This window comes from Oryctolagus cuniculus, chromosome 3, assembly GCF_051225735.1.
Source record: "Oryctolagus cuniculus isolate XC-2025 breed Fujian yellow rabbit chromosome 3, ASM5122573v1, whole genome shotgun sequence".
NCBI lineage: Eukaryota > Metazoa > Chordata > Mammalia > Lagomorpha > Leporidae > Oryctolagus > Oryctolagus cuniculus.
This window is the reverse complement of record NC_142869.1, coordinates 92,537,108-92,825,465: the sequence shown is the minus strand read 5'-3', so window position 1 is coordinate 92,825,465 and position 288,358 is coordinate 92,537,108. Positions and strand designations below refer to the sequence as shown.

At 41.1% G+C, this 288,358-nt stretch overlaps 1 protein-coding gene across 3 annotated transcripts; it reads left to right on the top strand.

The window, feature by feature from the left end:
• The first annotated feature begins 74,653 nt into the window (after positions 1-74,653).
• LYPD6 (LY6/PLAUR domain containing 6) lies at positions 74,654-234,962 on the top strand. Of its 3 annotated transcripts, XM_070070936.2 has the most exons (6): positions 74,654-74,919; positions 182,672-182,748; positions 194,585-194,753; positions 202,868-202,966; positions 230,750-230,880; positions 232,092-234,962. In XM_070070936.2, the coding sequence occupies exons 3-6, from the start codon at positions 194,618-194,620 to the stop codon at positions 232,257-232,259; spliced, it is 534 nt and encodes a 177-aa protein (XP_069927037.2). In that variant the 5' UTR covers positions 74,654-74,919; positions 182,672-182,748; positions 194,585-194,617; the 3' UTR covers positions 232,260-234,962. The 3 variants fall into 3 exon arrangements, with proteins under 3 accessions (XP_069927037.2, XP_051704658.2, XP_069927034.2); XM_051848698.3 differs by lacking the exon at positions 182,672-182,748 and having other exon boundaries at positions 74,795-74,919; XM_070070933.2 differs by lacking the exons at positions 74,654-74,919; positions 182,672-182,748 and adding an exon at positions 119,650-119,872.
• Positions 234,963-288,358: the final 53,396 nt, after the last annotated feature.

Here is a 288,358-nt window from a genome sequence, read left to right as displayed (position 1 = left end):
CACACCCCTTTATTTGTCCATGATTCTGGTTTTAGAGGAAGGAAGGAAGGAAGGAAGGAAGGAAGGAAGGAAGGAAGGACGGACCAACACTAAATGACTTTGGAAATTATAGAAAACCAAAGAAGTTGAACAGAAGAGATAAAGTGAAAACTGGAAAGAGATTTAATAAGGAATGATTCTTTAAAGACTTTTTTAAAAATAAGATGAAATTCCTGGGTCAGGAGCTTGGCACAGTGATGAAGTCACCAATTGGGTTATCACATCCCATATCTGAGTGCCTTATTCAAGTGCTGGCTCCTTGGCCTCCTATCCAGCTTCCTGCTAATGTGCACCCTGAGACACAGTGGGTGGTAGCTCACGTACTTGTGTTCCTGCCACCGACGTGATAGACTTGGGTGAAATTTCAGATTCCTGGCTTTAACCTGACTCAGCCCTGGCTATTGGGGGCAATCGGGGTAAACCAGTGGATGGAAGATCTCCCTTTTCTTTTCCGCCCTTCAATAGAATGAAAATAAATAAATAAAATAAAAAGATGAGATCCCCGATTTTGTATATCTAAGGAGGAAGTCAAAATCACCCCATCACCACCCCAAGAATGGCAGATGAGGGCCATGGAATGGAAGAGAGAAATTTGGGAGGATTTTATTAGAAAAACATATAATTTCATGTTCCTTGAGAGCAGAGATCATGTCTCTTTGATATGCATCCGCATGCATTTGGGGTGACCAGTTGATGTTTCGTGAATAGTTCTAAGTCCAGAAATTGAAATTGAAATGAGGTGGTGTAGAGTAGATAAAATTCCAGTTCCCCATTACTTGAATATTATGATTATGCTAGCTATGCAATTGAGACAAGTTTCAGGAATTGAATCGTTGATATTCTAGATCCTAGTGTTTCTTTTTATTTTAGTCCATTTGAGTATGAAAATTGATTAAGAGAACCATTTAGACAAACATTTGTGAATTTACTCACAAATACAGGGTCACAGCTATCACCAGGCTTATTTTTAAAATTTAGGAAAGCAATTAGAAGGAGCAAAATTTGTGAAATGCTGAAGAATGAATCAAAAGTGGAGTTAGAGAACACTGAATGAATGGCTATCTATATCTGCTCTGGTCTTGCCATGGGAATGACAGGTTCACACACCAACCTCTGGTACCTCTCACTCTCATCAAAAGCCCCATCCACCCTCCTTCTGGTGTTTGATGATCCATCAAATTCGTTGCTGGTGGGTGGATGGGAAGTACTGGGAGAGCCACAGGCACACCTCTCTCAGGTGATTGAGAACTGACTCTAGCAACCAAAGTGAATGACTAGATCACGAAATACAGAAACTGAGCAAATGAAATTTTCCCAGTGGCAAAACAACCTTCTTTGCTATGTGGGGATAGTAGTTTTCTTGTCATCAGGTTACTGAAACCAATCATTATTCTCAAGGAATGCTTAAATTCTTCAGGAATCCCCTATCCTCAGGCATACAGACCTGAAGTTTTCAGCTGACCTTCACTGCTTCTGCCATTAGAGCAATAACTCTTCCCTGAAGGCAGACAGCACTTGGGTAATTTTAGAGAGGGCAAAAGAGCAGAATTATAGGTTGTCTGGAAAGGGTTGAAAGATTAGACTACTGGAGAGAAAAAATATAATGAATCATGTTGAAGAGCAACTACTTCTTAGGGTCAAAGTTTAAATGTCTATAACCAGTGCTTTAGTTTGACTTGCGGCTGGGATAATTAATGTTCTTGGGTCTTGGATTAATTGAAAATAAAGCATTACATCTGGAACATATGGAATTAATTTCAAGAAACAAAAAAGACATCCTTTTAAAATAAAACATACCTATCAATCATTGAAAGCAGGAAGGCAAGTACAAATGATCTAACTTTACTTTTCTGAAATGAGGCATCTCCTTTTTTGTGCGTTTTTGGGTAACTATAGGAGGATAAGAGGTATTTCTTTAGAACAAGAATGGTAGTGTATTATTAAGGTAGATCCTAAACTTTTTTTTATTGCCCTCTCTGCATGTAAATTACTTTGTGTATTCTCTGAAGTCTTAATTTGGAGATCCACAGAAGATTTTAGCAGAAGTTAGAGGACACAGATCCTACCATGTAGGACATGGTCGTTGACCCTACTCTTGAGGCATCTTAACAGGAACATGTCTCAAATTGTCTCATGCATGCATGGCTTAACCAACCAAGTGGTGGGTTAAAGTCACTTTTCTCCTTAGCTGCAAGCATGCTAGCACGCCATGTTCACAGCCCACTTAGGTATTAAATATTTCTCCTCTAAAAGTTAAATATTAAAACATACATGATAATTGGACAGCAAGAATATAAAATATTTTTCCATATCAGAAGACACAGATTTTTCCATAGTCTTATCAGTAACATGAATTTTTGGGTCCTCATCTAAGCTATTAGTTTGACTGAATTATACTGGTACTATATAGTTGGCATTAATGTTTAATTAGCCATGAGAAATATGAAAAATTCAAACCTTGTGGATATCATATCCAGAATTCTGGAAATATTTGACACTCAATTTGATACTAGGTAGGTAAAGGGTGTAAAGTGGGAATAAACTAGATGTTCATGACAAGGAAGTTGGTGTGAAGCACTGAGAGATACCCAGACAGTGACTGTTATTCTCAGGTGCTTTCTGAGAATCAGTCTAACCTACAAGCAGTGAGCATCACTGAGGGTGGCTAATATCAAATACATCTGCCGACAAGTACGCTCTACTGCACCTGGGTTGGATGGCTCTGTCAATATCTCTGACTTTGGGCAAATGATTCTTTGACTTTGACTCGGTTTCCCCATTGTCCAGCTCCTCAAGCAGTTATGCCCTCAAATATCAAGTAGGAAATTTCAATTGAAAAGGAAATCTCTCAGATGCTGTTCTAAGCCAGAACAACTGAAGAAATGTGTGACACTGGTCATGGTCAAGTGAGCCACTGCTTAATCAACCTTGGGTTCTAACAAGGTCCTGCAGGATCCTAAAAAGGGACCCAAATGTCTGGTCTGGGTGGTGACCAAGACCAGACAGATGGAATCAGAAACAATTATATACATAAAGCTAAAAGCCCCAGGCAAACCAACAAACAAAAAAATACCATCCAAACCAAAACAGAAATACTAATTTGTCAGCTAATTTCATCAAATAATTTGAAATGTGAGTTAAAATGATTTTCTTTTCTCCATTATTGGTATATCACTTTGATTCTGTGCTTTACTTGCATTCACACTTTTCACAAAGTAAGCTCTCTAACATTTTGATCTTTAAGGGGCAGGTGGTCAGAGCAGAATATTTTGGAGGTCACAAAGCAGAGCTATTTCCTTCAGTGAAGATCCATTTCTGTCTCTGCCAACACAGTTACCCAAATCCAGCTGTAATGAAGGAATCAGATTACAATGACTTCAGTCCATCACATGCTTAAACTATTGCTTGAAAGAGTCCAATTGGCAGAACTTGGTAGTAAAGTTTTGTTAGATGGAGTTCCATGTGTGTATATTGCTCCACTCCATATCTTTTTTTTTTTTTTAAGGATTATTTATCTGAAAGTCAGAGTTACACAGAGTGTAATGGTGGGGCAGGGCCAGGCCAAAGCCAGGAGTCAGGAGCTTCTTCCACATCTCTCACATGGGTGCAGGGGCCCAAGCACTTGTGCCATGTTCTGTTACTTTTCCAGTCATATTAGCAGGGAGCTGGATGGGAAGTATAGCAGTTGGGTATTGGAACTGTGCCCTAATGGGTTGCAGTAGGTAGCAGGCAGTGGCTTTACCTGCTATGCCATGATGTCAGCCCCTTTCACTCCAAATTTTAGTTCACCTTGTTATTACAATAACCTTTCAAAGAGAAATGTACCTTCCAAGAATCTAACAGTCAAATCTCCAGGTCTGAATGACTTGATTAACTTGCAAGTTATGTTTGAAACTTCTGGAGCTAATCTCTCTACCCTTATTAGAGCTGATTGTACACAGATACCTGTGTGTGGTGCCTGAAGCTCCATGCCATTCATGGGATGGTATTTAAATAAATCCTTTGATAACATGATTATTGAAGATTAAAAAGTAATTAAAATGATTCCCCATGATAATCAGCTCATCAACAATACTTTAGGAAGCTTGCCTTCTTAAAGGCATAGAGTTGTGTATAAGAACTTACAATCACCTGCTGTTCAGAAATTTGCTGGAGTAAGTTCTTTCCCCTCCCAGAGAACTTGACAAGGTCATCTGGCTGTGTGTGGGTCTTCAGTTATGGTGAGGCTTCCCAATGCACCACAATGGCCTTACTGCTTACTCATTCCCACTAATTTTTAAGCTGTAACCCAAGTCCAGAGCTGTTTCAGTGTGAACCTGAGGTTACTTCAATTTCCCAATTGTGTTTAAATAAATAATTATGATTGGTAATTTCCCTCAGGAACACTCAGAATATAGCAATTACATGAAATTTGCTTGGGTCTTTCATGCATGCCCAGAGTTGGAAATAAGTGCATAAGGCATTTGGAATAATGGTTTCCAAGATAAGCCTGTGCTGCTCAATAACTCTGTGTTCTCCCTCTGGCTTGTCGGTATCCCCTTTTGTTATTTTTGACAAAGCACAAACTCAAGGAGTTACTGGTATATTCATTTAAGCCACAGAGGGAAGGTGATTTCTGTTCTCTCCCACGTTGCCAGAACTGTGTATCTTAACAATGTAAAAGCTAATGCTTGGGGTAATGTTTTCTTGTTTGGCATTTATTTTAGCTGAAAACATATATTGATATTTTTAAAGTAAACTATGCTGTAGTTGGCTAGGACATAGGCTGAACTCTGGAAAAGAATTAAATAAAGTGTTGCATCTGACTTCCCATTTAGAAGAGGATTCACATTCTCAATACCTTTTAAGAAAAGGCAATAATCAATAATGATATATTGTTTGGTCCTTCCAAAAGTCAAACCCTCTATGTAAGGAGTATATAGTTTTCTGAGAAATCAATGGACATTAACTTTATTGGCCCCAAGTCAAATTTATAATAAGTGGATGAAAATAAAATTCTGATATATCACCTTCATAGAAATAGAATAAATCTTTAATTATGCAGCTTATTTTGTTACCTCATAGAAATTCTAGAAGAACCTGTGTCCTAGAATACAAATGGCACTGTAGAGTTTTATGATGACTAAGCCATAAACTGATGTTGTAAGTATAATCATTTCAGAAATAACAAAATGTGATGAAGTGGATAAAATAGACAATACAGTAGAAAGGCTCTAAATTTGCCAATTAAAAAGCTATCAAATCTTCATGTTAAAACTTAATAACCATTAGACATTGGGCAAGTCCCTTAACATCCCAGAATTTTAATTTCTTTGTTGATAAAATAGAGATTTCAATATTCTATCCAGGCCAAATGATTACTGTAAAGATAAATGAAGCAGTTATGATAGTGTATTATAAACCATAAAATACAATACCTAGTTTATTCTAACCACACCACCCAGCAGGTGGCAAAAATTCTCTAAGGATTGCATCATTTGCTATCATTTTAAGGAGCTCTCTAGGGTGCTGGTCCTGAGAACTCTTGTGCTTATTTTTTTTCCTAGATGTTTATTCCTATAATTTGGGTCAATGGTGAACCGAAGGATCATTATGAGTAATGATTGAAAAAGCTTAGTGTCTTATAAATAAGGATACAAAGAGTTAATTCAATAAGTTTTTCTACACATACATTCTTTTTTTAAAGTTTTTTATTTTATTTTATTTAATGAACATAAATTTCCTAAATACAGCTTATGGATTACAATAGCTCCCCCCCCCATAACTTCCCTCCACCCACAACACTCCCCTCTCCCACTCCTTCTCCCCTTCCATTCACATCAAGATTCATTTTCACTTATCTTTATATACAGAAGATCAATTTAGCATATATTAAGTAAAGATTTCAACAGTTTGCACCCACACAGAAACACAAAGTGTAAAATACTATTTGAGTACTAGTTATAGCATTAATAAAACACCTAAGAGTAATTGTGTATTAATTACAGAGTTCAACCAATAGTTTTAAGTAGAACAAAAAAATACTAAAAGGGTAAAGTATTAAGTTCTTTTTTTTGTCTTTTTTTGCTTGTTATATAGTTTTTTTTATTTAATAAATGTGAATTTACAAAGTGCAACTTTTGTATTGTTGTGGCTTCCCCCACCACCTCCCTCCCTCCCGTGGCCCTCCCCTCTCCCACTCCCTCTCCCATCCCGCCCTTCATCGAGTTTCATTTTCAATTACCTTCATATACTGAAGATCAACTTAGTATATACTAAGCAAGGATTTCAACAGGCTGAACTCACACAACCACACAAGGTATAGGATATTGTTCAACTAGTAGTGTTGTTTTTAAGTTTCATAGTAAAACACATTAAGGACAGAGATCCTACGTGGGGAGCATGTACCCAGTGACTCCCGTTGTTGATTTAACAATTGGCACTCTTATTTATGACGTCAGCAATCACCTGAGACTCTTGCTATGAGCTGTCTAGGCTATGGAAGCCCCTTGAGTTCACCGACTCTGAACTTGTTTAGTCAAGGCCGTATGACAGTGGAGGTTCCGTTTCTTCCTCCCTTCAGAGAAAGGTGCCTCTCTCCTTGAACATACATTCTTTTTGAAAATGTGCCAACTGAAAACTTCTAAATGAGCTAATATAGCTAGAGCTCAGTGAGGCACAACGGAAAGACCAGTAGATAGAGCACTAAAGAGGCTGATGGTGTCTTTCTTGCTCTACAATCAACTTGCTGTGTGATTTCTCCCAAACCCTCTTTGGTTCTTAGTTTCATATGAAGCTTAATTAAGCCAGAGGATCACAGTTATGAGAAGGCTCTTTAGAATGAGTTCATGATAGATAGAAAGAGGGAGAGAGGCTGCAGGATGGTTTGGGTAAAGTTGACCTTGGCCTAATTCACAAACCCTCTGGCACAAATCGCTCAAGAGTGGAGGTGAGGGGTGGAGCTGGGAAGGAGCAGCTGTAGGCCTTTAGCAGGCAACACTGATAGCAATGGGGTTGAGTGCAGTGGCCCAGGAAAGGGAATTGAGGTGGAGCAACAGAGAGCAGCTACAACCACTGGGCACACATTTTGTAAAAAGCTTTCTCTGTAACAGAAAGTAATTCGGCAAGTGTGCATTATGTACATATTACTCCTACCTCCACCTCCAAAATTTACTTTCTCCTCTTTTATCATCTTTTCCATACACTATGGACTCTGCCTAAAAACCTGGTAAGTAGGTTTATCTTCCTCACATATACCCAACCCAATGGTCATTCCAGTTGCAGCAGCATCTTGCCTGACAGAACAGACTTCAAAAGAAAGTTTAGATTGCAAGAAAAATGTTAACTTGCTAGCATATTGCTTCCCCTTTATCAGGTTGTTTTCCCATTTCTCGTTTTCCATAAGTAGCAGATTTACTCCTCTATGGAACTATGTAAAGCTACCAAGATGAAAAGCTATCTTCAAAAACTGGGTAATAGGCATTTGATTATGTAAGTTTCAGACCAAAACATATAGCCAATAATTGAGAGAAACTTAGAGTGCTCTCTCTTGAAAAGTTGTCCATACTCTAAATGTTTTTCAGAAACAAAGATTTCCAAAGCCAAATCACATGTTTGGGATATGTTACATGTTTATTCCTATTTTGAAGCTTCATCACAAATACTCTAGGTTAGTTAGCATTTTATTTATTGGTTTCTGTGCTCTACTTATTTGTAAATACAGTCATATGCTGCATGATTGCTGGTCAATGATGGACCTCATGTATGATGGTCTATATCACATAGCTTAGGTGTGTAGTTGTGGGGAGCAGCTCGGACTAGACTAAGTTACTGGAATTAAGACTTATTCTATGCATCTGCTCTCCTCTGTGGGGAGCAGCTCGGACTAGACTAAGTTACTGGAATTAAGACTTATTCTATGCATCTGCTCTCCTACAACATGGCGTTGGGAGAGAAGTAAACAGCTTCCGCACAGCTGCCTCCAGTTCAACTAATAAACTGTAGGACTTGCTCCTGATTGGAGAGCAGCGTACTCGGCGTGTGGGCAGCCGAGTTGGGATTGGCGGAGGAGGACCATAAAGGAGGAGAGAGACGGCATGCACCAGGAACATCTATGGGGAACATCTAAGGGAACCCGTGCAGCCCCCGAGAAAGCCGGCCGGCGGTGGGCCGCTCCCCTGCGGAAGTGGGGAATGCGGCCAGGGGGAACTGCCCTTCCACGGAGGTGGAAGGGATAGTAGCCAACCCGGGAAGAACCAGCAGCAAACCCGGGGAGGGCCGAGCAGACGAAGGAACAGCGCAGGGTCTTGTGTTGCTCCTCCACGAAGAGGGGGAGCGACATAATGGTGCCGTGACTCGGATATGAAGCCCAGGCAGGGTTTAGTGTCGTTCCTCCACGAAGAGGGGGAGCGACATAATGGTGCCGTGACTCGGATAGGAAACCTAGGACGGATAGGAAACCTAAGAGGGAAGAAACGGGAAGAAGTGGAAAATGCCGGAGAGAGAGACTAGCAAACAGCCTAGGGAAAAGCCGGACGAAAAAGGTGCCAGAAGAAGCTATTGAAAGCCTAGGCATAGACTCGGATACGGACTGTGGGAAAGAAGTTAGGATTTAAAGTGAAAGCAAGAAGAAACTTAGACTCAGATACGGACTGCAGGTTGAAAGTGAAAGTGAAACCTATAAGAAACTTAGACTTGGATACGGACTGTGGGGAGAGGCCAGGAGAAATGAGGGAGGAATATTGTTGGAAGAAAACTTAAGGAAACATACCGGGTAGAGAAAAATGTTAGGGAGGATGAAGCCGCGAGTGCAGGCCGAGGCGGAGATATAAGCCACCTTGGAATTCTTCAAGTCACCCCGGGGAGCAAGAGGCGAAGATCTGGAACCAGAGGCAGAGACGTGGGCCGCCAGGTTGAAATTCGCCAGGTTAGTCCGGGGAACTTGGACTGAATGCCGGTGGTGGCGGAAACATTCGCGGAAGCCGCCGCGTGCAGAGAGAGCACGGGGCGTGAATAGATAGGGAACGGGGCTGGCGCGTAGGCCGTGGTTCAGACGCGAAAGGGTTAAGCGTGGAGACCGCGGAGCGCGCGAAGCCGAGCCACGCAAAGCCGGGAAGCTGCGCAGATGAGAGAGGCGCGCGGGCTGAAGCGGCGCAGAGCCGGGAACCCGCCGGCGGGGCAAGGTGCCGGAAAGCCGCAGGGATAAGAGAAACAGAAGTTTAGAAGTAAAGTGAGAAAAATAGGAATGCTGGAAGATAGAAGTAAAATGGGAGAAATAGGAATGCCCGGAGATAGAGAAATAGAGAAATAAAAAGGCCTCCCTACAACACTGCAATGTGAGAGCTTGGATTCGGTCTGCCTAATCAAGTGAGGCGATGAGCACCTGCGGGCAGCTAGCAGCTTATGCGCCGCAGGTCACCGAAGACAGGCACGAATTAACATCAGTAAGGCTTCCCCACAATACAACAATATTAAGCTTGGATTCGGTCTGCCTGATTTAAGGCGGTAAGCGCCAGCAAGCAGCTCGACCAGAGTATGAGCTGCAGGTCACCGAAGATAGGCACGAACCAACACTAATAAGTCTCCCCCACAATAAGGCAATGAGAAGGCTTGGATTCGGTTTGCCTGATAGAGCTTGTAAGCCCCTGCAGGCAGAGCAAAGCATGCGCTGCAGGGCACCGAACACAGGCACGCATCAGCGCCTAAAAACCTCCTCACAACATGGCGAAGAGAGGACCCGGATTCGGTTTGCCTGATGGATAGGACTTGTAAGAGCCTGTGGCAACTCTAGCAAGTAGAGCAGAGTGTGTGCTGCGGGACACCGAAGACAGGCGCGTATCAACGCCAAAAAAAAAAAAATAAAAAGAAAGGGGGATCTGTGGGGAGCAGCTCGGACTAGACTAAGTTACTGGAATTAAGACTTATTCTATGCATCTGCTCTCCTCTGTGGGGAGCAGCTCGGACTAGACTAAGTTACTGGAATTAAGACTTATTCTATGCATCTGCTCTCCTACAACATGGCGTTGGGAGAGAAGTAAACAGCTTCCGCACAGCTGCCTCCAGTTCAACTAATAAACTGTAGGACTTGCTCCTGATTGGAGAGCAGCGTACTCGGCGTGTGGGCAGCCGAGTTGGGATTGGCGGAGGAGGACCATAAAGGAGGAGAGAGACGGCATGCACCAGGAACATCTATGGGGAACATCTAAGGGAACCCGTGCAGCCCCCGAGAAAGCCGGCCGGCGGTGGGCCGCTCCCCTGCGGAAGTGGGGAATGTGGCCAGGGGGAACTGCCCTTCCACGGAGGTGGAAGGGATAGTAGCCAACCCGGGAAGAACCAGCAGCAAACCCGGGGAGGGCCGAGCAGACGAAAAGAACAGCGCAGGGTCCTGTGTCGTTCCTCCACGAAGAGGGGGAGCGACATGTAGTAAGCTATGTTCCTATACACATGTTCAGATGTCCACATGATGAAATCACCTAATGATGCTTTTCTAAGAATGTATCCCCATCATTACTGATGCATGATCTACTGTAGGTATAGGTTTCTGTCTTATTCATCACTGTATCCCTAATACCTGGCCCAGTGCCTGTAATTATAGTTTTCACCAATTATTGGTTGAAAAAACATTGTTGTGAACATATTGTAGCTCTAAATATTTCTGTAGTAAAGAGACATGTTGATGTGTTGATCCATAATTTAATACGTTAATCTAATTTTTAAAAATATTTATGTATTGATTTTTTTTTTTGACAGGCAGAGTTAGACAGTGAGAGAGACAGCGAGAAAGGTCTTCCTTTTTCCATTGGTTCATCCCCCAAATGGCCACTACAGTCAGCACACTGCGCTGATCTGAAGCCAGGAGCCAAGTGCTTCCCCCTGGTCTCCCATGCAGGTGCAGGGCCGAAGCACTTGGGCCATCCTCCACTGCACTCCCGGGCCACAGCAGAGAGCTGGCCTGGAAGAGGGGCATTTGGGACAGAATCCAGTGCCCCAACCAGGACTAGAACCCGGGGTGCCAGTGCCGCAGGCAGAGGATTAGCCTAGTGAGCCGCGGTGCCAGCCATATATATTGATTTGAAAAAGTTACACAGAGAGAGAGAAAGAGATGGAGAAATAGAGATCTTCCATCTGCTGGTTCACTCCCCAGATGGCTGTAATGGCCAGGGCTGGGCCAGGCCAAAGCCAGGAGCCAAAAGCTTCATCCAGGTCTCCTACATAAATGGTAGGGACCCCAAACACTTGGGCCACCCTCCTGATGCTTTTCCAAGGCAGTTAACAGGGAGCTTGATCATAAGTGGAGCAGTGGGACTGGTGCTGTGGCACAGTGGGTTAACACCCTGGCCTAAAATGGCAGCATCCAGTATGGGCGCTGGTTCGAGACCTGGCTGCTCCACTTCCAACCCAGCTCTCTGGGAAAGCAGTAGAAGATGGCCCAAGTCCTTGGGTCCCTGCACCCATGTGGAAGATCTGGAAGAAGCTCCTGGCTCCTGGCTTCGGATGTGTGCAGCTACGGCTGTTGAGGCCAATTGTGGAGTGAACCAGCAGATGGAAGATCTCTCCTCTCCTCTCCTCTCCTCTCCTCTCCTCTCCTCTCCTCTCCTCTCCTCTCCTCTCCTCTCCTCCCCTCCCCTCCCCTCCCCTCCCCTCCCCTCCCCTCTCCTCTCCTCTCCTCCCCTCCCCCTCCTCTCCCTCCCTCCCTCTCTCTCTCTCTTTCTCTCTTTCTCTCTCTGCCTCTCCTATCTCTGTGCAACTCTGACTTTAAAATAAATAAATAAGTTGGCCAGTGCCATGGCTCAATAGGCTAGTCCTCACCTGTGTCACTGGCACGTTGGGTTCTAGTCCCGGTCAGGGCACCAGATTCTGTCCCGGTTGCCCCTCTTCCAGTCCAGCTCTCTGCTGTGGCCTGGGAGTGCAGTGGAGGATGGCCCAGGTCCTTGTGCCCTGCACCAGCGTGGGAGACCAGGAGAAGCACCTGGCTCCTGGCTTCAGATCAGCGCAGTGCGCCAGCCGCAGCGTCCATGGGGGTGGGGGGGTGAACCAACGGCAAAGGAAGACCTTTCTGTCTGTCTCTCTCTCTCACTGTCCACTCTGCCTGTCAAAAAACTAAAAAAAAATCGATAAATAATTTTTTTTAAAAAAGTAAGTGGAGCAGCTATAACATGAACAGGTACTTGTGTGGAACGCTGGTGTTACAGACAGCAACTTTACCTACTATGCAAAATGCAGGCCCCAATCCAATTTTTCTAAAATGAATTTATACACGGGAAGTTTCCTCCTCCCATTTACCAATAAAGAGGCCCCTTCTGAACAAATCTGGGAAATATATCTGAGAGCAAGGAAAGAGCTCCATAGACCTTAGCATTGTGCATTGGCCTAGATGGTGGTTGTGCTGGTCCTTCAGAGTTTACCCTTCCCCAAGTCCGTACTCCCCCCTCCTCTATCATAACATCTGCCTGCTACATCATCTGGGTGCCCCTGCCCTTGGGGACTGGATTTTGTGTATGTGAGGTGATGCAAGAGATAGAAGGGCAGGAAGAGAGCACCTAGCATAAATCTTCCCCACTCCCTCTGCTGCAGCAGTGTCCTTTCATGATTATTTCTCCTTCCTAGCTGACCCCATTACAGTCTTTCAGCTTTAGCAGACTCCAACAACATGTACCTCCTCACCACCTCCCAATCAAGTCTCCATCTCATGGTGGCTGTGACTTTTGCTGGCACTATCCTTGAGACCTTCAACTTTGCCTCTAAGTTTCCTTGATCACATTCAAGCCTCTGAAAAGAGTCCTGTCATTACAATATCTCCAGAAACCCCATGAGAATATTCCTCCTATATTCTGTGGTCCCCTTACTACCACAATGATGGCCTCTTCAGTCTGAAATTAACTATGATGAAAATACAACATTTCCTGGCAGAGTCGGAGTTTCACATAGTGATTGTTATTTTAGTTGAAGTGTTATGAATTCCCAGCATTCCACTAATACCTGTACAGTTTAGTACAAAAATAAATCTCAGAACCAAAGCAAAGTACTCTTCTGTGTTATCTTCCTAGTTCACGGTTGGGAGGTGAACTACATACTGGAGAGTTTTAATCTATTCTTCACACAGATTTTGAGCTTCAAAGAAAATAGGAACTTATTCCTCAGGGCCATCAATCCTAATTTTTAATACAGTTCAGGACACTGTGGGCACTCATTGCACATTAATTCAATTCCTATATTCATTTAGATGATGGCCACAGCTGCTGAGAGTAGATGAAATGGAGGCGTCATCCATTAGCTTTGGACAAAAGGGTAGCATTTGGCAGCAACATGAACAAAGGCAAAGAGGGACACATTTGTCGAAAGGAAGTAACAATCCCCAGGTGTAATGTTTAGCATCCTTTTGTGGTAGGAATATTGGACTAATATACTTACTTTCTGTTATTACAGACCTGGATCTGTAACTAGGATCTGTTCAGTCGTGGTAGAGCAATACCTAATGTTATCTGAGAGCCTCTGCCCTGGAGAGGGGTGATTATGTCACTGTAGGAAGTGCTGGTTTTCTAACCAGCTTTAGTAGTTTTATTTGCCTTGAAAATCAATGGAGATGTAAAAATGCAAATCAAATAATGTTGCAAAATAAATTTCCCTGGAGGGATCAAAGATGTCTGATTGGAGAGGCCCTACATTCACTGCTGCCACAGAGAAGAACCAGGACAACAGAGGAATGAGAACACTTCCAGGAGAACGACTCAGGGAAAACTTCAGTAGAGAACTGATGGGAACCCTAAACAGTACAGAGACTCGGAAAGCAAGCAGGGAGAGGGGGAACTAAACATACCACTGCTCCTGCCCTGGCTCCCCAGTTGAGGGGATACCATCTTGATTAGAAAAGTAAATGGAGGCCGGTGCCGTGGCACAATAGGCTAATCCTTCGCCTGCGGCGCCGGCACACCGGGTTCTAGTCCTGGTCAGGGCGCCGGATTCTGTCCTGGTTGCCCCTCTTCCAGGCCAGCTCTCTGCTGTGGCCAGGGAGTGCAGTGGAGGATGGCTCAAGTGCTTGGGCCCTGCACCCCATGGGAGACCAGGAGGAAACACCTGGCTCCTGGCTTCGGATCAACGCGGTGCGCCGGCCGCAGTGCACCAGCCGTGGCGGCCATTGGAGGGTGAACCAACGGCAAAGGAAGACCTTTCTCTCTGTCTCTCTCTCACTGTCCACTCTGCCTGTCAAAAAATAAAAAAAAAAATAAAAATAAAAAATAAAAAAATTCCATTCTGTCTTAGGAGATATCAAACAGCACTGTCACTACCAGAAAACCCCAGGACCTGAGCCAGGGCACTTCTCAGAGTAGATGGTAAGCCTCTTTGTATCAGGCCTGGAGCTGTGCTTACTTGTTTTGTGCAATCCAGGGAGGTTTCCCTTTGCTTCTTGGGGCTCAGGGCCAGCAGCAGCTGATACGCAAGCCCCAAGGATCAGACCTGAGGAAGTCTGCTTCTGTATCTCTTAACACAGGGTGCTGGGTGGTCAGGACACAAGACCCAGAATCATCCTCGCATGTTCTGTGGATAATAGGAGCAGTCCCTTCTGTGTACATAGCTCTGGGACTGTGGTCATTGACGCTAATGTCCCTGGACAAGCTTGCACTCACCAGTGGGACCTGACGGGCCCTATCTTCATTCTTTTGTTTTAAGCTGGCCACAGCAGTCCTCAGGCCCTAGCATAAGTGGCACTCACCGTGTAAGACCTGGGTTATGACTCCTCTGCATCCCGCAGCTTTGGGACTGTGACTGTTTGTTCTATAGCCTGTGCTCTCCCATGGGGCCTGAAGAAGGTCTGTACACCAGACCTGCATCTGCTAGTACAATTGTCAGTACAACATATGTTCACTGTATGGAAGCTGAGTAAAATTCTGAGTAAAAGTCTCTCTTAAGCTGTGACTGCTGCAGCTACATTCCACAGAGTCACCTGAGTTTACCCTGAGGGACCTGGAGAACCTTACTGTATCCTGCAGTTCTGGGTGTGTGATTATTCTGTAAGTTCTAAAGACAACTGTACTTACCTATGGGGCTGGGAAAGGCCCTATCTCCCTCCCATTGAGCTAGACTTGCACTGGCTAGTGCAATATTCCCAACCTAAACTATGACCAACCTACTAGACACGAGTAAGGTATAAGCCAAGCCATATAGTCTGAGACTAGGACTGTTTGATCTATATTCCACAGAGCCACCTGAGTTCTCCACATGGCACATGAGGAGGACCCTTTGAATTCCTCTGCTCCAGACCCATGCCTGCCAGTGGACAATCCCTGCATAACCTGTGTGTGAAAAGTGAGACTTGGTTAAGGTCTGTACTATATCCTGCAACTCTGAGACTATGACAGTTGGTTCTATACAACCTGGGAAAACTTGTGCTTTCATGGGGCCTGGGGAAGACTACATCTAGTATACTGCTTTAGGCCCATGTTGCCAGCACACAATCTGCATCATAAGCTACACTTTTCCAGTGAGACCTATGCAAGGTACCCTTCTAGCCCTGCAGCTCCAGGACTGTGTCTATTAGTATTATGTTCCTCAAAATCACTGGAACCTACCCTACAGGACCTAGGAAAGATCCTACCTGAATTCCAGTTTTCCAGGCCCACATCTGCCAGTACACAAGTCATAACACAATCTATTTGTACCCTGTGGTACCTTTTACATCCGTCAGTGTTGGGACTAAGGCTTTTGTTGCTACAATCCCCAATATCATCTGTTCTCATACAGCAGGATTGGGAAAGGACCTATTCACATCACACAGATACAAGACCAAGCACCAGTATAACTCAGGCTTGACTGATAGGGTAAGGATCCCTTAATACTCTGGGTCCCACAGCACCAGTAATGTAGCTACTGCTATAGCAATTCATATTATGATTGACACCCAACTCTCTGGTGCCTGAAGACACACATCTTTGGAAGCTCATGTCCATTTCAAGGTCATATTATTACTTTCTCAGATTGCTGCAGTCTAGGCAACTGTGGCATTCATAGACACTGCTGACATTGATTATAGCTGAAACAATCACTTGGAATTTACAACTTTGGGCTCACCTATAATCAAAGTCAAAACAACTACCCAACTAACACCCCACATTCCGTCTGAACCAAATATCTTTTCCAATGAAAGCTTCTTTAAGAAGAAGAAGGGGGCCGGCACCATGGCTCACTTGCCTAATCCTCCTCCTGCGGCGCTGGCACCCCGGGTTCTAGTCCCGGTTGGGGCGCCGGGTACTAGTCCCGGTTACTCCTCTTCCAGTCCAGCTCTCTGCTGTGGCCCGGCAGGGCAGTGGAGGATGGCCCAAGTGCTTGGGTCCCTGCACCCGCGTGGCAGACCAGGAAGTACCCATAGCGCTGGTCATGGCGGCCATTAGGAGAGTGAACCGGTGGGAGGAAGACCTTTCTCTCTGTCTCTCTCTCTCACTGTCTATAGCTCTCTCTCTCTGTCTCTCTCTCACTGTCTAACTCTGCCTGGAAAAAAAAAAAAAAGTGTAACACCAGATGTACAAACACGAAAATAGGAACACAAGAATCATGAAGAAGCAATAAAGTATAACACTTCCAAAGAACACTATAGCTCTCCAGAAATAGACTTTGACTTGAAGGGAGTCTATGAAATGCCTGAGAAACATTCAAAATAATGATCCCAAGGAAATTCAGTGAAACATAAAGAGAGATGGAAGACACAGCAAGTTTGAAGGACTCCAACCTGACTCAACCAAAAACATCTTTCTTGAAGACATAGTATTGCCAAATTTTCAAAAGATAAGGCTGAGGAGAGAATTCTAAAAAGAGTGAAAAAAAATGTCAAGTTACACATAAAGAAAAACTTAATAGACTGACAGCAAACTTCTCAGCAGGAACCCTACATGCCAGAAAAGAATGGGATTATATATTCAAGATCTTGAAAGAAAAAACTTCCAACTAAGAATACTATATCCAGTGAAGCTATCCTTTAGGAGTGAAGGAGAAATAAATTATTTCCCAGACAAACAAAAACTGAGAGTATTTACCCCTGGCAGACCAGCTCTACAATAAATCCTGGGGGAGTCCTACATTAGACATAAAAGTATCGTAACAGTCATGACAAAAACACACTACAGTACAAATTTCACTAACTGAGCAGATACACAAAAGACATTTGGTAACAAGAAAGTTACCAAAACATAATATAAATAATAAGAGGGCAGAAAGGAATAGAATATATAAAACAATCAATAAACATTCAACCAAATGACAGGAATTAGTTCTTATCTATCAATACTAACATTTAATGTAAAAGCATTTGTGGGGAGCAACTCGGACTAGACTAAGTTACTGGAATTAAGACTTATTCTATGCATCTGCTCTCCCACAATATGGCGCTGGGAGAGGAGTAAACAACTTCTACACAGCTGCCTCCAGTTCGACCAATAACCTGCAGGAGCTGATCCTGCTCCTGATTGGAGGAGAGCAGCGTACTCGGCATGTGGGTAGCAGAGTTGGGATTGGTGGAAGAGGACTATAAAGGAGGAGAGAGACAACATGCACCAGGAACATCTAAGGGGAACATCCGAATAACATCTGAGCAGCCCCCGAGAGAGCTGGCGAGAGAGCTGGCTGGCGGTGTGCCGCTCCCCCGTGGAAGTGGGGAAAGTGGCAGGGGGGCCTGCCCCTCCACGGAGGTGGAGGGATCGGCAGCCAATACGGGAAGGACCAGCAGCAAACCCGGGAAGGGCCGAGCAGACGAAAGAACAGCGCAGGGTCCTGTGTCGTTCCTCTGTGAAATGGGGGAGCGACATGCATTAAATTCCCAAGTCAAGATATTTGTTGGGGGCGAGCATTGTGGCATAGTGGGATAAGCCACTGGCATCCCATATGGGCACTGGATCATGTGCTGGCTGCTCTACTTCAAATCCAGCTCCCTGCTAATATGCCTGGGAAAGCAGCACAAGATGGGCTAAGTAGCTGGGCTCCTGTCACCCTAGTAGGAGACCCAGATAAAGCTCCTGGCTTTAATCTGCCTCAGACCTAGCCATTGCAACCATTTGGGGAGTGAACCAGCAGATGGAATTTATCTCTCTCTCTCTCTTTCAAATAAATAAATAAATAAATCATTTTTATTTTTCTTTTAATTTTTATTTCAAAGGTAGAGTTATAAACAGAGAGAGAGAGACAGAGAGAAAGGTCTTCCCTCCATTGGTTCACTCCCCAAATGGCTGGCATGGCTGGCGCTGTGCCGATCTGAGGCCAGGAGCCAGGTGCTTCCTCCTGGTCTCCCATGTGGGTGCAGGGGCCCAAGCACTTGGGCCATCCTCCACTGCCTTCCCGGGCCACAGCAGAGAGCTGGACTGGAAGAAGAGCAACAGGGACTAGAACCGGGCACCCATATGGGATGCCAGCGCCGCAGGTGGAGGACTAGCCAAATGAGCCACAGCACCAGCCCCTAAATAAACCTTTTTTAAAAATGACATAGGTTGGCTGAACGGATAAAAAACAAGAACCTCCTGTGGTGCAGCAGGTTAAAGCCCTGGCCTTTAACATTCCTCAATACAATCAAAGCAATCTATGAAAAACCCACGGCCAGCATCCTATTGAATGGGGAAAAGTTGGAAGCATTTCCACTGAGATCTGGTACCAGACAGGGATGCCCACTCTCACCATTGCTATTCAATATAGTTCTGGAAGTTTTAGCCAGAGCTATTAGCCAAGAAAAAGAAATTAAAGGGATACAAATTGGGAAGGAAAAACTCAAACTATCCCTGTTTGCAGATGATATGAGTATTTATTTAGAGGATCCAAAGAACTTTACTAAGAGACTCTTAGAACTCATAGAAGAGTTTGGTAAATTAGCAGGATATAAAATCAATGCACAAAAATCAACAGCCTTTGTATACACAGGCAATGCCACGGCTGAGAAAGAACTTCTAAGATCAATCCCATTCACAATAGCTACAAAAACAATCAAATACCTTGGAATTAACTTAACCAAGGATGTTAAAGATCTTTATGATGAAAATTACAAAACCTTAAAGAAAGAAATAGAAGAGGATACCAAAAAATGGAAAAATCTTCCATGCTCATGGATTGGAAGAATCAACATCATCAAAATGTCCATTCTCCCAAAAGCAATTTATGCATTCAATGCAATACCAATGAAAATACAAAAGACCTACTTCTCAGATCTGGAAAAAATAATGCTGAAATTCATATGGAGAAACACGGGAGACATCGAATAGCTAAAGCAATCTTGTACAACAAAAACAAAGCTGGAGGCATCACAATATCAGATTTCAGGATATACTACAGGGCACTTGTTATCAAAACAGCATGGTACTGGTACAGAAACAGATGGATAGACCAATGGAACAGAATAGAAACACCAGAAATCAATCCAAACATCTACAGCCAACTCATATTTGATCAAGGATCTAAAACCAATCCCTGGAGTAAGGACAGTCTATTCAATAAATGGTGCTGGGAAAATTGGATTTCCACATGCAGAAGCAAGAAGCAAGATCCCTACTTTTCACCTTACACAAAAATCCACTCAACATGGATTAAAGACTTAAATCTATGACCTGACACCATCAAATTATTAGAGAACATTGGAGAAAACCTGCAAGATATAGGTACTATCAAAGATTTCTTGGAAAAGACTCCGGAAGCACAGGCAATTAAAGCCAAAATTAACAATTGGGATTGCAATTGAGAAGTTTGTGTGCTACAAAAGAAACAATCAGGAAAGTGAAGAGGCAACCGACAGAATGAGAAAAAATATTTGCAAACTATGCTACAGATAAAGGGTTAATAACCAGAATATACAAAGAGATCAAGAAACTCCACAACATCAAAACAAACAACCCACTTAAGAGATGAGCCAAACCTCAATAGACATTTTTCAAAAGAGGAAATCCAAATGGCCAACAGACACATGAAAAAATGTTCAAGATCACTAGCAATCAGGGAAATGCAAATCAAAACCACAATGAGGTTTCATCTCACCCCGGTTAGTGTGGCTCACATGCAGAAATCTACCAACAACAGATGCTGGCGAGGATGTGGGGAAAAAGGAACACTAACCCACTGTTGATGGGAATGCAAACTGGTCAAGCCACTATGGAATTCAGTCTGGAGACTCCTCAGAAAGCTGAATATAGCCCTACCATACAACCCAGCCATCCCACTCCTTGGAATTTACCCAAAGGAAACTAAATTGGCAAACAAAAAAGCTGTCTGCACCTTAATGTTTATTGCAGCTCAATTCACAATAGCTAAGACCTGGAACCAACCCAAATGCCCATCAACAGTAGACTGGATAAAGAAATTATGGGACATGTACTCTATAGAATACTATACAGCAGTCAAATACAATGAAACCCAGTCATTTGCAACAAGATGGAGGAATCTGGAAAACATCATGCTGAGTGAATTAAGCCAGTTCCAAAGGGACAAATATCATATGTTCTCCCTGATCAGTGACAACTAACTGAGCACTAAAGGGGAAACCTGTTGAAGTGAAATGGACACTATGAGAAACAGTGACTTGATCAGCTCTTGTGCTGACTGTTGATGTACAATGTAATACTTTATCCCTTTTAGTATTTTTTTTGTTCTAGTACTATTGGTTGAACTCTGTAATTAACACACAATTATTCTTACGTGTTTAAATTTTAACTGAAAAGTGATCCCTGTTACGAATTTGGAAAACATTAAGCTGAGTGAAATAAGCCAGTCCCAAAGGGACAAATACCATATGTTCTCCCTGATCGGTGACAACTAACCGAGCACCAAAAAGGAAACCTGTTAAAGTGAAATGAACACTATGAGAAACAATGACTTGATCAGCCCTTGCCCTGACTGTTGATGAACAACTTAACACATTATCCCTCTTAGTATATTTTTTGTTTGTTCTATTAATACTTTTGGTTGAATACTATAATCAATACACAGTTATTCTTAAGTGCTGAAACTTAATTTAAAAGTGATTGCTGTTAAATATAAGAGTGGGAATAAGAGAGGGAGGAGATGTACAATTTGGGAAATGCTCAGACTGGCCCCAAATGGTGGAGTTGGAAACATACCAGGGGATTCGAATTCAGTCCCATCAAGGTGGCATGTACCAATGCAATCTCACTAGTCCCAGTGATCAATTTCTGTTCACAATTGATCATATTGATAGGACTAAGAGCCAAAGGGATCACATAAACAAGACTAGTGTCTGCAAATACTAACTGATAGAATAAAAAAGGGAGAGAAATATCCAACATGGGAAGCGAGATACACAGCAGACTCATAGAATGGCAGATGTCCTAAACAGCACTCTGGCCTCAGAATCAGCCATTAAGGCATGTGGATCCTGCTGAAAAGGTCATGAGAGTATTTCAGGCATGGAAAGCCAAGACACTCTGGAAAACAACAACAACAACAAAACCTAAATGAAAGATCTCTTGGAGTGAGATCCCAGGGGAAAGAACAGGTCATCAAAGAAGGAGGTACCTTTCTCTGAAGAGAGGAGAGAACTTCCACTTTGACTATGACCTTGTCTAAATATGATCAGAGTTAGTGAACTCAAAAGGCTTCCATAGCCTTGGCAACTCATGACAAGAGCCTAGGGTGATTACTGATGCCATAAACAAGACTGTCAATTTGTTAAGTCAACAACAGGAATCACGGTGCGCTTACTCCTCATGTAGGATCTCTGTCCTTAATGTGCTGTACATTGTGATTTAATGCTATAACTAGTACTCAAACAGTATTTTTCACTTTGTGTTTCTATGTGGGTGGAAACTGTTGAAATCTTTACTTAATATGTGCTAAACTGATCTTCTGTATATAAAGAGAATCGAAAATGAATCTTGATGTGAATGGAAGGGGAGAGGGAGCAGGAAAGGGGAGGGTTGCAGGTGGGAGGGAAGTTATGGTGGGGGGAAGCCATTGTAATCCATAAGCTATACTTTGGAAATTTATATTCATTAAATAAAAGTTAAAAAAAAAAAGACCTGGAACCAACCCAAATGCCCATCAACAGTAGACTGGATAAAGAAATTATGGGACATGTACTCTATAGAATACTATTCAGTAGTCAAAAACAATGAAATCCGGTCATTTGCAACAAGATGGAGGAATCTGGAAAACATCATGCTGAGTGAATTAAGCCAGTCCCAAAGGGACAAATATCATATGTTCTCCCTGATCAGTGACAACTAACTGAGCACTAAAGGGGAAACCTGTTGAAGTGAAATGGACACTATGAGAAACAGTGACTTGATCAGCCCTTGTCCTGACTGTTGATGTACAATGTAATACTTTATCCCTTTTAGTATTTTTTTTGTTCTACTTAATACTATTGGTTGAACTCTGTAATTAACACACAAGTATTCTTGGGTGTTGAAATTTAACTGAAAAGTGATCCCTGTTAAATATAAGAGTGGGAATAAGAGAGGGAGGAGACGTACAATTTAGGACATGCTCAAGCTGACTTGCCCCAAATGGTGGAGTTGGAAATGTGCCAGGGGATTCTAATACAATCCCATCAAGGTGGCATGTACCAATACCATCTCACTAGTCCAAGTGATCAATTTCAGTTCACAATGGATCATAATGATAGGTCTAAGAGTCAAAGGGATTGCACAAACAAGACTAGTGTCTGCTAATACTAACTGATAGAATAAAAAAGGGAGAGAAATATCCAACATGGGAAGCAGGATACACAGCAGACTCATAGAATGGCAGATGTCCTAAACAGCACTCTGGCCTCAGAATCAGCCCTTAAGGCATGCAGATCTGGCAAAAAAGCCCATGAGAGTATTTTAGGCATGGAAAGCCAAGACGCTCTGAAAAAAAAAAGTGACCTAAATGAAAGATCTCTGCAAGTGAGATCCCAGTAGAAAGAACAGGGCCATCAAAGAAGGAGGTACCTTTCTCTGAAGGGAGGAGAGAATTTCCACTTTGACTATGACCTTGTCTGAATAAGATCGAAGTTGGCAAACTCAAAAGGCTTCCATAGCTTTGGCAACTCATGACAAGAGCCTAGGGTGATTACTGACACCATAAACAAGAGTGTCAATTTGTTAAGTCAACAATAGGAGTCACTGTGTACTTACTCCTCATGTGGGATCTCTGTCCTTAATGTGTTGTCCAATGTGAAGTAATGCTATAAGTAGTACTCATACAGTATTTTGCACTTTATGTTCTGTGTGGGTGCAAACTGATGAAATCTTTACTTAATGTGTGCTAAACTGATCTTCTGTATATAAAGAGAATCGAAAATGAATCTTGTTGTGAATGGAAGGGGAGAGGGAGCGGGAGATGGGAGGGGCGCGAGTGGGAGGGAAGGTATGGGGGGGAGCCATTGTAATCCATAAACTGTACTTTGGAAATTTATATTTACTAAATAATAGTTAAGGAAAAAAAAAAAAGCCCTGGCCTGAAGTGCTGGCATCTCATATGTGCGCCAGTTCTTTTCCTGGCTGTTCCTCTTCCAATCTAGCTCTCTGCTATGGCCTGGGATAGCAGTAGAAGATGGCCCAAGTCCTTGGGCCCCTGCACCCATGTGGGACACCTAGAAGAATCTTCTGGCTCCTGGCTTCGGATCGGCATAGCTCTGGCCATTGGCAGCCATCTGGGGAGTGAATCAGCAGATGGAAGACCTCTCTCTCTCTGGTTCTACCTCTCTCTGTAACTCTGTCTTTCAAAATAATAAAATAAATCTTTTTTTTAAAAAAAAGAACCAGTATGTTACCTACAAGAAGCTTAATTCATAAGTAAACATATATACAGGAAGATATACCATCCAAATGGAAATAAATAACAAGCTGTAGTACTATATTCATATCATATAAAACAGGATAAAAATCAAAAATTGTAAAGTGAAACAAAGATGTGCATTATATATTGATGAGAGGATTGATTCAGGAAGAAGATACAATAATCATAAAATATATTTGTGCCCCATAAAAGAAGACCTAAATATATAAAGCAAATATAATTAGACCTAAAGGAAGAGATAGACTCCAATACAGTAATAGTAGGGAACTTCAACTCCCTGATATTTTCACTGGACAAATGAGCTAGATAGGAAATCCTCAAAGGTACATCATAGTTGAATCACATTATGAAACACATGGATCTAACACATATTTACAGAATGTTTTATCCAACATCCACAAAATACACATTCTTCTCAGGATAGACCATATATTAAGCCATAAATCATAAAATCTTAAAAATTTTGTCATAACATGTGTTTTCTCAGACAACAAAGAAATAAAACCAAAAATCAGAAACAGGAACAACAATGAAATTATGAACACATAAATATTGAACAATAAGTTCCTGAATGATCAGTGGATCATTGAAGAAATTAAAGAGGATTTTAAAAAAATTCTTGGAGCAAATGAAAGTGAAAACACAACATGTTGAAATTTGTGGGATATAGCAAAAGAGCATTAAGAGGAAAATTTATAGTAATAAGTGCACACATTTAAAAAATAGAAATATTTCAAATAAACAATCTCATAATGCAAGTCAAGGATTAAGAAAAGACAAAAAATAAAATTAAGGAGCAAGAAAGATTCAGGACCAGAGAAGAAATAATAATATGTAAACTGAAAATTATAAAAGATCGAGAATGCAAAAAGCTTATTTTTGGAAAAGATAAACAACATAGATAAGTAATGGGTAACAAATCAGAGTCAGATTGAAGGAATAATTTCCTACTGTTCCACAGCACAGTGGGAGACTATAGTTCACAATACCCTATATATGTATGAAGTATATATAGTATGAATAGATAGAAGAGAGAAGCCCCAATCCTCCAACCATAATGTAATGTCAAAGTAGGGGCAATATTGTCACTTTGTTTTGATTAGTATACATTTTATACTATATATATAGAAATATATATAGTATAAAAATTGAAATATATATATATATTGAAATAGCACAGGGAAGCCCATAAATACGCGTTATTATAATTAAGAAAAATGGAAAAAAGTAGAAGTCACTAAAATGTTTGGTGAGAAAACTTCCCATTCTGATGACACAGTTATGGAAATCTGATAGCTAGTAGAGACCCCATGTGAATCTCATGAGTAATAAGAGAGAGGTAACATTAGTCATAGACTTGTACTTGCAAGTACCCTGAGCTGGTCCAATAATAGCCTGCTATGTAGCACCAACAGGAGTCTCCAGCAGCATCAATATAAATACTTCCCTATTGATTAGATTGGTCTTTTCCATTAAATATTTTGAGAGTAAAGTCAATATAACCACTCCTATTGTTGTTGTTGTTGTTGTTGTTGTTGTTGTTTTAAAAAAAGCTCTTTGGCTCAGTTCTTCATCCTAGACTGTAGCCCATTTCATATTGGCATAGTTTCCATCACCTTGGAAGTTTTTTTTTCAAGGTAAAGCAGTTGCTTTCTAGTTGGATACATCCTGGATATAGGTTGTGAGTTTCTTTTCTGTGGAACTGGTTCATAGGATTTCAGACTAAGCATGTTTGGGCAGCTAAATTTATGATGAAAATAATGATAATCCAGTTCTCCTGTTCTTGTTTATGATAATTATTTATTTTAATAACCATTTGTTTATGTGCTTGTCTTCTCCAAGTATTAGTTATTTGAATGCCTGTCTCTAATCTTTATCTTGTCCTAGGAACTTATTCTTCCTATGATGATTGAGAGTGGAAATTATCAGTCCTCCAGGGAAAGTCCCAACACTGCCTTTTTATCTCCATCAGAAAAACAATATCAGAATACATGCCTGTGTTACCCCACATACAAGTTATTCAATCTAAACACTATGTGTAGGATGAACATCATTAGTGAAGTTTGAGTTTTGTCCAGCCCAGTCCAGAGGTGACAGGTTCCTCCTCCTGAGTTTGACAGCATGAGTAGCAAAGATTCAGGAGGGATTATACCAACCTTGATTATACTATTCTTGCGTCACAATTTGAGATCCTAGCTCTATATATCTTCAGCATATTCTGCTTCCTACTTAGGTCATTTTTTTTAACAGTTTGCAATACACAGCTAGACAATCTCATAACCCTTAATTCTGGTAACGATGCCTATTAGTTGCATGAATCAGTGGTCAATTCTGGTGATTTTCCCAGAGCAAGCCAATTCTACCTTTAGCCAATTGAAACCAGAACTATTCTATTATCTTCAAAGAGATTTCAAAGATTTTGTAGACAAGCTTCAGAAAGACTATACTCTCAGTGATCTTTGCATGTTTCCTTTGTTGATTTCTTCCATTTAATACATCATTATAGGGGCAGGTGTTTGGTCTAATGGTTAAGTCCCTTATCAGAGTGTCTGGTTTGAGGCCTGGCTGCTTCACTTCTGATCCAGCTTCTTGCTAATGCCAATCCTGGAAGCAGCAGATGAGGGCTCAAGTCATTTTGTCCCTGCCACCATATGGGAGATCCAGATTGAGTTCCTGGCTCCTGGCTTTAGCCTGGTCCAAACTTGGCAGTTGCAGGCATTTGGGGAGTGAACCAGTAGGTGGAAGATGTCTGTCTCTCTGCCTTTCCAATAAAGTGAGTTTTTTAAAAAAACTTCCCCAGTCTAACTGTTGAATCCCATTGAATCCTGACAGATGATGGTGGACCACAATAAATGGAGTCAAATAGTGGCCTCAATCATGTAGCTGGATGCACATCCCTACTAGGACATATCAAGAAAGCCTCTCTCACTTGATATGTACCTATATATTTGGTGAATATACCATTCAGACTGAGTCAGGAAGTAATATCGAAAGTAGTTTCCAATCACCTGGGATGGGCAACTGTAATGAATCATAGTCTTGCCCCAGGACTATGGCAGAACAAAACCCAAAATATTTCTCTTATTTTGATATTCCATGGAACATTATACTAATCAACTGCCACCACCACTTGCTCCTCATGCCAGAAATGTAGAATAGCAAATAGAGAAAGGGGTTACTGGAATCAGTTGGCTGTCATAGTAAGGGAAAGATGTAGATCAATTTGACTGATGTAAAGCACTTAAGAAGAGCATTCAAAACATAATAGAAGCATAACTCAGAATTTTGAATTCCAGAAAGAAGAGCTTTAAGGAGAAATCAAGAATGACCCCAAAATTTCCTAGCTGGTCGTGCAGAGGTAGGGAGGCATCAACTGATGCAGAAGAAATGAGTATTCTGGAAGGTTAAAAAGTTATTAACACAGTTTGCCACAGCTCTCTTCTTTTTTTTTTAAAGAATTATTTTATTTCTTTGAAAGACAGAGTTACAGAGAGAGGTAGAGCCAGAGAGAGAGAGAGAGAGAGAGAGAGAGAGAGAGGTCTTCCATCTGCTGGTTCACTCCCCAGATGGCCACAACAGCTGAAGCTGCGCTGATCCAAAGCCAGGAGCCAGGAGATTCTTACAGGTGAGCTACATGGGTGCAGGGGCCCAAGGACTTGGGCCATCATCTACTGCTTTCCCAGGCCATAGCAGAGAGCTGGATCGGAAGAGGAGCAGCCAGGACTAGAACTGGCATCCATATGGAATGCCGGTGCTTCAGGCCAGACCATTAACCCACTGCACCACAGTGCCAGCCCCGGTCTCTTCTTTTTTTCTTCAAACACTTGCATCTAGTAGCTTTACAAACCTCATGCTAACTTCAGGTTTTGAAGACTGAATTCACTAAGGAGGAAAATGTTGAGCCAGATTGTTAGCCCTCTTCTCCCCAAACAACCTCCGTCTTTTTGCATTCCAGTATCACAATATTTAAGAGAAGGAAAACCATGTTCTCTAGTACCCATGCAATTTTTTTCCTGTGGAGAATCTTCTTTTCTCAACAGCAGGACTGTAGACATGATAAATTTGGAACTCCGCAATTCTCATTAGGATAAGTCATATCTTTAATGTTTCTTAAATATAGTGTTTGGATATTTAATTATATCATACAAAAGTAGTAAATAGCTATTTCAAGACAGGGCTGCTGAAACTGAATCTGAAAGATGTGACTTATTAGTATATTTTCAGAACCAAATGATACAGTGTCCTAGCTTTCGAAATTGAAAGATGAGCCACGCCTAGGAAATGATATAACAGGGATGATGAGTTGTGCTCAAGTTTCAAAAGCAAATAATTGTTTTTGATGATTTGTTGTGGAACTGATTAATCCTCTGCAATGCTGGCTAAGAAATAAGCACCTGTCCTCTCCTTTTTCTATCATGTCTATAGCTTCATGCATGCTCCTCACCTATTATAGACTTCTTGCTCTTTTCCATTGCTAGATGTCTTACCAGTTTAAAGAGGAGTTCATCAGAGAGGATCCCAGCACTATAAAGATGGCTGTGGATAAGGGTCTTGTCAAGGAAGGATGATGACTGAAAACAAGGAAAACACAGTGCATCTTGCTGTTGATTGTTCAGCTAAAGTTATGGGGACCATCCATCTGTGATGTGATCACTGTGTGCCAGTGGAGTCTCATGGAATTAAAATTATCTTAAATTGTAAAGGGTCCTTTGTGAAAATAAAGTGCCAGTTGCAATATATCCTAAAATCCTTCTCTCCTCTATTTGTGTGTTCCTCCCTGTTTGCATATGCTTTCTTATTTCTATGAGTTTCTGAAGTAAACACATTTACATGCTTGACACCAAATTGTTTATGGTCTATGAAATCTGCTTTGATTCTAGGTCTTTATTTTTAACAGGATATTTATCTTTAATAGTCAAGCAGTTGTCCCAGACATATGTGATATAGTGACTGGCAGAGATATCTGTTGGATTTTATTAAAGACTTATGGAGTCAGGGCCAGCGCTGTGGCTCACTTGGTTAATCCTCCGCCTGCAGCGCTGGCATCTCATGTGGGCGCTGGGTTCTAGTCCTGGTTGCTCTCTGCTCTGGCCCGGGAAGACAGTGGAGGATGGCCCAGGTCCTTGGGCCCTGCACCCGCATAGGAGACCAGGAGGAAGCACCTGGCTCCTGGCTTCGGATTGGCACAGCTCCGGCCATGGCAGCCATTTTGGGGGTGAACCAACAGAAGGAAGAGCTTTCTCTCTGTCTCTCTCTCTCTCACTGTCTAACTCTGCCTGTCAAAAAAAAAAAAAAAAGACTTATGGAGTCAGACTATATCTCCAGATCATCATCAACATGTTGTTTCTTTCTTTTTTCTTTGGACACCTGGGCATTACATGTAAACACTCATATCTGATCATGTGTAGCTCCCCTGGTAATATGCTTCAGGGAAAGTAGTCACTGTTAGCCTAGAGCTCCTAAGATTAATTTAAAATATTGTTCTCCTGAATAGAAATAGAATTTACAGGGAATCAAAGAGGACAAACCTAAAATCTCTGAATTTCTTATGAATTCCTTTCCCTCTTGTATCCCAAATTCCAGCCCATGAATAGTCTTTTTTCCCCCTTGGGACTAAAGGGGATGACCTCATATTTACTTAAGTATCTTAGGGCCTCAGTCCTAAGAGTCATTTTATACTATCCAGAAACCATAGGTGCTACTATTAATCGATGGTGTATTTTCTATACCTTAGTTGTTTTGAAATAACACATTTTTACCTATTCCTTTTATCCCTTTTTCCTGATCATTCCTCTGTTCTGCACAATGTGTGTCATCTCCAGTTCCCACAAGTAAGGACTTTTGGTTAAGTTGTCAACTGATTACATGCTGTTTACTGAAAGGGGAATATGCTACTTTCTGTCAGCTTAGCATCTTTTCCTTTCAGTAGCTACCTAATAGATAGCTACCTATTAGCTACCTAATTAGATAGCTACCTATCTAATCACATCATCTTACCTCCTCTGGGTACCAACTCTGGCCAAATATTCTACCTCTTTTGCCCAAACCTTAATTGGTTCAGGTGTGCCCATGTGACTGAAGCCAAGTTAATTATAAATGGAATTCTCAGGAAAGTGGTCCCTTCTTATACTTCTTCCAGGATTACTAACTGCAAAGAGAGTAAAACTTGTGACTGACAAGGACTATCTTTGCTTAAATCTAGGGGTAGGTCTGACTAAGAATGAAGCCAGCACAAAGACAAACAAAAGAGAAAGAGCAACAGATGGGCACAGGCGGCAGGGACAGAGTTCTTGAAATATTTGAGTCCAGGCAAATTTCTCTTTCTGCATAAGCCAGTTTGAGTTGGATTCTGTCTGCAAGATTTCTGAGTAAAACACAAACACAAAATGCCAGTTTTAAGTATTTCAGCTTAAACAAGGAAATGTCTCAGCAGCCTATGATTAATATATAAGGTCGCGGGTATGAATGATGAATTATGGAGGGAAGCTACATTTTCACCATTCAGAAGGTGAGGACAAGAAACAAGTGTCCCCATTTTTATTGGGTCCTGTCTTTTGCTCTCTCACCAGACTGAGAAATGGGCCCCTTAGAGATGTCCCTCACAATCTGTTTGTTGTCATGCTGCCACACTTCTGAATGTGACACTTTTTCATAAGCAAGCCCCAGGAATCTGTCTTCTTCAGGCCAATGCTAGGACTCATTCCTTCTCAAAACAAAGAGAACCTCTTTCTCTTAATTGGAGCCCAAGAACAGCGAGCAGAGCATGCTTAACAACTGTTTAGGTTGGCCAGATTCACAGCACATGGGTCCAGATCCTCCCTGCTTGGCCCCCAGCCTGACCACAGTGGGAGAAGGCAGGCTACTCCAACTTCTCCAAGCACGTCCATCCTCAGAGCCAAGGCCAGAGGCAGGGATGCAATTTCTGGTTCCTCCACTCTCCAGTCTATGCCTTCAATCTTATTTCCAATTCTAGAAGCAACTCAAGACAGTGAACAGTGGAAATACCTTTTTTATGTAAGGAAAGCCCTCCACACCCACAGGCATCTGGTTTTGCTCACTGGCTCAACAGGATCACAATGTGTTCAGCCTTCAGTAATGGTTTGCTCAGTAACACTCCAGTCCAGTCCTACTGGATTGTTTTTGCTAGTGCCTCTCTTTTAACAAGACATGAAAGTCACTACTTATCCTATGGTACTTAGATACTTAATGCTGCTTGAATTCAGCTCGATTTCTGGTTCTGCTGCTAAGTAGCTGTATCACATACTGAAAGTTACTTTACTACTCTGAACTTTACTTTCTTCAAATGTAAAATGGAGATGAAGATAATTTTGCTTAAAAGACACCCAGTGAATTTTTACTTGAAAATATGCACCCAGGCTTTCTGTAGAAGAGACATGATAGACGAAGTGCAATAGTTAAAGTACTTGCTTCCTAACCCATAAAAAGGGGAAAGCAATAATATCTGCAAAGACATCTCTCTGCCTTAATTACACTCAATGGTTCCCATTACCTGGAGCCCTTAGCATCCAGCCTCAAACATTTGTGTTTAGGTCAATGAAGACTTCAAAGTTCTCCCCTTCCCCGCAAAAACAAAATAAAACAAAACAAAACAAAAAAAACACTTGGTAGAAACTTGTTTTATTCCTGTAAGAATAAAGGGCCCCTTATAAAAGTTTCCCTAAGTTAAGAAACTACATCCTCTAAATATTAAAGCCATCTTCTACCTCCCAAGAAAGAGAAAACTTCTTACAACCATTAAGACATTTTCTCTAACTTCCATCTTTCCAAATTTCAACATTCTTTCCTTGGGCAATCTGTTCCATTTTTATAAAAGCAATTATTGGTGTGAAACAACACTGATAAGCAATTCTTTTCTCTCACTCTCTCCTCCCTCCCTCCCTCCCTCTCTCCCTCCCTCCCTCCCTCCTTCCCTGCCTCCTCTCTCCCTCCTTCCTTCCTTCTTCCCTCCCTCCTTCTTTCCTCCCTCCCTCTCTTCTTTCTTTCTTTCCTTCCTTCCTTCCTTCTTTCCTTCACCTCTCCCCCTCCTTCTCCCTCTCTTTTCTGGAAGGATGGAGACAGTCTGATGAGTGATCTTGTTAATTATACACTGGTTCTGTTCTTGGCACTCTGAAGTACTGGGCTTACAGTTTGTGTTGAGAATAAGAAAGTTATCATCTCTGTACTCATGAAACTTACAGTCCAGTGGGCAGGCAAGTAAGTAAATAAGTAAATATGTACATAGTAAGTGCTGTGAAATAAATTGGATGCAATGATAAAGAGTAAAGAGAATGTGTATGTGGGAGGGCTGCATTGAAATACGGTAGTTGAAGCAGTGTTTCTGAAGGAGGACTCATTTAAGTAGGTTTGTGAAGAAATATAAGGAGTCAGACGATAAAACACAGCATTTTTCAGGAAGTGAAAAGAATTCAGGTATGGAGGGAATCAGGTAGAATGGTAGGCAGGTAGAGAGGAGTCATATCACACAGGTCTTTGCAAACGTTTGAATTTCATTAGAAGCTGTTGAAGAATTTTTAAAAAGCATTTTATTTCAGAATAGTCATAAATTTACAAAAGAAAAATCATGAGGTAGTATACAAAGAGTTTTCATATACTCCTGGCCCCATTTCCACCCTTAATATATCATGCTGGTATCCTTTTTATTCCCCAGAAAACTTTTACTTAAGATATACAAACTTCATGTATTTCATAATACAACTTTAGGAACATAGTGATAGTGATTCTTCCCACCATACCCGCCCATTAACCCCCACTCTCACCTTTCTTCCTCTTGCATCTCCATTCCCATTTTTATTTTTCCCAAGACCTATTTTCAATTAACTTTATACAAAAAATGTTAACTCTATACTAAGTAAAGGGTTCAAGAAATAGTATTAAAAAACCCTGTTTCTCAATAGTTTTTTTTATTTCTCTTTTGATTTCTTCTATGATCCACTGTTCATTCAGGAGCACGTTATTCAGTCTCCATGTATTTGCATATGTTCTAGAGATTCTCAAGTTGTTGATTTCAAGCTTCATTCTATTGTGGTCAGAGAAGTTGCATGGCATGATTTCAATTTTTCTGAATTTGCTGAGACATGCTTTATGGCCTGGCCTGTGGTCTATCCTAGAGAAAATTCCACGTACTTGTGAGAAGAATGTATTCTGCAACTGTAGGATGAAAAGTTCTGTAGATATCCATTAGGTCCATTTAGTCTATTTTGTTGATTAACTGTTGTTTCCTTGCTGATTTTCTGTCTGATTGATCCATCCATTGTTGAAAGTGGGGTATTGAAATCCCTGATACTATTGTATGGGAGTCTATGTCTTCCTTTAGATCTATTAACATTTATTTTTAATAGCCAGGTGCCCTGTAATTAGGTGCATATACATTTATAATAGTTACATGTTCCAATTGAATTGATCACATAATCATTGCATAGTGCCCTTCTTTGTCTCTTTTTAGCTGTGTTTTTGTTAAAGTCTATTTTGTCTAATATTATGGTGGCTACACCTGCTCCTTTTTGCTTTCTGTTAGCATGGAATATCTTTTTCCAATCTTTCACTTTCAGTCTACTTGTATCTTTGTTCGTGAGATGTGTTTCTTTTTACTTTCTTTTTTAAAAGATTTATTTTATTTATTTGAAAGACAGAGTTACAGAGAGAGGTAGAGCCAGAGAGAGAGAAAGCAAGAAAGGTCTTCCATCTGCTGATTCACTTCCCAAATGACCTCAATGGCCAGAGCTGAGCTGATCCAAAGCCAGGAGCCAGGAGCTTCTTCCATTTCTCCCACACAGGGGCAGGGGTCCAAGGATTTGGGCCATCTTCTACTGCTTTCCCAGGTCTTAGTAGAGAGCTGGATTGGAAGTGTAGCAGCCAGGACTTGAACTGGTGCCCATAAGGGATGCCGGCAGTGCAGGCCAGGGCTTTAACCCTCTTCACCACAGTTCTGGCCTCTGAGATGAATTTCCTGTAGGCAGCAAATAGGTGGATTTTTTCTCCATTCAGCCAGTCTGAATCTTTTAACTGGAGAGATGAAGCTATTTATATTCAAGGTGACTATTGATAAATAACAATTTGGCCCTGTCATTTTTCTATTAATATTCCTATCGTTTCCTTTGGATTTCCTTTGTACTTTTACTGGGAGATTTTCTGCCTTCACATTCTTTCATAGTGATGACCATGTTTCTATGTTTCTGTGTGTAGCACATCCTTAATCATCTTTTGTAAGGCTGGATGAGTGGTGACAAAATCTTTCAATTTCTGTTTCTTATGGGAAGGTCTTTATGTCACCTTCATTCATAAATAAGAGCTTTGCAGGGTACAGTATTCTGGGTTGACAGTTTTTTTCTCTTAAGACTTGAAATATATCTCAACATTCTCTCCTAGCTTGTAGGGTTTCTGATGAGAAGTCAACTGTGAGTCTAATTGGGGAATCCTCTGAAAGTAATCTAGAGTTTCTCTTCTGTATACTTGGAGTTTTTCTTTATGTTTTACTGTTGGAAGTTTGACTACAGTGTGTTATGGTGAATATCTTTTCTGGTTATGTCTATTAGGAATTCTATGTGCTTCCTGTACTTGGACATCCCTTTCTTTCTCCAAATAGGGTAAGTTTACTGTAATTTTTTCACTAAAAAAGCCCTTCTAATCCAATCTGTTTTTACATACCTTCAGAAACTCCTAAGACCCATATGGATCATTTGATAGCATCCCATGTATCTCCAACACTGCTTTTCCTTTTTCTTTTTTCTTTTTTTTTTTTTTGTCTGACTGTAAAATTTCCAGAGATTTGTCTTCTAACTCAGATATTCCTTTTCCTGCCTCACTGAATCCGTTGTTAAGGCTTTCCACTGCATTTTTTATTTGATATATTGAACTATTCATTTCTAATATTTCATTGTTATTTCTCTTTAAAATCTCAATTTCATGGGAAAAATTTTCATTCATGTCATGTATGAATTTCTTTAATTCATGGGTTTGCTTCTGATTACTTCTGAGTAATCATTTTTCTGAATTCCACTTCTTTAATCTCTTCATATTCACATTCTAGTATTTAAGTGTTGTTGTGTTCCTTTGGGGGCATCATGTTGTCTTCCTTATACTTGTTTTTTCAATTGCTACATTGATTATTGGGCATTTGTGGAGATACTTGTTGGTTTTCCTTTCCTTTTACCTTGTTATGTCTTTTATTTTAGGACTATGCCTCTATGGATTAGTGGAGTGTCTGCTCTTTCAGTGAATACCCTGAGGCGTGGGCTAGGTATGGGCAGGGAGCTCTGTTTAGTGCTCCAGGATCAGGGGAGTGTCTAAGGTGACTCCCAAATTGGGCGTGGTAAATCTCTCTTTTCTTCTTTTTTAATCAGAGGGGAAGTTTGTACATAGTATCATGTGCTATCCCATGTGCATACAATATTCATCCATGCTTCCACAAGAAAAAACACACAAAGGATCCATGCATTCCTTGGTGTGAGCACAGGTCGTGCAGCAATGTCCCTTACCAGGGAATCAGGGAGCCCCAAGTGTATGGAGCTGCCCACAGTGACTTTCCAAAGACCCAGTTATACCCTGCACCCTCACATTCAACCACAGTGTTTTCACAGTCCCAGCATACAAGACTCCACAGTCACAAGCAACTAGCCCCCTGTCTATTCTCCCAGCTAGACTCAGGCACCTCCTCTTGGCTAGTTTCTGGGCAGGCAGACACAAGCTGACCCAGCTGTTACGTATGGCCACAATGGCACCTGCACCACTCTTGGTTAGTTCCAGGACATCAGTGCCAGGTGGTTGGGGAGAAGAAATGTTCCTGCCCACCTTTTTTTCCCTCTAGGTTGGTAGATATATATACTGCCCTCCACAGGGCTCCAAGCCAGACTCATGCCAGGCTCTTCCTGCAGCTTTATCGTCAGTGGCTTGGGCTGGTGCAGTCTGGTCTCACCTCACTCTCTAAAGCTGGTGCCGAAGCTCTCAGCTACTGGGGTCCTGAGTTGTGCATGTCCACACCCTCCACATAGATCCACAGTGTCCCTTTATTTGCATGGAGTCTCCTCTGACATTTTCTCCCTTAGTAGTCCCTGAGATTGCAGTATCTCCACGTTTTTTAAAACTATTTTCTCCTAGACTAGAGCAGTACTCTCCCTCCCTGTTCTGCCATCTTGGTGCCTCCATGTCACTGCTGAAGAATTTTGCATAGTTTAGATACTTAATATAATTTATGCATTTTAAAGGACTACTTTGGTTTCTATATGGAAAGTAGATTGCATGAGGAAAACTTGTGAAATGGGAGAGCAGTGAAGAGACTTTTACAATGTTTCAAGTGAAAGATGATTGTGGCTTGGCTGGATGGTGAAATGTCAATTCAGAGAGATGTAGACTCACCGGATACATGTTTTGCATGTAGAAGAGAAAGTCAGTCTTACTGATTGACTTCTTATAAGTAGTGAGGGAGGGAAGGATCATGAATGACTCCTAAGTCTCTGAGTGGATGGTGGTTCTGTCCACTGGAATAGAGAAGCCTGCATGACAAAACACTTTTGACAGGAAGGGCTGGTAATCAAGAGTTCAATTTAACACATGACAATTTTTAAATCAATTTATTTTATTGTTTTAAAGATTTATTTATTTATTTGAGAAGCAGAGTTACAGACAGAGAAAGGGAGAGAGAGGAGAGAGGTCTTCCATCCACTGGTTCACTCCCCAAATGGCCGCAATGGCCATAGCTGGTTCTATGTGAAATCAAGAACCAGCAGCTTCTTCCAGGTCTCCCACACAGGTGCAGGAGCCCAAGCAGTTGGGCTGTCTTCCACACTTTACCAGGATTTAAGCAGCGAGATGGATCTTGTTGACAAGAATTGTGGGGACATATATCAGACAGGTTATAAGTGGACAGGAGAAGATGAAGTGGAGACAGAATACATGATGACTCTCTGGGATTTGTTAAATGGATGTAGGGAAAGAGGATAGTCATTGTAAGGGAATATGAGCCCTGGACGATTTTGGTTTCCTCATATAGGAATTATTAAATAGTATTGTTTTACTGATAGAAATTAACCTTGTATCAACAAGGAAAATGCAAATAGAGACTGAGGAGAATGAACATGACCAAAGGCACAAAATTCTTCAGGAGGGATAGAGTCAAGAATAGTGTCTTTCTAATGTTTGTGGATATATGCACATAAAACTTGAGAGGATCTTGTTAAGTAGAAGATTCAAATTCTGCAGGTAGGGTAGGGCCTGAGATTATGCATTTTAGCTGTTTCCAAGTTGCTGCTAATGTTGCTGGTCTCAGATCCCTTTGAGTGGCAAGGGGAGAGCATATGGGACTCTATGCCCTCATTTAAAGTAGTGTCATCTCTTCAGTTGTAAGGGAAGGTAAGCCAGAGAAGATGTGCAGTTGTAGAGATAGGGAACTACTTGGTAGTGTTGAGTTTCTTAGTAAACTATGAGAGTGAGGACAGGGGAAGAAGTTGAACAGAAATTTGGAAAAAGAAAAAAAATTGGAGAAGTAAACCCTAAAGAAACATGGCTAGATTTTTTGGCAGAGTTGAAGGCACATTTGACATTTGCAAGTATGACTTAGTGTGAAATCAGTCTATAGTATTCAGCAGCTTGGGTGCCCTTGGGCGATGGTTGATTTCTCTTACGGTTAGCGTTTTGCCAATTGATTATGACTGAAGAGCAAGGGGTTACAGAGGGAAAGGCCTTTTCAAAAATTATTTTAATGATGACTATGGAATCTAAGATGGAAAACAATGAAAGTGAACTTATCGTTCCTGCCAAATGAGTGTCAATTCAGATAGGAACATTAATTTTTGTGGAAAGACATATCAAGGTCATTCTGGGAAATACACTGGCTCATTATTAATGAGAGGTACTATTTTCTTTAAAAAGCACTAGAATTTTATCTATGAAATACATTGAACCTATTCTTTTTATTAATATTACATTAACATGAAAAAATAAAGTATCAGACAAAATAAATAAAAGTATTGATTCTAATAGAAAAACTAGAGGTGTGGAATATCAGTGACTTTTCCATGATTTCTGTGCTTTAGTCAATAATGTATTTAGCTATAAGAGCAGAACATGCAATAGAAGTAGCCTACATAGCATTTACCATTATAAGAAGCTTAGACATGGAACCATTGTTATTGTTCCTTTGATTGCCAGCAATGCTATCTTGGACCCAATCTTGTTGTATCCTTTTTGTCCTCATGTTATTGCCTCCTGCTTACAAGATCTGCTGCTGCTCCAAAGAACCCTTTTATGTTTAGTTCAGGAAGAAAAGGGGAGATGATGATGTTAATTGTGATTGTTCCCTTGTATCAGAAATGGAAAACTTTCCCAGAAACTCTGAGAAGATTTCCACTTACATTTCATTGGTTAGAATTTTATCATATGTCCATTCTGTGAGGGAGATGGGTGAAATGAATATTTAAAATGTCTACTCTCCGTAGTAGAGGTTGACAAAGGAGAAAAAGATTGGGAATGGCTGTGGGTGAGTTATCTACAAAATCTATTCATTTAGGACTGGTTGGAGGGTATCTCTGTCTTAAAGCTATCAGCCCAACAAGTATACTATTTTATTAAGTGTGCTATGTTCAGAATTGTCTTCTCTCCTACTTGATTTTCCTTCTGCTATAGCCAGCCTGTGGTTCCGTGATTGAGAAAGAAAATGAATATTGAGACCAGTTACTCTCTGGGTTCACAATGACTCTTACCTGGATCACCCTCCCAAGCTAATTCAGTGGTTGTTTAGGGTAAAGATAAAGTGAAGGGCTACACTAAAGCTTAATTCAAGGGGTCGGTCAATTCTGCATCATCTGCCAGTAGATGATTGACTTAAAGATTTATTTATTTATTTGAAAGTCAGAGTTACACAGAGAGAGAGGAGAGGCAGAGAGAAAGAGGTCTTCTATCCGCTGGTTCACTCCCCAATTAGCTGTAACAACTGAAGCCAGGAGCCAGGAGCTTCTCCAGGTCTTTCCATGTGGGTGCAGGGGCCCAAGGAATTGGGCCATCTTCCACTGCTTTCCCAGTCCATAGCAGAAAGCTGGATTGGAAGTGGAGCAGCCGGGACTCAAACTGGCACCCATATGGGATGCCAGCACTACAGGTGGCAGCTTTACCTGCTACACCACAGTGCTGGCCCTGATGATTGACTTAAGACATGTTCACACTGATGTGGAAACTTTTTCCTTCAACTGTGTTTTACGTTTTCATTGTAACAGTAACACATAGGCATTCTCTTCAGAACATAAGGATGTTCTACAACCTCTCACTTGGTTATTTGAAAGCTTTATCCAATAACTAAGAGGTAGAGAAATGCCTTTCACCCAAGGCCACAAATAATATGAGACTCTAAATAACTTTGAGGAAATCACCAGAAAACTCAAATACCTAAGCCCCCATGGTATTAACAGAGTCTTTGTGGGGTAGTCTCTTATATGTAGTGTGTGAGGTTCGATGCAACCTGGTTCCTCACATCTTTTCCAGTGGCAGCTCCTGTTTCTATTTCTTGAACTTTGCTTCCAGCAGTTCCTTAAATGAGCTGTGTTATTTCACATCCCCTTTGTATACATGATGATTTTTAGAATGCCACATCCTGCAGGGTCCCAGTGGGGAACAGATGGTGCACCCAGAAAGGTGATAGAAGGCAGTTAAGTGAAAGGACTTCTTCAGAGGTGAGCAGGAGCAATAGTCAGTAAGGGAAAGTAACTACCCCGGAGCCAGCAAGCAGGAAGCTGCTAAACTTACCTCCTTCTGGTAACTGTTCCTCTCTCATGCTGAAACTTGCAAGTATTTTGTGATTTTGGATAGAGGAGCACAGCTACTGCCAAACTGGGCAGTGAGAGAGCTGGGGGAATGAACATTTCTCTCTCCTGTCTTATGGACTCCTGCTGGCACCTACTTTTAGCAATAAAAAACTTAAAGGCTCGAAACAAGAGAGGATTCAGTTCATAGGAGTTAAACTCTCAGGATACAGAGCAGGAAAGAGCCTGGAGATTGAACTTGGTCTTCTCATTTGCTCCTCTAGACCTGAAGCCCTGCCTCCCATTTGTTGTCTGAGCAAACTCACCAATTAAACTCACCCAATAAAACCTGTGGAGCTCATCCACTGTGCTTGCTTCAACTTCCCTGAGCCTTTACTCTGTATCTACCTACATGTGGCCATCTCTGGGGCACTTACCACTTAACATCACATTCATTATTTAGTAGGTCAATGTTCCACCAAGCTGTGAGGTTGTTGAGGTCAGAGATGACACCATGTTTATTAGCATGTTTGTATTTCTGTGTTCTCAACCCCTGATATTCTGTCTAATATATAATACATGTTTAATAAATGTTTGCTGAATTAGGATTGATGGAAAAATAAGCACTCAAGATGCTCTTAAAGAAACATAACTGTGGCCGGTGCTGTGGTTCACTTGGCTAATCCTCCGCCTGCGGTACTGGCACCCCGGGGTTCTAGTTCTGATCGGGGCGCCAGATTCTGTCCCGGTTGCTCCTCTTCTAGTCCAGCTCTCTGCTGTGGCCCGGGAGTGCAGTGGAGGATGGCCCAAGTGCTTGGGCCCTGCACCCACATGAGAGACCAGGAGGAAGCACCTGGCTCCTGGCTTTGGATTGGTGCAGCACCGGCCGTAGTGGCCCCTCCACCCCCGTCCACTCTGCCTGTCAAAAAAAAAAAAAAAAAAAAAAAAGGAAAAAAAAGAAAAAAAAGAAACATAGCTGTGAACATTCCTTTTGAAATAACAGTGATTACAACTTCCTTCAGACAATTCAAATGTTGCCTAATTTCTAAGTCCAGACTTCACACATATTTTTAGTAATGGCTTGATTCTCAGTGCTTCAAAGACCCTGCCTAAGTGGCAGTAAGTCTGGCCACCTTCTATGACCCTCTATCTCATGATAGTAAAGACCCTGTAGATAGGCTGGCAGGTGACCCTGAATGCCTCTGGCTCTTGCATTATTCCTTCAATAGGATTCAAGGGCCCAAAATAAAATTCGTCCCCTACAGAAGCCCCAGGTTGTGATGCTGCCCCAGAAACAACGCCACTCTGCAGTTCCTCTGCTTCTGACTCCACCGACTTCCTCTCTCTGGATCAGTTTGCCACTCACTGGACACTTCCCTATTGCCATCCAGGTTGGTGCCAGCACTCCTCTGGACTGACTCCATCTGCATCACCACAGGAAGCAGGTCAGACTGTAGCATGCTGACCCTGCTACTGGCCATGCCCAGCCTGCCATCAAGCTAGTGGAGCTCCATGCTGCTCACAGGTGTCTGTTCATGCAGTTCCTGACTTCCTCTAATCCACCAATCCGCATTGTTTCTCCTCTTCTCCACTATTCACTAGGGAAGTACTTTCTGCTTTGCTTGATCAGCTCTTTTGGAAACACTTCCTTTGACAGAGCTATAGGTCCTCTATTCCCTATCTTTCTCATTTGCAGGACTCCTATACATTTTGGGATCATGATGCAATAAATCTGGGTGAACACATGAAGACCTCAATCCCTATACAGATCTGAAATGTAAGTTCCATTTGTTCTGTTGGCCACACTTAAAAGGTTTATTTCTTCAATGTGAGTTTTCTCCAAGAGTTCAGGTTGTATTAAACCTTGCTCATTCTCTTATTCTTCTTTTTTAAAAGTTTGATGAATAACTTTTTATCAATTATTTATTTTAGAGACAGAGAGACAGAAGCAGAAAGAGACATAAAGGCAGTGAGAACTCTCATTTACTGGTTCACTCTCCAAGTGCCTGGGAGCTGGGAACTCAATTCAGGTCTCCCATGTCGGTGGCAGGGACCTCACTATGTGAGGCATCACCTACTACCTCCACAGGTGTACATAAACAGGATGCTGGAATCAGAAGTGGAACTGGGGCTCAAACCCAGACACTCTGAGATGGGGTGTGGACATTTCAAGAAAAAGGATGCAGGTGTCCCATGAAGCATCTTAGCCACTGAATCAAATGCCTGTCTCCCATATTTCTTAGAAGTTGCTTCTTTTTGAGCCTGCCTAATATATATGATGGGTCTGTAATGTCTGAAGCCACCTTGTAAAGAGAATTCAAATTCTTTGATGCAGGTCTCCAAGGTTCCACAAAAATCAAGGGCAATCAGTGGACATCTGTTTTGAATATCTTTGAGTATTGCAGGATAACAAAGAAATTCACTGAATATACACAACAGGAGGCTTAAACTTAGAAAACCCAGAAGATTTTTAGTAAGTGATGCTGTTTAGCCCCACACTCAGTCTGAACAGCTTTGTACTCAGCCTGGATGAGACACCCAATGACAACTTGGAGAGATATCATTTTTATCTATTTTATTTTTATAAAGGCATTTAAAATTGGATTGATTGATTACTTTTCTTTTTATTTGAAAGGAATAGGGATGGAGGGAGGGCAGGAGAGACAGAGAGAGAGAGAGAGAGGAAGAGAGAGAGAGAGTCAATCTTCCATTTGCAAGTTCATTTTCCAGATGCCCATATAGGTAGAGATAGGAGTAGAGATGGGAAAGTCCAAACCTTGGAGCTAGAAACTCAATTTGGGCCTCCCACAAGGGTGGCAGGAGCCCAAATACTTGGACCATCATCTGCTGCCTCCCAGTGTTCGCATTAACAGAAAACTGAACTCGGAAGCAGAGCCAGGACTAAAATCCAAGCACTCCAAAATGTAATGTGAGCATCCCAAGCAGCATATTAATCACTACCCACCTTAGATATCAGTGTTTGGTCCTATGCATGTAATAGTAGTGATTTTATTTGTCAGTACAATAGACCATGGGCAGGTCTGCTGCAGACCCTGTGATGCTGTCAGTGAGAGAACTCAAAATTGAAGCTGATGCTGTAAGCAAGTTCTCTCAAAGTAATAAGATGGCACTTGTAGATGTACCTGGCACCCCAGGGAACTGTTGCATAATTCTGAAACTGCAAACCTATGGATTAAGTCCTCCCAGGGTGGCTGTGCCCTCACTGCAGTGGACCACTGATTTTCATGGAGGAAACTGGAAAATGACAAATACTTGTTTGTTTTTTAATTTTATGTGTGTTATTTACACTGGTTATTTGCTTGTTTGGTGGGAAAGAAAAGTGAAAAACGCCTAAAGCTGAGACAGAATTGTCATTCTTGCCCATCTTCAAAACTAGCTCAACCCTCCTGGTGTGACCTGGCTCTGTCAGTTCCTGTTAGCTTCAGTCAAGCCATCAGAGCTCTGTGGTGCATTTTGATGAGTGAAACAGATCATAAATATTCAGACACTTGGATGCTTCCAAGCAGGCTGGAACTCAGGGTTCAGGATGAAGCAGTAGAAGCCAAGTTTCCAAGCTCAACATAATTTTCATGACTTATGAATTAAGAGACCAATATCTGCCTTCTTCTACCTTTTGGACTTTAGATGACTAATGGTCATTAAGTGAAATTTTGTGTATGTATATATATACACACACATATAAATGTATATATACATTACAAAATATAAATGCAAGTATAAGGATTATCTGGGGGAAATAAATAGTATATAATAAGAAAATTTGATGAATGGATTCATGGTAGTAATAACACTGCTTGGATGCATCAGTGAGCAACTTTGACCACTTCACAGTCTCCGCTAAGATTGACAACACAGGGGAAGTGTTAAGGAGGTGCACTTGGTAGTGAGATGGTTGTGAGTCAGATTCCTGCACAGATCCTTATTAGTTATAGATCTGCGACAAAATTAAAGTCCTCTAATCCTCAGTTTTTGTCACTGCCTAAAAATTTCTACCAGAAAACATTCCATTTTAATTAATAACACTGATATGGAAAATGCCTTAGAAATAATATTCAGTGAATGACTTGGGAGGCAAAGATGCAATTAGCAACATTTTTCATGGGCACATTGTTCATAGTCCTTTATTAAGCTTTAAAAGGCAGAAGGATTTTCAAAAGTCTGTGAGCACAAACTTTTCTTTTGTAGCATAAATGGGTTTAAATCTGAACTCTGCTACTTCCAGATCTGTAACTATGGGAAAAATACCTAACCTTTCTGTGCCTCAGTTTCCTTGTCTATAAATCAAAATTGAAAATCCCAACTTTCCTAGCATGTCACTTAGATGATTGAATGACTTAACAGATATAAGGAGCTTAATAGAAATAAGTTTAATAGAGCAGTTAGTAAATACTGTATGTTTGCTAATGTTACTAGTACTATTGTTTCTACTATGATATATAAATTTATATCTTTCAATGACGAGATAGTGCCTTGGATATAAAAAAATGCATTCAGGAAGTATCTTTTGAAATGAAATGTGTTTTGAAGGAAGGAAGATGAGGGCAGTTGGAAGGTAGGTGATAAGTCCTGTGTATCTGTTATAAATGATACTCATGTTTAGCCCTAGAATCCAGGGTGAATGAGGAAACTGCATGAGAATACATTAGAGAGAAGTAGAAGATGTCTTCTTTTTCTGTGTGTTGGATCACAGACATTTGTGTCCAGAGAAATAAAATCATGGTTTTGCCAGGTTCAAGAACAGTAACTATTCCCTTGAGTGATGGCTTTTGCACCTTCATGCCTTTAACTTTTTGGAGGCTCATATAGGTCACTGCCATGGGAAGGAAGGGGAAGCCCTACTGGAAAAACCCTTAGCTCAGTCAGTACTGTTCCATTTGCAGTTATTTTGTGTATTTTGGTTTCACTGCTTTAAAAAGTTTTTCAAAATTCAAGGTGTGAAATTAATCAGAAAAGAGAACTGTTAGGATCTCTAGGTTCCATCCACACAGACCTATGAGATCATGCCATTTTTAGGTAGGTCTGAATGGAGCAATGTGTGAATTGCCTGTAAGTTGAAAACTGAGCCAACAACCTGTTTATCCAAAATCCTTTCTCCTGCCCTCTCTTCACTTTTTATTTCTTACTGTCCTTTTGTGTACCAGTTATGCTATGCATTTTCTTTTTTATGTTTTTATGGCTGCTGAGGTTACTTTCAGGGGGATACCACAAGACAGCAGAGAAATTAATGCATCAAGGGACTTCAAGCAGAAAAATCCATCTGACCTGGTGACAGTTGGTAAGCATTAGAGAAAATCTCATTTACTTGAGAACCATAACTTTGGCAATTTCATTTCGGCTTACTTCACTGCCCTTCCCAAAGCTCCGGTTCAATCAGAGAATGGAGGAAAAAACAGCTTCTCTGAATTTGGACAGAGAGAGAACTTTGAAACCTGTTACAAGGCTGTCCAGAGGAAAGGAAGGGTAAGAAAAATATCTCATTGTCGTTGGTTCAAATTGGACTTCCTCACATTCTATTCCATTTTGATGAAAATTTAAGCCATGTCCCAGATTTTTCTTTTTAGGTGATGGACAGGGAGGGTTGCTCCATAAGAAAGCACAAATTCTTCCTGCCTTTTCTACTTTCAGTTGCTTTCTTGGGTGCTTTATCTCAACCACTCACAATTGTTTCATCACGAAGGCTGCACTCTGGCTCTTCTTGGAATGGAATGTGCCCTTCCAAATGGGCAACACAGAGGAAGCATGTCTTTCTCAAGAGAGGAAAAGTGGAATTTGTTAGTGATGCAAACCAGACAGGAAGGGGAGGAAGGAACTCTGGTTATTCACAAAAGAATACTCGCATGCTGAAAAGTGAGCCCGACAGCTTCAGTCAGCAATTGGGGTCATCAGCCGGCAATTCCGTGATCTTGTCTCTAATCACAGGGCAGATAGAAACAGCATCCTGCTCTGAGCTGTGCACTGTTCTGTGCTTTGAAGGTAGTGACTGACATTAAGGGTTTCATTAAGCAGAGTCATGAAGACTCTTGCCTGGGGAGGCCTTTGACCTGAGTTTTGTTTGTATTTCTAGTCTTCTTCCTGCCCTAAATTTAACTCTTCCAAATGGGTCTGAAGAATGGTTCTAGCCTTTGTAATCTAATTAATCCCATGTGAATCTTAAATTAGAAATAAAAACGATTCTATTACGGAGAGCACTCTCCTATGATGACACCATTGCTCTGGAGTACTGTACTTCTCTGACCATTTTCAAAGAAGGGACTTTTAAAAGAAAAAATAGATTTGATAACAAGTTCTCTAATAGTTTATAGTACGTCTGAGGCAACATCTAGTTTTTAGAGGGAAAAACTAAGAAGTACCTCGGTTTTGTTTTATTTTTGATATGTGGTTTAAATATGTCAATTAATTATGGATTATAAAATTGTGCAGCTGATAAGTACTAAGGCCTTTTCTAGGTATTAGAGTATGCCAAACAATTCCAATACTCGTTTTCATCAGAAGTTTAAAATTTAGTTGAGGAGACAAGATCACCTCAAACAGCAATTAGTGAGAAGACAATGTGATAATTAATGACATTTTATAATGACAAAATAAAGTGCTAAAGAGTCAAGTACAGAGAACAGAGTGGAGTCCAATCAGGTGTTAATTGCTTGGGATAGATTAGAAAGCAGATGCTATTACAGACATGACTACAAGACAGCTTTGTGAGGAAATGACTGTGGAGGCAGGATTTAAAAAGTCTCATTCTTGGTTGTATTGCTGTGCTCAGGGTGAAGTTTATGATTCCTGATATCAGATTCTAGTAGTGATTCTAGCATCTGGGGAGAAAAAGGATATACCAACACTCCGTGCTTTATTATGACGGATTTGAGGACTAATGGTTAATTTACCACTGGTAGAAAGGTGCTAATTTAAGCTTTTATCAGGTAGCTTCTATCCCATTGATTAAATTAATTCTTCATTCTTGAAATGTGCCCAAGCTTTTCCAAAAATGTCTAACAGTATTCAAGAAGACATTATGGCAGGGGACTTTTGGAACAAGTAGACTTCTTCACATGACTTCATTTACCATCAGCCATACTACTACTTTATGTAACATAAAGCTAGGCTCTTCATCTCACATACTCAAAGCCCTGGGGTGTTTTAATATTTCCTGGGGAATAATAAGGATCCTTCTTCAGCTGTTTTGCACTCTATTTATAGGGGAAACTGAAGAAAGCAGAGATGTGACATTGCATGAAGAGACCTTCCTATCCTTTCTACAGAGTTCACAATAATGTTTAATGCTAACTATAAAACCACCATTAACCTATCTTTTATGCTAGTCCTTTCTTAAGACTGTCTTGTTGTATTCCCTTGGGCATACATTCCAGCAGAGCCTTCTTGGTAAGCTTGGTTTATTATAAAGGATCTAACTGAATTTCTGTAAAAGCCGTAATTAATCTTACATTTCTCTTTTGTGAGCTGGATCAAAACAATGTTGCTTGAATGATTTTATTCACCTCAAACTATTAAAACACATGCAAATCATCTGATGGATTATCAGGGGCTTCCAACATTCTTTGAACCACATTATGAGCAACACTGGTTTAGGTCCATCAGGGGGATGAGTTATATTGCCTGGAAGGAGAACAAGATGGGGAACGGTGCTAAATGGGTGGAAGACAGAATAACTTAAATAGGAAAAACAAATTGTTTTCCTCTACTATTACAACATTTCTGACACCAAATATTTGAGAGAGGGAGGTTTTCCCACATCAGACAGTTCTTTAATTCTCTGGACACCATTTGTGTCGTACCATTCAAATATGACTCAAGTTACTAGACTTAATGCAGACCCCATACGTTAAGAGTTAAGTCTCACAAGACTATTCCCTGTCACTCCCCCTCTTCGCGGAGGAACGACACAGGACTCTGCGTTGTTCTTTTGTCTGCTCGGCCCTCCCCGGGTTTGCTGCTGGTTCTTCCCGGGTTGGCTACCGACCCTTCCACCTCCGTGGAAGGGCGGTTCCCCCTGCCACTTTCCCCACTTCCGCGGGGGAGCGGCACACCGCCGGCCGGCTCTCTCGGGGGCTGCTCAGGTGTTCCTTCAGATAGATGTTCCTCGGTGCATGTTGTCTCTCTCCTCCTTTATAGTCCTCTTCCACCAATCCCAACTCTGCTACCCACACGCCGAGTACGCTGCTCTCCTCCAATCAGGAGCAGGTCCTGCTGCTTATTGGTTGAACTGGAGGCAGCTGTGTAGAAGCTGTTTACTCCTCTCCCAGCGCCATATTGTGGGAGAGCAGATGCATAGAATAAGTCTTAATTTCAGTAACTTAGTCTAGTCTGAATTGCTCCCCACAATTCTCCCTTTCTTTTTATTTTTGGCATTGATACGCGCCTGTCTTTGGTGCCCCGCGGCCCACCCTCTGCTCTGCTTGCTAGAGTTGCCTACAGGTGCTTACAAGCCCTACCAATCAGGCAAACCGAATCCGGGTCCTCTCTTCGCCATGTTGTGAGGAGGTTTTTAGGCGCTGATGCGTGCCTGTGTTCGGTGCCCTGCAGCGCATCTTCTGCTCTGCTAGAACTGCCTGCAGGTGCTTACAAGCCCTACCAATCAGGCAAACCAAATCTGAGCCTTCTCATTGCCGTATTGTGGGGAGACTTATTGATGTTGATTCGTGCCTATCTTCGGTGACCTGCAGCTCATACTCTGGTCGAGCTGCCTGCTGGTGCTTATCGCCTAATCAGGCAGACCGAATCCAAGCCCTCTCATTGCCATCTTGTGGGGAGGCCTTATTTTTCTCTATTTCTCTATCTCCGGGCATTCCTATCTCTTATTTTACTTCTATCTGCCAGCATTCCTATTTTTCTCATTTTACTTCTAAACTTCTGTTTCTCTTATCCCCACGGCTTCCCGGCGCCCGCCCCAAGGCTGCTTCTCGGCGCCTCACCCCGCGGCGGCTTCCCAGCTCTGCGCCGCTTCAGCCCGCGCTTCTCATCTGCGCGGCTTCCCGGCTTCGCGCATGCTCCGCGGTCTCTGCGCCCTTTGCGCCTGCACCATGGCCCCGCGCCAGCCCTGCATTCCCTATCTATTCGTGCCCCGCGCGCTCTCTCTGTGCGCAGCGGCTTCCACGAATCACACAACCTAGCTCACGTTTCCACTTCTCGGTTTTCAGTCTAAGTTCCCAGGGTTAACCTGGTGAAATCCAACCTAGCCTACGTCTCCGCTCCCGGTTTGGCTTCCCGTCTTTTGCTCCCCGGGCTAGTCTGACGGATTCCAACCTGGCTTATGTCTCCGCCTCTGGTTTTAGATTTTCGCCTTTTGTTCCCCGGGCTGACTTGACGAATTCCAATCTAGCTTAGTCTCCGCCTCAGCGGCTTCATCCTCCCTAACATATTTTTCTCTACCCGGTATGTTTCCTAACTTTTCTTCCAACAATATTCCCCTCTCATTTCTCCTGGCTTCTCCCCACAGTCCGTATCCGAGTCTAAGTTTCTTCTAGGTTTCACTTTCACTTTCAACCATAGATTTCTCCTAACTTCCCCGCCATAGTCCGTATCCAAGTCTGTTTGTTCTAGCTTTCACTTTCGCTTTTAATCTCCTAGCTTCTTCCGGCACTTTTTCCGTCCGGCTTTTCCCTTGGCTCTTCTAGTCTCTCTCTCCGGTATTTTCCCACTTCTTCCCACTTCTTCCCGCTTCTTCCCTCCTAGGTTTCCTATCCGAGTCACGGCACCATTATGTCGCTCCTAGGCTTCCTATCCGAGTCACGGCACCATTATGTCGCTCCCCCTCTTTGCGGAGGAACGACACAGGACCCTGTGTTGTTCTTTTGTCTGCTCAGCCCTCCCCGGGTTTGCTGCTGGTTCTTCCCGGGTTGGCTACCGACCCTTCCACCTCCGTGGAAGGGTGGTTCCCCCTGCCACTTTCCCCACTTCCGCGGGGGAGCGGCACACCGCCGGCCGGCTCTCTCGGGGGCTGCTCAGGTGTTCCTTCAGATAGATGTTCCTCGGTGCATGTTGTCTCTCTCCTCCTTTATAGTCCTCTTCCACCAATCCCAACTCTGCTACCCACACGCCGAGTACGCTGCTCTCCTCCAATCAGGAGCAGGTCCTGCTGCTTATTGGTTGAACTGGAGGCAGCTGTGTAGAAGCTGTTTACTCCTCTCCCAGCGCCATATTGTGGGAGAGCAGATGCATAGAATAAGTCTTAATTTCAGTAACTTAGTCTAGTCCGAGTTGCTCCCCACAATTCCCTGGATGGGTCCTCAGATTACACACATTTCTGTCCAACTTGGTTGAGAAATCAGAGGTTTCTATGGCCTTCTCAGGTTTGATAATTTATTATAATGGCTCACAAAACTGAGATAAACATTAACTTATGTTTACTAGCTTATTTATATATTTATAGGTTAATGAGCAGATGAGGAGACAGAGAAAGAGAGAGGGGGAGAAAGAGAGAGAGAGAGAGAGACGAGAGAGAGAGACAGAATGAGTCTTTCAATCACTGGTTCAATTCCCAAATGCCTACAATAGCCAATGCTGGGCCAGGGTAAAGTCAGGAGACTGAAACCCTGTCCAGATCTCAGATGTAGGGGGCAGTAGTTGAGCCATCAGTGCTGCCCATAAGGGTCTGCATTAGTTAGAATGGGAAGCAGAGAGCCAGAACTTGAACCCACATACTTTGCTATGGGATATGGGAATCCCAAGTAGTATCTTAGCCACTATGTGAAACACCTGCTCCCTACTGGTTTATAATAAAGGATATAACAAAAGACACAAATGGACAGCCAGATGAAGAGGTACAAGCAATTCTCCACATCCCTACTGAGCTCGGCTAAATGTCTCTTTTCTAGAATTTTCTAAAACACTGATGTTTATGCTGTTTGATTCCCTGTTCCACAAATTCATTCCTATATGACGTTCTATTACTTCTAGAAAGAGGTACTGCAGCCACCTGTTCTCTTTGCCAAGTTGAAAAATAAAATCACTATACCCCAAGATCAGGCTCTATGACATAATAAAAAATATCTATTTGATCTCTGTTTCAGGTTAACACTCTCCAAACCCTTGTCATTTCCTAAGTGATAAAATCATCTTTCCTATTTGTCCCAAAGACCTATAGTTCAACTGTGAACCTGGCTTCTGACACAGAGCTGCAGAATCTGTTGGAATTTCTTTGGGGATAGTAACATCTTTTGCTCTAAGGAGGCAACTTTGGATGGGCTCCTTGATAGCATCAGCATGGGGACTGATCACCAGAAAGCCCAAGCCACAATTAGAAGCTTGGCACTTTCAGGACCACTCTCCTTCCTTCAGGATGGCAAGAGAGACTGAAGATTGAGTTAATAATTGGTCACCCATATGTGATGAAGTCATCACAAAAATACCTGGGGGATGAGGTGTAGAGAGCTTACAGGGGGATGAACACATCCATGTTCTGAGAGGGGAACAATCCTCAGCTCCACGGGCACCAGGAGAGGTATAGGTGATGACTCAAGTACTTGGCTCCCTGTCACCCATGCGGAGACTTAAATTAAGTTCCTGGCTCTTGGCTTTGAAATGGCCCAGCCCAGGCTATTGCTGGCATTTGGGGAGTGAATCAATTGTCTCTCTCTCTACCTTTCAAGTAAATAAAAATAAATATTTTAAAAAGTAAAAATAATCATTTACTTATTGGAGCTCATCGCTATTTCTAAACAACAGTGATCAGCAACACTCTGAATATGTCTCTGAAATTTCAGAAACTGAATATGGGGCATTAAAAAGTCCTTCAGTGGCCCTGAGCACTCTGACTTACAGACATCCTGCTGACATCACATTTAGAATGAACTAATGATCTGTATTTAATTAAATAAGTACAGAAATTTGAGATTTGAGTTGTAGTTACAGGTTCTTGTATTGCATTTTTAGAAATAAAAACATTAGTTTGAATTTTGTGATTCCTCTTTTTAATATTTGGAGTCAATCAATTTCTTTATCCACATCTCTAAAACCTTCACAGACCCTTGGAAATCTTGAAGGCCCCAGGCAATTGTACTGATCGTACATAATGGATTCAAGGAGCTATCCAGATGGAGAGCTAGTGGTCAGATGTTTGCTTTCTGTGGCAGCTGACTTGTCCTCCTGCTCCTCATAAAAATAGCAAAGTTTACAAGGTGGAATGACCTTAAGCCAGTGTCAGAGTCCATCACTTAACATGAAACAACTCTTTCCTTTCCAGATGAACTGTGAAGTTAGTTATTCAATTTTAGTGGAAGGAATGAAAATGATTTTCTTCCTAAAGTGTGCATAAGGAGGTTGAAAAGATGTATCATGATTAAAAGATAAGTTGAACAATTGGCTGATTTTAAATACAAAGGCATTATCATTTAGTCAGGTGTACTTATAAGAATATAAAATCAGGGGTGGGCATTTGGCATAGTGATTAAGACATTCTATAAACAAAAAAGGCATTCTATAAACAAGTGATCCCGGTTTCCTGTTAATTCATACCTGGGAAGTAGCAAATACGGTTAAAGTAGTTGGGTCCCTGACACACATATAGGAGGCCTGGATTGATCTCTTGGCTCTTGGTTTTGTAGCCTGGTCCAACATTAGTTGTTACGGGCATTTGGGGAGTAAACCAATGAATAGGAGATTCTCATATCTCCTTTTCAAAAAATTTGTTTATTTGAAAGTCAGAGAGAGAAATAGAGAGAAATCATCCATATGGTGGTTCATTTCTCAAATGACTACAGCAATCTGTGCTGGGCCAGGCTCAAGCCAAGAGCCAGGAATTCCACCCAACTCTCCCATGTGGGTGGCAGGGACTCAAGTACTTGAGCCATCATATACCACCTCCCAGATTCATTAGCAGGGAGTTGGAACAGAAGTGGAGTAGCTGGGACTCGAACTGGCACTTTGATATGGGATGCAAATGTCCCAAGCAGCAGCTTAACCAGCTGTGTCATACACTCCCTAAAATCATTTTTTTAATTGTCAGGTTTAAGGTAGTTTAAAACAATAAAATATTGACAAGAACAGTGAACACAGTGAGAAGAAAAAGGAATTGGTTTCACTTCTCCCACTAAGCAATTGTGTGTACATTATTGAATATTTAAAAAAATTTATTTATATAAATGGAACAAATTTCATGTGTTTAATGTATACTTTTTTTAAAATAAATGAATCTTCTTTTTTTTTTAAGATTTATTTATTTGAAGGGGCCGGCGCCATGGTGCACTAGGTTAATCCTCCGCCTGTGGTGCCGGCATCCCATATGGTGCCGGTTCTAGTCCCAGTTGCTCCTCTTCCAGTCCAGCTCTCTACTGTGGCCCAGGAAGGCAGTGGAGGATGGCCCGGGTGCTTGGGCCCCTGCACCTGCATGGGAGACCAGGAAGAAGCTCCTGGCTCCTGGCTTCAGATCAGCACAGCTCCGGCCGTTGCACCCATTTGGGGAGTGGACCAGCAGAGGGAAGACCTTTCTCTTTGTCTCTCTCTCTCTCTCACTGTCTGAAACTCTGTCAAATAAATAAATAAATAAAATCTTTAAAAAATTAATTTATTTGTAATTCAGAGTTACACAGAGAGAGGAGAGGCATGAGAGAGAGGTCTTCCATCCACTGGTTCACTCACTAATTGGCCACAATGACCGGAACTGCACCGACTCGAAGTCAGGATCCAGGAGATTCTTCCGGGTCTCCCACATGAATGCAGTGGCCCAAGGATCTGGGCCATCTTCTACTGCTTTCCCAGGCCATGACAGAGAGCTGGATTGGAAGTGGAGCAGCCAGGATTCAAACCAGCGCCCATATGGGATACCTGCACTTCAGGCCAAACCATTAACCTGCTGCACCACAGTGCCAGCCCCCATATATACAGTTTTAATGATACTTCTCACCCTCTCTTCTCCTTTCTTTCTTATTTTTCTTTTAATTTTTACAATGACATATAAAAATATAATGAATTGCATCCCCTGCTTCACCTGAGCCTCAGTTACTGTCCTTGTATAGTGAATAATTTGGAGAAGATAAAGATTTCCTAAACTTCAGTCATTTATAAAGCATTTTCATGATTTTGTCATATTCCTCCAACATCAAGCCAGTAATTGTGCTTTTCTTTATATAAATTTAATTCTTTCTAATTTTATTTGAGGAGACTTCTGCTTCTGGTCAAGATGAAGTAATAGGGATTAGATTTGGCCTTATAATTGAAACTTCTAAAAACATGAACAAATTTTATATATATATACACACACACATATATAAGCATTTATATATATATATATATTTGTGTGTGTGTAGCAAATATTTTTAAGACATTGCAATCAGGCAATGAAGGTCGGTGATATCTGAGAGACAGGAAAAGAGTGAGGTGAACACTATGGTTGCCCAGTTGATGGCCCAGAGCAGTTTCCAAGCAAGCTGCAAGAAGGAAAGAACCACAGCAGAGCCCAGCAGGCCACCGAGTTGAGGAAATGGAGCAGGGAGTCAGGAGAGGCCACCATGCTAGAAAGGAAATAGCTTACAGTGAGAAGCTCTGGAGAAGAAAAGAGGGCTTCCCTCAAGTAGTCAGTTGTGTGTTGCTCAGTGGATGCATGAGGGAACTGTTCAAGGCTGGAGAAAGAACCATCTAGAGTTATTACAGGGAAGAATCAGCAGGGATCACAAAGAGCCTGGGGCAGTGTTGAGTCCCACCAGCTGGACTGCATAATACATAGAGCAAAAGGTATGCAAACAGATATTGCCTCAGTGGTAAAGCCAAATTAGCTCTAGACTAAAAATTCTGCTATGGTCTCACCCAGTAGAATGCCTGCCTTGAAAGTAAGACCTGACAGGCTCAAACTCTTTTCAAGTAAGTAAACTGTACCCTAGACAAAGCTTACAGATATTTATCTAAAAACATAACAGCAGCCCACAAAGTAAAAATCAAATTTCTATTACTAAATAAAAAATGTCTAGGCATGCAAGTAGACATGAGGAGCAAAACTAAAACTGATCCAGAACTCATACAAGTTATAGTTTATTGGCAAAAACGTTAAACCAGTTATTATACCTATATGCTATATGTACAAAACTGTAGGGGAAAGACCATATGTTGTGAGTAGAGAAATCAAAATATGCAGAACAAGTGACTCAAACTCAACATCTGAGAAGGAAAGTTTACTGGGTGGAATTAATGTTGGGTTGGATATTATAGAAGAAAATATTAATGAGCTGGAAAGCATGGAGATAGTAACTACCCAAGATGAAACATAGAGAGTAAAATAAAATAAAATAATGACCAGACCTTCAGTGAGTTTAGGGAAATCTTCAAGAAGTGCAATAACATGTAGTTGTACTCCTGAAAGCAGCAAGAGTCAGAAAAAAAAAATATTTGAAGGGATGATGGCTGAAAAATTCCCAAATCATAAGACAACTACAAACCACATATGCAAGAAGCTCGAAGAATTTGACACAAGAAAAAGAAATAAAACTGCACAAAGTGCTCAAATAAGTAATAAAAATGAAATCTTAGAAATAAGGAATAAAGACACGTTACATGCAAAGGAACATGAATAAGAACAACTTGAGATTTCCCAAAGGAAACAGACAAGTGAGATGACAGTAGAGAAACATGCTTAAAGGAATAGAGAAATAAAATATCTATTTAGAGTTCTGTACATGACAAAAATACTTTTAAAAATCAGAACAGACTGGCGCCACGGCTCACTAGGCTAATCCTCCACCTTGCGGCGCCGGCACACCGGGTTCTAGTCCCGGTCGGGGCGCCGGATTCTGTCCTGGTTGCCCCTCTTCCAGGCCAACTCTCTGCTGTGGCCCGGGAGTGCAGTGGAGGATGGCCCAAGTACTTGGGCCCTGCACCCCATGGGAGACCAGGAGAAGTACCTGGCTCCTGCCATCAGATCAGCGCGGTGCGCTGGCCGCAGCACGCTGGCCGCAGCGGCCACTGGAGGGTGAACCAATGGCAAAAGGAAGACCTTTCTCTCTGTCTCTCTCTCTCACTGTCCACTCTGCCTGTCCAAAAAAAAAAAAAAAAAAAATCAGAACAAAATAGGAGCAGGTGTTTGGTATGGTGGTTGAGATGCCATCCAGGATGCCCACATTTCATATTAAAGTATTTGGGTTTAAGTCCTGGTTTCAGCTTTCTGTTTATGTGTGCCCTGAGAGACAGCAGGTAATGGCTCAAGTATTCAGGTCCCTCATACACACAGGAGAACTGGATGGAGCTCTGGACTCCTGGATTCATCCTGGCCCAGATCTGGCTGTTGTAGGCATGTGGGCTAGTGGACCAGTAGATGTTTATTTTGTCTCTCTTTTTCTCTTTCTGTCTCTCTGCCTTTAATGATTAAAAATAGACAAATTTTAAAAATATGGAGAAAATAAAGGTTTTTTTTCTCCAAACACACAAAGGTAGAAAGAATTAATGACCAGTAAGCCAATAACACAAAAGATATTAAAGGAAATTTTCAGCTAGAAATATAGACCTATTCAAATGAATGAAGAGTACCAGACATGGTAACTACCCAGGCAAGGATATAACTTTGTTCTTATTATAAAACATTAATAAATAATTATTTAAGTAAAAAATATTAACAATGTCACATGGGTTTTTAAACACAGAGAGAAATGCAATGCATGATAACAATAGAACAAAATTTGTGAGAGGGGAAAAATCTTTATTAGTGTTAAACTTCCTTTATGCAAAGAAATCAATTTCAGGGAGATGCTTTGATAGGTTTAAAATGGATGCTCTAAATTCTAAAGAAACCTCCAAAATAATTAAAGATGTATCAAAGATAAAAAGAGGGTATAAAGTACAATCACAAAAAAATACTTCAAGGGAAGCTAAAGAAAGAAAAAAGGGGGAAAATAAAAAACAAATAGCAGGAGAATATACTTTAAACTAACCACCAATAAATATCTTAAATAAAAGTCAACTTAGCATTTCAATTAAAAGGTAGACATTATCTATTTGGATAAAAAAAAAAAAGGAAAACCAAACTATATATTCCTTCTAAGAAAACCACTTTGGTGTAGTGGGTTAAGTTGCCTTCTGTAGTGCCAGCATCCCATGTGGGCTCTGGTTTATGTCTCAGCTGTTTGGGCTGTCCTAGTTGCTCCACTAGTGATCCAGCTCCTTGCTAATGGCTTAGGAAAGCAGTGGCAGAAGGCTCAAGTACTTGAACCCCTGCTCCAATGTTGGAGACCCAGAGGAAGCTCCTTGTTCCTGGTTTTCCCCAAATCCAGCTCTGGCCACTGAGGAGATTTGAGGAGTGTTCCAGTGGATGGGAGATTTCTGTCTACTCCTGTCTCCCTGTTTCTAACTTTGCCTTTCAAATAAATAAATATTTTTAAAAAAGAAAACCACTTTAAATAGGAAGACACAAATAGGTCAAAAGTAATAGAATTCAAAAAGGTAAGCTAAGGTAATATAAGAATCAAAAGCAACCTGGGTTGGCTGTATTAATTTCTTTGTTTGTTTGTAGAATTTTTTTTGACAGGCAGAGAGAGACAGAGAGAAAGATCTTCCTTTTCCGTTGGTTCACCCCACAATGGCCGCTGCGGCCAGTGTGCTGCAGCCGGCGCACTGCGCTGATTCAAAGCCAGGAGCCAGGTGCTTCTCCTGGGACTTGGGCCATCCTCCACTGCAATCCTGGGCCACAGCAGAGAGCTGGACTGGAAGAGGAGCAACCAGAAAAGAATCCGGCGCCCCGACTGGGACTAGAACCCGGTGTGCCGGCGCCCCAGGCAGAGGATTAGCCTATTGAGCCATGGTGCTGGCCTGTAGAATGTTTTTTTATTTTATTTAAGGTGTATAAATTTCATGTATTTCAAACATACAGATTCCCGAATATAGTGACACCCTACCCTCCCTCCTGCCCACACTCCCACCATTCTTCCTCCTCCCTCCCCTATTCCCATTCTTACTTTTTACAAAGATCTTAGTTAATTTTATACTCAAAAGATTAACACTACACTAAGTAAAGAGTTCAACACGTTGTATGAAGAAAAAAATAAAAAACACTGCTCCTCAATAGTCAAGACTGTCAAGGGGCCGGTGTCTTGGCACAGTAGGTTAATCCTCTGCCTGCCGGGCCAGCATCCCATATGGGCACTGGTTCTAGTCTTGGCTGCTCTTTTTTTTTTTTTTTGGACAGGCAGAGTGGACAGTGAGAGAGAGAGACAGAGAGAAAGGTCTTCCTTTGCCGTTAGTTCACCCTCCAATGGCTGCCACGGCCGGCGTGCTGCGACCGGCACACCGCGCCGATCCGATGGCAGGAGCCAGGTACTTCTCCTGGTCTCCCATGGGGTGCAGGGCCCAAGCACTTGGGCCACCCTCCACTGCACTCCCTGGCCACAGCAGAGAGCTGGCCTGGAAGAGGGGCAACTGGGACAGAATCCGGCGCCCCAACCGGGACTAGAACCCGGTGTGCCGGCGCCTCAAGGCGGAGGATTAGCCTAGTGAGCTGCGGCGCCGGGCTTGGCTGCTCTTCTTTCAATCCAGCTCTCTGCTATGGCCTGGGAAAGCAGTAGAAGATGGCTCAAGTGCTTGGGCCCTTGCACTCACGTGGGAGACTGGGAAGAAGCACCTGGCTCTTAGCTTCTGATAAGTGCAGCTCCAGCTGTTGGGACCATTTGAGGAGTGAACCAATGGAAGGAAGACCTTTCTCTCTGTCTTTCCCTCTCACCATCTGTAATTCTATCTTTCAAGTAAATAAATAAAATCTTAATGACAAGGATGTTCCATTAATTTTTTAATGTTATCTAAGTCTCACAGATTTATCATCTCGTCATACATAGGTGAAAGAATACGGTCATGATCTATGTTGGTTCCCAGTGCTTCTAGCAATGTGGGGACTAAGGTGTGTTTCAATTTGTTTCATTTGAATTTCATCTCTCTCTATTTCTGCTCCATCATTTTTTGCTTGAATATATAATTGCTTACTTTTGGTCTTTGGAACACTCCAACAAATTTATTCTGATATCTTTTCAAACTATTCTCTAAAATAATTTCATTTGAAGTGAATTACTCTTCCAAGTCTTTTGTTTCTTGGCTGTCCTTAGAGAAATTTAAGTTTATTACATATTTTGGAATTTTGTTTTACAGGCTCATTCTAAGTATCCTCTTCAAATCTTCCTCAAGAGTTTGGTGATTATCTCTACTAAACCCAAATCTCCTACTCCTAAACCAGATTGGTTTCTGGGAATCACACCTCTGTCTTTATCCAGTGTTTCCCCAGGCTCACAACTTCTTCTGAAGCTGTACTCCCAGCCTAGTAGAAAGCGCTGCCTACCTCTGGCATCAAACAGGAATCTGGCTCTGCTCCAGGTCTCATTCATATGTAGAACTCCTTGTCTCAGACAGGGCCCAGAGCCTATTTCCACACACACAAGCCCTGGTGTATTTTTTTCCTTTTGTTTTTGGTCCATGATAATATTTATCTTGTACCAGAACCTGGCTAGATCTTCCTGCTTTTCTTTGTTTTCTTCTTCTTCTTCTCTTCCTCCTCTTCTTCTGTCGGCTCCTTTTTATTTCTGAATATTTCATCTGTCATTGCTATGTATCCAAAGCAGAAATGTAATCACTCTGCCTTTGCATCATTATAAAAGTTGACATTAATTTATTTGAAAATGGTGAATAAATGACATTTCTACCAAGCCCAAGTCTGTGGGCTAAGATCCACATCCTCTACAGCAGTGTAAGAAATCCTTTTGGAAGACACTTTTGTAGGCTGTTATTATTCCTTGACCCGGCAGAGCCCGAGTATTAATAGCTTCTATTAATACTTGTAGTATGTTATGCAAGTTGGTTCTTATTGATTTTTAGAAAAGCTGTGTGGGCATGTCTTGGTTTCTAAATAATCTACAAACTGCTCAAAAGCAGAGACCATGACTTATCATTAAAGTGTTCTCCAAATGACATATTCTCTGGTAGCCACACATAATAAGCCTCAATATAAATATTAATTATCAGATTGATTTATTCCACACCATCTCAAGTGTCCTTAATTACTCAATCAAGTACACTCAGATGCTTAAACAAAAACACTTATTTATTGAAAGGTTATGCTGAAATACAAAAATGGACAGCTATACACAACATACAAATGTCTACATATTTGACAATTTCAGGGTTTTGCTTTTCCTTGCTACAGGCTTTGAGACTTAAGCCTACTGACCATTCAACTTAGAAAACATTGTATAGTTTTCTATTATGCATTTCCCGTTGATATGGAGAGAGAAAAATCCCCATAACAGGGGCCTCCAGCCCTGCCCATCAGGAAGTCAGTTACCTGTGACCAGAGAGCCTGAGTACATTCTTTCTGGGAGCAGGTGTTAACCCACCCCAGTTAGTTAAGAGCTGGTAAGGCCCCCACCTTGAGAGATAAAGAGACAACCTGTGTGGGGTCCCTTCTTCCCCACAGAACCATTTGTTACTGGGGATACACCCCCTCCAGGAATCTTTCAATGCTCTTCAAATCGTGGGCATACACAATGCACCTGACCTTGTTCAAAGACAGGGGCTGCACTGCCCCAGGCAAAGAGTGAAGAATTACAGAAAAATACATCTCTTTCCAGGCTTTTAAAACTACACTGTATGGAAGAGCTCCTGTGTCTGCAGACCAAAACACTTATTAGTTCTCTCTCTTTTCTTTTCAAGCCAGTAAATTAACTAACCCACACCATTGGTTGGTCATGATTTGGCAATAAGAATCTTCCCTTTGATAAGATGCAGCCAGTGGGAAAAATGCAAAATGTTGTAACCTCTACATTTTAGATCATTTATTTACCTCCTAAAGGAATGTTCTTTGTGCCCCTCACTGAATCAAGAAAGGACTTTGTGCAAGCATGTTTTATCCTGCAGAAAAGAGGGTGGCATTTACTTAAAGGGAACAGATGCCTGCAGGGTGTTCTCACCATGGTGGGGGTAGCTAGTGACAAGGTGTGACATCTGTAGAAGAAATTCAGGCAAGCGCTTTATGCACCCTGTATTTCCAAATAGACAACAGGCTCACTCACAGCACAATAGTAGAAATCTGGCTCACGCTTGAAAGGCAATTTATTCAGAACTCTACCCACCCAATGGAACTTGTATTTTAATTATGATATGGGAAAGGGCCACCATTATCACTACGCACTCATGCACATATGCAATTCCTGATTTAAAGATGCAAAGACTATAATTAAAAGAAGCCACTGTAAAACATGCATGTCGATGTATTTGTGTGAGAAATGGGGGATATGCAACAAAAATAGAATTCGTTAAGTGATTGGAAGGTTATCCTTATCCTCTGGGTTTCATGTTTCAACATAGGTTAACAAGACAAATTAGTTAGTTACTGCATTCCTAAATCCCTGTGAAATGGACTTAAAGTTCATTAGCAGATCTTAAAAAACAAGTGTGAGTCAGGGATGATATATTACAAAATGTGATAATGTTGGTTATTTTTTGTTTGTTTTTCCTAGTGAGTACTCAAAGGTGAAATATAAGGTTACTTCAAGAGGTTCATGGAAAAATAAAATTAAAGAATATTTATTTTGATGCCAGTATTGTTTTGAAATTCATACATGATTTTTTTGTAATGTGCATTTTCCATGAATGGGGATGATGTATCATAACGAGTATGAGAGCATTCATAGAAAACAGTACTTTTGAATATATTTGCCAGAAAGATTGGATTCTAAGAAAGAGTAGTTCTAAAAGATAGAGGGTCAGGACTTGGCTTGGAATTATTTAAAGACCTAAATGAAATATCTCCGCGAGTGAGATCCCAGTAGAAAGAACGGGGCCATCAAAGAAGGAGGTACCTTTCTCTGAAGGGAGGAGAGAACTTCCACTTTGACTACAACCTTGTCTAAATAAGATCGGAGTTGGTGAACTCAAAAGGCTTCCATAGCCTTGGCAACTCATGACAAGAGCCTAGGGTGATTACTGACGCCATAAATAAGAGTGTCAATTTGTTAAGTCAACAACAGGAGTCACTGTGCACTTACTCCTCATGTAGGATCTCTGTCCTTAATGTGCTGTACATTGTGATTTAATGCTATAACTAGTACTCAAACAGTATTTTTCACTTTGTGTTTCTATGTGGGTGGAAACTGTTGAAATCTTTACTTAATGTATGCTAAACTGATCTTCTGTATATAAAGAGAATTGAAAATGAATCTTGATGTGAATGGAATGGGAGAGGGGGCGGGAAAGGGGAGGGTTGCAGGTGGGAGGGAAGTTATGGGGGGGAGCCATTGTAATCCATAAGCTGTACTTAGGAAATTTATATTCATTAAATAAAAGTTAAAAAAAAAGAGACTATGGTTCAACCTCCTATGGGGGTGGGGAATGAAGGAGGGGGCAGATGTGTTGTAGGCTGAGTTGTATCTCTGCAAAACATATGTTGAAGTCGTGACTCTTGGTGTGCTAGACTATGACCTTGTTTGGAAATAGAGTTTATAATCAGTTAAGATGAGGTCATGCTGGATTTCTACTTCTTATTAAGAAATACAGTATTTGTAATTCATTAAAGATGAAGTCATACTGGATTAAATTGCACCCTAATCAAATGATTGTTGTCCTTATAAGAAGAGAAAATAAGAGTGGAAAGAAGACACGTAGAAAGAAGAGCATGTGTTACTACAGGCAGACATGGGCAACACTGTATCAAGAAGACAGGAAACACCAAAGTTAGAGGCAGGGTGAGCGGCATGAAATGGACTTTCCTTCAGTGCCTTCGGAAGAGCACCTTGATGTCAGATTCTAACCTCTAGAATGTGAGAGAAAAGCTTTCTGCCATTTTCAGCCACACACTTTGTAACAGGCCCTATGACACTCATCTAGGGATAACATGTCCACTGGGTTTCCCATTTGAGCAGGGAAAGGAGCTGAGACCTTAACTTCAGAATGTAGATTTCCAATTACCTGTTTGTTTTCAGGCTGGCAGTCATCACTTTTATTCTTTAGAGAAGCTAGGTGGAGGGGCTGGTGTCATATTATTCTAAATTTGTAAATGTGTTTTTATTGTGGAAAGTATAATTTGTAAATATTCTTTGAGTAATGAGAAATATTATTTATGTAACAAGAACAGGTTATCAGAAAATCAGAACAAAAGACTGAGAAGAGCTCTTAGGAATGAAAAATACATTAGCAGAAATTTTTAAAAAAATTGTTATGAGGTTGGAAGACAAAATTAGAGAAACTTCCCAAAAGAGAAAGATGGGAAATAGGAGCGAAAAGAATGTTGGAATATAGATACAATAATTCCAAAAATCTAGCAGGCATACCATACAAGAATAACAAAAAATAGGTAATAGGAAAATCTCAAACCAATAACCAAACTGAAGAAAATAGTTTCCAGATCGAATACGCCTTCCTCACTGCCAGAAAACGATGAATGAAGAAAAAATGAAATTAAGACATCATTGTCATGATGGGTTTACAGCATGTTCTCAAATTCTTTGACACGTTTATCAATGAGTTGAATTGAGTGATTTTTCCTTAACTGGGTGAACTGATAAAAGTGACAATGCATGACTCCTGAAGATAGGTCACAATAGGAAGTATATCATAGTCTTCCATTTGATTTTTTATGTCTTAGGATCTCAGCCTTGGTAGCTAGCCACCATACTATAAGAAAGTCAAGTAGCCACATGGAAAGAGCAGGTGTAGGTATTCTGGTTATAAATCAGCTGAGTTCACAACAGATAGCCAGCATCCACGTGAATGAGCAGAGATTCAGATCCAGCCTCTGGCCATCCCCCGGTCATCATTCAGCCATTGCTGCTGTTGCGAGGAACAGAGACAGGTTGTCACCACTTAGCTCTGGTATGGCTTCAACTTATTTTTGTGTAGATTGCAATGGAAAAAGTAACAGAACAGACAATACCCTGGAAAGTATTTTTTACTTGTTAATGAAAATACAATGAATGGTTCCTACAAAAAAACTTAGAGAATTTGCTACTTTGTTCCATGGGCCTTTGAGTCAAGACATGGGTCTCTGGACTGTGACTTACTTGAAGGACTTTAAAAATAATTGTATTTATTTATTTGAGAGGCTGTGGCATAGATAAATGATAGATAGATAGATAGATAGATAGATGACAGAGATACAGACACAGAGAGAAGGAGATCCTTTATACTTATTCACCCCCCAAGTAATGGCAATAGCTGGGGAAGGACCAGGGCCAAAACTGGGAACACAATCCAGGTATCCTATGTAGGTGGCAGGTACCCAAAGTCTTGCACCATCATTGTTACTTTCTGGGGTCTACACTGGTATGAGCCTGCAGTCCCAAGGCAGAACAAGGAATCAAACCCAAGCACTCCAATGTGGGATATGGGCATCCTACTACTAGACTAAAAGCTTGCCTTAGAACTTTTAAAATAGCCAAGTTGCCATTTTTTTTTTCAGGAATGGATGTTCTAATTTCTCAATTTTTCTAGGTCTTATTATGATTTTGTCATCCATCTGCCATTTTATTGTTTTTTTTTATTTTTTTTTACTTTTATTTAATAAATATAAATTTCCAAAGTACAGTTTAGGGATTACAATGGCTTCCCCCCCATAACTTCCCTCCCACCCATAACCCTCCCATCTCCCGCTCCCTCTCCCCTTCCATTCATATCAAGATTCATTTTCAATTCTCTTTATATGCAGAAGATCAATTTAGTATATATTAAGTAAAGATTTCAACAGTTTGCACCCACACAGAAACGTAAAGTCTAAAACACTGTTTGAGTACTAGTTATAGCATTACTTCACATTGAACAACACATTAAGGACAGAGATCCTACATGAGGAGTAAGTGCACAGTGACTCCTGTTGTTGACTTAACAAATTGACACTCTTGTTTATGGCGTCAGTAATCTCCCGAGGTTCTTGTCATGAGTTGCCAAGGCTATGAAAGCCTTTTGAGTTCACCAACTCCAATCTTATTTAGACAAGGTCGTAGTCAAAGTGGAAGTTCTCTCCTCCCGTCAGAGAAATGTACCTCCTTCTTTGATGGCCCCATTCTTTCCACTGGGATCTCACTTGCAGAGATCTTTCATTTAGGTGTTTTTTTTTTTTTTTTTTTTTGCCAGAGTGTCTTGGCTTTCCATGCCTAAAATACTCTAATGTTCACTTCAGCCAGATCCAAAAGCCTTGAGGGCTGGTTCTGAGGCCAGAGTGCTGTTTAGGACATCTGGCCTTCTATGAGTTTGCTATGTATCCCACTTCCCACGTTGGATCGTTCTCTCCCTTTTTGATTCTATCGGTTAGTATTAGCAGACACTAGTCTTGTTTGTGCAATCCCTTTGACTCTTAGACCTATCAGTGTGATCACTTGTGAACTGAAATTGATCACTTTGACTAGTGAGGTGGCATTGGTACATGCAACCTTGATGGGACTGAATTGGAGTCCCCTGGCACATTTCTAACTCCACCATTTGGGGCCAGTCTGAGCATGTCCCAAATTGTACATCTCCTCCCTCTCTTATTCCCACTCTTATGTTTAACAGGGATCACTTTTCAGTTAAATTTCAATATCTAAGAATACTTGTGTGTTAATTACAGAGTTCAACCAATAGTATTAAGTAGAACAAAAAAAAATACTAAAAGGGATAAAGTATTAAGTTGTACATCAACAGTCAGGACAAGGGCTGATCAAGTCACCATTTCTCATAGTGTCCATTTCACTTCAACAGGTTTGCTTTTTGGTGCTCAGTTAGTTGTCGCCGATCAGGGAGAACATATGATATTTGTCCCTTTGGGACTGGCTTATTTCACTGAGCATGATGTTTTCCAGATTCCTCCATTTTGTTGCAAATGACTGGATTTCGTTGTTTTTGATTGCTGTATAGTATTCTATAGAGTACATGTCCCATAACTTCTTTATCCAGTCTACTGTTGATGGGCATTTAGGTTGATTCCATGTCTTAGCTATTGTGAATTGAGCTGCAATAAGCATGAAAGTGCAGACCGCTTTTTTGTTTGCCAATTTAAATTCCTTTGGGTAAATTCCAAGGAGTGGGATGGCTGGGTTGTATGGTAGGGCTATATTCAGGTTTCTGAGGAATCTCCAGACTGACTTCCATAGTGGCTTAACCAGTTTGCATTCCCACCAACAGTGGGTTAGTGTCCCTTTTTCCCCACATCCTCGCCAGCATCTGTTGTTCGTAGATTTCTGAATGTGAGCCATTCTAACTGGGGTGAGGTGAAACCTCATTGTGGTTTTGATTTGCATTTCCCTGAGAGATGAAAAGATGACATTTGTAGAGGTTACTGTCAATTAAAAGGCTAAATCTTAAAGTGCCTCTACATGTGGAGTGAGGTGTCAGTTCATGCTGACATTTCAAATTCTAATTAATTACTTTGGAATACATTTTATTCTCCCCCTTTCCCATATTTGTAACTTCCTTTCACCCAGTGAAAAACCTGGTAAATAACTAAGCATATTTTGATTAAAGTTTCCCATTAAAGTTTTCCCATTGTTTAAGTCCTTTATAGTCTGACATTCGTGTTTGCAAATTATTTTTTCAATTAGATATTGTCCAGTTTTTTATTCTTTCAGATCAGAAACATCTTCTATCTTATCTGGAAGCAGAAATCTACTCAAGCTCTTTTGATGAATTTTTAACACCTTGTTATAAGTAATTTTTGAATGAGCATATTATGTGATCAAATAAGTTTGGAATTTAATTCCTCAAGCACACCTTCTGAGACCTCCCAAGATCCCCTGTTAACACTCTCATATTTTTTATTTATTTGTTTGATTATATGATCAATAATTTTGTCCTTCAGTAGACTGAAAGCTCAACGAGACACAGCATCAGTTGTGTTTTTGCTTTGCTCATCATTGTGTTTCTATTTTGTAGTATGCACCTTTCTTTAATAGACATTTAGTAAATTAGTCAATTGTGCTGTCAGCAAAATTCACTGCTATTCTGTGAACATGGGTTCCAGAGAACTTTTAATACTTCCATATCTGACTGTTCTATGTTCTTTGAGTGTTAGTCCCATGATTCATCTACATTTCTCAGTCTACCAGTCAGAGAAAACATCAGAAAAGTGGCTCTTTTGTGTTAAGAGTGACAAGACTTCACCTTATACCTCTGACCTGAGAGGACACACTGGCTGCTGGGATCTGGGAGGCTAAACTCTAGATGGCTGTGACATTCAAGGACCTCTCAGATTGAGCCAGCCAAACGCCATGCCAAGGCACTGACAAGGGATATGTTGCTAAAGAAATATAGACTCTCACTGAGGCATCCAGTTTTCTTGTTGGAAATAACTGTACATTGGGAAAAGGGAGACAAAATCCAAGGTATACTATTGGATATGGATTATAAGTGTTTATTGCTGAGTCCTGAAAAAATATCAGAAATACTTTAGATCGAACAAGCCTAAATTTACTAGGTCTAATGAAGAATGGACAACATTCCTGGATAAGCCTCAGTAACATCCCAAAATTGGAAAATTAAGGAAGGGCATGAGATACTGAATATACAAACAATGACTATATTGTATGTGGTCATACTACATCACTCACAATGTTTGTAGAACAGCCCTGGGAACCAAACCACAACCCATACATCAATTGGTTCCAAATGGTCAGGACAACTGGTCAACTCAGGAGCAACCAGAAAAGGTCAAATATGCTGCCTAAATTAGTCACATAGGGTGCCTAGCTTCTAGTTGGCATACCTCTAACTTCTCCATAATAACCATAGCCTTCCACTCCCTCTTTTTGAAAAAAAAAAATTGTTATTTTAAATTTTACTATTTCCCTGCCCGCTTTTAGTCTCTGCCAAATGGAAGTGCTGGTGGCTGACCTCTTTGCCATAGCAAGCTCTGAGTAAACATTTTTGTTCTCACCTGGTTCCTCTTTATTTATTTTATTATAAAGATTTTGAGCCTGAACTGGGTTACTTCAAGACAGGTCTTGTGAAGCAGAAATTAGTTGAAATGGGTAGTTTGTAACATACTGCTTTTAGATTGGAAGACATAGCAAGGAGAGAATTTTTCATGATTCACTTAATGAAAAGTTGTTAGCCTTGAAATGTAAACAGTGTGAACACTGTCTTTTTTGTCTACTTTTTGCTTGGTCTTAGTGATATTTATCATAGGAAGGGGAAATGAATTGGCTAACATGAGAAGAGAAAGTTATGTTGGTTTCAATTCTTGGGCTGAGATAGACATTGACAAGATGATAGAATAGGACTCTGCAGCAGTCTCCTCTCAGAAACATCAATTAAAATGAGTGGAAATGCCTTCTGAAAAGCTAAGAAAACCATGTGAGAGACTAAAGCAACTGTGTGTAGAGATTTTGGGGGCTGATGCATTTTAAGTGCATCCTTGATTTCTTCTTTCTTTACCCAACCTAGAAAATATGGTCAGTCACATTAATAATGCTCTCATTATCATAAACAAACATCGTGTTGTACTGATCCACGGAGTGCTAAACCTAGATTAATCCTACAATTTTTGATGAAACTTACTTTTTGCTTTGTCCCATCTATTTGTTTGTGGTGGTTAGGAGAAACAATGTACTGAGAAGGCAGTTGAGGTCAAGTTTGTCTCAGAAGGAACAAGCTCATGATTGGTTCACAATGTCTATTATGTGTGTAAGTGGAGTGTGGTCAGAGTTCAAAGGTAGGGGCCCATGCTGTGGCGAAGTAGGTTAATTTTCCGCCTGAGAAGCCGGCATCCCACATGGGCACCGGTTCTAGTCCTGGCTGCTCCTCTTCCAATCCAGCTCTCTATGTGGCCTGGGAAAGCAGTGGAAGATGGCCCAAGTGCTTAGGCCCTGCACCCATGTGGGAGACCCAGAAGAAGCACCTGGCTCCTGGCTTCAGATCGGCACAGCTCCTGCCGTTGTGGCCATTTGGGGAGTGAACCAATGGATGGAAGACCTTTCTCTCTGTCTCTTCCTCTGTCTGTAACTCTAATTCTCAAATAAATAAATAAAATCTTAAAAAAAAAAGAGTTCAAACTTAATACTGAATCCTCAGAAGTAATTTTATCTGGACAGCCTACAAACACCCTGATCTACACATGTCTAAAACTGACATTCATTGCTGTTCTTCACCAAAAGTTTGCTAACTGATCCATCAGACTGGATTCATGATCCTGGTCAGCATCATATTCCAGACAGCCATTATCACAGTTCAGGTTAGTTCTCAGTTCAAGATAAATCCTCTGTCTTGGTCTGTTTTGTGGTACTGTAACAGGATACCTGTGTCTGGGTAATTTACAAAGAACAGAGATTAATTGCATTTCTAGAGACTGAGAAATTCAAGATTGAAAGGTGAGTGTTTTCATGCGGCATCATCCCATGAGAGAAGGTGATAGGGTGTGTGTGTGTGCGTGTGTGACAGAAAGAGAGAGAGAGAGAGAGAGAGAGAGAGAGAGAGAGAGAGGGAGGGAGAGAGTCAAAACTTCTTTTGTGATGAACCCACTGCTGTGATAACGAACCCACTCCTATGATAGCAGCAGAGCCCTCATTGCCTAAACACGTCTTAGAGTTCCCAATTCTTCATAGTGTTTCATTGGGGATTAAGTTTCTGACACATGTTTTTTTAGGGACATATTGAAATCATAGTACCCTCTTTGTCATGTGACTCAGGAAATCTGCTCCAATGGTGGAATTACAGACATCAGCAATGGAGACGAGGGAAGAAGTTGATGGGAAGATGGAAATCCAATGTTTTGAAATCATATCCATCTCATCTTTCTTGTTCCTGAGGTACAGATGCACCTCAGGGGAAAATGTAATTAATACTTGATTATCTCAGGTTCAGTAATAGAAACTGGGTGAAATTAAGATAATACAACTTCTTTGAGTCATTCTTATTTAGCTTACGTATATCTGCCCATCTCCCTCAACTTCCTCTCTTTAACCACCAATATTTTTATAGTCAGATGCTCATTAGGAGACAAGCTTATTTATCAGAAGAGTTACAGTGTCAGTCCCTTGTAGGATGATATCTGTGTTTATGGAAAGAGTGGTCCTTGATAGAAACAAGGTCTCAGACTGATTGATATCTTAAAGCAATTGAGAGGTCGCTGATGATAGCCAGGATTACTATTTCCTGGTAGAAAAACTGGTAGAGGAAATTGAGTTCTTATAACAAATTCCATAACAGCAGCTTAGCTATAAATGATTTTTTAAAAGTCACTTGACTGTGCAAACTGGTTAGAGCAGAAATATTTTAATGATATTTCAAGAGCTTAATGTCAACCACCAGTGCCCAATAAATGAAAATTACTTTTAGTGATACATCTGGAAATATGATGGTTTTTTGGGCCAGAATCTCTCACGCATTGCATAAAATCTGGATTTTTATTTTTACTCTGCGCTTGTTAAATAAACTTCTTATATTTGTTAGAGAAAAAGATAAATGAGACACTACTTGGGATGTTGAAAAATGAGTAAAATGTTGACATGCTAAATTTATTGTCTGTTCATTGAGAGAAAGAAAGCAAATAATTCACTTAAAGGAAACAGTTTTACTTAAAGAAAGGGCAATATTTTAATAAGCACAAAGGGGAGGGAGAATATATCTTGAAGTGGAGGCAGCACCATGGCAAGGAAAAATGCAGTGTCCACATAGTTACCGTGAATGTGAACACATCATCTGGACAGAACATTTTGTTACATTCCTGTACAATCCTAGCTTGATCTCCATGTTACTCATTTATTCATTGAACTAATATGTTTTGAGCACCTTCTGTAGACCAGCACTGTAGGAAGCATGAGGATATTTCGGTGAGTGAAGTAGTCACGGTTTCTCCTTTCACAAAGCCTACATTTAGTGAACTTTCCATTCATTGATTAACTTGTGCACTCATTATTAGGTAAAATGAGGTTTAGTTCTGTGTGACTGGAAATCTGAGGCAACAGTGACTTAAACCGTTGACTTGTGTACACGTAGACATTAGGCCTCAAAGGGTGGCTCTGTCATCCTGAAAAACCTTGAGCACTTTCATCTTGCTACTCAGCTAGTCTTTGTTGTTGTTAATTAATTAATTAATTGATTTATTTGAAAGTCAAAGATAGAGAGAGATTCTCCATCAGCTGGTTCACTCCCCAAGTGGCAGCAATGACCATGCCTGAGCCAGGATAAAGCTAGGAGCTAGGAGCTTTACCCAGGTCTCCCATGTTGGTGGCAGGAGCCCAAGCACTTGGGCCTTCCTCTGCTGCTTCTCCCAAGCCATTAGTAGAGAGCTGAATCAGAAGTGGAGCTGCCAGTTCCAGCACCCAAATTGGATGCAGGTGTTGCAGGTTGTGGCTTTACCCACTATGCCACAACGCTGGTCCCTGCTCTGCTATTCTTAACCAAGGTATGTATTCAGCCTTTAGATTCTGTTTTCTTTCATTTAGCCTTAACTCATTTGAGATACATAATGTTGTTATTCTGTCCTGTGGATATAGTTCAGTTTGCTTTTCTGTCCCCAGTTGAGGGAGTTTTAGGTAGATTCAAGATTTTGGTGATAAAGTAACTATTTGTTTACAGGGTTTTGTGTTATCATAGGCCTTCACATCACTTGGGTAAATATCCAGGAGTAGGATTATTGACTTAAGTAGTTAAGTGTACAATGAGGTTTATAAAAACTGTGAAATGTATGTATTTTAAAAGAAGTATGTGTATGTGTGTGTGTGGGGGGTCACTATTTTTAGCATACTGTACCACCAGCAATGTAGGAGTGTTTCAGTTTCAGTTACTCTGCATCCTCATCAGCATTTGGTATTGTCAAGGATTTTTTTTTTTAGCCATTCTAATAGATATCTAGTAGTATCTCATTGTGGTTTTAATTAGTATTGCACTAATCACTAGTGATACTGGGCACCATCTCAGGTTCTCATTGTCATCTGTGTATCTTCTTTGGTAAAGTGTATGTACAAATCTTCGCCAATTTAAAAAATTCGGTTATTTTCATATTGGTGGGTTTTTGGGTATGCTTTATATTTATTGATTATAAGTCTTGTGTCAGATATGTGTATGATTTGCCCAGCTTATGCCATCTTTTCATTCTCTTAGCAGGGTTGTTTGTGGAGCAAGCATTTTAATTTAAAGGAAGTCTAATTTATTTATTTTTTGCTATGGGTTCTGCTTTTGGCTTTGTATCTTATTTTCCAGCCCTGGATTTTTATATGTTAAAATTAAAATTTGTAAAAAAAAAAAAAGAGAACAAATTCCCCCTAGCAATAATAGATCATCTATAAATAATACATTAGCTGTATCTCTTAACTGTGAAATTAAATAAGAAGACATTAGATAATTTATGCAGGAAGAACCAAATGAGAGTTAAGAACGATGAGACAAGGGTTTAATGATAACTTTTAAAACAGAACTAAAGTCGTTTAGATCTTTTATAATAGTAGCATGTAAACACATGAAGTAAAATACTTCCTGTGGGTTTCAAATAACCATTCATTTATTTACCCACTCATTTATTTTAAAATTTTTATTGAGCACCTAGTTTGAACCAGGCACTTGTTTGGTATGGGAGTACAGAGATGAATTTTATGGGAGACAGAACTTTTAATAAATATGTCAACAGATTATAACACAATGTGTTAAGAACTGTAACTGCTGTATGTTCAAAGCAAATCATGCTTCTTTTTGCACATGTTGTGGTTTCGTCACACTTATCTCAGTCTGAAATTATTTATTTCTGTGACTACTTGATTTAAAGTCTCTCTTTCTTATGGGGAGCCACAGTAACATAAATATGATATAGCAAGAGCTGGATTAACAGTCATTGAATGAATAAAATGCTTGCTATTGAAGTACACAGGAGGAGAGGCTAATTCTGCCCCTGGCGGTTTTCAGGACTTCATTAAAAGATGACATTTGATGTGAATCTTGAAGCAGAGGTAGACACTTGCTGTTGGAGGCAGGGGAGGCTTGCAGAGAAAGACAAGGACAACGTCCCCACTCTGAGAGGTCTTAGACACAGACTTGTGCAGCCTAGGGACACAAGTTGCCGGTGGGGCAGCGCCATCCCGCCTAAGACAGTGTGGGGGCAGGAGATGAGGCCACTATGGTAGGCGGGGGTGGGACTGGAAAGGAAAGGCCGGGGCTAGGTGTGGACTTCATAGCAATGGTGCTGGGAGACTGAAGGATTTTAGGCTTGCTGGGGACGAGCTGCCATAGGTGACTCTCAGGTACTTGTAGAGATGGCAGTGGGGTGGCCAGCTGGAGTGCAGAACAGCGAAGGCTACAGCTGGAGCTCTGGTGCAGCGTGGTAAGGGTCTGACAGTGGCGAAGGAGATGTTGAGGAAGTCTGAAGGCTGTTCTAGGAGACAAAATTACTGTGCTTGGTGATGACAGAGATGCAAAGGGTGAGGTAACAGAAAGATTTCAAACATTTTAGCTTTTCTGATGCCTGAGGAGTACTGTATGTTAGTGACTAACATAATTTTTAAAAATGATTTTTCTGATCAATATTAGATGTTCCTTAGAAAATATAATAAACTGTAAGGAAGAAAACAAAAACTCATCCATTCTGAGAACAACTGCCAACACTCTACATACACACCTTCCGTGCCCCTTTCAAAATGCATTTTTTATAAATAGGTCCTAAGGATTTCATCTCTACCAGAAACTCTGGTCTCATGAACTGTAGTAATATGTTGAACTTCATCTTGAACCTGAATATTAAGTTTTGACTAAACTATGCACTGAATCTTGTCTAATGCAATCAACTAGGCCCATGGATAGAAAAGGCTGAAAAGCTATTTCTCTCCTGGAAACAAGAGCTGTGACGACACCCATGACATGCCCTCATTAGTCACAGATGCTAACCCGCAGAGGTAACCTGCCCAGACACCGAGGGACACTTCCAGGTTCAGTTTCATTAACTCATATTAATTCATCCAACGTGCTGAGCATAGCAGGAAGACAACACAGCAGCCATCTCCACATTGTATGGCTAAAGGTCCTACAAGGGAGCTAATTATTTTTGTCCACGTGAACCCTGAGCTTGTGTAAGCTGTGCACATAAATTAACAGAGAAAAGCTTCCTGAGGTCATGGAGCTGTTGATAAAAATACCCTAATCTAGGCTCTTGCTAATAGAGGGCCAGACAGACAAGGAAGAGGTTTATTTTATTTTATTTTTTTTTACATAAAGGATAAGGATGTTTTTACTTTGACAGATAGTAGATTTGGGGGAAGAGCTGAGCCAGGGAGACTGAGAGGAGGCCTGCAAACAAGCTCCAGTTCAAGAAGGGACAGAGGCGCAAAGATGGACCCGTGCGATCATCTGGGAGGGTTGCGTAGCCCTGCAGGCCAGCTCCAGAGCAGAAGCAGTGCTCTGGGTGCCAAGCTCTGGGTGCCAAGCTCTGGGCCACCGCGGAGTCTTTCCTCCAGACCTTCCTGGGCACATTCCCTGGACAGGCCATCTCCCTGCCTGGCGCTTCTCAGCGGGGAGGAGCTAGTGCTGGGCTCCACTTCCACACCTAGGCTCTAGACTGAAAAGGCCAGGGGCGGCCAACATGATTTACAAGGAAGAGAAAAATCAATATCCCCGAGAGGGTTGTGGGAGTGGGCTTTCCTTGGGGGAAAAGAGCTTAGCAGCGCTTGGAAGAATTATGCTCTAAGCTTTCCCCATTGAAAACCATAACCTGATTCCTACTTCCAAATAAGGACCTGACTCCTGGGGTCTCCCCTGCTCTCCCTCTGTCCTGCCACCTCTACCCCCACCCCCGCAGGGGTCTTCTACTGCAAACGTCAAGCGTCTTTTGCCAGCTCTGGTTTTGGAGCTTCAGCTCCGACTATTGAGTCCAGCGGTTTCACCCGGGAAATGGCAGGGAGTGAGATTTGACCGGGACTGACACACAGCCGCGGGCGAACGTGAGACCGGCGGCGAGGCAGAGGCCGGGGTGGGTCGCGCACAGGAAGGAATCGGTGCAAGCTGGGGAAACACTGCTCGCTCTGGACGCTCCCTGGGAACAGGCGTCCCAGCAGGTCCCGAGCCGCCCGCGTTTCGCCGGCCGGAGCGCCGCTCCGGGGAGCCCCACCTGCGTGGGGCGGTAGGCTCCCGCGGGCCGGAGTTTGCAGACTTAGCGTTCAGGCCGACTCTCCGGGCCAATGAGCGCGCCCCGCGAAGGACTCGGCTCCCCCCGCGCGCGCTGATTGGCCCCGCAGCCCTCGAGGCCGGGCTGGCCGGCCACTGCTGCGGGCGGCGGTGGCGGCGGGGTGCGGGGCGCGAGTGGGAGTGGCACGGGCCCCCCGCCGCCCCCGTCCTCCCCGCAGCGCGCTCTCCCTCCGCCTACCTCCTCCTCCCTCCCTTCCTCCGTCCCTTGCTCCCTCCCTGCGCTCCCAGGCTCCGGCCGCGCGCTGGCGGGGCTCCGCATTGCACACTCTGGGGGCGCCGCAGTGTTCGTGGGATGGGGCAGCGGGCTGCCGCTGGCGGCCGGAATCCGCGTGCAGCCCGGGTGAGTAGAGGCGGGCTTCCCGGGAGAGCACAAAAGGGGATACGGTCGGTGCCAGCGGCCCCTGCCGTTGCGGGCCCTGGGCCAACCCAGGGAGTGGGTTGGGTCGCTGGAACTAGCCCTTGCTAGGACAGCTCTCTGGGGCTGGCAGAACTGGGGTCCCGCCCTCTACATCCCGCTCCAGTGTTTTGCCCAGGCGTGGGCAGAGAGCACTGCGCGCAGCCTGGGCAGGTCTGGAGGGGTGTGTGCGCGCGTGTATGTAGCGCTGGCACGCGGAGGGTGGGATGGACATGTCAGGAGCTGCCAAGTTCAAGGCTGCAGGAATCTTTTCCTGGAGTAAATCAGCACCTTCCCAGGGCAGAAGCGTGCGTGCACAAGGAACTCCGGCCTCGGGGAGTTCCCAGGCGGTGGAGCAGCAGCGCCCCACATGTTGCTGCGGGGGGCTAGGGGGCGGCGGCAGTGGCCCGGCTGCGCCCACCTGGATCAGCTGTGGGAAGTGCTGCTCGCTCTGGGCAGCTCCCGGCCTCTGCGGGATCCCTTTCTAGGCCCTTCGACCACCCACCCCGACGACCCGGGGAGGGGGCCGTCCACCTGGGGTCGGGACTTACAAGGGGCTGGCCTCGGCGACCTGTTTTTCTTTCTGGTAACAGCAGTTGGGCCGATTCACGTTTGGCTAAGCCTAAAGCTCTCTCTGTCGCTCTGGTCAGCTTTCCTCGGAGCCCACTACACCCCTGTCCACCTCTCTGTCCCCTGTCCCTCTAGGTGTCTATCCTGTGATCCTGTGCCTCACCAACAGGTTCAGAACTTGCTGCCTGTACGTGGTTATATTCAGGGTCGTTGCTGACATCTTTAATGTTACAGTCACTTGCCATCGTATAGGAGACTCCAAAGACTAGTTATAATTTGGTGGTGGTCGTGGGGGCTCGCATTGGGGAGGTCTTTGGTAGCAACTAGCTGGCAGAACAGCACTACCTTCCAGAGTGTATGAGTTAAAGAATGTTAAGCGTTTCCCTCTGGTAACCTACCCAAGGTGTGACCTCCAAAATTCAATTTTCTTTGTGGGAGGCAAGGGAGTTTAGATTCTCCAGGGGAAAGCTCATTTCTTGTTCAATTGACTCACGGCGGCATACACTCTGTTCTGCTCTGCTCTGGCCAGCCATTGCAGAAGCCATGATATTATTAGAGCAATTCCCTTAAAACCATTACATTTCTTTCCAGTGAGAGAAACTCGAGGTAGCTTTTTAAAATTTTGGATCTGCACCTTATTTCTCTAGAAGGCATGGATGATTACTGTGTATGTGCTTACGTGTTCCAAGTTTGCAAAAGATATTTGTGCAATCGTCCAAGAAATGGCTTAATGCACAGTTATGTTAAATCGATTTAAATGTAAAACATCTCTCTGTTTTCAGTTTTAGTTTGCACCTCAACCGGAGGCAGCAGACTGAAACTGGACTTAGAAGGGGCACCCTTGTTTAAACAGAGGCTTACAGAACTCTAGTCCATAGAGTGAGCTTTCTGAGCTTGGAGGCACACAAAGCCTGTTAACAACCCTGAATCGCTTCTTACAAAAAAAAAAAAAAAAAAATCAAAACCAGAAATGCTTCTAGACCAAAATCCATGGGGCTAGATTTTTGAAGGTGTTGACAGTCATTGTAAGATGAATGTTTATAGCACAGAGTGCATGAATACCAAGTTTTAAAAATACTTTCAAAGATTATATCGTAGTGAAATCTATTGTAGCACCTGTGAGGAAGTCATATTTGTAATGCTTCCATTTTACAGGCAGCACAACTGAGACTCTCAGAGATTGATTTTTCCAAAGTGAAAAGCAGAGTTTGAAGTCAAGGGTTTTCCAAATTTTCCTCTCTCTCCTCTCCTCCCTTCCCTAATAATGCTGGGCTACAGCTTTGGAGTTTACTTCTAATTTCTGCAACTCTTTTTACTGCTCAACCCATAGCTTCAGGGACCATTATTCCTTCAAAAGGGTTTGCTCTCCGCTAAATATCACTTAGTTCCTACCAAGGTCTGGGCTGATAAAGATTTTTTTTAAAGATCTATTGTATTTATTTGAAAGTCAGAGTTACAGAGAGGCAGAGGCAGAGAGAGAGAGAGAGAGAGAGAGTCTTCCATCTGATGGTTCACTCCCTAGATGGCTCCAAAGGCCAGAACCGTGCCGATCCAAAGCCAGGAGCTAGGAACTTCTTCTGATATCCCACACGGATGCAGGGACCCAAGGACTTGCGCCATCTTCTGCTGATTTCCCGGGCCATAGCAGAGAGCTGGATCAGAAGTAGAGCAGCCAGGACTTGAACCTGCCCCCATGTGGGATGCTGGCACTGCAGGTGGCCCTAAGGGCTGATAAAGATTTAAGGAGAAAACTCACAGTGATTTTAAGGGATTGACCTTTTCATTATATTACAAGTATTTTTACTTGTAGTTTATTAAAGAACAAGTAGACAAGAGCTTAAAGAATGATGCCTTAATGCATGTCATTGAGTGCCTGTCTATACTACTCTATATCTGCTTTAGGAAAATCTAGTGACTAGTAGTAGCAGAGATATTTGAGAAATATGTACATTTCCTACTTTATAATCAGAAATTCTTCATAAGCTCTGTAGATGATGGACAGGAGGAGACATTGATTAAAGAGAAATCATATTTTTACTTATGTAGGTATCAATAAGAATCCTGCTGTTATCTACCTATCTGATTGTTAATTGCAGGCTACCATTTGCAAATCTTGTCTTAGAAAGTTATTGTTTTCAATATATAGTTGTGAAATTGCATATTTATTATGATGAATGGGATCAATATTATTTGCATTAATGTGGCTAAGTGTTGAGTTTACTACTGTGTCTTGGTTAAGTATGGGCTTTCGATCCAACTCTTGGCTTCACAAATACTAGCTGTGGGACTAAGAATGTGATTGAATTTCTGTGTGTTTCAATTTCCTTATGTGTAAAGCATGAATCTTTATGCAGTTTTTCGATGTATTCATTCAGCAAATATTTAGTGATTGCCTATTTTGTATCAGCTCTGCTGTAGGTGCTAGAGATAAACGGGCAAACTCTTGAAGATGAAGTTTACTATCTAGCATCTGAGATCTTATGACATGATTCATGTAACATGCTTAGCGTGGGACATCTCACCGAATAAGTGCTCCATGATTGATAGCTATTGGTATCATTCATTCATTCGAGAAACGTTCATTGAGTGCCTACTCTATTCAGTATTAATGTGTTACCAGATGTAACACAGATTGGAGAACATAATGATGAATGACATACATGTCACTTCCTTTCAATTAAATATTCTAGTTGGAGAAGAGACTCCAAAGAAAGATATTAAATACATAATAAAAATGGAAATAAATACTTGAAAATACAAAATTACTCGATAGAAAGTGAGAAATATGTAAGTTACCTTGGGAGAACTCATGTGCAGTAAGAAAAATAAAGGTATCATACACAAACTCTCAAGGCGCTAAATACATAGGGAAAAAAATAAAAGGAATCATATAATTAAAAAGAAATATTTGAAGAGTCAAGTTATTAAAGTGAACCTATGGAGGTTGACAGATCCCAGACATCATGGAAATTGGGTAGCCAAATATGAATTTGAAAAAATCCTTGCTGTGGGTTTTTAAGCAGTAATGGAAACCTCTTAAATGCAGTGAAATGAGAGTTGTGGAAGCACTTGGATTTAAAACTACCAAACAAATAAGCAGAGATAAAATTAGGTAAAATGGAGAGTAAGTGACTTTTTTGCTACTGTTTTTGCTGAGTAATATACCTGTATTCAGGCTTTCTCAAGCAGTATGGACACTGTTGCCAATAGTTCATGTGGCAAATGCTCAGGACTTTCTGGATGTAATCAACAGACTCGACACAGATGAATCACCAAAATAAAATGGCCTTTACTCGAGGGTGTTGAAGAAACTTGGTCTGTGACAACTGTCTGTGACAGTTGTCTGTGACAACTGTGGGTTATTGGCTGGTGTCCTAGGGGCTTCTGTGGGGTGGAGTTGTTTTACAAATACCAGTGGGCCATCAAACTGGAAACATGTCCCTGTGGACAACTAGATCAGTGTTCAAAGCAAACATAGATTACAGGAACTAACAACTTACTTTGGGGAAAGGAGTATTAGAGTTGAAGGAGGGAAAAAACATATTGCTAAAGAGATTTCAGCTAATGCAATATTTAAATATTTCACAAAGCCCAGTCAGTTTTACAAGCCTAGTCCCCTCCCTATTTGTGATTTTTTTGTTGTTGTTGTTATAAATGGGAAACCAAGCAAGAAACTAGCAACAAAAGGAGGCCATTGATAGGTACTTCTCTGAGTGGACAAATAGACTCCTCCAGGAGCTTGATAGCAGATGGGCTTATTTAACACTCTTATAGCAGTTTGGAGGTGATGAGCAGTTGTTAAGGGTCAGTAACAAACCAAGCTGCTAAAATAGAACTAGAGGAAAACTCAAAAGAAAACTGAAATGGGAAGAAAAATAATAGAAGATGAAGGTCAAAATGGAAGATTGAAGAAAAGTATACTTGGGAGAAGCAATCCCAATTACATTTAAAGGAGATGGTTTTAAATTCTACTCCCATTAACAGCCAGCAAAGCTGGCTAATATTTTCTCTGCTCTCTCTAAAAAGAACACAAAAAGCAAAAATGTGCCCGCCAAGTTAAAGCAGAGAGTAGTATGTGAATCTCTGTATTTGTGTGATGCTATTTTTTAATGTGTAAATGGGTAAATTTACATAAATTCTATCTGTTCACCTTTCTGTATGGAGAGAAACACATCAAAATATTAATAGTGACTATCTATGGGTATAAACCTGATTTCTATTGTCTTCTTTTACATCAGTATTTTCCAAATTTTGTTCAATTAACATGTATTGGATTTATCAGAAAAATGTTATGAAGATATGATTTAGTATAATAACTTCAGATTTCATTTTGTCTTAGTAATAGTAAGAAAGGCTTCTTTGATAATCATATTTCTGTGTCTTCTGAAAATCTGTAGTTGAATATTTTTTTCTGTTTTTCCCCTTTGAATTGCCTATAAGGGGCGAGTATGTTGAAATTATGTCTATGGGGCCGGCGCTATGGCTTAGTGGGTGAGGCCTCCACCTGCAGTGCCAGCATCCAATATGGGCACCAGTTCTAGTCCTGGCTGCCCCACTTCTGATCTGGCTCTCTGCTGTGGCCTGGGAAAGCAGTGGAGGATGGCCCAAGTCCTTGGGCCCCTGCATTCATGTCAGGGACCTGGGGGAAGCTCCTGGCTCCTGGCTTATGGCTTCGGATTGGCGCAGCTCTGGCTGTTGCGGTCATCTGGGGAGTGAACCAGTGGATGGAAGACCTCTCTCTCTCTCTCTCTATCTTTCTCTGCCTCTGCCTCTCTGTAACTTTTCCTTCAAATAAATAAAATGAATCTTAAAAAAAGAAATTATATCTATATCTATTTAGTAATATCCATCTGGTTACATAGATAGATACAGTATTTGAGATTAGGGATTAGGAAAAAGTGTGGTTGAAAATGAGCTCCTCTGCTTTCTCAGCTAGTGGTCCCGGGACATCTGAAGGGATTCTGTTTTTGCCATCACTTGGTTATGGCAAGTGTATGTTATGGCAGCATATGTCCCCTGTGAACAGGGTCTAAGTCTGTTTCTTTCCTTTCCTTTCTGGCACTTGGCAGTCTCCCAGTAAATACCATTGAATGTTTTGAATTGAATGAAAGGACTGAAATCTTCTATAGACTAGGAATTTGAAATAAGAAGAGTGGCTAGGACCCATTCTATCATCTGAGGACATATGATTCACCCAAGTGTTAATCTAATTATGTGTCAGAAAGTTTACCTGACATTCATTGTATCATATGACCCCTGGGCTTCAGAAAGTGGTTTATGTTGGCATCTTGCATCCTCTGACTGGTTCTCAGCTTTTGATCCAGGTCCTGCCACTTGCATCAGTATGGTTTCTTATTTCATTTTGTTTCTGTGGGTTTTTTTGAAAGACAGGATTACAAAGAGAGAAGGAGAGAGAGAGAGAGAGAGAGAAGAGAGAGTGCTTCCATTTAGACCAACAATCAGGTCTAGATTAGGCTGCAGTCAGGAGCCAGGAACTCCATCCTGGTCTCCCACCTGGGTGGCAGGGGACCAAGTACTTAGGTCATTTTTGATGCTTTCTGGGTGCATTAGCAGGAGGCTGGATCAGAAGTAGAGCAGCCAGTACTTAACCAGCACTCCCATATGGGATGCTAACTTTGCAAGTGGCATCTTACCCATTGTACCACAACATCAGCCTCCCCATGTGATAGTATTAAGAGCTGTGACTATGGGCTGGCATTCTGGCCCAGTGGGTTAAGCCACCCGCTGTGATGCAGCATCCCAGATGATTACTGGTTCAAGTCCCGGCTGTTCCACTTCTGATCAGGCTCCCTGGTATTGAGCTTGGGAAGGCAGCAGAAAATGATCCAAGTGCTTGGGTCCTTGACACCATGTGGGAGACTTGGATGGATTTTCTGGTTTCTAGTTGTGGCCTGACCTATCTCTAGCAGTTGTGGCCATTTGGGGAATAAATGAGTGGATGGAAGATTCTTTCTCTTTATCTCCCTCCCTCCCTCCCTTCCTCTCTCTTTCTCTCTGTAACTCTGCCTTTAAAATAAAATAAATACATTTTCTTTCTTTTTTTTTTAAAGTTCCACTTTGTCTTTTAACTCCCATTTCTTTCTTTTTTTAAAAAAGATATTTGAAAGTCAGAGTTATACAGAGAGCATAAGAGTTACGCAGAAAGAGAGAGAGATCTCTCATCCTCTGGTTCAGTCCCCAAATTTCTGCAATGGCCGGAGCTGAGCTGATCCAAAGCCAGGAGCCAGGAGCTTCTTCTGGGTCTCTCACATGGGTTCAGGGGCCCAAGGACTTGGACTATCTTCTACTGCTTTCCCAGGCCATAGCAAAGAGCTGGATTGGAAGTAGAGCAGTTGGGTCTCAAACTGGTGCCCATATGGGATGTTGTCACTGCAGTCAGCGGCTTTACCCCCTACATCACAGCACTGGCCCCTACATTTTCTTTCAAAAAAAGAGCTGGAGTATTTTGGACAGTGAGATTAGTACCATTTTCAAGGAGGTCGGAGGAAGCTGCCTTGCTCCTCTGGACATGTAGAGGCTGTAGCAACAAGGCACCACTTATGAGGCAGAGAATGCGCCTTTACCAGACACCAAATCTGCTAGCCCTTTGATCTTTGGCTTCCCAGATTCTAAAATGCTGAGCAATAAATTTCTGTTGTTTACAAATTACTTAATCTAAGATATTTTGTTGTGGCAGCCTGAGTGGGCTAAGGCAAACACTAACACTCAATTCTTAGAAGGAGTCTAAGAATCACTGTATACTGTTCTTCAACATCAGCTTTATAATATTGTGACGAAACAGGTTAAGCTGTCATTTGGGACACCCCATCCCATATCGAAGTGCCTAGGATTGAGTCCTGCCTCTGCTTATGATCCAGACCCAGGTTCTTCCTCCTATAGGACACTCTGGGAGGCAGCAGATCATGACTCAAGTCCCTTGGTCCTTGCCAACCATGTGAGAGGCCCAGATGGAGTTCCTGATTGCTGGCTTTGACCTGTTTTGGCGCTGTCTGTTTGGGCATTTGGGGAGTGTACCAGCAGATGGCAGATCTCTATCTCTGATGCTCTGACTTTCAGATAAATAACATTTTAAGAAAATATTCATGAATATACCTGATACTGTCAGAAAGAGTCCAAGTGGAACAACACAAGGTTTTATCATATTCTTTTATGAAATCTGGTATGTACGTTATAGCATGCAACTGTTATTGTCATTCCTCAAGGAAGATAAGAAGGAATCAGATAGGAGCACTCAAATGATCAAGTCCGTGTCCAGGATTGAGAACCAGGACTGAGGGGAAGTAGCTGTTATGGGATAACAATGAAAAGAGAAAAATTCTGGTTTGGAAAGATGAAGTCTTAAAGAACAGGACCCTAGTCTTAAATTATGAAGGCCGCTGCCTACTAAAAAAGTCTTCTTACGTTCAATTAATCTGATTGTAAGACTGTGATAAGCCAATACATTGGCCACCAATAACTTGAAGACTACAAGGCAGGAACTCACACTTGCCATCAAGCGTTCCTCTTTGAGGGAGTCTTTAAAAAATAGTTCCCAGGTTATATGTTATGAGATAAGATCTATATTGGACAGGTGCAGGAGCCATCCTGAGTTAGAGCCCTGATGACCCTAGGAACTGCTATCTCCTATAACAATTCCGTAGATGAAGCTTCTGGAATTCCATAAGGAATGTGCCTAGAATCCAGAATCACAGCCCAGAGAGAAGCCACAAGCATGATGTCTTCATGTGGTAATGTGAGTTTACTCCCAATCAGGGATCATAGTGTAACTGGATACTATGACATTTTTACTTTTATCAGGTTGACATTTTTTCCCTTATTAGATTGGTACAATAGACACATGAAGTCAAATTCTCATAGGCACAGTCACAAAAAACGCCATCCAGAACTACAACACATCTGTTGATAATTGAAAACAAGGAATTTTTATAAAGTAATTAGCTCAAACAGAATGTAATTCCTCCATCTCTTGTCTTCCATTTCTACCTGCTCATCCTTACTGTCTTTTGCCAACACTATATAGAATAATGTTAAAACTAGATTCAAAAGAGGTTTAGGTGTATGCATGAATACTCATTACACAAGAAATCACAAATGAAAACCATCACAAATGAAACTACTGGATGCAAAATCTTCATCTATTGACAGTCATTTTGGAAATCATATGTTTAAAATTCAGTTTTCTTTTTTGAGAGGGAAGAAGAGAGAGAGGCAGAGAGAGAGAGAGAGAGAGCGATCAAGCGAGAGAGAGCATTAATCTGCTGGTTCCCTCCCCAAATGCCCAAAACGGGTCTGCCTGGGATCAAGGCCTAAGTTAGGACCAGGAACTTCAATCCAGGTCTCTCAAGTGGGTTGGCCCAAACTCAGTTATCTGAGCTACCACCACTGCCTCCCAGGGTTTGCATTAGCAGGAAGCTGGAGTCAGGAACCAGACCTGAGAATTAAACTCAAGTATTTCAACTTGAGAGGCAGACATCTTAACTGCTAGGCTAAATGCCCATTTCATAAAACTTCTTAAATCCAGGATTGTTATACTATCTGTGTTTTATTACAAATTATGATTTCTACTTGAATTATCAAATCAAGTATCTCTAAGCATTCCAAATGACTAAATAATAATGGAGTTTATGTAAAGTGTTTGGTAAGATTTTGGGTGAACAATTTAAAAAATATATTTCTTAATGTTTTAAGCCTTAAAAAGCAGGAGAAACAAAGATCACATTATTTTCTTCTCATTTTTCCTGTTTCATTACCAAGTAGTGTAACAAATTAGCAAATGCAGATTATGTAAATTTCCATTCATGAGTATCTAGAAATATTTTTATATCATTAAAGTGATTTAGATAATAGGAATGCTTATTTGCAATTATAATAGCATTTATTGCCCTCTACTTTTTATTTGTGTGGCTTTTCATCTATAAGACTTTACCTGATTTTGAGGTATTATGTTAATTTTCCATAGCAGAGAGGCAGTCTAGAGTAAAGCTTGGAGCTGTCATGTGTTGTAATTCTAGTCCCAGTAGTGGCTGCCTATTGACCTTCAGCAAAGTAATTAATTTCCTCCAGTTTACCTGGTTACTATTAACTAGCTGGTTGACCTTTAGCTGGTGGCGTCATCTACTGTCTGTGCATTATTTGCTTCAACTACAAAATTCAAGGCGCTGCCCTCACTAATTTCCAGATGAGTAGGAAGCAACATATATTTTTTGATATTTAAATCTATCCATTGATGATGATCTAATAAATAATTTTGATTGGGTCAGGCACTGTGGTGCAATGTTTATGCTGCTACTTGCAATGCCTGTATCCCATATCTGAGTGTTGGTTAGAGTCCTGCCTGCATTGCCTCTGATCCAACTTCCTATTAATGTGCCTGAGAAGCAGCAGATGATGATTCAAGTGTCTGAGTTCCTGCTGTCCGTATGGGAGAACTGGATGGAGTTTCTGGCTTTAGCCTGGCTCAGCCCCAGCTATTGGTGTCCATTTGGAGTAAACGTGCACTCGCTCTTTCTCTCTCTCTCATCACTCTGCTCTTGAAATAAACAAATAAGTCAACTTTTTTGATTAGAAAAATATGATGTAATTTTGGTATACAGACCAAACTAATTTAAATAGACAAGAGTGCTTGGCTTCTAAGAGCATGAGATCTACAATAAAAGATCCAGCATATCTCACCTGAATTTTTTATTTTCTCGCTATATATTCTTCACTCTTCTTTGACTTGATTATCCATGTAGAATACATCTAGAATTTTTCCATCTTGGAGAGCAAAAAATTCACTGTTTCAAGTTTTCTAAAATGTTAAAAATACTGAATTTAATAGAAGTAATATCCTGAATTTTTGTGTTGGCTTTCCATAGAAGATCAAAGGAATGGTATTAGAATTAAATAGTTTTTTCTCATGTATAATTTTATAACTTCATAGAAGAATTATCTTTTATTGAATTCTTTTAATTTCAATTCTCAGTAACCCAACCAAGTGGATTCACAGAAACTCTTGCAGCAGTTCTGGCTTATTCTGTCAGGTGTATTGTTGGTTGGGGAATGTCCTCCCTTCCATTACTTCCCAACTGACTGTTTTTTGTTGTTGTTGTTGTTTGTTTGTTTGTTTGTTTTTGGTCATTCAAGGCCTGGGTCAATGTAGTCTCCCCAAAGAAGTATTTTTCCTGATTCCCTTATCAATGTAAATTTTACTCTTTTACCAATACATGAGGACTTCAAAAAGTTTGTGGGAAAGTGGAATTAAAGTATAATGCACATTTTTCATGGACTTTTTGAAGATCCCCAACTTTTATTTTGTAGTGACATGTAATTTTTTTATATTCAAGCTTATCATTTGCACAGTTACTTTTCTTGGAGAAATTGCACAAGCATATTGTGTTGCATAGGGTAAGCGTTCAAAAATATTTTGAATGGGATGACAGCTTTCATAAAAAAAAAGCTATAAAGATCTAGAGAGAATCAGAAAGGATTGGTTTAGATGGAAGGGATAGATTTTGTATTATGTGACAACTACTACCTAATTTTGATCTCTGGATGTCATATAAGAAGACATGAATACTATAAGTTATGAAGATTTTCCTACAAGATACTGTCTTTTCTTCATATCCTAGAAATATCTTCTAGGTATTGAGGATATTGATGAAGCAGACTATAGGATCTGAGTTGCACATGACCTAGGTATGACAGGTGTGATGTCATCAAAAGTGGAAATAAAAATCTGGATACATCACACTTTTGTACTAAGCTATACTGTGTTTTTGAATGTGTATAGGTAATTTCTACTTAAAAATCAGACAAGTTCAGGAAAAAAATAATCACCCCCTTTCCATCACCCAGACTTAATTATTCACATATAATTTTTTTACTAGGTCAGATTCTGGCTACCTAGTTACACATATAGCATCTGTTGAGTGTCTTCAAGTCATATCTTAATATAATAACATAAGGGAAAGTGTAGCAAGCATGTTATATATAGGTAAAAATGTACACTGTCCTTCTGTGTTATTGAGAAACTCTTTCATGAACTCTCAAAGGCCCCTGTTTATAGAAGGGCATAATGTTCATAGTTAAAGCTGGTGCTTTTTAAGCAGAGCATTAGATAAGGCCAAATCTAGGTAATTTATAATGGTCACTGTTCTTCCTATTCATTGCCATAGATTGGGATCACAGACACATGATTTAAAATTTGGTTTAGGAAGCGCCAGGTGAAATGTGGCTAGATATACATCAACTCCCAGTTCTGAGAAGCAACTTAAAGTTCAACTTCAGTTACCATTGTTGTTATTCATTGGTACAGGCACACCAGGCAGGAGAAAATTAACATGGTGCAAATTTCCCAGAAAAGTTATTTAGAGGCAACGAATATCACAGAATGGAATAGCATTTTAAAGAAATGTGTTATCAGTAATGGTAATTTCTTTTTGGTTTGGAAAATATGTGGAGAGACCTTTGCTATAAGGGGTAATTTTCAGTGAGGCCATGCCTATTGAAGGAAGGTAAAGCTATAGTGTCTACAAGGCATTGTGGGCCAACAGGTAACCTCATTTCTTGTAGCTCCTGGGCAGTCATGACCATTGCATGTGGGCTTCAGATCCCTTCAGGAGAAGCAGCGTACAGGGAAGCCTGAACATGGAACATGGAGAGGGAAGGAATTCAGAGAAGAAGCTAAAGAATTCTTTCTTTTTGTTTTGTGTTTTTTTTTTAACTTTTATTTAATGAATGTAAATTTCTAAAGTACAGCTTATGGACTACAATGGCTCCCCCCCCCCCCCATAACTTCCCTGCAACCCACAACCCTCCCCTCTCTGGCTACCTCTACCCATCCATTCACAGCAAGATTCATTTTCAATTCTCTTTATATACAGAAGATCAATTTAGTATATATTAAGTAAAGATTTCAACAGTTTGCACCCACACAGAAACACAAAGTGAAAAATATGTTTGAGTACTAGTTATAGCATTAATTCACATTGTACAGCACATTAAGGACAGAGATCCTACATGGGGAGTAAGTGCACAGTGACTCTTGTTGTTGAATTCTTTCTTAAAGATTTATTTACTTGAAAGTCAGAGTTACAGAGTGAGAGAGGGAGAAACAGAGAGAGAGAGAGAGTGAGAGAGAGAAGAGGAGAGAGAGAGAGGGAGAAAGATATCTTCCATCCAGTGGTTCAGTCCCTGGATGGCTACAACAGCCAAGGCTGGACCAGTCTGAAGCCATGAGCCAGGAACTTCTTCCAGGGCTCCCATATGGGTGGCAGAGACCCAAGCACTTGGGCCATCTTCTGCTGCTTTTGCAGGCTATTAGCAGGGAGTTGGATCAGAAGTGGCAGCTTTTCCTGCCATGCCATGATGCTGGGCCCCAGTTAAGGACTTATAATAAGGAAAGTATCACCTACTTCCTAATCAATTTCAGAAAGCTTTCTGATCCTACCAGATTCCAGGAAAATTTCTAAAATAAGCAGAAATACAATTGAGAATAACCACAAAGCTCCATTTGCCTTAAATGATCTCCCACTGCTCCCATCCTGAGAGCCACTCTCTTGGTCTGTCATTGTCTCAACTCTAGAGAGTGGGAGGTCAATGTTAAGTAGCTTCCTAGAGGGAATTAATGAATGAATCCAAGCTCAATAATTTATTGATCAAGCAGGCAAGCAGTACTTGAGGGAATATGAGTCCAAGCAGAGGAGTTAAGACAGGGCCACACAGGAGACAACTTTTCTGTGGCAAGGTGTGGGTAGACAAAGAAAAATATTGGAATTTTTACTTATTTCTCACTTTATCTAAGCACTCATCAGGTTATTTGCTGAACTATCAACTACTAATTAGTTACAGGAGTTTGGACTTTGGCCAATCCATTTAACAACTTTGAACTTCACTTTCTTCATTTGCAAATGATTGTGCATGGTCAGCATTTTCAGAGCGACATCTGCAAGGAGAGACCCTGATTCTGTGGGTGATGCAGGAAGAGAAAGGTGCATGGTGCCAAAGCCAAGAATGCCTAGGAAACACAGGGTTAAATCATATTTCTGGTTTCTTAAATTACAGGACTTTTCGAGCTTTTTAGTAACTAAATGCACACTCTAGATATCTGAGAAGAGAAATAATATTCAGTGAATCCGAAACCTGTTGGACAGTGGTACACATTTTGAACCCTCATGTTGAAGGTCAGTGTTTGGAGCAACACAAAATATTGTGCTATCTGATGTCTGGGTTTTTAAATTCTGTGAATCTACAATTAGATAGTTTATCTGTTTTCCTGTTTCTTCCCAAGCTACTCTCTCACCTCTTCCCTCCAAGAGTTTTTGTCAAAATGTACAAATGTACACAAATGTACTCTGACAGAAAATGCATGCATCTATTTTAAGAGAAGTACATGTTGAGGTAGTGCAAACTTGCAAGCTCCTCATTTTCCCCTTTATTTTTATTTTTTTAGGCCACATTAATTCACAGCAGACAAAACACAAATAATGAATTCCCTATGCTTGTGCTCACATGCACTCTAGCAAAAATATTGAAACATTTACATTAATAAAGACAATAATATTTCACAAAGAAAATTTATAAAAGATCCAGACTTTATTCTGCTAGAGGCATTTTTGAGCAACACAGTGTAACTAATCCCAGAGCTGTAACACGAAGATGAATACATGATTACTGAATATATACAGAATGCACACTCTTCTTCCCTTCATCTTCAGGATTACTGAAGATTTTTATAATACTTCACCACAACAACAGCAACCTGCTTGGTTTCGGCCAGATTCATCCTTGGCTTGATGAGGAGCTGGTAAAAGCTGAGATGTTTTGTGGGGATGGGTGAGGGGAATGGAGGCAGGTATAGCATAGATGTCCAGGACATAGTATGGCCAGATCTGGATTGTATCTCCTCTTGAAGAAGTGGCTCCTCTTCCAGAGCTTGTTGGGTGTGGAACAACACAAGGTGATCATCTGCAATCTCTTGTGTCAGAAAGAATAAGTGAGGATTCATACTAGTGATTTTTACATTGTAATCATCATAGTCAGTGAATTCTCTGAATCTCTACAGGTAGCAGATTTCTCACAGTGGCCTGTAAGTTTGATTCCCTTTATATGTTTTTAAAGAAATAACTTACTAGGTAATGCTTGAATACAAGATCTAAAATCTGATAACTTCCATTTTATAATTAATTGAAATGTACACATTTCACTATTTAAAAGGTCTGGATTTCTGTACTCTGCCCTTGTTTCCAATTTTTAAAAGTCTTAAAATTTTCCAATGTTTGATTTCAGACTCACCTCTGATAAAACCTTAGTATTCCTATTTAGCTTTTCTTGTTTAAAAAATTGGGATCAGTTGTATACATTTAATTATATATAAATATGTATACATGTTTTTTTTAAATTTCAGTTGCATTTTGAAATTTAGTGAATAATTAATAAATGTTTTTCTCAATTTACATAAGCTATATAATGATATTGGCTTGATTTGGAGGCCTCATCACTGCTCAGTCTCCTTAGGTTGACTTGGAAGGGATTCTAAACTGACAGTTTTCAAACTTGGCTCCTTCATGTTTAAAGGCCACCTTTTCTATTAGCTTAAAACATACAAATGATGCTTTAGTCCATCACTTATCACAGGTCTTGGCATACAGTAACAATTCAGTAGATATTTGATGAGCACTTAGTTAATGAGCAGGGCTTATGATTGTCCCCACTTCCATGCCAGTAGTGTAACTATTAGCTGGCATCTAATGCTATTTATTTTTTTTTTTAACAATTTAAAGTAGGTATTTTTGGTAACTCACGTGCTGAGTGCTAATTATTATTTAATGTTTATTTACCCTATTTATTTTTAAAGATGTACAGGTAAGCAAGTCCTGCATAGAAAGCTTTGTGCAGATTTCACCAAAGCAGATCAGTTGTGTCCATGTGATTGCTGCTGTAGTGTAAAACAACTCTGTGAGCTTGAAAGGGACCTGAGTCCTCTCACGTAGGACTGAGATGTACTTTGTGAGACCGAACATACGTGCTGTGAAACCACTTGGTAGGATTTGTTTTGGCGTGTTGCAGCATTTCCCCTGTGGAATGCTCAAGCATTTTATGGATGAAGGATTTACATAAAGCTTTCTTCATAACCTTCAAGTCCTCTTATGTGAAAGAGAACATAGTTTGCCTTTGGTCTGTACTTGATTGTGGTGCTTTACAGTAGTGCTTTGGATGTGTAGAAAGGATGAGACTTCTCAACCATTTCTCAGACTCACTGACTAGGTAGTCTCTGTTATTAAAGATTAATTGCTTATGGGGTCGGCGCCGTGGTGCAGTAGGTTAATCCTCTGCCTGCAGTGCTGGCATCCCAAATGGGCACCGATTCTGGTCCTGGCTGCTCCTCTTCCAGTCCTGCTCTCTGCTATGGCCTGGGAGGGCAGTGGCAGATGGCCCAAGTGCTTGGGCCTCTGCACCCACATGGGAGACCTGGAGTAGGTGCTTGGCTCCTGGCTTCTGATCGGTGCAGCTCTGGCCTTTGTGGCCATTTAGGGAGTGAACCAACAGAGGGAAGACCTTTCTCTCTGTCTCTTCCTCTCACTTTCTATAACTCTACCTCTCAAATAAATAAATAAAATTTTTAAAAAAATTATAAAAAAAGATTAATTGCTTGGGAGATGACAGGGCATCTTGGTCAGTTCAGGTTGCTGTAACACATTACCATAGGTTGTGTTGTTGAAACCATAAACATTCATCTAAAGCAGTTCTGGAGGCTGGGGAGTCCAAGATCAAGCTGCTGGAGTCTGGTGAGGGCTCCTTGGTTTACAGATGGCTGCCTTCTTGGCAGAGAGTGAGAGCAAAACAGAGATACAGAGAGGGAAGATGCAGACTCTTTCAGTCCCTTCTTGTAAGGACACTAATATCTTTCATGAGGGCCCTACCATCTTGACCTAATCACCCAAAGGCCCCATTTGCAAGTTCAATCACATGAGGGTTAGAGTTCCACCTATGAATGGGAAGGCACAAACATTCATTCTACAAGGTTCATATCATTGCTTTTTAGGTCAGGGGAGTAGAAAGTTCCTTGTGTGTCTGTTGCATTCTCACAATTTCCCCCTTATCTACAAATTTGACTAAGTTGTCACCAATATCATTGTTTGGCAAATTGTAATTGATTTGTTGAAGCACCATTCCACTTTAATATAATCAGCCTAATAGCAAATGAATTCATGTTACTTGTTATGAGGCTTGGCACTAAAATTTCTTTCTTACTTGCTGTAATCTTCCCTGAAATATGATAGTACTACAGTTTCCTTCCCCACCTTTCTTAAGCAGGTATTTGTGTAATTTTTTTGGCAGCAATTAAAAACTGTCTTTTATTGGTGATTTTGGTTGCATGGAGATTATGAGCTTGAATTTAAACAGCTTTGAAAATTTTTAAAAATAGTTAGATCTTTTAATATCACATCAACATTGTCTACATGTAAACTTGTCCAGCAATTTAAATGACTTAATATTTTATGCTTGCCAATGCAAACATAGCAACAATTGGGCAATAAGTACTTTTTTGGCAGCCCTACCCAGGGATACAAAAAGGAAGTTTATGGCATGGCAACTATCCTCATGGAACTTGGAGTTGGACTCTCTTTCTGTCTTTCTCTTTAAATATTTGAGAGCCAATTCATGCCAATCATAGTTCTAGGTGGAAATACAATAGTGAATGAAACAGGCAAAAGTCCCTGGGGATAAAGCAATGAATCAAAACCACAAAAAAAATCCATGTAGTATGAGCTTACATGCTAGAGGGGTGGAGGCAGACACTGAGAAAATAGAAATGCACTAGATGATGGTAAGTGGTATGGGAAAGCTAAAGTGAGGAAGAGGGAGAGGGAGCATCAGGAGTGGTGAGAGGCAGCTGCCAGCTGTAAATATGCTGGTCATGGAAAACTGCACTGTGTGGATGTCACATGAGAACCTAAACTGGGTAAGGGAGAGAATCCTGGAGACCTCTGTGGTAAGAACCTTCCAACAAAAGTGCAGTGCAGCTTCTGTCTCTCCATGATTGGCTGTTCTCTACAGCGACCACTGGAAGGAGTAACCAAGGGGAGAGTAGTAAAACAACAAAGATGAAGGGGGTAGATACCCATTGTGCAGAAGCCTAGAGCTTATCACCCATGGTGGATGGACTGTTCTCTCTCTCTCTCTCTCTCTCTCTCTCTCTCTCTCATTTGAGTGAGTTAGACAGCCACTAGGAGATTTTGCACTGAGGAATGTGCTGATTGAATACGTGGTTTAAAAAAGTCACTGACTATTGTGAGAATGTGTGACAGGAGGGCAAGGTTGGAAGGAGGGCAACTAAGTGAGAGGCTGCTGCAGTTATCCGATGATGTTGGCTTAGATCTTAGTGGTTGGCAGTGGAGGTGGTCAAGAACAGCATCCTTTGTCTATTCAGAAGAATTGGAAGAGATAGAACTGATTGAACAAATAAGGTGTGGGACACCAGTGAGAGAGCAGCATTGAAGATGATTCTAACGTTTCTGATAACTGAAAGGCTGGAGTTGTCTTTTACTGAGATGGAAAGACTAAAAAGGAGTGCATTTGGAGAGAATCAGATCAGCTCTGGACACCTGAAATTGGAGTTTCCTGTTAGACTTCCAAATGAAGATAGGGGGTGGGAGGTTGAGAATGTAGACATGAGTTCAGGAGAGAGATTTGGGCTGAAGATAAAATTTTGGGAGCTTCGTGATCTTGGTAAAAGCCACGAAATGGGGTCAAATTCACACGAGTGAGGAAATCAGGTGTCTGTAACAGAGAGGGGATGATTAATTTGCCATTGTAGGGTCCTTTCTTAGTGGGTGCAGAGAGAAACAGAAATTTGCAGCCTAGAAGGATAGAAGACATGAAACAACCTTTATGAGAAGTGTGGGAACTGAACTGGTCCCTAAGGAGGGTAAAGTGCATAGGGGTAGACATGATGAGGGGAGGGTGTTTTGATTAAAACATAACAGAATTAAAATCACTGCAGTCCCTGAGTAGGAAGGCAATGAAAGAAAACATATCAAGGTCATAAGAGAATTTTCTCATATGTGGAAGTGGTAAGGAATTGGAGTCCCTGTTAGGTCAATTTCCTAGGATCATGATAGACAAAGGACAAAGAGTCTTGGGTCCTATTAAGATCCTTACCATTTCCCGACACTTTGCTTACAGCTTTCCCTCCTTATCCTTGCAGCTGGCGCTGCCTTATATTTTGTGGTAACTTGAAACTGACATGTGGGGAATTTTAAGTACATATGTTATCAAAACAGATGTTTCACGGACTTTATAGACCATCAGGAGGTCATCTCAGCTTTCAGGAAGCAGCCTGGAATTTGAATTTAGTCTCTCTCATAATTTCATGTTCTCCCAAGTAACTATGCAGAAAATTTCAAATTTATTGGCAACTTTCTCTTGTCCTGAGATTTTAGGGAGATGACAATTTCAGTAAACCTTAAAATTATATGCAGTGTTACCCACAGGCAGATTAGTGAATAACTTTACTTGCCTAGTGATAAATCTAAGGCACATAAGTATTTTAATGCTTTCCCAAGGAACTGTAGAGTCATATTTTAGAAAGGAAAAAAAATACCTCTTTTTTGATGTAAAGTGATAATTAAGCCAAAGTGAACCTTGTAAAATAATACAAAGGATACCGACTTCAGAACAGATAGTTAGAGAAATTTTGCTTTTAGTTTTTTCTTTTCCCTGGCTTTTTATTAGAGTCTAAATGAGAGTCAAGTCTTGCTTTTGTGCTGTGAGAAAGTTTCTCATGAAATTGCAAAAGTTGAAGACTTTGGCAGAACTTCTGAGTTAAGACTAAATTATGTATTTTATTGTTCATTTTCCTTAAAGAATGCTTTTAGAACAATGTGAGTAAATTGTTTAGAATAACTGTGTGTGATATTCCGTATTCTCTTTTTTTGGGGGGGAGGGGTGGTGCAGTTTAGGGAAGGAGTCTGACTCCAACTGGACTCGACATAGTATCTGTATCTGTTGAGCTCTATGGGTGTAAGTTGGAGAGAATCCATGAGCAGCACAGAATAGCTAGGAAGAAATTGAGAACCCTATTATGGCCTCCAGTAGAACTTTCTATTCTATTCTACAGTCATACATGTAGCCCGTGTTGGTGCTGGCAGTATGGTAGGCACTGGCCAGTGTGTAGCTACTTGAATGCTTGATCTGTGGCTAGTATAACTGAAGAACTGGAATTTTGACTTCAGTTTCATAATGTAAATTTAGGTAGTCACACATTGCTAATGTCTACCCCACTAATATCTAATGACAGTGCCGCTTGAACTGCCAGCTCATCTCTGGCTTTCTGGAGTGTGGGAGGACAGGGCATATGCCCACAGTGCTCCCGTCTGCCTATCCACCCCCTGATGAAGATCTTTTGCATTGGGAATCAGGAAACTTGGCTATGTGTATTAACTGCTTACGGCATAGAACTTTCCAAAGCACCTCCCTCCTGTCCTTGTCTGTTTCTGTCGAGTTGAGTGAGTCAGTACTGAGTGCAGTGTGGCAATCACTGAACGGCTCGGCGAAGCTGCAAGGAGGACTATAAAAGGTAAAAAGTTAAAAGGAAGTTAAACAAGATTGAGGTCATTGTTCTAATCTTTTTTGTTTGTTTGTCTAACATTTTATGTATATATTTGAAAGTTAGAGAGAGAGAGAGAGAGAGATCTTCCAAATCTGGTTCACTCCCCCAAATGGCCGAGGCTGGAGCAGGCCCAAGGCAGGAGCCTGAAAGACCATCTAGGTCTCCGATGTGGGTGACAGGGGCCTAAGCACTTGCACCATCTTCCACTGCTTTCCCAGGTGCATACGCAGGGCACTGTATCAGAAGTGGAGCAGCTGGGACTTGAAATAGCGCCCATATGGGTTGTCGGCATCACAGGCAGCAGCTTAACAACCTAAGCTGGCCTCTTGATGGTCTTAAAGACTCTTTTTCTCACAGAGGCATTAAAAAATAGTCTATTTGAATATTTTATTGCTGATTAAAAAATAATTATCCTAGGAAATAGATTTTAGAGGTAGCACTGGGAGAAACTCATTGAGTTAGTCAGTTTTGTATCACTACAAGGAAATCCTTTATAAACAGAAAAGTGTTATTTAGCTCACAGTTTCGGAGGTTCAAGTCAACTAGATGGCCCATTGGTTTGGCATTTGATGAAGGTGGTAGATTGCAATGAGGGAATATGTGTTGCAGAATGGTCATGTGATGAGTAGGGTGAGAGGTTGATCTGAAATTTGGGGTTTCATAACAATGCATTTTTTATTAAAAAGATTTATTTCTTTATTCATTTGAGATGCAGGGCAGGAGGCCTTCAGGAGATTTTCCATCTGCTGGTTTACTTCCCAAATGGCCACAACCACCAATTTCTGGGCCAGACTGAGGCCAGGAGCCAGAAACTCCATATGGGTCTCCCACATGTGTGGCAGGAGACCAAGTACTCAGGCCGTCTTCTCCTGCCTTCCAGGCACAGTAGCAGGAAGCTAAATTGGAAAAGGAACAGTTGGAATTTGAGGTGCACTCCGGAAGGCAATGCCAACATCACGACTGTCAGCTTAAACTGCTACACTGTGACACTGGATGCTCAAATAGCCCTCCTTTGAGAACACCTTCTCAGGGTGTACCTCCAGTGCCCTAAGGACCTCTCATTCCTTCCTGTCATCTAAACACCATAATGGGATTAAGTCTGCACTCTTAGTACTACTAACTTATGACCTTTGGATTTAATGTCCCATATGCGTTCAGGGGCCATGCCTTTAACACATGGGCCTTTGGGGGACATTCAACACAAAACTAAGATCCAAACCATCACATTCACTCCACTAGTGTCTCAAAAGTAGGAATTCTGGGGGCCGGCACTGTGGCGCAGTGGGTTAATGCCCTGGCCTGAAGCACCAGCATCCCATGTGGGTGCCGGTTTGAGACCAGGCTGCTCCTCTTCCAATCCAGCTCTCTGCTACGGGCTGGGAAAGCAGTAGAAGATGGCCCAAGTGCTTGGGCCCCTGTGCCCATGTGAGAGACCCGGAAGAAGCTCCTGGCTTCTGGCTTCAGATCAGCGCAGCTCCGGCCATTGCGGCCAATTGGGGAGTGAACCAGCGGAGGGAAGACCTGTTTCTCTCTCTGCCTCTCCTCTCTCTAACTCTTTCAAATAATAAATAAAATAAATCTTTTTAAAAAAGTAGGAATTCTGTGGAGGACCCGCTTTAATACAGTTAGGAGGATATCATGGTCATTAAGCATGCTTTTACTATTTTTTTTTTAAATTGAAGAGTAGATTATTGAAGTCCTGCTATGCACCTTCACATATATATGGAAGGCATATATATTACTTTGCAATGGATATTATTAAAAAGAGGGATTAACCTCTCAGTATATTAAATGACTATAATAGGTTCACTATGAGCCACTGATTTGTTGAGCCATTGATTAGTGTGACAAGGGCAGATATGGGATCGAAACTCAGAAATTCTGAGTGGATTCAATTAAGGTTAAACTCCAGGATCATGGTGGTTGGCAGAGGGTAGATAATGAAAGTTTTTACATTCAAATACGTTTGGGCACAGTAGCAGCCTTCCTGCTGCTATAATGAGCTGTCTGCCTCCTGTTTCTGAGGCTCTCCCAATTGAATTTGCTGAGCAAGGTGCTTAAGAAGATTGGTTGATTGATATTTCTGTGGCCATTCTGCCATTCCCACCCATAAAACTAAATGGCGCTCATGTGCCCTGGACTATGCTTCACTTGCCATCTAAATGAGGAGGGAAGAAATGTGTACATGGAAGAAGAAAATAGAAGGTGCTAGGAGAAAGATCCCCAGTGAATGGTGCTATCAGTGAGTGCCATATCCGGTAGTTGTTTTCCAACACATGCAGGGCTATCCAGTGCAAGAGGTGTTACGCTTACTCTCTGGGGTCCAGGAGGCAGAACTGGAGGTATTTCTGTTTAACTAAAGAAATGATTTTTATTTTCACTAATGTTCATTTGTTTATTTTTATATATTCGGAAGACAGAGTGACAGAGAGAGATAGCTATTTGTTCATTCTACTTGTTCAGATTTCCGGAACAGCTGGGGTAGGGTTTGGGCCATGCTGAAGCCAGGAGCCTGGAACTGTGTTTGGGTGTCCACAGGGGTAGCAGGGACCCAAGTCTGTGAATCATCATCTGCTGCATTAGCAGGATGCTAGACTGGAAGCAGAGCAGCCAGGACTCTGCTATGGGATACAGGCATTACAAGTGGAGAGTTAACCCTCTGCACCTCAATGCCTGCTATGAGAAATTACTTGTTTTATTTATTTATACAGAGTACTCTGGGGAGTACTGTGGAGAATAATTTAGGAAATCACAGAGCGTGTAGGATATGACAGTGTGAGAGGGGCTCAAGGTACATAGGAAGGTTCATCTCAGTCAATAGAAAGAAACAGAGCAGGTTATGTGTATCTACAGAGTAGTGCCCCTCACAGAGAGACTGTGGATACTGGGTAAGAAAGAAGGGACCCATGTGATAGAAAAGGAGCAGCCAAGTCCATCTGGCTGCTTCCTTTTGTAAATAAAGTTTTATTAGAACACAGCCATGCTCGTTGGTTGCAGTTTTGCATATGCTGCTGTGGCTCCACAATGGTCAAGTTGAGTCATTGTGACAGAGATCAGATCACCTGCAAAGCTTAAAATATTTACCCTCTGGCCTTTTACAGAAAAGGTTTACTGGGCTCTAAAGAGAATTGGATCCAACTATCCATATAAGCCTCTCTAATTTTCTTATTGTAAGGAATTCAGAAAAGAAACAAGACTAGGGCCTTCTGGGAAGTCTTGCAAGAAGTAGCCATCCTTAGACCTTGAAGGACTTGCTGGTCCTGACGGAAAAAGCCATTCCATGTGGACCACGTGGGCAGATCTCAAGAGGGTTAACTACTCTTCTTCGAATGGAGTGTACAGACATTCATTCACTGCGCTTCCAGTATATTGTTGGTTCAGGCAGACGGTAATCTAAAACACTTCTTTGCCTGCTCCTGGTAAGGTAGGTGTGCATTCTGGGATGAGCTGTTGGCATTTTGATAATAACTTTGCTAGGATGGAGATGTTCATTAAGTTCACTGTTTATAATTGAGTTTTATGGAGTTATTTTATTTTAAGTATAATTGTCTCACCTAGACACAACTTAGAATTTATTCACGTGTTTGGCTTAATTGTAGGATGTAAGACATGATTGTCGCAAAAATGAAAACCTTACTGTATTTGCAGGAGATGCAACTTGCAGTGTTGGGGACAGGATGCACATTACTATTCATGCCTTTTTAATTGATTAGCCTTTAAGGCTGCTGAAAGCCTTTAAAAGTTGTTTTGTCAACATTAGACCAGCTGCTGTGTAATTATGGTAGCTCTTCTTGCAGTTAAATTCTTTTAATAACGTGTTCAATCTGCCGATGCCAAAGTGCTTTGAACTTGTGATATATACTACAGAGAGCTTTTGTTTTTACTTACAGATGGTTGCTGCCGTTTTCTGGGCAACTCTGTAGAATTCTCACAGAAATTTTAGAGATGAATTACTTCAAAATGGGAGGCAAATGAATATGAACATCAGGTTACTCCTCCCCCTGCAAAAATTGTTCAGATGTGACTTGAATTTTGAACTTGCCTTGTAACATCCTAAATAAGTTCAATCAAAAAAAAATATGCACATTGAAACTTTTCTCAGGTTCTCTTTTTCTGACTCTCTGACTTGAAAATCCAAATTTTCTGGCACTAGCCAGGTGATGGTGGTGGAGCTTTTGATCGTAATACCTGCTTAATGAAGAGTCTTGTTGGGGGGTTACTGCCTTCCAGGGGGCTAACTCCTCACTTAGAAAACCAAATGCAAATTGAATTATTCATTTTGCTGTTTTTTGAAGTTCTAGCCTGAAGTATGGCACAAATGGATATAAACAGGTATAAGGGCTGCTGTCAGAAAAATGCAAAAGTCCTATGCTTCCCTCCTACCAAATATACCTGTCACCTCCTACTCTTTGTGGCATTTCATGGGCAGGTTGCACTCATGGATAAGGCAGGTTGAGTTAGTGATGATGGGGGCTGTGGCAGTTGCCTCTGGTAGCTCAGGCCATCTTGATAACTTTTTTCATATAGCGTTTTGAGAAGAAAAAGGCAACCTTTAAAACAGGTGCAGTGCATCAACATCTGAAGGAACAAGAGATTAGATGGGGCTGCAGCAGCTTTCTATGGCCCCTTTGTCCAATGTGTATTAAAAAATGCACCCATGTTGTTAGAAAACCACCAGGTGAGTCCCTCAACCACCTGTGCTCACTATTTTTTCCACCTTGCAATATCAGGGGACTGGGAATGCAACTGACCTTTTACTTGAAAAGGCAAATCTGCTTTAAGCTTCATTGAAGGTCAAGAATGTTAATGACCTGCAGAATCTGGGGAGGAAGTCTGACCTTGACAGTATTGACCTATGTATGGCAGAGCTTGGTGAAAGTCATGTCTTCTGTATTCATTCACAGACGTTGTTTACCTCAGCAGCTGTTGAACCCTGAGAAATGGAACAGGAGTTCTAAGGAACCATGGACTTGTGGGTGTGGAGTACTGGTGTTGTTATGAAGTAACCTTTGAGACCCTGTAATGAAGAGAATTGTAACTGATTTAATTAAAAGTTGCCTAGGGGTCAACATTGTGGTGCAGCTGGTTAAACTGTCTGTAATGACTCAGACATCTCATATGGGATTACTGGTTCAAGTCTCAGCTAGTCCTCCTCCAATTCAGCTCATTACTAACGCTATTGGGTAGACAGAGGACTTAAGTACATGAGACCCTTCCACCCATATGGGAGGCTCAGATGGAGTTTCTGGCTCCTGGCTTCAGCCTGGCCAAGTCCCAGCCATTGTCGCCATTTGGGGAGTGAACCAGGGAATAGAAGACTCTCTTTCTCTCTCTGGCTCTCCCTGTCACTCTACCTTTCAAATTTTAAAAAAAGTTGCATAATTATGTTTTTTCCTGTGAAAATAAAACTTGTTCCTGGTAAGTGACTTAATGTTTCAAAGATATATTGAATATTAATTCAGGGTATTTTAATACTGCAGGCTGATAGATGAGTCTACCAAGATGTGACCAGCAAAACTACCATAAATCTGTAATTATTAAATTAAATGTTAAACCTTATTAATATCCTTATATAATTATTGGTGACATAACCCTTTGATGAGGTATATAGTTTACTTTCATAGAAATGAAATCTGTGTTCAAGTGTCATTTCTAATTTTTTGCATGAAACCTGGTCTTTTAAAAATAATCATTAATTAATTAAAGAGGCAGGCACACACATACATACACATACACATACACATACACACACACAGGGGGAGAGAGAGAGAGAGAGAGTGCAAGCGAGAAAGCTTCCATACTCTCATTCATTCTCATCCTCTGGTTCACTCTCCAAATGCCTGTAATGGCTGGGCCTGGGCCAAGTTAAGAGCCAGGAAAGCAAACCAGGAACTGCTGCCTTCTGTGGTCTGCATTAGCAGAAAGTGGAGTTAAGACCCAGAGACAAGCACTGAACTCAGGTACTCTGATATGGGACATGGGCAAGTATGTTCCTAAGCCAAACATCAGACCCAAGAGATCTTGTCTTCCAACTGATCTAATCACATAAACATTAGCATTTTATAGGATTTATCAAAGTCTTGCATATAGTTTTAGAAAATTACAAAGTTTCAAAACTTCTGAAAGGATGTCAAAATTGTTTTTGGTACGCTCCCATGATAATCTCACACTATCTTGAGATAGCATTTAATTGGGGAGAGAAGAGTTGTCTTTATTCTCTGCTGCTAAGAAAAGGCCCGAGAGTAATAATCCTCCACAATATCATGTACGTATCTCCCTTCACAGGAGTAATCAATTTCCAAAGAATCCCGCTCTCAGCAAGTCAAAGGACTGCCACACTCAGATGGCCAATGTCAGGAAGGTTTTGCTTCTCAGAGGTCATCCGTTGAAGTCTCCTGTTACATTTGAGGGTCCCCAGGCATAAAATCCTTTTATTTTTCTTATCAAGTATTTAAGACTTCAGATGCTCCTGAAATGCGCATACTTTGTTTTATGCCATCACGTAGGATGAACTCATGTTCTCTCCTGTCTCAGACTAAACATTCCTTGGAAAGAGAGCTTACTGGCCTAACTTGGGATAATGATTAACATGAACCAATCAATTGTGACTAGGGTAGGGCTACATTATACAAAGCTGTCATCACTGACCCCTTTCCTATGTAAAGGGAGACTTAACAGTAAAAAGGAGACTCACTGTGGTCTAGAGAAACTCTATCCCTGAGATGTTTTCTCTCCCTTTTCTCTCCCCAAACGTGACTATCTGGCCTCCTCCACATTAACTTCCTTTTCACCCATTGCCTCTACTATGCATGTTATTTCTTTTCATGCTTTGGTAAAGCACATGGGGCAAGACATTGTAAACCAGGTGCTGGTGTTGTGGTACAGTAGGTTAAGCCTGTGATGCTGTCACCGCATATTGGAACTTCAGACTTAAGTCCTGGCTGCTGCACTTCCGATCCAGTTCCCTGCTAATGAGAAAGCAGCTGAAGAATCGCCCAAACACTTGGGACCCTGCCACCTATGTGGGAGACCAGGATGGAGATCCAGGTTCCTGGCTTCAGCTCTAGCTATTGTGGCCATTTGGGGAGTTCATTAGCAGTTGGAAGATCTCTCTCTCTCTCTCTCTCTCTCCCTCCCTCCCTTCCTCTCTCCTTTTGCCTTTCAAATAAATCTTTTTTTTTAAAGACATTGTAAACAGGAGGAAAGTTCTTGAGCTGGTGAGTTAGAGAAATCTTTTCTGATATTTTCCGTGGAACCTCAAATGACCCTCATCTTCCTTTTTGTAATGCAGGGGGGAATCGTGGCTCGGGAGAAGGCTGATGAAAAGGTCAAATGGTGAAGCTTACAGTCCGCCTTTGGCCCCAGAGATAATGCCCTTTGCTAAAGGCTAAATGTTTTCTCAGGATGAATGGATCAGTCATGAGTCCAAAATTTAGTGGCTACCTTAGGGGATATTTTATTTTTTATGGGTTTAAAAGATATCAGTGATGGCTGGATACAATACAGTTTGATTTTTCTTTGTTTTCTAATTTGTTTTCAGTCTCCAGATTCATTTGTGTGTAATTTTAGGCTATGAAAATTTTCTAAAACCATTTAACATGCAACTCTTCAAAAAAATTCCCTGAGATTCTGTGTGTTCACTTAAATAGGAGCCATTCTTTGGTATTTTTGTCCAAGTTAATGATGCTAACTCACTTAAGTTCTGCTTCTGACAGCCATTCAGTAGTAATGTATTCCCAAAGGAATTGCAGTAGATTTCTGAATCTTGTATTTTCAGCTCCTGCCTAGTTATCCAACTCTGATTGGCATTTAACCATTAAATTAGATTTTTCTTCTACTAAAGAGAGCTTTATGAGCTTTAACTTCAAGTGCTTCTATCACAGTCTGATTTGTTTACATTATAATTGACACTGAGTAAGCACATTTTTGCAGGAAAGGGCATTGTCTTTTCAGATTGGAAGAGAATTTGGACACACGATTCTCTTATACTTTTTTCCAGGGTTCCATTTAATAGATGGGCGCATCAATAGCAATCTCATCTGGCACATGTTAACATGCTTGCTTTATTTTTTGCTATCAGTAGTGATCATTCCCTGGGAGCTGTTTCTCTGGGCCTGTTGACTGATATTGCCATAAATACATCCCTGAAGGGTAAAACTGTACCTGTTTCTGTACAGATGGAACAAAAATAAATGTCCTTCTATTTTAGTATTATGAATAGAAATCCTACTGCAGTATGGAATTTAAGGTAGTTACAGTTTACTCTCTTTAAAATTTAACATATTGACAGAATAAATAATATTTTTAAAAAACTTAATCATCCATTTTATACTGATCACATTGCATGCATGTTTCATTCATTGACTCCTAAATCATGGACTTATATTTCCAAAACAGTTTCATTTTTAGAATTTCTTACCCTTAACTATTGATAATAAATAAACAAAACATGCTTTGTTTTGAATATACTCTTGCCTTAGAGAGATATAAATAATATACTTGCTACTTCCCCTATTGTATTATCATATTCATTCATTCAGTCAACAAACATCAATGATTTCACTTACAGAAACTTAAAACTTGGTAAAGAGATACAGATGTATCACAAATCCATTGTAAGTGGCTACAGAAATCATGACAAGAGGTACAACGGGACGCAAAGTTAGGGACTGGCCAATGTAGTTCATGGATGACATTAACTAAAAATGACATTAAATAGGTGTGCCCTGAGAGGCAAGGAAGGAATAATGTGGACGAAGACATGAAGCATAAAAGCAGTACAGTCAATTAGGGAAAGTTGTTTGTTTGGATAAGGTTAGAGTAAAGCATGTCAGGTAGTGGATAACTAGAAGTGAGATATAAAAAGGTAGGAGAGAGTGTAATAGAGGAAGAATGAATATATACGTATATACAGATACTTTTTATATATTATATTTATATTTCATAACTCAGTCTGATATTATAGTAGAATATGGATTTTATTCTACATAGAAATATTTTAAAGTCTCCTTGTTACATGTTCCCAAATTTAGGAAGAGTATACATACTCTTTAGGAATACATACTCTTTATAGTATACATACTTTTTAGTATACATACTCTTTATACATGCATACAAGATCATAAGAATCTTGTAGAGTAAAAGAAATCTGTGCATTAGTTATTTTAAAAACCTACAAAATTATTAAGGTAAGGCCCTATTTCCACTGTAGGCATTGGAAGTCACTTAAGAGTTTTAAGTGGGAGCCACCATTGCCTTTAATATCAGTGACCTCACTGGAGTACTTTCTCAATTTAACAATCTTAAAATGATTTCAAAACGTATTAACTCACTTCCTTTATTTCTGGACCCCTGCAATTCCTGCATGTGATTTTTCAATTCAAATAAAAAAAAAAAAACCTCAGTTTTTGCACTGTTGGCATGGACACATTTTAAAGAACAATGGGAGAGGAGTATTTGGGGATGGAGCAGAAACCAGATAACGGAACTACTATTTACAGCTTCATGTCTTTGATTTACATGGTTCAGCTCTTTTCTGGGATCCCTGCAGAAGTGTACAGGGCAAATGGGAAAAACAATTGGAGGGTGTGGCATGTGCACATGGTAGCTGACCATACCGTGGTTGTTAGGGCCCTTGTCCTTCCTCCGTAAGTTCTAGCTTTGTGTTGAAGTTAGGCTCTCCCAGGGTTTTTGATGAAAGCTAATGTCAAGAGTGGCTGGGAGAAGTGATTGGAGCAGATAAGAAAATACAGATTCATATGTTACACCTATACGTTATGAGTGAGAAGGGAATTTAAGGATTATCTAATTCTCCCAAACTCCTGTGTAACAGACAGGGAAACTCAGGCCCTGAGAGGTTACGTGACTTGAAATATCAAAGCTAATAAATGTCAGGAAAGGACCAGAACTCAGATCCTTTAACTCCACATAGTAGATTATTTTAGTCTCTCGGAAGGGTAAGTGGCACTTCTGCATGTTTCCTTTCTTGTGGAGTTAGCCCCATGGATGGTTCTAGTCAGCATATCTGAAACACATTCCTCCACAGAAGGCCCCCTCTTTACTGCTTCTTTGGTTCCCTTAGTAGAGTCAACATCCATGAGTTGCCTGAGCTAATCATTTCAACATGCCCTTTGTCTGCCTTTTACAATCAGTTTGTCATTGGATCCTTTGAAATCATTTTGGAAATGGCTCTCAAATCCATTTTTGCTTTTATACCTTACATTCCTTCCTTGATTTAGTCTTTCCCCCATTTTTCCTCAGGACTATGGAAGTAGCTGTTTATTGTAAAAGATTTATTTATTTATGCATTTATTTATAAGGCAGAGGGAGGCACGTATGCGTGAGAAGTGAGAGAGAGAGAGAGAGAGAGAGAGAGAGAGAATCTTCCGCTAGCTGGTTCATTCACTAGATGTACCCAAAGCCTGGGCTGAGCCAGGTTGAAATAAGGAGCCAGGAACTCCATGAGGGTCTCCTGTGCGGATCACAGGGTTCATCTGTTGCCTTTCCAGATGCATTAGCAGGGAGCTGGATTGGAGGGAGAGCTGCCGGGACTTGAGCTGGCACTCACATGGAACACTGGTGTTACAGGCAGCTGCCTAACCCACCACACTAAACAGCGGCCCCTGAAGTAGTTTTTAAACTGGCTTCTGTCTTTCTTTGTAGACATAAATCTGGGTGGTGGGTTCAGCAGCCTCACTGGCTTTTCATTCTGTGAGGCCCCTCTGCTCTGCTGCGGCTGTTCACGCTGCAGCCTTCTTGTTCCTCTTAAACAATTTTCTTCTGTCCATTTCCTTCTCCCTTCATCTCTCTGGCTCCAATCACAGGAGCCCATTCAATATTCCCAACTCTTCCACGAAGTTTCCTGGGCTAATTTTCATCACCACATCAATGCCCAACACTATTCATGTGGGGAAGAGGAGAAAAACAAGTTTCCCTCTAACCTTTATAGTTCTTAGAAAGGATGGGACCCCCCTATAACAAAAGACACATCAACAGTAGAAAAACAGAAGTTTATTCATGTGTATACTTTATATAAACAGGAGAGATACTCAGAGAAATGAGTATCAAAAGGTGGCTTTGAATTCAGGCTTACATACCACCTTCAGCCGAAACAAGGCAGGGATGTTGGGGAGTGGGCAGTTATGGACCCCACCAGGAAAAGCAGGTAAGGACAAAGTTTGTTCTGCAGATTTAAGTCCAGGCTGCTCCCTTGATGAGAATCTCTAGTGATTTAGGTTCGTCCTTCTCTTCCTGGCTCAGAGGAGAATAGGAAAATAATACAAAATGGAAGCTGTTTTTGGTACCCTTACAGCTTTGATTTCCATGACTTGGGTCTTTTCTGGGATCCCTAGGGAAGATTTGTTTCGTAGAAGTAAATTCCCCTTACAGAAGTTAACTTTCACTGTGTTTTCAGAGCTTCTCCTGTGCCTCCTGCAGTGTCTCAAAATGATCTTTATGAGCATCTTTGGGACGGCATAGTCTGGTCTCCTGCAGTCATCTTGTGGGGTGTCGTAGTCTGGTATCTTACACAGGCATCACTTTCTTTGTGAGGCTGCTTTTCCTTTCTTGGTTGAGATAAGTGATCCTTCCTTTGTTACCCCTAGGACACTTTGTTTTTACTTCTCTAATAGCCCTGAGCAGTGTAGTCTCATGTGTACTAAAATTAGTTGGGTTTTTAAGTGTGTCGTCTTTATTCAGTAGTGTGTCAGCTCCTTTTGAATGTGTTTATTAATTGACGCATAATTCCTGAGGTAACAGGGTGATATTTTGACACATGTATAAGATGCATAAAGGTCAAATCAGGGTGATCAGGACAGGGTTTCCATCACTCAGACACTGATTATTTTAGTTTGTGAGCTCCTTGAATTCAGCATTTGTATCAATTTCATTTTTATATCCTTGGCATCTGTAGTACACTCAATTCTCCCCATGTCCTCGAAACATGTGAAATATTACCTTCCAGAAGGGATTTTGTTGGTGTGGTTAGGGTAATGAACCCAGTTATCCTGAGAGTGAGGGAGGGCTCAGTATCTTTTTCAGAGGGAGGCAGGAAGTTCAGGGGCAGAGAATGTGATGTGAGAAGCAGGGGAAGAGAGGATAGAGCAGCAGAAGCAAGGCTGCAGTGTTGGGCTTTGAAGAGGAAGGAAGGGGCCATGAAGCAAGGGAGCAGGTGGCCACTAGATGCTAGAAAAGGCAAGGAAGTGAGTGGTGTCCTAGAACCACCACAAGGGATGCATTCCTGCTGATGCTTGATTGTAGCCCAGTAAGACCCACCTCAGACCTCTGACCTCCAGAACTGTGTTGTTGCCATGTTTGTGGTAATTTGTTACAGCAGCAATGGAACAGTAAGCAAGGTAAGGAAGGAAAAGCATGTTTTTCTCCACCCGTCTTAGGTTCATGGCTGAGGCTCCTGTAATAAAAGACAGGCGTTCTGAGAAATGTGTGTGACACAGGAGCTTTCATAAGGAAATGAAGTGACAAATGGACAAGTTAGTATTTTAGGTTGAGTCTATGAATGTGGTAATATCACAGAACAACTGGGAAAGCTTAGGAACACCTGTCCAGATTCTTCTCTGTGACTCTTCATCTTCAGAGATAAGGCTGTTCCCTTCCTCCTACTTGTAGCGAAGACCCCTCTCACATGAGGGTCTTATGAGCTATTTCAGGCGAGGATCAGAAAATCCCTCCTAGGTTTTATATGACCTGCTTTGGGGTGGGGTGGGGAAAGTCAGTAAGACCTTCCTGCTTCTGTGAATTTCTCAGAGTGCCTCAGCTTAAATACTCTGCATGTCCAGAATGCCCTATCATGGGACAGTGTGTTCTGAGCCCCATCGACACCTAACACACCTAACTCCTGTTGTTGCTTTAACAGTTGACACTGCTGAGTGTTTTAATACCTTTCCAAAATCACCCTCCCCAGTAGATGATGACACTGGGATTTAGAAGTGAGCAATCAGGCAACTGGCTCTAGGGCTGCAGCCCTCCATCCTGCAAATGCAGAATTTATGTATGTTCTCCTAAGGGGACATGGTGGGAAGAAAATTGGAGAACTAGGTTTGACTATGGACTGTAAATATGGGCAGTTAGCTAACCTATATTTGTGTGTCCATCTGGTTAGATCTTTCTTTTTCTGCTCACCTCTCAGGGATAATATGGGAATCACAGGATAAAATCATACATGAAAGTGCTGTGCTTTGAGGAATATCAGATATTTGGCTGCTTATGTAGTAACTTCCTCAGATCTCTGGTACCAGGTTCGCCGGCTGATGCCTCTGATGTCTGACTCATTTGGTACACAGTAGCTTAACAGTACTTGATATATGCATTTGATAAAAACGCTCTTTTGCCTGCTTGCTTATCTTTCTTGTATTTCAGGTCATTGAAACTAAAGGCCCAAGAGCTTACAATTTACTCTCCTGAATAGGACTTCATTTTCCCCTCCTGTCTTTAATGCACTTTTCTTACTGCACTCCTGAGAGAATGTTTCTGCCCTGCAACCCACAGAAAAGTAGAATTTCTTCTAGAATACTTACAGTAATTTCAGCAACCTTTCAGTGAGGTTTTAAACAAGCAGTCTCTTGAGAATGCTAATCGTTTGTGGTGGAGAACCTCAGGCCTGTGATGAGTTGCAAGTCCTGGAGAGTTCTGAATCAAGAAGATAGGGAGTTTAACAAGAAAGCCAGCAAAGAAAATTTTATTCTCCTTCTGCCTGTCCTGCCTTAGCCTGAAATACTACCTGTTTCTTTAAGGAGCTTTAATTACTAATTGCTTTTTGATTTTGAGATTAGTTGAGATTACCAGGATGCTGGAAGGTTGAGGCATGGCCTGACCAGACCTGAACTGATTGGCATGTTCTTAGCTTTTTAAAAAATTAATGAGTTTTGGCTGAGATGACACCTGAATGTTCTGATTTGTTTATTTTATTTATCTGTCACATATCCCTGCCTATAACATGGGTCCACAGAGCACAAGTGTTGGGTGCATGTTCAGAGTAAGCCTGTATCCTGAATGTTGTGTCACATTTAGACATGATAGGATACTGTAATGAGTATCCTTAGATACACAGTGTTGTGTGTGTGTATGTGGGGTGGTGCTAAGAAGAGATGATTAACATCATTATGATGGGAGTGGGCTGGTTTTTATGAGTGCCCTTGTTATAAGAGGAACTTTGGTGGCTGGTGCCATGGCTTAGTAGGCTAATCCTCCGCCTGCGGCGCTGGCACTCCGGGTTCTAGTCCTGGTTGGGGTGCTGGATTCTGTCCCAGTTGCTCCTCTTCCAGTCCAGCTCTTTGCTGTGGCCTGGGAAGGCAGTGGAGGATGGCCCAGGTCCTTGGGCCCTGCACCCGCATGGGAGACCAGGAGGGGGCACCTGGCTCCTGGCTTTGGATCAGCATAGCGCGGCTGCAACGTGCAGGCCATAGCGGCCACTTGGGGGGTGAACCAACGGAAAAAGGAAGACCTTTCTCTCTGTTTCTCTCTCTCTCTCACTGTCTAACTCTGCCTGTCAAAAAAAAAAAAAAAAAAAAAAAAAAAAGAGGAACTTAGGTCACATCTTGGTCACTTTCTTGCCCTTCTGCCTTCTGCTGTGGGACGATGCAGCACAAAACCCTCATCAGTTGCTGGCTCCTTGGTACCAGACTTCCAAGTCTACTGAAATGTGAGAAATAAATTACTTTTCTTCATAAACTACCCAGCCTGTAGTATTCTAAACAAAATAAACTAAGTTACATATTGTATACATTTTTGTTCTCTTATTGTATATTTTGTTCTCTTAGATTATTTCCTTGGGATGGATTCTTAGATAATCAAATTGCTCAATAAAATATATGAACCTAAAACAAAGAACTAAAACCGAATCAACCAGTTATTAATAGAGTGCTTTCCCTAAAGATTATACTAATTTTCACTCTTCCCACTAGCAGTGTATGGGAATGCCTATCTCCCTGCCTCTCTGTCAGTGCTCATATATTCCATAACCAGTTATGGTTTCCACAATCTTCCAGATTCAGACATTTTCCCAAAATTTTGTAAAAATACCCCAGGTGATTTGAAGTGTACCTGAGAACCAATGGTTTTCATTGATAGGAAAACATTGAGAAAAGTGATTTTCTTTCACTATTCTGTGGTATGAATTAATATCTCTTACTAGCCTCTTAAAATAAAATAGATCAGTCTCATTAGGTCATTCCTATTTTTTCTATACAGGACCTGCTATTCCTAATGGTAGCTCCTTCACACTCAATCCAACACCATCTCCAAACGATAGTTCACAGTAAAGTCAACCCTATGCTTACTGATAAACATCTTCTGCCTGTGCAGTGCTCTCTCACATTCAGATAATTCTGCCAAGGGTTACTTTTCAGCCAGACAGCATCGTATTGGTAAATCACTTCACTAATATTATCTCATTTAACTATTGCAGGGGCCCTGTGAATCAGACATTTTCAGTTTCCCCTGATCTGTGGTAACTAATAGATTGCACAAAAAATATAATGTATATGAGGGAAATAGACATTTTGAGATTTGATTATTGTCTCTACTGTTGAGGAACAGTATTTTTGCTTCTTATTATTTGTAGAATTATTTACTTAGGGAGGATTAAACTTATGGTTATAAAATAAATGGAAAGTAAGTCAATGTAAAAATTAAAATAAAGAATAAGAAGGGAAAGAGGGAAGGTGGGAGTGTGAGTGGGAGAGAGGGTAAGATTGGATGTATCACTATGCTCCTAAATCTTTATATATGAAATACATGAAATGAAAACAGGAAAAAGAAAAGGGATTCTTATAAGTAGCTGTTCTCTAATTGTGTGTTTGTTAGCTGATTCAATGAAGACCTTGTGACTTCCAGTTTAGAATCTGTAGTAGTAGATCTTGAGCTACTGCTGGGATTTCTCTAGTTCTGTGCTATTTTCAACACACAAATGGATCAGCTTTTAGATTGCTGATAAGGCTATTTTGTTTAGTGTCTGCTGGGTTTTACCATGCCTTTCTTATGCTCATTCCCTTCCCTAGATGTTTCCCTAGAATTCCAAATATTTAGAGAACTATTTCTCAACTTGTTTTTCTCATCATTGCCAGTATTTTCCCAGGAGAAAAATAAAGTTAAATTTAAATTCTTCCTAATATGATAATTTAAATATTAAGGATGAGCATCCTGTTAGGTAGGGTTGAGCTTTGGAGGGGCACAGTCTACTGTGATGTTTACATTATTATTTTCTCCTCAACAACTGATTCTACCCTCAGAAGCTTGAAAATGGCTAATAGACATATAAGTTTAAAAGACCTTCACATCAGTTGTCTGACTGAGAGGGGAGTAGTATGAGTTACAGATGGAACTGGCATATATTTATAGCTAATGGGACACATATAACACTGACATTATCCTTTGCTTGAAGGCTGTTAGAAAGCTACAAACTAGCTATGCTTTAGTGTGAATGACTAGTTATTTAAATATGCATTCTGCATGATTAACCCACATGGAATTTCAAATTTACCTTTGTTTTCCATATACTGGAGACATCATATAGATTATATCTTCACTTCCACACATTTTTTATGAGCTTTGAATGGGCTCTGGTCTACTGGTGGCCACAGATGAACTTCTAGTTTATTAGTTTCATATGTTTCCATTTATAATTTTAGAGAAATAAATGCTTGCATGTTGAGAGGCAGGAAGACATTGCATGGGTAGATAAGGGCTACCCCATGGTGGGCTTGACTGGCTGCCACCAACTCTGACATCCCCTGACCCTTGGCATGGAAAGAATATAAATGAGTGGGAATAAAGAGCTCCAGGTAGCTCTGTTTGTTTTTACAAGGGAGCCAGATCTAAGTGATTGAGAGAACAGCCAGATTTTATAAACACAGAGCCAAAGGAAAAGAGCATGGTCAGCAGGGAGGTGCCGAGGGATGGGGGCAGGTGCTTTTGAAGGGAGTAGGGTGGACCCAAAGGAAGACTTTCAGTAATTTCTTCAGGTAGAATTTTCAAGATGAACATGCTTAATTCCTTTATTGACATTAAGCAAGATGTTGAGTCATTTATCAGGGCTCATAGAGTGCCTATTTATAGAAGTCAGAATAAAAGCAAACGAACCATGAATGTTAACATGCATCTAGCAAATTTAATAAGTTCTAAAAGTTAAATAAGCCAATGGAGCCTGCAGATTTTCTCAGTTTTAAATTTGTTCCCTCCCCCACCCTTCATTTTACACGATGCCTTGTGTGGATTCTTTCAGCCTTAACTTTTAGAATACTAAAGTGATTTAAAAGCCTGTTTTCAGAGGGTGTTTCATTTTTAGTTAAACATTTAGTTGATGATGGCTTTCTATCTAACCTGCTTAAAAAAACATGAAGTTCTTTTTCTTCCAGATGCTAGAGACTTTCCATAGGGATGAAGGAGATTGTGTGAGTATCTGTTGTTGCATAACTGACTCTCACAAGAAAACCAGCAACTATTTATTATCTCACATTTTCTGCAGGGCATGACTTAGATGGGTCTTCTGTTTCAGGATCTCTTTCATTTGTTAGCCAGGGCTGAGATCTTATCTGAAGGCTCAGCCGGGGGAAAGAAACACTCCCAAGTTCACATGATTGTTGCATAACTCAGTTTCTCAGAAACTTTCTGACTGAGGACCTCAGATCCTAGCTTCTCTGGAGGGCACCCTCAGTTCTCTGTTAATGGGTTTGCCCAACACTACAACTTGCTTCATTAAAGCCTGAAGAGTTACAGTCTGCTAGAAAGACATTCTGTCACCTTTAATACATTCTGTTCCTATATAGTAGAAAGTCACTATACCAGCCTGTGTTGAAAGATGAGATGACACAAGAGCATTAGACAATAGTAGATTGGGGACACCTTGGGATCCAGTACAAAAGAGATATGTGACTCCATTCCAACAAGCCTTTTTGATTTTAGTTGAGGGAAGTGACTTGCTGTTTTTCTGAGTTAAAATATCTACAGAGCCAGCCCTGGACTAGCACTGAACTGGGCATGGCAAGACCACTCTAAATGCACACAGAGAACACCCTCCTTAAGGAATCTCAAGCAAGAGGAAGAAAATCCCCCAGAATTGAGCAAAACAAAGGTAACAAAAGCATACTCTTTTTTCTCATTTTCAAAGCTGTATCAGAAGGAAAGGAATGTGTTCTGGTTCTGGAACTTTCTGGGTGTTCTCTCTTAGTAATTACCTGTTGGGTGCTCTAGCACAAGATACTCAAAAAGTTCTTTTTGCCTGGCAGGTACTATGAGTACAAATACAGTCATGCACCACAGTGACGTATCAGCGATAGCTTGTGTAGACCATGGCAGTCCCATAAGATTATATTACCTGTTGACATTATAGCTAATTCAGTTTGCATAAGTGTACTCTATGATGCTTGCATAATGATGAAATTGCCTGATGACACATTGCTTGGAAGATATCCCTGTCATCAAGCAATGCATGACTACATAAGAAATACACCATCTCTTCCATGAAAGAATTTATAGTCTTATGGAAGAGACATGAATGGAAGTAAACAATTATAAATATCATCAAAAAGCCAGGGAAAAATTATACAGAAGGATTATGAGAGCATGGAGGCCATAAACCTGATCTGAAGTTGCAGGTGGGTTGGTATTTGGTGACATTCAATAAAGGCTCTGGAAGAGCTGATGCTGAGATGAACTAGTTGGAATTGGCCTTTGACCTTTGAAGAAATGTGGGTCTGCTTTGCCGGGAAGGGTGGAACTTCTGTTGTGAAGGTTCAGAGAAATCAGGGCTGGGGAGCAGGATTTGGGACCTCAGGATTTGTGGGGAGCAATCCGGACTAGACTGAGTTACTGGAATTAAGACTTATTCTATGCATCTGCTCTCCCACAATATGGCGCTGGGAGAGAAGTAAACAGCTTCTGCACAGCTGCCTCCAGTTCAACCAATAAACTGTAGGACTTGCTCCTGATTGGAGGAGAGCAGCGTACTCGGCGTGTGGGCAGCCGAGTTGGGATTGGCAGAGAAGGACTATAAAGGAGGAGAGAGACGGCATGCACCGGGAACATCTAAGGGAACATCTAAGGGAACACCTGTGCAGCCCCCGAGAAAGCCGGCCGGCGGTGTGCCGCTCCCCTGCGGAAGTGGGGAATGTGGCTAGGGGGAACTGCCCTTCCACGGAGGTGGAAGGGATAGTAGCCAACCCGGGAAGAACCAGCAGCAAACCCGGGGAGGGCCGAGCAGACGAAAGAACAGCGCAGGGTTTAGTGTTGCTCCTCCACGAAGAGGGGGAGCGACATAATGGTGCTGTGACTCGGATATGAAGCCTAGGCAGGGTTTAGTGTCGTTCCTCCACGAAGAGGGGGAGCGACAAGGATTCTGCAACTTTTTCAGTATGGATGAAGTTTAGAAGCTCACCTGGGAAATGGTAAAATGTGAGCTGGCAGTATAGACAGGGGTCAGTCATCATCATCGTTCTAGGATGTTGTTCCAAGAGGTTTGAACTTTGAGAAAATCAGCTGCTAGTCCAACCAGATTTTTGTTTTAGAAGTAGAGAAAGATTGGAAGGATGTTAGGAGGCAAGAAGATAAAGAGGATTCAAATTAAATGATGAAATCTAAATACAACAGGACAGGTGTTTAGCCTAGTGAAGTTTTCTGCATCTCATGTCAGAGTCCCTAGGTTTGATATCTGGCTCTGGCAAGAGATTCCAGCTTCCTGCTAATACAGACTCTTGGAGGCCACAGTGGTGACTCAACTGGTGACTCCCAGGTGGGAGGCCCAAGTTGAGTTCTTGGCTCCTGTCTTCAGCCTGGCCAAGCCTCAGCTGTTGCAGGTGTTTGGGGAGTGAGCCAGAGATGGAATCTCTATGTTTGTCTTCTATTTGTCCCTGTCCATCAAATAGAAAAAAAGGTCAGACAGGGAGCAGAGGATGAATTCAAGGATGCAGATCACTGGGACATGGAGATTGCACTGGGTGTGGAGGGGTGAAGCAGAGGAAGATGTGAAACCCAAGTCAGATTCATGACTTAGGTGACAGGAGGTGATAATTCATCAGTCAAGAAAGCATTGACAAAGCAGTAGGCTTGAGTTCAGTTTTGGAATGGTTGTTTATAAGAGCCTTGTGGGATATCCACACAGAGATTAGCCATGTTCCTGAGCAGTTACAACTGCCAAGAGCTTGGAAAAGAGGTTTTCATGGTGTCTTAGATGATGGAGTTAGCCACCCAGAGGTGGTAGATAAAGCCATGTATGTGGAAAACATCACCAAGGTAGAGTACGCAAACCCAGAAGAGAAAAAAAGTGAAGCTCCTTGCTACTTGCAGTGAGAAGAAGGTGTCAAAGAGTATAGAAGAAGTGGTCTGGTAATGCAGGCTCCTGAGGTGGTAGGTCACAGATGCCAACACCGGTAGTTTGAGCAAAAATTTACTTTTCTAGAATTTATTTGAAGGCTAGTAGGACATTTAGGCACTTAAGACTCTGGACATAGGAATTGGGAAATCTTCAGAAGCATCGCAGGTACTGTGTCATGTGGGTCCCCACATTTTAGCAAAGTTGGTCCCCTTTTCCATCCAAACACTGACCTCTGTTGTTCTGTGCAGGTGACAAACCCATAGCTCCCAAGTTTAAACCTCCTGCATTGAGATCACCTGTCTGGCTGCTTCTCAATCCCAACCCCAACTCCAGTTTTGTGAGTGAATCTAGTCTTTCCATCTTGGGAAGTTGCCTCCGGGGCCATGCAGTACAAATTATGGCTGATGAGGGCCCACCTGGCTGGAATTAGCCCTTAGAGAAAGAGGGTGGAGTAACAATCAGATCTACAGTGAGCTGCTGCAAAGATGTGAAGACAATTGGAGGGGGAGGGAAGGGGGAGGGAAAGGAGCAGAGGGAAGGAGAGGGGAATGGAGAGGGAGGGGCAGGGAAGCCAGACAACTAAAGAGTTTCAAGGACAAGTGGCTTGCTGCGTCTGAAGCCCCTGACCCCACTGAAAGATCAAGTTGAAGAGGAGGAGCTCTCTGAGTTGATGGTTTTGAGGGGCTAAGTCTGAAAATAGGAAGGAAACCACTCCTTGGCTTTTATTTACATGGGAAAGACATAATTATGCTTCATTGTGGAAGTAGAAGAGGAAAAGTCGTTAAACTGGTACTGTAGAAAGTGCAGATGAAAGAGGGCATAGTTGATAGATGAGATTCTTGAGGAAGTGGGAGGAAACACAGGTGCAGAGATTCAAAGCAGACAGGACTGGGCATTGGCTTTCATTGAGGTGGGGTGGCAAGAGGGCACAGATGTCGAGAGAGGGTACACTACCAAGACATTCAATCACTTGCTACAGAACACTAGGTTCTTGTCCTGCTGCTTAGATATATTGAATAAATGTGGAAAAAAGCAGTTTGAAAGTCTTTGCCAGCAAAAAGACTTGTTATTTCATACACCAGTAAGGGATTGGCATGGGGAACCCCAGCCAGGACTCCTTATAGGAGCCTCCGTACAGTTGTCGCAGTTTCCCTGTCCAGTACAGATGCCTCTGCATTCCTCCAGAATTCATACATTGGAATAATCACTATTATGACAGTATTAAGAGGTGGTACATTTAGTAAATGATTAAGTCATGAAGAAAGATTATGTATGACCTTATAAAAGGTCAAAATGGATGACCTTATAAGTGAAGGGAGAGTGTATATCCTTTGTCCTTAACCATCCACTTGTGCCATGTGAGCACACAGAATCTGCCCCTTCCATTCTGTGGGGATGCGACACTGCCTTGGAAGCAGAGAGCAGCCCTCACCGGACACTGGTGCCTTGATCTTGGACTTTGAGCCTTCAGAACTACGAGAGACAAATTTCTGTTTGTAAATTACCCTGTGAAAAATATTTTGTTACAGCAACACAAGTGGACTAAGGCAAAATTCCTAAGCAAGCCCAAGAATATCTGATGAAGGGAAAACATAGAGATGTGAGCTTAATGAAAATGAGTGAAGGGCTAGTGGCAACTGTACAAGTTAGACAATGAAAAGTTTGTCTCTCTCCTGTTTTCTCACCACAGTTTTCCTCCTCCCTCAGCCTGACTCTGGGTTGTATAAAGACAGTTCGGGGGTGGAGTCCTGCCTTAGATGGACTTGCTCACAAGTTCTGTAGCAGTGAGGGTGTCTGGCTCTGGCTGTCACCCTCACACCCATCACTTCACCTACCATAGAATCTGGAAAGTTTTCTTTTCAGATTAAGTGAGATATACTTATATAGAATTCAAGAGAAATTTAGGAATAGTAAGGAAGAGAAAGTAGACATATGATAATAAATATTCTAAGGAAATATTTTCCCTCTTCAAAATCTTCTGGTTTGGTTAATCAAAATGAGGAAGGGATGATGCTGATTTTACACAAATTAGCTTCTTTTATTAACTACTTATTTATTTTAAATACAGAGAGACTCACAGAGACAGAGATTGCCCATCAGCTGGTTCACTCCTCAAATGCTTGTAACAGCTAGGGCTGGGGCAAGCTGAAGTCAGGAGCTAGGAATGAAACCCATTTCTCCTATGTAGGTGTCAGGGACATGATCACTTGATCTATTATCTTCTGCCTCCCAGGTTGCCCAATTGCAGGAAGCTGGAATTGGGAGGGGGTCTGGGACTTGAACCTAGGCATTCCAAAATAGGGTATGGGCATCCCAAGTGGCATCTTAACTCCTGTGACTGCCCATGAAATTCATTTCTGATCCTCTGAGTCTATCCAGCAGCCCATTTCAAACCCTCACTTCAAGATTGAGCAGTTCTTTTTCTCTTGACATTCCTTCATGGCAACAGGCACCATGGTTTTCTGAGTGCCTTACATGAACCAGGAATTGTGCCACCAAAATCTGTATTGGCACTTAGCAGGCATCAGGAGGCACAGATCAGCCAATACGCATAGGAGATGTGTAGCTGTGGTACCAAAGGGTACGGAGGCAAGACATTCTAGTGGTGCTCATGACAATAGTTTTGTCAGTTCTTTTGGACTCTGCTGAAGTGCCTGAGATTCTAGTCAATCATAATTTTAGGTCTAGAATTTCTCTCCTCTCTCTTAGGGAGAGGTATTGGATTCCTGGACCTCTGCTTTGCTCCTATAAGAGGCTTCTAAACTTCCACGCCCTTTGGACCTCAGTAGCAGAACAGGCTCTCACAAGGTGCCGAGTGTTAACAATGGCTTGGTTTTCCTGGGTTGTTTATTGGAATAGACTTTTATTCTGTCTGGATAAAGGGACAAAATCAAGGATGGTGCCTTGAAATCAGAGATATGATAGCTTTGCTTTATGGTGGAGCTGCAGTGTTGAATCAGGGCAGGTGACGCTTTATCAAACTCTGAGTTGCCCCACCACAGCCAGTCCTTATTAATTCCCAATACTTGCGATCCAACTCTCCTGGAAAGGCCTTAATTCCTTTCTTCTGCTTAGATTGTAACCATACACTTTGCTCGTGCTGCCCCACTTTTAATTTTTGTCACTTTTAGGTCTTTCCTTGAATCAAAAGACAATTCTCTTTGACTACATTTCCCTAGCAGACTCATTATCCATCTTGGTTCAAAGCCCACTGGTAGAATGAAGTAGTCCCTATGTCATCATAAATACTGAGGAACAGTTCATAGGGACAACTTAATCTGGAGTGCTATGTGTATTTTTTTCTCATTTGTTAATTAACAAACTGCTCAGAGCTGAGACACTAGAACTGAACATCTGACTTCAGGTGATGCCCCAGGAAGTCACCGTCTTAATGCTGGTCTAATCGTCTTGGAAGAATTTGGTTTAGTTTAAAAAATTGTTCATCTCTATGAGCCAAAGTATATGATATCAAAAACAAATAAAACTAATTCATTGTAACAGAGGCCAGAACAGTGGCTACTTCTGAAGAAGGTGTGAGTGGGACAGGGCATGAGCTTTCTAAGAAGCTGAAAATGTCTCTTGTTCTCAGTGGGAGTGACACAGACATGTTAAGTGTAAAAGTTCATTCAGATTCACAACAGTAAAAAAGAAGAGAAAATATCATTTAGTAGTCTATGCCACCGTTCCCTAAAATTGTGGGCTTTGTTATAAATTCTCTGGGTAAAACTGGACTGAGCTTTTATATTGTGTAAGTAGTGATGTTTTCAGATGTGTGCTTTGAGAAACTGTTACCTGTTGCTGGTGGAGAAAGGATGAAAAAGATTGGGCAGCCCATGCAGTGGTCTAGCAAGAGACCCAGGCCCTTGGACTAGAGAGGAGGTGAGGGACAAGCAGGGGTTGGGGAATAGAGGGGGTGAAGGAGAAGGAAGTGTTCAGGGTGACTCCCACGAGTCTTACAGGAGTACTGCTGTTGATGGAGGGGCCGTTGCCTGGAGATCCAAAATACAGTTGGACACGTGTCAAGTTCCAGATGCCCGTGAGCCATCCTTAGAGATGACAAGTCAGTAATTAAATAGATGAGTCTGGAGTCAGGAAATAGATCTGGGCTGAAGTTAAACTTGGGAGTTGCTGGCATGGTATTTAAAGGTCTGGGGATGCATGAGATCACACTGGGAGAGAGCATGGAGTCAGAAGAAAAGGGATCCTAGAACTATGCCTTGAGGAATTGCCACATCTAGAGGTCAAGCAGGGGAGCATTTGGAACTCAGGGTTGAGAAGGAGAACGGGAGAGGTAGAAGGACAGCAAGGAGCCTGTGCTGTCCCGTATCCAAGGGTCAAGAGTTTCAAGAAGGGGAGCTTGTCAACTGTGCTGAAGGCTGCTGAGGAGTCAAGTAAGTTGAGGACTGAAATCCTCAGTGGGATTTAATGACATAGAGGCCAGTGGCCACCTCAGCAAGAGCGGTGTATATGGCGGGTGGTGGGAGAAGCCATACTGGAGGGACTCAAAGGCGGATTTTTGTTTCCTATGGGATATTTATTGCTTTCACAGTGTATTCACAACATCAAGTCTTTGTGGAATATCTAATTGTGCAACATTTAAATTGAAGTTTAATTCTATACTGCAAGGAAAAGGATTAATTGGGGTCCCAGTTTCTTTAGTTATCTCAGTGAAAGAAATTAAATTTAGAAAATGCTGTGGGAAATTTATTTTAGAGTCCAGATATTTACTCAATAAGGTTTTTAAAGAGGTCACTTCATGGGCCATAGGTGCCTCCCAATGAAATAAACTACATGATATTTGATTCATGTTGCTTTAAAGGACAGAGCATTGAGTGAACTTCCTGGGAAATTTAGGATTTCTCCAGCTGATATTGAGGTTAAGTATCCCCGTAGGTTATGTGACAAGTGTTTTTTCTTAAACCTATTACAGAAATCCCAATAATGGAAAGAAACTAGGGCAGAAAGTACTTGTGTCAAATTATTTCATAAGTCATACATATAATTTTGTTGACTTAAATATACAGATTGAGAAAAAAGACAAAGAGAGGCAAGGTCTCAAAATTCTGCTGATGTCTTCACTGTAGGAAATGCTTTGTGAATAAGATGCATATTAAGGCTTTGGTCAATATGTATTTGTATTCAATTTCAATTTGGTGTGTGTCAACATCAAGAAGTACTGAGTAGACTTTCTTACACCCTGGAGAGTTGTGGTGATGTTTGGCTCAGCTCCTCCATATTCCACAGTTCTGCAAATAAAGGCAGTGACTTGAGTATTACCTATATTATCTAGAGATAGCCCAGAAAGGATTAGATGCCTAAGTGATAGTGTACATTGAGACATGTTACCCTGAAGGGAAAAACCACCCTTGACAAACTCCTTTCTTTGTTTCTATTCTAAGTCTCAGGCCCTGAAGAGGAATGATCTGCACTGAATTTCTCACTTCTGTGCCACTAAGGAGATTCTTCTGAGAATGGGGAGGTCAAATCTAGAGTGAGGTTCTCTGTAGCCTGGTGTCAATGGGAGCAGTAACATTCCACTTAATGAGAAGGTGGCACAAATTGGGTTTTTATTATAGGAAGTTAATGTTATTACAGTGAAATTGGATTCTATAACATAGCAATATTTATAGAATATTATGTTGTAATAAAATTAGAGGAAAGAAATATTTTTGTTGGGTTTTTTGCATTTTGCAGATGCAGCAGAGTGTGCTGGGAGTGTGAGTAGGAGAGAAAATGAAGGAAAACACTTGACTGACACTCTTTTCATTGATTCTGAAAGTAGGTCAGGGTATCGGGGAGATTGGATGTCCAGATTGGTCCAGGTGAACTTGAGTCTTCCAGGGTCTCGAGAGACCTGACTCTCCATGAGTTAAGAGAAGAACTGATTCACAGATTGAGGATTTGCTTTGGGTTAGAATCATAAGATCTTTGCACATCTTTACTAGATGGGGTGGTGGTAAAGTTGATTTATTCTGGAGGTGGCCAAACCAGGACTTGCTTTGATTTCCTGAGAAATTTTCATCATCATGAAACAGCCCTATAAATACTCATGTGTGTGGCCTTGTGATTTTTGACATACCGATCATAATCACATCAAACTGAATTGATCCAGTGCTTGGTAGAGGTGGGCCATGAACCTGGGATGTGGGTGTGAGGGAGGAGAAACTTGAATGAAAGGGGTTTTTTTCCTGTCTGAGGATTAGTGGTGATGCTGATTATGATGACTGCTGCTTACTGGTCATGTGCAAAAATATGGTCCTGCCTCTGTTTCAGCATAATGGAAATAAAGCTCAGAAAATTTCTATGTGTTCTTTGACTCTGGAATCCTAGCTGTCTCAATGGGAAGCCATTGTAATCCATAAGCTGTACTTTGGAAACTTATATTCATTAAATAAAAGCTTGAAAGAAAAAGAAAAGTATCGCTTGAAACAAAATCAGGCAAATGCTTAGAATTTTCTTGCCTTCCCTACCATGCTTTCTTGTTGCTCATTCAGAAAATAACTGATACCAACACATCTGGAATTCCCTTCCAAGGCTATGAAAAGGCTGTTGATACTATTATTGCTGTTTGTTATTGTTACTCCTGTATTACTATTGCCATTATTGCAGAGTAGCAAAGAACTGGATTTGAGAGGGGAAGAGGAGCCTCCCAAAAGAAAGTGTGACTGGATGAAGGGAAGCCCTAGAAGGCTACAGAGGAAACTGTGCAGGATATGGCTAACGAGAACAATCCGTGAGCACACAAAGCACTCAGCATTGGGCGGTGAGTTCCCCAAATGCTAGCACTGCAAAATGACAACAGCAGCGTTTTCTTAGTACCTAAGCCAAGTGTTATTTTAGCCTGGGAGGAGGCAGCTGAACTAGAGATATGAGTGCGCCTAAACAAATGTGGCCTGGGATGGAGCTGTAAAAACACAAAAGGGCTGCACGCTGGCATGGAAACTGCCTCCTAGCTGAAACAACAGAGCTGCAGTTAACAGTGTCAGCCTAGGATGTGTGGCCTGCCCTGGGTCTGTTTTTGACACACTGGGTAAACAGCCCCACAGATACATTCTCCAGATTTGCAACCCAAAACCAGCACAAAAGAAAACAGCTCTCTGTAACTTGACAATATTGAAGGGCTTTCTGCATAGCTATCTGTATGCCCTGCAGTTGATCTAAGTACTATTAAAATAGAGGTAGGGATCCCTCTCCATGCCACAGTAACCCAACGCGTTTTACTCTATTGCGTCTCAACTCTACTCAGTAGGTTGGGACCTTCTAGTCTGGAAAAAACAGTGCTTGGGTGTTCTGGAGGCGGGGTTAAAGAACAAAGGCTTGAGTCAGAGGAACCTGAACCCTCATCTGTAAGATGCTACTAATAATAACTACTTTACAGGGTTGTTGTGAGAATTAAATGCAATTATTTGTATTATTGTAATGTAATATAAAATGCATTATTATCATTACATGTCATAAAAGGCCTAATAACATAGCACCTGGTGCTTACCACGCCCTACTCACTGTTACTCTGGTTTTATAAGCAATATCTCATTTCAGATCAGCAGTTTAATCCAGGGTCACATAGCTCATAAGGAGTAGAACTGACATTTGAAATCTTCAGAACTGGGAACAGAGCCCACATGTGACTGTTGCTACTGTCCCCTATTTTGGAATTTGGCATTTCGTAGTAGCAGTACTGACTAAATGCCTTTAATTAAAAGTCTAAGCTTCTGTTCCTCTCTCTCGGTTTTATATAAGCTGGACACAACACAGTCCTCAAACACTGTACCTTTCTAACTTCTTTGTCACACAGGTGCCAGGAAATGGCATTGAATCAGTCTTCTGCTGTACGTGGTTTGCATGTATGAGCCATCTCACTACAGGATTCCTTTCTGTTAACCAGGTTTTAGACTATTGCCACCAAGAAAACTGCTGGCTTCTGGTTTGTTATGTAAGGGGTGTAAGGGGGTGGGCGTTTGATGCTGCAGTTGAGACCCTACCTGGGAAGCCGGCTTTCTGTATCTGAATATCTGAGTTGAAGTCCCAACTCTGCTTCTGCTTCCAGCTCCCTACTGTTGTGAACCCTGGGAGGAACAGGTGATGGCTACAGTACTTGGATCCCTACCACTCAGGTGGGAAACCTAGATTGACACCTGACTTTGGCTATTGCTGGCATTTGAGGAGTGAACCAACAGACTGAGTGAGATCTTTCTCTGTCTCTCTTTTCTCTGTCTCTCTGCCTTTCAAATTCAAGAAAAATAAATGAATAAATTCTTTTAAGAAGAGTGTTGTCTAATAAGGAAGATGAAGAATTTGATTGACTTGGAATTAGGAAAGTGGTTTTTCAGTGGTGAAGTAGGTTAGGTGGCTCTTCTGCCCTCCTCCCCTCCCTTCTTTTTGCAAACATCCTGAATAATGTGATTCAGGCTGTTGGCAGATTTGGATGCAAGGAGACTGTGCAGAAACCTGCCTGCTTTGCTTAATGACTTCAGAAAACCACAATTGCTGAGTAAGTTCTGGGTTGAAGTGGGCACTGTAGACAAGAGCTGCTTTATCCGACTTCAAGGGATGCTGCAGGAGATAAGAACAGTTCTCCCAGACATGGGTTCTAACTTGAGGGCACAGGGACTATCAAAGGCAATGGCATAATGTAAATGTAGAAATGCAAAACAAGGAAAATTATGTTAGGGCCCTTTTTATCCTTCCAGTCTTCATATCATAATCTCGGTTTGCTGACTTTGTCTTTATTCTTGCTCTGCAGACTCCTTGGTATCACAGTTATTATCACACATGAACTAAGCATTTCCCCTTCCCCAGGCCTGGGGCTGGACCCTGGGGATCCAACGACGAGACAGACACAATTAATATCTACACTCATCTCTTCTTTTTCCTATGCACTCTTTATAGCTGGAGATGCCTAATTGCACCTGTTCTTGGGAATGATTTTCCTAGCTGTGTCTAATTCATAGTAAAAATCAAGGCAGTATATATGATGAAATCTTCAATGCTATTACTTGTTCCATTATTGTATTTTTTTTTGGGGGGGGGACAGGCAGAGTGGACAGTGAGAGAGAGAGAGAAAGGTCTTCCTTTTTCCGTTGGTGCACCACCCCCCACCCCCATGGTCATTGTGGTTGGTGCACTGCAGCCGGTGCACCGTGCTGATCCGAAGCCAGGAGCCAGGTGCTTCTCCTGGTCTCCCATGCGGGTGCAGGGCCCAAGGACTTGGGCCATCCTCCACTGCACTCCCAGGCCACAGCAGAGAGCTGGACTGGAAGAGGAGCAACCGGGACAGAATCCGGCGCCCTGACCGGGACTGGAACCCGGTGTGCCGGCGCCGCAGGCGGAAGATTAGCCTGTTGAGCCTCGGCACTGGCCCCATCATTGTATTTTAATTCTTTTGTTTCTGTGTGATCCATTAGGCAGCAATGTTTCTGTGAATTTTTTTAAGAGGGTTATGGGCTGGAAGAAGCCCTGACCTGAGCTTGGCTCTGTCCCACATCAGCTGTGCTCTGTCAGAACCTCTGAGTAAGGCAATTGACAAGATCTCTGAAATCCTTTAGGAATGATATCTGTAAGACTATGATAAATTCATGAATTCAACAAATATTTATCAAACAATACCTTCTAGATTTCAGGAACTATTCTAGGGCTAGGCTTGCAGCTGTGAACAAATGGATGCCTACCCTTGAGAAGCTTCTATTTGTGGAATGAGCAGTTTGGATAGTAAGAAAAATCATTAGGATGGAGAGAATCACTATGTTCCTAAAGTTATATTTATGAAATGCATGAAGTTTGTATTCCTTAAATAGAAGGTTTCTGGGAAAAAAGTCATACTTGGTGACATAAGCCAGTCCCACAAGGACAAATACCATATGTTCTCCCTGATCTGTGATAACTAATAGAGCACCTAAAAGGTAAATTGACCTTTGAGATGCAGTGATTTTGAACAGCCCTTGTCTTGACAGTTGAGGAGCAGTTTTTTTTTTTTCGTATTATTTGTTGAACTCTTTTATTAGTATAGAGTTAATCATATGTATACAAAATTAGTTGAAAATAAACATTAGCAAAAAATATGAATGAAAATAGGAGAGAGGAGGAAGAGGGTTGGGAGCGTGGCTGGGAAGGTGGGTCTGGTGGGAAGAATCACTATGTTCCTAAATTTGTATTTATGAAGTGCATGAAGTTTGTATTCCTGGAAAAAAATCATTCGTGTATTAGAAGGTGAAATGTGGTAGTGTAGCGAACTCCCCAGAAAAAGAGCTGGGGACTGAGAAGAGCTATGCAGTTTTAAATAAGAAAGGAAAAGTGACTTTGAACAACAAAAACAACAAAGAACGGAATGATGGAGCAAACCATGTGGTTGTCTGGGGAGACAGTATTCCTATCAGAGAATAAAGCAAGTGCAAATGTCAGGAGGCAGGAACTTGTTGGCAAATCAGAGAAATGGAAAGTAGTAGAGTGATCCAATGAGAGAAGTAGGAGAAGAGGCGAGAAGCATAATTCAGATAGAAGGTTAGGCATTCAGTACAGCAGTTGGAGCACTAGCATCCTACCAGGGACAGCCTGTGTTTGAGTCCCACCTCTACTCCTGATTCCTATTTCCTGCTAACGCACACTCTTGGCGGCAGCAGGTAATGACTCACTCAAGTGGTTGGGTCTCTGCCACCCTATGGGAGACCTGGGTTGGGTTACCAACTACTGGCTTCCCTAGCTGTTGCAACCATTTTGGGAGTGAACCAGCAGATGAAACATCTGTCAGTTTGTCCATCTTTGTCTGCTTTTCAAAAAAGTAAAATGAATAAATAAAAAATTTAAAGAGAATAATAGGGAGTTAAAAATATTGGCTTGGAGACATTTGCAATACCTCTGGCCTTTACACACACACACACACACACACAGAGAGAGAGAGAGAGAGAGAGAGAGAACGAGAGAGAACGCGTGAGTGAGCACCAGTGAGCTTTGGAAAGATTCTAAGTAGAGGCAGGACATCAAATGAGACGTCTTTTAAAAAGAATCACTCTGCCCCTGCAGAGGGGCAAAGTGTGGAATCAGAGGGCTCAAGCAGGAGTCTATTGCAATATTTCAGATAAGGTTCGGTGGTGGCAATGAAGTGGCAAGAAGTGGTCTGATTCTGGGTATACTATGAAAATTTATAGATGGAAAAGGTGTGAGTGTGAGAAGAAGGGTGAAGTCAAAGATGTTCCAGGTACATGTGGCCTGGACAACTGGAAAGATGAAGTAGCCCTTAACTGAGACAGGGCATAGACTTTTGAGACAGATCAGTTGTTCTATGTTGGACATTTTGTTTTCTATGTGCATAAGACATCAAGGAGGAAATGTTGAGTAGATAGAAGTATGTAATTCAATGAAGAGCTATGAGATGAAAATGTGTAGGTAAAAGTCATAGACATATAGATCATATATAAAGTCATTAGCCTGGTTGAGATCATCAAGGTGTGATCTCATGTATGAGGAAGGAGGGGTAGAAAGCAGAGATTTAAGGACTGCCCCTTGGGTCACTCAGTATTCTGAGCTTGGGACATAAGGATGAAATATCAAAGGAAGATGAGGAAGAGCAAACATTGTAAAAGAAGAAAAACCAGACCAGGACAGACAGGTGTACTAAAACCCAAAGGAATAAAAGGATATGAAGGAGATATACTCATGGGTCTCAATGCTGTGAATAGGTCAACTAGAATGACAACTGAAAACTGGCTATTGGATTCAATGCCTTGGAGTTCATTGGTGACCTTGATTGAAACTGATTCGTGGGACAGATGATTTTTTTGGAAGGGTCTGAAGAAGAACTGAAATCAAGTGTAAAAACTCTTGAGTAAGAGTTTTGTTGCAAAAAGTTAAAAAGTTATGGTCTGGTACTTTTAGTTAAGAGTTTTCTGTTCTTTTATTTGTTTTTTTTTTTTTGTTTGTTTGTTTGTTTTTTTTGCTTATAGGTGGTCAAAACAATAGTATGTTGATTTGCTACTAATACTGATCTAATAAATAGCAAAAAATTAGTGATATTGAGAAAATTGCTATAAGGTTGTTAAGAGGTGGGAAGAGATGGGCTCTATTAGCGTAGTTACCTCTTTTAAGGATATGGAAAAGTTCATACTCTATAATAAGAGAAAGGCAGAACATACGGGCAGGATTCTGGTAGGTGAGTAGAAGTAGGAGTGACAGAGTATGGAAGTTCTCTTCTGATTTCTTCAGATTTCTCAGCAACAGCAGAAAACAGGTCACCAATAGAGAGTGATGCATGGGTAGAGTATAGTAGTAACTTGAAGAGAAAGGAAAAGGAAGATGTAACAATGTCAACCAGAAGAACAGGAGTATGGATGGAATGGTGGTGGTGATATTCATTAACCTACATCTGTCAGTGCTTTTGCATTTTCCAAAAGCTTTCTTAAATGTTAATTGTCCTACGAGGTGGCAGAGACAGTTAGGTGTTCTGAGATTATATAGCTTGAAATAAAGCATGGACCTCAAACCCTGGTCTTTTGAATTGCAGTATAGAATTCTTTTCCTCTATTAACCTTTTTTTTATTGACTCTTGATTAGTGATGATTTCCAGGTATGAAAGTACTCATAAAATGTTCATTCCCCACCCCCTATATTTTATTGCTCAGAATAGTCCTAGATAGGAAATATCAGATTAAGTATTTGTCCATTGCTATCAAGAATTTGGTCTCATCATTTTCAGTTATAGTCCAGTGTATAGCAAGTTTAATGGTGGGAAAATCTTTGCAGAACTTAAAAATGAAATCTGCTTAATAGGAAAAACATAGCCTTGTTAATGGAAGTTCTGGTTGCTTTCCAGACCATAAATACATTTGTAGAAATACTTAAGTTAACATGAGAAATTGTAATTTCCTTAAGTGCAAAAGTATTATTATAAATAGGGATTAGGTAAATGGAATTACTCTTCTTTTCAGTCACATCTTGTATGATGCTAATTGTGCCATATGCATATGTAACATTAGGTTAAAATATCTGCTTTCTCCTTAGTTATGATTAGACATTCTAAGGTGGAATTGAGTATTCCCCTATTCTATTAGTAGTTTAATCAATTTCAAGTGCAGTATCTCTTTCTCAAAATGCTGACTCTTAGAATGAACCTTGTGACATACCCCACCCTCTGAATATTTGCTCATTTCTTTTCTCCCTCTTTGGACCTGATTCTGTGGTCTTAAATCATGTTTGTGAGGCTCTCATTGACATCACTCAGCATTTCAGTTTGTTATTACTGTCTGTATCATAAATCATTGAAGTTCTCAATCTTTCAACAGCTTGATTCAAATCTTGTATATGATTTAGTTAGTGTCAGAACAACTTAACTGTGCACAATTTTTATGTACAAAATCCATAGGAATTGAAATAATTTTGGAATGTCTATAGAGGAGCATTTTCTCAAATAGCATATTAAAATGCTGTTAGCTCTTTGATTTAACAGATTGTTATGGAAATATTGTGAATGTCCTGCTCTTGAATTCACGATGCTGTGCTACTATCATTATTGTCTATTTCTAAAATCTCTCCATAGAGCTCTTTAGGTTCCATTAAAATATTAAAAGTTTTCTGTACCAGTTGATTCACCTAGAATAATTCCTTGAATATTATTATGTCAGTAAGTGTGTTTTGGGTAAAAGCTATCCAATATGAGCTTTCATTTCTTACTAGGTTGAGTTTAACCACATCTTTGGGCCTGTTGATTACTGTTAGAATGCAGTTTTTCAGGTAAGGTAATTGCTTTCATTAGCCTTCTCTTAATTCTTTTATCAAAGTACCACAAAATTAAACTCAGCATCTGTTAGTTTAAGATCAAAGAGACTTGATGATCATGTGTGCTGCCACATGTGTAGGCCAAAGATTAAAGTCAGTGGAGTTTAAAGAGACCCCAAATAACAGATGACTACAGGAAGTAATGCATGGAAACTAGAATGAGAGGAACTTTTATCTTTTTTAGTCATTATGGGTCAAAGCCTTCAGTGAGCTCTGAAAACCACAGATAGGAACCAGTTTCATAAATTCTGGTGAATACTTACAGAAAAGGAATAACATTTCAATTTAAAGCACTGGTGCATTTGTTTTGTGGTAACAGTGGTGATGATTTCTTACTAAACAAGTTTCCCCACTTCTGGCATGTTCTACCCGTAAAATGCTTAAATTAAGGACCTAAATTAGTTATTTTGTTAAAAATGTTTATTTATATTTATTTGAAAGAGTGACAGTAAAAGAGGCTGACAGACAGAAGCAGACAAAGAAAAACAGATCTTTTGCCCTCCTGGTTCACTCCCCAAATGCCTGAACAGCCAGGGCTGAGCCCGGTGAAAGCCAGGAGCTAGGAGTTCCGTCAGGATCTGCCACAAAGGTGGCAGGGCCCCCAGGACCCGCCTTCCTGAGTGCACAATAGCAGGAGACGGAGTTGTACGTGGAGGCGGGACTGGAACTCAGAAACTCTGATGTAGGATGTGGGCACCTGAAGCAGCAGCTCAGTTCCATGCACGATGCTTCCCTGATGCTGTTTCTTTGTGAAACCTGCCCCAACTCCATAGGCAATCATTGAATTTTCCTTTATAACCCAACAATATTCTATAAAAAATCCATAGTATAGAAAATATGACATCTAATTCTTTTTTTGTACACTGGAAGCTTCTAAAGGGTAAGGGCTATGTCTTTTCCTACTTGCAGTCTGGTATACTTCATGGCACAGTAGAAGCTAAATATTTGTTGAGTGACTGAATGACCAAATGAACTCATTATTCTAAGCATCCCCACAAAGCATTTTCATTTTTTGATAGTCACAAATATAAGATGTTCAAAATTTATTTACTAAGACAAGTTCATGCTTTGAGTAGCAGACAGTTCCATTTGTGACATTACCTGGGTCAAAATATTCTGATCATGAACTTCTGGGCATTTGCCAGTGATCACCAAAAACACAAGATGGCAATACCCATAGAAATTGCTGGGTATCTGTGTTTGTCCCAGGAATTGCAAAGACATTAACAGAAGACATGCCTACTCCAAGTCATTAATGCTTGCATGTGAAATCTCCCATATTTGTTTTGTTCCTGTGCAATGGTCCTGTGTGAGTTCCAGGCATGGGAACTGTCACTGGAGATTCCACTTGACAAGGTGGTTGGACCCAGTTGAATGTTGGTGCTGGCACTGCAGAGGAAATAGCACAGAGCAACCAGCCTGCTTCATGCTATTCCCAGCAACTATACAATTGGACTCCCTTGCTCTTCTCCAGGCTCTGTTCTTGTGCATTTACAGCATCTCTACCCTCGACTGGCCTCAGGAGACTCATCCATTCATTTTCTCTCCCTTCCATTTGCTTCCTTTTTGATTCCTCCTTTGTGCTGAAGGAAAGTTCATGAAGTTCTAGGTGGACGAGTTCAAAAGAGTAAGGCTAGGGTATTTGTAAGTGCCTGGTTATATTTGTTGTGCATAAACCCAGTTTACCTGTTGCACAGACCTTTTTGCCTGGAATCATCATTTTAGCAAGCAACACTCAGGCAGGAGCCTCTGAAAGGCACAATTCTTCTATTTAGCCTCACAAAGGACCCATCCAGAAAGGACATATTGGTTTTATTTGACTTTAATAGCAGTATATAGAGAGAAGTTTGGTGTGCTGAAGAAACTGATAATTTGGGAAACTAGCATCAGAGTCCTGTTATCAGTTATGACTGCATAAGGCTGCTTTGGTGCATTTTTGTTAAGAATATAGGAACTTCGGAGTGGTCCAGATGCCTGTTTCTCATATCAGAATGTCTGGGTTTGATTCCTGAAGCTAGCTCTGGACCTGTGATAGTCCCAGCTGATTCAGGTATTTGAGGGACAAACTAATGAATGAAGGCGCTCTCTCTCTCTCCCCCTCACCTCCCCTCCCCCTCTCCCTCCCCCTTCCCCTCTCCTTCTGCCTCTCCCTCTCTCCCCTGTTCCCCCTCCTTTTCAAAAAAAGGAATTATGGAACTTAACTGATTTCCTAAGCCAGGCAATTTTCTAGACTTATTTTCTGCAATGACCAGTGCATTCAGTTAGAGCAATTAGACTGGTTTTGTACAGATATTGAAATTTTTCTTTCCCGTGGTTAACAGAGAAATCAAGCTTTCTTTGTGTTCTTTCCAGAATAGAAGAGCTGTAGGGAAAGAGGAGGGAGAAGGGTTGACTTTTTTGTGCTACTGGAAAAAAACCAAATTTGTCAGGAAGAGAGAAAAGGAGAGAGAGATAGAGGTAGAGATATATAGAGAGGGAGGGAGAGAGAGAGAGAGAGAGAGAGAGAGAGATTAAGAGAGAGAGAGAGACCTTTTTGGGGCTAGTGTTGTGGTGTAATGGGTTGAACTGCTGCCTGCAACACCAGCATCTCATATGGGCACCAGTTCAAATCCCAGATGCTCTACTTCTGATTCAGCTTCTTACTAATGCTCATGGGAAAGCAGTGAAGGATGGCCCAAGTCTTTGGGCCCCTTGCACCCATGAGGGAGACCTTGATGAAGCTCCTGGCTCCTCCTGGCTTTGGCCTGGCACAGCCCCAGCTCCAGCCATTGCAGTGTTTGGGGGAGTGAACCAGTGGATGGAAGATCTCTCACTCACTCTCTCTGTAAATCTTTCAAATAAATAAAATAAATATTTTTAAGAAGAAGTATCTTCTTTGTAGAGTGTGGTGAAATGCGGTGGGGACTCTTTTCCTTCCCAGGAATGGGACAATTAAGGCAGTACTTAGGTCTTGAAGCTGCCACTATTGCTCAGTTAGGGTTACATGGATACATTTTGGCAAAAGATCAGGAATTCTCCCTCAAACTATAATTAACCATTATAGTTGCCTATGTTTTCCAAAATAAAAATGTCCTTAAAACTGAAGCCATGTACTTTAACCTTGTGAATCTTCTGTGAAATGATAAATAGCATGAGGGGGAAGTTACCCTTTCTTAAAGAATGAAGACTAACCTGAACTTGGTTATAATTACAAGGAAAGAAGACTCTTCCAAAACGTAATGGCAGGGTAATAGTCCCTGCTTCCTGTCACCTTCGCAGTGAGAGTGTTTCTGTTGCCGTTGCAGCTGCCTGCGCATCTCTGTGAGATGATTTTCAGATTTCTCATCTCCTATGTGCTTTAAATTTTAATATGGTTATTGACATGGAAGGTCCTGATTTCCCGTTTCTTACGGAGCTCACCCTCCTGCCTTCAGCGGCTGCAAACTGAAGACTCCAAAAGAAGCCTGATTGCAATGCACACCTTGAGCAGGCAGGGTGGAAGTGGGTGCTTGATGATCAGACTCGGAGCAGTGCCTGTTACCTGCTCCCAGGTGGAAGCTGTGAGAGCCTTGCTTGTAGACATATTCCCAACCGCTGAAAACAAGGGGGCGGTGAGCTTAGGATGATACCCATTTAGCAAGGAGCAACGACCTGGGAAATAGCATGAATCTGAAGGCTAATAGAATTCCTGAGAAGGGAGAGGATAGATATGAGGTGCAGTGTAGCAACACTGAATTAGAGTTTCTGGGAGACTCCTTTCTGTGTGGCAGCCCAGAGCTAAGCAGCAGATGGCTACATGGAATCCTCATGTACATTAACTACCTGTGGAGTATAAACAAGGAAATAAATTGAAAGCTTGGGTTTTCCTAAGACTTGGCATATTTCCAATCCCCTATGCATGTAGTGCACAAATCAAGGATCTCAGATCAGCTATTCTGCTTCCCAGTGGTGAAAACATAGCAGTCTGTCTGGAACTTCACTGCTTTCCTAAGCCAGGCAATTTTGTAGACTTATTTTCTGCAATGACCAGCGCATTCAGTTAGAGCAATTAGGCTGGTTTTGTACAGATATTGAAGTTTTTCTTTCCCATGGTTAACAGAGAAATCAGGCCTTGTTGTCCCATCTTGATCACAGGTCTCTGTCCTGGAAAGGCTATGAACTGTGGTGGTCATTGATGGGACCAGGAGGAAACAACCTCAGCACAGCCCATGTCACACTTTTTTCCAGTAACAATGAGGAGTGTTTTTCTGGAAAGTCAACTTCTTTCTTATTTTGAGATTCTTTACTCTGATATTAAATAGGGATTATATATGAATATATGAATAAAATGTTTCTTACAAATTAACCTTTTGAATCTAAGGGGAGATGGTGGGACTGAGTGTCAACAGTGGGAAGGAGAAGCGAAGGCTTTAATACTTCTGGTTCTATGAATCGTGTCCTCTTGATACTCTTCTCTCAGGCCAAATCATTTGGCGTAATAGAGAAAGGTCCTTGGCTGCATTCCAGGTGGAAGGAAGCAAATTGGAATCTAATTCCATTCTTTTTTTTGTTTAAGATTTTATTTTTTATTTTATTTGAGAGTTAGAGTTACAGACAGAGAGAGGTAGAGACAGAGAGAAAGGTCTTCTTTCTGTTGGTCACACCCCAAAGGGCTGCAACGGCCGGAGCTGTGCCGATCCAAGGCCAGGAGCCAGGCACCTCCTCCTGGGTCTCCCACGTGGGTACAGGGGCCCGAGAACTTAGGCCATCCTCTACTACTTTCCCAGGCCATAGCAGAGAGCTGGACTGGAAGTGGAGCATCCAGGACTCGAACCAGCGCCCATATGGGATGCTGGCTCTGCAGACAGAGGATTAACCTACTGCGTCATGGCGCCGGCACTCTAATTTCATTCTTTTCTCTCCATGCCTTTTATTAAACTAGCACTGACTAGTAAAAGTTAATTTGACTGATTCATTTTTTTTCATTTATCTACTAAACACAAGCATAAGATTTACTGCACGGGAGGCACCGTGTTAGATGCCAGTGAAGCAAAGATAAATGGAACACATCATAGACAGGAGGAGCACCTAGTCAGGTGGGGAGGTAGCCTGTGGATATTGTTGGGGTATTCTGCATGCTCTGAAAGTGGTATTATGGAAGCCAGGAAGAAGTGAGTGACCCAGTTGGAAAGGATTAGGGAATCTGTGTTGAGACTGGTGAGCATGAGACACTTTTAACAAGAGAAAACTTCAGGCAACACTGGGCAGATGAGAGAATGTAGAGGGAGCCATAAATATGTATACACACAAAATCACAAAATGAAATAAATTGAGAACATGGAAACTTGTGCTGTATCAAAACTTGGAGCATTTTCTCAATCATTTTAACATGTGGTGTACAAAATCAAGTCACTGATCAGTTACTCTTGACCCACGCAAGATGATCTCTGGATCATAGATGACCTGCCTTGGTGATACATTAAGCAGTTAGGATCCCTTATAAATACTAGATACCAAGCATTGAAGAGTTTGAAATTGGGAATCACATGTCTATATTTTCATTTTTGGAAGAGTACTGATTCTCAGTTATAAACAACTGAATCTAACTTAAATATCTTATGGCAAATATAGGATTGGTCTGGGGGTATTTTGGCTGCAGGTAGAGCAGAAAATAGGGCTTAAAATTTTGGTAGCCATCAGAACTGTGCACTCTTCCTTTGTGTCTTAATTTCTCCCTGTATATGTCTGGCTGTCTCTATTCTCTCCCTTCTACAAGTTTCTGTGTCTTTCTTCTCCTCTGGTTCTCTCTCAATTCCTCTTTTCTATGAACTGGCTTAGTTTTTAGCAGGTATTCTTCACACGTTATGAAAGATGACCACTGACTTTTTTAGAGTTGTATCCCATGTGATGGCAATATGGGTGAAAGAGAGAATCTCTTCCTAGGGTCTGGGAGGACAAAAGTGCTGGTAGGCCTTGGTTGATCACAGCCCATTCCTGAGCTGATATTTGTAGGTAAAGAAATGGGCATTTTCTCAAGGACTGGGTCAGAAACCATCCCTTTACTGTTACAGGGAAACTTGCGTTTCTGTCCTGGTTTGGATGGGCTTCCCACTTGGCAAAGGGGAAGTAGCAAAGAAAGGCAGTGGAAAGTAGCAAAAGTTTAGCCACTGTATTCTGCTACAGTATAGAGGATGCAGTAGAAGTAAAAGCAGAAGAAAAAGTAAAATTGAAATGCTTTCTAGTGTTTTAAGTAATGATTTAGGTTTCATTTAAATAATTAAATATGTCTACCTTCCTTTTACTCTGTGTGTGTGTGAGTGTGTGTCTAATTTTGGTCTTTGGAGAGAGGCAATTAAAGACTTGAGTGGATTCTTACAGAAACAGAGTAAATTGTAAATTGATAGTGTCAGTGTGTCAGATACACAAGGGCACAGGATTTACCTGATGCTGAGTTCTGAATCATTCACTTGAATTCAGAAATATATTGCTTTGTATGAAAAAAACCAGATACACTGGGAGTAAAATGGAGTTAACACATGATTTACAAACGAACAAGAGGTATCAAAGAAATTTCCACTTTCTACTTTGGGTTGAATCTCGGGCCCTTGGGTAGGCACATGCCCTCCTCTACCATAGGGGATAGCTAAAGGAAGATTGAGAAGCACTGGGAACCATCATTCAGCAAAGCTCCACACAGTGAATCCATTACAAAAGTGCTGCATCAGGAGGACAAATCTGGGAATTAGTTAACAGCTGTGATAAGATCACAACTCAACAATGGAGATGAGGAGGTTAGGGGATGGAGGGATATGATGAGGAAGAGGGAGAGTCACGTAATTCTTGTTTCAATGCTTGACTTCTTTTTACAAGATGATTAGCTACATTTAAAAACCTGTTCTTCACATATTTGTAGCTTCACTGAAGTAAGAATACATTTTTCTCTTCTCTCTGTTGGTATTTTATGAGCTGATCAACTGAACCTGTTTTCAATAGCATACAAGTTAATGGTACTGTGACTTACATTAAAAGAAAGATTAAAAATTCTTAACAGTCTGATGAACTTAACCCTTCCCAATGCTGGTCACATTATTTCTCTCCTGGGGATTATGAAAGTCCTGGAAATTTCCATGCCTCACAGAATGGGTTAGTGCCGCACTGCACACTTTGTTAAACTTGACAGTGGGCATTGTCAGATCAAGTTGCAACACAGGATTTAAAGGTCAATTATGCTGTGATTTTAGGGGAAGGGAGAGTGACTGGTAGGAAGAAAAATACCCTAAGTCTTGGCTTTTAAGGACTTACGAAATTGTAATCTCTTTGTGAGTTTTGATGAATCACTTTTCTTATTTTCCATTCTGATAACCATCTCCCTAATTTAGGAAGCTCTTGCAGAGCAGAAACCCTGTCCTCTGTATGCCTGAGAGAATCCTGGCCAGCCACACAGGGAGGGGAAAAAATTGGAGGGGCTGCCACCTGTCTCTCCCAGTTGATTTGTTAATGTTTTCCTGAGTTTACTGAAATCAAGACACTCAGAGAAATGAACATTTTATGCCATCAGAACATTAAAGCTAGTCATGGAACCAGCTTCAGGGAGAATGACTGGCTTGGGCAGGTTTAGAGTATGAGAACCAAATGAGAGAAAAATGAAAATTAGAAACAGAGGAGTCAAAACAACTCCACATTGAGGGAGCACCTCTGCTTGTCTGCTTCTTGGCTTACATACTGACTCCAAGGGCATTTTCCTCACAGTGGCTGCATTTGGATAGTATCAGTGGTCACTGGCATTACTCATTTTGATCTGTCACAGCAGTGGGGTTAGGTTTGGTATCTTTATTGCTGGTCTGTAAGGTCTTTTGTTCGAGGCAATTTTGATCTCTTCCTAAGCACAGCCTTGAGTGGAGGTAGATGGGTTCATGTTGCTAACTAGTCAGCCACTCGCCCTGCTCCCTGATCCCAGGTCCTTTTATTTTTTTATTTTTAAGGTTTTTATTTATTTATTTGAGAGAGAGAGTTACAGACAGTGAGAGGGAGAGGTAGAGGAAAAGGTCTTTCTCCTGTTGGTTCACTCCGCAGATGGCTTCCACTGCGGGAGCTGCGCCCATCTGAAGCCAGGAGCCAGGTATTCTTCCTGGTCTCCCATGCAGGTGCAGGGGCCCAAGCACTTGGGCCTTCTTCCACTGCTTTCCCAGGCCACAGCAGAGAGCTGGCTAGGAAGAAGAGCAGCTGGGACTAGAACCGGTGACCATATGGGATGCCAGCACCACTGGCGGAGGATTAACCTAGTGAGCCACGGTGCCAACCCCCCAGGTCCTTTTAGAATAGGGCCCTCAAACCTCTCCCAACTCTTGCCAGAGCTATGGTAGGGGATCTACTCCAGGATTGAACTGTTGTCCCCTTTCTAGGTATCATGCTAGCAGATCTCCTATCTATGCATGGCTCTGAATTTTTACTATTCAGCCTCTTGGTCTTTTCTCAATATAATAATTTATTTATAAACACATTGAAAAGCACTGTTTACAGCTTGCTCATCAGATGTAATTGATTATGATTATTTTGCATTCAGTTCTTTGTTGGTAGGTGTTCTGTCCATGAATATCATTCATATTTTGTGTTCTGGGTAATTTTTTTTCATTTATTTGACAGGTAGAGATATAGATAGAGGGAGACAGAGAGAAAGGTCTTCTTTCCATTGATTCAACACCCAAATGGCCGCTATGGCTGGCCCTGCGCCGATCTGAAGCCAGGAACCAGGTGCTTCCTCCTGGTCTCCCATGCAGGTGCAGGGCCCAAGCACTTGGGCCATCCTCCACCGCCCTCCTGGGCCACAGCATCTCTGCTGGACTGGAAGAGGAGCAGCTGAGACTAGAACCCAGTGCCCATATGGGATGCCTGCGCCACAGGTGGAGGATTAACCAAGTAAGCCACGGTGCCGGCCCCAGGGTAATTTTTAAATTGCTATATATGACCTTGAAGGAAGCCTTGGCAAGTGTTGAAAACCTTCAGCCTTGCAGTGGTAAGTGCCCATTCGGTTTGGCTCCCCAGCCTCTTCCCCTGTGTCGTCGTTGTCTTCTTCTTCTTCTTCTTCTAAAAGATTTATTTATTAATTTGAATGGCAGAGTTACTGAGGCAGAGGCAGAGAGAGAGGTCTTCCATCCACTGGTTCACTTCCCAGATTGCTGGAACTGCTGGAGCTGGGCTGATCAAAGCCAGGAGCCAGGAGCTTCTTCTGGGTCTCCTACATGGGTTCAGGGGCCCAAGTCTTGGGCCATTTTCTACTATTTTCCCAGGCCATAGCAGAGAGCTGGATCAGAAGTGGAGCAGCTGGGACTAGAACCAGCACCCATATGGGATGCCGGCACTGCAGGAGGCAACGTTACACATTTCGTCATAGTGCGTGCCCCTTGGCCTGTGTTTCTGTTTGTCCAGCATTTGTTGTCACTCCATTTCCATTTTTCCTGCATGTTGACCACATTAGCCTTGCTCTGTGGCTCCACTTAGAAACAATTGACTTTTTTGATTTTCTGGGAAATCTTTTCCTTAGGACATTGCTTCTTGGAAGTCTTGCAGCAGTCCTCCTGACTGCTATCCCCACCCACGTCATGCAAGCCCTGCCCCCACTGCTTGCCCCACGACACAGGATACATTTCCTAGCTTACATTTAAATCTTAGTCCCTGAAGTCTGTTGAGAGCCTATCTTCTTACTTTTCTGAGTTGTTGATGCCCAACACAAAATATTATAATCCATTAAGCCACATAATAGTGTAGATAGTTAATTGAATGGAAATGGAAATACTACTCAATGAAATTTATAGATGATAAAGAGGTTATGACATCATGTGCTGGGCATAATTTGTTTTATTTTATTTTATTTTATTTTATTTTTATTTTTAATGTTTTTGACAGGCAGAGTGGACAGTGAGAGAGAGAGACAGAGAGGAAGGTCTTCCTTTTCCGTTGGTTCACCTTCCAATGGCTGCCGTGGCCGGCGCACCGCACTGATCCGATGGCAGGAGCCAGGTACTTATCCTGGTCTCCCATGGGGTGCAGGGCCCAAGCACTTGGGCCATCCTCCACTGCACTCCCTGGCCACAGCAGAGGGCTGGCCTGGAAGAGGGGCAACCAGGACAGAATCCGGCTCCCCCACCGAGACTAGAACCTGGTGTGCCGGCGCCGCAAGCGGAGGATTAGCCTAGTGAGCCACAGTGCCGGCCCATAATTTGGTTTATACTTAAGTTCTTCTTTGGAGAGATTCACCAAAAATAAAAAAAAATATTTTTTTCTTAAAGATTTATGCATTTATTTGAAGAGGACAGTGACACACATGCACACACTCTGATTCATTTCCCAAATGACTGCAATGGTGGGGGCTGGTCCAGGTCAAAGCCAGGAGTCCAGAACTCCATCCAGGTCTCCCACTGGATGTCCTGAACTGGAGTCCTGAACTCCATCCAGGAGCCCAAGTACCTGGTGTGTTTGCTGCTGCTTTCCCAGACACATCAGAAGGGGGCTGGATTGCAAGCTGAGCAGCCAGGACTTGAACCAGCGCTCATATGTGTTGTTGGCTTTGCAGGGGACAGCTTAGCTCTGTGCCTCAATGCAGCTGAGGAGAAGGGAAACTGTGACAACTGATTAGTGAATGTTACTGCCATTTACATAGGAGGAGGCTGCAATAAAGAGGTGATACAAAACGTATTGATGAATCTGTTCTTTTAAAATCTGTAAGCTTAACAAAATAAAAAAAACACCAAGAAATCCTTTAGTCCCCAGGAACACTCCCTGTTGACTGAGAGTGCATCACTTTCTGTTTGACCCTACTAGAAAGAGTAATCTGTGCACCTTAGCTGGTGTGCATGATGAAGAGGCAACAGTCTTGTGTTCTTTCCATAACCCCACCTGATTGAGTAGAGCTTCGTATAAATCCTTGCTTATTTCCAGAGTTAGAATGATTCAGTGACAACCATAAAAGCTGTTTTTCATGGTAATTATAATCAGGCATCTGAATACATTTATGCCTCTATGGCTTTCCCATCTTACCCGTAAATAGATGCCATCAGAAGTATTTTGAGGGCTGATTTAGCTTGAAGAGATTCCATTTAAAATCCATTCTTGTGATTCTCGCATTTTCAGCAGCGAGGCCAGTGAAGTTAGCCTGGTCATAAATGACTTTGGGTGAATGTGTTAACTCCTAGCTCCTTACTGTCTGAAGATAAAAGTGTTATTTTCTCCTCACAACTGTAGGCAGCATGCATTTCGAAAATAAATAGCCTCTGAGTTGCTCTTTCAGGATATCAGAAGACACTAAGTAGTCAAGAGTTAGGGCCTGCTGAATTGGTGGGCAGCCTCACCACAAGGAGCTGAGAGCTGAGTGTGATTGTGCAGGCCCCTTGCAGGCAGCTGTGTGTCTGGCTGCCGGCTGTGCTCGGGAGCTGTTGTAGGACACAGCATTACTCAAACATCAGAGGGCATTATGCACAGATCGGAACAGGATTAAGGGATCTGGATCACTCTGAAGTGTGAAAGATGAAATTAGCTTTCCCCAGCTAGCAAGACTGGATACATTTTAAGAAGTATTTAAACCAGAGAGTTTTCTAGGAATCTATTACCTTGTCTCAGGTTCTTGGGCTTTGAAACACTGACTGCTAGAGATATGGTTAGCTTTGAATCCCAAGGTGTGCGCTGTGACTTGAAGGGCTTCTCCAGACCTGATAATGCAGGTAGAGGGTTACTGCACAAAGCTCACGTAGAAATTGGGTGGCTTAGGGCAAATGTTGTGGAGCAGGTATTCTGGTGCAGTAGGTGAAGCCACTGCTTGGGATGCCTGCATCCCGTATCAGAGTACCTGGGATTCAATCCTGCCTCTGCTTCCGTTCAGTTTCCCATTAATGCAGTCCTAGAAAGAAGCAGACAATGGCTCACATATTTGGGTTCCTGTGATCTGTGTGGGAGATCCAGATGAAGTTCCTGGCTCATGGGTTGGACCTGGCCTAGACCTGGCTATCACAGCCATTTGGGGAGTGAGCCAGCAGATGGATGATCTCTCTCCCACTGCCTCCTTTTCACTCTAACTTTCAAATAAATAAAAATAAAATAAAATAAATTGGATGGACTGACAGCCTAAAATAAGAAATGCAGTAATGGGCTTACATGGTCACGTTTTTAGTACATAAAGTCTATAACTTTGAAAGTCAGAAGTGAGTCTGTGTGCTTCAACTCTGGACTCAATGATGTCATCTTTTTTCTCTGTACAGTCAGAGCAAGCACTTGGCTGATGGTCTTTTTCCCTTTGGTTGGATGTGATTTTACAGCCATTAGTGCTTCTCTGATTCCCAGCTTTGCTATAACTAGACAGAGTCATGAGCAGGTGACCTCTGCACTTCCGGAAAGAATTTAACAGAACAGTTGTCATCTTTATTCTTTGTTTCAGGCACTGTGCTATGAACATTCATTCTCTTCTTAATTAAACTTCACAAAAATAATATGAAGTCCCCTCACTCCCATGCACACTTGACCTCCATTTCAAATACATTTTCAACTTAAATTGTATCTCTAAGTTTATATTGCATACTTTTGGATGTGTTCTTGCTAATGAATTCATTTCTTCTTCTGATTATATGAGGTAAAAATCATCTGAAACTGCATTGGTGCCTCCCCGATGAGCACAAATAACATTTGAATGCCTTTTTTTTATAGTCTTTGCTGTTTAAAGAAGGTGTGGCTGCTGAACATGTGCTGATGTTTAAGCCTTGAATTCATCAGTTAATGATATTAAGAAGGTGGAAATTTAATACAATCATGGTGAAGGATTTGGGCCTGTGGGAGGCCCTTTGGACATGATGGGCAGTGCTAGGCCTAGGAAGGAAGTTCCCCTAAGAGGGTTGGCTACTAAAGCCAAGTTGACCCCAGCCATTTGCCATTTTCTCTGCTTTCTGGCTTTCCTTATCATCCTTTCTTCCCCTGAACTCCACACTTCATCACTGTCACCCTCATAAGAGGCCAAACCAATGTCGCTGCCCAATTAAACTTCCAGAGTTATAAGCCAAATGAACTTTTTTCTTCATAATTAGCTAATCTTGAGTATTTTACTGTAGAAACAAAAAAGTGACTAACAATAGTTACCTCTTTATATATATACACACACACTTGTGTCTGGGGTATTAAATAATTTTTACAAATTAGATCATATTCTGCATCTTGTATTTATTGTGCATGCCTTTTAACAGTTTCATTTCTCCTTCCTTCCCTTCATATGCACACTTCGCTCCACCTGAAAACATCTATATTTATGTTACATTTTGATTAAAAAGCCATTCTGCCTCCAAAGCAGAATTAATCTTGGGCTCAGGATTCTCCATCTATACTTTTAAATTGTGGACAAAGCATTCCAGAAATAGGGGGATTCTTATAACAAACGTTCTCTGTTACTTTCCTTACTCAGCTATCTCTTCTTGAGGTGGTGCAAGACTAACTCGCTCTAATGGTCTTACAATAAGAAGTGACACAGGAGCCTCATTTACAGTGTTTTCCATAGAAATAAACAATTGTGCATGAGCCATTTATCAATGAACCATTCTCTCCACAATAGACCATAACACTGTCATGGGAGTGTTTTGTCTTAATCTGTTCATGTTGCTGTAAGAGAATACCTTAGACAGGATGATTTACAAATGACAGAAGTTTATTACTTACAGTGCTGGAGGCTGGGAAGTCTGAAATCAAGGTACCATCAGATTTGTCTGACCAGGGCCTACTTCCTTATAGTCAGTGAATTTTAACTGTGTTCTTGCATGGTGGAAGGAGCAAGGATATCTCTCTAGCGTCTCTTTTATGAGGGATCTAATTCCCATTTGTGAAAGTGGAGCTGTCATGACCTTATCACTTTTCAAAGGCACTACCTTCTAATACCATGATATTGGGGATTACGTTTCAACATATGAATTTATGAGAGGACACAAACATTCAGACCATAGCAGTTCCATTGATCCTGGAAATTATTTCTGGGATCACCAGTCTGTTCTACTATTTATTACTATGCTATGTTTTGGTCCTAATGAATTTATTTCTGATATGCACCTGCCTTCATTCTTCTTTTTCAAATATGTTGGATGCTTAATCTTTCCTAAAAGTATATTATAGCCATTTAAAACTTTAGGATTCTTATTAAATATATGTATGAGGGGTTTTTAAAAACATTTTATTGAAATACAATGAATATAGCAAGAAATACATGTAAGTGTACAGCTGATTATTTTTTATCTGATCACACTCATAACCAACATCCAAAATAAGAAGAAAGCATTACAAGTACACCATGAGTCCTCATTATTCGCTCCATTGCTTTTTTCTAATGTATGCAATAAGAATATATTGTCATTTACGTGGTACGGACTCAGAAGAGAATCTTCCTCAACAGTAGAGACAAGGGCTGTTCAAAGTCATTGCATCTGAAAGCATCAATTTCACTTCTATAGATTACCTTTTAAGTGCTCTGTTAGTTACCACAGATCAGGGAGAATATATGGTATTTGTCCTTTTGGGACTGGAGCTTTTTTTTCCATAATATTTGTTGAACTCTTTACCTAGTATATAATTAGTCTTATGTGTATAAAGTTAATTGCAAATAGATCTTAGTGAAAATAAGAATGGGAATAGGAGAGAGAGGAGGAAGAAAGGTGGGAGTGTGAGTGGGAGAGAGAGTATGGTGGGAAGAATCACTACATTTCTAAAGTTGTATTTATGAAATATATGAAGTTTGTTTGGCTTAAAAAAAAGTTCTAGGAAAAAAAAGAAGAGAATCTGGTAAATTTGCAGTATATAAAATCAACACACAAAAATTAATAGCATTCTTATATACTAGCAGTGCTGTGCCTGAGAAAGCCCTTCAAAGACCAGTCTCATTCACAATAGCTATAAAACTTAAATTCCTTGGGGCTAATTTAACCAAGGATGTGAAAGGTCTCTACAATGAAAATTATAACACATTAATGAAAGAAATAGAAAAAGACCCCCAAAAATGAAAATTTTTCCATGTTCATGGATTGGAAGAATCAATATTATAAAAATCTATATTCTTAATTAATGCTATAACTAGTACTCAAACAGTACTTTACACTTTGTGTTTCTGTATGGGTGCAAACTGTTGAAATCTTTACTTAATATACACTAAATTGATCTTCTGTATATAAAGATCATTGAAAATGAATCTTGATGTGAGTGGAATGGGAGAGGGAGCAGGAGTGGGAGATGGAAGGGTTGTGGGTGGGAGGGAAGTTATGGGGGGAAAAAGCCACTGTAATCCATAAGCTGTAATTTGGAAATTTATATTTGTTAAATAAAAGTTAGAAAAAAAAGAAATCAACCACAGCAAGAAAAAAATACTATTATTTCATTCAATTTCCTTTATTGATATAGAGAAAAATTCTAAACTTTTCTGCCAGCTGGTCAAATTCATTAATTGATTCAATTAGATTTTATTTTTAAGCTAGCATCGAAAATTCTAGGAATATAAATGTCATTAGGAAAAAGGGAAAGTTTTGTCCCTCCGTTTACTCTATTTTAACTGTTTTTCTTTTCCTCAAATTACTGCTGAATTATAATGATAATAGCAGGTGCCCCATCTTATTCTTAACATTTGATAGTTTGGATTGATGCTTGCAGCTGATTACGTATTTTCACATTCAAGATATTTCTTTCCACTCATATTTTACTTGCAGTATTTTAAAAATGGCTGTGAAATTTCACCAAATGCTTTTGTTGAACCTATTGATGTAGCCAGCCATGGTCCCAGCATGCATTTGTGGCTATAATGAATGATGCTAATGCATTTACTGATGTAGAAGCTGCCTTTCTGAAATGAATGCCACCTAATCATTGGTAACATTCACTTAGTATACTTTCGATTTTATGTGCTTATATTTATTTTACTTAGAATTTTTGCAAGTATTTACAAGTGAGAGTGCTCTGCAGTTTTATTATACTACCTTTATCAGTGTTGATTTTAAAACTAACCCAGTTTCATAAAATGGATTTAGAAGATTTTTTTTTCAGTTTCTGTAGATTGGAATCATTAAATTAACATATTCCTATTTTTTATAAGTTATATGTTACTCAACTATGAAATTCTCTGTTTCTACTCTCTTTTTTAATGGTAGAAAATGAATCACTTCCCCAGTCTCTCCTACAATAATCAGTATGTTTGATTTTCTACTTGTTGAGTCGATTTTGTCCATTTCTATCTTGTGGAAATTCATTCTTTTTTCTCCCCCTTTCCCCAGCTCCTGTGTTGTTTTTTTTTTTTCATTTTTCAACTATTACTATATCCTTGTAGTTTGTCTCTTATTTCAGAAATCTTTAGCATTTGATTCATATGTTCTTAGTCACTTAGATTTTATAATGTATTTGCAAGATACTCTTCTCACTACTGTTCTTTTCTTCTTTCGTGTATCCTCTTTCCTGAGGTCTCTGCTTTGATTTATTTTTGTTGCATTAGAATCTTTCTCAGTTTTTTCTCAAATGAACCATGAGGTTTATATTTTCATATTTCAAAGGATTTTCTTTCTAGCTGCATAATGTTGAGAAAATTATTTTACTTTTCTGGCCCTCGTCCTCATATCTCTAAAATGGGGGTATTAAGAGCTACCTCATAAGAATTTTGGAAAGATGAAATGAATTAATATAAACACTCTGGTTATCTATTGCTGCATAATGAACTACCTCAAAGAGCAATGTAGCAACCATTTGTTATTGCCGCTCCTGCTTCTTTGGATTGCCGGAGTTTTGCTCGGAAGTTTTTGCTTAGGAGCTCCCAGGAGGTTGGAGTCAGATGGCAGCAAGGGCTGGAATCATCTGAAGGTTCTTCTTGGATGGATATTCCAGCCAGCTTTTCACACGGCTCAGTGCTCCTCCATGAAGCCCCTCTCTCCATCAGAACTGTTAGGATAAGAGGTGCAGATTGGTGCCTCCTCAAACGGGGCACCAAAAATGTTAGGAAAAGAGGTGCAGAATAGAGAGGAGGCAGTATAAGAATCCATAGCGAGACTGAATTTATTCAGAGAAAATAAACTCGCAGAGGTGGGTGCCGACAGCCAGCATGCACATTGATGGAACACGTGGCTGAAGGCCCAACCCCCAGGGGCAAGGCCTTTTTATATTTTAGGGGGGCTAGGAGTGGGGTCGGGGTTGGGGGCAGCAAGCGGAGGTGAATTCCTGGAACTGTTCTTTCAGATGGCCATCTGGGGCCTTAGAAACCTGGGGAAGAATGAGGGGCTGTAAAGGCAGTAGGGTATGAGACCCAATTGAGAGTCAAGGGCAAGGAATAAATTCCAATGTTTATCTATCTTTTGGGCCATGAGTGAGAATGACTAAGGTTTATGTTTTTGTTCCATCAAGCATAATTTCATTGCTTGTGTGCTGAGGTCTCCATGAGACAGAAACTGCTGGTCTTCATCATGCATTGGCTCAGAGCTGGTATAGCATTACTTCTACCAGAACCTAGGAGGTAGGAAACACAATGTACCTTGAGTTGGAGGAATGGCATGAATGGAGAGGGAGAGAAAGAATGAATGGCAGGGCATTTTTCTAGAAAACTCACAATAAATGGAAGTGCTTAGAATAGAACTGGCACTAGCAAAGTGTTGTATCAATATTAGCACAATGATGTCATTGGAGTTGTTGTTAAATTACCTTCAGTATTTTCTTTGATTCTGGGAGTTGAGTGATACCTTATACAGGCAAAGAAAAAAATCCTTTTCTCTCAGCAATGTGCAGGTGAAGTATAATGCCAGTCTTTTTTTTTTTTTGTCCTTTGTTGGTAATATGCTGTTTTTTTCTAGAAGCTTTCAAGATTAATTAAAATAAAAAAGAAAGCTTATTACCAGGCTTTTGGAGGTTCAAGAAAATATAAGACAAGAAAAAGGAGAAGTAAATATTGGGAAAAAAAGAATTTTCTTTTTGTATTGATGATTATTTCTAGCAAACCCGAGAGTGCATTAAGAAAAAAAAAACTAACTATACTAAAAGAGAATATGGTAAGATTAATGATAACGGGAAGATGAAGGATTTTGAGATAAACAAAAACAATAGCTTTTCTTTATTCTAGCAAATACTAACTGCCAATTCTGCCAACTGAAATCTTTTGGGAAAGTAAGACAGTTTTCTCCTTATTCCTTCAGTTGTCTCTCCTCCATCTATTTTCTCTGTTATTTACATGTTCTTGTTATTCGTATGACTATGATGTGCCAAACCCTTTTTTTCCTGGGCAGATTTGCCCTTTTGTATGAAGTGCTGGCTTTCCTAATTTGGAAAGTTGTCCTTTATTTTATGATCTGATGGGGATAGCAGATGGCTGTGTGTGTGTGTGTGTGTGTGTGTATTGTCTTATGGCTACCCTGAAATTGCTTCCAGCCAGTGTTCACGAGGATGCTGCTTCCACATATGAGAATACTCTCTTTAGCTACTGAGGAGGCTTCCTGTTAGAGGGACTTTCTTGATGACCTTAACAGGACCACCAGCAGCCAGCTGGGCCAGCCTTTACCCACTGTCATGCAGTAGTTTCTTGTCAAGAACTCCAACAGCTTGATCTGAACTCTGAGTGCAAATAGAGTAATGAATAAGCCATGGACACCAACATAAGGGGATCCAGCCACCAGAAAATAATAAGCAGGAGATATAAATGGTGCTAGTCATGTAGAAAGGAAGGAGGAAAAAGATGATCATTTTTAAAAAGGTCTAAAGTAATTTCATGGCAAAACAAAATTCTCTAGAATTAAGGCAAAGTATTTGTAAAATTAAAAATTTAGGGCCTGGCAGCGTGGTGCAGTAGGTTAATCCTCTGCCTGTGGCGCCAGCATCCCATATGGGTGCCGGTTCTAGTCCCGGCTTTGGGTTGGCGCAGCTCTGGCCGTAGCGGCCACTTAGGGAGTGAACCAATGGACGGAAGACCTTTCTCTCTGTCTCTACCTCTCCCTGTCTGTAACTCTAACTCTCAAAAATAAAAATAAAAATAAAATCTTTGAAAAAAAAAAAGAATGGAATTAGATTCCATTAGACCATTAGACCTCTCTCTCTCTGCCTCTCCTTCTCTCTTTGTGTAACTCTGTGTATCTCTGACTTTCAAACAAATAAAATCTTTTAAAAAATTTAGTAAATGGTAAAGTTATCCAAGAAATTTCTAATAGTGATTGTTTCCACAAAGGGGAGCAAAGGATAGATGGGGGGCCCAGGGTGAGAAGATGACTATGTTTTCTTTTTTTAAAAAGTATTTATTTAAACCTCCTGAAGTGAAATGGACACTATGGGAAATGGTGACTTGATCAGCATAGCCCTGACTGTTAATGAACAACTTAATACATTATCCCTCATAGTATTTTTTTTTTGTCTGTTCTACTTAATATGACTGGTTTAATTCTGTAATTAATACACAGTTATTCTTAAGTGTTAAAAATTAACTGAAATGTGATCCCTGTTAAACATAAGAGTGGGAATAAGAGAGGGAAGAGATGTATAATTTGGGACATGCTCAAGCTGACTTGCCCCAAATGGTAGAGTTAAAAACATACCAGGGGATTCCAATTCAATCCCATCAAGGTGGCATGTACCAATGCCATCTCACTATTCCAAGTGATCAATTTCAGTTCACAATTGATCATAATGAAAGGACTAAGAGTCAAAGGGAGCACATAAACAAGTCTAGTACCTGCTAACACTAACCGATGGAATAAATACAGGGGAGAGTGATCCAACATGGGAAGTGAGATACTCAGCAGACTCATAGAATGGCAGATGTCCTACACAGCACTCTGGCCTCAGATTCAGCCCTAAAGGCATTTGGATCTGGCTGAAAAGCCCATGAGAGTACTTCAGGCATGGAAAGCCAAGACACTCTGGCAAAAGATCTCTGCGAGTGAGATCCCAGTGGAAAGAACAGGTCTTCAAAGAAGGAGGTACCTTTCTCTGAAGGGAGGAGAGAACCTCCACTTTGACTATGACCTTGTCTAAACAAGGTAAGAATCGGAGAACTCAGAGGGCTTCCATAGCCTTGGAAACTCATGACTGGAGCATAGGGAGACTACTGATGCCATAGACAGGAGTGTCAATTGGTAAAGTCAACAACAGGAGTCACTGTGCACTTACTCCTCATGTAGGATCTCTGTCCTTAATGTGCTGTGCATTGAGATTTAATGCTATAACGAGTACTCAAACAATATATTTCACTTTGTGTTTCTATGGGGGTGCAAACTGTTGAAATCTTTACTTAATGTATACTAAACTGATCCTCTGTAAAAAAAAAAAAAATTATCAACTCCCAACTTGACTCTCACTGGGATTAAACATGACAATAGGTCTGATCTGATTTCATCATCATTTAAAAAAATCATCTATTATTTTTCACTTTATGTTTCTGTGTGGGAGCAAACTGTTGAAATCCTTACTTAATGTATACTAAGCTGATCTTCTGTATATTAAGATAATCGAAAATGAATCTTGATGTGAATGGAAGGGGAGAGGGAGTGGGAAAGGGGAGGGTAGTGGGTGGGAGGGATGGTATGTGGGGGAAGCCATTGTAATCCATAAATCGTACTTTGGAAATTTATATTCATTAAATAAAAGTTAAAAAAAAGTATTTATTTATTTATTTGAAAGTCAGAGTTAAACAGAGAGAAGGAGAGGCAGAAAAAGAGAGAGAGAGAGAGAGAGAGAGAGAGAGAGAGGTCTTTCTTCCACTGGTTTACTCCCCATTTGGCTGCAATGCCTGGAGCTGAACCAATCTGAAGCCAGGAGCCAGGAGCTTCTTCCAGGTCTCCTATGCGGGTGCAGGGGCCCAGGGACTTGGGCCATCTTCCACTGCTTTCCCAGGCCATAGCAGAGTTTGATCAGACGTGGAGCATCCAGGACTCGAACTGGCGTCCATATGGCATGCTGACACTGCAGGTGGTGCTTTACCAGCTACGCCACAGCGTGGGCCCTGATGACTATGTTGTCATTGACATTTTCCACTTTGTTAAAATGAACTTTCACATATGTATGCAGTTAATGCATGTGATGGAATAGAGAAAGGAATGGGATCTAAAAACAATTGTGCAATAATATTAGGACTGGATGGAATTTTTTGTTCATGAATTGTAGGAGAATATAACATTTACTTCAGAAAATAAGATACATCTGGGCTGGCGCTGTGGCTCACTAGGCTAATCCTCCGCCTTGTGGCGCTGGCACACCGGGTTCTAGTCCTGGTCGGGGCACCAGATTCTGTTGCAGTTGCCCCTCTTCCAGGCTAGCTCTCTGCTGTGGCCAGGGAGTGCAGTGGAGGATGGCTTAAGTACTTGGGCCCTGCACCCCATGGGAGACCAGGAGAAGCACCTGGCTCCTGCCATCGGATCAGCGCGCCGGCCGTGGCAGCCATTGGAGGGTGAACCAACGGCAAAAGGAAGACCTTTCTCTCTGTGTCTCTCTCTCACTGTCCACTCTGCCTGTCAAGAAATAAAAAAAATTAAATAAATAAAAATAAAAAGATACATCTGTATTTTCATTTTCTTCTCATGAAACCACAGTAAAAGTATTAGTAGTATCTGTGACCTGTCATCATTAGAAATCAAAAATATTTTCTTGGGCAGGCGCTGTGGCACAGCGAGTAAAGCTGCCACCTGCAGTGCCAACAACCCATATGGGCACCAGTTCGAATCCCAGCTGCTCCACTTCCCATCCAGCTCTCTACTATGGCCTGGGAAAGCAGTAGAAGATGGCCCAAGTCCTTGGACTCCTGCACCCGTGTGGGAGACCTGGAGGAAGCTCCTGGCTCCTGGCTCCTGGCTTTGGATCAGTGCAGCTCCAGGCATTGCAGCCAGTTGGGGAGTGAACCTTCTCTTTGTTTAACTCTGACTTTCAAATAAATAAATAAATAAACCTTTGAAAAAATATTTTCTTATACCATTACAGTGTTACAGACACCTGGAATATCACTTATATTCATCACTACTTGAAATTATAATTGATATTACCTGCACTAGGGCTTGGTATTTAATGTCATAATAAAGAATTGTTATATTACTTTGTCATGGAGTTTGTATATTTGGGTTTTTGATGCTGATACTTAAGTATAATTGGTTTTCTTGGTAGTCCTATGGATTCTGGAATCTGGATAATTTATACTATTTTGTAATGCCATTTATATTATTTTGGAAAAAGATCCATAGGTTTCATTAGACTGTCAGAGGGATCCATACACACTAAAGGTCACTGTCAGGGTGAACTATTGGCCTAGAAGAGTAAGTGGGAGAAAACTCAAAATATAGAGAAAAATGCATAAATAAAAATATATAAATAAGTAAAAGAGCAAAATAAATATAAACATAAATGAATAAATAAGTATATATACAAATATACATTTTATTATTCTATTGATATATATTCAATTGTTTGTATGTATGTGTGTATTCTATTGCTTATATATACAAACATATATACATATATATACAAACATATATACACATATGCACAAATGCCATATATATACAAACTATGTATGTATATACATATATAATACAAACTATATATATATACATATACATATGGCCACATACATACACAAGCAATAGAATATAAAATAAATGAATTCTGACATTTCCAAAATGGAGAAATGAAATTAAAAGTATGAATTTATTTTGGTATATATCTGTGTGTGTTTGTGTTGTGTGTGTGAGCTATATCTGGGTGCAGTTTGTTAAATGCACTTGTTATTTCCTGTGGCATCAAGTGCTTTTGACCACCATGTTCCCAGTAAGTGTTGGAGACAGTGGTCTGAGACAGGAGTTAAGGTGCAGCTTAGCTCTCAGTGATTTTGGAAGACAAATGAGGTTGTTTTCATGAAAAGCAACTCTTACTTCTCCATAGAGTGAGACAAAGATCCAATGTTAATTCCCATTCCACATGTCAATAAAAAAAAAACAAGTGCAGATTGTCTAAAGGTCATTGATTCTTGATTTTGGAATTGAATTTGAATGTATTTTGGATGTTGGCAGGAGACCAACCTTCTGCATGGGTAAGACGAGGCTATTGTTAATGTGAGTCAGTATTTCATGAATTTGCATTAACAGCTCCTGTCTAAGCTCTATCAGAGCAGATGATGTACAATACATTTGTATTAAGAAGGGCCAAGGCATGTATGTTACATTTGTATCTAAGACTGCTCTCAAGTTTCATCTATGTTTTCTGATTAGATCATGGGAAAGCTGTATATTTGGCATAATTAATTTTTTAAAAAATTTTAAGAAAACTTTTATTTAATAAATATAAATTTCAAAAGTACAACTTTTAGATTATAGTGGTTTTTCCCCCCATAACCACCCTCCCACTGGCAAACCATCCCATCTCCTACTCCCTCTCCCATCCCATTCTTCATTATGGCCTCATTAATTTTATAAATGCTTTGGCTGGGTTACATTGCCATGTTTTGCTGAAGTGCTTACATGAAGAATATCTTCAGGTCTTAGAATGTCTACTGAAGAAGTCATTGAATATGGAGGGAGTGGAATTGTTCTATGTTCCCTAGATCCTAAAATGTGGTCCATACCAATAACCACAACATCACCAGGAACCTGTAAGGAATGCAGAGTCTGACTCTACCCTAGACCAACTGAATCAGATAACTCTTGAGAGGGGGCCCTCACTCTGTTTTAACAAGCCCTCTGATGGAAGGTCAGCTCTGAGACCCATTGACTATGGCCATAAAATCAAGATGTTTTCAAAGTATCTTGATAAGGTATCAGAGCTTAGCACCTGGTGAAACTGTTTCTTGATAATAGGCATGAAATCTTTTCCAAGATCACCAGATTGATATCACCCACTGGGTTTTTATTTCTGTCTTTTCCTTCAAGGAAACTTGGAAGTGTGCTTATTGCTTGATCATAGTCAATACATTTGTCTGAGTTTTGAAATTTTCTTTCATTTCCATGAATTTCATTTGCTTGTTTTATTTAGCAGAGTTGTTATGGATCTTTTATTATAGGCTTTCTTAAATCCATTTTGCTAGTAAGTGGGTTGGCAGCATGGGGTGGGATATTTTGAAATAAATTGATTCACTCACATTTGACCAAGCAATGTACTATATAGTAGGGGAAATTGGCATGGAATTAAACATACTTTGCAGGAAATACCATACATGTTCTTGAATATTTATACATGACAAGAAAATGCAAATAGATATAAAATGTACCTAGGCACTTACAAAGTCCACCTTCTGTTTGCCTGTACCCAAGTACTGGTTGTGTTTTTTACCTTCTAATTTCTTACAACATTAGATAGGAAAATAGATGAAGAGAATAAACCAGCCCCAATTTTTTCCTCCATAAAGAAAAATGAAACTTGATGAGAGAAAGAAAAAAGGCGTTAGAAAAAAATTAATTTTCAACTATGCTACAGACTTACCACAGTTTCCACAACCCCCAGTTATTTTTCATTTGTTCATCTATTTATTCTCCTTTGCCATCTCGTTTCTGTGAGATTTGCACTTTCCATTTGTTCTTGAAATCAGTTAACAGTTAATCTATTCCCTGGCATTAGCACTTCCCCTGGGGATTTACCAATTGATTGGCCTTTTAATTCAGTTGTTAAAATCCTCCCAATACTCACTGACATGGAGCAGTTTCAATTTGTGTGTTTTAAAGTGTTGGCAAGGGCCGTTAGGGAAGTGGAGCTCACCTATCTAGTTTGTGGAACTAGGATGTACCTGGCAGTTGACTTGTTGTGTGCCTGTGGGCTTTGAGGGATAAAAATGGAAGAGGTGCTTGGAACAATTTCAAGTCTCTCATTCTGCACTCTATCCGCTTACTGTACATTACAACACAATGAGAATACATTCCCTGTAAATGTGTGTAAGTTAAGAGATGGAGCCCAGGAGTGGCCCAATGTGCAGATGGACATCTTTGGCAATCCCGGAATCTATAGCCAAGTACTTGGTGTTGTATTTGTGTATCTTTTAAAATTTGCCTTACAAAAAATCGGACTTTAAAAGTTATGGAGCTTTCATAGCATAGATGTTCAGTTAAGGAGATTGTATTGTGCTTTTTTTGTTTTCTCCTCAAATTGTGTTTTGTGCCACTATTTAGATAAAGGAATTTTAGAGTATGGGAATGAACTACAAATGTGAAGTGATGTTATTGAAGTCTTATTAAAACATTTACTAAAATTTTTTGAAAATGGCTTACTATCGTATTTCTTAAATCTCACTATGTATAATTACATAATTATAAGATTTCTCATCCATTAAAATTTGAAAACATCAAGGGTATGGTTTAAAGGTATTTTGGAAAATAGTATTTTTTATTTTGTTTTAAATTTTGTTTGAAAGATATTATTCTTCTTTGAGAAATCAAAATGCTTGTCCTTAGTAGAGAAAAATGTATTAATAAAATTCACTCCTCAAATAAAATTGTACTTTTTTACATTTCTGTCTTTCCCACTAAATTATGATATTTCTGGAGGATAAAGCCTTACTGTAATTCAAATATGAGCCTCCATAGGTGAGCACAAGGCTTGGCCCATGTTGAGTTCTCAGAAAATATTTGTTACAGAGAGAATGAATTCATTGCCTCTTTGGTGAGGTGAATGCATTCTGCAGTAGAGTGGGGCTGTGAAGGGCCCCGTGAACTAAAAAGACAAAATCTAAAATAGTAGTGGCTTAGTTTCTTAAGATTGCAAAGTGGCTCCGTCTCCTATAGTGCATTCATGGAGGTCCTGGTTGTGGCCAGTGTTGCCTTTTAGAGGTGTGGACACCAACTGGCAGACATGAACCAAAGCAGCCAGTGGATATACTTTGTATTTCCTCCTGTTGGGATTTGTTTTAATTTGAGTCAGTTTATAACATTTCAAATGTAGCAATCTCACAATAAAAATCTGTATTTCTGAGGTTTGTTAAAAACTTAATGAAGCTCACCTGACAAGCTGTCACAGCAACATTCAGCCAGAGCTGAGGAGTCACTGTTCCTTACAGATGGACACATATTCTAGATTTTGTCACTGTCTAGTGGGTAAGAGACACTTTATGGGATGCATACTGTGTGGGATAAATAGATGGAACCCTACAAGTTTGGGTAGGACATGGAGGAATATTGGATAGATCTCTTTGAACCGGCTATGCAAAAACAGAAATAGGGGAAACAATGTTGAGCCAAAGTCTGGTGCTTAACCTGGCTACAAACCTCAGTTCCTACAGAGAAAGCATAGAGAGGGGGTCCTTCTCTGCAGGAGTAGTATAGGATTTCCCCAGTCATGGCTGCAGAAGCATGCTATCTCTGGAGTGCACCATTGGCAGAGGGTTATTGGGAGGAAAAAAGGAATGAGCCTAGAGAGGCTTCAGGATCGACTGTGGAGCAGGTGTTGAGATGGAATTATTTTTTGGAGGGGAGGGCAAATTTATCATGGGAAATATCACTGAAGGAATGGGGCTGGAAATAGGGGAGACTGGGGGAACTGTCGGATTGCAATGCAGGCCTTACCCTTGCGAAGGAAAGAAGCAGAGAGGAACAGAGGCACAGAGGGAGGGATAAAGGAGGGAAGTGAGAGGAAGGAAGGAAGGGAGGAAGGGAGGGAGGGAGGAAGGAAGGAAGGAAGGAAGGAAGGAAGGAAGGAAGGAAGGGAGGGAAGAAGGAGAGAGGGAGGGAAGGAAGGAAAGTTTTGAGTGAAAGGCTCTTAGACTAAACTGTAATTTTTTTCTTTGCATTGTTGCCTTTCTTTTTCTTTTTTTATTTATATAAGGTGAACAAATTGCATGCATTTTAGCAATCTTTTTTTTTTTTTGACAGTGAGTCACAGACAGTGAGAGAGATAGAGAGAAAGGTCTTCCTTCCGTTGGTTCACTCCCCAAATGGCCGCAACAGCTGGCGTGCGCCAATCTGAAGCCAGGAACAAGGTGCTTCTTCCTAGTCTCCCATGCAGGTGCAGGGCCCAAGCACTTGGGCCATCCTCCACTGCCTTCCCAGGCCACAGCAGAGAGCTGGACTGGAAGAGGAGCAGCCGGGACTAGAACCCAGTGCCCATATGGGATGCTGGTGCTGCAGGTGGAGGATTAACCAAGTGAGCCATGGTGCCAGCCCTGACATGCATTTTATATATACAAATATAGAGGCATAGTGATACTTCCCACCTTACCCTCTCTGCTGTCCACATTCCCACCTTCCCTCTTCCTTACTTTTTAATTTTTTTTAAATTCCACAATGACATACTTTTGGTTTATTTTATAATCAAAAGCTTGACCCTCCACTAAGTAAAGAATTCAACAAACAGTAGGAAGAGAAAAACACTGTTCCTGTCACCTTTCATCAGCTATGATTCTTTACATTTTGATCTTCCCCTTTCTTTCTTTTTTTTTTTTTTGATTACTTAGGTCATGGTATATAAATTTTGATTATTTTTACAAAAATCAAGCTCTTCATTTTATTGATCTTTTGTAATTTTTGTTTCACTTTTGTTTATTCTCTAATTTTAATTATTTCTTTCCTCCTATTAATTTTGGGTTTGGGTCATTGTTGTTTTTCTAGGTCCTTGAGATACATTGTTAGGTCATTTATTTCATGCCTTTCTAATTTCTTGATGTGGCACTAATTGCTATAAACTTCCCTCTTAACATTGCCTTTGCTGTATCCTGTAATTTTTCATATGTTGTGTTGTCATCTTCATTCATTTCCAGGAATTTTTTATTTCCCTTTAAATTTTTTCTATGACCCACTATTCATTCAGGGGTGTGTTGTTAGGGTCCATGTGTTTGCATATTTTTTAGAATTCCTTAAGTTGTTAATTTCCAGCTTCATTCCATTGTTGTCAGAAAAGATATATGGTGTGATTTCAACTTTTTTGAATTTGTTGAGACTTGCCTTATTGCCTAGAATATGGTCTATCCAATGAACAGTTCCATGCACCGATGAAAAGAATGTGTATTCTGCAGCTGTGGGATGAGATAAAATGTTCTGTAGATATCAGTGAGGTCATTTGGTCCATAGTGTAGATTAGCTCTATTGTTTCTTTGTTGATTTTTTTTTTGACTTACTGTAATTCTAATGAAATTTGCCAGGGCTGATCTTGAGCCAAGGATACTTCTCAGGAGAATGCCTTCTCTTCCCCAAATGGCCTTGTCTGAGTATCCCTGCCATACTCTGTCATTGGCTTGCAGCAGCAGCTTGCGAGAAGACAGGCCTCAGTGCCAATGTGCTGATGGATTTTGAAGTACAGGGGCTAGAGCCATAGGTGGAGTGTGCTCTCCACTATCAGAGTTCTGAGAGGTTGATTATTTGTCTCATGTACACCTCTTGCTCTGTTCAAGTTTAAGGAGCAGCACCTTCATGGCTTCTATGGGCTACTGTTCCTTAAAACTCAGAAAAGAAAATGAGTGGGACAAAATATATCCCTTCCTCAATAGAGTTAATTTTGGGTTTACAGTGGAGCCTTATCCTCTACTTCTTCCACCAGCCAACTTGAGTTCCCCACATCTTTAATTTTCACCAGGGTTAGTCTTAATGGCTTCCATAAAATTGTGACCCAAATACTTTTTCCTGAGGATCTGAAACCTTGGTAGTAATGCCCTTCTCAGAAATGGGGATGGAAATGTTGCATGTACTCACAACTACAGTTGGGTAAGGGAGAACCAGGAGGCAGTGCTGTGGTCCACCCAGGTTTCCTTTGTATTCCTTTCTGCCAATGCTATGAAAGAGCAGTGCATCTCTTCCTGCTGATGAGAGGCTGTTAATCCAGCTACTGTGATATTTTGTGTGTTCTATGCACAAAGAATCCAAGGTGCCCTGGTGGCAACTGTAACTCGTAGTTCAGTGGGAGCCTCACTGCGCCTTTTGACAAGAGTGCACCATCTTGTGGACCAAGACCTGTAACCTTACACAGCCCAATGTTTTGTTCATGGGAAGCAGAAAATCTCACAGTTGGTCACTGGGAGTGACAGTAAGAGGGGACATTCTTGCTTATATACCCCTTTGTTTTGGGGCTTTTGTACTCTTTCTATTCAGAACACAGCATCATATAAAGGACTCTGATACCATGAAATGCTGCCTCCCGAGGGACAGCATTGCATCCTTACATCCTTTCAGAGGATCACCTCTGAGCTTGGCTGCACCTTTGGAAGGCTTGTCTCGTGTTTTGTGAGGCAGCTGCTCCTGGGTGGTACAGTATGTTGTACAGCAGTGGATCCCAGATCTTGAGCCCAATCTTGCACCTGTTCACTGTGAGGTAGGTCTTGGGAAGATGCTGTAATGTGCTGTGCAAGATCTCATGCCTATGAAGTAGGCATTCCATGGGCTCCAGAGAACAGTGCTCATTGAAGCTCAGCGTGGTGTAAATGCCTTTGTGACTGAGCATATCCAATAGAACCCTGCTCATAACAGGCAGTTCCAAATTCATGGTCACTTATTGTTACATGGCAATGTATTCTGTCATTATCAGGACTCAGTAACATGCCAAGGGATCTTTGTCCAAAGAAATGTGCTTCTCTACTGCAGATGACACAGCCTCACTCTGGAATTCCAGGGGCCTACTTTGTGATTCTCCCTGCTGGGGCTTTCCGTAAGCTCTGTTCTGCCTTATATCTACCTATAAAGAATTTTAACTATGCCCTATGAGCAGTGAGAACCATTGACAGTTTCTCACTGTACAGCTTTGAATTAAATTTCAACTTTAAAAACTTATACTATAGAAAGATTGGAAAGAAAAGAAGTTGGAGGCAAGATCACATTAGAATCTATTGCAATAGTACAAGAAAAAAAAATGAAGTCTCTGAGCTGAAATTCTGGCCACAGGCATGACAAAAAAAGCGATTTATTTGAAAAGTATTTAGGAAGTAGAATGGGTAACCAAGAGGTGATTGCATGTCAGAAGGAAGAAGCTATCCAGAGTAATTCTAGGGATTTAGGATGTGCAGAATAACTGGAAAGGATTTTGTGTGCTAAGAATTTGATGTTGTATTATCAAGTAAAGAGTTCCCAAGGGCCATACTACTAAAATAAAATTCGACTATGCTGAGCCAAAAATGTTAATGAGGCATATTTATATTTAATAAGCTGGATCTTGACTTGAACCCTGATCTTAATATTTATTGAATTATTATTTTTCTTTTAAAAATATTGCACAAGGATAAACCAGAAATACAATGAACCAGAATATCAAATATTGTTTTCTTCTCTTTTCCTAGTTCTATAACCCCGGAATCTCAAGACACATTAGACAAAGTAAATATTTACTAAACGAGTGAATTCTTCCAAATAGTACATAATTAATCTGGAATTTGTGATACATTTTGCCATGAACATTGAGTTACTACTGGGAGCTATTGAACTTGTAATGTTATAAATATTGGGGGGGGATGCCTTGTTTACAAGTTCTGTGGTAAGTGTAGACTGGCTGTAATAAGTTATGGGCAGCTCAGATGTTTCCTGATTTTACCTGGATTCAACATCTTTGGTTTCATAAGATACTAAAACAGGAAAGGATGAAAAGATATACTCTTCTTTCCCTCTTGATTGCAAGTAGAGGGGACAAAGGATCCTGAGCAATGCTTATTTCTTCACTTTGTCATCAGGGAAAGGGACCTCCTCAGCATTCTTACTGGCCCAACCAGTGCACGCCATGGTCTTATCTGGACACCTGCACCCTCCTCAGATCTAGGAATTTATTCTAAGAAAATAATGGATGCTATGATGAAAAAGCAGGGATGCTGTTCACAACATTATCTAGAATACAGAAATGTAGAACCATCTAAAATGGACAATAATAATGGATTGGAATAGAGGAACCTAGCCACTAAGAATTGTCTGCATTTTGGAGTGGGTGTTTTGATGCTGTTTGTAATGCCTGCATTCTATATGAGAGTCTGGGTCCAAGTCTGGGCTGCACTTCCAATTCTAGCTTCCTGCTACTGTTCACCCTGGGAGGCAGTAGTGATGGCTCTAGCACTTGAGTTCCTGGTATCCACATGGGAGACCAAGACTGAGTTCCCAGCTCCTGGTATCAGCTTGATCTAGCCTCAGCTGCTGCAGGCATTTGGGGAATAAAGAAGCAAATGGAATATCTATTTGTCTCTCTGCCTTTCAAATAAATGAAATTAAAAAAAAAAAGAATTTCCTGAATTTTGATCTCTGTAAGAGTAAGATGTGATAGTTAAAACAATTTGGGTTAACAGAAATTTACTTCAATGTAAAACAGAAGCACTCCTTTCTTCTTATTAGCTCAAGATGTGTACTGTTTTGCACATACCTAATAACGTCTTCCCATTGTCTTTCAAGATTGAGAAGGAACTGGTAGATCAGAGAATGCATGGGAAAAAGGCCAGTTGACAAAATGAGTCTTTCAGGACACCAGGTTTCTACCTCTGCCTCTGTCCCTGCACACTCCTTACTTTGGTCCTTGGTGTTCACCTGCTTTCACTAATTAGAGCTGAAATTATTTCTCCTACTACCTCCCTCCACAACTTTAGTTACCACTGTGATGATGTTGAAAGATGGGACTTTTAAGAGGCAATTAAGTCATGAGGGCTGCACTTTCATGGGTGGATTCATGCTGTTATGGTGAGAGCAGGTCAGTATAAAAACACATTCTCACCTGATGCTGTCTCTCAGTGTGAGCTCACTTGCCTGTCTGCTTTTCTGCCATGTTGGGACATAGCACATAGGTTCTTCCAGATGTTGGCAGTGTGCTCTTGAACTTCAAAGCCTCCAGAAGCATTGGATAAATAAACCTCTCCTCATTAAGTATCCAGTCTCAGGTAATCTGTGGGAGTAACAGAAAATGTCCTCTAAAGTGATATAGATAACCCTGAACACACCAGCCTTCCATCAAAGGCATTCTATTGCTCACCCTAACTCGTAGGTAACAATACTTTCTTTTTTAGTTTTTTTTTTTATTTATTTGAAAGAGTTACAGAGAGAGGTAGGGAGAGAGAGAGAGAGGGAGGGAGAGAGAGAGAGAAGTCTTCCATCCACTGGTTCACTCCCCATATGGCTGCAATGGCCTGAGCTGAGCTGATCTGAAGCCAGGAGCCAGGAGCTTCTTCTGGATCTCCCACATGGGTGCAGGGGACCAAGGACTTTAACCCACTGCACTGCAGTGTCAGCCCTGTAACAAGACTTTTTGAACCATGGTGTATGAAACCAGACTGCATCAATTCAGATTCTGACTCCACCATTTCTATTTAGCTGACAACTACCCTATCCCTTCTTTAGTTTATTCACTGGTAAAGATAGGAATTAAAAATAATAACCTACTTTGTAGGATAATTGATAGAGTCAAAGATAAAAGGTATACTGCGTGGGAGACCAGGAGGAAGCACCTGGCTCCTGGCTTCAGATTGGTGCAGTGTGCCGGCCGTAGTAGCCATTTGGGGAATGAACCAACGGAAGGAAGGCCTTTCTCTCTGTCTCTCTCTCTAACTCTGCCTGTAAAAAAAAAATATATATATATATATAAAGGGTATAGAATGATGTTTGTCATATAATATGCTAACATTTTAATCCATCTTCTAAAAAACAAAGGTGAGGGGAAGAGTCGTTCTTTATGCTACCCCTGACATTCTGACATTTAAGTCAATTTCATTGCCTTTTAATCTGCTACCACCCCAGCACCAGTGATAAGGTCCAGAGTGCCTCCCATATAAGCACTTGTTACTGTTTTCTGATTTGATATAATTTGCATTGATTTGTTGGTATTTAGCAAGATAATAATTGTTCTACTTCATGCCAGTCCTAATTGGTTATGAGGTATAACTTTTCTTTCTTTCTTTTTTTTTTTTATTTGACAGGTAGAGTTATAGACAGTGAGAGAGAGAAAGAGAGAAAGGTCTTCCTTCCATTGGTTCACTCCCTAAATGGCCGCTACAACTGGCACTGCACTGATCCGAAGCCAGGAGCCAGGTGCTTCCTCCTGGTCTCCCATGCAGGTGCAGGGCCCAAGCACTTGGGCCATCCTCCCTTACCCTCCCGGGCCACAGCAGAGAGCTGGACTGGAAGAGGAGCAGCCGGGACTAGAACCCGGTGCCCATATGGGATATCTGCGCCACAGGTGGAGGATTAACTAAGTGAGCCATGGTGCTGGCCCATGAGGTATAACTTTAAGTGACCGTTTTATTCATTTATCATTAATTCAGAACTTTTCAATGTAATACTGTAGCAATTGGCTACATGCAGCTATTTAACTTAAATTGTAAGTATATAAAATTAAATTTAGGTCTTCCACCATGCATTTCAGTTACTCAATGGTTAGTGCATCCCAGATTGGACAGCAAGGACAGAATACACTTTCATTATCGCAGAAAGTCCTATTGTACAGGGCTCACCAAATCCATTTTCTTGCTGCCCTGTGTACATCAAGTCACTGTAGCACTTATCATCACTACCTACTTAACCTCTATGCTCAGACGGGAGGGCTGGGGATTTCAGAGCCCAATAAGCATAAACAGAGAAAAGTGGAGCAATCAGCCACCCTCTCATCTCAAATTCCAATCCTTCTTAGACCTTGTTCTAATTTTTAGACCTTTGCCTTTTGTAGGATAATTCTCTACAATATGTGCTTGGGTATTTTTTAAAAATTTTTCTTTCCACCTATATGAGAAAGATGTTGCAGGAAACCATATTGCTACATAAATTGTGTGGTTTGGATATTGGAACTATGTCTTCCTGAATATAAAGCAACATCATCATGAATGTACCTTTGTTTTCCCAGACCTGGTTGCTTTCCTTCCATGAATAAAATCAAAACAAATCACACTATGCCTGAGAAGATAGAAAATTTGCACTTTTAACGAGAGAGAGGGGTCACTTAATCAAGACTTAGCTCTCGGGGCTGGCACCTCAGTGCAGTAGGTTAATCCTCCACCTTCAGCGTGTGCATCCCATATGAGGGCTGGTTCTATCCTGGCTGCTCCACTTAAAATCCAGCTCTCTGCTATGGCCTGGGGAAGCAGTAGAGGTTGGCCCAAGTCCTTGGGACCCCACACCCACGTGGAAGACGGGGAAGAAGCACCTGGATCTTGGCTTTGGATCGGCGCAGTTCCAGCCGTTGTGGCCATTTGGGAAGTGAACCAAAGAAGGGAAGACCTTTCTCTCTGTCTCTCTTTCTCACTGTTTGTAACTCTACCTCTTAAATAAAATAAATAAAATCTTAAAAAAAAGACTTAGCTCTCATGACATATTACTCAGAGTGGAAGTGGAAGTGTGAACCTCCTCATGTACTGAGGGTATCTCCCTGTGTTGCTTAAGATGAAGATGTTGAACTGCAGGGAAGTTTTGTGGCTCAAGTTCACATCATTCTTTGTATTAGAACAAGGGTTCAAGTTCAACTCTATAGTCTGCATAAGCTGTCTCTTCTTATCATGTCATTGCCTCTGAACATGTCTGGGCTTCCTTTCTGGGAACCTCACCCATCCCACTGTCTACCTTAAGCTTTTGCTCATCCTTGGAGATGCCTCAAGATGTCTTCTTTTGCTGTAAGATTAAGTGTGCTAGGTCGGAAATACGGAGTGCACTTCACCCTGAAGAAATTCAAGAACAACAAAGGACAAACACTTTAAGAAGGTAGAAGTCTCTGTGGGGAAGTTATTGCCAAAGAAGTGAGGAGAATCTCATCAGGTTTAGAGCCATAGCGTTGCAGAAACCAGAAAACATGCTCTGGTGGTTTCATTAACTCAAAACCTGCACACTTGCTTCCCCAGGAGCCACAGGAAGGAGACTGAGGTGACCTAGTGAGATAAATGACGTACTTACTCTGTTGGGCTGCTTTGGGGTCCCTTAATTGAATGATATGGGGAACTTTTCCATGTTGTTTACCAGGGCTGTGGAACAACCATTTCTAGCTGTTTCCTTCCAACAGCAACTTGCAGAAGCCTTGTAGTTTCCTAAACTTTGCTGCAAATTTGAATCACCTGGAGGATGTAACAAGTCAGATACAAGGTTGCACCCAACAGCAGTAAAATCATAATAGGTGAGGGCAAATTTTTTTTAAGGATGGTTTTTGAGGATGCCCAAGAGATTCTAACAGGCAGGAAATTTGGGAACTTTTACCCAGGTTTTGACTCCCTCTCCTCTCTTTATGTTTCTGTTCTCTTTCCTTACTTTTCCCTTCTCTTTCTCTTTCCTGATTTTCACCTTACTGTTATTCCCACTGTGAAGTCTGGGGAGAACCAGGAAAGACTCCTTTTTGCCTCAACCTGGGCAAAACAACAGGAAACTGAGTCAAGGTGGTCTTCAATGATCCTTTCCTTTCAGCAAGATACTGCACAGTTTCCATGTCTTTCCAGCACCCATAGACTGCCCTGAAATCTTACTTGGGTCTGACTTTTCCTCTATCCCACCTCCTCGGGACACTCTCCCTCCTAGATCAGTGCTTCCCAAAGCAGTGTCTCCTCCTCCTGCAGCTGAGTACTCAGGCATTGCCAGTGTGTTAGATTCAAAACTGTGTTTTCATTTCCTCATGCTTTGGTCTACCCATCTATAAAATGGGACAATAACAACCATATAGAAGTGCTGTGCAGATTAAAGAGAGCCCTCAGGAGAGGGTCTTGTACATAGTGTGTTGACCCATGAGAAATCACTGGTTTTATAGGCAAGTGATGGTGGCTTGTGGCAATTTTATACTGTTCTGTCCTATTATAAGTGATCAATAGATGTGTCACTGCTGTTATTTTCCATTCTACTTAATGTATTTCATTTGAAGGTAATTTTATTTATATTTTTTTATTTTTATTTTGTTTTAAAGCTCTACATGGGCTTTAAGCATAAGGAGCTTGATGCTGGTTTTCTGTGTGTATGTAAGTAGCATCATAATTAGGAATAATTAGTTAACACTGGGGATTAGCTGGGGGTAGTGGAGAGAGGTTCTATCTGTAAGACTTTTTTTTTCTTTTTCAAGGATAAAGCATTTTTCAATTTTGAGATGTCTCAATCTAGACCTTCCTTAATCTTCCTCATTTAATTCACCTGCCCTGTGTTTTTATCTCTGCACAGGACACTGACCTTAGCTTGGTATCAACTTGGACATTTTACAGGCAGCTGGGGCATTTGATTCTCACCACAGAATGTGGCCCTCCACAACGCCTTGGGAAGACCTCTCATAGGTCCCATCTGAACTGGAAAGCAGCTGGTTCTTAGGCAGTGTCATGATCAATTGGGTAACCAGGTGCCTTTCCAGACCACCTTGAACTGACTTTGGGAATTAGGTTGGCTGGCAGGCTTTGTGCGAGGCACTGTCCCAAGTGCACTGCACGTAATCTCTCCTTTTATCCTCATAAGAAGCATACGAACTAGGGGTTACAATTTTCCCATTTTGCATTTGAGGAGACTGAGGCACAGAGAGGTTAGGAGACCTGCCCAAGGTTAAATGGCTCTCACAGCAGAGTCAGGATTCTGGCTGAGCTGACTGGGCTCCAGAGTCCACACCCATAGCACTGTACCACATTGCTCTCTATGCACCATCAATTCTTGTCCTCACAGCAATCCTAGCAGGTGGGGAAAGGAGCCTGGGATCTGTCTGCCCCAGACCACCCCGAGTCATTCCTGTCAGCCCTGGGTGTGGCCGTGGCGCTGTCCTTAGAAGGCTTCCTTCCCCTTCTCAGCCTCTGCCCTTCCTGGGTGATAAGATGAAGTGGTTTCTCTGAGCTTTCTCAGAATAGCTGAAACACAGATTATTTAAGACCAGGGCCTTTCTCTTGATTTTATTTGGCCTCGGGGTACAAGCACTCTTTCCCCTTAAAGTGGTCCTGTGTGATCTGCCCACGGGCAGTGCTGGAGGAGGCTCGGGAGGCAGGACCGATTTGGTTGACAGCTTTCTCCAGCTCTCCTTCCACTTCCCCCGGCTGGAGAAGGCTTGCTTTTCTCATTATGCCAACTTTCCCTCCATGACATGTATTTGTGTTTATGGACCTGACCTCTCTCAGAGAAAGAGAATAATTAACCATAATCATTGCTTTTGCCTTATTCTGGCTTTGGGTGGATAGTTCAGGTTTTTAGGGCAGAAGCCTCCTCAAGGCAAAGAATACAAAATTTAAAACAGGGCCTACAATTGGCCTTTGTCAGGGGCCTGTGCAAGTCACTAGTTCCATGACACATGTACCTCTGATTTTCCCTCCTATAATTTAATGAATATTTATTCATTATAAAGATGGTATACATGTTGCTTTGAAATATTTATACATTGTGCCATGATTAAGTCAAGCTATTGCCGTATTCTGCACTTCACATTCTTTCTTTTTTTTTTTTTCCTGTGGAGAGAACCTTCAAGAACTGCTTTCTTAGCAATTTTCTAGTGTACAATACACTATTTTTTTTTTTATTTGAAAGGCAGAGTTAGAGAGAGAGAGCCAGAGGAGAGAGGTCTTCCATCTGCTGATTCACTCCCCAAATGGCCACAGCGCCAGCCCCAACAATACACCATTCTTAACAATAGTTGCATACTGTACAACAGATCCCACAAACTTATTCTTCCTTGTCAACTGAAACTTTGTATCCCTTGAACAATGTCTCTGTATTCTCTGCTCCTCTTCCCAACAGCCCCCATCAAACCACCATTCTGCTCTCTGCTTCTGTGAGTTTACATATTTTAGATTCCACATACAGTGAGATCATGCCTTGTTTGCTTTCTATGCCTGGCTCATTTCTTTTCTTAATAGAAAGTTTTTATTAAATAAATATAAATTTCATAGGTACAACTTTTGGATTAGAGCGGTTCTTCCCCCCCATACCTACCCTCTCACCCCCAAACCATCCTACCTCCTACTCCCTCTCCCATCCCATTCTTCATTAAGATTCAATTTGAATTATCTTTATATACAGAAGATCAACTCTATACTAAGTAATTATTTAAACAGTTTACACCCTCACAGACACATAAAGTATAAAGTACTGTTTGAAGACTAATTTTACCGTTAATCTTCATAGTACAACACATTAAGGACCGAGGTCCTACAAGGGGGCAAGTGCACAGTGACTCCTGTTGTTGATTTAACAGTTGACGCTCTTGTTTATGCCGTCAGTGGTCACCCAAGGCTCTTGTCACGAGCTGCCAAGGATCTAGAAGCCTCTTGAGTCCACCAACTCTGACATTAGACAGGGCCATAATCAAAATGGAAGTTCTCTCTTCCCCTCAGAGAAAGGTGCCTCCTTCTTTGATGGCCCCTTCTTTCCACTGGGATCTCACTCACAGAGATCTTTCATGTAGGTCATTTTTGCCACAGTGTCTTGGCTTTCCATGTATGCCTGGCTTATTTCACTCAGCCTAATCTTTTCCAGGTTCATTCATGTTGTTGCAATTAAATTTTAACACATTTTTCCTAATCCCTGTTATTTCCAGTGTCCAATTACTAGTACACTTTATTTGATTCCTGCAATGAACCCATAAATCTATCTGGATCTTTATAAAATATAATGATTGGTTTGACAGTTGGAAAGGAACACTAGCAGAGATAACCACCTGCCTCCAGTGGGGACAGGAGGCAAGAGTTGTATCTTCAGCAGTGGAAGGAGCAGCTGCACTGGCTCTGTTCAAGTCCCAACCTCTACCTCCCTCTCATGTCAGGCCTGGGGCAGCTGCATTTCTGATATGATGCAACTGCAAAGTAGAAGTCAAGGAATGAGGTGGATCTGAAGCCCTTAATAAAGGCAGTTATCTTAAAGTCACCTTCCAGGGATATTTGAGTTATAAAAGAAAACAGTTAAGCACTACATAAATATATATCTCAGTGGTGATGACAGTGGTCTGTATAATGAGGAGAAGAGAATTTTGATAGGTGGATAGAGAATTGGGGTAGATTTTAACCATCCCTTAAAATACAGAATAAGATGATAGTTTGTTCTATTTAAGTTTAGCAAAGTTTAGGGTGAAGAATGTTTCTGCTAACTGCAATGCTGCAAACGAGAGTGAAAAGAGTCCCAGGCAAGGTGGCTGGGGAACGAGGCTACACTTGAGGCTCCTGTTGCTCCTGAAATATTCTGTGTCTCAGTTTCTCCATGTATAAAATGTCATGATTTGAATAGATCATTGGTTTCCTAAACTACTCCCCAGAAAACTAGACTAGTTAGTAGATACTTAAAAGACTAGCAAAAACAAACAAACAAACAAACAAACAAAAAACCTTGAGATTTTTGAGAGAGGTGTGCCACTGTCCACATAACTGTGTAGAAATGCGACTAGAGCTTTGTTTGCTGCAGTGCTAAAGCCTTGAATATGCTCATGTGCATTGAGACTCACCGCAGGAAGACCTAACACATGGCTATTCTCATGCACACTATTGACTGAGCTAGATTTGAGAGATGTGGAACTCAGCCATTTGCTGGTCTAATCCAGCTGATAGGCTATGAATTGATGATTTGAGATTGAGATTTGCTGCTAGTTTTGCCTGTTTCTGCAGGGCCAGGAGTATCTACAGATGTGTCAGTGCGTTGAGGGTGCCTCACCCTACCTGGGAGTGACCAGGTCTCTTGCCAGGCATCTGTTAGCACTACAGTAGATCAAGTGAGAAGGTATCAAATGAGAAGTGACATGCATGGTATATTAGGTGACAAGTCACAATGTCATTTTCCCTATGAGAAAAAGATTACATAGATCTGCTTCTTTATTTGAGTTTAGTTCCTAATGACTTAAGTTTTGTGTTGATTTCTGGATTCTCAATTAAAATAAGTCAGTTTCCTAAGGCTACACACCCAGAAATCCTGAAAGATAACATTCTCTCAAGGTAGCTTTTTCTAACTCTTCCCTACCCCCTCAAAAAAAAAAAAAAAAAAAAACAAAACAAAAATTATTTCTTCCTCTGAGTTCCTGTAGCATGAATATGTATGTTAATATGCATAATGCACACATAACCCTGTGTTAGAGAAAGGAGTTATTATATTATGATTGTTTATATATTGAATTAATTTGTTCAACAAAATGTTGTCAGTTACCCACTAGGTACTAGGTACTGGGAACCTAAAGATAAATCAGATGATAGCTGTAACATTCATGCCTTTAAAGAGCTCACAGTCCAGAAGGAGGGGCAGTCACCTTAACAGCTATAATAGATGTTGGTAATAATTATAATTAATGAAATAGTAATTACTGATGTGGTTATACAAATTTATCTCATGTCTCTGCAAGGTAGATGTTATCAGTCCTATTTAGTGATGAACAAAGAAAGAAAAAGTAAACTCTCTAAGGTCCAAATAAGTGGTAGAGATGATACTTGAATCCCAATCTTTCCATCTCCTGCTAAGGCTTTTAAGTACCATGGATAAACAAAAACCACCATAGGAGCAGAGAATATAGTTGCCAATTGATCTTGTGGGAGAGCAGAGGATGGGAGGGGGCTTCTTAAATGTGACACATGAACTGAAGCTTAATTAGAGAATGGGGAGTCATCAACAGGGACATCAGGAGCTAAGGTATCCAGTGAGAAGTGACATGCATGGTACATTAGGTGAGTGATGGCGCATTGTGCATGATAGTTCTGTCATTTGAGCCTAATATGTCAACAGGAGAGTGATAGGCTTAAGTATATCATGTAGACTACCAGCATCAATGCTTCTCATTAGAGTGTTCACTCTACCTCCTCCCTCAAGATCCATACTCTTAACGCTTCTTCTGAAGCCGATTTGGGCCCAGTGATGTGCCTTGCTGGAGTCTGGAAAGCTTTGATGGAATCACTTTGAACTAGAAAGTCCTGAGGCATTTCACAGCAAGTGCCTGTCACTTACATTGTATGCCATCTTTGTTTATTTCTTCCTTCTTCCACATAAGCTACCTTAGTTGGCAGGAAGGAATATGGATGCCTTATTAGGTCTCATTATAATTAACTTGTGATCTTCATCCCCAGAGAGCCTGTATAGATTTGGTGTAGTTGTGTTATTTGGTTTCCCTACCTGACATGTTTCCAATATGTGGCCTTGATTTTAAAGATAGCACATCAACATCAAACCATGGTCCCTCTTGCCTGCTTAACTCAAAGACTCTTCATCTCTTTCTTGCATTCTAGGCTGCTCAACATTTTCTCCCATGTACTTAACAAATTTTTTAGAAACTTTCATTTTAAGAATAATATTACTAATTTTATTAGCAGAGTTTAAGAATTTGGGTATTAGGATGGAGCTATTAACAGAAGCATGTGGGGCTGGCACTGTGGTGTAGCATGTAAAGACGCCACCTGCAACACCAGCATGTGGCACTGGTTCAAGTCCCAGCTGCTGCTCTTCTGATCCAGCTCTCTGCTATTGCCTGAGAAAGCAGTGGAAGATGGCCCAAGTGCTTGGGCCCCTGCACCCACATGGGAGACCTGGAAGAAGCTCCTGGCTCCTGGCTTCGGATCAACACAGCTCTGGCCATTGTGGCCATTTGGGGAGTGAACCAGTGGATGGAAGACCTTTTTCTCTGTCTCTCCCTCTCTCTGTCTGTAACTCTGCCTCTCAAATAAATAAATAAATCTTTAAAAAACAATAGCATGTAATAGATAATACTATTTATACCTGCCTCCTAGAAGATGGTGAACAAAATTAATAAGTAGTGAACAAGTAAAATAGAAAACAAGGAAGACAATTGAGGAACCAAAAGAGGAAAACTCAGTAATAAAGAGGAGAGGAGAGGAATATCAGTTGGCTCCTTCATTATTAGTAGTGAGGGAATAGAGTCAGATTAGACACCTACATTTCTTTACTCACAAGAGGCTACTCAGTATTTTTTCCCTATGAAGGGAATTAATGTAGATGTGAAACAAAATTTTCTATTATCAAGGACAACCCTTTTATTAATAACTTATATCCTATTTCTGCCTGAATGAATACTGTGTAAAATCTTATTATATTTTGCTTTGCTACAATAATAGACTTTTAAAATAACTATTAGTTATGGAGACTTATAAATGAAGAGGGTATATTACAAAGGAAGAACTCCTGCCTCAGTAATACAGAGCTGGGAATACATTTGATATATTCCTTTGTCTTCAAATGCAGGGTGAGGAAATCCATCCTTCTTCTAAATAATTGTGTTAATTAATTAAGTGTGCCTGAAAAGTCAAGTTGTAGTTGAGGGTGTTTTAATTAACCCCAATACCCTTTCACAAAATTGAAACTGTGGTTGTCTCTGAGCTGTCAGGAAAAAACACTATGTGTAATTCAAGGCTTTGGTTGAAAGCAGATTTGGAAGATGAGTACATGGACAGACATATCTGCATATATACATATATATGTTATTTATTTTATTTATTTGAAAGAGAGAGAGAGAGAGAGAGAGAGAGAGAAAGAGAAAGAGAAATCTTCTATATTCTGGTTCACTCCACAACTGCCCACAACAGCCAGGTGTGGGATAGACCAAAAGTAGGAGTCACGGACTCAGTCCAGATCTCCTACATGAGTGGCAGGGACTCAACTCCTTGAGCCATCGCCTGACCTCCTCTCAGGGTCTGCACTAAAAGGAAGCGAGAATTGGGAATGAAACTGAGACTCAAATACAAGTGCTCTGATAATGATGTGGGTGTTCCAACCAATAACTTAACTGCTGGGACAAATTCCTGTCCACATTATATGTTCTCCCTGATCAGAGACCTGGGTTGTATTCCTGGCTCTTGGCTCCAGTCCTGGCCAAGCCCTAGCTGTTATATACATTTGGGAGTGAATGAGTAAATGAGAGAGCTCTGTCTCTGTCTCTTTCTCTCTCTATCTTGATAGAAGCAGCAAACAAGTCTACCTACAAGCACAATAGTTCCTAGAGTAAATAAAAATGTAAATGTATTGATAGGCAAATTTGGTCAGACATCATTTGTCCTCCAGGAACTTAAACTCCTTTGATGCAATTGACCTGAAAATCAGATTGGAGCAAGGTGGAAAGGCAGTTTTCCTTATTACTCAAATTTTGCCAGAGGGTTCTAGAAAAAGCAATGAATAGTTTTTATGCAAATGGATTGGGAATGTATGAACATCTGTCTCTCTGTAGGTATGGAAATGAAACATTAGTGTCTAGAAATGAAATCCAAAAAGAGTTCATCTCTGGCTCTTCCTCTACTATTTTATTTTATTTTTTATTTTTTTTGACAGAGTGGACAGTGAGAGAGACACACAGAGAGAAAGGTCTTCCTTTACTGTTGGTTCACCCTCCAATGGCCGCTGCGGCCAGCGCGCTGCAGCCGGTGCACCACGCAGATCTGATGGCAGGAGCCAGGTGTTTCTCCTGGTCTTCCATGTGGGTGCAGGACCCAAGGACTTGAGCCATCCTCCACTGCACTCCCGGGCCACAGCAGAGAGCTGGACTGGAAGAGGAGCAACTGGGACAGAATCCGGTGCCTCGACTGGGACAGAATCTGGTGCTGGTGCCGCAGGCGGAGGATTAGCCTAGTGAGCCGCAGCGCCGGCTTTTCCTCTACTATTTTAAAAACAAAGCTAACACTTTAGTTGATAAGCCTTAAGGAAGTTTTCATGTAAACCAAAAAGTTGTTATAATGGAAAATTTAAACTGGTGGTTGGATTCTTGTGGAAGAGTTCGATTGGGCAGAGCTCTCCATAACAAGTCTAGAAAGCCAAATCAGACCAGTTTGGGCAAATGGAATGTTTGTTGGATGCACACTAGGGCTTCTGAAATAATTAAGGGAAAAATTTTAAAAATAACTGAAAAGGCAATCTATCTACCTCTGTCTCTCTTGTCCAGAGAGCTTAATTTTTCTCTTCCTAAAATCAATTCCTGGAGCAAGGACAGTCTCTTCAACAAGTGGTGCTGGGAAAACTGGATCTCCACATGCAGAAGTATGAAGCAAGACCCCTACCTTACACCTTACACAAAAAAACACTCAAAATCAATTAAAGACCTAAATCTTTTATCTAATACCATCAAACTATTAAAGAACATTGGGGACAACCTGCAAGACATAAGCATAGGCAAAGAGTTCTTGGAAAGGACCACAGAGGCACAGGCAATGAAAGCCAAAATTGACAAATGGGATTGCATCAAATTGAGAAGCTTCTTTACTACAAAAGAAACACTCAGCAAAGTGAAGAGGCAACTAATAAAATGGGAGAAATTATTTGCAAACTATGCCACTGCTAAAGGACTAATACCCAGAATGTATAATGATATCAAGAAATTCAACAACAACAAAACAAACAACCTAGTTAATAAATGGGCAAAGGACTTAACAACTTTCAAAAGAGTAAATCCAAATGGCTAACAGACCCATGAAAAAATGCTCAGGATCACAAGTTGTCAGGGAAATGCAAATCAAAACCACAAGGAGGTTTCTCTTTTGATTTGTTCAATTACCCACTGTTCATTCAGCAGCATGTTGTTCAGTCTCAATGTGTTTTCATATGTTCTAGAGATTCCTGAGTTATTAATTTGTAGCTTCAATCCATTGTGGTCAGAGAAAATGCATGGTATGATTTTGACTTTTTTGAACTTGCTAAGACTTATGGCCTACCATGTGATCAATCCTAATGAAAGTCCATGCACTGGTGAGAAGAATGTGTGTTCTGAAACTGTAGGATGGAAAGCTCTGTAGGTATCTGTTAGGTCCATTTGGTCTTATAATGTTGATTAACTCTGTTGTTTCTTTGTTGATTTTTGTTTGGTTGACTGGTCCACTGATGAAAGTGGGGTATTGAAGTCATCCATTATTATTGCGTTGGAGTCTATGTCTCCTTTTAGATCTCTTAACATTTCTTTTAAATAACCAGGTGCCCAGTAATTAGGTACATTTACATTTATAATAGTTATATCTTCTTGTGGATTTGATCCCTTAATCATTACATAGTGCCCTTTGTTGTCTCTTTTAACAGTTTTTGTGTTAAAGTCTGTTTTGTCTGATATTAGAATGGTTACACCAGCTCTTTTTTCGTTTCTGTTAGCATGGAATATCTTTTTCCATCCTTTCATTTTCAGTCTGTGTGCATCTTTGTTGGTGTTATGTGTTTCTTGTAGGCAGCAAATAGATGGGTTTTGTTTCTTAATCTATTCACCCAGTCTGTATCTTTAATTGGAGTGTTGAGACCATTTACATTCAAAGTGACTATTGATACATAATGATTTGCCCTGCCAGTTTTCCACAAATATTCCTATTGTTTGGATTTCCTTTGTACTTTTACTGGGAGATTTTCTTCCTTCACCTTCTTTTGGAGTGATAACCATGTTTCTGTGTTTCTATGTGTAGCACATCCTTATGGATCTTTTGTAATGCTGAAGGAGTGGTGACAAATTCTTTCAATTTCTTTTTTTTTTTTTATGGAAGGCCTTTATTTCATTGACATTCATAAATGAGAGCTTTGCAGGGTACAGTGTTCTGGGTTGACATATTTTTTTCTCCTAACTTGGAGTATATCTCACCATTCTTTCCTAGCTTGTAGGGTTTCTGATAAGTCATCTGTGAGTCTAATTGAAGATCCTCTGAAAGTAATCTGGCATTTCTCTTGTGCACATTTTAGAATCTTTCCTTTATGTTTTACTGTGGAGAGTTTGACTACAATGTGTTGTGGTGATGATCTTTTCTGGTCATGTCTACTAGGAGTTCTTTGTGCTTCCTGTACTTGGAGGCCCCTTTCTTACTCCAAATAAAGGAAGTTTTATGTAATTATTTCTTTAAACTGGAATTTTAATCCATTCTTTTTTTCCACATCCACAGGAACTCCTAAGACCCGTGAGTTGGGTCATTTGATAGTATCCCATAGATCTCTGATGCTGTTTTTTAGTTTTCTTATTTCTTCTTTTTTCTTGGCTTGACTGTAAAATTTCCAGAGATTTCTCTTCTAACTCAGATATTCTTTCTTCTGCATCACCAAGTTTTTATTTGTTCCATTGAATTCTTCATTTCCAATATTTCATTTTTATTTCTCGTCAAGATTTCAATTTCATGGGAGAAATTTTCTTTCATGTTATGTACAGATTCCATTAGTTCATGTATTTGCTTCTGATTACTTCTAAGTAATCCTATGATCAGAATTACATTTATGCCATTTCTTTAATCTCTTCATCTTCACATTCTGAGATTGCAGTGTGGTGTTCTTTTGGGGGCATCATGTTGTCTTCCTTCTTCTTTTCTGAATTTCTCATTTATTTTTAGGCATTTGTAGAGATACTTGTTGGTTTTTTCCCCTCTAATGGCTTTTATCTTTGGACCTTTTCTCTGTGGCTTAGTGGAGTTTCTGCTCTTTCAGTGAATACCCAGAGGCTTGTGCTGCTTGTACTCAGGGAGCTCTGTTCAGTGCTTCAGGTTGAGGAGAGTGACTAACTTGACACCCAATTTGGATAAATTCTATTTTTTTTAATTGGAGTGGATGTTTGTTCAGTCTGTTGGTGTAGTCTCATGATCACCTCCTCTCCTCAAAGAACAATGCCTGGGCACTAGCCACAATGGGTACAATCTTCATTTGTGCTGCCACAGGAACCACACAAAGGATATGTGCAATCCTTGGTGTAAGCACATATTCCGCAGAATTGACCCTCACCAGCATGTCAGGGAGCCCTGAGCCTGTGGAGCATCCAACAGTGACTGCTCAAAGTTCCAGCCACAGCCTGAGCTCTCCCACGTATCCACAGTATTTTCACAGTCCTGACTCACAAGCTTCCCACAGTCACAAACACCCAGCCTTCTGTCAGTTCTCCCAGACTCACGAGTCTCCACTCGGCTAGTTGCTGGGTGCAGACATGGGCTGGCACAGCTGTTACTTATGTCCATAAACAGTACAATTCTTCCACTTTCCTGTCAGTCTTAGCTGACTGATAGATTTGGATTTCTGAAACTTGCAACCTGAAAAATGCAGTTATCTTCATCAGCTTAATTATAGTTCCTGGTTGGTTGTTGGCTGTACTTCCTTAAGCTCTAGGGATCTATTATTGCTTAACAAATCACCAGAAACTTAGTGGCTGGAGGCAGTGGCAATCATTATTTTATCTGTCATGGTTTGTGCATTGGTAATATGAGAAGGGCTTGGCTGGGCTTGTGCTAGGAGTCTATGTAGTTTCTGGCTGGAGCTGTAACAGAGAGGAGGAGATGGGACTGCAGCTGTTGGTGCCTGGCCTGGGAAATCTCTATTGTTTTGTGAAGTCTCATTGGCATTTGGTGGACTACTTGGGCTTCCTTACAGCATGACAGCCTCAAGACACTCAGACTGAATATAGTGTGTCTCAGGGCTTCTGTGTGAAGTGCTCCAGAGTACCAAGTGTCAGTTCCATCACCTTCCATGATCTAGGCTTGGAAATGACAGCGTCATTTCCACCACACTCTGTGAAACTGTTCAATTAGGTTGGCCCAAGATCAAAGGAGGAGGATGTGGACCTCACTTCTCTCTCATGGGAGACATGTCAAAGAATTTTCATGGGCCAGTGTTGTGGCATACCAGTTTAAGCTGCCACCTTCAATGCCAACAACCTATGGGCACTTGTTTGGGTCCCAGCTGCTCCGTTTCCCATCTAGCTCCCTGCTGGTGTGGCTGTGAAAGCAGTGGAGGATGGTCCAATGGTGTAGGCCCCTGAAACCATGTGGGAGACGTGGAAAAAGCTCCTGGCTTTAACCTGGTCCTGCCCTTGCCGTTACGGCTGTTTAGGGAGTGAACAGTGGATGGAAGATCTTTCTGTCTCTTTTTCTCCCCCTCTCTCTCTCTCTCTCTCTCTATGTAGATCTCTCAATTAAATACATTTTAATAAAAGGAATTTTCAGAACTTTTAAAAGATTTATTTATTTATTTATTTGAAAGGTAGTTACAGAGAGGCAGAGGGGAGCAGTCTTTCATCCACTGGTTCACTCTGCAGATGGCCGCAACAGATGGACCTGGCTGATCCGAAGCCAGGAACTACTTCTGGGTCTTCCACGTGGGCGCAGGGGCTCAAGGACTTGGACCATCTTCCACTGCTTTCCCAGGCCATAGCAGAGAGCTGGATCAGAAGTGGAGCAGCCAGGACTCAAACTGGTGCCCGTATGGGATGCCGGCACTGCAGGCAGCAGCTTTACCTGCTATGCCACAGTGCTGGCCCTAGATATGTTTTTTTGTTTTTTTTTTTTTTTTTTTTTTGACAGGCAGAGTGGACAGTGAAGAGAGAGACAGAGAGAAAGGTCTTCCTTTGCCGTTGGTTCACCCTCCAATGGCCGCCGTGGCCGGTGCACCGCGCTGATCCGAAGGCAAGAGCCAGGTGCTTCTCCTGGTCTCCCATGGGGTGCAGGGCCCAAGCACCTGGGCCATCCTCCACTGCACTCCCTGGCCACAGCAGAGAGCTGGCCTGGAAGAGGGACAACCGGGACAGAATCCGGCACCCCAACCGGGACTAGAACCCTGTGTGCCGGCGCCGCAAGGCGGAGGATTGCCTAGTGAGCCGCGGCGCCAGCCTCCTAGATATGTTTTAAAACCACCACATTAGGAAAAATTATCAAATTGCAAGGAATGTACCATAATATATTTACGTAGACTTAGTTTTGTGAAAATGTGTCATTAGTTTATATTTTTGGGAGCTGAAATGAACTCTTTCAATTCAGTCAGGCACTGGCAAGACTACTTAATACATATTAAAAATGTTATCTAGATTCGTCATGATCTTACAGGCATGTGAATTCTAGTTTGCTCTCATATTAGGCATCCCAATTTCAATCTGAGCAGCGTTGAAACACAGATTTGCATTGGCTCTCTCACAGCTGCTCATATATTAGTGCTGAAGTATTTTTACTGTAGTATTTGGACCTTAAATCAATGTATCTTCCAGAAGTGCTTAATTCTCTTCTGGTGACCAGTTTAAAGAGTGGGAGTATCTTATTTTATGGACTATATATGAAATAGCAGCTATGGTATGAATTTGTAAAACCTGACTCCATTATGATTCTATTACTTTGCCTCTATGGCTAGTGTAGGATCCTCCTTTGCATTATCTACCACCATTCATAGAAAGAAAATTTAGAATGCAGCTCTTCTCAAATTTCTCAGAAGTGGAGGAAGTACAATAGATCACAAACTGATTTTTTTTCTGATTCGGAATGAGGCAAGTAATCTGTTGGAATAAAACCAGCAATTTAGTAACTCATGCAAAGGTAATTTAGAGCACAAATTAAATCTGTCAGAGTGGTATTAGATTTGGAAAAGCTCATAAATAACAAATGAAAGGTCACAGAGCTGTGAAAATGAGAGTATACTTCTTCATAAAGAGAATTGTATTCAGGGATGGAATCTGCAGTGGGCACTCAAATAGCAGTGTCAGAAAGTGGGAACGCAATGTCTTTCGAAATGTCTGGAACAGCCCGAAGGCACAGTGGACTGCAGGAAAACATCAGAGCCCCACAGAATGCACTTAATATTCTCTGAGTATGTTCACAGATATTTGTGAAACTTCTTATCTGTGAAGTTTGGAGATTAAAGTTCCATCAACGACTGAGAATCTGTTGAGAAAAGCTAGCTCCTGGAAGTGGGCATTTAACCTACCTGTTAAGATACCTATGTCCTGAATGAGAGTGCCTGGCTTTGATTCCTGGCTCTGGGGTCTGACCCCCATTTCCTGCTAATGCAGACCTGGGAGGCAGCAGTGATGTCATTAGGTTCCTGCTGCCCCACATGGGAGACTCAGATTCCATTCCCAACTGCCAGCTTCAGCCCCACCCAGCCTTGGGCATTACAAGCTTCTGGGGAGTAAACCAGTCGATGGGAGAACTCTCTCCTTGTCTGTCTCTCTGTTTCCCAAATAAATAAAGGAATAAATAGCAAACATTTTAACCATTGATCCTTCCCCTCAGCAGTCTGTGTTTCATTCGCTGCTGTATTGTGCACGATTGTCACTCATCTTTCATTTTTCAGTTTCTGTAAAATACTAGAATGGGCGGTGCTTGATGACTGCAGGAATGTAAGCTGATGGTGATAATAAATAGCCCTGCCCATCCAGTTTCTCTCATGAAAAGAAGAAGTGGAAAATATAGCTTTGGCTAATACAGACAAGTTCTTTTTGTCGTGCTTTGTATGCAGAGTTCTTGTTTTTAGTGCTGTGTTAGACTTGACTTTTGTAAAGCAATATAATCATTTTTATAAAAACCAAAGTATGCGCTTCATCAACATCAAAATTTCGTGTGTCATAGGATGTCTTTAGGAAAATAAAAGGACAACACGGAGAGTGGAAGAAAATATTTCCATATCCTGTATCTCGAAAAGCTCTGGAATATAGAATGAGCTCTTACAACTCAGCAATAAAAAAAGTAACCCAATAAAAAACTGGGCAGGGGCTGGTTCTTATGGCAGAGAGAGTTAAGCCACCACTGCATGTGATGCCAGCATCTCATATCGTTGTGCTAGTTCAAGTCCTGGCTACTCTGCTTTTGATCCAGCTCTCTATTTGCTAATGAACTTGAAAGGGCAGTAGAAGATGGTCCAAGTACTTGGGCCCCAACCATCCACATGGGAGAGACCAGCATGCAGGCCAGAGCGCCTGGCTACATGGACATTTCAAGCTTCTCTCCTTCTCTCTCTCTGCCTTTCAAATAAATAAATAATTTTTTAAATGCACAGAGGTTTTGAATAGACTTTACTCTAAAGAAGGTATAGAGATGGCTATGAACACATGAAAAGATGTTCAACATCATTAGTAATTTGCAATTTGACAATCAAAATCCAAATGACTGGGGGCCCTCATTGTGGCACAGTGGGTAAAGCCGCAACCTGTGATGAGGCACTGGCATCCCATATGGGCTCCTGTTCATGTCCTGGCTACTCCACTTCTGATACAGCTCCCTGTTAATGGCCTGGGAAAAGCAGCAGAAAATGGTCCAAATACTTGGGCCCTTGCTACACATGTGGGAGAACTGGATGAAGCTTCTGGCTCCTGGCTTTGTCCTGGCTCATCCCTGGCCATTGTGGCCATTTGATGAGTGAAACAGTAGATGGAAGATTCCTAACTTTCTCTCTATATATATAACTCTGACTTTCAAATAAATTTTAAAAAATGACTGGCTAGCATTGTGGCACAGTAGGTTAAGCTGCAGCTTGTAATGAATGCCACCATCCCATATCTCAGGACCAGTTTGAATACCAGTTGCTCTGCTTCCAATCATCTTTTTTAATGCGCCTTGGAAAGCAGTGGAAAATGGCCCAAGTACTCAGGCCTCTGCCACCCATGTGAAAGACCCAGATGGAATTCCTTGCTTCTGGCTTGATACAGCGATTTGGGGATTGGATCAGCCATTTGTAGAATAAACCAGTGGATGAAAGATTCTCCCTCCCCCACTTCCTTCTCCCTCCCTCCCTCTCTATATCTCTATCAGTCTCTCTGTCACTCTGCCTTTCAAATAAATAAACAAATAAATAAATAAATAAATAAATCTTTTCAAAAAGTGAGATGCACTTTACACTTAGTAGAATGGCTATGAATTTTACAAAAAGGAGGACAAGAAAAGCAAGTTTGGGTGAGGATTCAGAGAAGTGGGAACTATCATGCATTGCTGATGAGGCTGTAAGATGGTACAGCTGAAGTGGAACAGTTTGGCAGTTCCCCAAGAAGTTAACATCTGTAATCATCATAATACTCATTAATCCCAGTCCCGAGTACATAGCTAAGAAAACTAAAACTGCACATCCACACCAAAACATGCACATCAATGTTGATAGCAGCATAGTTCCCAAGACCAAAAAGTGGAAACCACCCAAATGCCTATTGTCTGATGAAAAAAACAAATATATTTGTACAATGAAATATTATTCAACCATAAAAAGGAATGTTGTGTTGATTAATGCTACAACATGGATGAACCTTGAAAACATTATGTTAGATGTCCTAAATAGCACTCTGGCCTCAGAATCAGCCCTTAAGGCATTTGGATCTGGCTGAAGAGCCCATGAGAGTATTTTAGGCATGGAAAGCCAAGACACTCTGGTAAAAAAAAACAAAACAAAACAAAAAACACCTAAATGAAAGATCTCTGCGAGTGAGATCCCACTGGAAGAAATGGGGCCATCAAAGAAGGAGGTACCTTTCTCTGAAGGGAGGAGAGAACTTCCACTTTGACTTTGACCCTGTCGGAATAAGATCGAAGTTGGCGAACTCAAAAGGCTTCCATAGCCTTGGCAACTCATGACTAGAGCTTAGGGAGATTACTGACGCCGTGAACAAGAGTGTCAAATTGTTAAGTCAACAACAGGAGTCACTGTGTACTTACTCCTCATGTAAGATCTCTGTCCTTAATGTGTTGTTCAATGTGAATTAATGCTATAACTAGTACTGAAACAGTATTTTACACTTTATGTTCTGTGTGGGTGCAAACTGATGAAATCTTTACTTAATATATACTAAATTGATCTTCCGTATGTAAAGAGAATTGACAATGAATCTTGATGTGAATGGAAGGGGAGAGGGAGCTGGAAAGGGGAGGGTTGCGGGTGGGAGGGAAGTTGGGGGGGGAGCCATTGTAATCCATAAACTGTACTTTGGAAATTTATATTTACTAAATAAAAGTTTAAAAAATGAAAAAATTAAAAAACAAAGAAAACATTATGCTAAGTGGCAAAAGCCAAAAAAAAGGTCACATAATGTGTGATTCCATTTACATGAAATATTCCTAATAGACAAATCCACAGAGATAGAAGGTAGACTAGGAGTTGCCAGAAGATAGGAAGAGGAGAGAATTGGGGGTCATTACAGGATTTTGTCATGGGGTGATGGAAATGTTCCAGACTAGATAATGGAGATAGTTGCACAATATTATGAATATAGCAAAATCCACTGAATTGTGTATTTAAAATTATAAATTTTATGTCATGTGAATTTAATATATTTATTTAAAAATATTATTCAAAATATTTATTTAAAATATTTATTTGAGAGAAGGCAAAGCGGGGGAAAGAGGAGAATGAAAGAAAGACAGGGAGAGAGAGAGATCTACCATTTGCTAGTTCACTTCTCAAATGCCTGCAACAGTAGGAGCTGGTCCAGGCTGAAGCCAGGATCCAGGAACTCAGTCTAGGCCTCCCACATGGATGATGGATGGCAGGGATCCAAGTGCTTGAGCCGTCACCTACTGCCTCTTGGGGTGTGCATTAGCAGGAAGCAGGAATCTGGAGTGGGGTTAGGAATTGAACCCCAGGCACTCCAATATGGGTTGTGGGTGTCCCAAGCAGCACTTTAACCACTGTGCCAAACACTAAATCCTGTTATGGAATTTTACCTCAATAAAAATGTAAATAAAATTTAAATAAACCCTAAAAAGACAGTGTGGTATTTATGAGGATTGATTACACATGTGGTAGAGGCAAACATGGAGTACTTCCTCAGATTTCTGTGTCAGATGCCTTCTTTCTCTTTCTTTTTTTTTTATAAGATTTATTTGAAAAGCATAATGACAGAGGGAGAGGGAGATGGAAAGAGAGAGAGAGAGAAAGAGAGAGAATCTTCCTTCTCTTCCATTTGATGGGCAGTCTGCAAATGGCTGCAACTGCCAGGGCTGGGCCAGGCTGAAGCCAAGAGGTAGGAACTCTATCCTAGTCTCTCACGGGGGTAGCCAGAGGCCCAAGTACTCAGAACATTGTCTGCTTCCTTCCCAGGTACATTTCCGGGAAGCTGGAACAGAAGTGAAGCAACTGGGACCTGAACTGGCACTTGGATATGGGATGCCTGTGTTGTGAGCCATGGCTTAACCCTCTGCACCACATTGCTGGCCCTGTCTTTCTCTTTCTCATCAGAGCTCTGCCCTCACTGGGTTGAGCCTCCACTTTGGCCCTGCAGTGTAGTGAGTTTTTTGTGGAGTGAACCTTGATTAGTGAAAAGGGAGGCTGGAAGGAACCAGGCAGATTAATTCTCCCTTCTTTCTCCATCTGCAGACTACCCTGAGGCCCAGACACTCCCTTTAGTCCTTTGGCTCACTGTGGCTTCTTGTGACGTGGTGAAGAGCTTGGGAATCTTGAATCATGTGACTTTGTGCTTTCTAGCTTCACCTCTATTTTTTACTTTACTCTCATTGTCTTGCACTTGCAGCTCCCAGATAAAGTGCTAGCCACCTAGTCATGGGCCAAATTCTGCTCCAACAAGGGCCAGACACTAAGGGAACCATGGGAAGAGAAGAGAGAGCATTCTAACGTTGACTCTGTTATTTCAGAACACATTTTAATTTTTTTATATTCTGTTCACTGGCTCTAGGTGAAAAGCTGACTTTTGTCTGTGCTTAAAAAATGAAATTCTGTTAAACTCATTCTTTAAAAAGCAATAATTTTCAAAAAAAAAACATTTTCCCCTTTACACTATAGTACATGTTCATTAAAATTTCTGAACATATAAATGAATATTAAAACTTTCCAAAACCCTACTTCATTTTGGTGTTTCCTTTCAGTCCCTATTATGATCATACATAAGCCTTGAAAAGATATGAATTTTTCCCAAAAAAATATCAATTTCACAAGTAAACTGTGTTGGGAGAATTAAGATTCAACTACTTTAAAGAATTTTAAAATTCTCCATTAAACACATAAAATTCATGCCTTAAACATTATTGGCTGCCCTGTCCCCCAGTTTGAAAACTTGTGCTCAAAACAAATGAAGTCTAAAGAGCCCAGCTTGAGGCCGGTGCTGTGGCACAGTGAGATAAGGCTAGCTTTCAAACCCAAGCAACCTAGCTGTTAACCTGGAAGAATCTGAACCTGAATTCTATAATTTAGCTCTTTAGCATCAGTGTTTTGTGATAAATAATCAACACCTCTCCTCAAAGCCAAGTTCAGGGAAGGTATTCTGGAGGTAGCATGCTGGCTCCCAGTTCTGCACTTGTACATTTGCAAATGCCAGTTAGGTGACAAATAAGCAGTATGGTGGGAGGAAGGGAAGCTTATTAGACAATTTCAACACACTGTCAAAAGGGATAAAAGGAAAGTGGAAAATGCTGCATAAGATTGCAGTGGAGGCCGGCGCCGCGGCTCACTAGGCTAATCCTCCGCCTTGCGGCGCCAGCACACCAGGTTCTAGTCCCGGTCAGGGCGCCGGATTCTGTCCCGGTTGCCCCTCTTCCAGGCCAGCTCTCTGCTGTGGCCAGGGAGTGCAGTGGAGGATGGCCCAAGCCCTTGGGCCCTGCACCCCATGGGAGACCAGGAGAAGCACCTGGCTCCTGCCATTGGATCAGCGCGGTGCGCCGGCCACAGCGCGCCAGCTGCGGCAGCCATTGGAGGGTGAACCAACGGCAAAAGGAAGACCTTTCTCTCTGTCTCTGTCTCTCACTGTCCACTCTGTCTGTCAAAAAATAAAAAATAAATAAATAAAAAGATTGCAGTGGAAGAGTAAATTTACAATTGAAGTGATACATATAGCTTTATAAGGCATTTGTTTCTTTTTTTTTTAAATAACTCAACAAAAGTTCTGGCATAGTTACTCATCTTCAATTTAAATTGAAAGTTTATTGTGAGTTTGCTTTATTATTTAATTTACCTTGCTATGCGGATAAGTTTCCATATTCTTGATGTTACTGGTAAATTTTAAAATATCACTTCCAGATATTTCCTATTCCTCCTGAATCATATTTGGATCATAAAATTGATACAGTACGGCCGGCGCCGCGGCTCACTAGGCTAATCCTCCGCCTTGCGGCGCCGACACACCAGATTCTAGTCCCGGTCGGGGCACCGGATTCTGTCCCAGTTGCCCCTCTTCCAGGCCAGCTCTCTGCTGTGGCCAGCGAGTGCAGTGGAGGATGGCCCAAGTACTTGGGACCTGCACCCCATGGGAGACCAGGAGAAGCACCTGGCTCCTGCCATCGGATCAGCGTGGTGCGCCGGCTGTGGCGGCCATTTAGGGAGTGAACCAATGGAAGGAAGACCTTTCTCTTTATCTCTCTCACTGTCCACTCTGCCTGTCAAAATAAATAAATAAATAAATAAATAAATAAATAAATAAAATTGATACAGTAATGGAATACATGAGTAAAAATTAAGTTACCCTCTATAATTTGGGTCATTATTTGTGTTTCCAGCATGTATGGTGATGTTTTTATTATCATTTATCTCTTATGGTAAAACGTGGGATGAGTTGGCAAAAAGAGCAGATGGAAGGCAGGAGGCGACCCCTGAGGTATTAGGATATTTGAGAACAGTCTGAGGCGAATGCTCCTGAACTCTCTGTCACAGGGGCTGACAGAGCCCTCTCTGGGGCCTTGTTCTGAGCAAGGAGATGTAAAGGGGACAAGTTCCTGTCTGGAGGTGCTCTCAGCCCTGCAATCTGGGAAGGAATTTATAGCACTCTGTGGTACTGGAGATCATTTACACCATATTGAAATTATGAAATGACAACATGATTGTGACATATTGTGTGATGAGAAATGTTATCTAAGAGCTTCCTCTACTATGAGGTGAATGTGTCACTCCCAGTTCCTGTGTTGAAGTTCTAAACCCCTACTATGTTAGAATATGACAGTTTTTGGAGATAGAGACTTTAAGGAGATTTTTAAGATGAAAGGGAATCATGGCAGAGGCTAATCCAATAGGACTATTGCCCTTATAGGAAGAGGAGGAGGTCCCAGGAGTATGCTTGAATGCATGGGAAAAAGGCCACATGAGAACAAAGTGAGGTAGGCAATGAGAGGTCACCCCTGCCAACACCTTGATCTTGGACTTCCAGACTCCAAAACTGTGAGAAAGCAATTGTTGAAGCCAACCTACCTGTTATGTACACTCACACACCTTGCCTTCACTATATTTAGTATTTTGCTTTCCAGTCTCTTGTCTGTGTGTGCATTTATGTTTATAGTTGCACACATAAGGTTATGCCATTTTAATTTTTATTTATTTTCACTTGATAGTGGAGAACAGAGAGAGAGAGACAGACAGACAGACAGACAGAGAGACAGAGAGGGATATCTCATCATCTCATCTGCAAGTTCATTCCCCAAATGCTTATAACAGCCAGTACTGGGCCAGGTTGAAGCAAGGAGCCAGAAACTCAATCTGAGTCTTTCACGTGGGTGGCAGGGCTCTAAGCACTTGAATAATCATGTTTCCTCCTAGAGTGTGCATTGACGGGAAACTGGAATCAAAAGTACAGCTGGGGCCAGTGCCGCGGCTCACTTGGCTAATCCTTCGCCTGCAGCACCAGCACCCCGGGTTCTAGACCCAGTTGGGGTGCCGGATTCTGTCCCGGTTGCTCCTCTTCCAGGCCAGCTCTCTGCTGTGGCCCGGGAAGGCAGGGGAGGATGACCCAAGTGCTTGGGCCCTACACCTGCATGGGAGACCAGGAGGAAGCACCTGGCTCCTGGCTTCGGATTGGCGCAGTGCACTGGCCATAGCAGCCATTTGGGGGGTGAACCAACGGAAAAAGGAAGACCTTTCTCTCTGTCTCTCTCTCTCACTATCTAACTCTGCCTGTCAAAAAAAAATTGTAAAAATGTACAGCTGGGACTCCAATACTTGATGCAGGCATCTCAAGCAACATCATAACTAGTATGCCAAATGCCAGCACCTGTTCATGCCATTGTAACCTCTGACTCTTAAACTGAGCCCTACTGCAAATTGGGAAGGGTATGGGTGCTGACTATGGAACAGTCAGGTATCCTAGGGATATGAGGCAGACCTGTCCCTCAGGTGCAAGCTGTACCTTACCTACCTCACTGTGCTGTCAGTGAGAAGCCAGAACGAATGTAAGATGAAGCAGTATTGCTCCTTTTTTTTCTTCTTCTTTTCTTTTCTTCTTCTTCTTCTTCTTTTTTTTTTTTTGACAGGCAGAGTGGACAGTGAGAGAGAGAGACAGAGAGAAAGGTCTTCCTTTGCCATTGGTTCACCCTCCAATGGCCCTTGTGGCTGGCGCGCTGCGGCCGGCGCACCGCGCTGATCCGATGGCAGGAGCCAGGTACTTATCCTGGTCTCCCATGGGGTGCAGGGCCCAAGCACTTGGGCCATCCTCCACTGCACTCCCACTCCCAGGCCACAGCAGAGAGCTGGCCTGGAAGAGGGGCAACCCGGACAGAATCCGGCACCCCGACCGGGACTAGAATCCAGTGTGCCGGCGCCACAAGGCGGAGGATTAGCCTAGTGAGCCGCGGCGCCGGCCACTATTGCTCTTGTTGAAGATAAGATGATGTCTGTCTCTGTCATTTGCTGCTAACTTAGTAAGGGAAAGATACCTTTGATATTTGTATTCTCATTACATTGTTTAAATAAGTGCCTAGAAGTCACATTTATTAAGTGAACCAGCAGTCCATTCTCTTTACATCTTTGGGGAACTAAATTGTAAACAGGAGGTGGCATAGTGAGCATGACATCTCCAAGGCTGGCATCACTGAGTTGTTACAGGGTGATAAGACCTGGACTCTAAAGTTTGTCATTTTTAAAATGACATCTTGCTTTATTTATTTATTTTTCATATATAAATCATTACAACTGTATTCAGAACAGTAGCAAAATGCCTACAAACAGTGCAGGTGTCCTTCAACAGGTGAACAGGCAAACCGTGGCATGTTCCTCAGTGGAATTCTACTCAGCAATGAAAAGGAACGGACCACTGACACATGGAACATCTCTGTGCTGAGTGAAGGAAACCTTTTCCTAAAAGAGTAGCTACTGTATGTGAAAACTCACTGTGTTTCACACTGAATGTTGAAGCATTGCTCACTGTGCAAATTTTGTTCTAGAAACCCTATAAACAAATATTAAACTCTAATGATATACTTTCTTAAGTGTTTAGGGGTGGAATGTACAGAGATCTGCCCATTGTCTTTAAAGTGTATCTAGGAATAAGGTGGATTTGAATGATGGATTGAGGGATAGCTAAACATGTGATGAAGCATGTATAACAAATCTTTCTTTTCTATATGAGCAGCTTCCATATCTTTTATTTTTCCCCAGAAACCTTTTATTTAAGGAATACAAACTTCAAGCTTTTCATAAATACAACTTTAGGAATATAGTGATTCTTCCCACTGTACCCACCTTCCCACCCACTTTTTCAACCCTCTTTCTCCTCTCTCTCCTATACCCAATCTTATTTTTTTTTCTAAAATCTATTTTAAATTGACTTTATACACATACAATTAACTCTGTACTAAGTGCTCAACAAATTGTGTGAAAAAATAACTGTTCTTCAACAGTTGAGACAAAGGCTGTTAAAAGTCATTGTATCTCGAAGTGTTAATTTCACTTCTATAGATTACCTTTTAGGTGATCTATTAGTTATCACAGATCAGAGAGAACATATGGTAATTTGTCCTTTTGGGATTGGCTTATTTTACTAAGTATGTTTTCCAGTTTCATCCATTTTGTTGCAAATGCTAGGATTTCATCTTTTTACCACTGTGTAGTATTTCATGGTATATATATCCCAAAATTTCTTTATTCAGTCTTCATTTGACAGGCATTTGGGTTGATTCCATATCTTTGCTATTGTGAATTGAGCTGCAATAAACATGGGGGTACATATAACTCTTTCATATGTTGACTTCATTTTCCTTGGGTAAATTCTCAGGAGTGAGATAGCTAGGTCATATGGTAGATCTATATTTAGATTTCTGAGGTGTCTATATACTGTCTTCCATAGTAGCTGTAGCAATTTACATTCCCACCAATAGTGGATTAGGATACATTTTTCTCCACATCCTTGCCAGCGTTTCTTGTTTGTTGATTTCTGTATGAAAGTCATTCTGATGAGGGTGAGGTGAAACCTCATTGTTGTTTTGATTTGCATTTCCCTGATGGGTAGTGATCCTGAGCATTTTTTCATGTGTCTGTTGGCCATTTGGATTTACTCTTTAGAAAAAATTCTGTTTAAGTCCTTTACCCATTTCTTAACTGGGTTGTTTGTTTTGTTGTTTTTGAGTTTCTTGATATCGTTATACATTCTGGGTATTAATCTTTTAACAGTAGCATAGTTTGCAAATAATTTCTCCCATTCTGTTAGTTGCCTCTTCATTTTGCTGAGTGTTTCTTTTGTAGTAAAGAAGCTTCTCAATTTGATGTAATCCCATTTGTCAATTTTGGCTTTCATTGACTGTGCCTCTGAGGTGTTTTCCAAGAACTCTTTGCCTATGCTTATGTCTTGCAGGTTGTCCCCAATGTTCTTTAATAGTTTGATGGAGTTGGGTCATAGATTTAGTTCTTTAATCCATTTTTGTGTAAGGTGTAAGGTAGGGGTCTTGCTTCATACTTCTGCATGTGGAGATCCAGTTTTCCCAGCATCATTTATTGAAGAGACTGTCCTTGCTCCAAGGATGGATTTCAGTTCCTTTGTCAAAGATAAGTTGGTTGTAGATGTGTGGGTTGATTTTGGCATTTTTATTCTGTTCCATTGGTCTGCCCATCTGTTTTTGTACCAGTACCAAGATGTTTAGATTATTATTGCCCTGTAGTGTGACTTGAAATCTGATGTTGTGATGCCTCTGGATTTGTTGTGCTTGGTGTTGTTGTTGCTTATCTATTCAGGGGTCTCCTATGTTTCCATATGAATTTCAGCATCATTTTTTCTTTTTTTTAAACTTTTATTTAATAAAATTTTGAAAGTACAACTTTTGTATTATACTGGCTTTTCCGCCATAATCTCCCTCCCACCCGCAACCATCCCATCTCCCACTCCCTCTCCCATCTCATTCTTCATCAAGATTCATTTTCAATTATCTTTATATACAGAATATCAACCTAGTATATACTAAATAAAGATTTCAACAGTTTGCACCAACACAGATACACAAAGTATAAAGTACTGTTTGAGTAGTAGTTTTACCGTTAATACATAATACAACACATTAAGGACAGAGATCCTACATGGGGAGTAAGTACACAGTGACTCCCATTGTTGATTTAACAGTTGACCCTCTTATTTATGATGTCAGTAATCACCCATGGCTCTTGAGCTGCCAAGGCTATGGAAACCTCTTGAGTTCACAAACTCCGACCTTATTTAGACAAGGCCATAATCAAAGTGGAAGTTCTTTCCTCCCTTCACAGAAAGGTACCTGCTTCTTTGATGGCCCATTCTTTCTGCTGGGATCTCACTCACAGAGATCTTTCATTCAGGTTTTTTTTTGTTTTTTTTTTTTTTGTTTTTTTTTTTTTGTTTTTTTTTCCCAGAGTGTCTTGGCTTTCCATGCCTGAGAAACTCTCATGGCCAGATCTGAATGCCTTAAGGGCTGCTTCGGAGGCCCAAGTGCTGTTTAAGACCCCTGCCATTCCATGAGTCTGCTGTGTACCCCACTTTCCATGTTGGATCATTCCCTCCTTTTAATTCTCTCAGTTAGTATTAGCAGACACTAGTATTATTTATGTGATACCTTTGACACTTAATTCTATCTTTATGATCAATTACAAACTTAAGCTGATCACTTGACTAGTAAGATGGCATTGGTACGTGCCACCTTAATGGGGTAGATTTGGAATCCCCTGGCATGTTTCTAGCTCTACCATTAGGGGTAAGTCAGATTGAGCATGTGCCGAACTGTACATCTCCTCCCTCTCTTATTCCCACTTTATATTTAATATGGATCACTTTTCAGTTAATTTTAAATGCCTAAGAATAATTGTGTGTTAATTAAAGAGTTCGACCAGTGGTATTAAATAGAACAAAAAATACTAAAAGGAATAAAATATTAAGTTGTTCCTCGACAGTCATGACAAGGACTGATCAAGTCATTGTTTCTCATAGTGTCCATTTCACTTCTACAGGTTTCCTTTTGGGTGCTCAGTTAGTTGTCACTGATCAGGGAGAACATATGATATTTGTCCCTTTGGGACTGGCTTATTTCACTCAGCATGATGTTTTCTGGATTCCTCCATTTTTGTTGCAGATGAACAGATTTCATTTTTTTTACTGCTGTATAGTAATCTATAGAGTACATAACCCATAATTTCTTTTTTTTTTCTTTTTTTTTTTTTTTTTTTTTTGACAGGCAGAGTGGACAGTGAGAGAGAGACAGAGAGAAAGGTCTTCCTTTTGCCGTTGGTTCACCCTCCAATGGCCGCCGCGGCTGGCGCGCTGCGCTGATCCGATGGCAGGAGCCAGGAGCCAGGTGCTTTTCCTGGTCTCCCATGGGGTGCAGGGCCCAAGCACCTGGGCCATCCTCCACTGCACTCCCTGGCCACAGCAGAGGGCTGGCCTGGAAGAGGGGCAACCGGGACAGAATCCGGCGCCCCTACCGGGACTAGAACCCGGTGTGCCGGCGCCGCTAGGCGGAGATAACCCATAATTTCTTTATCCAGCCTTCTGTTGATGGGCATTTAGGTTGATTTCATGTCTTAGCTATTGTATATTGAGCTGCAATAAACATTGAGGTGCAGACATCTCTTTTATTTGCCAATTTAATTTCCTTTGGGTAAATTCCAAGGAGTGGGATGGCTGGGTCATGTGGTAGGGCTATATTCAGGTTTCTGAGGATCTCCAAACTGTCTTCCATAGGCATCATTTTTTCTAGATCTGAGAAGACTATCATTGATGTTTTGATTGGGATCACATTGAATCTGTAGATTATTTTTGGTAGCTAAGATATGGAATTAATCCAGATGTCCTTTAGTGACATATGATGAGTAAATATCACTGCATTACCTATAACTTTAAATTGGTAAATTATAGCTAAAGCTTAAATCTGTATGTCTCAAATGTGAACCACAGTGGTTTAATGCTGCTTTGTATATACTGTAAGTGCTACAAATAGTCTCAGCACTGAACATGTATTGATATCTCTCAAATGAACGCAAGCTTTTATGTAGGTGTTGTGATATGCTTCAGAAAGTATCTGAGTGTGAATTTGTTAATCTATTTGGTAATATAGATACTTTTTGTTCTTTTTGTTGTTTGTGTTCCATATTTTCATATTTAATTTTGAATTTTTACATTTTTACTACTGTTCATTTAAGTACAGTTTGTTCAATGGTTAAAAGGGGGTTGTCAGTGATGAAATTTAAAAACAGCCTCATTCACGTAAGTGCTTAAGTAAAAACTACATTTTGTGCTCTATGTTAAAAAAAAGAGAAAATCCTAAATAAAATTTTAGTAATGGAAAATAAATAAATAAGTATTTTAAAAAATGAAAAAAAAATCATATTGCTACATCTGGAGCTAATTTTAGTGCATTGTGCATTGTTTTGTTTTAATTAATCTTTTTCACAATTTTAATCAAGTTATAACGGTCTTCACTTCATATGTTCTGTGATTTTGAACAACTACTGCATGTGGAAATGACTGAGTCTACTGATTTCTTGGAGTGTTTACTTTTCTAGAGTCATTGTTTTACTTTCTATTACTCTGCTTTGATTCGTATTGCTTTGTAGTGCATCCTAACATCTGAGTAGACCATGGTGATTTTCCCTTGAGTTTCTATTTCATAATCTATATACTTGTTTCTTTGGTTTTGCAAAATAAATTTAAGATTATTTTGCTAGACTATTTAAAAAATCTTTTTGAATACTTACATTAAATCTCTAAACATAGTGTCCAAATAATGGTTTCTCATCCAGGTTACATGAAACAAATTTCTAACCTTGATCTCCTGTATGGATAATGGACATAGTTACACTTGAGACCATAGTAAAACATCAGGAGTAAGCTGAAGAGAAGCCAAGAAGATGGCAAGAGAATAACAATACAGACACAGTTACTTTAAAAAGCTTGTGGAAAATGTAATTAAGATATAGGTTTATTTTGGTGCAAAAGATTTTGAAATCCAAGCATGTTAGGCATCTTCAAAAAGTTAATGAAAAACATGTATTATGAGAAAACCACATGATTCAGTTTCTTTGTACCAAAATATAAACTCACCTTATAATTCCATTATTTACTTTTCAAAGTATCCTCTTAGTATAATTAAGATATAGTGTCTGCAAATACTAGCTGATAGAATAAAGAAGGGAGAGAATGATCCAACATGGGAAGTGAGATACACAGCAGACCCATAGAATGGCAGATGTCCTAAACAGCACTCTGGCCTCAGAATCAGCCCTTAAGGCATGCGGATCCAGCTGAAATGCCCATGAGAGTATTTCAGGCATGGAAAGCCAAGACACTCTGGGAAAAAAAAAAAAAAACCCTAAATGAAAGATCTCTGTGAGTGAGATCCCAGTGGAAAGAAGGAGGTACCTTTCTGTGAAGGGAGGAGAGAACTTCCACTTTGACCATGGCCTTGTCTAAATATGATCAGAGTCAGTGAACTCAGGGGGCTTCCATAGCCTTGGCAGCTCATGATAAGGGCCTAGGGTGATTACTGATGACATAAACAAGAGTGTCAATATGTTAAGTCAACAACAGGAGTCACTGTGCACTTACTCCTCATGTAGGATCTTTGTCCTTAGTGTGCTGTACATTGAGATTTAATGCTATAACTAGTATTCAAACAGTTTTTTTCACTTTATGTTTCTGTGTGGCAGCAAACTGTTGAAATCTTTACTTAATGTATGCTAAACTGATCCTCTGTATATAAAGAGAATCAAAAATGAATCTTGATGTGAATGGAAGGGGAGAGGGAGTGGGGAAGGGGAGGGTTGCGGGTGGGAGGGACGTTATAGGGGGGAAGCCATTGTAATCCGTAAGCTGTACTTTGGAAATTTATATTCATTAAATAAAAGTTAAAAAAAAAAGATATATCTGTACACTCCAAGAAAACTGGACAATTCAACCCTATTGCCAGCTTATACTGTCCTCAGTTTTGAGGGAAAAGTACAGAATAATAATAAAGGACAGAGAGATGAGCACTTGGTGCTGCAGCCAGAAGCTGATCTTCTCTCATCAGTTTTTGTTACAGACCTCAGATCAGTCTTAGGAGGAACTCTATACCCGGTGTTTAAAATGCAGATTTAACCCCCAAACTGCCTGGGTTAGAATCAGTTCCTCTACTTATCTGCTGGGTCTCAAATTACTCAAAATCATAGTGCCTACCTCATAGGGTTTGTTATAACAATAAATTGATATGTGTAAATGACTTCAATAATGCTTGGCCAACAAATATGAGTTAAATATGAATTATGTTAGGGGGATTTTATGCTATTGCAACAGGTTTTAGTTTGGAGGTCACCTTGCCTATATTTCTTTCTCTTTCTTTCTTCTCCCCCTTCCCCATTGCAAATCTGAAAGTCCGTCCTTTACAGGTTTACATGGGCAACATGACCCCGTAGGGCCGTCTTCTCGTGCTCAGCCCACATGGTTATCAAGGAAATGCTTCCGAGCTTTTGTACCTGACTTATTTATTGTTGCTCCCTGGCAGCCTTCCCTTGGCCTCCTGGCAAAAATACCTGGATTTCATTAAAATTCAATCTCTCGTGATACCATCTCTGGGGGATATTGGAAGGAACTGCTACCTGGAGCTTTAGCAATCTGATTAGCAACAGAGTTGGGCTGGAATGTTCTAAGTGCACTAAAATTACCAATTATAAAGTTTCTCTTCTCGTCTGTTTGCTTCCTTGTGTCCTTAGCTCCCTGTCCCTCCCCTGCCCATCTCACCCACTCCGGAAACTCAGCCAACAGTCCCAGGGCATCCTCAAGCTGGACACTGACACGAGTCTGTCTTCATGTTTCAGGTGCGCGTCCCCACTCCCGGGCCCTCTGTATGAATGACACCTTGGTCTGCCATGGAACCTGGCCCTGCCCTGGCCTGGCTCCTGCTGCTGAGCCTGTTGGCCGACTGTCTGAAAGCTGCTCAGTCCCGAGACTTCACGGTGAAAGACATCATCTACCTCCATCCTTCAAGTAAGACTGTTCTCTTTGCTGTGGAAATGTTGCTTTGCTTCAAATGAAAAGGAGGTTGGAAAAACAGCCAGGAGAAATCAGCCTTCAATGCCCGACAAATGTCCTGCGATTTAACTCAGGGGACGATCCTTAACCAAAGGCGCTTTCTGTTTTATCCTCACCTCTTCGCAGGATGTTTGGTTTTTATTTTCAGCCCAATTATTAGGCATGTTCTCTCTGTTCCCTACACAATCACTCTGATTCTGAATACTCATCCCTCTTACTCATGCCAGCCCTCAGTCAGTCATCAAAGTAAACCGCCTCGTCCCAGGAGGAGGATTGTTTGTAACTGATCAGTCCTTTATAGGTAAGATAATAGCTGGCCTTCCTCTCCTCACATTTAATTCTCAGTTTCAACGTAATTGCTTCCCACAACTTCCTATTCCCTGTGCTTTGGCTTCCTGTGTTTAAGAATTATCTAGGGAGTGCATAATAGTGTAGAAGTCCACATCCCCGCCCTTGTGTTTCTGATTTGCCTCTATCTGGGGCTGTGGATTTCTGCTTTTAGCAGGAATTTCAGTACTGCTGCTGCTGCTTTCCTAAGCGCCACATTTTGGGAAACTGTAGCTTGTCTTCCTCTTCTGGTCTCCATCTCTGTATTGATCTTGCTTCTCCTATTTCTGGGTGATTCGTCTGTATTGTCCCAGTGGTGGTGACAGTTGGGTATATTGTATGAATTCTGACCTTTACCTCTTGCCCCAAGGTACATTACTCTTTTGAAATGTTCCTTTTGAAATGTTGTTGAAGCATCCACTGTGTGTCAAGCATTGCATTAAGCATGAATGGTATACAAGCAAACAAAACAGTCTTCGCTTTTGAGGATCATACAACCGACAAAGAGAGGCAGTCACAGCGACTTTTCCATCCTAATGGTTGGAATATTTAGTGTCCTGATGTTCTGGCTTACAGATGGTGGAGGGGACTCACTGGAGCTTGGAGCCTACCTGGCCCTGGGTCAGCAACCAGCTCAGCTGCTTTAAAGGCCTTTTGACTTGAAATAAATTTTCTAAATGTGTGATTAAGTAAAGTAATGCATATGAAGCATTTAGTACTAACAGTGAGCTGCAGTAAATGCTCAATGTTAGAGGAATATTTGCATTTTTAATTTTAATTTTCTAATTTATGAAGGAGGGAGGGCGAGAACTCTCATTTGCTGGTTCACTCCTCAAATGCTTTCAGTGACCCCATGCTGGGCCAGGCTGAAATCAGGGACCCCATCTTACGCTCCCATGAGGGTTGCAGTAACATGGGATGGCTGGGTGCAGGTTCTTGTCTCCTACACAAAAAAGGAATTCGAGGACAAGATGTGGGTAAAGGTTATCAGAAGAACAGTATTTATTAGCATGCAAAGCGAAAAAATACTCAAAGATGAGCTACACCCAACAAGGTTCAGGGTCATCTCCTTACCTGCTCTGGAGGCATCCGAGCTGGTTTATGGGGGTGAGAGCTAATTGAATATTCATGGTTGCAGAGTTTGGGGGCAGAGTTTGACAACCATTCTCATCCTTGTCCTTTTTTGGAAATCTTGTAAATGTCGTGGCATTAAGTACATGATGGGAATAGGAGTCACAGGGAATAGGAGTGTCAGCCAATTATAATTTTATTATAATGATGTTACAGTTAGCTGTAGGTCATCACTGGGACACATTTGGATCCCAGGTTGGTTATTTTGGCTGATACCATTTCTGAGTAGCAGTTTCCTGGCAGTTATGGTTTTCGACAACACAAAGGAGGTGAGGTTTGGAGAGAGCAGGTGAGACAGCAGGGAGGGGCTGGCAACCTCAAGTTCTTCTTGCTAGCTTCCTCCTTCCTATATCAGAAGAAGCTCAATTACCTGAGCCATTACATGTTGCTTCCCAGGATCTGCATTTTCAGGAAGTCAGGAGCTGGAGCCAGGTATGGAACCCAGGCACTTATGTGGAATGTGGGTATCTTTTTTTTTTTTTTTTTTTTTTGACAGGCAGAATTAGACAGTGAGAGAGAGAGAGAGACAGAGAGAAAGGTCTTCCTTCCAATGGTTCACCCCCAAAATGGTCACTTAGGCTGGTGCTATGCCGATCTGAAGCCAGGAGCCAGCTGTTTCCTCCATGTCTCCCATGCGGGTGCAGGGCCCAAGCACTTGGGCCATCCTCCACTGCCTTCCCGGGCCACAGCAGAGAGCAGGACTGGAAGAGGAGCAACTGGGACAGAATCCAATACCCCAACCGGGACTAGAACCTGGGGTGCTGGCGCCGCAGGCGAAGGATTAGCCTAGTGAGCCACGGCACTGGCCTGAATGTGGCTATCTTAACCAGCATCTAAACCACTAACCCAAATCTGCCCCAAATATAATTTTGATGGACAGCAAAAAAATTTCTTCAAATTTATTGCTGCTGATTGTCTCATCAGTACAGTCTGATGTCTGCTGGATAACTGTATGGAAAACTTGTCTGACTGCTTGTTCTTATGAGACTTTTTATTTTAAGAATATCCAGGATACTTGCTGTGTTTTCTAGAGTGCATTTGGTTCTTTTCTCCAAACAGCCATGGTTTTTAATTAGACTTAGTGAAACAAAAACCTACATTTCAGTCTCTCAGGGTCGATTGCCAAGATTTTTGGCTCCTGTAGGGTTCTTTGTGAGCTTTGGTGAGAGACTTGGTAGTAACTGTGCTATGTGATTGCACATCTTGGGTGGGAAGGAGAATTGAGGCCATTGGATTTAAGTGAACCAAAACAAAACAGCACTTCGACCTCATTGGTGTGGTGGGTCTTTGCCTGAGTTTAGTAGGCCCCTATTTGGAAATTTGATTTCAGAATGGGGTTTTTGAAGGATGAGCTCTGCTAGGCCAGAGTGAGAATCACTTCTGCTCTTTAGAAGTTGATGTCAAAGTTCTGCATGTGTGACCTGTGTTAACTAAACAAAGATACACCAGAAAGATGGAATTGAAAATGAGTTTATATCATTGCAAAAATTTTTTTAAGTCCATGAGAAGTTTTTATGTTACATTTTTTCCATGAAGTTTCTAAAGACCCCTTTTAAATCCATGGCCTGACTGGAGGGAACTCACCATTTGTGAAGGATTACATTAGTAGGATTTTCTGTTATGATTTTGAAATACGTAGAAGAATAAAAGAAGTTGTGCCTAAACTGTAATGATAAGTAGATGATTGCTGTACTTGAGCAAGTTTGCAAGTTGTTTTTTTAAAGATTTATTTCATTTTATTTGGAAGTTACACACAGAGAGAAAAAGACAGAGGAAGGGAGAGACGGAAGGAGAGAGAGAGAGAGAGAGAGAGAGAGAGAGAGATCTTCTATCTGCTGGTTCCCTTCCCAACTGGCTGTAACAGATGAAGCTGAGTCAGGCTGAAACTAGGAGCCAGCAGCTTCTTCCAGGCCTCCCACAGAGGTGGCAGGGCCCCAAATGCTTGGGCCATCTTCCACTGGGTTTTTTAAACTATTAACATGGAGCTGGAACAGGAGTGAAGCAGTCAGGTAACAAACTGGCACCTGTATGGGATGGTGGTGTTTCAGGTGATGACTTACAGCTCCGGCCCCCAAGTCTGCTAGTTCTAATCTTCAGGGTCACTATCACAGATCATAGAAAGGATAAATTCTTATCAGATTGAAGTTCCCATGATTGTCTCCTACTTGTTCAAAACTTTGTTCTGCCACTTTAAATCAGAGTTAGCTCCCCACTTCACTCAGCTTTTTAAAAGTTTGAGGTGTGTGTTTGTTCTTTGTTACGCTTTGTTTAAATGGCATGGTCTGTGCCCTTGAGCACTAGACTATGTTTAGATGGAGTGATTTCCCTGCAAAGAAGCAGGTTTCTGTTGAACACGGACCATAAAAAATATATAAGGGAAGTGTAGGATTAGTTTGATGTTGAATTATTTATATAATCACCTCGCTTTGTAGATGGAGGCACAGACAGCTTTCCTTGGGTCAGCGCATGAGCCAGATTCCATTAATGTTACATAGAGAAGCTCGGAACCTGCTCAAGGAGAAATGTGGTGATGCTGGAAGTGCGGGAAGACACACAAGTTTTCTACCCCAGACAAACATAAACTCATTTCTCGTGGTTCTGGAACAGCCATCGTTGATAATATTTGGGGTGAGATTAGAACCCAGATTGAGAAGATTCAGCCTCCCATGACCAATCTCCTCTGCCCTCTTGTACACTAGTCTTTACCTTTAAAGGAAATATGCTTTATGGCTTTCAAACATTGAAGCACCATCCTCAGTAACATTCTCTTCTGTAATTTATAGGTGCTTTTTCTCAGTTTTTTCAGCTGAAAAATGATAAATTTCTTCCCAATCTGTGACTAAAACACTGACTTCGAGTATAAACCTTCAAAACAAGAGTTACTATTAAGAGAAATGGAGCGCTTTATTTAGCTGTCAGACGGCACATGAGATAGTAGAATGTAGCAAACTAAGGGTTGCAAACTGCTTTTGGCCTTGGTAATTTCCAAAAGAATAAAAACCTGTCTTAAAAGCATACAGTTTCTCTGTTTGCATGTTTTGAGTGTTTTCTTAATCATGTGCACCCAAGAGCTAAACCCCTGCAGGAGGCTCGGCTTAGTCATGCTCAGGTAGAGAGCCAACCGAGTTTATTCCCAATTCTATACCACCTAAGTCTTAGGGAGTAAATGGAGTTTCTACACAGGTATTAGGAATGATTAAAATTGATTTATAATATTTTTTGCCAAATGGACTGGTAAATCAACTTATTAGATTTCTAGAATTTTTATATTTGCATATAATTTCCAGAAGCAATAGAAATTAATTTGGCAAGAATAGAAAAAAAATGTTTGATGCATTACACATCTGCATTCATTTCAAAGCAAGCCTGTTCTCACCACATTTTCGAAACTAAAGGCCTTTGTGCAGGCAAAAGTTCCAAGACATGGAAACAAAGACTAAATCTTTTCTGGTACCTTGCTAATGAATTATGGTAGGCTGAACTATGGCAGATCATGAGAGTTAATGGACAGATTATTTTACAGGAAGTAACTGGGCACTTTTTTTTTCTTTATAATCACCTTGTCTTGAGGGACCAAGGACTTACGCCCTGAAATACAGAGTACTAAGCTTATTAACTCTGTGATCAAGAGCCAAATTAGATTCATTCACAGCTGGGGCCACACGATGCGAAACTCTGCTTGCTCTGCAGTGCTTTGAAGTAACAAAGAAAATAGCACATCTCTTAGAAAACTGTGCTCTTAAAAAAATGAAAAAGGTCTCTTTATCAGATGCAGTATCAATTAGCAAGTTAGTGGAGATCGTTTTTCATTTGTAGACTTTATGTTTGGCTAAATATTTCCAGAGGGAAGAATTTAACCTTTTACTTAGTATTATGTTGTAATTAGCCACTTAAAGCTGAGTGTGTTTGCAGAGATTTATCACTAAACAGAATTTGATTATTCACTGACCAGTATTACCTCCTATGTGGTCATAACAATTCCTATAAGCAAATATTAACCTGTAGTAATTGAGAATGTACACAGATATGCAGCTCCAGATTTTAAAATAAAGCTCACCCAAATGAGATCATTTGGGTAATTGCCAATGATATCTGCTGACAACCTCATTCAGAAATAAATGATTAGTGTATTAGCTTGTACTTATATTTAAGTTTTGATATGAGCACTTTGGGTTAATTTCAGAGTCCAAGCTTACTTATGTAAGAAATGACAGAATTAAATTTAGTATGTCACTATTCTTGCACAGATCATTTTGAAAAGTCTATTAAATAATCCAAGTTTGGGAACACTGTAGCTTATTAGTATTAGGTTCTCAGTTTGTTCTCAGAGCAGTTGGATCGTCAATCTTCATTCAAAGTTCTTAATTTATCTCTTTGATGGGAAAGTTTCCAGGAATAACGAATCCAACATTCCAGCCAAATTTTTTACTGGCTGCAGTGACAGATAAAACTGGATGCTCTAGTGAATTAATCATACAAACTGAAGTGGTACAGCTAGCTTGCAGTCATAAACCTTGGTGAATGTGATGACCATTCCTTTAAAAAATGCTGTGCTTTGACAAATCCTTTTTTTCAAAACTCTTACTTTGATCATTGGCCTTCAGATTTTACCAGCTATTTTTTCAAGTGTTATCTTTTAAAATTATTTATATGGTAAATATTTTAAAGATAACAGGGAAACTCTTTTTTAATGTACACAATCAATATAATTTCTTGAAATACTTTGAAAGATTTTTCTCATGATGGTATTTATAAAAATAAGCTATGTAAAATCTCTAAAAGTATTAAAATGTGTTTGGAAATTAAGAAGTCCCTTGCAGTAAATTCCTCAAATGCATACTTACCTAAATATTATCTTTTCAACTCTACTGTTACCCACTTTTTAAAATGATGGGATGTGGAAACACATGAAACTACTTCATAAAATTTGGTGGAAAGATTGAACAAAAAGATAAATTTATTTTGTTGCATAAAACTGAAATCCATGCACACTTTTTTTCCACAATACACATTTTCCATTAACTTTTGAAAGCCAATTGTATGCATGGATTTCAATTTTTTTTTGCGCCAAATAAACGTATCTTTTTATTCAATTTTATACAAGCTTTTTGAAGTGCCCCAATAAAAATTATCTGTTTGTAGTTTCACAAAAGACTTCTGCTTCATTATAATTATATGGCAGAAAAGCATTTCTTCAGAGTAAAATTGCTTCATAGGAATGAGATGGTTGGATGCCTATGTCTCAGCTGTTTCCCATCATTTTCTAAGATGATCTATGCATTTGCTCTCATTCTTGTTATGAATGTTGAGTCACCAGCTATTTGGAAGGATGTAGAACTCTCAAAGGGACCCACAAAAAGTCCAGTTTCTCATCTTTTTTAGACAATTTATGACTTTTGATCATGTTAGATTATTGTATTTTGTCACAGGGAGCTATGTGAAATATTGCAAGCAAGTACATGGATGGACAGCTATTCTAGGCAAGGTGAAAATCAAAGTTATATCTGGCCCATAATTCTGGCCTTAAGCTGCTGCCTCCTCCTTCATTTATTTTTGATAACATACTTAATTGGTTCCATGTGGGCAAAGCAATTTACCCAGAGATGATTATTTCCGCCAGTGGGATAATGCAGGCTCAGCCATCTGCAAGGAGAGCAGTTGGCTTCTGCAGATGAAATGTTTGAGTGTCTGCAGCTTTCATATAGGCCAGGTAATTTTACAAATTAAAAAAAGCACAAGTTTGTGTATGGAAGGCAGAACTCTAAATAGCAAACAAAGCAAATGATTTGAGCAAAGAAGCAATTAAAAGCACATTGGTGAAAAGGACAGAGAACAGCCTGGCCTTGACGTTCCTGTTGATCTTCATCCATATACTGACAAAAAGTACTGGGTATGCTGGGTACTGTTCAGAGCATGACTTGCATGTGGCATCTTCACACCTAAGCAAAGAATCCAAGAATATGGTAGACAGTGTCTTGAGTGGGCAGGGGAAGGCAGGAGCAGAAGGGAGTGTCTTTTTGGAGTTCTGTGCCTCCCACTTCTCATCCTCTCTCCCAACATTCCCCCTACACACTTGCAGACATGCACACACACACACACACACACATACACACACTGCTATCGCTAACCCCTGACAAAAATTTGTGTTATTTCAAAAATGTTATGTAGATGATACCAAATAGTAGATAACCTTGTGGGTTTGGCTTTTTTCTCTCAAAATTATTCCCTGGAAATTCATCTGAATTGTAGAATATGTTGGTAGTTCATTACTTTCTGTTGCTGACTAGAATTCCATAGCATGGCTATGCCACTGTGTAACCACTCACCCATTAAGGCCATCTGGGTGGTTTTCAGATCTGGGCCATTAGAACTAAAGTTGCTGTGGACATTTGTGTACAGACTTTTGAGTGAAGCAGGTATTTATCTCTTAGGGGATAAATGACCAAGATGAAATTACTGGGTTATATGACAGTTGAATGTTTAGAGTTTTTTTTTTTTTCTAAGAAACTGACAAGCTCTACTGAGAAGACTTTATTAAACCTGAAAACATGTAACTTTATAGGCTTCTGTGTTCAGTCTAAAAAAGTCTTTCCTCTTGATCCCTTTTGTAGCCACACCATATCCTGGTGGATTTAAATGTTTCACCTGTGAAAAGGCGGCAGATAATTATGAATGCAACCGATGGGCTCCAGACATCTACTGCCCTCGAGGTAAGCTCTCAGACAGATTGGGGTCCTGGAGCTGTCCATGAGGAAACAGCCAATGGACTTTGGTGCATGCTTGCAATCTTTACTGATCTTCTTCTCTAATGCTACTAGTAGAATTTTTTTTATCACACCCATATATTATCATCAAAGACTCTCAGAGGCATAAACTGACCCTTTGGGTTGTCTCTTTTCTCACCAAGTATCTTTGGAGCTCTTTATCACCAAGTATCTTTAGGAGGTAAGTGCTATTTCCTCCTAGGCAAAGCCAAATGTAGATCAGAAAGAGAAAGGCAGCCTGTTTACCATGCTTTGAACTGTTAGTCTTTACATAGTAGCCTCTTTCATGTAAAGTATGAATGACTACTCATATAAAGATTCCACTTATTGCATATCTTGCTGGAGACTTCTATCCCGGGACTGCTTGAAAGCTGGAATTCTAAATGTCATCATTGCACAAATGAAGACCCTGAACTTTTTAAACTATTAAGTTCTCTTTGAAGGATGAGATAAAAGCACAATTGAAGCAACAAATTTTGACCCAAAGGTCCATTTCAAAATGAAGAACCATCATATTCACATCTCTTTTATTCTATCAAGTAAAAAAGATGGTTAATTTTAGCTATGAGTCACTGTTATTTTGGTAGTCACTGTTATTTTGGTAGAAAGTTGATTTGTTTGCTGGGACAGACAGGCCACTTTATTGACAAATGTTTGAGTGAGTGGTCAGTGTGCCTTGCCACTGTCTAGTTCAGTTGGTCAAATGACTGACCATGGCCGGCACCACGGCTCAATAGGCTAATCCTTCGCCTTGTGGCGCTGGCACACTGGGTTCTAGTCCTGGTCGGGGTGCCGGATTCTGTCCCGCTTGCCCCTCTTCCAGGCCAGCTCTCTGCTATGGCCAGGGAATGCAGTGGAGCATGGCCCAAGTGCTTGGGTCCTGCACCCGCATGGGAGACCAGGAGAAGCACCTGGCTCCTGGCTTTGGATCAGCGCGGTGCACCAGCTGCAGCGTGTTGGCCGCGGCGGCCATTGGAGGGTGAACCAAAGGCAAAGGAAGACCTTTCTCTCTCTCTCTCTCAAATGACTGACCACACCAACACCTGCCTTAGTATTTTCAATTACCCAAGGTGATTGTAATGAACCCTCAGAGGTAAGAAACACTAGGGTCTCCTCTACCCACTAGTAGAGAAATGTGGTATTGGGAAGTTTATCTCTTTACTTCTAATTGACACCTGTTACTGCCTCACATGGCAGCAGCTATAAGGGCAAAAGAAGAGGGCGGGAGGAACAGAAGAGAATGAACCCACTCCTTCCGTCCTTTCAGTAAGGGCCCTAGTCCCATCCATGAGATATCTGGCTTCATAACTACATCACCTCATAAAGGTCCCACCTCTTAATACCACCACATTGGTGACCACATTTCAACATATACATTTGGAGAGGTGGTGCATGTTCATTCCGTAACAGTGACTACTCTTCCTTCAGTATTGACTTAGCTCTGAGGTGTGTTAGCAAAGATGATGCCAAGGAAAGGAGGGCGCGTGAACTGGGCTCTCCACAGGCTATGGTCCACATTCCGTAGAGGCCCAGTCCAAATCTGCTGATAAAAGGACTTTTCAAAAAGCTCATGGGAAACATGGAATGAAAACATCACACATATTTTCCATGAACTTTTTGAAGACTTCTTGTATGCTTGTACAAGTATATTCCTGTCGCAAAGAAAAAACAGGTGATCAGAGGCACTCAGCTTGAAAACCTGTCAAAGAAAAGAGAAAGTTCTACCTTGATGCTTTCTGTTGAGGTCAAAAATCTATTCTCTGAAAGTATAGGTTCCTAAAAGTATCCCAGAATGGTCTTTACACACGTTATCCTTTTACACCCTCACCCCCTCCAGTTTTAGCCTTGCATCTTTAAATGTATAGGGATAAATGGAAAGGCATGAATTGAAGTTCAGAACACAAAGCAACCATGTCGAGTCCCATGGGGGATTATATAGTGAGAGACAGGAATCTGGTTTCTCCTTTCAAGGAGCGGGCAGTCTAACCAGGCAGGTAAGATGTGAACATATCAGTGTCAAAGACAGCAGGACAAAGGCAAGGGCCAAAGGAACTTTGGCGTTAAGTGCTGTGGGAGTTGAAGAGGAGAAGAGGTTACTGAGTGATGAGTGGCTGATGAAAGCATCATGTCCTGGGAGGATGGCAGGAGCCTTGCAACTGGGAATGGATTTATTTATTTATTTGCATACTTAATTTTTAGAGGATCAAAGTTAGAGTTTATTCCAAAAATCAAAGTGTGAGTGTGTAAGCCTGGAACTGTGTTTATTGGCTGCATCACAAGCTTCTGTTTGTTGCAGATTTATACTTTTCTCACAGGGCTGGTAAATGCATTGAGTCATTAAAAAGCACACATGTATGTTGTGGTTATCAGTCACATTAAAAACCAAAGAAGACTATCTGGTAATAGTTACAGACTTGGTCATTAAGGAGGTATACTACATTCCTAGTCTCCCCTGTTATTTATATGCATGGAGAGGCAAGCAATGGGGTTCTCAGTCATTCAGACAATGAGGGAGGTGCTTAATCATTTTTCCTATAATGGCCCTGCACTTATTCACTTCTAAAGGTACAGCAAGTGTTTCCTGGGTCACAGTACAAGTTTGTGAAAAGTCAGGCTGAATCTGTGGAGAGGACGGCAGGGTGTCTTCCCGTCTGAGTAGTGCCCTGGTTGACTTGGCCCTCCTAGTCACTTTTCCATTCTGAAGGCCTCAATATTTTTTGTTTTGTTTTTGATAAGCATATTCTAATTACCTTCACCACCATCCACCATCACTGTTCTCACTATTGGGAGTGGATTTAGAATGTTGGGGAAAGAACAATGGCATGGAGAGAGGAGCTCTCCGGTGTGTTTAGTGGACAGGAAGTGACTTGACCTGGTAGTAGCAACCTGCTTGTGTTAGAGAATAATCAGAGCCAAATTATGGTATCAGGTTAGTTTTGTAGGACCTTGACCATCAAGTAGAGGGTGGGAAATCCAAGCCATAACCTCTGAAAAGGCTACACCCAGCTTCCTGCTCCTTCTGCCCTATTTCCTATGAGTCTTCTGTTCTTCCCTCTGATTTTCCTGACAATGAAAAATACTGTTATTTTATTATTACATTAAAATATAAAATGTATTTAACTACCATCTAACCTTGGATTTGTTTATTGTGCTTATTATTGATCTGGAGCTGCAATAAGGGCAGCTCAGAAGCTGTGATGGGAAGGCAGCCTGGCTTTCTGAGACAGTCCTGTTTTTTGTTTGTTTTGTGACCCCTTTAAGTATGTTTTATTCATCATGTTACCAAAAACTTGATCCCTGTCCCAAGTGCCAGATCAAAACAACAAGGATAATGTTTGAGGGTAAAGGAAAGAGAGATTCTGACCTGTCAACAGATGATGGGGCAGCAACTTCCAAATCTCAAGAACTGCTTCCCTGCTGAATGAGGAAGTTTTGGGTTTTTTAAGGGGACTACAAGGAAGAAAGAATCAGGAATAAGAGGAAAAAAAAGACAGGGACAGCTGCATGTTGGCCTCCAGCCAGATGATAAGGGACTGGTTAGTCATAGTAGGTATCTGGTCTGATTACACATTCATCTCATGTCTAAGTTCTTGATTTCTGAGAAATTCTGTATTCTCCAGGGAATGTCTATGATGGCCACATGGGCTTCAGTGCCTGGGGGCTACATGTAGGTGGTACTTTCTGCCCCAGACCTGTAATTCCCATAAAAAAAAAAAAAACTCCAAGCAACACTGATCACCAAAGTGTCATCTGTGGAGAAGCAAATGACCTCATGACCTTTCTTTAGGGCCAGCTGTACCACGCCAACAATTCAGTGAGTTAAGCTAGGGGACTGGTATCTAGTGTGTTCATTCAAGATACTGTTTGGGGGTTCAGTGTCAATCACATGGTGTGAAAATAATTCATTAAAATGAAAAGAAGATTCACATAAACACTGAATCTTATCTACATGGGATAAACCCTCACCTCAAATCACATTTTGAGGTGGTGGCATGAGCCAGTTGCAACTCTAGCTAATTTCGACTCCATCACTCTCACTTGCAGAAAGTGTTTTGTCTAAGTCCTTCCTCCTCCACTACATTGCTTTTGCCTCTGGCATTTACAGATTCTTGGCACCATACATCCTCCCTAGAAATGATAATTTAAGATGCTCTCCATAACCAACCCTCATTGCCTCACTTGCTGGACTTCATTTAATCTCTCATCCCTGAGCACTTTCTTTGCAATAACTTTAATTTCATCAACCACTCATTGTAAATCTGTTCAATTTCCTTGAATGGGAAATCACATTATATGAGGGACTAGATGAAGTACAACAAGAGTTGAATGTCACATGCTCAGAGCCAGGTGGTTTTGCCTGCGATTTTTTTCTCTGTGCTGCAGGATTAAAAGTTCCTTGAGAAAGGGACTGTATAAATGTTTGTTAAGAGTCTGTGAAGTAAAACATCAAATCAAAAACATTACAATTTTTAATAATCTTGTTCTTTGAAGAACACCTAAGCCAAGCATATTATGTGCTTTCTTAATTATGAAGTGCAAATGCCTTCCTCCAAGGCAAAAATGTTCACCTGAGATTATGACTGACATAAAATCAGAAGAAAGTCTTGAGATAGAGGACACGTATCCTTTTGGTTCCAGCTTACGTGCTGTTCACTGCCTTTTCTGTGAAAGTGAAGATGAGACTAGACATGTCCCTTGATGGCTCTTTCTAGAAGGGTTGTCTGATGGTTCTTGGTACAAGCAGGAAATATCAATATGATCCACAAAGCAACTAAAGTCAAACGCACAGTCACACATTTTCAGGAAAGACTTCTTTATTGTTGACTTTGTTTTATACAGAACTCTGGTTGAGACAACCTTTTGGTTTATTTAACCAATTGTAGGTGTTTTTCTGTCTTTTAGACAATTTTGCACTAGGGATATAGCCCTTCTATGTTCCTACTGTTTATATATATGTCTCGACTGTAGCTGTAAATCCCGTGAGGTCCCAAGGTCTTGTGACTGCTTATAGTTTGTCTTTTAACATTCCCTCACTCCCCTTCCCAGGATGGAGAAATCCATACCTTATCCAGTATTGGCCTTGGGATTTCCCTTTCCAGAGACTTCTTGGTACATTTACAGTATCCACAGGTATTTGTTATATCTTATACATCGTGACATGGTTTTCAGGTGATCTGCTTTGTCACATTACTATCATACTGCTAAGTGAAAGTCTTGGACTTTATTCTTTTTAAAAATGATTTTAAAGTTTAACATACATACTGTAAAGTGAACAATCCTAAGTGCACAGCACAAAGTAAACTTTCTTTGTGTCCAGCACCCATGTGAAGCAATCAAACCCCAGATGGCAATGGAGTCCCCCAGTCCTTAAACTCTGATCCCATAAAGGTGGTAAAATTCTGGCTACAGTCATTAAGCCTCCTATAAATGGAACCATACAGAAGGAACTCTTTACTTTCTTTTTATTTATTTTTTTGACAGGCAGAGTGGAGGCAGAGTGGACAGTGAGAGAGAGAGACAGAGAGAAAGGTCTTCCTTTTGCCGTTGGTTCACCCTCCAATGGCCGCTGCGGCCGGCGCACCGCGCTGATCTGATGGCAGGAGCCAGGTGCTTATCCTGGTCTCCCATGGGGTGCAGGTCCCAAGCACTTGGGCCATCCTCCACTGCATTCCCAGGCCACAGCAGAGAGCTGGCCTGGAAGAGGGGCAACCGGGACAGAATTCGGCACCCCGACTGGGACTAGAACCCGGTATGTCAGCGCCGCAAGGCGGAGGATTAGTCTAGTGAGCCGCAGCGCCGGCTGGAACTCTTTACTTTCAAAGAACATTATAAATGTGAAATTCACCCATTTTTTTGAGCAGCAAAAGCGTTCTTTCCACAATTGTACTGTAGATCGTTATATGAATATACCAAAATGTATACATTTTGCTATTTTTTACAGTTGGATTATTTCCAGTTTTTGAATACTGCAAATATTCTCATACACGTCTTTTGGTACATGTTTGTATGTATTTCTCCTAGCTATGTCCCAGAAGTGGGATTGCTTGGCATGGGTAGTGTAAGTGTTGGTTCTACCATATACTACCTAATGTTTTTCAAGGTGACTGTATTAATCACAGTCTTATTGGTGGTGCTTACAAGTAGCAGCTGCTGTACAATTTTGCCAACTTAATGTTAACAGAAACAATAGAAGCTAGACACTAACATCATTTTACACTACCAAAGGTAGATTACTGCCAACCTGGAACTTTGTACTGATGCTGACAGTGTTGGTCTCACTTCTCTGGACTCCCTTCTCCTGGCTGCCCTGCTAGTTCTGAACTCCTGTTTGTGCTTCCAGTCCCCATGAGACTGACAAAGGCTCTGCCCTACTTCTCTGGCCTGTAGCAGGGCTTTCTGCATGGTTTCTCATCTCCTCTGCCTGGGCAACTTTTGAATTAGCAAATGCTTTGAGGGGGATCCAGGTATAGAACATCAGGTTCAACTCAATAAGCTTTTCTTTTGTACTCAGCTCTCTTATGCTTTACACACAGATTTGTATTGTTTCCATCAGATTCACTATTCTAATTTTCTAATGTGTCTTGGTAGAGGAATACAAGCTAGTTCAGCTCAGGTGGCAATATAATTCTCAGAATTATTAATTAGGACTTTTCCACAAATTTTTAAACAAAAGTGCCATCATATTCTATAAACTATTTTTGTTCATAAAGGCTGCTATCTTATTCTAATTTACAATGTTAATGTCCAGTTATTTTCTATTAATACGGTTGCCTTAGACAAGAAGCATCCTTTCAATGCTTTTGCCATATTTCTTTTCTTTTCTTTTTTTTAAGGTTTATTTTATTTGAAATACAGAGTTACAGAGAGAGGTAGAGACAGAGAGAGAGAGGTCTTCCATCTGCTGGTTCACTCCCCAGATGGCCACAACAGCTAGAGCTGTGCTGATCCAAAGCCAGGAGCCAGGAGCTTCTTTCGGGTCTCCCACACGGGTGCAAGTGCCCAAGCACTTTGGCCATTGTCCACTGCTATCTCAGGCCATAGCAGAGAGCTGGATTGGAAGAGGAGCATCCAGGACTTGAACTGGCGCCCACATGGGATGCTGGTGCTGCAGGCCAGGGATTTAACCCGCTGTGCCACAGTGCCAGCCCCACCATATTGCTTTTCTTTTCCCAGTGTTTACTGTAAAGTTCGAGTTATCCTCACAACCCTTATATTCCTCCCAACCCCATTTTTGACCTTTGCCTGGAAATAAGTACTTTGATTTCTGAATTCCACAATTTGCTTTAGAAGAGAGTTTCCTCATGTGAGGGTGCAACCTTTTCTTAAGAAGTGTGAATGATTTACAACAACAGAAGTCACTGTGCACTTACTCCCCATGTAGATCTCTGTCCTTAATGTGTTGTACGATGTGAATTAATGGTATAACTAGTACTCAGACAGTACTTTATATTTTGTGTTTCTGTGTGGGTACAAACTTTTAAAATCTTTACTTAGTATATACTATATTGATCTTCTGTATATAAAGATAATTGAAAATGAATCTTGATGTGAACGCGATGGAAGAGGTAGTGGGAGATGGGACAGTTGTGGGTGGGAGGGACGTTATGGGGGGGGGGGGAGCTGCTATAATCCAAAAGTTGTACTTTGGAAATTTATATTTATTAAATAAAAGTTTATAAAAAAAAGCATGAATAATTTTTAAAAAATTGAAAAGAACCTGATGGGCAGCTTCTTCGAGAGGTTCTGACTGTTGTGCTGGGCAATGGAGCCCAATAATGACTTGATGAAGTTGAAGAGCATTTATTTATCTTTAATCGCTGGAGCAGCCAGAACTACAACTGGCACCCATATGGGATGTAGGTGGCACTTTATTCGTAACACCACAGTGCCGGCCCTCATTTTGCCTCTTTTTGACATCTTTGTGCAAGTAGAATCATACAGTATCTACTCTTCAGTGTCTGACTTCTTCCACTCAGTATTATGTAAGATTTATTATTGCTGTTAGATCTAGTTTTAGTCCATTCATTCTCATTTTTATGTGAGTATGTTCCATCATTAATTTATTCATTGTACCACTAATGAACACTTATGTAGTTTCCAGTTTTTGTTTACATGAACAATTCTATGCGCATTATAGGACTTATCATTTCTGTTGGATATATGAAGAATGTAATATATGAAGGGACTTCAAAAAGTTCATTGGAAAATGTAATTAAATTATATTTTTATTTTGGGGAAAGAAAATAATTTTCTCATAATATTCATGTCCATAAACTTTTTGAAGACCTCCAGTATATCTATGTGTGGAATTTCTTGTTCACAAAGTATACATGCATACTTTTGTGTTTAAGAAGGTCTTGGCAAATACTATTTCAAAAATTCTATTTGAAAATGGTATATGGTATGAAAATTACACTGCTGATAGGATTATAATATTATTTTACTTTATTTTATTCAACTTTGAGATGTAGATCTTGGCTAGGTGTATCCTTCTTACCCAACCATCTTGGTTCTTAATACATTGTCTATTAAATTGTGCAAGAATTTGTGTTATTCATTGAGAGGAATACATATACCAACAAGAATTAATCATATTCTTGAGAACATTATAGTCTAGAACAGTAGACCTCAAGTAGGATGCCCCCTCCCCAGATGGGTATTTGTCAATATCTTTAGACATTTTTGGTTGTCACAATTGGGGGTGATATTGGTATCTACTGAAAAGAGGCTATGAATGCTGGTGAATACCTGCAATGCACAGAACAATCCTCCAAAGTAGAATTATCTAGCCTGCGAAGTCAGAAGTGCAAAGGACTTTTACTTCTGGAAAAATGGAACAGATGTACTTTTCTAACCCTCCTGATAAGTGCAACTAAAATGCTAATTGTTATGTATTTAAAAATAAGCTAACCCAAAACATAAAAAACTCCTGTAAGGTGAAGAGAAAATGACACATAGCTAGGGACTTTAGAACCCAAGGAACAACACAGTGGTGAATTCGCTGGATTTACCATTTACTTTCTATACTCCAGGCTTGTAGCTGAAAAATTTCGCAACCTGAAAATGTCAATGACAAATGTACTAACAAAATAAGCCACAACAAAGGTTTACCCTCTCTAGCCAAAAAATCAGGAAGGAGAAAGAGACTAGAGAGATGGAAAACTTTTAGAAACATCTGTTCTACTCCAGCTAAATACCAAAGATAAAATTGTGTCCCTTACCACCTCAGCAAAGACTGACTGGAAAACTGTATTTCAATCCTCAACAGGCTACAATGTGACACCCTAACATCTCTGTTGGTATAACAGAAGCACAAGTAGGTAGAACTTTTATACACCCTATGCAGTACTGAAGTCTCTCTAAAGGTGTCAGTAGAGACCAGTTGGGGAATTTGAACTTCCACCTCCTTTGTCAATAATGAAATGGCTCTCCCACTCCCTGGAGTTTTGTCAAAAGAGGCTTAGAAGACTCAGGACTTTAGCACCACTCAATGGTAACAAGACCACACAACCCCATGGCATTAGTAGAAGCCATATTGGGAGCATTAATGAAGTGCTGTTACTACTCTCAAACAGGGAGATACAATAAGATGTGGAGTATCATAATATAATACCAACAAAAAATCACTTATCATAATTGGAAGGCCTCAAGCTAAATGAAAATTAACAATCTATAGATACCAGCATTGATATAAACTGGGATGTTGGAGTTACTTGGCAAGGATTTTAAAGCAGCTATAATAAAAATACTTCAGCGAGTGATTAAAAACACCCTAGAAACAAATGAAAAAAAAAAAACCCTATTTGGATAAATAGAAAATATAAAGGACCAAATGTAAAATATTGGACCTGAAATTTTAAAAACCTGGTGGATATGCTTGACAGTAGAATGAAGTAAACTGAGGAAAGAATTGGTAAATTGGAAGGTGACAATAGAAATTTACCAACATGAACAATGGAGAGCAAGTAGACCAAAAAAATAAATGAACACTTCTGTAGAACTATAGCAAAAGATTTAATACTGTGTCTTTGGAGTCCCAGGAGAAGAATAGAGAGGGTCCAGCTCAAAAAAATTCAAAAAAATTACTAAAAACTTTACAAATTTTGCAAAAAAATAATAACCTACAGATTCAAGGAGCTGAGTGAACCCCAAGAAGGAGGAAACTAAAGTTATCCAGACAAAAACACATAAGAGTGTATCTTCATGAAAACTAAAAGATAAAATCTTGAAACAGCAAGTGAGAAAATTAAACCTTACATGGAAAATTGGTTGAATGATAGCAACATTTTCATCAGAATCTTTTGAGGTCAGAAAAGGGTGGCATGCTGTTTTTCAGCTGTAGAGAAAGGAGATCAATGAAGGTTCTTATAACCCAAGAAAACATTCTACAGAAGTGTAGGAGAAATTAAAGATATTCTCAGATGAAGAGAAACTGCGAATTTGTTACCAGTAGACCAAATATAAGAAAATGGTTAAAGGAAGATCTCTATGCTAAAGATAAAAGATTAAACAAAAAGGGAACTTGGAACATCAGAAAAGAAGAAAAAACATAATTTAAAAAGCTTCCTTACAATGCAATAGATTGTCCTTCTCTTGAATGTTTGTAAATTATAGCTAAGAGTTAAAGCAAAAATTATATTCTTTCTGATATAGTTCTCATTTTATTCAACAAAATTATTTGAGATAATTATATTACAAAAGAGAGAAGGTAGCAGGATATACAGAGAGATAAGTTGTTTTGCATTTTATGGGTAAAGTGATGACACTAGGATATTACAATAAGTTATGCATATATAAATACCTAGAATAACCACCAAATGCTACACAATGGGATACATTCAAAGCACTAGATAATTCACAATGGAATTCTAAAAAATGTTAATTATCCCATATAAATGTAGGAAAATCGAAACAATAAGAGCAAACAAAACAACAAAAAAAATCACAGAATTACAGGGGCAGAGCCAAGATGGTGGAATAGTGAGGGTGCACACCGATAGTCCAGGAAAAGATAATTTAATAAAAGTGGAGTTACTGTAGCCTCAGGAAAAGGCTCAGGAAAAAATTGCAGAGGAAACTCTTCTGGATCTAGTGGATGTGACACGGAGGACCTACGGGGAGAGCAAGGTCACCTACCACATGGAAGCCGAGCCGCAGAGTCTGCGCACCAGCTCTGGAAGGGGAGGTGAGACAAAAACTCCGGTAACCCAAGACATTGGCGGGAAAAGGCAGAAAGAGCCTACAGGGAACAAGGCCTGAAGCCCCACTGGGGAAAGTTCACCAGGTTGACTGGAGGAGAGAAAAAAATGAATAAATAAGGGGAACTGGCATGGACAATAGCCTCTCTCTCCACTCACCTTACAAAGCTGAGCAAGACAAAGAATAGGTGCCATCTTATGTATGTAAAGCAGCGCCTGCCATTAGCCAAGCAGAAAAACCTGACTCTGGTGGGGAGAAATAACAGGAGGTTAAGACCTAGTGAAAGTGTGGAGCTAACGAATTGAGACTGTGAAAATCTGAGGGGGGGTGAGAGAACTCACTGAGTACACAAACTTGGTAACCTGGGCAACCTGGTGAGAGACTGCGGAGAAATTTCAGACCACAATGAGGGCTGCATAAACTCTTTGTGTGATCCCAGGGGTAAGCAGACGAATACCCACAGGGGCCAAATTTCATACATCAAATACCCTCAATTCTCAATTCCACTCAGCTGTGTGGATTTACTTCCCAACTGAGTCAAAAAAAAAAAAAAAAGGAAGAGAGAGCGAGCAAGAGAACAATCTGGGTGAGTCACCTTTGGCACACCCTTAACCCTGAAGAACCAAACAGAGCTCTCTGGCCACACCCATCACAGCCTCTAAGTATCCATCAAAAGCAGACAATCCACTTAAACTAGAGTCATAGTATAATGAGAAAAAACACCACACCGAAGAAACCATCGCACTTAGAAGACAGAGAATAGGAAAATATACAGTCAAACCAAAGAAAAGAAGAGGAAATTAGAAATCTAAAAAATATTGTCGGGAATCTTCAGGATACTATTTAAAAAACCAACATTCAGGTTCTAGGAGTTCCTGAAGGCATGGAGAGGGAGAAAGGATTAGAAGGCCTTTTTAGTGAGATACTAGCAGAAAATTTCCCAGGTTTGGAGAAGGACAGAGACATCCTAGTACAGGAAGCTCATAGAACCCCTAGTAAACATGACCAAAAGAGATCCTCACCACATTGTAATTAAACTCACAGCAGTGAAACATAAAGAAAAGATCCTAAAATGTGCAAGAGAGAAATGTCAGATTACTCTCAGAGGATCTCCAATCAAACTCACAGCTGACTTCTCATCAGAAACCCTACAAGCTAGGAGGGAATGGCGAGATATAGCCCAGGTACTAAGAGAGAAAAACTGCAAGCCCAGAATATTATATCCTGCAAAGCTATCATTTGTGAATGAAGGTGAAATGGTGAAATAAAGACCTTTCACAGCAAACAGAAATTGAAAGAATTTGTCGCCACTCGTCCAGCCCTGCAAAAGATGCTTAAAGATGTGTTGCACACAGAAACACAGAAACACAGTCATCAATATGAAAGAAGGTAAAGGAAGGAAACCTCACAGCAAAAGATCACAGGAAGTTCAAAACATATATTAGAAAATATCTTTGGCAAATGGCAAGGCAAAGTTACTACTTATCAATAGTCACATTGAACGTTAATGGCCTGAACTGTCCAGTTAAAAGACACAGATTGGTTGATTGGGTTAAGGAACAAAACCCATCTATTTGCTGCTTGTAAGAAATACATCTTTCCAACAAAGATGCATACAGACTGAAAGTGAAAGGCTGGAAAAAATATATACCATGCCGACAGAAATGAAAAAAGAGCGGGCGTAGCCATCTTAATATCAGACAACATAAACTTTATCACAAAAACTGTTAGGAAAGACAAAGAGGGGCACTATATAATGATTAAGGGATCAATTCAACAGGAAGATATAACGATTATCAATGTATATGCACCTAATTACAGGGCACTGGTTTATTTAAAAGATTTGTTAAGGGACTTAAAGGGAGACTTAGACCCCAATACAATAGTACTGGGGGACTTCAATACTCCACTCTCAGAAATAGACAGATCAACAGGACAGAAGATCAACAAGGAGACAGTAGATTTAAACGACACTATAGCCCAAATGGATCTAACAGATATCTACAGAACTTTCAATCCTACAGCTAAAGATTTTACATTCTTCTCAGCAGTACATGGAACCTTCTCTAGGATTGACCACATACTAGGCCATAAAGCAAGTCTCAGCAAATTCAAAAGAATTAGAATCATACCATGCAGCTTCTCAGACCATAAAGGAATGAAGTTGGAAATTAGCAACTCAGGAATCCCTAGAGCATATGCAAACACATGGAGATTGAACAACATGCTCCTGAATGAACAATGGGTCATAGAAGAAATTAAAAGAGAAATCAAACATTTTCTGGAAGTAAATGAGGATAACAGCGCAACATATCAAAACTCATGGGACGCAGCAAAAGCTGTGTTAAGAGGAAAGTTTATATCAATAGGTGCCTACATCAAGAAATTGGAAAGGCACCAAATAGATGAGCTTTCAATACACCTCAAGGATCTAGAAAAACCGCAGCAAACCAGACCCAAATCTAGTAGGAGAAGAAAAATAATTAAAATCAGAGAAGAAATCAACAGGATTGAATCCAAAAAATCATTACAAAAAATCAGCCAAACGAGGAGCTAGTTTTTTGAAAAAAATAAAAAAAATTGACACCCCATTGGCCCAACTAACTAAAAAAAGAAAAGACCCAAATCAATAAAATCAGAGATGAAAAAGGAAACGTAACAACAGACACCACAGAAATAAAAAGAATCATCAGAAATTACTACAAGGACTTGTATGCCAGCAAACAAGGAAACCTATCAGAAATGGATAGATTCCATTTGGAAGAATCAACATCATCAAAATGTCCATTCTCCCAAAAGCAATTTATAGATTCAATGCAATACCAATCAAGATACCAAAGACCTTCTTCTCAGATCTGGAAAAAATGATGCTGGAATTCATATGGAGACACAGGAGACATCGAATAGTTAAAGCAATCTTGTACAACAAAAACAAAGCTGGAGGCATCACAATACCAGATTTCAGGACATACTACACGGCAGTTGTTATGAAAACAGCATGGTACTGGTACAGAAACAGATGGATAGACCAGTGGAACAGAATAGAAACACCAGAAATCAATCCAAACTTTTACAGCCAACTTATATTTGATTAAGGATCCAAAACCAATCCCTGGAGTAAGGACAGTCTATTCAATAAATGGTGCTGGGAAAATTGGATTTCCATGTGCAGAATAATGAAGCAAGACCCCTACCTTTCAGCTTACACAAAAATTCACTCAACAAGGATTAAAGTCTTAAATCTATGACCCGACACCATCAAATTATTAGAGAGCATTGGAAAAACCCTGCAAGATATACGTACTGGCAAAGACTTCTTGGAAAATACCCCAGAAGCACAGGCAGTCAAAGCCAAAATTAACATTTGGGATTGCATCAAATTGAGAAGTTTCTGTACTGCAAAAGAAACAGTCAGGAAAGTGAAGAGGCAACTGACAGAATAGGAAAAAATATTTGCAAACTATGCAACAGATAAAGGGTTGATAACCAGAATCTACAAAGAAATCAAGAAACTCCACAAGATCAAAACAAACAACCCACTTAAGAGATGGGCCAAGGACCTCAATAGACATTTTTCAAAAGAGGAAGTCCAAATGGCCAACAGACACATGAAAAAATGTTCAAGATCACTAGCAATCAGGGAAATGCAAATCAAAACCACAATGAGGTTTCACCTCACCCCAGTTAGAGTGGCTCACATTCAGAAATTTACCAACAACAGATGCTGGAGAGGATGTGGGGGAAAAGGGACACTAACCCACTGTTGGTGGGAATGCAAACTGGTTAAGCCACTAAGGAAGTCAGTCTGGAGATTCCTCAGAAACCTGAATATAACCCTACCATACAACCCAGGCATCCCACTCCTTGGAATTTACCCAAAGGAAATGAAATTGGCAAACAAAAAAGCTGTCTGCACGTTAATGTTTATTGCAGCTCAATTCACAATAGCTAAGACCTGGAACCAACCCAAATGCCCATCAACAGTAGACTGGATAAAGAAATTACGGGTTATGTACTCTATAGAATACTATGCAGCAGTCAAAAACAATGAAACCTGGTCATTTGCAACAAGATGGAGGAATCTGGAAAACATCATGCTGAGTGAACTAAGCCAGTCCCAAAGGGACAAATATCATATGTTCTCCCTGATCAGCGACAACTAACTGAGCACCAAAAAGGAAACCTGTTAAAGTGAAATGAACACCATGAGAAACGGTGACTTGATCAGCCCTTGCCCTGACTGTTGATGAACAACTTAATACGTTACCCCTCTTAGTAATTTTTTTTGTTTGTTCTACTTAATACTTTTGGTTGAATACTGTAATCAATACACAGTTATTCTTAAGTGTTGAAACTTAACTGAAAAGTGATCACTGTTAAATATAAGAGTGGGAATAAGAGAGGGAGGAGATGTACAATTTGGGACATGCTCAAGCTGACTTACCTCAAACGGTAGAGTTGGAAACATACCAGGGGATTCGAATTCAATCCCATCAAGGTGGCATGTACCAATGCCATCTCACTAGTCCAAGTGATCAATTTCTGTTCACAATTGATCATAATGATAGGACTAAGAACCAAAGGGATCACATAAACAAGACTAGTGTCTGCAAATGCTAACTGATAGAATAAAAAAGGGAGAGAACAATCCAACATGGGAAGCGAGATACACAGCAGACTCATAGAATGGCAGATGTCCTAAGCAGCACTCTGGCCTCAGAATCAGCCCTTAAGGCATTCAGATCTGGCTGAAAAGTCCATGAGAGTATTTCAGGTATGGAAAGCCAAGACACTCTGGCAAAAAAAACAAAAAAAACAAAAAAAAAAAAAAACAAAAACAACAACAACAACAACAACAACAACACCCAAAACCTAAATGAAAGATCTCCGTGAGTGAGATCCCAGTGGAAAGAACAGGTCTTCAAAGAAGGAGGTACCTTTCTCTGAAGGGAGGAGAGAACTTCCACTCTGACTATGACCTAGTCTAAATATGATCAGAGTTGGTGAACTCAAAATGCTTCCATAGCCTTGGCAACTCATGACAAGAGCCTAGGGTGATTACTGATGCCATAAACAAGAGTGTCAGTTTGTTAAGTCAATAACAGGAGTCACTGTGCACTTACTCCTTATGTAGGATCTCTGTCCTTAATGTACTCTACATTTTGATTTAATGCTATGACTAGTACTCAAACAGTATTTTTCACTTTGTGTTTCTATGTGGGTGCAAACTGTTGAAATCTTTAATTAATATATGCTAAACTGATCTTCTGTATATAAAGAGAATTGAAAATGAATCTTGATGTGAATGGAAGTGGAGAGGGAGCGGGTAACGGGAGGGTTGCGGGTGGGAGGGACGTTATGGGGGGGGGAAGCCATTGTAATCCATATTCTGTACTTTGGAAATTTATATTCATTAAATAAAAGTTAAAAAAATCACAGAATTACATCCTACCACATCAATAATTACCTTTGATTTAAATGGTGTAAGTTATACAAATTTCATGTATTTCATATACACTGATTTAGGAACATAGTGATACTTCCCATTTTACCTCCCATCCATGCTCCAACCCTTCTTCCTCTTCCCTCTCTCCTTCCCACTCTTAATGTTTACAAAGGTCTACTTGCAGGTTATTTAATGATTGTAAAATTAACACTATACTAAGTAAGACTTCAACAAACAGTATGAAGAAAAAAACACTGTTCCTTAACAGAAGAGACAAGGGCTGTAAACAATAATTGAATCTCAAAGTTTCCATTTCACTCCAATACATTACATTTTAGGTACTTTATTAGTTACCTCAGATCAGGGAAAATATATGATATCAGTCTTTTTGGGACTGGCTTATTTCATTAAGTATAATGGTTTCCAGTTGTGTCATCTTGTTACGAAAGACAGGACTTCATTTTTTATAGCTGAGTAGTACTGCATAGTATTTATATATTCCATAATTTCTTTATCCAGTCAACGGTTGATGGAAATCTGTGTTTATTTTGTATCTTAGCTATTGTGAAATGAGCTGCAGTGAACATGGAGGTATATATAACCCTCTCATATGCTGATTTGTTTTGGTTTGCGTAAATTCCCAGGAGTGGAAAGGGTGGGTTGTATGGTAGGTCTATATTCAGATTTCTGAGGTATCTCCACACTGTCTTCCACAGTGGCTGGACCAGTTCACATTCCAACCAACAGTGGATTGGAGACCTTTTTCCTCACATCCTTGCCAGCATTTTTTGATTTTTGTATGAGACCCATTCTAACTGGAGTGAGGTGAAACCTCATTGTGGTTTTTCATTTTCATTTCCCTCATGGCTAGTCCTGAGCATTTTTTTTCATGTGTCTATTGGCCATTTGAATTTCCTCTTTTGAAAAATGTCTATTCAAGTCCTTTGCCCATTTATTAACTGGATTGTTTGTTTTGTTGTTGAACTTCCTGAGCTCTTCATAGACTCTGGATATTAACCCTTTATCAGTTGCATAGTTAGCAAATATTTTTTTCCAATCTGTCAATTGTCTCTTCACTTTGCTAAGTGTTTCTTTTGCAGTGCAGAAACTTCTGAGCTTGTTGTAATCCCACTTGTCAGTTTTGGCTTTGATTGCCTATGCTTCTGTCTTTTCTAAGAAGTCTTTGCATATGCCAATGTTTTGCCGAGCTTCCCGAATTTTCTCTAGTAATTTGATGGCATTGGGTCATACAACAATGCCATGGCTGAGAAAGAACTTTTAAGATCAATCCCATTCACTATAGCTACAAAAACAATTAAATACCTTGGAATAAATTTAATCAAGAATGTCACAGATCTCTATGGTAAAAATTATAAAACATTAAAGAAAGAAATATAAGAAGACATTGAAAATGGAAAAAATCTTCTATGTTCATGGATTGGAAGAATCAATATCATCAAAATATCTATACTACCACAAGCAATTGACAGATTCAATGTGATCCCAATCAAAATACCAATGACATTCTTCTCATATCTAGAAAAAATGATGTTAAAATTCATATGAAAACACAAAAGTCACCATATAGCTAAAGCAATCTTAGACAACAAAAGCAAAGATGGAGGCATCACAATATCAATTATTTTGACATACTACAGGGCATTTATAATCAAAACAACCTGATACTGGCACAAAAACACACATGTAGACTAATGGAACAAAATAGGTACTCCAGAAATCAACCAATGCATCTACAAATAACTTACCTTTAACAAAGGATCTAAGGTCAATCCCTGGAGCAAGGAAATTATCTTTAACAAATGGTGCTGGCTACAATGAATCTTCATGTACAGAAGTATGAAACTAGTCCCCTACCATACACCTTATACAAAAATCTACTCAAAATGGATTGTAAATATGTTAATTAGAAGGTATAGATTGGCAGATTATGTTGAAAAACCTGAGTATATGTCGTCAAGAAAAAATTCACTTTTGCAAATGATCTAGGCAAATTGAAAATAAATGTTGATGATAAATGAAATAAATCATGAATAAATGAAAAAGATACACCTTAATAACATTAATCAAAATATTTCAGAGTAAAAATTACTAGAGGCAGAGAGGAACTTTATGTAATAGTAAAAGGGCCAATCCACCAAGAAAATACTGCAATCTTAAATTTGTTGGCATCAAAATATGCAAAACACTATGATATAAAAGAACAGAGATACAAATAAATCTTAAGCAACAGAATCTAATTGACATTTCCAGAACACAGTAGTAGTAAAATACACATGTTTTTTCAAGTACCCATGGAACATATGCCAAGATAAACCACAATCTGGGCCATAAAACAAACTTCAACAAACTTTTAAAAATCAAAATCATACAGAATATTTTATCACATTAAATAATCAAATTAGAAATCAATGACAGAAGGATAACATGATCACCAAACACTTCAAAATTAAACAACACAATTCTAAGTAATATGGATATCAAAGACAAAGTCTTAAGAAAAATTTTAGAAGACAATGAAATGGATGAAAATCAAACACATAGAAATTTATGGGATATAGTGAAAGCAGTGCTGAGATATAAATTTGTAGCACAAAATGCACACATTACAAAAGAGAAAAATCGATGCTCTCTTACCTCAAGAACATAGAGAGAGTAAATACAAACTCACAAACGAGGCAAAACCAAAATTAAAGCAACATTAAGAAAAAGTAAGGAAATAATAAATATAGAAGGAAAAATCAATGGCAAATACTGTCCATATATCAAAATGCTATGGTGTATTCCATATACATATGTAATTGTGATTTGTCATTTTAAAAAAATCAGTAGCAAAGCCATTGGAATACTAGAGGATGAAAAGCACATAAGGGGGTTCTATGAACAACTCTACAATATAAGTTTGGGAACATAGATGAAGTGGAATATATCTCAAAAAGCACAAAATACCACAATACCCAAAATGAAATAGAAAATTTTAATAGTTTTATAACTTAAAAATTAAATTTATAATTTAAAAACTTCCATAAATGAACTCTCCAGGTTGAGATGATTTCCGTCAACCTATCAAATTTTAATAAAAGGAAGTAACACCAATTCTACACAATAACTTTCAGAAAATAGAATAGAACACTTATTGTGATTTTGTTCTATGGTTTTTCAGGATGTTACCACTTGGGGAAATTGCCTAAAAAAGGTGCATGTGGACCTCTCTGTACTAGTTCTCACAAATGCATGTGAAGGTAGGGTTATCTCAAAAACAAAAGGTTTAATGAAAATCAAGAAAATTTTACTCATTTATAAAAAAGAAATTTTGATGTAGAAGGAAAGCCAGATACACCAAAGAAGTTTGAAGAGCTGTGGCAATGTGCAGAAGAGATTGAAATTGATCATGTTTGGAGGCTAATCAGGGATGGTCTCATAGAATTTGTCACACTTCGATTGAATCTTGAAGAAAATCAGATGTCCGAGAGTAGAAAATACGAAAAAGTACTCAGATCAAGCTGAGGAACAAAATTTTTATTGTGAAGAATGGTCAAAAGGCATGATGTAATGTCTCATAGTAAGCAACAATGAGTAGTTTGGGGCCTTTGAAAAATTATTTATTTTTGTTTTAAAGGCAGAGTGACAGACAGGGTGGGGGGAGCAGAGAAGAAGAAGAAGAGAGATTTTTCCATATACTGGTTCACTACCCCAGGTGCTCACAACAGCCAGGACTGGGCAAGGCTGAAGCCAGGAACTCAGAACTCCATGTGAGTGGCAGAGACCCAAGCACTTGAGTCGTCTTCTGCCTCTCTGGATGCATTTAGCAGGAAGCTGGATCAGAAACAGAGTAGCTGGCACTCAAATTAGCGTTGTGATATGGGATGTGGGTGACCCAAAGAGCAGCTTAACTGCCGTGCTACAAAACCCACCCATAGTTTGGGCCCTTGATCCAGGAAAGCCTTGAGTTATAAGTGCAGAGTTTCCAATGCCAGGCTATGAGTTACAAATGTAAGTTATGGGTATGTAAGGGAAGTGCAGTTTTTCCTATTCTTTTGGCACACAGCTTTAGGAGCAGAGAGAGAACAACAGTCAACCTACCAGCGACTTGCATAGACTAAATAATCCTAATGACAAACAATCAGGACTCCTGGAAAATTAGGTGTCATTAATGCTTAGGTGGAGAGTAGCATATGATCTTTGTTTTACTAGTATCAAGGAATTTCAACAATTTTGTGGAAAATGGAATTAAAAATTTATTTTGGTACAAAATTTTTTGACATCTTTACTTTTTTTTCATAATATGGATTTCCACAAACTTTTGAAGACTCCTTATGTTCTGTGGTGTGTCCAACACCTGCATTAGAAAGGAGAGGAGGCTGGCACCGCTGCTCAATAGGCTAATCCTCCACCTAGCGGCGCCGGCACACTGGGTTCTAGTCCCGGTCGGGGCACTGGATTCTTTCCCAGTTGGTTGCCCCTCTTCCAGGCCAGCTCTCTGCTGTGGCCAGGGAGTGCAGTGGAGGATGGCCCAAGTGCTTGGGCCCTGCACCCGCATGGGAGACCAGGATAAGCACCTGGCTCCTGCCTTCGGATCAGCGCAGTGCACCGGCCGCAGCACGCCAGCCGTGGCGGCCATTAGAGGGTGAACCAACGGCAAAAGGAAGACCTTTCTCTCTGTCTCTCTGTCTCACTATCCACTCTGCCTGTGAAAAAAAAGAAGAAGAAGAAGAAGAAGAAGAAGAAGAAGAAGAAGAAGAAGAAGAAGAAGAAGAAGAAGAAGAAGAAGAAGAAGAAGAAGAATCAGAGACAAGAAAACAGGAAATGATGAGGAACGGAAAATGGAAGTAGAGAAGATTGGGTGGATAATGAAGACATTTCAGAGGACTTGGAGATTCTCAGATTAGTGAACGAAGTCTGGACTGATTCCAGAGTTTCTAGTGCAAGTAACATGGGAAAGATGAAGTTACTATGTCTCAAGAGGGTACTTTCTGAGATAGACACACATGAAGCCAAACAAAGGAGAAATAATGTATGTGGTTTGAGACATGGTAGGTGAAGTGATTCTGGCAGTATCCAGGAGATACCAATTTGGTCCTGCGGCTTGGGAGAAAGAATCAGACTGTAAATGTGGCTTCAGAGTTTCATGAGGTCGCTCGAGTGAGAAGAGGTTCAAGACAGAACATGGGAGACTACTGACAGGGCAGGGAAAGTGTAGGAAGAGAAGAGAACAGATATGTAGGGGATGACCTAGAAGACACAACTCTGAAGTCCCAGGTTACAGAATCCCACAGAGATTATATTTAGTAGAGTCCATAGCTGCAAAGAGATGCCGCAAGGTCAGACATGGGAAAAGGGTGAGTTCATGGACACTTAGAGAAATAGTCATTGCCTGGCAATCAGGTGGCAGCTGTGAAGAGCTGAGTGTCTGAAAGGAGGTGGGGCAGGGATTGTGCAGGCAGGTGCCACAAGCCCCTTATTTATTAATATAGTTTGTAATATTATTATTAAAAATTTTCCTGCCGTTGGTTTTCTCACACCTGGAGAATTGTTTTCTATCATCAAGTAGCAGAGGCTCAGAGTATCAGAGCCTCAGAGAATAACTTGAGCTTTTAGAAAGGCTTTTACCCAAGGGTCAGGCATTTTAAGTTATGTTAAACAATTGTTTATTTGAGGGGCCAGCATTGTGGCACAGCACCAGCATCCCATATAGATACCAGTTCAAGTCCCAGCTGCTCTACTTCTAATCCAGCTCCCTGCTAATGCACCTGGGAAAGCAGTGTAAAATTGCCATAGTGCTTGGGCCCCTGCACTAATGTGGGAGACTTGGAGGAAGCTCCAGGCTCCTGGATTCAGCCTGGCCCATCCCTGGCTGTTGCAGCCATCTGGGGAGTGAACAAGCAGATAGATCTCTCTCTTTCTTGTCTCTCTCTCTCTCTCTCTCTCTCTCTCTCTCTCTCTCAGTCTCTGTTTAACTATGCCTTTCAAATAAATAAGCCAATCTAAAAATAAATAAAAATTGGTGTATTTGAGAGGGAGGTAGGGAGGAAGAGAGGAGGGAAAGAGAGAAAGAGAGAGAGAGAGAGAGAGAGAGAGAGAGAGCGCTGCTGGTTCACCCTCAATGCCTGCAATGGCCAGAGCTGGGCAGGGACCCAAGCTGGGAGCCAAGAATGTAATCCAGGTTTCCCACATGGTTGGCAGGAATCCAATTACTTAAACCATCACTGCTGCCTCCAAGGGTCTGCAATGGCTGGAGTCAGGAGTCAGAGGTAAGTACTGAGCCTAGGTACTCTATGTGAGATGTGGATATCTAAATTGACAGGTTAAAAGCCAACTCTGAGTTATTCATTGTTAATGTCTCACTTTATTTTTATTCAATTTTTTCTATTTATATAAGGTGAAAAAAATTCTTATATTTCAGATATATATAGTTAGGATAGTAGATTTAGAAAGTAGATATAGATTTAGATAGTAGTATTTTGAACCCTACACTCCCTCCTGCCCAGGCTCCTGCCCTCTCTCCTTCTTCCTTTCTTATTCTTTCTTTTAATTTGCACAATGACATACTTTCAATTTATTTAATTATCATAAGTTTAACCCTCCACTAAGTAAAGAATTCAAGAAATAATAAGAAAAAAAAAACCACTGTTCTTCAGCAGTAGAGATAAAGGGCTACAAACAATAATGAAATCTCAAAAGGTCAATTTCACTCACATTGCATATTTTTGTACTCTGTTAGTTATCACAGGTCAGAGAGAACATATGATAGTTGTTTTTTTGGGACTGGCTTATTTCCAATTGCATCTTTTTTTTTTGGGAAAGACAGGATTCCATTCTTTTTTATGTTTGAGTAGTATTCCATTATATATATATAATGGAATATATAATATTATATATTATATATATATTATATATATATAATATATATAAACATTTTCTTTATCCAATCGTCAGTTGATGGATATCTGGGTTAATTCCATATCTTAGCTATTGTGAATTGAGCTGAAATAAATGTGGGGGTACTCTTTCATATGCTGATTTCATTTATTTGGATAACTTCCCAGGAATGTGATTGCTGGGTCATATGGCATATCTATTTTAAGATTTTTGAGGAATCTCCATAATGTCATCTAAAATGGCTGTACTAGTTTACATTCCCACTAACAGTGGATTAGGGTACCTTTTTCCTCATATCCTCACCTGCATTTATTGTTTTATGATTTTTGGGTGATAGCCATTTAACTGGGGTGAAATGATAGCTCATTGTGTTTTTTTTTTTTTTAGCATTTCCCTGATGGCTAGTGATCCAGAGTATCTTTTCATGTGCCATTTGAATTTCATCTTTGGGGGCTGACTTTGTGGCACAGAGGGTTAGGCTGCTGCTTATGAGTTTGGTATCCCATATTAGAGTGCTGGTTCAAATCTTAGCTACTCTGTTTGTGATCCAGCTCCATGATAATGCACCTGGGAAGGAGTGAAAGATGGCACAAGTGCTTGGGCCCTGCCACCCATATAGAAGACCTGGATGGAGTTGGCCTGGATCAGCCCTGGTCATTATGCTCATTTAGGGAATGAACTAGCAGATGGAAGATCTCTGTCTGTGTCTTTCTACCTGTCAAATAAACTGTATCTATAAAAGTAAATAAGTATTTACTTTTAAAATACTTATTTTTATTATTATTTTAATTGTACATATTTATGGAGCACAGTGTGATAATTTGATACATTATTCAATATCAGAACAGATTGGTGAGCTTTTCCATCCCTTTAAATATTTTAATATCTTATTTTAATTCAAATTATCTTATGAATATTTTGTTTAGATATAATTTTTTACTGCAAACTGGATATCCCCAGGTAAATGAAATTTTGCATTTTACCTTTGGAACATTTTAAAATTTCAGAAGCAGATTATAGAGTGTGTGTGTGTGTCCACAATTCATGAAAATTATATTTTGCGTCTTCCAGTAGCTGATTAAACTCTTTCCATTTCTGGTTCTAGTTGAATGCTTGTGAGTCTTCATAGTAAAAGACTTTGTTTCACAACCTCTGGGAATACCATGCAGTTGCAGAATATGAGATTTCAGAGGGTGAAATTAACCTGGTAGAAATTCAAATCTCTTTTATCTTTCAGATAAAGGCCTTTGAAATCCTTTTAGTGTGAAGTTATCAGCAGGCCAGATTCTCATATAACCTCATTACTAACCCAGGAATTATTCAAGATGCAGGGAGAGCAAGGCTCTGTGGCAGAAACTCTGTTTTTATCACTGCTGCAGTCCAGTGATAAGCTACATGTGGTCCACGGAGTTCTGCTTGGGAAATTCTGCCTGCTCGCCCCAACCTGCCCTTGGAGATTGCAAGACCACAATACGTATCCAAGACTCTCATAAATTGTGCACTAAAGAAATCTGCTCAACTTTATCTGAGAATTTCTAAAACTTATTTAATCACAGGACTTTTCTGCACATTAACATTTCCTGACTCACCTGGGGGTTTCATCTGATAAGAAGTGGAAAGGATACCTGGGAAAGATGGAGGCTTCAGAGCTGAGAGCTGTACTGCTGGGAGCGATGGTGGGGTTCTCAGCATACGTTTGTTTTATGGAGTGAGTTTGGTAAAGCAGGAGAAACAATTCTCACTGAGCATCATCCCTGTCCTCATTTCTCCCCCGCAAAACAGCAAGAACTGGCTCGTTAGGTACTAGGGTTTTGCATTTGTTCCTGAAAACATATTTCCTTCTGTTGTTACCTGTACTTTGTTCAATGGAATGAGCTCCCCATTAATAAATTAGTTTACTATAGACAGAAAAATATGGACAAAGAACAGTTATATAAAGTTCACCAATTGTTGTAAGGCTTACTTAAAGCAAGAAAATTCACTACTTGAGGGGACAAACCTAATTTTTGAAACTGAAACCCAGTAGTGATTTACTTAGTCCATAAAGGCATGATCTTATCTGCTCAGATTTACATTGGAGCAATAAAACCTCTGGCAGCCACCCCTAGTTGTGTGAAGAGGAGACAAGAGATAAGAACATTCCTGTTTTTATTGCTTTCTAGAACATTTGAAGTTGGGGTGAGGGTGAGGGTGGGAAAGGTGTACCCACCATGGCTCTAACCATCTATTGAGGCTGATACGAGAGAAGTAAACCAGTCCTCCTTGGAAGATGTGGTAAATCTCTCAGTACGCCGGCCTTTGTTTGTCAAACCTGCCAGGGGCTTGAACAAAAAGCACTACCGGAGGAGAGACACTGCCTCCTCTTCATCAGATAACATAACTTCTCCAATTTGAAATATTCTAGGGCTTTGGGAGAATCATTGCCAGCTGTAAAACTTTCAAGGATTTTTATAGGCTGCAAGGGATCTTACCTCACTTCTAAAGCTCCTGAGCAAGCTGGAGATGTCCTGCACTTGGTTCCAGTCAACAGCATCTGGCTGAAGTGCAATGAGGGGCCAGCACTTGGGCGCTAGCATTGACACAGCTTTGCCCAGAACACTCACCAGTAACCTAACCATGGGGAAATGTTGCTGCCCTGAGAGGCCTGAGACCGTTCGAGGTTTCTGTCAGGTGGAGGTGCACTGAATTCCCATGATTCCCAAGATGTCGCCATGTGGACTGTCTTAGCTCATACCCGGGACCTAAGATTCTTAAGCTGTCTTCTTTGGATATTAATAGCACTTTGGTTAAAAGCTGCCAAAGTCATGACAGACTCTGGTGGGGGGAATTTTTATTGCCTAATAAATAATATCATGGAAGGTCATAATTCCATATTAGCGACTAAATACCGAGCTGTATAAAGCATGCAAAACTGGGGCCAAGATATGGATGAAAAACAGCTTCATGACATGTCTTAAGAATTATTCATTTTCTTTTTTAATGTGAAAGTAGAGCAGAAACATTCTTCTAAAACCCAGGATTAAAAAGCTGAACAGAGCCTGGGGACCTTAGAGAGTTACATTGATAAAATCGTTTTTTTCTTTGGTTTTAAAATTACCAATAAAACCATTCTCAGACCCAGAAGACATGGAGGGACCTGTAACAACTCCCACCATGGTCTTCACCTGCCATGCTGGAAAGACACTGATGTCATCCTGGGGAAGCAAAGCTCCTCCACTTTGGGAAACACTCAGCGTTGGGTCAGTGAGCTTCCACAATGCATCTTTGCATCCAGCCATGCTCCTAGGCGAGCACGTCTTTCTGATGGATAGACATTTTCTCTAGATGGAATGAATCCCATTTTTAATTGTTCTGTCTTATATGAGAATACTTGTTACAAATAAATACACACACACACAGTCTCTGCTGTAGTATTTTTTTTTATTTCCTGCAAGAGCATTGTTAGCTGCCTACAATGTTTTCTTTTAACATTCTTTTCTTTGAACATTTTCTTTTTTCTTTTTTTTCTGACAGGCAGAGTGGACAGTGAGAGAGAGAGACAGAGAGAAAGGTCTTCCTTTTGCCGTTGGTTCACCCTCCAATGGCCGCCGCGGCTGGCGCGCTGCTGCTGGCGCACCGCGCTGATCCGATGGCAGGAACCAAGTGCTTCTCCTGGTCTCCCATGGGGTGCAGGACCCAAGTACTTGGGCCATCCTCCACTGCACTCCCTGGCCACAGCAGAGAGCTGGCCTGGAAGAGGGGCAACCGGGACAGAATCCGGTGTGCTGGCGCCGCAAGGCAGAGGATTAGCCTAGTGAGCCGTGGCGCCGGCCTTCTTTGAACATTTTCACCCCTTCATTTTCCCAATATTTGTTATGACTGTCACCTACTAAATTATCCCTTTGAACAACTAGTCTAAAAATAAAAATTTGTGAAAAGAGCTAAGAGCAATACCCCTGGGTATTGCTTTGTGGGGATCTTGATTGGCAAAAACAAAACAAACAAACAAAAAACAACCAATATTCTCAGAGAGACTATCTTCCCACAATGGCAGAGTGAATCTCTCCAGAGAGAGCTTTGGGATTGGATATCAATGTTGAGGCAATGTTCACCCCCTGTACTCATGTCTTTTCATTCATCTTGTTCTCTTTTTAGGCATGTTGGGCTACCATTTCCTTTTCATTAAAACACATTCTTTCTGTTTACAGAGACTCGATATTGCTACACTCAGCATACAATGGAAGTCACAGGGAACAGCGTCTCTGTCACAAAGCGCTGTGTCCCACTGGAAGAGTGCTTGTCCACTGGCTGCAGAGACTCCGAGCATGAAGGCCACAAGGTCTGGGCAACAAAGCAAATGACAGCACAGCATAGTCAACTTCCCTGTACTTCAGATGTCTTCCAGCGCTCATGAGCAGAGCCGTAGAGCTCACGTAGGCCAGCTTTTGACTGTCTATAATGAAAAGATGCTTCCTTTTCTGTTGCTCTAAGAGAACACAGATTTATAGGAGAGCACAGGACAATCACAATCAATTGTGTAAGCACAGCAAAAGGGTATTGAAAATGATTGTACACCCTTTCCTCACTCAGATGGAAGTAATAAAGTACTATAGGGAAAAGGAGCAAGGAAACAGTTATGTCCATCATGGTAAAGCATTGCAGATGCAACAACAATTCATTCACCTGAGGAGAGCCAAGGCAATGTAGCTTTGATAGCTTTTGTAAACTGAGGGCTCATGTCTTTATTTGGATGCAGGTTTGGGGGAAAGTCTCTAATGGCTCCCAAGCCATTTGATAAATGACGAAATAATCTACTTGTGGATTTGCTCCCTTTAAGCCTTATCTGGTGCCTGTGTATAGAAGCATGCTATGTAAAATGAATGTTGGGGCAGCCTTAAAGGAGAATATAAAGAACCAGAGAAAAGTGGCCTGACTCGGGGTTGTGGAGAATGCCCCTGTTCTGCTGGTGTTTCCGAGCTGGCTGTACATGTGGTCTTAACATATCAGGCTTTGGCCTTTGTTTAACATCTTCTCATTTCTCCTCCAAATACCCTGGATAAGGATTTCTTTCTCTTAAGAATGCAGACGTCTAATTTTCATGCCACTTCTCAGATATACCATGAATTAAATGATCTGTTACTTGCACTTAGTTTGAAAGACTATTTAGGAACCGTGTAGTAGGAGGTAAAATTTAGGCTGGGCAGTTTACATTGTAACCATGTCTAGCTGAAATTTCAATTTTATAGACTTGTTCAATGTTTATTAAATAGTAAAACATATAATTTATAGAGAAATTTACCCTCAATAATCAGAAAATGTACATTCTTTTCAAGTGCAAATAGAAACAGTCACAACATTGACCATGTACTAGGCCTTGAAGAAAGCATCAATATATTCATATCCCTATTCCTTTTAAATGTGGGATTGCCAGCTCTTCTGGGTAGCAGGGAGTGTTCACTGGATCCATGTCATGAGGCCTTACCCTCAAAAACCCTGCCTCCGCCCAAGCAGCCTTCTTATCATCCTTCTTTTTTTCTTCCTTTCTTTCAGGTCTGCACTTCCTGTTGTGAAGGAAATATCTGTAACTTGCCACTCCCCAGAAATGAAACTGATGCCACATTTGCCACCACGTCACCTATAAATCAGACAAATGGGCACTCACACTGCATGTCCATGATAGTGTCCTGCTTGTGGGTGTGGTTAGGACTCACGTTATAGCAGCTGCACAGCACCATGTGTAGTTGCGATCCCTGGGGCTCTCTGTGTCCACACTCATGCATGAATCATTGCCCTGACATTAGTTGCCGGTGTGAGACCCCAGCAACTCGCAGATGTCATCGCCACTTATCATGAGAAACACACATTGCTTCAGCATAGTCATTTTGAGTCTATCCAAGACCTCAGCAGAGTCAGCCTGTCCCCAATGCAGATCCTGAGTTCCATACCACACCTTTGTTTTCACTCCAAGAAATAATCTGCATTTGTCAAGAGCTGTGGTTATTAATTTTGGGATACATGCATGAGATGCAGGAGGTCCTGGACCCTCTGAGATATTAGGGATATGATTTATGGACATGAACAGATGTGTGTGTTTTGGGAGAAAGGTGAAGAACCACTTGTTTAAACACAATCATGAATTCTCTCATGGCTTTAGAATTTTAAAACTTTGATTCCCAAATATATCAACTGTATCCCTGGAAATCCTTATCAAGTTCCTGGAAGAGTAGTAAGAAATTTAGTCTTCCCAACATTCTTCTATCAAAATTGGGAATCATATTCGCTTGGCTCTGTGTGTCAGATTATAAGGTTATCATAAAAGCTTAATATATTTGTGGGAGTGGCAGAAGTATGGTCCCTAACTTAATGGAGCTAAGTTTATCCCTTCATGTAATTGGTGAGATTGACTTGTTACCTAGTATGCTGGATGAGATCCTGGCTTCCACCTGGGTTGGTGGTATCCAAAGATTTCCCAGCAATATGGAGCTATTTTCACTAGATGTGAGATTCTATTTAGCCATAGCTAATCTGGACAGAAAGACAGCTTTAGAATTAAAAGATGTGTAGAGGTTAGTTTTGGTTCATTTTAAGGATACAGTAAGTGGCTCAGTCCAACCCTTTCTCCAGCTGCAGTTAACCCTGTCCAAGAGCCTTTCCCTTGTAAATCATGGTAACTCTAGGGACAAGATTCTGCATAAAATGAACTCTAGATAGATAAGAAAAGAAGATGTAATAGGCTAGGGTGAAAAAAGTAAGGAGACCCAATGGGAACTTTGAGTTTCTTTTAAGTATTGCTTTTGAAGTAGATGGTGAAATTTTTGCCATCCTACCTATATTTTTGGTACCCACATAGTTCCAGTTTTCTTCTTCCTTGTAAATCATTTAAACAATATTTATTTTTATATGACATAACTAGAAACTAAAATATATTCTAAAAATCCTTTACTCCAAATGAAACAATCAAATTAGAATAATTATTTTTCAATGGTGGTAGAGCTTGTAGTATGTTTGTTGAAAATAATCTATAAAACTGGCATGAGTATTGGGAAAAGTTAACATGTGGTGAGCAACAGCAATGTATTCTCCTCACGATTTTTGCTCGTGATTTCCTCAGTGTTGATGTTCCAGCAGGATTCAGGTAGTGATGCTTGTTGGTCCACTCCATGCAGGGCTGTGGGGCATATCTGTGTGAAACTTGGTGGAGCTATGGCTGATAAAGAGGCCAGTGCCATCAGGGTCTCTCTGTCCTGCACAGAAAAGTGTCTCTAGCCAATAAAAGGAGACACTCCCTGCCGCCACCTCCCTGTCCCACATCCTCAGGGACCGTTATGAACTGACAGTGGTGACTCTAATAGAAAATAGTCTAAATTGCATCAGATGACCTTAATTCAGAGTTTGGTAGGCTTATCAATATATTACCTATAATTGGGATAGAGGGAGAGAAACAAAACATTTATTAAGCACCTCTTATGTGCAAGCACTATGCTAAGCACTTTACATAAGTTAGGACATGCAATCCCTACAAGAACCCTGGAAGGAACACACCAGTATTTACACTTTGCAAATGAAGGTACTGAGGCCCAAAGAAGCTCAATAGCATGACACTTTTTCCTTCAGATATGTTATGTGAGATGAGGTGGGATTGAAGATGGAGGGGAGGTGGAATTACCCTCTTAGGAAAACTTCCAGGCCTGACTTCATTGGAATTGGTCCATATACTCATGAGAAGTTGATTTAATTCTGCTTCTGCAGGATGCCATTTGCATGTGTCCCTGGATGATGGTTTTACTTTGGGGATGGGGTATGGCTTCCTCATTCATCCCTCTTGCTGAAAGAGGAGACAGTTGATCTTGCATCTAAAGATGCTTTAAGGCAATGAAATTTGATGTACATATCAACGAGTACCATTTTTGTGCATGGTCACATTCCACCGGCATCTTCCAAGTACTGCATGCAATTTGAATGAGACAAGAAAGTGAACACATCTAAGTCTCCCTGGCTGATGTCCAGGGATCAAGTCCACAATGGTGCAGATTCATCCACCACTGAGGGAGTTATTGCTGACTCTACAGAGATGCTGCTGCATGCATCCTATGTGCCTGTCAGAATGGCTTGTGTTTAATTCTCCTGAAAGAAAGTGGTTTGCTCACCATTCCCAGCCTCGAGGAGACAAGCAAGGGCCACTCATGTGGAAGGTCCAGGACTGGTCAGCCGTCTGACTTTTCTACCACGTTAAACTTTCCATTAAATCTCACCATTGGTGATGGCTTTAAGTGCAAAAATCCACGATGTGTATATTAACCTATGTGCCACATATTTATTTTTAGACTCCCCTCAGCAACATGTCATTATGGGATTGTTTAATGCCTAAACTTTGTAAATATTGTACATTTTGTAAATCAATGAATAAACCTTTTAAGTGTATTTCACCAGTCTCCTCCCCGCAATTGCACATGTCAGTCAATGATTAATACACTCAGGTTATGTACAAGGCACTGGGCCTGGCACCACAGGGAACTTCCTTCCAGGAGCTCACTTTCTAGTTTTACAGGCAAGAAATACATGCATGAAAAGACAGAAGAGAATTCACCCATGCCTAATGATTCAAACCAATGATCAGTGCTGCAGAAAACTGAAGCAAACACTACCAGACTTTTCAATCATGTCTACAGTTTCCCTAAACCATCTTTGTTAAATCAAGAAATAAAAATTATTACTGTGTGTAAATATATATTTGTATTATAATATATTTTATATATTTACATATCTTCTATTTATATATACATATTTATTATATGTACATATTTATACAATGCACACACATTTATGCATATATACAATATACATAATAGAAAATATTTTCCCTTAATGGTTTCTCCTGCAACAGAAAACAAATCTTGGACTAAATATCATTTTTATCCAGACAATGAATTTATTATTTTTAGTAAAATTATAGATGTTTAGAGTGACTTTGAAAAACCTCAGCATGTTTATGGTCCTGGTTACCTGTCAACACACTATATTCTGAAATGTTCAGGTATACACACCTTTTCCCCAAGGTTAGAGGTTCTCTGTTAGGTTCTGGAGCAGTGATATGGTTGGTGGTCTTTAATGTGTGGGACTTACATGTAGGTGGCTCTTGACATTAGCTTCTGTGAAGAACTCTGTGCATTTACCATAAATGGCACTGCAGGTGACCTGTGCTTTCAGGAGATCTGCTTTTGAAGACATGGACTTACATGTAATCCAGTTTGGGAGTTTAAAAGGGAGACTTGACTTTATAAATGTGATTAATAGTTTTTTTCCTAACAGATCTATAACACTTCATTTACAAACAAAATATAGGCATACTGATGTATGCCTATAAAGTCAAACATGATGATGTATAAAGTCAAACATGATGATGTGGCTACTTTATAGTACCATATCTTTTCTTTTTTATTTGACATATTTAAAGAGCATTCACAAATGTTTTCAATAAATTTCCTTTAATTTACCTACTAGGAGTGCAATATGTAAAAATGCTTTGAGCATCTGTATTTGGGAGGACTTGACCTTCAAAATTCAGATATTCTTCTAAGATTGCAAAGTGATCTTGTGGCAGGACTAAAAATGAATATGAGGCATCATAACTTGAGCATGGAGAACTCTCCACTGGAATCTACTGGAAAGCAGTCCTGTTTGCTAATTGCTATTATAATTTGGTGTTTCAAAATTAATATAGTTTCTAAAATCAAGCCACCATTTTCAGTATTTTCCCTCTTAAGCTAATTTTTAAAAACCATGGCTTCTCCCATTTGCAAATAACTGTCATCTTGCTGTTACTTTTCCCAAATATTAATTCCACTGTACTTGCTGGATTGGATGAGATGTAGGAGAATTCTTCATGGTTATTTTAAAACTGAGACCTAAAATCCATACACTGAGTGCCAGCACTATGGCGTAGTATGTTAAGCCTCCACCTGTGGTGCCGGCATCCCATATGGGTGCCTGTTTGTGTTCTGGCTGCTCTACTTCTTATCCAACTCTCTGCTATAACCTGGGAAAGCAGTAGAACATGGCCCAAGTGCTTGGGCCCCTGCACCCATGTGGGAGACCTGGAAGAAGCTTCTGGCTCCTTCTTCAGATTGACCTAGCTCTGGGCATTGTGACTTTTGGGGAGTGAATCAGCAGTTGGAAGACCTCTCTCTGTCTCTCCCTCTCTCTGTAACACTGCCTCTCAAATAAATACATAAATAAATCTTTTTTAAAAAAAATCCATACACTGATAAATGCTTCTCAGGGGTTCTCTTTTCTATTCTATAAACAACTCTGGTTTGTGTATGTGATTTTATTTTCAAAGCAGTTTCATATGCATTGTTTCAATTGATCAACATCACCTCATAGCTAAAGCTTTGAGTGGTTAAGGGCAGACTGCCTGGGAGTTTGGACTACAAGGACTTTGATTCGTGACTCAAGACTGTTTTATACACACTTGTTGCCAGAATGACATGTGTAATGGCCCTGCCCTTCTCTGGCACTTTTACAAAAATGCCATTTCTTGGTTCACAGAGTTAGAGGCGAATAGGAACCTAGAAAACATCTTTGTTTTATTTAGGAAGGAAAAGAATCCCAGAGAATGTACACCATTTTGTCTCTAAGAATACCCCATTGCTGTACTGAAGAAAAGATCGAACTCATCCAAATGCCCCTCCTTTGATGCTCAAAGTAGTTAAGACCTGGGTGATGGGAACAATTTAGAGATCTCTTCTTTCTTCTCTCCCTGTGGGGCTTAAGCACCAAGAGGATGGCCTCATTAGGAAAAGGCAAAGATAAAAGTTAGAAAGGGCAACTTTCAGTTATTCAGAAACCACTTTATCAAGTTTGTTGCAAGTGCAGTGTCAGAAAATGGCCTCCGGAAGCCAACTGTGTTATCCATATGCCTACAGTTCAGACCTTCCATGGAGTCCTCCTGGGGAGGTGACAGGGATCTTGTTATCAAAGTGGGCAAAGTCTGTCTGAAAAGCGACTCTATTGAGTTGACACAAAGGGAACAAAATATCATCAGAATGTTGTCATGATACAAAAGGAAGTGCTAAAAATAAGTCACATCAATAAGCCCATTCACACTTGAGAAAAATTTAAAATTGACTTCTTCCCTAACCCTGTTCTAACTGCAAATAAAGGTGACTATTTGAGTCACATGGAGTCTGCACCCAGAGTCTGAGCACATCCCATCTGTCTTCTTAGTGGTGCTCACTGGGCCATTGCTACTGATCCAATTTCACCTGGCTGTTGGAGAGACTTTGCTCCCACCCCCAACCTCTCTCAGCAATAAAAGAAGACCATGAGCAACTTGGGACCTGCATCACACAGCAGCAGGTGGAGATGAGTTATCTGAGGAGAGGCACTGGGTTGGAGAAGCTCTGCATGGAGATGCCTTGGGTGAGAAATTTCTGTGTGAAGTTTCAAGGTGGGAGAGAATTTCTTGGGCTCATTCATGACTCACCCAGCTTGGGTTGTCAGTGACACATGTCAACACTGTGTTTATCCCAAACTTTAAAGACTTTTAAATACTCAGAGAGTTGGGCCCATCCCTGCCTTTATGTGTAATTAATGACCCTGTGTATGTTTTGCCACTTACCTAAATACTGAATACTCTGTAGAAACATGTCCTCCTTGATGGAAGAAAGCTTGAGATCAAAGTACAAAACATGATAAGACCTCCCATGAACTCTTTCTTCAAAATCAGGTGATCTAAAGAGAACTGAAAGGGAAGTACAGTATTTGAGAGAAAGCACAGTTGGTGTGCTTGGGGAAGATCAGAGATGAAGATGTTCAGAATAGAGTATAGGCAACAGCTTCATTTTAATTTTTAAAACATTTATTAGAGAGAGAGAAAGAGAGAGAGAGAGAGAGAGACATCCCATCTGCTGGGTCACTCCCCAAATACTCTTAACAGCCAAAGAGCCAGGCTGAAATTGGAGCCAGGAACTCAATACAGCTCTCACATATGAATGACAGGAACGCAATCACTTGAAGAGCCATCACCAATGCTTCACAGGGTGTGCATTAGCAGGAAGCTAGAGTCAGAAACAGAGCTGGAACTCAAACCTGGCACTCCAACATGGAACGCAGATTTCCCAAACAAGCATCTTAATTGCTAGCCAAATAACCACCCTTGGCTTCTTTTAGTGAGCAAGAGAGGACACTCTAAGGAAAATGTTATTTAATCCAAAGCACACAAAAATATAGGTGTTAGGCTGGTGAAAAGAATTCGCTTTTGAGGGAGAAAATTCAGAGGAAACTCCAAGCAAATTAGGTGAATAGTGTGGACCTATGTGGAGGATGTGGACGTGCACAACTCAGGATGCCAGCAGCCAAGAACCTCAGCACCAGCTTTGGAGTGAGGTGAGGCTAGACCTCAGCATCCCAAGCCACTGGTGACAAAGCTGTGGGAAGAGCCTGGCAAGAGTCAGCTCAGAGCCCTGTGGGGGACAGTGTACCTGCTAACATAGGGGGAAACAGAGGGGGCACGTTTCTCTCTCCTTGACCACCCAGCTTCGACCTCCTGTAACTTTAGCTGAGACAGGGCAGGTGCCATTTTGGACATGCACAACAGCTGCACCAGCTAGTGTCCACACACCCAGCAACCAGCTGAGAGGAGACACCTGAGTCTGGCTGGGAGAATTGACAGGGGGCTGGGAGCTTGTGACTGTGGGAGCCTTGTGTGCCAGGACTGTGAAAACACTATGGCTGCATAGGAGGGTGCAGGGTGTGGCTGGGATTTTGGGCAGTCACGGTGGGTAGTTCAATATGCTTGGGGCTCCCTGATTCCCTTGTGAGGGTCATTGCTGCAGGATACATGCTCACATTGAGGACTGCACGGATCATTTGTGTGGTTCTCGTGGCAGCATGGATGAAAATTGTACCCACTGGGGCTAGCACCCAGGCATGTCTCCTTTGAGCAGAGGAAGCAAGTGGAGGGGAGATTTACCATGCCCAACCTGGGTGTCACCTTAGACACTCCTCTCACGCTGAAGCACTGAACAGAGCTCCTTGACCACACCTATCATAAGCATCTCAGACACTTAGACACTTAAAACATTTATTAGAGAGAGAGAGAGAGACAGACAGACAGACGTCCCATCTGCTGGGTCACTCCCCAAATACTCTCAACAGCCAAAGGGCCAGGCTGAAATTGAGCCAGGAACTCAATATAGCTCTCACGTATGAATGACAGGAACACAATCACTTGAAGAGCCATCACCGGTGCTTCACAAGGTGTGCATTAGCAGAAAGCTACAGTCAGAAACAGACTAAGTGTCTGAAAGAGCAAACACTCCAGTAATCCACAGAGGCATAGTCCAGAGATAAAAGCCATTACAGTGAAAAAAATAAATAAATAAGCCAACAAGTGTCTCCACAAATGCCTATAAATATGCATAGCAATTCAAGAAACAAGAATAAGGAACACATCATGATGCCTCCAAAGGAACACAACAACACTTCATACTAGAGTGTGAAAATGAAGAGAATGAAGAAATGCCAGGACCCTTCCTGAAGAGTCCTAGCAGCCTCATTCTATCCGTTAATCTCTCATTACACACACACAGCCTCAGCTTTATCCAGTGTGTAGCATTTTTACCACTCACATTCGTGCATCACAAAAGCAAAGCTAAGCAAATCTACATAAACACTGCTTCCCCTTCAGCTATCCCCTCTCTCTTTATGGCACTCCTACCTTTTTAGAAGATATCCATGATTGCTGTCCTACTTCACAACCCTTAATCTCAATCGTTAACCTATTCTAATCTATTCTGATCCCATAGTGTCTTCACTGAATTCATTGATGAAGGACAAGTTGCCTAGCCTAATACTGATTTCTCAGTCCTTTTATCACCCAACTTCTTGGCATCATTCAACACTTCCACTACTCCTTCCTTCTAGAAATAACTTCCATGATCTCAGTGGGCTCACGTAAGCCATCCTCTCCTAGGGAGCTTCCCTAGAGGACTCTCTTTTGATGGGTTATCCTCCACACACAAATTTAAATATCAGAATCCCCAAGTTTTGGCACTAAGCCTCTTTCTCATTTTGTTGTCTCTCGTAGGTGATTTTACCATGACTTTTACTTAAATTTCCAGCTATTTGCAAGTGACTGCCAAGTGAATATCTCACTGTCAGACTCCTCAAATACTTCCCAAATTACCTATTTGACATATCATTTTTATGTCACCTCAGCCACAAGCACTTTAAATTTAAGAGCAACTAAAAGCAAATGTATCATCTACTCCAAAGCTAACCTCCTCCAGTGCTCCACCTTGTGAGTAGCCTTGATGTCATCCAGTTGTGTGGGCTGGAACACCGGGGTCATCCCTGGCATCTTCCCATACTACACTAATCAAATGTTATCTGTTTTATAACTTTCTTTTTAAAAAGTTTTATTTATTCTTTTGAAAGACAGAGTTGAGAGAGAGAGAGAGGAAATCTTTCATCAGCTGGTTCACTCCCTAAATGGCCACAAGGGTCAGGACTGAAGGCAGGAGCCAGGAGCTTCATCCAGGTATCACATGTGGGTGGCAGGGGCCCGAGTACTTGGGTCATCATTCACTGCTTTCCCAGGTGCATTAGCGAGGAGTTGGATGGAAAGCAGTGCAGCCAGGACCCAAACCAGTATCCATATGGGATGCTGGTGTTGCAGGTGGTCGTTTAACCCATTGCACCACAACATCAGCCTGTTTTATATATTTCAAATTGACCCACAGTTTTCCATGTCTACTGTCACCACTCTGGCACAAGCTATGATGGCATCTTTTCTAGCAACTCAACTGTTCTCTCTCATCCTTTTTTGTCCTGTTTCAATCCACTTTTTCACAGCTGTCTGTAATTTTAAAAATACAAATCTGATTTTGTCACTCCTCTACTTAATATTCTTCAAAGCTTGCACACTGTTCTTGGAGTAGAAAACAATGCCCTCTCCATGGCTTGAGAAGTGCTCTTAGCTAGCCACAGACTTTCTCTGTCTTCATTCCTATGACATGCCCTTGACTCTCAGCACAGTCTGATTGCCATTAAATTTTTTCCACCATCGATATACGTCAGCCAAGTTCTTTGCATAGGGGTTCCTCCCTCTGCCTGTCTACTCTTCACCCTTGCTCATTTTTGACCCTATTACTTCCTTTTTCCCCCCATATCTCACCTATTATATCACTTCCTCAACGGCATCTTCCTTCACATCCCCGGATTTGTGACCCATTATCATGACACCATGAACTTTGCCTCCACAAAGATTTTCAGTGTGTGTGTGTGTGTATTGTAATATCGGTGACTGTTTATCTCCCTGTCTTTCTGAAAACTCCATGGGACAACTGTCTGCTTTGTTCAACACTTGTAGTGGCACTGTGTGGGGAGCAACTCGGACTAGACTGTTACTGGAATTAAGACTTATTCTATGCATCTGCTCTCCCACAATATGGCGCTGGGAGAGGAGTAAACAGCTTCTACACAGCTGCCTCCAGTTTAACCAATAAACTGTAGGACCTGCTCCTGATTGGAGAAGAGCAGCGTACTCTGCATGTGGGTAGCAGAGTTGGGATTGGTGGAAGAGGACTATAAAGGAGGAGAGAGACAACATGCACCAGGAACATCTATCCGAATAACATCTGAGCAGCCCCCGAGAGAGCCGGCCGGCGGTGTGCCGCTCCCCCGCGGAAGTGGGGAAAGTGGCAGGGGGAACCGCCCTTCCACGGAGGTGGAAGGGACGGTAGCCAACCCGGGAAGAACTAGCAGCAAACCCGGGAAGGGCCGAGCAGACAAAAGAACAGCGCAGGGTCCTGTGTCGTTCCTCCACGGAGAGGGGGAGTGACAGCACTGTGTTGAGCATTGCCAGCTGACAGCATTTGGTCTTTCTCATACATTGACTGTGGTAAAAAGAGTGGCCTCATCCAACATTCTACTTCTCCTTCCCCAGGCAGTCTATCTCCAGTCACTGAGCAAAATGGGGACAGAAGGGCCCACTACCCTCACTTGTCCTTGGGATATTCCAAGTCTTCAGATCTGCACATGTAGCTGACTCTGGCTTCATTGAAACTTCCTTGCAACCCAACATCTCCCTCTGTAGATTCCTGCATCTGTTGTCTCCCTTCCATGAGTGTTGGTCCCAAGAATACTTGCTAATCAATCTCTTCTACACTAATCTCCATCTCAATCCACTTCTCAGAGATCCAAATCTACAATACTACTATGTTCCCAGCGATGAGAACACAATAGGTGCTCCACAAGCATTTGTTGGTTAAATTCACAAAATGTGAGGATGAAGGCACAAGCCCAAACCATGGTAACTGGTGATAGAAAAAGAGTTAAAACTAAGGCTGCCCTTCTGATAGTCCTGGCCTACACTTCTGATGTATTTTCACATATTAAATTTGTACTACAAACTTACAATGTCAACTGCTGGAAAACTAGCATCTGTTTCTTGCTGCAGCAGAAACTGTTAAAGCTCTTCTCTAAAGCAATTTGTTTGTATGTGTTGAGGGTTACACAAATGGGCATATCCTGTTCCAATCATCTTACTTTTGCAAATGGTCTGAAATATAGATATGCACTGCTATGAGCAAATTTGTTCCTTGCAGCATTATTTGTAACTCAAAAAATTTCAGGATAACCTAAATGTGCAGAAGTAGGGGAATAGTTAAGTCAATGACAACACATCCACTTGGAGTGGTATCATCAAAAATGATTGCTGTAAAGACATTTTCTATTTCAATTGAAAATAGTGGCACTAAAGACATGTGTTCAATGTATTATACTATCTGGGAAGCAAACATGTGCATTGAAAAACACTTGGAGGAAAGAAACACAGATACTCTCATAGCTTATGTTACAGCAATAACTTTTTATTTGCCCTTTAAAATATTTTCCAATTTTTATGCAATGTGGTTATATTACTTTTATAATGAAAACTATAAATACAATCAATGGTTAAAACTATGTATATTAAGTTAATGGTTGTTACAACTCTGGCAGCTCTTCTTCAGTGTAGATGTTAGCCCAGAGGAAGGCCCAGACTCCTTAATCTTGGTTCTCCAACTTGGGTGCCCATCACAGTCCCTGGGGAGCCTTGAAATCTGTGGATTCATGGATTCCACTCACAGAGATTGGGATTATATTGATTTTAGATTAGAAGACCTGGAGATCATGAGTTTTTTAAAAATTCCTATCTATTTGAGAGGTGGAAAGACAGGAAGAGAGGGAGACAGCTAGACAAAGAGAGCTCCCATCTACTGATTCCCTCCCCAGATGCCCAGATTGGTGAGGGCCAGGCCAGGCTGACACTGAGAGTCAAGAACTCAACCAAGGTTTCCCAGTCAAGAGAAAGGAACCCAATTACTTGAGCAATAATCTGCTGACTTCCTGAAGTGAACATTAGCAGAAAGCAGAGCTGAAACTCAAACCCAGATACTCTGGTAGGGGATGCAGACAGCTCAAGTGATGTCTTGCGGCCGGCGCACCGCACTGATCTGAAGCCAGGAGCCAGGTGCTTCCTCCTGGTCTCCCATGCGTGTGCAGGGCCCAAGGACCTGGGCCATCCTCCACTGCACTTCCGGGCCACAGCAGAGAGCTGGCCTGGAAGAGGAGCAACTGGGACAGAATCCGGCACCCCAACTGGGACTAGAACCCGGGGTGCCGGCACTGCAGGCGGAGGATTAGCCTAGTGAGCTGCAGCACCAGCCTAAAGTGGTTTTCAAAGAAGGATTTTTAAAAACTCATGATGTCAAGGAAGACATTTGGCATAGTGGTTAAGACATCACTTGACATCACTTAAGACATCACCTGGCTTTGCACTGGCCGCAACGCACCGGCCGGAGCGGCCACTTGGCGGGGGTGAACCAACAGTAAAAGGAAGACCTTTCTCTCTGTCTCTCTCTCTCTCACTGTCTAACTCTGCCTGTCCAAAAAAAAAAAAAGAAAAAGAAAACCACTTTAAAACAAGTCCAAATATATAGAAAAGTTTCCACAAGAGTCACTGATTTTTAAATTTTTGCCACATTTGATTTCTCTAATAGTATAATTAGCATTATTTATCTTCTGAACAATTTTAATGAAGGGTACAAATACTATCCTCTTTACCCTCTAACACTTCAGCATTTCCTAAGAAGTTATATTGTCTACCATAACCATTTTGCAGTAACCTAAATCAAGAAATTAAACATTAACACAATAACTTGTAATCCATATTCTAATTCTTTTTTTTTAAAGATTTATTTATTTTACTTGAAAGTCACAGTTACACAGAGAGAGGAGAGGCAGAGAGAGAGAGAGAGAGAGAGAGAGAGAGGTCTTCCATCCACTGGTTCACTCCCCAGATGGCCACAACGGCCAGATCTGTGCCGATCCAAAGCCAGGAGTCAGGGGCTTCATCCGGGTCTCCCACATGGGTGTAGGGGCCCAAGGACTTGGACCATCTTCTACTGCTTTCCCAGGCCATAGCAGAGAATTGGATTGGAAGTGGAGCAGCTGGGTCTTGAATCGGCGCCCATATGGGATGCCAGCACTGCAGGCTGTGGCTTTACCCACTCCGCCACATATTCTAAGATGAGTATTTGACAAAGTAATTATTGTGGAGGAACTGACTGCCTTTACTCAGGCTACAAAAGGCAAGTACTGCAAAGATGCAGAAACCAGTCCTTATTCCAGGAGCCAGCCCTGTCCTTTGTTACCTCTCTCTTCAGACTCAAAGTGAGCTCCCCATATCCTTTTTTTTTTTTTTAATTTATTTGACGGGTAGATTATAGACAGTGAGAGAGAGAGACAGAGAGAAAGGTCTTCCTTCCATTGGTTCACTCCCCAAATGGCTGCTATGGTTAGTGCTGCACTGATCCGAAGCCAGGAGCCAGGTGCTTCTTCCCGGTCTCCAATGCAGGTGAAGGGACCCAAGCATTTGGGCCATCCTCCACTGCACTCCAGGGCCACAGCAGAGAGCTGGACTGGAAGAGGAGCAGCCAGGACTAGAACCGGCGCCCATATGGGATGCTGGCACTGCAGTCAGATGATTAACCAAGTGAGCCATGGCACCAGCCCCACCCCCCTATATTCTTTTAACCGATTCCCTTGTAGTCCAATAAAGCCCTTATGCTAGCTGCGGTCAGTTTCTTCTGCTGGGTCAGAGTAATATTGTCTAGCTAAGATTCAAAATTAATATTTCAGGCATTCTAAACTCAGACATATACAAGACAGGCAACATGGTAAAAGCTTTATTTAAGGGACATGCTGATCAGAAAAATGAACCAGGAGTTTCATACCATGCAGAGAACAGACCAAGGGCCACTTGCGGGCAGTCACAGGCTGGAGCTGAGTGGAGAGAAAAACCATGCTAGCTGGAATGACTGTAAACAGTGCAGTGCGTGGCAAAACAAGGGGAGAAGCAGCCAAAAGGCAGGGGAGAGCAAGGGGCAGGTCCAGCGCGCCCCCCAACCTCTCTTATCCACTTCCAAAAGGGGAGTGGTTATGTAGTCTGATTGGCAGGTGAGTGCATACAGATGAGATCACGTAGCGGTGGGGGCGTGGTTTCCACCTCATTAGTCTAATTAATTGAATCCTGGCTGCCTGCTTATATCAAGAGTAGTTGAGCTGGAATGGTTCCTAGACTCCTTAGGCCTTTATGGGGCTCTTAGGCTTTTAGGGGCTCTGCTAGAACATTTCTGCCTCTCCTTTTCAGGACACAAAATATTGCATGATACAGAAATCTGTGGAAGGCCAGTCATTCCTGTCTACAGGGCAACACATCTGATCAGGATTCTGGGGATGAAATCTTGACTTGAGAAAAATCTTAATAGGCTAGGGCAGACAACAAGATTGGAAACTCATGTGTACAGGCGCCTGAGTAAGCCATGGCCCAGCACCGCCTGCAGACGCAGAACTGTTAAGTTCACTGCTTTCCCCCTGGGTATGGAGAGTCCCTGAATGGGAGCCCAGTGGAGATTTGCCAAGGCTGGGCAGGTCACCGACACTCCCTCCAGTTAAGTCAGAGGGAAAGTGGTGTTGGTTGGTCCAGAAGACCCAGCAGCCTGGAGGAGGGGAGCCATGTTGGTCTGGAAGTTGACCCAGGGCATGCGGGTGTGGGGCTTCTGCAGCTGCATGGCAAAGAAGCTGTGACCAGGGAGGCTCTGTAGGGCCTGTCTGCTCAGCTCTAGGAGTTGCAGGCCCTGGACAAGTAACAATGCTGAAATATTTGTTTCTCAAAGAAGAAAAGAGAGAGAGAAATAGAGAGAGAGACTTCTTCCCACTCTCCAACATGTGTTAGCTGAACATGATGAAATGTGCTGAGAGGCAGATTTTAAAGCTGGAGTTGAACTTTTGTTTAACAAATTTTGTTTACTTATTTGAGAAGTAGAGTTACAGATAGAGAGGTCTCCCACCTGCTGATTCACTCCGCAAATGGCCACAACAGCCAGAGCTGGGCTGATCCGAGGCCGGGAACCAGGAGCTTCTTTTGGGTTTCTCACATGAGTGCAAGGGCCCCAAGCATCTTCCACTGCTTCCCCAGGCCATTAACAGAGAACTCGATCAGAAGAGGAACAACAGGGACAGGAACTGGTGTCTGTATAGGATGCTGGCACCCCAGGCAGAGGCTTAGCCTTCTGTGCCACAGTGCCAACCCTTTCTGGGCTTTCTCCTCTGCTCTCTTCCTCCTGAAGTCTTCTTTCTCTCAAGTTGTAAACCACTGTCAGGAACGATTTGAAAGATTCAGAATTAAGAAGGAAAAAGGCTTAGGCTCAAACTCTGAGTGGGAATATTATGCAATGGAGGGGCTGAATATATGTTAGTTGCCACTGATTAAAAAAAAATTTGAAATTTCTTCACCACAAAAAAATTGATAAGAATGTGAGCAGGATAGATATGTTAATCAGCTTGATTTAATCACTTCATGATATAAATATCAAAACATCACATTATATTCCAAAAATATATATAATTGTCAAAAATAAAATCACATTTTAAGTTTTTGTTTCCTGAAATATTATTAAACCAATATTTATTACAATCTATTGTTACAAATCCAGAAATCACAATGTATGGAAAGAGGAATTTGTGAAACGGAATAAGCTTTGGATTTGGATCAACAGGTTTGGATTCAAGTCATAGCCCAGCCATTAAAAAGCCAAGTAACCTCACTTAAATGTCCTCACATTGTGTTGAAGCTAAAAAGAGATCATGGAACAGTTTTAGTGCTGGACTTGGTACACAGTGTTACTAGATTTGTGTGTGTGTTGATGTTTCTCTCTCTTAGCAACCTTCTGAGGACAAGGACTATCATTTTTTTTTTTTTAAAAAAAAAGGTTTGTTTATTTATTTTGAAAGAGAGAGAGTATCTTCCATCTGCTGGTTCACTCTCCAAATGACTGCAAAAGCCAGGAGCCTGGAACCTGGAACTCCAACTGGGTCTCCCACTGGGTGGCAGGGGCCCAACCACTTGGGTCATCTTCCTCTGCTTTCCCAGGAGCATCAGCAAACAGTTGGATTGGATGTAGAGCAGATGAGACTCAAACCAGGGCTCTTATCTGGGGTGCTGGCATTCCAAGTGGTGGGTTAATCTGCTGCACCAAAATGCTGACCCCAAGGAACATAATTTTTGAAGCTTCTGCATTTAGCACCTATCTGGCCCATGAAAACTGCTTAGTAAATTTTCACTGACTTGAGTTGTATAAACATACAATAGAGTCATCTGATTGAGGTTAGAGATTAGTAAGACTATTTATTTCAAATAGTAGAGGAATGAATTAGAATAGAAAGGAACTTAACCTGACTCTTTTAGTAAGGATTGATTATCCCTAATCTGTACCTTATTTTGAAATGAGTGGCCTAGTGCCAATGCCAGTAGCTTGCAGTTTGGGGTTAGTGCTGAGATATGTTTAATGTTACACAAAAATTGTCATGATGCCAGGGTTTCTAGGCAATAGGAAGTTTATTTTCAGACCAGACAGGAGGCAGAGATCTAAAATACCTTTCATGGTAACAGAGCAGAGAGCTTCGAAAGATCATAAATGGCAGAGAGAAATCAGATACAAAGGTGGAGCCTTCATAGATTCTGAGTTCCCACATAGTTCATGCACACCAGTCCTACAGAATTTGGTCTATGGGACCAAAGCCTTCTTTGGAAACAATGGGTCAAGTCTTTCAAGTGGATAAGAAAATATTGAAAATGGGAACCTAAATCAAGAAATGGATATTCTAGCTCAGGCCAATCCTAGCAGGACCAGAGCAAAGTAGAGTACAGAGAAGCATACTTAAATGAAACTGATTATAATGAGGCAATGAGTTATTTAATTGAAAATTTCATAGACTACAAAAAAGTACTGCATTTTTGATGTTATTATTTCCATGTGTGCCTTTAAGGAAGTCTTCAGCACTGCTCATACCCAAACCACGAACTGCCTTGGCCAATAGTGGGAAAAAAGCAAACATTGAAAACTCAGTAATCTAGCAATGTCTAGTTAGTTTCTCAGCCTTGTTCTGGGTTTGAGTGCAGAGATCTTGTCTTGGGATAGCCCATATCCAGCCACAGTGTTTCACCGTGCATTTGACATGCCTGGTATCAGATCTACAGAAAAGAGCCCTACGCAAATCAAAAAGACTCTACACAAGGGGTTGTAGTGAAGGGCCAGGGAGGGCTGAAATGTTTGCATGTTAAGCTGGCAGAGGAAGGCCCTTCCTTAGTCTGATGAGGAGAGAAGAATGCTTGCAAATTCTGTGATGAAATGGTGCATTAGTAGACTAAAGAAAAGTAACAGTTTTTGCCTAGCACAGAATGGAGTAGAGTAATTCATGGACAAAGCGTTAGAGTGGATCACAGTGACAACTTTCTTGTTAATTTAGGATACCTGTTTAGGTTAGTAGTGGACAACTAGAGCCAGAATTGGAATTAAAAGGGAATTGTGTTCAGGAATTTGGAGGACAATGATGCTGGATGTTCTATCAATACTCACTGTTGTGTTATGTTGCTCATGCTGTGCCACACGCTTCTCTTTCAGCCTGTGGATGGTTTATAAATTGGAAACATTCTTAAGTCATGAGCATCGATGGACATGGAGTCCTCATTTTGCGTGTCATGAAACCTGCTCTGTTTGTCTGGTACTGAGGCAATTATTTTAGATCCTGCCATAGCTCATCCTGTATTAATAACAGGGTGAGTCTTAAGGGGTGGGGCTTCCATATTTATATATATTTCATCTCTTCAAAACACTTTGAGATAATTTCATTTCCCTAATGGTCCTGTCAGGAATGTGGGCTCAATTTCATTAGTTTGATTAGAAAGATATACATATTAAAACACAAAGAACACCTGTAGGTGGGAAGCTCAAGAGGAGTCAGGTAGGTGGGTGGACACTGTGGTTTCAGAGGAACTACCTCATCCCTCTAGACCCCAGGGTCACCATGTAATGAAGAGCCAGAAATTGAATCAGTGGCTGATAGACTTTACTGGCTGCCACTTATACTAACACATTGCATGTTGAATCAATTCACACGTTTCTATGTATATAAAAATATGATTGAAATATACCTGACAAAAACATATAAACCAGGGCTGGCCTTGTGGCGTAGTGGGTGAAATTACCACCTGTGACCCCAGCATCCCATATGGGCACGGATGGGTTCAAGTCCTAGCTGCTCCACTTCCTATCCAGCTCCAGGTTAGCACTGGGAAAAGCAGCAGCAGATGGCCCAAATGCTTGGGCCCCTGCCACCCAAGTGGGAGACACAGAGGAAGCTCCTGGCCCCTGGCTTTGGACTGACCTAGCTCTGGCTGTTGTGGCCACCTGGAGAGTGAACTAGCAGATGGAAGATTGCTATTTGTCTCTCTCTGTCTCTGTCTCTGTAACTCTGCTATTCAAATAAATAAATAAATAAATAAGCCTTTAAAATATGAATCTTCACAATGTGCATTAATCTATTATGTTCTAATATTTTATATCTCCCATCTATTTGTTAATATTTTTTAAATTGTTGGTTTTTCAACCTCTTCATTGATTTCATGATTCTCCAATAAATTACAATTTAGAGATCAAAAAACAGCGAGCTGCACAGTCACATATGACCCTTCTGATGTTGGTTTCCTATTACATACCTGAAGTCAAGGAATCTCTAGACCTGGTTTAGAGACCATTCCTCTCACTGTTGTGCTATGATAGGGTAAGGATTTTGTTCTGAATTATCAGTTCTGTAGTCATTCATGTACTAATGCCATCTAGGATAGTCCTGTAATCTTTTTGCAATTGATTCTGTCAATTTTTGATTTGTTGATTAATTTATTCCATAAATCTCAATCCGGAAAGACAGATATCTAAGCTTCACTAGTGAATCCAGGCTTCACTAGTGAAAGACTCTCCCTGTTTGTCAGTCTCCTTGCTTATAAAATGAGGGCACTTGAGCTTGCTGGTAGGATTAGCCACACACTACAGAAGCCCATGGCACAGTGCAGGCCAGATTGCAAGCATTAGATGAATGGCACTTTCTTGACAGGGGTGCTGGGCACCATGCTAAGTTTTTTTTTTTTAAAGATTTATTTATTCAAAAGTCAGAGTTACACAGAGAGATAGAAGGAGAGGCAGAGAGAGAGAAAGAGAGGTATTTCATCCACCGGTTCATTCCCCAGTTGGCCACAATGGTTGGAGCTATGCTGATCCGAAGCCAGGAGCCAGGAGCTTCTTCCCAGTCTCCCAAGAGGGTGCAGAAGTCCAAGCACTGGGCCATCTTCTACTGCCTTCCCAGGCCATAGCAGAAAGCTGGACTGGAAGTGGAGCAGCCGGTACTCAAACCAGCACCCGTATGGGATGCCAGCACTGCAGGAGGTGGCTTTACCTGCTACACCACAGTGCCAGCCCCAACCATGCTAGTTTTGATGTGACAAAGAACACACCCTGGGGGCCGGCACCATGGCACTGTAGGTTAATCCTCTGCCTGCGGTGCCAGCATCTCATATGGGTGCTGGTTCTAGTCCCGGCTGCTCCTCTTCCAATCCAGCTCTCTGCTATGGCCTGGAAAGCAATAGAAGATGGCCCAAGTCCTTGGGCTCCTGTACCCATGTGGGAGACCCGGAAGAAGCTCCTGGCTCCTGGCTTCAGATCGACACAGCTCTGGCTGTTGCGGCCACTTGGGAAGTGAAGCAACAGAAGAAAGACCTCTTTCTCTCTCTCTTTCGTCTCTCTCTCTCTCTCTCTCTCTCTCTCTTTATCTCTCTCTCTCTCTTTCTGTCTGTCTATAACTCTACCTCTCAAATAAAATAAATAAAAGTTTAAAAAAAAAACACAGCCTGAAGTGCATCCTTAAGGGAATCCACTGGTTCTCACATTTCTACTCTTGCAATTTTTGTTGTGTAAACTACCTTAAAATTCAGCAATATATTGCAAACAGTATTCTGTCAGCAAGTAGAGTTGCATAAGATAATTTTCAATGGTTGATTAGGATTACATTTTATGGTTGTACTATAACTTTACCATTTTTTCACCATTATTTTTTACCATTTAAACTTCCTCTATTTTTAGATGTTTGTAGGTTTTTACTTTAAAATTTTTATATACAAGTAATACATGAACTTTGAAATATGAATTAGCTCAATGGGAAATTTTTAATCAGAAGAGTAGTCTTCCTCCCTTTCTACTCTCAGCTTTCCCCATTCTTTAGCAACTGCTATTAATAGTTTCTTGAGTATACTTTTATGTATTTCTAATGACTACATAAACAATTTTGAATATATTTATATAATTATATAAAGGGCTGTTAGATACATGTAGAAAACATGTTCTGCAACATGTCTTTTAAAATGAGTCATTTGCAATATGTTTTACTCTCAGCACATGGAGATCTATTTCATCCTCTACATGGCTGTATGTATTTCACTGTATGGACAGGCTATAATTTTCACTCATCCCCTACTGATCCACACTCAGCATATCACTGAAGCTGTTTTCCGATTTTGCCATAATAAAAATTATGAAATGAACACCTATGCATCTTCTTGATATTTCTCTAGGACAACCAATACTTGTGGAAGTACAATGATTTTAAACATTGTAATGTGTTGCCAAATTATCCTTCAGAAGGTGTGCCAATTTAGGCTTATAGCCACAGAGTGTGAGTTGTCTGCCTGCATCTGCACATCCTCTAAACATGGTACTCCAGCAATGTTTTATCTTTGAAATCTTTATTTCTCATTTGTGAATATTATCAAGAATGTTGACATTAAATACAATATGCTATATCTAAATAATATATACCATGTATAATATAATTCATATAATATTCATATTAATAAGAATGTAACATTAACTCAGTCGAGGACAGCAGATGTGCGGATGAGAGGAATTAATAGTCTGGCCCATCCTGGAGTTATTTAGGAAGAGGTCCGCTCTTCCAGGAGGGATTTGACACTGCCACATTGGCTAAACCTGTGGGACACACTTTTCCCCAAAGTTTTGAGGACCCCACCATGTGTCTGGTCATGAATCAAATAGTAAACAGCAAACCTGGGGACTGTTTCTCAGCTGCCAAACACTATGCGGATTGGATGTGGCTGATTTTACTTTCTCCCATTTGTCCTAACTGCTGAGAGTAACTATAACACCAGTATCTTTGTTGCCTAGAACTTGGTTGTAAAGTCTCTGGGAGCACAATGGAAATCAACATTCTCGCCTTGTATAGGGCAGACGGTGAAATTCAGTAAGCAGCAGCTTTGGGATTATATTCTTTGGCAACTTGATTAACTCACTTGCCAGCTTCAGATGGAAGAAAATGTCCGTCCCCCACTATTTCACTTGTGCCCTCTGCCATTCTTCAACTCTATATTCCAGATTTTTTATTTTATTTGAAAAGCATAATTATCGGAGTGGGGGGTGAGAGAGTCAGAGAGAGTCAGAGAGAGAGAGAGAGAGAGAGAGAGAGAGAGAGAGAGAGAGTTTTCCTTCTGCTGGTTCACTTCCCAAGTGGCTGCAATGGGCAGAGCTGGGCCAGGCTGAAGCCAGGAGCCAGGAGCTTCTTCCAGGTCTCCCACATGGGTGCAGGGGCCCAAGGACTTGGGCCATCTTCCACTGCTTTCCCTATCACATAAGCAAGGAGATGGATGAGAAATGGAGCAGCTGGGACTTAAACCAGTGCCCATATGGGATGCTGGCACCACAGGTGGTGGCTTTAGCTGCTATTCCACAATGCTGACCCATAAAAAAATCTATATAGTAGTAATATAATTTCTGGAAAAATCAATATTAAGCTTAAATATTGGGGCCAGCGCTGTGGTGCAGCGGGTTAATGCCCTGGCCTAAAGCATCGGCAGCCCATATGGGCATCAGTTTGAGACCAGGCTTCTCCACTTCTGATCCAGCTGTCTGCTATGGCCTGGGAAAGCAGTAGAAGATGGCCCAAGTCCTTGGGCCCCTGCACCCGCTTGGGAGACCCGGAAGAAGCTCCTGGCTTCGGATCGGCGGAGCTCTGCCTGTTGTGGCCAATTGGGGAGTGAACCATTGGACAGAAGACCTCTCTCTCTGTCTCTCCTCTCTCTGTGTAACTCTTTCGAATAAATAAATAAATCTTAGAAAAGAAAAGAAAGTTTAAATATGACAAAATGACTGTTATATGATATAAAAATACCCATTTTAAAGACTTGATGTGAATAATAAAAAAGTGGCAAACAGGCTCAAGAAAAATATAGCAGATACAAATGCCAATTGACATGTGACAAAGTAGGAAGCTCCATAGTATTGAAAAGTTGCTCTGTCCAGCTTTGTGTGGTACAGTGAGTCAAGCCACCACTTGCAAGGCCAGCATCCCATTCACCATATCAGAGCACCAATTTAAGTCACGGTTGCCCCACCTCCAATCCAGCTCCCTGATAATGCACCTGGAAAAGTAGCAGAAATTGACCCAACTGCTTGGGTCCCTGCAACCCATGTGGGAGACTTGAATGCAGTTCCAGGTTCCTTGCTTTGGCTTGGTCCAGCCCCAGCCTAGCAGCCATCTGGGGAGTGAACCAATGGATGGAAGATATCTGTTTCTGTCACTCTGCCTTTCAAATATATAAATTAATCTTTTCTTCAGTTTTAATTTTTATTTTTAAGATTTATTTATCTATTTTAAAAGCAGAGTGGCAGAAAGAGAGGAGGAGAGAGAGAGAGAGAGAGAGAGAGAGAGAGAGAGAGAGAGAAATATTTCACCTACAGGTTCACTCCCCAAATTGGTGCAATGACCAGGGGTAGGCCAGGCTGAAACTAGGAACCTGGAGCTTCATCCAGGTTGAATGTAAGTGCAGGGACCCAAGCACTTGGGCCATCCTTTTCTGCTTTAGCAGACCTTCAGACCTTCTGCTGCTTTAATAGCAGTCCTTAGCAAGGCACTGGATCAGAAGTGGAGCAGCTGAGACTAGAAATGGCATCCATTTGGGATGCTGGCATCGAAGACAGTGGCTTTATCCACTGTACCACAACACTGGCCCCATTTTTTTAGTTGTAAGCAAAGTAGCAATGTTTAATAAAGAGAAATACACTTGTCAGACTATGTGAATGCCTTAGAAAAGAACTGAGTGCCCAGTTTGCATTCAGACTGGTATTGAAAAGAGTAGAGCCAACAGACCAGGTGGGTCTCTCAGTGAAGAACTGAGAGCAAATAAATAGTTTTATTTTTTAAAAGATTTTTTGAATTTATATGAAAGTCAGAGTTATAAACAGAGAGAGAAGGAGAGTCAGAGAGAGAGAGAGAGAGAGAGAGAGAGAGAGAGAGAGATCTTCCATTCTGATTCGCTGATTCACTTCCCAATTGGCTGCAATGGCCAGAACTGTGCTGATCTGAAGCCAGGAGCCAGGAGCTTCCTCTGGGTCTTCCTGTTGCTGTTGATTTCTCAACAATGTTGCAGTGGATTCGTTTCTGAGAGGAGCAGCGTGTTGGGGGCAAGAGGCGCGGAGTCACCACACAGACCCCGCAAGTCGGGTGAAAGCAGGCTTGAGGCGAGCAGCCAGCAGACTCATTTATTTCAGTTGGTACCATATCTTATACAGCCAAGACCAACCAATCAGGTCAAGGGGCGGTCTATGCCCCAACCAATCACAGCCTGTTGCCAGGCAGTTTCCAAAGCCATCTAATCACAGCCTGTTGCCAGGCAGGCTCCGTTGCCAGGTGGGTTTCAAAGCCATTCCTGAGTAACTGATGCTTGCTTGCCAGTGGCCACCTTGGCATGGCCTTCTCATTCCACCACACATGTGGGTGAAGGGGCCCAAGGACTTGGGCCTTCTTCTACTGCTTTCCCAGGCCATAGCAGAGAGCTAGATTGGAAATGGAGCAGCCGGGTCTCGAATCGCCCAAATGGAATGCTGGCACTACAGGCGGCAGCTTTACCAACTATGCCACAGTGCCGGTCCCCAATAAATAGTTGTTTTTTTTTTTAAAGGATGAAACCAACATCCTCAAGACATTTTATAGACAAAGGTGTGAGTAAACCAACATACTGCGTAGTCTAGGATAAGTCATATAGTACACACAGTGTACTCTCTTGAGATAACGCTAGGATAACTAAAATAATTGGAATGGTTTGATGAATTTAATGTTTTGATCTATCCAGAAAGGCATGGCAATTTAGGCTTATACCAAAGTATATGAGAGTGTCTACATTTGCACTCTCTCTCTATGGGATGTGACTTGTCATGGGTCGCACACTCATGAACTATGATAACAGCAAATGAAAATGGCATGCTGTATTGTCTAAGCATATACATGTTTGGTTGCTAGGTATGTTGAATATATAAAATGTTGCTAGGTATGCTGAATAAAATGTTGACTCCACTGAAATGCAGTTGACACAATATCCAGCTCATTCTACTTCCAGTGTTGACCCAGCATTTTTTTTTTGAAATTGTAATATGCTTTTTTTTTAATTTATTTATTTAATGAATATAAGTTTCCAAAGTACGAATAATGGATTACAATGGCTTCCCCCCCATACCGTCCCTCCCACCCACAACCCTCCCCTTTCCCACTCCCTCTCCCCTTCCATTCACATCAAGATTCATTTTCGATTATCTTAATATACAGAAGATCAGCTTAGTATACATTAAGTAAGGATTTCAACAGTTTGCTCCCACACAGAAACATAAAGTGAAAAATAATAGATGATTTTTTTTAAATGATGATGAAATCAGAGCAGACCTATTGTCATGTTTAATCCCAGTGAGAGTCAAGTTGGGAGTTGATAGTTTCTTTTTCTTTTTCTTTTTTTTTTTTCCAGAGGATCAGTTTAGTATGCATTAAGTAAAGATTTCAACAGTTTGCACCCCCATAGAAACACAAAGTGAAATATATTGTTTGAGTACTCGTTATAGCATTCAATTTCAATGCACAGCACATTAAGGACAGAGATCCTACATGAGGAGTAAGTGCACAGTGACTCCTGTTGTTGACTTTACCAATTGACACTCCTGTCTATGGCATCAGTAATCTCCCTATGCTCCAGTCATGAGTTTCCAAGGCTATGGAAGCCCTCTGAGTTCTCCGATTCTTATCTCATTTAGACAAGGTCATAGTCAAAGTGGAGGTTCTCTCCTCCCTTCAGAGAAAGGTACCTCCTTCTTTGAAGACCTGTTCTTTCCACTGAGATCTCACTCACAGAGATCTTTTGCCAGAGTGTCTTGGCTTTCCATGCCTGAAATACTCTCATGGGCTTTTCAGCCAGATCCGAATGCCTTTAGGGCTGATTCTGAGGCCAGAGTGCTATTTAGGACATCTGCCATTCTATGAGTCTGCTGAGTATCTCACTTCCCATGTTGGATCACTCTCCCCTTTATTTATTCTATCGGTTAGTGTTAGCAGGTACTAGACTTGCTTATGTGCTCCCTTTGACTCTTAGTCCTTTCATTATGATCAATTGTGAACTGAAATTGATCACTTGGACTAGTGAGATGGCATTGGTACATGCCACCTTGATGGGATTAAATTGGAGTACCCTGGTATGTTTCTAACTCTACCATTTGGGGCAAGTCAGCTTGAGCATGTCCCAAATTATACATCTCTTCCCTCTCTTATTCCTACTCTTGTGTTTAACAGGGATCACATTTCAGTTAAATTTCAACACTTAAGAATAACTGTGTATTAATTACAGAATTAAACCAGTCATATTAAGTAGAACAGACAAAAAAACTACTAAGAGGGATAATGTATTAAGTTGTTCATTAACAGTCAGGGCTATGCTGATCAAGTCACCGTTTCCCATAGTGTCCATTCCACTTCAACAGGTTTCCTTTTTGGTGTTCAGTCAGTTGTCACCAATCAGGGAGAACATATGGTATTTGTCCCTTTGGGACTGGCTTATTTCACTCAGCATGATGTGTTCCAGATTCCTCCATTTTGTTGCAAATGACTGGATTTCATTGTTTCTTACTGCGGTATAGTATTCTAAAGAGTACATATCCCATAATTTCTTTATCCAGTCTACCGTTGATGGGCATTTAGGTTGGTTCCAGGTCTTAGCTATTGTGAATTGAGCTGCAATAAACATTAGGCTGCAGACCGCTTTTTTGTTTGCCAATTTAAATTCCTTTGGGTAAATTCCAAGGAGTGGGATGGCTGGGTCGAACGGTAGGGTTATCTTCAGGTTTCTGAGGGATCTCCAGACTGACTTCCATAGTGGCTTGACCAGCTTGCATTCCCACCAACAGTGGGTTAGTGTCCCTTTTTCCCCACATCCTCGCCAGCATCTGTTGTTGGTGGATTTCTGAATGTGAGCCATTCTAACCGGGGTGAGGTGGAACCTCAATGTGGTTTTGATTTGCATTTCCCTGATTGCTAGTGACCTTGAACATTTTTTCATGTGCCTGTTGGCCATTTGGATTTCCTCTTTTGAAAAATGTCTATTGAGGTCCTTGGCCCATCTCCTAATTGGGTTGTTGGTTTTGTTTTTGTGGAGTTTCTTGATCTCCTTGTAGATTCTGGTTATTAACCCTTTATCTGTTGCATAGTTTGCAAATATTTTTTCCCATTCTGACGGTTGTCTCTTCACTCTCCTGACTGTTTCTTTTGCAGTACAGAAACTTCTCAATTTGATGCAATCCCAATAGTTAATTTTGGCTTTGACTGCCTGTGCCTCCCGGGTCTTTTCCAGAAACTCTTTGCCTGTGCCAATATCTTGAAGGGTTTCTCCAATGTTCTCTAGTAACTTGATGGTGTCAGGTCGTAGATTTAGGTCTTTAATCCATGTTGAGTGGATTTTTGTGTAAGGTGTAAGGTAGGGGTCTTGCTTCATGATTCTGCACGTGGAAATCCAATTTTCCCAGCACCATTTATTGAATAGACTGTCCTTGCTCCAGGAATTAGTTTTAGATCCTTGATCGAATATAAGTTGGCTGTAGATGTTTGGGTTGATTTCTGGTATTTCAATTCTGTTCCAATGGTCTATCCATCTGTTTCTGTACCAGTACCATGCTGTTTTGATTACAATTGCCCTGTAGTATGTCCTGAAATCTGGTATTGTGATGCCTCCGGCTTTGTTTTTGTTGTACAAGATTGCTTTAGCTATTCGAGGTCTCTTGTGCCTCCATATAAATTTCAGCACCAATTTTTCCAGATCTGAGAAGAAGGTCTTCGGTATCTTGATTGGTATTGCATTGAATTTATAAATTACTTTTGGGAGAATGGACATTTTGATGATATTGATTCTTCCAATCCATGAGCATGGAAGATTTTTCCATTTCTTGGTATCCTCTTCTATTTCTTTCTTTAAGGTTTTGTAATTTTCATCGTAGAGATCTTTAACGTCCTTGGTTAAGTTTATTCCAAGGTATTTGATTGTTTTTGTAGCTATTGTGAATGGGATTGATCTTAGAAGTTCTTCCTCAGCCATGGCATTGTCTGTGTATACAAAGGCTGTTGATTTTTGTGCATTGATTTTATACCCTGCTACTTTGCCAAACTCTTCTATGAGTTCCAATAGTCTCTTAGTAGAGTTCTTTGGGTCCCCTAAATAAAGAATCATGTCATCTGCAAAGAGGGATAGTTTGAGTTCTTCCTTCCCAATTTGTATCCCTTTAATTTCTTTTTCTTGCCTAATAGCTCTGGCTAGAACCTCCAGAACTATATTGAATAGCAGTGGTGAGAGTGGACATCCCTGTCTGGTCCCAGATCTCAGTGGAAATGCTTCCAACTTTTCCCCATTCAATAGGATGTTGGCTGTGGGTTTTTCATAGATTGCTTTGATTGTATTGAGGAATGTTCCTTCCAAATCCAGTTTGCTTAGAGTTTTCATCATGAACGGGTGTTGTATTTTATCAAATGCTTTCTCGGCATCTATTGAGATAATCATATGGTTTTTCTTCTGCAGTCTGTTAATGTGGTGTATCACATTGATTGTCTTGCGCACATTAAACCATCCCTGCATACCCGGGATAAATCCCACTTGGTCTGGGTGGATGATCTTTCTGATGTGTTGTTGCATTCTATTGGCGAGAATTTTATTGAGGATTTTTGCATCTATGTTCATCAGGGATATTGGTCTGTAATTCTCTTTCAGTGCTGCATCTTTTTCTGGCTTAGGAATTAAGGTGATGCTGGCTTCATAGAAAGAATTTGGGAGGATTCCCTCTTCTTCGATTGTTCTGAATAGTTTGAGAAGAATTGGAGTTAGTTCTTCTTTAAATGTCTGGTAGAATTCAGCAGTGAATCCATCTGGTCCTGGGCTTTTCTTTGTTGGGAGGGCCTTTATTACTGTTTCAATTTCTGTCTCAGTTATGGGTCTGTTTAGGTTTTCGATGTCTTCCTGCTTCAATTTAGGTAGGTTGCATGTGTCCAGGAATCTATCCATTTCTGATAGGTTTCCCTGTTTGCTGGCATACAAGTCCTTGTAGTAATTTCTGATGATTCTTTTTATTTCTGTGGTGTCTGTTGTTACATTTCCTTTTTCATCTCTGATTTTATTGATTTGGGTCTTTTCTCTTCTTTTTTTAGTTAGTTGGGCCAATGGGGTGTCAATTTTGTTTATTTTTTCAAAAAACCAGCTCCTCGTTTGGCTGATTTTTTGGAATGTTTTTCTGGATTCAATCCTGTTGATTTCTTCTCTGATTTTAATTATTTCTCTTCTCCTACTAGATTTGGGTCTGGTTTGCTGTAGGTTTTCTAGATCCTTGAGGTGAATAGAAAGCTCATCTATTTGGTGCCTTTCCAATTTCTTGATGTAGGCACCTATTGATATAAACTTTCCTCTTAACACTGCTTTTGCTGCGTCCCATAAGTTTTGGTATGTTGTGCTGTTATCCTCATTTACTTCCAGAAAGTTTTTGATTTCTCTTTTGATTTCTTCTATGACCCATTGTTCATTCAGGAGCATGTTGTTCAATCTCCATGTGTTTGCATATGCTCTAGGGATTCCTGAGTTGCTAATTTCCAACTTCATTCCTTTATGGTCTGAGAAGCTGCATGGTATGATTCTAATTCTTTTGAATTTGCTGAGACTTGCTTTATGGCCTAGTATGTGGTCAGTCCTAGAGAAGGTTCCATGTACTGCTGAGAAGAATGTAAAATCTTTAGCTGTAGGATTGAAAGTTCTGTAGATATCTGTTAGATCCATTTGGGCTATAGTGTCGTTTAAATCTACTGTATCCTTGTTGATCTTCTGTCCTATTGATCTGTCTATTTCTGAGAGTGGAGTATTGAAGTCCCCCAGTACTATTGTATTGGGGTCTAAGTCTCCCTTTAAGTCCGTTAACAAATCTTTTAGATAAACCGGTGCCCTGTAGTTAGGTGCATATACATTGATAATTGTTATATCTTCCTGTTGAATTGATCCCTTAATCATTATGTAGTGTCCCTCTTTGTCTCTCTTAACGGTTTTTGTAGTAAAGTTTATGGTGTCTGATATTAAGATGGCTACGCCTGCTCTTTTTTCATTTCTGTTGGCATGGTATATCTTTTTCCAGCCTTTCACTTTCAGTCTGTATGCATCTTTGTTGGAAAGATGTGTTTCTTGTAAGCAGCAAATAGATGGGTTTTGTTCCTTAACCCAATCAGCCAAACGGTGTCTTTTAACTGGACAGTTCAGGCCATTCACGTTCAATGTGACTAATGATAAGTGGTAACTTTGCCCTGCCATTTGCCAAAGATAAGTTCTAATATATGCTTTGAATTCCCTGTGATCTTTTGCTGTGAGCTTTCCTTCCTTTACCTTCTTTCATATTGATGACCGTGTTTCTTTGTTTCTGTGTGTAACACATCTTTAAGCATCTTTTGCAGGGCTGGACGAGTGGCAACAAATTCTTTCAATTGCTGTTTGTTATGAAAAGTCTTTATTTCACCTTCATTCACAAATGATAGCTTTGCAGGATATAATATTCTGGGCTGACAGTTGTTCTCTCTTAGTACCTGGGCTATATCTCGCCATTCCCTCCTAGCTTGTAGAGTTTCTGATGAGAAGTCAGCTGTGAGTCTGATTGGAGATCCTCTGAGAGTAATCTGACGTTTCTCTCTTGCACATTTTAGGATCTTTTCTTTATGTTTCACTGTGGAGAGTTTAATTACAACGTGTCGTGGTGAGGATCTCTTTTGGTCGTGTTTATTAGGGGTTCTGTGAGCTTCCTGTACTAGGATGTCTCTGTCCTTCTCCAAACCTGGGAAATTTTCTGCTAATATCTCACTAAAAAGGCCTTCTAATCCTTTCTCCCTCTCCATGCCTTCAGGAACTCCTAGAACCCGAATGTTGGGTTTTTTAATAGTATCCTGAATATTCCCGACAATATGTTTTAGATTCCTAATTTCCTCGTCTTTTCTTTGGTCTGACTGTATCCTTTCCTGTTCTCTGTCTTCTAAGTCTGATATTCTCTCTTCTGCTTCTCCCATTCTGTTTGTAAGGCTCTCTATTGTGTTTTTCATTTGATCTATTGAATTCTTCACTTCAGTCACTATCCCAGTTTCCTGTTGTACTAGTTGTTTCGTTTCATTTTGATTCCTCCTTAATATTTCATTTTCATGAGAGAGATTTTCTATCTTGTCCATTAAGGATTTCTGTAGTTCAAGAATTTGTTTTTGAGAACTTCTTAATGTTCTTATCAATTTTTTGAGATCTGCTTCTTGCATTTCTTCTATGTCATCATCCTCATAATCTTGAATTGGGGTGTCTTTTTCATTTGAGGGCTTCATGGTGACTTCCTTGTTTTTATTACCTTGGTTTTTGCGTTTGTTATTTGTCATATTGGAGATATTTGGTTTCTTCACTGTGGTGCTTTTTCTTGTTATACTATGACTCTAGATTAAGTGGACTATCTGTTTTTGATGGAGCCTTAGGGCTTGAGATGGGTGTGGCCTGAGAGCTCTGTTTGGTGTGCCAAAGGTGACACTCCCAGGTTGGGCGTGGTAAACCTCTCTCTCTCTCTTTTTTTTTTGATTCAAAAGGGAAGTTATTCTGCACAGCTGAACGAAGTTGGAGGTAGTTAGCAGGCAAATGATATACCCACAGGAGCCAGAGATCGGAAGCTCTTTCCCAAGGACCACACAGGGAATCTGTTCGGCCCTCGGAGTGGGCTCAAATTCTCCTTCAGTCTCCCACTGGGTTGCCAAAGTTACGGAATTGTAGCGTCTCTGGAGAGTGCTCACGTGAATTCCGTGAGTTCTCTCCCCCACCGTCTCTTTTTTCACAGTCTCAGTTCAGTAGCACCACAAATTTATTAGGTCCTAATCTCCTGTTAATTCGCCCCGCCCAGAGTCAGGTTTTTCTGCTAGGCTCAGGGCCGGTGCAGACCTGAGGTCGCTCTGCTTATGACGTATGTCCAAGATGGCGCCTGCTCTTTGTCTTGCTCGGCCTTGAGAGGTGAGCAGAGAGAGAGAAACCCGTGTCCATACCAGTCACCTTTTTTTTTTTTCCCCTCTCTCTCTCTTCCAGTTAGCTTGGTGAAGTCCCCCCCCCGGGGGTCGTTCCCTCTAGTCTCCTCTCTCCGCTTGCCTGCCGGTGTCTCGGGTTATTGAGGTTCGGCTCACCTTGCGTTCCAGCGCTGGTGTGTTGAGTCTGCCGCTGGTGTCCCGAACTGTGGGCTCCCATGCTCTCCACGCAGGTCTGCTCCCCTTCCAGCGCCAATGTGTGGACTCGGAGCCCTGGACGTCCCAAGTCTCCCCGCTGTTGCACTCCCCTTTGAGCACTTGCGCGCAGACCCTGCAGCTTGCGCAGCTCAGTCCCGCGGTTCCGACCCAGCATTTTTATCACCTTCCCTAGTCAGGCTTCTGCAGCCTCAGAGCAAGCCCCTGCTGAGCACTGTTGTTTCTCTTGTCTTACTCCTGTAAAATAGAATGACCACAGACATCCTCTGCACTATAATCACATCCACGGAATATTTTATGAAAGACCTTTTATCTTTCTGCAGAAAACACCGTTGTCATGGTTAGTAAAATCAATACAAAAAATAACTTTAATTTGGGAAATTCTAGTATTCCCAACCAATGATACAAAAAAGATAGGGAATAGAGCCGGCGCTGTGGCTCAATAGGCTAATCCTCCACCTTGCGGCGCCGGCACACCGGGTTCTAGTCCCGGTCGGGGCACCGGATTCTGTCCCAGTAGCCCCTCTTCCAGGCCAGCTCTCTGCTGTGGCCAGGGAGTGCAGTGGAGGATGGCCCAGGTGCTTGGGCCCTGCACCCCATGGGAGACCAGGAAAAGCACCTGGATCCTGGCTCCTGCCATCGGATCAGCGCAGTGCGCCGGCTGCAGCGGCGGCCATTGGAGGGTGAACCAACGGCAAAGGAAGACCTTTCTCTCTCTGTCTCTCTCTCTCACTGTCCACTCTGCCTGTCAAAAAAAAAAAAAAAAAAAAAAAAAAGGGAATAAATCTGCTCCGCGTCAACAACAAAGGTCACTTGCACCTGAGTGAGAGATGTGCTAAAGTTCTGTTTGAGAAGTTAGCTGGAACACTGGAGCTTGCCTGGACTCTGACAAGTCAGAATCTTTGAGACGAAAATTTAAAAAAAAAAATCCCTTAAAGACTTCTTTTCAGCCTCTGTGGAATATTTACTGCAGCGGGCCTTGCAGAAGAAAAGCTGAGGGCTCAAGGCAAAGCTTCTTCTCACCTTCTGCAGAGCACCTGCTGCTGGTGGTGGTGACGTACCCTGGTGCCTACTTTGTGATCACATGTAAAATTTGTCATTGTTTTTTTAATTCACTATCTGTCATCCTTTGGATAGTTATTCTGTGTTAGCCAACAACCATATCTTAGTGGCTTAAGCCAGAAAGATTTTTAAAAAGTTGTTGCTGTTTTCTTTCTTTGCTTACATTATATTTTGGCTGCAAATTGGCCCATGGGTCTTCTTCATTCTGGAATTTAGCTGAAGGCACAGCCTCTTGCTGAAACATGGTGTTCTCTTGGTAGAAGGCAGGAAGAACAAAACAACAGTAGGAAAGCCAAAAAAAAAAAAAAAAAAACTTCTTAAAACTTCCTGTATAGAACCACGCATTTCACTTCTGCTACTTTTCTTTGATCAAAGCAAGTAATATGCCAAACTGCTATGAACAGAGCAGGGGAGGGCAGTACATCCCTCTCCCAACAGGTGGCATGGTGGGGACAAGCAGAGCATGGGAAGGGGCAGTGAACACTCAATAGCAAACACACAACCCACTACTACTTGAGTTTAGACCCAGCTATATGTCTGACTGCCCCTGGAAACTCAGGGTCAATTTCAGTTCTTCTAATGAGGTCTAACTTGTCGCTCTCAAGCTAAGGAGCATCAGTATTAAGTTATTACTTTAAAACTAGGAGTGGGGTAAGGATCAGCTTCAAGAAGTGTGCATTTTTCACTCTATGCCACCAACATTCCTCCCCCTTTCTCTCATTACTACAATGGATAGATCATAGTTCTGATGTTTTCCAAAATTGGACAAGATGGTAACAATAGGAAAGTGTCTAGGATGTTTTCCATAGGGCTGACTGAGGCTTGTTTTTTTTTTTTAATATGGAAAAATTGTTAAATGGGTATTTGGAGGTAGAAGCTATAAAAGAAAAATCATTTTTGAATGATTTCTAAGCCAATTTTTCCTACTTGTGTGTTCAGATTAAAAAAGGAGGAAAAGCAAACGTGAAGATCAGCTGCTTTTTGAAAAACAAATCATTTTAGTTTGGTTGTTGTTCATGAAAATACAGCTTCAGACATGAATGATTCTGAAACTAACAGCAGTTCCAGGAAAAGGCTTTCAATGGATGGTGTGTCTTGACTATTTCCTGCGGATATCTTTAGGCATTTGGTACCTTGTTCTGCCTCTGCCAGCATAGATTCCCACTGCAGTGTCCTGTCTGGACCAAGAATCTACAAGATTCAGCACAAATACAGGACACATTTCCTCAGGGTTGGGAACTGGGCCAACTGGAGCTCTATCAGTGAATCTACACAGCCTCTTCCCCAAGGAGCTGGCAGTCTCAGAGGGAGACAAACAAGTAAATGGGAAATTATACTAGAGTGATAAGTGCTGCAAGGTTGAGAGAACCACAGAAATTTTTCAAGTAGAAAGCAAGGAGGTATATAAACTCACCCTAACAAACAGGAAAAGTTTCCCAGAGAGAATATTGTGCAACCTGAGAAATGCAGGGTGACTTGAAGACAGCCTGGTGAGAGGGAGAGGCTCAGACTGGAGACCCCGAAATAGCAGGGGATGGGGGGTGAGCCTTGTAGTTCACTCACTGCCGCATCCCTGTCACTAAGTTTGTAATGATGATTTGTACCTCGTTTAAAATATATACACATATAAATAATGGGGTACAAATCATATATCTATATTTATATCTATACCAAAGCATCCCATACCTGAGTGCTGGTTGGAGTCCTGGCTGTTCTGCTTCCCATCCAGCTCCCTGCTAATATGCCTGGAAAAGCAACTGAATATGGTCCAAGGATTTGGGCCCCTGACACCCACATAGGAGACCCAGACAGAGTTCCAGGCTCCTGGCTTCAACCAGACCAGCCCTGGCTGTTGTGGCCATTTGGGGAATGAAGCAGTGGATGGAAGATCTTTTTCTCTTTCTTCTACCCCTCTCTCTCTTGTCACTCTGCCTTCCAAATAAATAAAATTAATCTTTTTTAAAAATTTTAAAAATCTCATCTCCAGTTTTTGTGTTTTTTCAAAGTATGATAGATGATTGTAGTATTTTGGAAAAGTGATTTAAATATTAAAATATGATATATTCATGTGCCAAGCAACAGAATTAATAAATATTAATATTGTCTTTCTTTTGACAGGCAGAATGGACAGTGAGAGAGAGACAGAGAGAAAGGTCTTCCTTTTTTTGCCATTGGTTCACCCTCCAATGGCCGCCGCGGCCGGCACACTGCGCTGATCCAATGGCAGGAGCCAGGTACTTATCCTGGTCTCCCGTGGGGTGCAGGGCCCAAGCACTTGGGCCATCCTCCACTGCCCTCCTGGGCCACAGCAGAGAGCTGGCCTGGAAGAGGGGCAACCTGGACAGAATCCGGCGCCCCAACCGGGACTAGAACCCCGGGGTGCAGGCGCCACAAGGCGGAGGATTAGCCTAGTGAGCCGCGGTGCCGGCTAATATTATCATATTTTCCTTAATTTGTTAAGACATAACTATCACCAATAAAGTTGAAGTTCAGTATCAACTTTCCCTTAGTCATATTTCTTTTCATTCTTCTCAGAGTTAACTGTTCTCATGAATTTTATAATTTTAATCCTTCTTTTATAAGTGTTTAGTAAATACACAACATTGTTTTGTGCATGTAAATGTTATGGAAATGATATACTGTGTACCATCTTTTGCAAATTGAATGTTTCTCAATATTATATTTTCAAGGTTTATGTTTATACTAATGAGATCCACTGTACACATATACCAAAATTACTCTGACTGTACTGCTGTCAACATATGGGTTGTTATCCGTTTCTTTGCTCTTCCTAGGAGGACACAGTGAGTGAAAGTCTTTGCATGATTATTTATGTTTCTTTCTGTTTACACATTCAACACATTCAGGCATTCCCTGAAAATGAGATTATGGTGTCATTGAAAATACATATTTTGTTTTAGTAGATGCTAATATCTCATAATAAGTAAAGTTCTTATTTATTTTCTTCCTGAACTCTTGGTTAGGACATTCTGTTTCTCTTGATATTCTGTGTGTTTGTTTTTTTTTTGAGGTTCTGTGTTAATTTCTTTTAAAATGCTAATTCTCTGATGTGGGAAGATCTATGCAGATAAACTCTTTGTCTAATGATTGATTGGATATGTCATCTCCCTCCCCTTGGTGCTATTCAATTCATTTGTCATATCTTCTGGTCCAACTCTGTCTTCCTTCCACACGCTCAGTGGATGACTTCACCTTGTAGTTCATGGAGAAAAAGCAACAATCAGAAGAAGCAATCTCATAACTACTTCTAAATTTACAAATGTGCTTTGGCTGCAGGTCAAATACAGACTTCTACTTACTTTTTAAAATAAAGTTTCACTGAAATATAATAACAGACATCATAAGGGCCACAAAGTCTAAGCTCTTACCATCTGGCTCCTACTAGGAAAATAGGAGATAGAGGAAAAACAATGAACTTGAAGTGATGAAAGAAGAGGGAATTCAAGGGTGCAGTGCTCTTCCTCAAGCTCCACATTGGCTTCTTACCTCACTTTTCTCAATTCTTTTCTCAAATGTCACCCATCCCCATTTGCTCATTCAGGACCAATTTTCCTCACAGTATTTAATGTTAAAAAGCAACTTTTGTTTTTCATTTTGCACTTGAAGATCAGATTTTTTTTCCCACTTGAAGGTATTGCCAAGAATTGTAGTGGAATATAGTAGCCACTCAACAGATATCAACTGAATGAATGGGTAATTTTGTCCTTGAAGGAAGGATTTAAAACACACTGTCAAGACTAATTTCTTGTACCCCACACATTTTCCTCCAGTGGGACTCCATTATACTGGAGTAAGGCGCTCTGACACTGAACATTTCAAATGCATGCAGCATTACTACTCTCAACATAAAATGTTCCTGCCATTATTCATTCCTACCCTGGTTTTTCATCACCACCATTCAACAATAGCCCCTCTCACTCTTTCCACCTTTGTGCAGAGATAGCACCCCTTTTTCTCTGGCCGGTTCAGACCTTGCCTGCTGTGATAGTGACAACTGTTAGGGAAAAATCTTTCTTTGTACAGGTGAAGACTTAGAAGATTTTTAAATGTTTTTCTTTTTGTTTGTTTGTTTGTTTGACAGGCAGAGTTAGACAGTGAGGGAGAGACAGAGATCGTTGGTTCACCTGCAAAATGGCCGCTATGGCTGGCGCACTGAGCCCATCTGAAGCCAGGAGCCAGGTGCTTCCTCCTGGTCTCCCATGCGGGTGCAGGGCACAAGCACTTGGGCCATCCTCCACTGCCCTCCCGGGCCACAGCAGAGAGCTGGACTGGAAGAGGAGCAACCAGGACAGAACCAGTGCCCCAAATGGGACTAGAACCCAGTGTGCCGGCGCCGCAGGTGGAGGATTAGCCTAGTGAGCTGCAGCACCAGCCAAATTTTTTTTTTTTTATCTATTTCCACCATCCTTCTAGTTTATGGAAATTCCTCCTAAATTTGGACAACTTGTCTGTCATTATTGGCTCTGGCCAATGCAAAAATTTTACATTTTTTTCTAGGTTTTCAGGAATTTTGGTGAAAAGCTGGGAGAGTCTTAAAAGTGCATTTTGCTGTCAAATATAATTTCTTTTTTTAAAGACTTCCTTTAGGGGCCAGCGCCGTGGCTCACTTGGTTAATCCTGCACCTGCAGCACCGGCATCCCATATGGGGGCCGGATTCCAGTCCAGCTCTCTGCTGTGGCCCGGGAGTGCAGTGGAGGCTGGTCCAAGTGCTTGGGCCCTGCAACTGCATGGGAGACCTGGGGAGGCGGGGGGCGCCTGGCTCCTGGCTCCTGGCTTCAGATCAGCGCAGCGCCAGTCGTGGCAGCCATTTGGGGAGTGAACCAGTGGAGGAAGGACCTTTCTCTCTGTCTCTCTCTCACTGTCTGTAACTCTACCTGTCAAATAAAAAAATAAAAAAAAAAGACTTCCTTTACTATTTGAAAGACAGAGTTACAGAGAGAGATAGAGACAGAGAGAGTTCTTCCATCCTCTGGTTCTACCCAAATGGCCACAATGACCAGTGCTGAGCTGATGTGAAGCTAGGAGCCAAGATCTTGTTCCAGATCTTCCATGTAGGTGCAGGAGCCCAAGGACTTGGGCCATCCTCTGCTGCATTCCCAGGTGCATTAGAAGGGAGCTGGATTAGAAGTAGAGCAGCCTGGAATTGAACCAGCACCTATATGGGATGCTGGGACTGCAGGCTGGGGCTTTAATGAGCTGCATCACAATGCTAGCCTCTAAATATAATTTCTTTTCTCATTTTATTTTAGAAAATTTAATAAATTTTCCTTTTTCCTCCACACCCTCCTATCCAGAAGCTAGAATTCAAAGGCAATGAGTAATCAGGCATAACTAAGCATTTTCATTAAAATGTTTGTTTGTACATGTCCTGAAAACTACTTTCAGAAGTATGTAACCGCTAAAAGGAAGTTAATTTGGAAACTCACTCTTTTATGAACCTAGTTTGAGCTGAACACAGTTCCATCATGAGAATGTGGAATGACAGGTGGCACCTTCTGGGAGATGGGCTGTGTCTTTGCCTGTTTGTCCCTTTTCACCCCTACCCCCAGCTATGACTGTAGCATCTCTGTCCTGTAAATATACATGACAAGTGAAGACATGGCCTCTTCCAGGGCTTGACACTGAGGATGGCTGCAGCTGGGAGACCCAGCCTAGGGAGAGGCAGATCATTCAAGGGGAACAGCAAGCTCTCCTGTGTAATGGGTCTGGAATGCAGACGTGGATCTGTCAAAAGAGCTTCTGTGTTCTCCATATTGACAGCTCATGGTCCCTCCATGACATGTGTGCTGCAGAAACATGACCTGGAACTGATGTGTTCTGACAGAAACAAGCTGGGAGATTTCAAGCTCTCTGTCTCTCTCTGCCTTTTTCTCTCCTCCCTGGTGATGTGGAACTGTTGCAGGGGTACAGAAAGGCATGTAGTTGTCACGAGACTGTCCCTAGCCCCACCGTCACAGCCAGCCTGGACATGGTGTGGCCCATGGAATATATAGATATATATGGAAAGTGTTCCTGAGATTTTGGAAGTTGACACTATTCTCTGCATGCAGAATTTTATTATCCATGGAAGCAAACTGTGTGGAGATATCTGTGAAATAAGCAGCAGAAGAATAAAAAACTTTGTAGACACATGTAAATGTGGTAACCAAGATAACAAGGAAGCAATGCAGAACAGAAGTCTTGCTTATTCACTTCAACATACAGTCAGTTTTGTTTTTAAAAGATTTATTTATTTGAAAGAGCTATTGTGAGAGAGGGAGACAGAGAGATCTTCCATCTGCTGGCTCATTTCCCATATGGCCACAACAGCCAGGGTTGAGCCAGGCCAAAGCTAGGATCCAGGAGCTTCATCCAGGTCCCCCTTATGGCTGCAAGGGCCCAAATACTTGGGCCATCTTCTACTGCTTTTACTAGGCCATTATCAAGGAGCTGCATTGGAAGTCGAGCAGCTGGGACACGAACTGGTGCTCATATGGGAGCTGGCATTGCAGGTGGTGGCTTTACCTGCTATGCCACAGTACCAGACCCCACAATCAATTTTAATGGTAGAAAATAAATATCAATAATGATGAAGCCTGGGGACTTATATTAATTACATTGATCTCTCTTTATATATTTAAAAAATTCTGATAGTGGCTGGGTGGATATTGTGGTGCAGCAAGCTACGCTGCCACACAGGACATCCATAGCCCTTCACTGGATTTGGAGTGCCTGGATTCAAGTCCTAGCACCTCAGATCCACCTCTTTGCTAATGCATCTGGGATGCAGAGGAAAATGACTCAAGTGCTTGGACCCCTGCCACCCATGTGGGAGATCCAGATGGCTCCTGACTTCAGCTTGGCCCAGACCTAATTGTTGTGGATATTTGGGAAAATGAACCAGAAGATGGAATCTCTGTCCGGGTCTCTCTCTCTGCCTTTCACACAAATTTAAATAAATACATAAATAACCTTTTTAAAAGGAAGATACTGAAAGCAAATTGTATTTATTTTTAAATAATTTCTTTTTTGGGAGTGAGGAGAAATCAAGTTTTGATTATAAAATTCTGCCCTGGGCTGGCACTGTGGCATAGTGGGTAAAGACACTGCCTGCAGGCCGGCGCCGCGGCTCACTAGGCTAATCCTCCGCCTAGCGGCGCCAGCACACTGGGTTCTAGTCCCGGTCGGGGCGCCGGATTCTGTCCCGGTTGCCCCTCTTCCAGGCCAGCCCTCTGCTGTGGCCAGGGAGTGCAGTGGAGGATGGCCCAGGTGCTTGGGCCCTGCACCCCATGGGAGACCAGGAAAAGCACCTGGCTCCTGGCTCCTGCCATCGGATCAGCGCGGTGCGCCGGCCGCAGCGCGCCGGCCGCGGCGGCCATTGGAGGGTGAACCAACGGCAAAGGAAGACCTTTCTCTCTGTCTCTCTCTCTCTCTCACTGTCCACTCTGCCTGTCAAAAATTAAAAAAAAAAAAAAGACACTGCCTGCAGTGCCAGCATCCCATATGGGCGCTGGTTCGAATCCTGGCTGCTCCACTTCAGACCCAGCTCTTTGTTATTTGTACTGCCTAAGAAAGCAGTATAAGATGGCCTAAGTCCTTGGGCCCCTGCACCTGTGTGGCAGACCTGGAAGAAGCTCCTGGCTCCTGGCTTCAGATCGGCACAGCTCTGGCCATTGCAGCCAATTGGGGAGTGAATCAGTGGATGGAAGACCTCCCTCTCTGCCTCTCCTTCTCTCTGTGTAACTATAACTTTCAAATGAATAAATAAACCTTTAAAAACAAAGTCTGCCCATGTGATGAAGCAGAATATGAATTCACTCACCAAATATGGAGAGGGCTCACTATGTGTTATGTACTGGGGATTAATTGGAGTAGAAGAGAAGAATGATTTCCATGATTTTATCAGACACTGATAATTATACAAATACAATACTGAAAAATTTGGTAAGTATATTCAGGAAACAAATGAAGGGCTGAGGCAGAGAATAAAAACAAGAGATAGAGGACTTTATAAGCTGCTATCCAAGCTGAGAGTTAAAGGCTGAGGGTGGGACCATCATGTGAGGAGTAGGGAAAGAGCATCCCAGGGAGAGGCGGCAGGGAATCCAAAGGCCCCCTGATAGGGAGAGAAGAGCAATGTTTGTTGTGGGAGTGGAGAGAAGAGCAGCAGCTGAGTCAGGAAAGCTGAGGGAGCATAGGGAGGCTGGGGCATGATCAGAGACAGAGCATGCAGGGTGTGCTGCAGAGTTCTGATTTTGTTCTAAGTGATGGGAAACTAGAAAGGAGTTTAAGTGGATGCTTTGGTTTGACTATGTTTGGTGCCTCCAAACTCATGCTTTAGCTTAGTCCCTGGAGTCATATGGTAATGGTCTTAAGAGGGTACAAGACTGGGGCCTTTGGAAGTGATTAGGATTAGATAAGGTCATTAGGGTAAAGCTGCCATGATCGAATTCTGGTGAATTTATAAGTAGAGAGAAAGAGACCAGAACCACAGTTACATACGTGTACCCTTCCTGCCTCTTGCCACTTGTGCCCTGGGCCGCATCAGAACTCTGCTAGCAAGGAGCCCAGTGTCAGATGAGACCCCTGAACCTTGCACTTCTAGAATCATGAGCCTCATTAGGGAGCTGGATCAGAAGTGGAGCAGCCAGGACTTGAACTGGTTCCTGTATGGGATAATGGTGCCACAGGTGTCAGCAGTACCCACTTCGCCACAACACTGACCCCTATTTCTCCTTTTCTATCACCTGGCTTTTTCTCCCTTGCTGACCTTCTACTGTATGGCTAAATCCCAACTATTATTGTTCCAGGGTAGAAATGGAGGCAATTACCTCGGGTATACCACACATAATAGAAGAGAAGAAAATGATGTGACCAGAGTTCCTGCCAGGCAAGCAAGAGAAAGGACACTAGTGAGGAGAGGAAGTTTAAAATAATCATCCGTATGAAACTTCTTGGAGTTTAACCTGACGGTATGTTACACTGGAAAGTTCCACATAGATTTGTGGAAAATAAGATCTAAAAGGCTGCTATTTATTTACTTTTCTAGGGGACAGCCTGGGGCAGCTGAAATCCTCTCAAAGAAGCCCTCCATTTGACAAGGGATCTTATCCAACAAGGCTCAGGAATGGGAGAGAAATCTAGCTTGAAGAGATGCTTGAGAGCTGCCTCGCAGAGCTTTTCTACCAATACCACCGACTCCCACAGGTGTGGGAAAGCAGCTTTCCCCAGCTCCCTCGGGGGATGCAGGTGCTGAGAGGAACAGAGGCTCAGAATAAGCCTTCGATTGGAATGAGGAGTCTGATGTGATAACAAACCAGGACATTGTCTGTGGATGCTGCGGGGTAGCCAGGAGCCAACTAGTACTCATCACCTAGTAGGGATCAATGAAAGGTCAAAGGACAGCAAGTGTACCAGAGACCTCTGTCCCACTGCTGTCAATGCACTTGAACTTCCACATGTCCAGATGCTACCACAGGCAACAGGAAATGGAAAAAGCACCTTGAAAGATGACTATGTACTCAAACAGAATATTTACTAAAATTATTTTAAATTGAAAGAGACTAAATTTCATTTAATAATAAACTTGTTTTCTTTTTCCCCATGGAAATGGGGATATCCTAGAGAGAGGACCTCAATTAGAAAAAATTTACAAGACCACTATTTCCCCAAGCATCATGTTATGGTCTGTATATAATTTGAAGGTCCCTCAAGCATTTGTATGTCAGAGGCTTGGTCTGTAGGTTAGAGGCTTGGTCTTTGGGTTAGAGGCTTGGTCTGTAGGTTAGAGGCTTGGTCTGTAGGGTGACGGTATTGGAGGTGGTAGACCTTTACAAGGGGAAGCCTCATGGAAGGATTTGGAGTCTTTGGAGGCACTGCCCTCAGAAGGGATTAAGGTATTTCTTATAGGTATCTCTTGAGTTCTCACAAGATAGTTTTTTTGTTTGTTTGTTTGTTTTGTTTTGTTTTAAGCCTGAGTTTGGCACTACTTAATTTCTTTGGATTCCTGTCTTGAGATGTTCTCTCTACCCACATGGTGACAGTATGTGCCATTTGCTATGAAGCCCTTATTAAAGCCAAGCCAGTGCTTGTGACTTCTTGAGTGTCCAGAACTGTGAGATAAATAAAACTCTTTTCTATTTATTTATTTATTAGAATTTTATTTATTTGTTTTATAGGTAGAGTTATGGGGGGCAGGTGAGAGAGACAGAGAGAAGAAAGAGATTTTTCATCTGCTAGTTCATTCCTCAAATAGCCACAACAACCAGGGCTGAGCCAGGCCAAAGCCAGGAGCCAGGAGCTTTTCCCTGGTCTCCCATGTGGATGCAGGGGCTCAAGTATTTGGGCCATCTCCCATGGCTTTCCCAGGCACCTAGGCAGGGAGCTGGATCAGAAAAGGATTAGCCAGGACTCAAACCAGTGCCCATATGAGATGCTGGTGCCAGCTCTACTCCCTATGCCACAGCATCAGCCCCAGCTTTTTTCTTTTTAAAGTTATCCTGCATCCAGTGTTTTGTTATAGTAACAAAAAACTAAGATATATGAGCTGTAGAATAAGTTTTGATGGAAATATGATAGGTGTATTGGTACAAAATGAGTGAAGTTGTGTGAAATATCTTCCATTTTCCCATGAAATGTCAAGAGGAAGTGCCAGTTTGAGAAGGAGTGCTAAGAAGGAAGTGTTCAGGGGCCAGCACTGGAGTGTAGCTGGTAAAGCCATCACCTGCAGTGCCAGCATCCCATATGGGTGCCAGTTTGAGTCCTGGCTGCTCCACTTCCAATCCAGCTCTCTGCTATGGCCTGGGAAAGCAGTAGATGATGGCCCAAGTCCCAAGATCTGGAAGAAACTCCTGGCTCCTGGCTTTGGATCAGTGCAGCTCTGGCCATTGAGGTCAGCTGTGGAGTGAACCAGTGGATGGAAGACTTCTCTCTCTCTCTCTCTCTCTCTCTCTGCCTCTCCTTCTCTCTCTGTGTAACTCAGACTTTCAAATAAATAAGTAAATATTTAAAAAAAGAAAGAAGTGTGCAAATTTGAGAAAAGTGAAGGTATAAAATTTTTGTCTCATGGATATTTAAATGTACAGCAACATCTTAAACTGTTTCTTGGTGGGGTGGTGGGGGTGAGGGAAGGGGTACCTAATCAAATCTATTCACAGGTTGTGGCTTATTCAAGTTTGGTAGATTACAAAATATATAGAATTAGAAAACCTGAAAAATTATGAACACATAATTTAGAACAGGGTTTTGGAAGGGATCTGTGGAAACAAGGATCCCTTAAGTTTTTTTTTTTTAACTTTTATTTAATGAATATAAATTTCCAAAGTACAGCTTATGGATTACAATGGCTTCCCCCCATAATGTCCCTCCCACCCGCAACCCTCCCCTTTCCCACTCCCTCTCCCCTTAAGTTTTAACTTCATTAGTTTTATAGTAAACCTACTTCTACCTGTACATTAAAGGAATGCATTTGCTCTTGGGAAAACCTTTCCTTCTCTTACCTGCTAAAAATCCCAGATAGGCTTACCAAATGTCAAATTGCAGTGAGCTGGCATAGACTGTTATGGCTTCTCCTACCTTGTCTCCCTTCTTCCAATTCCTACCTCAGTGATCAATACACCATTCCATAGCTGCTCATTAGTTTCCTAGGACAGCAACCTCATCTCTGAACTCCACCTTTCTCCACACTTTAGATTCCACCTTATCTACTAGATGTCGTCCAAACTTTTTAGGCCAAAACTCCCAGTAAGAAATATATTTTATGTTGTAGTCCAATAATCATATGTGTATATATATATATAAAATTGAAGAGAAATTTCACAAAATAAATTCTAATTCTTATACATATATTATCCTTGAATATTTCATAGATGATACATTATGTTCTGACAATTGTGTCTACATACTACATTGAATCTGTTAAAAACTAATTAAAAGTAAAAATTTTTTAAAAAGTGATTCTTTTCTTTTTTAAAGACTTATTTATTTATTTGAAAGTCAGTTACAACAAGAGAGAAGGAGAGGCAGAGAGAGAGAGAGAGGTCTTCCATCCGCTAGTTCACTCCCCAATTGGCCACAATGGCTGGAGCTACGCAATCCGAAGCCAGGAGCCAGGAGCTTCGTCCTGGTCTCCCATGCAGGTGCAGCGGCCCAAGGCCATCTTCTGCTGCTTTCCCAGGCCATAGCAGAGAGCTGGATTGGGAGTGGAGTAACTGGTACTCGAACCAGCATCCATATGGGATGCTGGCACTGCAGGAAGTTGGTTTAACTGCTATGCCACAGTGCCAGTCCCTAAAAAGTGATTCTGATTGGGCCACGATGAAATGATTTTTATACTGGTGGGTTGAGAAGCACTGTCTAGTCAGTCCTGAACCACTAATGCTTTTTTATGCTCTTAATCTTTGTTTTTGAGTTCCCTCCCTCTGGATTTTCCTTTGCTTCTGCTATAAGTCTAGAAATATTTTGCATCCTTCCAGTCTCAGGTAAAAGTCTTTCATACAAGGGGTCTTCTGAAGTTCATGGAAAATGCACATTATGAAAAACTATGAATGTCATTTAAAACATTTTTGCATCAAAATAAGTATTGCTTTCAATTTAATTTTTTCATGAATTTTCAAAATATTATCATATAAAATCATTCATGGAATCCTCTGTGCTCTCCTGTGTTTTGCATTCACATCACTATGGGAATTATTTTATTATGCTTTTGATTATATTAATTATGTAAAATTGAGTTGTTTTTCCTTTATTGCAAAGTCCTAATTGTAAAGATCTAATTCTGATGTGCTTGTTTCTATGAATCCTACATCATCATGTACCTGTTATCTTGAAAATTCAAAAAGTAGGAAAAAATGGTAGAAGTTTACCTGGTTGTTTCGCGGACTCATGAGGCAACACATTTAAATTATACTGATATTGCTAACATTTATTATATCTTTTTTCCCCAACAATAAAGGATTGCTTAAGGTCATGCAAGTAGTAACTGATGTAGCCAGGACACAAGGCAAGTCCTAGCCACCATGGTATTCTGTCTTATTGAAGGATTGAACACATAGGAGACACTAAAAAGCTCGCAACTATTACTTCCATTTAACAAAAGAGTGTTGGATCAAAGCTGAATGAATGAATTTGGCAGAAACTGTAGATTCTCTGTGGTGAACTATGATCATTGAAAGTATAATCTTAAAGTGTAGATTATTTGTAATAGCATTTTGGGTTTAGGAATAATCCCATTCATCATTCTGCTATTGGTTTCTTATTTAATCTGCTGTTTTATTTTTCTGTGAGAGGCTGTGATTATATGATTAAAAATCATCAGATCAGAAAAAATGAATTCACTGTCTTCAATGGTCTTAACGACCACATAAGATTAACTGCAAGACTGATTTAACTATGAACAAATTAGATATTAAGATAAAAGTATCCAATGTGACCAAGAAATGATTTTGAGACTGCATAGATCAAACTAATTTTCTTCCTTTGTGCAATTCAGTTCATTTCAGTTCTTCAAATACATGGCACTAGATGCTGCAGGGGAGAGCAGAACAATAGCAATGTCCCTTATTGCCAAGGAGTTTATAATCAAGTATAAACATTGTGGGAGCTAGTATAGAGGGAATATGATGCCTATTCAAGTAATGCTAACAGAAAGTAGAGCACGGTCTATTTCAATGAGTTCTGAGTTTTCAATGAGTTCTGAGGTTTCAATGAGCTCTGAGTTTCCAGAGAAGAGTGGGTTGTTGCCCAGTGAGATAATTGTGGAGATGAGAAGCATTAAAAGTCTGGAGATGGGATTCTGGTTCTCAGGATGAAAAGGATGAGCCATTCTCCTCACTACAGATAGTAGTCATGTCATAGGTTCAAGTGAGGATTGATTATTAACAAGCTGGTGGGAATGCTAAATACAAGAGGAATTTGGTGATCACTAAATATCATTGAAAAATTCTTCTGTGGTTTGAATGTTTTTTTTTTCTCCAAATTCACATTGAAACTCAATCCTTAATGCAGTAGGGAAGTATGTCCTTTAAGAAGTAATTGAGTCATATGGGCTCTGCTCTTATGAATTGAATGAGGAAGTGCCCTTATAAAAGGTCTGGACAGAGGAAGTTTGCCCCCTTTTGCCTGTCTACATTCTGTCGTATGTATACACAATATTCCTTTTCTTTGGAAGACACAGCATACAGGATGCCATTGTGGAAGCAGAAAGCAGCCCTCACAGGTCCCAAAGCCTTGATCTCAAGCTCTTCATTCCCTATAACTGTGAGGAAAAGAATTTCTGTTTTTATTAATTACTAAGAATGAAGTTTCTATTATAGAAGCACAAAATAGACTAAGGCAAAAATCACACCAAGCTAATTTTTTTCCGAAGGGAGACAGTCCTCATTACTAAATGGGTGCAAATCAGAAATGCAATATCTAGAGAGCAGCTCAACTTCAGGATAGCTTTGGGAACAAATCAGTAAACAAATGAGAAACAAAAAAATTGATGAACTGAACAATTATATCCAAAGCATACTTATTGATAGATGCTATTCTGAACACTCTTTAGTGTCTTTCATAGACTTTTAACATTGTTTGATTAATATTTATCAGAAACTTGGAAGAAGATATAGAAGATACGTTCATTAAATTGCAGATGAATGGAGTTAGAAGATGAGCAGTGACAAAATCAGGATCTAAAATAATCTTCATTAGATAGATACAATGTCTCAAATCTACCAAGTTAAACCTTAATGTTCTTGATCTTGGTCCCAATGTCAACAGTACATAAAAAAAAAAAAAAGATGATTTGTCTTAGCAACAACAAAACAAACTTCTAGTTTTAGATAGTTAAGTGTAATAAGTCAAGAGCATTATATGATCACTGGAGCCATCACCACACCCACCTCCACCTACACAATCATCAGCACAAGCACTACCAACCCTGTCACTGCCATCACCATCACAAACAATACCACTGTCACTACCACAATCACCATCACTACCACCACCACCACAACCATCACTACCACCGTTACTACCATCATCACCACCACCACTGATATGACTACCACCACCACCATCACTACTGTCACTACCACAAAAACCACCAACACCATCGTTATCACTGTAAGTGTCACTGTCGGGACTATTATGACCATCACAATCACCACCACCATCATCATCATCACCACACCATCACCAACATCATCACCACAACCACCACAACTTGTGTTGTGCTCTCACAGAGTCTCTGGAGGGGAGGAGGTAGTTCCAGGAATCACATCACACTGAGAGCAATGTGCACTGTTCTATGGTCCACAAGCGCAGTCTAGGGAATGCTCAAGAGGAGGGCATTAGCCGGCGCTGCGGCTCACTAGGCTAATCCTCCGCCTAGCGGCGCCGACACACCAGGTTCTAGTCCCGGTCGGGGCGCCGGATTCTGTCCTGGTTGCCCCTCTTCCAGGCCAGCTCTCTGCTATGGCCCCGGAGGGCAGTGGAGGATGGCCCAAGTGCTTGGGCCCTGCACCCCATAGGAGACCAGGAGAAGCACCTGGCTCCTGCCTTCGGATCAGCGCGGTGCACCGGCTGTAGCGCGCCGCCTGCGGTGGCCATTGGAGGGTGAACCAACGGCAAAGGAAGACCTTTCTCTCTGTCTCTCTCTCTCACTGTCCACTCTGCCTGTAAAAAAAAAAAAAAAAAAAAAAAAAAAAAAGAGGAGGGCATTTATATGGATGAACAAAGTCCCAAATAGGTTATATTCAGAAAACTTAATGACCTGAAGTTGGTTAGTCTTGGGTAGAGAAGCCTTAGCAGATATATGTTAAAAGTTTCTGAAGACTTCAAGGGCTATTGCATGGGAAAAGCAATTTGGTTTCTTTTGTAGAGCTTCAAAGGGCAGGACTAGGCTGGTAATAATAATTGTAGAAATATAGGCTTCAACGTATTGAAAACTCTTCTTAGACCAAGAGTTGGAAAATAAATGGAAAATGTGGCTTTTGCTGTCATGAATTTTGTATAACCCTATTGAGGGTTGCATTAGGAGTTTGACCATTTGCTAGGTCATTTGACTTGTTATTTCCAGTTCTTAGACTGGCATCACTGATCATGTTGGGAACCTGGAAGCTCAGAGGAGAAACTGACAAGAGGACGTTATCAGTAGTTAGTGGAAATCCCTCCAGTAACGGAGGGAAGACAATGCGATGATAATCTGGAGATGGCTGTAAGGGGTTTGCAGATCCCAGCTCAGGACATGGTGATGGGGTCCAGGATGGGAGAAATGGAGAGACTGATGCCACCAAAGAGATTCCCCTCCATTATGGAGGATGAAGATAAGGGCAGATTTTATAGGAAGTTGTATAAGTATTTGAAGAAATGTTTAATACCCCAGCAGGCTGTTTGCAGCATTAAAGAGGTATAGGAGGCTGTTGGAGGGATGGTGGGGGCAGATGAAGGGTGATGGGATCTGACCTGGAAAGCCTGAGAGTCCTGGAGCAGGTGGCAGAAGTATTGACACTGGGGCAGCAAGGTCACCAGAATTAAAAAGGCGGGGTTGGAAGACCAGTATGAGTGTCATGCAGGCCAGATGAGGAGTGCCGAGAGGCAGGATGTGGTTAATAGAAAAGCCTCCAGATCCCTTCCCATTAGTGCCCTTCATTCACCCTGAGTGTTCATACAACAGGAAGTCGGGCTCCACTTCACAACAGCTTGCAGCATGCTCTGAACTCTTGGCCATGTAAACAAGGCAACAGAAACTGACTTCACAACCCTCCCTTCTTCTCTTATAGGTTTCATATTTGCTTTTCTAATCTTTTGTTTGGGGAACTGAATCTAGTATAAATCTTGAGAGTGTTCACCATCCTGACAACTACCTAGAGAAGATTTCAGACCCTGTGGAGCAGGAGGAGGGGCAGGGAAGTGCTCCTAGCACTGGTGAAGAGATGAAGCACACTCCAGAGCCATGCAACCTCTTTTATAAAGGACACTTGAACCCTTTGAGAGTGGAGTGTGTGTGTGTGCGTGTGTGTGTACCTGTGTGGCTTCAAGGTTTAGTCCAGTGCCTCTCACATATGCTATATGGTTAATGGTGAACTGGATCAACACATGAATTTGCCATCCCTAGAAGGCTGATTCTCAAAACTGATCATTTTGTTCCCTCTTTCACTTTTCCCTTCCTTCCCTGTTCTACTTCATAAAGATATAGACTCCACAATCTTAAATGCTGTACCTAAAGCAAATTTGTATACCTGAAGTATAACAATTTATTTATTTGAAAGGCAGGGAGAGGGAGGGGGAGAGATGAAGAGAGGGAGAGAGAGAGAGAGAGAGAGAGAATCTTTTATCCACTGGTTCACTCCCCAAATGGCTACAATGGTTGGGGCCAGACAAGGCTGAATCTTGGCCAGAAACCCCAGCCAGGTCTCCTCTGGGGGTGGCAGGCACACAAGTACTTGAGCCATCATCCTCTGCTTCACAGGTGCATTAGCAGGGAGCTGGGTCAGAATCGCAGTAGCCAGGACTCCAACTGGCATTCCAATATGGAGTGCGGGCATTCCAAGCTGTGCTGAACCCCCTGCACCACAACTCCTACACCTTGAAGCACTGATGCTGAAACAAAAAGAACTCACTAGCAAACAGGAATGATTTTTTTTTTCAAATCATGGGAATTTGCATCCTAGTAATAACTGGATGAGTAGCAAGCAAAAGATATGCAAAAGGCTATCTCTATTAGAAGCATTTTTGAAACGTTTAACATATACGTGCTCCTCAGAAAGCTCTCGTGTAACATGTGACTTTACAGAACAGCTGAAGGACTGCTAGAAACCATCTGGAGATGTCATGTAGAAGGAAGGTGAATCTTCTCTCACATTTCATTTGGACTTCAATTCTTCCTAGCCATGGGATTGAATTTGTCTTCTCTGCTAATTAGCCACATTTTGCTTGTCATTGAAACTACAGATTATCTTGTAAACAGCTGTACAAGGCAGCTGTCTTCAATTTTTATACATTTTCTTTAAAATATTTTTATAGATGGTTTACATTGTTCCCATTGCCATAAATAATCAAATTTAAAGTATAGAAGAGGGGCCGGCGCTGTGGCTCAGCGGGTTAATGCCCTGGCCTGAAGCGCTGGCATCCCATATGGGTTCTGGCTTGAGACCTGGCTGCTCCACTTCTGATCCAGCTCTCTGCTGTGGCCTGGGAAGCAGTGGAAGATGGACCAAGTCCTTGGGCCCCTCCACCCACTTGGGAGACCCGAAGGAAGCTCCTTGCTCCTGGCTACGATCGTCACAGCCCCGGCCGTTGCAGCCATCTGGGGAGTGAACCATCAGATGGAAGTCCTCTCTCTCTGCCTCTTCTTCTCTCTGTGTGTAACTCTGACTTTCAGATAAATAAATAAATCTTTAAAAGTATAGAAGGGGCCAGAACTGTGGAGTAGTGGGCTAAGCCTCTGCCTGCTGTGCTGGAATCCCATATGGGTGCCAGTTCTAGTCCCAGCTGCTCCTCTTCTGATCCAGCTCTATGCTGTGGCCTGGGAAAGCAGTAGAAGAGGGCCCAAGTCCTTGGGCCCCTGCACCACGTGGGAGACCTGGAAGAAGCTCCTGATTCTGGATTGGTTCAACTCCGGCCATAGCGACTGTCTGAAGAGTGAACCAGTGGGTGGAAGACCTTTCACTCTGTCTCTCCCTCTCTCTCTCTAACTCTGCCTCTCAAATAAATAAAAGTATAGAAATAACTGTTTGAAGACCTTATATCATTTTAATTTGTCTTCAAAAGTAAATTACATAAGCACTTCACAAGTGTATTCTGTTACAAGTAGTGGGCAGGTAGAAATCATCATAACCCACTGGCTGTTAGAAAAAGCATTTTTTTCTAATGTCATTTTGTCTCTGGCAGAGGAAATACGAACAAAAGATTATTTCCTGTCTTTCTGCAGCCTGTGAAAGAAAAGCATTTGCTCCTCTGCGGCTGAGATTGCGAACACTAGTGCTGACTGTGAGTAATCTGTTCACACTCCGCCCATCATCCTAGACCCAGGTGCTGTCCCCGTACTTGATGCTTGTAGGCTTTAAGTAATACTTATTTATGTTGAGGGAATCCCACTAGATCAGATTCTTCCCAGGGGAAGTCTTCTGATGCATCAAGAAACTATTTTCATTATTAGATTTGCATGAAAACGAGACTTCTATGTGGGACAAAGAAAATCTAGTCTCCCATCTATTCAGAGTCAGAGTCCTGAGTCCCAATAAAACTAACAAATACTACACCACAGAAAGTGGCTTTGTTGGCCGTTACTTTGAATCATCTTGTGACCATGAAGGAATGCTAAGCCACATACATAGAAACAGCCTAATAAAGTGGATGGCAGAGGAGCAGAAAATCTGATTACATGACGGCCAGGCCTAATCAGAAAACAACCACACAGGCTGAACACAGCCCCGCTGTTCTCAAGGGATGCACTGGAGGCTCTTTCCCACGAGCTTCTCTCCCCCCACATAAACAAACCCACTTTCTCTCTCTTCTCCCACCTCTCTTCCTCTTTCAAGGTCCTGAGCTTAATTTTGTAAAAAGGTTGTTCTGTGATCATTGTGATTCTGTTACCAGATGTAAATGCAATCCTAGCTGTGTGGCAGGGCTAAAAACAGCATCTGTGTAAATATGTTGGATTTGTAATCTCATCCCACACCCAGCCTACAATCCTTTATAGGATTAACTGTAAAACTAGTGCCCAGCTAAATTTGCACTGACTAAAATCCATCTGCATCCCCGGTGTGTTAATCAGACCGTGGTAATCAGGTTCCCAAGCATGAGAGGTGTGTTGTTTGGAAAGCACTGCAGGGTGAGTGTTCTCTTTGTGCCAAGCAGGTAACAACAGTCATGGATGAACTTCATGTCTTTCATCACTGGATCACTTTATAAAATAAACCATGTGCAAAGTGACCCAGAAAAGCTGGGAAACAAGCTGATCTATGGGTTAGATGGAGGCCAGGAATGAGAAAGTAAGTGCAGGAAGCGTCTGGCAAGGTTGTTGACTAATCTTCACCAAGAGGTGCTGGGACAGACTTGCCAGAGTCACCAGGGCAACTGCCTCTTCTCTACAGACGCACTGACTGGAGGGTGGATGTTCCAAGCTGCCCACCCAGCTCTGGCCAGCGTGGCTTGTTGGACAGCTCTGTACGCTGCACTCCAAGGAAAACAAGACTGATGGTCCTACAATGATCATGTGTATTCTGACTTAACTCACTGAATGGAGTTTGTCTTAGTCTCTTGATTGAAATCTTTCTTGCAAGAACTATTCAGCTTTATGAAACATGAAACTTACACAGTTTTAGAAGTTCCCCTTTAGGAGAAAGCATACAGAATTGGATGCAGGAGTTTCCAAGAATGTTAAATGTACACATAGTCTGTGATCTGCTGGTTTCACTTGTGGGGAAGTGAACCAAGAGAAGTTTAGTGTATGTTCACAAAAAAAGACTAACACAAGAATCTTCATAGCAGCTGTATGCACAATAGCCCCATACTATAGGAGTTTTTTAGCTGTTTGATATTATAGAACACCAATTTTGCACTTTAAATTTTTATTTATTTATTTTCATTTTGTTTTAATGAGAGAGAGAGAGAGAGAGAGAGAGAGAGAGAGAGAGGTCTTCATCTACTGTTTCACTCCTTAAATACCCACAACAGTCATATCTGGGCCAGGCTAAAGTTAGGAGCCTGGAACTCAAGCCCACATGAGTGGCAGGGACACAAGTACTTGAGCCATCACCTGCTGCCTCCCAGGTGTGGGAAGCTGGGATCAGAATTGGTGTCAGGATTCAAACCCAGGAACTCCAACACGGGATGTGGGCATCACAAGCAACATTTTAACCACTGTGTCAAACATCCTCTCCCAATTTTGTATTTTAGAGGGTGATTCTGACCAGAATTCTCTGCTTTATCAGAAAATGCTTTTGCTTGCTCTTAGCTAGAAGAATGACTACCTGCCAACTTTGTATATGGTATTTGTTTTTGACATACAGAAGATAGTACACTCATTGTTGATTCTGGAAGACTAAAACAGCAACAAGACACTACTGAGGAGCTTAGTAACCATTATTTGTTTACAGCTCAAATGTTCATCGACAAGTGAATGCATAACATCAAAAAGAAGGTATATATCCATAAAACAGACTACTCCAAGCAATAAAAAAGAATGAAGTGTTGGTATATGTTATAATGTGGGTGAATTTTACACTAACTATACTAAGTAAAAGAGGCCATACAAATGATTGCATTTATTTGATGTTTTACAAAGGCAAAATTAATCCAGGACATTATTCATTAGAATAGATAAACTAAAAAAGAAATCGTAGTCTGGTGGGGATGAAACAGTCACTTTGGAATACTGTCTGAGTAGTTTCTTATAAAGTTACACACACACTTAGTTCACAAACCAGCAATCTTATTTCTTGTTATTCACCCAAGTGAAACAAAAATTTTTCAAACAAAAATCTTCACATGAACTTTTAGAGTAGTTTCATTCATAGTAACTAAAAGTTAAAATCAACTCAAATGTCCCTCAATTGTGGAACTAGTAACCAAACGGTGATACACTAATGTAATGGGATACAACTCAGCAATAAAAAATAAACAGATTACTGATACATACAGCAACATGGAGGAAGCCCAAATGTTCTATGTTAGTAAAAGAACAGGCTACACACAGACTATCATTTCATTTATATGATATTCTACAGAAAACAGATCAGTGGCTGCAAATGGCTTGCTACCAAGACCACGAGGGAAATATTGGAAGTGATGAAAATGTGCAATATCATTATTGTGATTGTAGTTTCATGACTCCATTCATTTGTGAAAACTCACAGAATCTGGTCTTAACTCTCTGGATATTTCTCTTTCAGCCAAAGCTGAGTATGTTTTAGAAACTATGAGAGAAACAGCCTGGGGAGAAAAATACAATAAATTACAGGGAAATATCCACCAGGAGACTTAGCTACTAACAGTCACGCAAAACTCTTCCCTAATTCTCCACATCACAGACTCTGTGGGCTGCTAATAGTAAGCAGTGCCTTTTCTCTCTAGGAAATTCTGCCTCTTGCCTTGGCAACCTGAGCGTCTGCTTATTAGATTATGGAAATCATCTATCTTGGTTGAGAGACACCTGAATTGAAGGAAAAGAAGTAGTTCTATTTTTTATTTATTTTTAAATGATTTATTTACTTGAAAGGCAGAGTGGTGCACGCACAAACACACACACACATATTGGGAGCCAGGAACTCAGTCTAGATATCTCATGTGGGTGGCAAGGACTCAACTGTTGAGCCACCATTTGGTGCTTCCCAGGTACATTAGCAGAGAGATCAAAAGCAAGTCTTGAAACAGCTCTGCAATATAGGATGCAGATACCCCAAGTAGCCACTAAACCCTCTGTGTCACAATACCTGCTCCAGGGAAGTCCCCTTGTTAATTAGGCTACACCAAATTAAGGTAAAAATTAGACCTGAATGCTAAATGGTCCATTACAATTATATAATTCAATACAAGTGTGGTTACCTAGAGCCCAGTCTGGCTACCCAAAACCAGAAGGTAGGTTTTAAGGTCAAGTCTAGCTATCTATCAAAAACAAGGGGAAAAAGAGATTTTTTTTAACATTTTTTTTAACTTTTATTTAATGAATATAAATTTCCAAAGTACGATTTATGGATTACAATGGCTTCCCCCCCATACCGTCCCTCCCACCCACAACCCTCCCCTTTCCCACTCCCTCTCCCCTTCCATTCACATCAAGATTCATTTTCGATTATCTTAATATACAGAAGATCAGCTTAGTATACATTAAGTAAGGATTTCAGCAGTTTGCTCCCACACAGAAACATAAAGTGAAAAATAATAGATGATTTTTTTTAATGATGATGAAATCAGATCAGACCTATTGTCATGTTTAATCCCAGTGAGAGTCAAGTTGGGAGTTGATAATTTCTTTTTTTTTTCTTTTTTTTTTTTAACAGAGGATCAGTTTAGTATACATTAAGTAAAGATTTCAACAGTTTGCACCCCCATAGAAACACAAAGTGAAATATATTGTTTGAGTACTCGTTATAGCATTAAATCTCAATGCACAGCACATTAAGGACAGTGATCCTACATGAGGAGTAAGTGCACAGTGACTCCTGTTGTTGACTTTACCAATTGACACTCCTGTCTATGGCATCAGTAATCTCCCAATGCTCCAGTCATGAGTTTCCAAGGCTATGGAAGCCCCTTGAGTTCTCCGACTCTTATCTTGTTTAGACAAGGTCATAATCAAAGTGGAGGTTCTCTCCTCCCTTCAGAGAAAGGTACCTCCTTCTTTGAAGACCTGTTCTTTCCACTGGGATCTCACTCACAGAGATCTTTTGCCAGCGTGTCTTGGCTTTCCATGCCTGAAATACTCTCATGGGCTTTTCAGCCAGATCCGAATGCCTTTAGGGCTGATTCTGAGGCCAGAGTGCTATTTAGGACATCTGCCATTCTATGAGTCTGCTGAGTATCTCACTTCCCATGTTGGATCACTCTCCCCCTTATTTATTCCATCGGTTAGTGTTAGCAGGTACTAGACTTGTTTATGTGCTCCCTTTGACTCTTAGTCCTTTCATTATGATCAATTGTGAACTGAAATTGATCACTTGGAATAGTGAGATGGCATTGGTACATGCCACCTTGATGGGATTGAATTGGAATCCCCTGGTATGTTTCTAACTCTACCGTTTGGGGC

Coding starts and splice junctions, on each gene's coding strand:
- LYPD6 (XM_070070936.2), top strand. CDS start 194,618: ATGACACCTTGGTCTGCCATGGAACCTGGCCCTGCCCTGGCCTGGCTC. Junction 194,754..202,867: donor CATCTACCTCCATCCTTCAA/GTAAGACTGTTC, acceptor TCCCTTTTGTAG/CCACACCATATCCTGGTGGA. Junction 202,967..230,749: donor AGACATCTACTGCCCTCGAG/GTAAGCTCTCAG, acceptor TTCTGTTTACAG/AGACTCGATATTGCTACACT.